Below are 284,886 nucleotides of genomic sequence, written 5' to 3' on the forward strand. Positions count from 1 at the left end.
CTTTGGCCGAGATCCTAGCCATTGCCGAGATAAGTGGCCAAGAGTATTGGCCATGGCTCAAAGAGTGGGTGAGTGTCTCGGCCATGGCAGAGTCAGGGCTATGAGATTACCAACTATACCGAAAGTTTAGTCTGCTACATGAGTACAAAACGGAAAAACACGTGCGGCCGAGAATATGTAATGGCATCACAAACCTGTTGTTGCCTCGGACTTCCTTGGCTTAAGAGACCATAGACCCTCTCGGAAGCTGGCCGTGAAGATGAAAATCAGTTAACAAGATGAGATCTATCGAAATTTACCAGACAAATCACTCCAATAGTCTTAGGCCCCTCTCGCTCCAAAAGTTAGCTCTATTGGCGAGATTTTCCTTCACGCTTATAAACCGAACACTAGCCCCAACCGATATGGAACAACCTCAATCCATTGCATGTTTGTAAGATCGTTATATCTGAATAATAGATTTCCCATTTGAGAATAGTTTGGGAAACTTGTGCGGGTCATGCTTCGTCTTAATAAGTCAGCACGATTATACTAGTTTTGCATTGAGAACAACTTAGAAACATAGTAGAATTTTACATTGAGACGCAACATTTATGTTCAAAGATTTTTTTTCGGTCGTGTACTTTCTTTTGTTATATGAGTAAGTTAGACATGGAGTACGATTGCCATCGAATTGACAACCGTGCTTCTCCATTTCTACCTTGTGTATCCAGAGAAACTTATGCAAAATGCCGGATATAAAAAGAGCATACAAATTCGGTAAGAAAATGATATGTGATACTTTAACAATGTCTCATGCGTGCAATAGAAACCATTCCTCGGGATCCATAGGCAGGATAGATAAAGATTCTCATGAAATCCAATTTGGAATTGGCGAAATGATTGGACGTTGAGATCGGCTGAACATTGTTGAGGTATGGTTCACACTCCCTTGAGACAGGAAAACACGTGGGTCCCAGAGGACCTTTACGATTTAAGCCCGTAATTTTTCATTAGTAGTTTGAGCTTGGGTTCATGAATAGCTATTACTATATATACTCTTTTTTGCTTGTAATTGAGTGATGTAACAAGAAGTGCGATGTGCTAATTATAGTGGAATCCTCTACTGGACGTAGCCCTAGTTTAAGGGTGAACTAAGATAAAATCTCGTGTCTTGATTTCTCTTTCTTGCTACATTTTATTTCGTTGTGCTTGTGCGCTGATCCTAACAAACATCAATTCGATGACTTTGATTTTTTTCGTCAAAACTAGGTGTCATTTAACTTTTCTTGTAGGTTTGCAAATTCGACTATTTATTGTAGTTCCTCAAAGCCTCTCAAGACATATTTATACAAATGAGATCATCCTTAATGGTGATTACATAAATTGCGTATTTGAATGATCCGGCATGTTGCATTTTTTTTTGTACTAGGTCACCATCTCAATTTGGTCAAATTGCATGCAAACACACATGTGAGTGTGAATTTGGCAAGTGTAATGCCTTATTTGGGATAAGAATAGTAAGAGTGCCATAACAATCGTACGAAACTCACTTGAGTACCATAACTTTTTTTTTGGCTTTCTTAAGTGCTACATCAAAGTAATTAGATAATTTGATTGCCATTTCTAGCAAATAATCCTATGTGGATATATATATTTTTAGTTTTCCATTCCAACGTTGAATTTTTATGATTCTATTTTATTTTTTTGCTCTGTTTTTTTTTTTTGTGTGTTCTGCCAATGGTTATCGGTGACGCTCGTCGATTGTGAAGGAGTGGAGAGAGGCCATCACCGGTCATGGGCCACTAGCGAAGGCCTTTGCAGCCACGCCGACGGAGGAAAAGGCCGCGAAGGCCCTCACTCACGACAGGTGGTACTGGGAAGGCCTTACTTAGAGCCATGCGAGTGAGGGCACGAAGGCCCTCATCAGATTTGGGTGAAGCAACCTTGCATGCTGTCACGATGGCGTTGACCAAGCCTTGGCAGCCCTTTCGGCTACGAGCGAAGCGACCCTCGCCCAGGTTGCGTGAGGCCTTTCCAATTGGTGAAGTGTCGCTGGTGACCCTCGCCACCACATGAAAAAAAGGAAAAGAAAAATAATAACAACAAACAAACAAAAGTTGTCCATGTTAGATTTTCCAGCATCCTTATCGGTTTTTTAGGTGAGGCAAATCATCTGTGACACTTAAGTAATCGATTTTTCCAATTTGTGGCACTTAAGTGAGCAAAAAAAAAAGTTATGGCACTTAAATGAGCATCTCACAAAAGTTATGGCACTCTTGCTGTTCTTATCCCACCTTAGTTGATGTTTTTTCTTGGGTTGAATTCAACATATTGAGTTAGAGACCAAAAAAACATAGCATGAAATTTACAACCTAAGTACAAGAATGTTATCCTAAAGAGACCCATCATCCTTATCTTGCAACTTATCGCTCACGAAGGAACGTGCATGTCCGGATTTGTAGCTTGGATTGACTTCATTTTGCTGTCCTACATATTTCCAGTAGCACTAACTCGAAGTCACTAATGTCATCCTAGATTCTGTTTGTCTTGCAAAAAAATAAAATTTTAAAATATTTTTCAAAAAATAATCACCTTTATCGATTAAAATAATTAATTAATAAAAAATATTTTTGTTATCACCAACAATTTATGTCCCTTTTTTTTTTGTAAATGATAAAAATAATTTTTGTTAATTCACTTTGTAAAAGATATAACCGATTATGCTTAAAAAATATTATTTAAATTATTTTTTTTTCGTGAAATAAATATAGGCCTAGAATCAAGTTGTATTCCCATGTCATGATATGTGGTGTGAAAAAATAGTCTTCGCATTTACTGAAAATTATTTTGAGTACGAACGCCACCAATATATATATTATATATCGCGCTTCATAAATTACTTCAATTATATTTTTTATAGCGCTTCATAAATTACTTCAATTATATTTTTTATAGCCACGTGGGACGTCAGGAAATGGAGGAAGTCCAATTTCTCGCGTGGCAAAGATTGGCGAGCACCATATCAAATGACTCTAATATAGAAGAAATCCTCATTAACACATGCCTTAAATGATGTTAATAACTGGTACTTGAAAGTAATTATACAGATATAGCCAAAAAAAATTACCCAAAAAGTCTTAAATCTATCGCAATTATGCCAATTTAGTTATAAATTCTTTTCGGTCAATTAAGTCATAAACATTTTTGCATTCGATCCGTCTGGTGATTTGGGTAAGAAATAATCGATGTGGACGTCGCTCATCCTACGTGATGTGGCTGGCGTTGGCGTGAATAAATTTTTATAATATTACAATATTTTATTTTTTTATTTTATTTTATTTTTCTTTCTCTTTTTTCTTCCCTTCTTCCTCTAGCCAATCATCGGACCTTGACGACCGGCTAGAGGTAAGGGCTAACAAGGTTGACCTCAACCCGATGACGGTGAGGCTTGCCTTGGCCGGCGGCCGACGACGCCCACCTTGTTGGCCCTTATCTCTAGCCAACATCGGCGATTGGCTAGAGGAAGAAGGGTGAAGGGAAGGGGAGAAAAAGAAAAAGAAAAGGGAAGGGAAAAAAAGAAAAAAGAAAAAGAAAAAGAGTTGGCAGCATCGCTTCGGACAATTAGCATTTTTGAGCCAAAATTGAATGGATAGACTGAACCGACACAAAAGCAAACTATTTACAACTCAATGGTAAAAAGAAAAATATTTAGGACCGAATTAACATAATTGCCATATGTTTTTTAATTTTTCGGACATAGCTATGTGCACCTTGTGAGTGCTTATAGTAAATACACATTGCATGTCCTTTCTCATTTCTTCCGATACTTGTGAACATATATAGTCAACTACTATGACCAACATAATTGTGGAAATATTTCAAATCACTTGACAATGGGAAATATAATTTCTCTACATATATGCAGTTTCCTTCCATCTATTGGATTTAAGTTGGACTTTCTAATAATAGTGCCAAACTAAAGTATCTGACGTCGCTTGTCTACGGGTGGTGATACGCTCTTATATACATGTGATCACCCTCTACCGATTAGCTTAAGTTTGTCATTATAACAAGGTATTAGAATCTATCCCAATTTTTTTTTTGTGTGTCTGGTTATAGGGGTGTTAAAGTATCTCCCGTCGTTTGTCTACGGACTTTATACACTTAATTCATACATGCGATCTCCTTTCATCTATTAGTTCAAACTTTTGGGTCAGATATTCTGATAATTTTTTATAACGCCCCAAGATACCACAAAGTGATTTTTGATTGGTCATTTCCCATAAGTTCCTAGTTACGTAGCACATCTCCTTTGTCCTTATTACTTGCCACCGGAAAGTCCGGTAGAATATGACACGACACATAAAGTTGGGTAGGTGTATCTGATGATGTTTTGCCAATTTTGCGGTTTGCGATTTGGAATGTTTTTATCAATCACATTAAGCCACTAGATATGATTTGTTTGGCCCATGATTAGGATTTGGACATGAGATTTTCACGGATTTGATTGTTTTCTTTAAGATCTATTATGCGTTCTCTCTGGTATGATTACGACCCATCAAAATGAAATTTCCCCATTTTCACCCGATTCCCATTTTTTGTTATCTCACTCTAGGATAAAATGTATGGAATAACTACCAACAATAATTGGTATTAAAAGTTCATGTTGATTACAACTTTTAACCGAGCAAATTACACGTCAAGTCATGCACTAGTAACAAGCACTTGCTGTCGTGTCGCGCCCCCCTCGCCATCTTCATTGTCGATCAAGATCCAATGTCGAATCAGGGAAGAAGTACGACCGCCTGCCTATTTCATCGAAGGAGGTCAGAGCGCGCGAACATGGCATTTTATGGATTCCTCATTCGTTGAGAAATCGACAACGCCAGATACATTATCATCGACATCGTACCGTCATTGACATCGTACCGTCGGCATCGCGGCGGTATTCATTTTAACCTTGCAACATGAATTGCCGGGTTAATAATGTTCACATCCGAGTCTGAAATTCGCGACCGTATCGATGTCGCACCTCGAATACTGATGAAAGATCTTCATGTCTCAGATTCCTTATCGTGACACTATTCACACGAGGTTTTAACATGGGAAACGAAACTGCGATATATGTGGAGAGGTGGGGGCCCACGATCGGGGGGGGATGGGGCCCAGCCGCATTGAATGAGGCGGAGGCAAAGAACCGGGGCTTGCTGCTGCTGCTGCTTCTGATTGGGCGCGCATTGAAGTCCCGCGACAAACCCACACGGTTCTGTGCTTCCCACTTTCGTGGGACTCCCCGCACCCGATCCGCTCCCCCCCCACCCCGTCCTTCGCCGGAAAGGCCCGCCGACCCACGAACCGGGATGCGATCGCGATCGTCGGTGTCGTGGAATGGGACTCGCATGATTCGACGGCTGCGATCGATCGGGGGCTCGAGTCTCTCCCTTCACTCAGTTTTACTGCTTTCCCATGCGCTTTCTGCAGTTTTCACTTTTTAACTCTCTCTTTCCTTTCACTGAATTCCATTGGATGGAGCTGTTTCAGTGGCTGCCCACAAGCAAATACGTTGCTTTCGCGGGGGCATCCTCGTCATTCCACCCTCGCCTCCACAAACACTCTCTCTCTCTCCCCCCTCCCTACAGATTTCACACTCCACCTCGCGATGGAGAGAAGGAAAGCTGACCCCTCGCAGTTCCCTCTTCCTCTCTTTCCTCCCTCAGCTCAGGCTCGCACCCACTGAAACCGAGCTTAGAGAGAGAGAGAGAGAGACGTAAAGAACACGCCATTTGAGTGCGTAGAAGAGAGACGAAGAGAGCCAAGACTCTGCAAAATGGCAAGTTAGGGCTCCGAATCATCTTCTGCAACTCTCTGTCGCTCTCTTTCTCGTCCCACCAAAACCCTAGAAAAAGAAAATTCGCCTTTTTTTTTATTTGATAGCTTCTTCTCGAAAACCCCCGACATGTTCCCAAAAGCCACTCAATCCTCGCACCAACAAAACCAACCCAACAAAATTCTCAATTTTTGTAAACCTCCAATGATGATCTTGGCCTAAAAGCTGAGACACCCCCACCAAAAAAGTTTCCATTTTTTTTTTTGTCTCCTCTTTTGTCAGCTGAAGGAGCTTCCACCGCAGGGAGGGGGAGGAGCATCCGCGATAATGCTGGAGTACGAGTGGGGTCTAGGCGCGAACCCATCTCAGATTCTGATCTCCTCCGACGACCCGACACATGACCCGACCCAGACCCACCACCACCACCACCATCACCCCATCATGCTTGACCACTACCCGATCTCACCTCACCAGTCCTTCCCCAACACCAGCGCCGCCGCTCCTCACGTTCTCTCCAACCCCGCCGCCTTCTCATCCTTCGCTCCTCCCCATCCCCAGCAACCCCCCATCGCCACCACCCACAACCACAATGCCCACCCCCTCTTCGACCCCCGCGGATTTGGCGCGTCGTACCCGCCTCCCGCCAGCCCCTTCGCCGTCGACTGCTTTGGAGGCGGAGGAAACGGTGGAGGGTTCCTGATGGTGCCGAAGAGCGAGGACACCGCGGGGGCCCGGCCGTCGCCCGCGGCAGAGTTTGCGGCCGCGAGGATAGGGCTGAATTTGGGGGGGCGGACGTACTTCGCGTCCTCGGTGGCGGTGGAGGACGACTTCGTGAGCCGGCTCTACCGGCGCTCGTCGGCCGGGAGTGCGGCCGGGGAGGGAGGCGGGTCGGCGGGTAACGCGCCCCGCTGCCAGGCCGAGGGGTGTAACGCCGACCTGACCCACGCCAAGCACTACCACCGGAGGCACAAGGTGTGCGAGTTCCACTCCAAGGCCGCCGCCGTCATCGCCGGCGGCTTGACCCAGCGATTCTGCCAACAGTGCAGCAGGTAAACTCCCTCGCTTTCTTTCGATTTTCCTTTGCAAAGGATCGATCTTTATCAAAACGAAAGCCATCGCATTCTGTTCACGATGATCAAATCGCGAAACACTCTTCGACAAGAATTTAGTTCTCTCTCATTGCTCCTGGGCGAGTTGAGTTGACTTCGGGGGCGACCAACAATGGTCAAACGATCGAGAGGAATCATTATGAGCATATAATCACGTAATTTGTCTCCGGCAACGCGGAAAGACGGAAATGCCCCTGGGGGGAAAGCTTCCAGCGGCAAATGATTGGAGGGCTGGGCTCGTACAAAGGGGGGGGCGATCCCGAGGGGCATTTGCGTCCGGAAATGTCTCGTACTGGCTTTCTGGCCTTGCTTAATATAGAAGCCTTCCCCGACCGTCCATTTATTAATTACTTCTGTTTGTCTGTGTTTTTTTTTTTGTTCGAATTGCAGAATTAATTATTGGGAAATTTTGAAGTTACCGTTTGATTCGAGTTCGCTCTCTATGGAGTCTTAGTTTGTACCATGTACTGACGAGTACAGCAACGAGAATCTCTCTCTCGTGTTGCAGGTTTCATCTCCTCGGGGAGTTCGACAACGGGAAGCGCAGCTGCCGGAAACGGCTGGCCGACCATAACCGCCGCCGGCGGAAATCTCATCAGCAGCCGAACCGCGAGAACCCGACCAAGGCGCAGCAAGAGAGCGGCCGGAGCTCTCCCTACGATAACCCAGCAAGTGAGTTTTTTAAGCCCTCAGCATTGTCTTCCCCTTTAGCTTGGCCCTCGAACAAATTGAGACCGAGAGTTGGATCCTTTAAACCATACAATCGAAAGTCTCTATGCCTCAAATTTTAATACAGGTTCAGCGTAATGTGAAATGGAGAGTTTGGATGCTTGTTTGTACCACGTAGTTTGTAAATTTGCTGCATTCTCAGATAAGAGGACATTGTCAAATCCTTCTTTGGATGTATGGTTTTGCTCTTGTCGATATAGCAGGATCGCCGCCAGACTCGGGAACGCAGTCGGCTTCGTCGGTCACCGTGGCGATGTCCCCACCGAGGATGTCGCTGGACTGTTTCCGGCAGAACCATCGGGGGTACCAGCCTTCGTCGTCTTCGTCGGCGTCGTCGCCCTCGTGTTCTCTCTTCTTCTCCAGCGGATGACAGAAGTGATTTTAGGGCTCTCTCGGACCCTCTGATGACGGCTCCCTCTTTGTTGGCACTTATATGTTAGTACGCATATTCTTGAGGGATTGATCGTTAATGTTTAGGTTATCACAAGAATCTCAAGCTCTCTGTGTCTTCCACGTTCATGGTGGAAAGTTCATGTGCAGCCCAAGATGGGCATCGTTGTAGACTTCAAGTGAAGCATCTAAATTATTGTTTCTTATGTCTGTCTGTCTCTCCCTCTCTCTCTCTCTCTCTCTCTCTCTCTCTGCAATGAGCTCGAGCTCGAGCTCGCTTATGACTCGGACTGTACTCGAGTCGAGCTCGGACCGAGCTATGTCCGAGAATTACTCTTTTCTTGTAGGGTCGAGCTCGAGCTCGATGTTCGATCTGAGTCAGAGTCGAATTTCGTACACTGAGCTTGCGAATCTAATCAAGCTTGAGCTTGAGCATCATAGCGTAGTAACCAAATGTTCAGGAGATAGATTATTTGGAACATGTATTTCTAAATTGCTTTTTCAAAGGAGCCTAATTCCTTCAAAATCCTCGAGCTCTAGATCCAATTTCAATTCTTCTTCGAACTTTTTTTTTTTGTGTCTAAAAAATATTTACAAAATTTCAAGCCAATTCCAAATTTTCCCCATGATATCGGTTTTTTTCCTAATTATCAATATCGGGAGGCTATCGTTGTACTGTACCGAAGTGAAAATGCTGATGAAAATGCGAGTTCTCTGATACCGAATGTTCTTAATCAATGCCGGTATTGATGATTTCGAAGAAATCGATGGCGATTTTTGGATTCGAGGACAGAGTCGGTCCTACAGCGGAAGCTTTTGCTTTTTATAAGAGAAAAAATAATAATAATCAGGACAGTATTTGGATTGGAGGGCATTTTTTAGGAAATTAAGCCCGGTTCGAAGTGACGTGAGAGGATCGGTAGAAGACAAGGCATGTTGTTTTTTGTCTGTTTGTGGGATGTTTCCGGGCCACATGTTGCAAACGTTTGCTGAGGACATCGAGGAGGAGAGAGTTGGCTCGCGCTGTCTCCTCTCCGGATGTAAGGAAGCAACGTGATTGAGATATCACCGTCACTCTCTCTCTGTCTTTCTTCCTCAAGCTCTCAACATCGTTGATTCCATCCTCTTAACAATCCCAGACTTTCTCGGATTTGACCCTTCGGATGCATCTTCGCAACGGGGGAAGAATAGGTCACACCTATCTTCTTCTTTCCTTATCTGTCGAACATGGCGATTCCTCGTGCGCGGGTTCAGTTCCGTCGAGTCTGGCAGGAAGGATGCGGGGCGACCTGGCAACCAATATGAATCGGACGAACCGGCGGAGCCGGGCCGAGCTTAAGATAATTTGATGCACTCTAAAAACATTGGGGGCATGAAAGAATTTTTGTGATCCTAAAAAGCTACATGGGCCTTGTGACACTCGATTAATTTACCGACTCGGCCAAAGAAAATGGTAATTAATTTACCCGGAAGGGGAAAAACGAAGGCGCCATAGCATGTGTATGCCGTGACAACTCCGTCAAGGCTTCCTCGATTGCGCAAACGGAGACCAGGATCCCCCCCCTATGACATAGAAAAGATCGAGCCCTAGCTCTGTTGGAAACCCTACATAACACTTTCAAATCGCACTTTGAAGCGAAGCCAGGGGTCGCACTCGGATCACTCCGATATGATAAGAAGCTTCTCCACCACGGATCGGTCTTCGTGGGAGGTGCGCCTGCTTCTCGAAGAAGCCCAAGCCCAGTTAAGATTCTTTCCGGACCTTTAAGTGGCCCATTGCAACCAATAATCGAATAAGGTGGTAGATTGGGTTGCCAAAATCCATCGTAGGAAAAAGTCTCCCATCTAATTGGATTTTATAACTTTTTGGGCTCTTTGATGTTCCGAAGCCGAACCTATGCTTGCTCAAACTCGTTAACGAATGGAAGTTATTATTCCGACAAAAAAATAAAGGAAACCGCATAAAAAAATTATGTGGTTTGAATTTTGCTACAACATTGATGGCTACAAAAAATGTCAAAGGGTGTGGCGATTTAATAAGTAAATGATATGTTCTTTTTATCTTCTAATATAGTTGAACGAGTATGGCCCGAGTTAGATAGGCAAACTCCGAACTCATAAAGTACTCTGTTGATCTCACGGATTAGTGCCGGCGAATAATAATAATAATAATAATAATAATAATAATAATAATAAATTTACTATTATTATTATTATTGAAAGATGAACACATCCTCACCCCTTTTCGCCATGAATTTCAAATAAATTATTTTCCTTTTTCATGACTTGTAGCTCGTTTTACGAATTTAAAAACCCAAATTCATCCCCGACTCATACATCTTAAAACCTTTTTTTTTTTTTTGGTAAGGTAAGAAATTTATTAACCAATCAAAGTGTGAAAAACAAAATGAAACCCGACCACGCACCACAAAGTGTCACTACAAGTGCAAGGGTGGCCTGGATGAAAACACAAAGAAAAGGGGTATAGCCCTAATAGAGAAATACACAAGGAAATCAAAAGGCTAGAATAATCGGCCTATAAATAAAGACAAGCTAGGCCGAAAAATAGCGGCCGAAAATTAGTCAAAAACTGATGGAGTGATGCTTGAGCTGCCTTGCATCCACCGGTTTCTAGGGGAGTCGTTCACATATTTAAATGTCAAAGCCTTGTCCCTAGCAACCTTCTCGAGGTGCTTCCTAAGAGCTAGCAAGAAAAGCCTCTTATTGAGAAAGAGAATGTGATTTCTTTCGGTCCAAATCATATAATACAATGCACCAAAAGAAAACCGAGCAATAATCTGATAAAAATGTTGGCTACGGATATGCTGCATAGCCCACTGAAAATTGTCACGTCAAGGAAGATTTTGCCAAGCCATATTGCATTTGGTGGCCCCAAAAAGAGCAAGGGCACCAATGATGCAGCAGCCAAAGACAATGTGGTCGATAGAATCCGGAAGGCAACCACAGAAGGCACACACACTATCCGAAATTCTATGTTAGTTGAGCAGGATAGCCTGAGTTGGCAGTCTATGAAGAGTGATAAGCCAAAGATGAAAAGAGTGCCGATGAGCGATATAGTGATCCCAAATAAAAGAGTACCACGGCACAAGCTGCCCTTTGCAGCGAACTAAGGTCCCAAGCCACAACAATGGAAAAGACTTCTGAAGGATGACTAAGTCATAAAAAATCATCACTACTCTCGGGAACAAGAGATGGAAGAGGCTCTGACCAAGAGCCAACGGTGGCCGTTAGCTGAGAAGGGTTAGGAGTTGCGGAGAACAACTCAAATACGATAGCCTTCCAAGAAATACCAGAGCGATAAATATCCATATTAGAGAAAAGCTTGTAAAGAGACCATCTCTGGTGCTAGAAGTTGAACCAGAAAGAAATGGTTCAAGGATTTTCTTCTAAGCCTAAGAACAAAAAGGTCGGTTTAGTGGCGACCCAGAAATTCCTGTTTTTTAGGAAAGTTGTATGAATCCTTTTACACCATAAGGAATCCTTATTGGTAAAGAGGATCCAAATATGCTTAAGCATAGCCCCCGTTGCAATAAAAAAGCCTGCAAATCCCAAGACCACCTTCCTCCTTAGGGAGGCAATCATCGTCCCAAGAAACTTTAGCGCCACCAACACCCAAGCCTAAGCCTTTCTAAAGAAATTCCTGAGGATTTGCTTAATACGAGATAAAACTGAATTGTGAAGAATAAAGACACTTGCCCAAAAAACACGAAGAGCGTGAAGAACCGATTTGATAATATCTCTTTCTCTTGCAATTGAGGGATGAAATAAGAGGTGCGGGGTGCTAATCATAGTGGAATTATCTTCCGGACGTAGCTCTAATTTAAGGATGAACCGGAAAAAATCTTGTGTCTCGATTTTTTTCTCGCTTTTATGCTTTATTTTGTTGTGATTGTGCGTCGAATCCTAACAAAAGTTGCTTTAGTCATTTTCCTTTTCCTTAGGGCTCACATTATCTCTCTAGAGATCTAAGTGATCCCCTTCTTGTCAATGGACAGATTGCATTGCAAGCTTGTAGAAATAAAAATTTAAGGAAAGGTAACTATTTTGATTTCATAGAGAAATTGATATAGAATATTTGGAAAATTCTTTCCTTCTGTCTGTTAGTGTCCCAACAGAGTGCCTTTCCCGTCATGGGTAGAGCCAAAGAATGTAAACCGTACAAATTCCTTGATGGTGAAATGGTAGACACATGAGACCCATCGATTAGAAAAGTTTATAGAATAATTTATGGTGGGACCATAACTCCGAATTTGAATTGCGCTTCTACATATCCAGTTTATCCTTTAGAATCATATCATATATGCCGTGCTTTCTCTCATTACTTCCACTAAACCTTTGGGAATGTTTCTCCACCTATTGAAATTCAAAAGTTGATGAAATTAGATTGCCTATGTCAGGTCAAAAGAATATGATAATCACCGTAAAAATAAAATAGAGAGTAACATGTATGATTAATTTGCAAATAGCGTACATCTTCATGCTTCAAGATGATTAATTCACAACGAAAAATTGAGCTTCCGTTTGTGAGAAACTAAGACTGACTATGAATGAATGTTGCAAAAGCATGATCAGATCAATGAGATTAAGGTACCATTTCTTTTGAGAAAAATTTTCTTTTTCCTCATTTTTCGAACTTTGAATCGTTTAGGAAAATGAATCAAGGAGAATCTGTCATAGTCAAAGAAAACACTAGGCTTGAATTAAGGAAAAATGATTTTCTCTTTTAAAAATTAGAAATCCTTCTCTAAAATACCATTAGACATAGATCTCGGTGCTTGGGCACGGGAACCACGATACCAATGTTAGGATTCTTGATGGTCGGACTTGTGTCCTAGAGGCTGCGCCCAAGTCTCCGGAGGCCAAGCTTGAGACACCGATGCCTATGCCAAGATACCGGCACCCGTGTGCTCAAGACACCGATGCCTATGCTAGGATACTGGCAGCCGTACATAGGTGCCCGACTCTCCCGCTTAAGCCACCAGTGCCCAAGCCCGAGTCCATCGTGGTGGGGTTTCGTCCCACAAGGGTTTGGCCCCAAATCCTTCAAGGCCGGGACCAAGACGCTAGTGTTTGTGTGTGGGATCTCGGTGCTCATGCCTGGGAGCCCGAAAATCATGGTTGCGTTACCCAACTCTTGGCCCTAAGTAATTGGCTCTTGGGCACTAGTCCATCGACGTCGGACCTAATTTCTCAACGGTCGGGTTCGGGTACATGAAGGTTGAACCCAAGTCTCTTGAGGTCGGGCCTAAAACCTAAGTCCCCATTTTCGTGCTTGAGTCCTTGGCGGCCGTGCTTGGATCTCCAATTTATGTATCCAAGTCACCGACACTTGCGCTTGGGTCTATCGAGGTGTGCCCAAGGTCCATAGAGACCGTGCCCAAGTCCACAAAGGCAATGCTCGGGTATTCGGCTCTTAGGTCCAAATTACCGAAGCTCGTGCCGGGGTCCGTGCTCAAGTCGCAGTGGCTGGGCTCGAGAGGCCCCACAGCTGGGCTTGGGTAGCTCGACAGCTGGGCCCGGTCCCCCAAGGTTGTTGGCGCCCGAGTCCAATAAGCCCAAGTCCTTCAAAGCTGGGCTCATGGTTGGGTCTAGGAGCCCAGTGCTAGGGCCTAACTACTCCAAGAATAGTGCATGTCATTTTAGAAAATAAAAGCAACTTTTTCGTTCCAAGCGATAAAAATTAACTTTCATTTTATTTTCATATTTCAGTCAATCATTAAAAAAGTATCGTCATTTGTCTGGAAAATGACTTTTCGAAAACTATTTTTCAAAGAGTCAAGCTCCCCGCGAAATAAAACGGGTCTCTAAAAGACCAAAAAAACCTCGGGAGGTGCGATCATGCGGAGGATCAATTTTGATTTTTCAGTGGCAAAGTCAAAATTTTTTTTTTCTTTTCATTCAGGTTTCTTGTTTCCCCATCAAACAAAGGAGAAGCACATGGACTTGTGAGAAAAGGGCCAGAAAAAGACAGAGGAAGAGATGGGTCGTATCTCCAACGTACGACGGTATCAATTCGGTTCGTCCATCATCAGACGGCCCCGACGACCCGGACCCACCCTTTTCTGCGGCATCACAACGCGCTCGCTCCCACGCGCCGGCCTCGGCCCCGGCCCGATTTTTACGCACCTGCCCTTCCCCCCCAGCGCGCACGAACGAACTGCGAACTCGGGACCCGCTCCGACACGTGGCGGAAGCGATGAGCGAGTAGGGGACGGTCGGGGTACGCGCGGGCGAGTGCCGGCCCTGGGGGTGTGGCGTTGTGTGTGGTGAGTGGCAGGTTTCGTACACAACGGGGTTGGCACTTGGCATTTGTTGCGATGAAAGGCTGACACGGACGTTGACTCTATCGTACGGAATGTCTCCCCCTGGGGTCTGTTCGGGATTGAGGGGAGACAAAAAAAAAAAAAAAGATTTATATAAAGATTTATATACATATATAGTGCAGAAAAATGCTAGGTGTATTTACAAAATCACTCGCTGCCTTGCTGGTACGTACCACATTCACCATAGTAGATTATGTCTTAACCTAGATTTATTCGAGAATTTCTGTCGACGGACGGATGCTCCCGACGCTCGTTAAGCAATCGATGAAAAGGAATTTCAGATTTTTCACTACATCATTTTTACCGTTTTCACGGGTAATCTATAATTTGCAAACCGAGACATTTTTGTCGAGTATGCCTAATAAGTGCCGCGAAGGCACTCATTCACCTGGCCTTGTGTATGTTCATACCGGTGGTCATTGAACAAAACTCCTCCAAATCTAGCCAACCCAAACCCGCCTTTTGACCAATCGGTTTGAATTCGTATTGTCTAAAGTTCATTTTACTTCTTTTAGCACGTGCGTGCGTTGCAATTTTCCTCGACATCGTTACTAAGGGACCTTATGCATTTTACTACCATATTAAGCTATCCGATTAGGCAATTTGTCGGTTTTTTTTTTTTTGTGCGCTAAATAGGTAGAACATGTACGTTGAATCCCAGTCACACCCTCCCGACTAATTTTGTCTTAAGAGCCTGGACCAGCGTTCATCCATTTCGAGCCAAAAATCTTCTTTGAATTAATTAAAAATTGTATCTATAAAAAATGAAAAGAACGGAAAATTATTTTTTCTGTCCACGAAAATGTTTAGATACTTCAATTTTTATCAATAATGAAAAATCATTTATCGATTAATTATTTCAAGTGATACAAGATGATTATTTTTAGGAGAATGCTTTTTAATTAATTTATTTTTTGCAAAACAAACGGATCAAATCATGTGTCGGCCTTGTCCTAGTTAGCTGTACTAGTACTCAAGATCACCAAGCATACGCTGAAGACTGAGCCCAAGTGATAAAGGAGTCAATACATTCAATCGGGTCGGGCCCAAGACTTTCGGGCCTCGCTTGTATTCATTTTGCTACCCGGTGGACCCGATCTTTCTTGGGGTTTTCAAACCGGAATTTCCTAATTTCATTTTTTTTCAACTCCCATTTTTTCCTGTTTCGCCATGTCAATTCCATCCTCCCATATGTCATCTGTATACATTTTACCAAATGTTAAAATGGAGTATGAGAAAAATCCGAACAATAATACAACCTTATCTTAATGTATTATTATAAGATAAAAAAAGTAAATAAGTAAACGATTCAGAGTTGAAGCTATTATTGCCAACATGAAATGACCCATGTTTCATATACATTCTTTATCATGTTTCGATTTCATATAAAATGATTTCAACAGAATTTCAGTCTCTCGTCTATATCATGGTATTATGATAAAATAAAAAGCGATTTTTGTTAAGATATAAGGACGTACAATGGAATAATGGAATAATGAAGATCGAGGAAAATAAATTCCGCGCCAGCCTCTTTGTAAGAAGTGGCTTGGTGAGAGAGAACTCATGTAATGTGGCCAACTAAGCAAAATGGCGAAGAATTTCCGGCTAATAGGACTGAATTTGTAAAGGGTGAAAATGTTTATGATTGCATTGACAAACTTAAAATTTTTTGGACTACCATGAAAAAAAAGAAGAAGAAAAACAAAATGACTTTTTATAGTTTTGTTAAGAAATTATTAAAAATTATTCACGTCGGTGTCAATGTAAGACGGTTGTGCTACTGATGATTACAAAGGCTAGACCAAGGTATGCCCACGTCTGTTATTGATTCAAGACCAAGATGTGTGATTAGGGGATTACTAAATATTAATATTGACTATCTTTTGTGTCTGTTTTGATACTAATTAACCAACCAGGCTTGGGATGCTTTTTGGAGTTTTGCTCTATTTGTCTCTAATTTTAGAAACATCCATTTTAACTTAGTAGACTTCTACAACAACTAGTACTGATGTTTTCAAAGGCTAGATTCCAAGGCTATGAACTCCTACCTTTAAATAGACTTGAACACCAAGATGCTTTTTTGGGGGGGTTTAATTTTTTGTACAACTCATTTAGCGATTAACCGATGATCTAACATCTCTATCTTTTTTTTTTTGAAGAGAATGTATATGTTGAAATTTAATTACCTATCGTCGAAATTAGGACCAACCATACCATCCGACAATAATATCTTAGTATTCCAATTACTAGTCTTAATTTTCATTTTCATTTTGATAAACTCATGAATGGTACATTAATGGATTGGGTTGAAAGAAAAATTGAAACGACAAAAGGAAAATGAACAACTCTCAACCCTCTCCCGACTTTGGGGCCTGGAAGTTTGCACCACAGCTAGCGGGCTAGACAGCCAATCGGTGCTCTACGCGTGGCGTTTTGTGATGGACGCTTTGGGATTTCTCTCTTGGTACGCCACCACTCTAGTGTTGTTAAAGATTTTTCTCTTCTAGTCAAATTTGATGATTTTTTGTTGGGTGAAAGAGTTTTCGCACCTTGCTTACCACTAGATATTGTACCTTTATACATAGACCCAAGGGGTGGTCGCGTGATCAAATCTCATGAAATTTTGCATCTCACAAAGCTCGAAATGATTTCGGATTTTATTGTCAATGAGGATAAATATAGAGTCAATCCCATAATATCGGCATAGACAACTGTTTTTTGATAGGATTATGAAGGTCGAATTAGTTTGGTATGTGAAATCCGACCCATGATATCATTTGAACACTACAAAGAAAGAAAGAAAGAAAGATTCTCCCTCCAAAACAATAAGAATGCTTGCTTACATAAGCCGTTGTTGCATTATTCTACCGTATAATCATAATATGACTAGATCTATCAAACGGGTGATGAAATCATATGAAATTTTGCGTCTCAAAAAGCTCAAAATGATCTCAAGTTTCATTAAGACTAAGCATAACTACGGGCTCGAATCCCCTAGTTTCAACGTAGATGGCTACCTTTCGACAGGATGATGGAGGTCTAATTAGTTTGGCATGTGAAACTGACCCGAATATGACTTGATCACTACAAGTAAATAAATAAATACTTAAAAGATTCTACCTTTATAACAACAAGAATGCTTACATTAATCATTGTAGTATTGTATTCTCCAATCATATTGTGATCACAATCACAGTCACTAGTAAATGTGATTTGATATTGCATGTACCCGTTGTATGAAGCTTTTTATGAATCTAGGTCTTGCAGAATAATATCAAATATTTAATGATTCATTTTGTACTTTGCTTAAAAACCGATCTTGATTCACCAACCACACTTTATCTAACCAAATCAAATTTTCTCTCCATAGATCTTGGTGAAATGACCACATATGAAATTCAGCACAATTTTGCAAAGAAATAGCCCACTCATTTATTGAGAAGAGATGTGAAATATGCTCAATATCATTTGATTAGCAATTGGCCCAGCTCCTTGTTGTTTGTTGAAACCCTCCACTTCGATTGGTATTTTCTCACGAAAAGCAAACACGAGATAACAAATCCAGTCTTTAACTAAGATTTAGAATGGTTGTCCCAAATTCAAGTTAATTATCTTCTGCTGCATTGAATCCCTTACCAACTAATGATTGTGAACAACTAGTACGTCCTTCCACTAAAATGGGTTGAAATGCCTACATGCGTAATTTATGCAGAGTAGGCGCTTGTAAATGAATCGTTGTATAGCTGAGCAAGAGCTAAAACTACAGTCTTTTCCTCGCAATATGAGTGTAAGCAATCATAGTTAGCCTAACATTTGCGTTGTCTTCCGTTCTATCCTCGAAGGGACTCAACTTGAAGGAAGAATCCTAGACATGCATACAACATACTTATACATTTCTTAGACAATTTCCCGCACGTCTTTCCTCTTTTTTGCTGTTCGGGGGATCTGACGTCAGGTCTCATCCAAGCGCCCCCCGGCTCCTTCGTGCAACCGGACCGATAATTCTCGCGCAGGGCAACAATTCGAGTTGACGACCACAGGTCGCCGGACGTACTAGACTCCTTTTGTATTCAATTACTGTGTTTTATGCGTACTTTTATGATCTGCTGGGATTCCCGGCTTCACGTGGTAACATGGATGGTACAAGGATAAGGTTCCATTGGATATGGAGCAAAGCATGAAGACATAACTTCGAGAGAAAATTTTGATGCTCCCCTCGTTGTCCAAAGAGTCCACGATGATTTTACACGGCCAACACTCTCTCTCATTACATGCATCCCGAACACACTACGACCGTAGTAATAAAACGTTAATATCTAAGGCTGCATGTGGTAGAGTTAGGATAAAGTTCAGGGTAGGATACTTTGTTTGGTGACTGCCCCTAACAGGATAGAGTCGGATATAAGAGGGATATAGCTCGGACAAAAACTTATCCCATGAGGGAGGTAGATTAATTTAGATAGCATTTCTAATGTCTATAATATAAAAGTTTGTTTTCTCTAATAATAAATTTATTAAATCTATACAATTTAAATTAAAATGGAACATTAGTAATATTTGAATTCTAAAAAATTCCAAATAACAAAAAAAAAAAAACAATTTCATTTTTATTTATTCCTTTTTTTTTTATATATATTCGGGGTTCTTTCTATCTTATAGTATAAATATATTATATAAATAGACATATATTTAGCACTTATGTTTGTTACATATTTTAGGTATTTTAATATTTAATAAATTTTTGTTAGAGAATGATGGAAGGGGGAAAAAGAAACCCAAAAAAAAAAAAACAAATAAAAAAGAGAAGGAAAAAAAAAGCAAATAAAAATGAAGTAGACAAGAGTGTAGCGAGAGATTCTTTTCATTTGTGTTTGTGCAACTTTTAAGTTCTTTTGCATTTAGATGCCATTCATAAGAAATAATGGATATGACATGATGTGAAAATATCTAACTTTAATATTGTGATTCATCGAAAAATGATAGATTGTAGCAAAATCGATTAATTTAATATCATATCCCATCCTATCCAGTCCTTTACTAACTAAAAATTCAGATGACCAAATGTAACCTATATTGGGGTGGTGGTTCGGATTTTTAGACGATTTCTAGCTCATGAGTTGAAGGTCGCTCGTTTAGATCTCAAAAAAATGCATCGAAGAGATCCTGTGTAGTCCAAAGACATGGACATAAATGGTTCATAAAACTTATAGGAGGTTCCATGGATCTCTATGTAGTCAGATTTCTTGCACTCATACTACCGGATTATCGAAAAGATAAACCGATTTGTCAATTTCCGAGCACACTCGAGATTAAAAAATCACGAGAAGGTCGCCTATCTGCATTTCTACCTCGTTTGTACTTTGCCAGATGGATTAATCAATGTGCTCGGGCAGCCTAGCCTAGCCTGGCCTGCTCCTTGCTATTCCCGTGGAGGTCAAAGTTTTCCCTGGATGGAATCCGAGAGAGGCACTGACAAAGAAAACAGCAATTTTGCATTAATTGCGACTCCAGAGAGAGAGAGGTAGTATAGAAAACGCGGGATTGCGTAAATTTTGGTTAGGTCAGGCTCACATTAAATCCAAACACCTCAGCACATTGAAAAACCTCTGGCCACCACGTGGGGTGGCAGTTCGGGTCCATCGCCACCCACTGCGGCCGCCCAATCCGAAGTCGCCAGTACTGCTGAGGTGGTTGGCCAAACCGTAAAGGCGGCCGGGGTGTCGTGAGTACAATTCATATTCACTCGTGTTGAGAGAATTTCTGTCACCTCAAAACATAAGAGATAAAAATATCTAATTGGGAAAGTAAATATAGCCTAAAAAGATTTGAATTCAGAACCTCTCACTCTTTGATATCATGTGAGATTTTGTGGAATCATTGACAAATCTTCTAAAAGTTAAAGCTATTAGATGAAGGCATTGCGTGTACTATTTAAATATTTTACCACAATCAAATGGTTCATTAGCAAGTGATGTCACTATCAATTTGCATCATTTGTGATATTGAGCAATCGCTTGTGAGAAGAACAGAACTAAAATAATCTATGGAATAAGGTGCTGTAAAATCAAAGACTTCTAGATTTGCCCAAAATGAAAATTAAAGAGCCATGTTTTGGTTTGGGGCAAATGGGGATGATTTTTTTTGGGGGTCGCACTGCAGCTGGGATGAATTGAAAACATGAATACTGGTGGCGTTCATACTTTTAATCAACCAGTTAAAGCCTGATTAGAAGAAATTTCTCCGACCAAAGATGGCCAAATAATATAGCAAGATGGTTACATTTCACCGAAATTAACGTGTGCCAATAAACATGTAGCCTTGCTGATAAAGGGATTGGGAGGTGGGAGGTGCAAGTATCCTAGGTGCGGGAGTTAGTGATGCGATGCAAGAGAGTACCGAATTTCGCATTTGAAACAAAGGTCCCATCCAAGCACCTCGAGAAACCCCATCCCTCGATCCAATTTGTTACCGGGGAGCCAAATTCATCCGGGCCATTCAGTTTTCGACCATCATAAGGAGTTCTTCGATTTTGGTACAATCTTTTTTCTTGTTTAATGGACCACTTACACCTCGACGCGTCACTAATCAATCGATTTTTCAAATCGATCTCAGTATCGTCCCAGCCTTTTTTGGTCCTTATAAACCTCTTCTTTTGCCACTTTAGAGAAACCCAAGAACTCAGTAAAAAAGCAAAGAGTACTACTAAACCCTAAAGCCTTATCCTAAAACAAGGGGTAATTTGTGCATTTATTAGCCAAACAAGGCTGCTTAATGGCAATAAGCAAATGCAGCTTCTCATTGTTCCTTGAGATGTCAAAGGAAGTGATTTAACCAAGGCCTAAAACTTTTGTCCAGGTGTATGTATAAACCTCCCTGGGCCCACCTTGAAATATATAGTTGAGAGACGAAAGTTTTATTAATATTGGCACTAACCCTAGATGTCCAAATGAATGAAACATCGGTATTCTTAAAGAAGGACCACAACCATAGCAATTTTCAAGATACCATCTCTTACTTGAATTAGAATGCCAAGGTACTACCACTATATAAGCAAGGGCCATGTTAAGTCCTTTCTTCGGTAGCGAATTACTCACGTCTCACTCTCAAAACACACACTCACGAGGCCGCAAACCCTCGCTCATCAGTCTCAGAAACTGAAACATCAACGCTACTGTGGAGATGAAGAGATCGTCGTGGTCGTGGTCGTGGTCGTCGCTTGTTTGGTTAGTGTTGCTCTTGAGCCTCCTCTCTCTTGCATGCAACGTCAATGTTGAGGGAGCTCGGACGCTGAGGAGCAAGGACAAGGTCGTCCGCCCTCAGAACATCTATGGAGGTGTTGGTGGGTACTACTTCCCTGGACCTGGCACGAGCGGGGCCTTGCCGAGCCCTGGATTCGTCAGTGGGATCGGGTTCGGGCCGTCCGGGGTCTGCATACTCCCTGGCGGGTGCGTTCCGGCGAGTCCCACTGTCCCCGGTTCGTCCCTTGGCACCTCGCCATGAGCCTGGGAGGGAGGAATGTTGATGTTAGACAAAGTTGGGCGTGTGAGGTCTTTGCTTAAGAGATTTTAGGTGGATTCATGGATTTTCAGATGGTTTCTTGTGTTGTTTCTCTAGTTCTCTTTATGTGATTTGTATCTTTCTTAGTCCTCTCTTAGTCAGAAAGGGTGTTATTTGGGTAGTGTCCTAGCTTGTGTTTTTGAGCGTCTTAGACAGAGAACTGCGGATGGCAAAAGTAGTGTGTTTTGCAAGATCTGCATTTTTATGATCAATAGGGTGTTTGTGTGGCTTTCATTTGTGATCTTATGTAATAAGTTTAACTAAACATGTTCTCTCTCTCTCTCTCTCTCTCTCTCTCATTTGTGGTTCGCAGCTAGGTTTCGCCTTTTGCGATCTCGGAGGTCGCACTTGCAATTATTTTGTGCATGAATGACAGTCTTATTCTTCAGTTCGTTCGATCGATCTAACAATCGGTAGATGTAGAACGAGAAACAAAGATCAGTTGTTCATGTAACAAAGATCATAGAATAGCGGCAACTTTAATTAGAAAGTAATTAACGTGCTAATTTGAGTGAAGCCTGCAACGAAGGGGAGTTTGGCATGGCTAATCATGGTACAAAGCAGCTGAACCATAGAACATAAGATGGCCGCTCTACGTCGCGCTCTAGAAAGAAGGCGGAATCAGCCGAGACACGAGTAGGCCAGCGACTTCTCCTCTATAAGCTCATTTGCTGTGGAATCCATCTTTGCCCTCGAGAACTCATCAATCTGAAGCCCTGCTTAATATAAGTAACCGGTTTCTGTATTAGTACCAAACATATTCAGATTGCCAAAACAGTGCTGTACAATTGACAACTTATCACCATGACTTTGATATAAAGTACAAGATGCGGCTGGCTCAGATGAGGACGATGGAACTATACCTTGAACGATCGACCATTCGCCGTGCTGACATGTAACGGGGAAAGAGTAGATAAGGCCTGGTTGGATTCCATACGAACCATCCGAGCAGACTCCCATGGAGACCCATGTTCCCTGTTTCGTCCAATATCAAGTGATCGAGCGAACTCGTAAAAACGGCATGCAGAATAAAATTCAAGACATTGAATCGTGCCGACTGCTTGACAGTTTATGGATACCTTTGGTGTGCCGAGCACCCAATCACGTATATGGTCACACACGGCGCTCGCAGCAGATAGGGCGCTCGAAAGCTTCCGAGCCTTGATGATCGCAGCGCCGCGCTGTTGAATGGTAGTGATGAACTCCGTATTCAACCTAAGTAAAGAGACGACAGAAGATCGAAGAGTCACATGAAGAGATGTTCAACTTTGGTGAATGCTGTGCACTTAGAGTGCGATACAAATCTAACGGAGTGGAGCAAAAATTAGGTACTAGGAGAGCTCAGTCTCGCATATATTGCAGATAAATGTGACCCAATGACAGGCTAAAGGTCTATAGGATTGCAAATTGCGCTATCAATAGAGAGTTTGAGCTACCATTTATCGTCGGCAATAAGATCTCTGACAGATCTCTCGCCACTGCTGGTGGCGACGCTGGCGTGATCAGCGTCTGGATATTGAGTCGATGAGTGGTTTCCCCAGACGACGATGTTCTTCACATCGCTCACGTGCACCTTCAGCTTTTCGGCGATTTGGCCTAGCGCTCTGTTGTGGTCGAGTCTCGTGAGGCACGTGATATTCTTATCGGTGATCGAAGGAGCAAACTCTTTCAGGATCAGCGCGTTCGTGTTTGCAGGGTTGGCAACCACTAGAACCTGCCGGACACAAGTTAGAAAAGAAACATCTTACTAGGGAATAGCAAGAACTTTTCCGTGTTCCTGAGAAGGGAAATTTGTCCAATCTGTCTCACCTTGCAATCGGCAGCGGCATGCTGCTCCAAGGCCGCAGCCTGAGCCTTGTAAATCAAGACGTTCCTAGACATGACATCCTTCCTCTCCATGCCTTCTTTGCGCGGTATGCCGCCCAGCATAACAGCTATATTTACGTCTCTGCAAGCTTCGACGACATCTGTAGTGGCCACGACACCTGATGAGCCACACACACACGGTAAATCGACTATCTAGACACTGATCACAACAAAATTTCAGGTCCACATAAAGATGAGCAATCGGCTTCGAGAGGTATGCCTCTGAGCAGAGGAAAGGCGCCGTCAATCAGCTCCATCTTCACGCCATCCAAGGCCTCAGCACATTGTTCGATGTCGAGCATGTGAATAATCACAGGCTGATCGGGTCCTAACATGACTCCCCTAGCAATCATAGGCATGAGGGCATAGCCGATTTGTCCTGCGGAAGCAAAATGGCGAAACTCTTGGTTAAAAAATGATGGGCGACACCGGCATGAATTCAAAGGAGAACCCATGCCGTCACTGTTAGTCTCGACCTTGTAAATTGATGGAACAGTAACTTTGACTCTAATGACGAATCCGTGTAAATTGAACATCATGCGAGATTCGACATGGGCGAACCGTGCGAGCCCTAAATCCGATAGAGACTATCTGGTTAAGAGAAAATGGAGGTGATCAGTCGAAGTGACAACGTGCCTGCAGCGCCGGTGACCAGCACTTTCACTGGCTCCTTCTCCGCATCCATGGAACTCCACATATGTCTGATGATCTTCCAGAACAAAGAAACTGAGAACGAAACGACCACAGCTTTCTCGAAGAGCTCGGCGTAATCCATTTCTCATCAGGATAAAGAACACTTTCCTTGAAGGATCATGCTGTATATGTATGTATATATAACGGTCCTATCATCAAGTTGGTGCCTGTACAGAATCAACTCCTGGAAGCCCAAAACAAGAAACAAAGAACGTAGTCCCCAAGAAACCTAAACGAATACAATTGAATAGTGTCTCAACTGGGAAGCAAAGAACCCAAATGACCCTTTCTTGTAGTAAACCACAAACTTATTGAATTACTTTTTGTATAAAGTACAGTCTGAAAGAAAAAACAAATGAAAATAGAGGAGTATTACAGCAGCACCAGCGGCTAGAACTGAAATTGCTTGTTCAGCCATTGATGCAGAGCTCTAGATGACAGACAAAACAACTATTCTAGGAGTGCACGATCTATATAACATAACACTATGGACAATGATTATTCTGTTTTCCGTCAGTTCGCACCAACAATGATCAGGAACGGTGAAGAACGAGTATCGAGGGATTGCGATAACACATAAGCTCCTGGATGCTACATCAACTCACGATTATGAACATACGCTGTGTTTGGTTGGCCTTTTGGGAAAATGCAAAGAATTTCAAGGGTGTGATTGTTTCGCGGAAAAAATCAAATAAATGGAAATTTTCTTCATCATCTACAAAAATAGTTAGGCATAGATTATTATCGGCAATGAAAATATTTTCCGTTGACCAATTTTTCTAAACGATAAAATGAATCATTTTTCGGAAAAGGAAGAGTTTTCCGAAATGCAAATTGCGTATGATAAATAATTTTTCTAGGCACTATTTTACCCAAAATTGCTTTTCAATATACTTTGCAAAAACAATTTAAAAGTCCATGGTAGAACAACTTTAGGTAAAATAGTGTTTGGAAAAATTACTTTTACAAAGAACTTTTCTTATTTTTTATTTTAAAAAAAGAAAAAAACCTCAAACCTTGTGCCGTAGCCGGCGAAGGGCTCAGGCCGCTTGTGACACAAATCTGGCATCGACGAAGGGCTTAGGCCGCCTACAAATCTTGGCGAGAGTCGCCGGCTATTGTCCGAGGTTGTGCATGACCTCAAGCAGCCCTCGATGACTCTTGGCGGGAGTTGCCTATCGTCTAGTGACCTGGTGAGGCTTGCGCGACCCAAGCGATGGGCCGCCCGAGGTTGGTCTACCTCAAACGGCCTGTTGTTTGGGTCGCACGACCTCGCTGACTCGTCACCGTCCCTATAACGGCCTTGGGCCCCCCCGCTACTCGCAATATTGTTGTTTGGCGTCCTCACGTTTGTTCCTGCCTACGCGGAAGCGCGTCTTGCATGTCTAGGCACCAAGCCTTATAAAGGCTTCCAAGACCTCCCCTAGGCAAGTGGGACTGAGGAGTTGTGACAACTCCTCTCTCAAAGGCCTGCTCTCAGCGCCGTCTAGCCCCCCGCGGTCGTCGTACCAACGTAAGTCGCGCCACTGCAAGTATTGTCCGCTTTGGACACGTCCTTTTGTTCCTCGCGCGCCTCCCTTGCTGTCTAGGGCACCCACCTTAAAAGCTTCCAGCCTCCTTATGGGACTAGAGGGTTCCCCTTGTTGGCCGACCTCACACGGAGAAGATGAGCAATTATAATGAGAGCAAAACTGGAAAATCGAAAAGTTGGTGAGGGTAGTTTTGGAAGAAAGAAAAATTTACTAACCCTAGGGACAAGCATATCGAGAAAGCCAAGTTGTGCCTTGGGCTTTCAACCTTTCCTCACTTTTTCCTCAAGGCTATTTCAAAAAAATTTCTCATACACCCAAAATTTGGCGCGAGGCCCTTGGGATAGCCTTTGAGCGGAGGTAATGCTGCATCAATCAATTCCATCTTGACTACAGTTGGTTCGACACCGACTAGGTGGAGAGTTACGGCCTGGTCCGGACCGGCCTAGCATGATGCACCCCCGATCATAGGAACAAGCATGTGGCAACAATGGCAATGTCTTTATAAACATGAAATCGATAAGGTTACACACATGTATATGTATATGTTTGCTAAACTTCGCCCATTTTTTTTTAAAAGAATTATTATAAAGGTGAAAACATTTCATGACAACACTAGATAGCACGAACAAGGATGATCATTACTTCTTTAATTGATAGATTTCACCGTCGTACTTGTATTTTCATCTTAACAATCCAACGCGAAACAAAATTGTTATCTTACGGGCACATGATGTCTTCATCTAGTGTGGATGAGAGTTCTTGAAGCCGATTGACCTTTCAAAATCAAAGTTGTAAGTGTGGTAAGCATGCTGCCGTAAGAATATCGGAATCTACAATAAACAAACACAAGCTCTACTATAATTGTGAGGATAAAATGCGTGACTTCTTTTCTTGATATTTGCCTACAAGCAATGTGCCTTATTCTATCACAAAGGCTCTGCCTTCAAGCTTGGCAACTGTTGATGTACAAGAAAATGACATCAACCATAGATCATAAATTTCATCCTGAATTTTGGCGAATTACCCCTTGGAGGCAAAATTCTTATACTGGTTGCCAAATTGTTTAGTATGCTCTAAAAGCTAGCTTCATAACATAGATTGGGAGTTCATCTCTCTAGCGTTGGCCTTCCATCCATCCACATTATATCCATCAAGGTCTCAATCGTGCGAATTTGGTAAGTCGTACCATATCATAATGGATTCCAAAGGAGCTGTTCTACAAGTGAGCTTCTCAAGCTCAACTTTGATTAGGTTAAGCACGAGTTGAAGCTGCTTGAGTTCAAGTTCAAACACAATATGAATCCAAAGTATTATTGGCATTTCGGAAAAGTCTAAATTAAAGCGGATGCCACATAGAGATTGAAGTCCAGGTAAAGAAATATTGTGTGCTACAAGAAAGAAAATAGCGGCGATACCAAATGGTATCATCGAGCGCATAAATATGCAGATAATCTGATGTTTAGAATTGCAAGTTACCGAGCGATAGATATAGCCACGGGTCGTGAACCGCCAGTTCCGGTTCCGGTTCATGAACCGGCGATTCTGGTTCAAGGCCATGCTTGAACTAGACCCGGACCTTGAAGGGGCGGTCCTCGGTTTCGAGAGGGTTCAAGGGTCGATTCTAAGTTTTAAATTTAATTTTAAATAATATATTATGAAATAAAAAATAAAAAATAATAAAAATTATAATCAAATTGTACATTGTAATCAAATTTGGGGGAAAAAAGGGAGAGGGAATGAGTTTGAAAATAATGAATTATCATTAAGCGCCTACATATCTTCTTGGAGATAGAAGAATCAAAATCCATGTAATTCTTTTACCTTTGATAACCCCAACTTACTTCATCGTCAATCATTGCTACCCGTTGTAGTACTCGTGGCGGTGGTATCTCCATTATCATCATTGAAGAATTCATCGTCTCGATTCAGCTCTTGTTGTTGAAATTTAGCCTCTGTCCAATTATTGACACAAGCTTGAGCCTTCACATCATCCCGATTTAATCTTGAACAATGATCGTACAAAATTAATCCTCCAGCGCTAAATGCTTATCCAATTGCAACCGCTGAAAAAGTAGTTACTAACATCTGTCTTGCGATGAGAGCGAGGACCGTGAATTGGGTTGAATGAGTCTTTCACCACTCCAGAATTTTGAAATATGTGCTGTGTTCGGAATCACATAACTCAAAAGCAATGATTAAATAGTTTTCTAATTCGAAAATATTATATGTTGCTCCCTTTTATCTTTTTTGCCTACTAATGAGCAAATTGTACCATCTATTAAGTCTACCATTTTCCTCCCTTTGTGAGGCATTAGGTTGAGAAGATCCAAAATAACTTAAACCATATCTACTACAAAATTCATTATATAATGCTACTATAGCGTCTTTAACCTCTCATTGTATAGTTTTAATATTTACTGTTTCATTCAAATTTAAATAATCATACTAATAATTCTTTAGATAATCATACAAGCCATCTAATTTAGTACGTGGATCGAAAACAATAACAACCAAATAAACAAGAGGAATGCAGGCATAATAATGCAACCATTTTGCTTTCATTGTTATAATAGTTGGAGCTAATTGAACATCTTTTTCATATTCACAAAAAACACTAGCAATATTAACATACTCTATTAAAAATAAATGCGTAGTAGGATAATAAACACCAGATAAAGTATAAGTTGCATCATTAAAAACTTTCAAAAAATTTAAAATTTTTTTGCAAACAATCCAATCTTGCGGGAGTAAACTAATTTCGAAAACATTATTCGAAATAAACGCACATAATAAATCTTTATAAGTAAAAGATTGATGAAACAACTCCTAGGTAGAATTACAATGAGTCAGAACATCTTTTAAATTTTTTTTTTATTTTTGTGCATGTGCTTTACAAAATTTGCCCCATTCTTTCAAAATTTGGGGATGACTCCGTAAAAATTAAATTGCTCTCTTTATTGGGATGAGAAAAGCCTCAAGAGTTTGTAAACCATCTTGTACACGTAAATTTAAAATATGACAATCACATCTAATGTGAAAAAATTATCCGTCAAAAGAGGGTTTACAAATATTTTATAATTAGAGAATGGAAGCGGTATTTGACACAGCATTATCAAAACCAATTGAAAAAAAAATTAATTAAGAAAACTATATTTTTCTAAAACTTACATAATTATTCTATAAATATTATTGGTCATATGCCTTTCATTAAACACTCGAAATGCAAATACTCTTTTTTTAATGTTCCAATCGTTACCTGTCTAATGACATGTGATATCCATATAAAAATGAATTTGCCAAGGATTACTCCAAATGTCGCTACCTATATGCACATGTCCATTGAAATCCGCAAAAAAGTTTTGCAAAGCCATTTTTTATTTTTTATAAACCTTAAAAAGTTCACATTTAATAGTAGTTCTCGGAACATGTTTTGTTTGCGGAGTACATACAGTGTATATAAAAAAATTCAACCAAAATTTTCACCAGTAGTAAATGATAAACGTTCAATGGCAACATATTGAGCTAATGTTTCTTTATAAACTTCATCACTGTAACGAAATAAAATAGAAGTGTTAGGATTGGCGTACCAAAAAATTTGTTGTTGATTGGTGTCGATCATCGCTTGCATTGCATGTTTTTGCGTTAGATGTCGACGGTATGTTCCATAACAGTCTCTTTTATTAAAATTTTATGATTTCGTACAATATTTACATTTTATCTTACATTTGTCTTCGCTTACATGTACCTTGTCGAAGTGTTGCCATAAGTTGGATGTATTATCTTGGATCCGCCGTTCGGTTTCCTTTGTTGTTGACGTTTCTTCGACGCCTGTAGGAGGATGAAGACTTTTTTGCGTTGGGCCGTACTCGACGTTGGGAATATAATTGATATTATCATCGGTGTCTACCCAACATATAAAGTCACAAGGGTCATATTGATCATGAGGTTGAGGATAATCGGATTCTCCCATCCCCATCGGGCTCTTTCCCTTGTTACCGCCTCCGCTTCCACTTGCCTTTTTTTTTTTTTTTCCGGAGAATTGAGCGGAAATCTGATTTAGAAAATTGAGAGAATTGAGCGGATTGAGAGAAATTGTGAGAAAAAAATGAAAGGGGAGAATGGTATTTATAGAGAATTTAGGATAAATTGGTTAATAAAAAAAAAGGTGGGGGGGATTCGACCGTTGGGGGAAAGAGCCCCCCTTTTTTTTTTTGGCCTTATAGTCGTTGGGCTTATAATGCGGTTAGAAACCGGCCCGGAGTCGCCAGTTCCGGGTCGGTTCCGAATTCCTTTCTAACCGTAATCGGTCGGTGAGGGGCCGAGCAGGTTCCGAGTTAATGGGCCGGTTCCTGTTAGTCCATGGGCCAATTTCGGGCCCAAATCGGCATGTGGCCATGTCTACCGAGCGATAAGCTACTAGCCAACAAACACAGTAAAGCAACTCCCAAGCGAAGTAAGTCGCTACTTCCTACAAGCAATTAATCATGAGCAACCGACGATTCCGGACTAACATAGCACATTTTTCCACATCTCAGCAAGACTAAAGAGAAAACCCATAAATATTCATATGCACTGTCATCTAGTTTTTGCCTTCATGTGCGACCCATGCCCTCGCGAACAAGTGGCTTATCGAGGATTCGGCGAAAGCCAAAGGACGGTAGAACAGAAAACATAGGCAAAGGGAAAAAAGGAAAGACAACAAGTGACAGCGAATGACACGACCGCACTTTAAAGATCAGCATTTTAACAGACAAAGCTCGACAATGAAACAAAAAGCTCGATCAAACCGGGGATGAAAGTCAAGCAACGAATTACAACACTAATCACTCTTTCAAGGGCATTTACAAAAGCCGAGAAACTACAACACAAAGTCCTACTCGCTTTCTGTTTTTCCTAATCGAGAAGCAATTGATGAAGATTCCTCCCATCAAAGAATTATATATTACTTCGGCCAATTGGTATGTGTTCTTTCAAAATCGTTCAGTTCATTTATCCCAGGATGCTCAAAAGAGTTTGATGACCCCTGTACAAAGAAATAACCAATTTATTTACTCTTTACTAAACAACATGCCAAGATAAATGTCTCAAATAATCCCACATCAACAAAACCGGTCAATGTGCATCTTAGCCTTTGTTTTATAGAAAAATGTGACTCCTGCTGATACTTTAACCAAATACCGGAACAAATCCTGCGAAAACTTTAACCAAAAAACCAGTCCAAATTGAAAGATGAACCTCAACCATTGGCTGTGGACGCATAACAATTAAGCATATGCTGATCTTGCCAGTCATGTTATTTTTTTTTCATTATAATAGTAGAACCTAGTGATCCCATAACTTTACATGGATAGGCAGGATGTCTCTTTCCCATTTCACGATCAACTCGACCTTGTAGCTTCTTCCTCGACCACTACAACTACCCATTGCATATCCCAAAAGACATTACTACCACAATTCTGTGGAGATAAGATCATATGAGATGCAACATTAGTTGCAAATTTCTCAATTCTATAACTCTATACCATGCACCCACCGTCGTAAGTTATCAACGATTAAGAGTCACTCCCTAACAATCAAATAACTTCACGGAGAAACTAAAAGTGAGACATTACGACTAGTGCTGAATTATGGTTCCATGAGAGAAAACACAAGTTGTACCTTGTTGACACCTAAATTTTGATTTTTCTAAAATCATCCATTTTAAGCATAAAATGAAAACTAGTCATAGTTTTCATCAAAAATAAATTTCTCATGCATTGCATATTTACTTTTCGTCAGTCATGCGTATCATTGTATTCAAGCTAGAGAAAGTGATTGAGCTTAATTGACAAGCGGACGAACTAGGCATCACATCGAAAATTCGGCTAAGCATGAGGAGATTACTGAAAAATTCTAAGAGGCTTGAACTTATTTTTATATTTAATTCAGCCCATTTATGCTCATTTAAATATCAAAGGCTCTTAATTAATTATTCATTTAATTAATTAAAGCCTAATTTGAGCCCAAGAGTGTGCGATCAAGCCCGCAAGAGGATGAAATTCAGATAGCCCATGATAGTCCAATTTGTGAGGAATTTTAATGGGATCGGACTCTTGAAGATCATAAATTTAATCCTACGATCATTAACTAGTCATATTAGTTTATAAATACCTCGTTATGGCTTAGGGTTGAGGAGGCGATTCACACGATAAAAGACACAGCAGATTTTCGAGGGGCCATTCACGTTTTATACTCGGCCATTGGAAGGGCGGAGAGGATTCATATTCATGGGAGAGAGGGAGTGGTCTTCTATTTTATTGCAGGACCCAAGAACACGCCAAAAAGAAGAGAAGATGGCCGCGCACTAGGGGCTTGCATGGTTCAAAATTCATCAAGAAAATCCTTCGGGAGCTAATCACAAAGAAGAAAAAGACAAAAGGAGGGGAAGCAAATTTTTCATCAGTTTTTCAATATTTACACCTCTCGACTTTTAACTGTTTTTGATTCTCACTTGTCCTTTTCTTTCGTTTTCTTTACCAGGTTTTGCTTACGGACTTCACCTGTAGAAAAAGGCGGAAGGAGGATGTCTAGAGATAGTCTTCTCTGTCGTCCATGACTCCGATTTAATCCCAACATGCTCGGCCGTCCCGGAGCCTACACATTGGTCTAGATCGGTTGCATCCAACGCATTCAACGACTTGCTGTTCGGATAAGTTTTTCGCTGCTGTTTGATGTCCTTTTTGCCACGGTTTGGGGGAGTATTTTACTGCCGTTCAGTATTTGGGTTCATCACCGATTTGAGGACTCGTTAGCTGCTGTTCGGAAATGTTTTGCCACTGTTCACGGTTAAAAAACAGTAGTTATTTACCCATTTTCACTCTATAGTCGGTGCGGTTTTTTTTTAGCGGGCTGTTTAGAGGCAATTACACTACTGTTTTTGCGCAATATTCTCGTTGTTCGGTGCTGGTTTTTAGGTGGATTCACGCTTGAAATTGTTGCTGCGAAGCGAGCTTTGACGGGAGCACAAAATTGCTTTCACCGACCCCCTCGAACCCACGAGGACGCCACCAAGCCAGCCGTGAACGTGCACAAATCCTTTGCAAGCACGAGCTATGATCTACCAAGATTCCGATGAGTTCGAATTTTGGGAAAACTGCCTGCAAGATAAGGTCATCATGAACACCTCAAAGACGTCCCCTCCTCATTGTGGACATCGCCATTGCCTTGCTGAGCGCTTGTCCGTGATCCACAAGATGATTTAATCTTGATTCAAATTTGGAAAGTCGATCTTCGAATAAGGTAAAAATTCTGATTTTTAGAATCAGAATATTTACTTGCCTTATATCATATCTTGTCATATTTTGCATATCTTGCATATTTGCATTAAAGTGGATATGTTTTAAAATACAGGTCGATTATGAATTTTTTCCTAATCCGCAACTTGCCAAATGATCGAGAAAGTCCACCTTTAGGATTATTGAAGGAATACTCGATTAGACAAGGATTTGCGTTCAATCATTAATCGTAAAATTACGAATTAAAGGTTGGATTCAAATATTTGCAAAATCTTTTCAAAAATTGATTGATATATCTACTTTCTTGATTGAATTGATTGGCATATTCACTTTCCCAAATTGATTTGAATTGCTCGGTTGTCGTATCTTTTTTACAATATATCCGTTGCATGATGTAATCTCGAAAATTCTAAAAAAATTGCATTAATCTATTTTCCATATTTAAAAATTGCATATCTGAAAATTGCATCTTTTAAAAAATAAAATCATGTAGATATTACATATCTAAATTTTTATTTAGGCTAGATTGCATACTAGAATAGAAATTGCATGTTTAAATAGAATCTTATGTTTAAAATAATATATCTTCAATATATTAGGGTTTAGGTCAATGTAAACTCTAAAATATACAAGATAAAAATTGTTTTGACATAGTTCTATTTTAGGAAATTTATTCATCGGAAAATATAAAAAAAAATCATTCATCCTTGCCATTCATCCTTGCCACGTCATACATGCCATGTCATCCTTGCCATGTCATTATTTCTTGACATGTCATATTAGGTTGCATTTTAGCTTATATTGCGTATTAGAATTGCATGTCTAGGTTTTAATTAATTTACATGTCACGTAGTTAATTTAATTAAACCATGGTCTCACTTGTATATTAATTTAATTTGCATGTCATCTTGTTTAGTCTTGCATTTAATTCATAACATTGCATTGCATATAGTATAGTTCTTCATGCATTCATAAAAAAATCAAAAAATAAAAGAACTATCTTGTGTGGCTCATGCTCCCTTGATTATATTGACTTTCGGATGTTCATTAATTGATTGTGCACCAGCATAATGACCTTTGTTAGTGACTTAATAACCTTTGTTAGTGACTTAGGTTAAAATCAATTAATATTGCCTTCTCAAATGATTTTTCATGAAATAAAATGGTACCGAAAGGGCGTTAGAGTAATATGGCGTAATCAAGTCCCCGAACTCTTAATCTACGGTTCGTAGGAATAAAATAGTTTTCCCGCTATTTTATTTAGGTCTCTAATCGACCTACCATAAATGATTAGTGGCGGCTCCAAAATTAAAATACATTACATGTTAATCAATTGAACCTTAAGTTGCGATTTGGTATGGACTTGGGAGAGTCCGAGTTAGGTTAGTTAAATAATTAACCCGATAATCCATTAGCCTGAAAATTTCCTGAATTTTTAGGTCGCGACATACCCGATCCATATCGATCCCATGAGATTTATTATGGTACTCCAATATCTATCCATAAGAAACCATTAACAATAAATATTGCAAAAGTAACAATAAGAAAAAATAACATTGGGATCTAAAGTCATTTCATAATAAGCATCCGACTAGTGAATGGGGAAAATCCATTCATAATCCCCGATGGCATGACGTATGGTGATTGCATCTAAATGACCCCATTAGTATAATGTAACTAAGTTGTCCTAATGATTGCAACCTTTGAGAAGGATGTGTTTTCTGTAGTTGTAGAGAGGCACCGTCCATTATAACTTAATTAATACACCAAACCATTAAATACCCAATAGGGAATGAGCAGAATCCATTCATAATCCCTAGCGGCATGATGTATGATGGCTGCTGCATATATATAAAAAATGACCAAATAAGTAAAATGTAGATACAAATGGAGGACTAAGAGCGACACACTTGATTATGAAGATTTAGATTTACTGTAGGACCACCAATGTTGATAGGATAAAAGGCACTTCAAAAGTGATTGGAATTTCCTCAAATAATATAGGAAAGGAGTTTTATCATGTGTTGCTTGGACAATCGACTCTATATTGCAAAGTAATAAATATGTTAATTGGCATCATGTAATATAAGTGAAAAAATTTAACTAAATCATATTAACTAGAATAATATGTCACTCACCTCGACTTTCTATTCGAGTTGGGTGTGTTCATTTCTTTGATTTTTTTTTCTTTTCTCACTTGAGCTTTTAAGCCTTCCATAACTTGCTCCATCTCCTTTCCTTCGAAAGGGGTCCAATACCGAAATCTTGCACAAAGAAGTCTCATTATCATTATCATCATCACTAGCATCATCAGTCAGAACCACACTTGATTTGTATGATGAAATTTCAACCTTTGCTTTTTCCATGTTCTTCTTCACTATTCTCATACTATTTACATCTTCGACTCCCAAACCTCATCAGCCCAAAAGATTGTTGCATTAACGTGGAAAATCGATTAAACTTAGATGGATCCGGTGAAATTTGATGAGATTCATCATTCACAGTCCCTTGTTTGGCACCCTTAGTCCATTGTTTCAAAATATACGAAGGAATGCCCATAAATGATATCTTCCAAATTAGCACGTGCAAGGCATGGCAACACAACGACCCTTTTGATTCAAATAATTTCCATTCGCAAGAAATTGATAAGTTTGTAAGATCAAATCTGACAACATATTCACGTTGAATCCCCCTACACTTGAGAGTATAAAAATAAATGAATCCATCAAATGTAATACTTGAAGTATGTTCGGAGAGAGTTTGCAAAAATTCTTCATTGAACCTTTTAAAAATGGTACGGGTATACACTGCAGCAGTATGCGTTAAGATCCCATTATTCGAAACCTGCAATTTGGGCTTCCCACGAGAACAGTAATCATCTTTATTTTCAATTTCTCTCACGTGCTGCAGTTGTTCTTCATAGTGGTGGACAAATTCTACAAGAGTCAATATCTTGGCCCACAAATGTTGGAAGACATTATTGGTGCTCTCACTTCTATGACTTGATCTTATATCACATGTAAAAGTATCACGACCAAAAGCTAAACTCAATTTATGTCTAAGGTCATATAATCTCCAAAGCCAATTGTTATTCTGAGGACTCCACTTCTCTTCCATTTCCTTCCAAGTAGTTTCAAATTCATACTCCGATCTGCATCTATATATAAGTGCTAAGAAATATTTATCTTTAAAACCCGGCTTGTGGAAAAGATGTGAAATGTTTTGATTGACATTTTTCCCGATGTGCCAAGTGCGTAGCGGTGTTGTGTATTTGGAAACACCATTATAATGGCTTTTGCCATGGCTTGGTTTTGATCGGTGAACATGATTTTCGGAGCCTTATCTCCCATATACTTCGAAAACACCTCAAATAACCAAACAAATGATTTTGTAGTATCATCCAACAAAAATGCACAGCCGAACAGAATATTCTTTTGATGGTGATTAACCCCAACAAAAGATGCACATATCATGTTATATCTATTGATACGATACGTGGTATTAAACACTAGCACATCACCGAAACAGTCGTAATCAAATTTGGACAAGCAAAAAATTTGTCAATTTACCATCTTGATTTACTTGTGCATCGTAGAAAAACATTGGGTCTTGCATTTGCATGCAATGAAAATGATTTAGAAGACTAACAATCTCCTCTACTTACACCATCGGATCTCTTTGTCTGAAAAACTTTTTGAGAATCACGCAAGTTGAAACCCAAGTTTTTGCTTCCTCCTGCTTCATTTGTTGAACACTCATATGTCATAGTCCCCCTGATGCTAGTTTTAATCATGTCAACTGAAACACCCTTGCAAGTATCGGATGTCATTCTTCCACATCTAATCAAATCCTTTGCCAATTGGACAGGGCTACATACTTATGATATGCTTCAAGTTCATTTGAAAAAACCATTCGTATCGCAAACTCACAATCTTTTTCCATATCACGCATTACATGTGCAAGATAGCAACTTTCATGTTGAAACTAAAAGAACAAAAAGTAATTAATGTAGTGGCTTTTACAAGCAAAATAACATCTCATCCTTTACTTAAGAAAGGAAAATAAGTTTCACGTATTATAAGTGAATAATTACCTATGATTCAACCATCCAATAAATTTACACGAGCAAATTTGCACCCAAATTTGCCATGTTACTGCATGGAATTGGAAATAGAAGCCTCACATCTGCATAAGAGTAGAAATACAATGACGTTACTATGGCAAATAAGAAGGCCTAGAGACCTAAAGATGCTGACAGCACAGCTAAAACTAAAAGCTCAAATTCATTTTACCTGTACATAAGACTTCTCTTCTAAGTTCCCCACTTTTGTGCTTTCTTTTGTCTCTTTTGCTTTCCTAAGGGCTCTTCTCAAGCCGAGAACTACAAATAAATTGGTCAAAGTGAGCAGTGATTCGGCACCTCCATGTAACTAATCTACAATAGAAAAAGAAGGACCATACTGCACTTTAGCTATCCCATTTTGCATGAAGATAAGGTAAACAGTTATCATTAGACATCAATATATCCTCAAGAGACTGATGCCAATTAACGGAAACCAAGGGAGAAACTACCATATATCCCAGCTGGGACTTGCATGGTTGAGGTGAAGCCACGAAAGATGAGATGATGAAATCGGTACAGTGGAAAAAAAGCCAACTAAAGCACGGCTAAATTAAACTTCATCAACTGAACAATGTATCATGCTGAACTCAACCAATTGGTGGAAGAATCCTACGGAAGTTCATAAGCATTAAACATGCAGTAGTCCAGATACTAATGGTGTAGCAGATCAGAGCAGTTACCTAGAGTCGTCATACTCTCTGGAATGGATATCATCAGTGCTAAAGTCACCGACTAGGTTGTCTCCCACTAAAAAGGATTCAAAGCTAACTATTGGTCGACTACAAAATACTAACAGAAGTAAGACACAAAGGCTCATTAAAAATATAAGATAAAAATTGTCCCAAAGACAAGTAAATCTGCGTGAGAAAAGATGGAAAAAAACTGAACTTCTTTGGTTAACAACAGGGATTGGGGAGAACACTTAAGTACTGAATACATGTATTAGACGGTGAAGCAGGCTAGAAGCTCAACCTTAGGAAAGTAATCTCATGTTAGCTCAAAAAACAAAATGCAAAGCACATGGCCGAATATAGATTACTGTACACCATCACTTCATCAGAGTTGATGCTCAAGTTTACTAATGCATACGCGTACATACGTGTAACACACACAATGTGCGTCCATGTAGATAGGTACACACATAGACAAAAACGAACGGACAAGGGAGATTTCACATGAACTGATCATTTGGCAGACGCTACGCCGCTAGTTGCACAAACTAAGCATTTCTAATTCGGCCAAAATCAGATTTCTAATGGGTGCTAATGAACACCAAGCCCTTATAATTTATGCTTATCATTATCAATCATCACCATCACCTTCTTTGACCACTTCCCTCCCGGATGCCAAAAAGGCTTCTCTTTTCTCAAGTAAACGGAAAATCTAAACGCCAAAATCATCAAGGAAACTTCAATCATAGCCGCGAAAACACAAAGGCCCTCACATCAGCCTAATTGAAAGCCTCCATTTACTCTATTGCAAGCTCTGCACTCCTTGTACAGCAGAAATAAAAGAAAGGTCTTCCATCTACGTTGAACAACAGCTAAAACCCAAATAAATGCACCAAAAACAAAGGGAAATTTCCCATATAACCATAATGAAGACACCACACCCAGAGCAATCATTCAGACATGTACTGGTTGCTCCGACGAAAGCAACCAGGAAGTGCGAACAGGTCAGGCTCGGAGCGGACTGATCTTGCCGGCCCGGATGCCGGTCTGGGCGGCGACGAGCTTCTTGAGATCGCCGATGGTGCCGTCCTCCGTTGCACTTCACCCTCACCTTCTTCCCCAGCCGGTCGTTCAGCGTTCGTCGGACGAGAGCTCTCTCTGCTACGTCGTGAGTCGATTTGGGAGGAAGGGAGAGACAGAGAGAGCAGGGCGTCGCTGGGCGTGAGACAGGGGAAGGAGAGCAGAGAGCTAGACCTTCTCGGTGGCGAGTCGGGAGGGGGCAGGGAGAGAGAGGTGGGCCCGCGAGCGAGAGTTTCAAATTGGGTCTGACGGGTGGGCCCCCGCGCGACACGTGTCGCGCGCTGAGTGAATTGTGACGTGCTGACGTGGCATAACTTGGGTATGCAATGTTTTCTCCACGAATTTGTAGTTCAGTGACCGAGCAGAGAAAGGAGGAAGCTCTCAGCGAGGCAAAAAGCCAAGATGCGTCGCTTTAGAGAAGCCGCGTCGCTAGCTCGCAATCTTCGCGGCTCTCGCTTCCTCGGCCATTGCAGGAGCTTCTGTTGTTCTCTGCCAGACGCTGCGTCGGTCGATGATCTCGAAAACCAAGTCGGTATCGATTTTTGGGGGGTTTTTAAACTTCATCGCTTCCTTTTCCGATGTCTCGATGACGATTCTGTGCCGTTGAGGTATGGCTCTGGGTAAAACGAGTTCCTCTCCTTGGGACAGGTACTGGTCGAGGGAAGAGGCTGTTCGAGGACGGCGATTCTCAACCGGCCTTCGGTTCTCAATGCTCTCAGTACGGCAATGGTGTGTTTTGTTGTTCAAAGACTCCTTTTGCTATATACTCAGTTGCTGGATCGATGCACCAATAAACAGTTGCCGCCATTACCTTGCTCAGCCGCCGTGGTTTCCGTAGTTCTTTGATTGATCGCCATTTGCCTCGAAATTTGTGTTGCCTTTCCCGATTCCTTGCATTCTGAGGAGAGGTGTTTGATAATGATGTATGTAGCAACGTGTGCTTTTTGGTTTTCAGGGTGCTAAATTGCAGAAACTGTATAAAAACTGGGAAGATGATCCGGACATAGGTTTCGTGATGATGAAGGTAGTGGTCACATTCTATGCCCACAGATAACGAATTCTCATTGATGCTATGGTGTTCATCAAAAGAAATAATGTTGTTTGGATGTCGAACTTATGAAGGGCAGTGGCAGCAGGGCGTTCTGTGCCGGGGGCGATATTGTTGGCCTCTACCAATTGATAAATAGAGGTAATACCAGTTTCGCTTTTATTGCTACTATGCGCGCTTTATGTCACATCTGCTTCAAAGTTCTTTTGGTTTGATTATTTCTTCCCTAAATAAAACATCTTTCTGTTGTTGATCAAAGGACAAGACGAAATATGCTTACATTTGCCTAAAATAAAGCTGAGGGGAAGGTTTATATCAAAATGAGTATTTGAGGGACTCTTGAGCAAAAAGGGAATGCTTTACGAGCTAAAATGTTGAATCTCAAACTTTCTCAAGAGCTGCAGTGCAAAACTATCTAAACAACAAAAGACTATGTAGGGTTTTCCCAAGACAAAGCTGAACATTTTATTTAGGTACACTATTCCATACATGAGAAAGTGAAAGTGTTGGACGTCATCTGGATCTGGTAATGTATTCGACAAAGTTAAACATGGTGCCACCCTATTGCTTGCTTCTTAGGACAAGAACATGTGTGCTTGAATGAAATTGTCTTGCTTGAAATTTGATGAAGAGTAGGTAGGTAAGGCACTGATTAGCTCAAGCATCAGGTGCTCCTGGCAATTTCCTTTGACAATATTGGCTGCAAGTTTTAGCGAATCACCCTGAGGCATATTTTAGAATATCACTCCAGGGAAACGGGATATGTACAATGGGAAGCTTTTCTGATGTGTACATTATGTGGTTTATTCTCTTGTTATCACTATATTTAAGGTACCTTGAAGAGATCTTTAATCTACTTTCCTATGATATATGGGTTGTTCGCTTGTTATATCTTCTATGACTATGCTACCTATAAAGAAGAAGTCTTTTACAATGATGCTACTTTCTGGTAATTTCTTCGACTACTTTTAACTTGATGCAGGAAAGATGGAGGACTGCAAGGACTTCTTTGGGACGTTATATAGATTTATATACTTTTTAGGTACATATTTGAAACCACATGTAAGTATCAAACGTCTCAAAGCAGTCTCATGATTATCATCTTAATTTTTGGTTGTGTCTTGATCGACTAATCCTCTGGTTGGTTAGATAGATTTTTCCTTTGAGATGCTTGAACACTTTTCTTTCTTGGTTAGAAGATAATTGAGGGTAAAAATATGCTCATTGTTGGAAGCCTGGAACATGGATATGTCATTTTTACAAATGACTATTTATTCTTTTGATATGGCTTTTAGGAGATTTGATCCTTGGGCTTGGACACATATCATGAAATATAACCAAGTTGCCGCCGTTACATGGTTAAGAGGATCAACTTAATTTAGTCATCCTTTGTCAGCTAATTTCTATGGCGCTTGTACATGAATTACTGTGTGTGTAATTTTAAAATTTCCAAAAATTACTGCCTGCGTAAGGGGTGTATCATCTAGTTGAACAATGAAAAGAATTACAGAGCATAATGTGTGAGATAAAAATTTAGCAGAAGAAGCCATGCAAAATGAAGCGAGAATAGGAAATAAAAAAACTAAAAAGTTAGATACCTATGAAAAAGGAACTAGAGAGTTGGATGATTTTCACAATTGTGGTTCTATTTGACCAAAAATGACGGAAGGGATGAAGAGGTCTCTCACGGGATATTGGTTGGATTTATGTTATGGAGAATTTTGCTTGAAGTTTTGTGAGATTGCAAGATAGTACTGAAGTTTAAAGGAAAACTCTGTTGAGCTGAGGACAAGCCTGCCCATGTCTTACAGGACAAAGCATCAGTCCGTAAGATGCCAAGATATATCTAATATGACTGGACCCGAGATGAGGATGCTTTGTGAGAGCATTTAAGGGAAGATAACCTTAGTAGAATGCTTGTGGAGACATTAAGGATGAGATAATTTGGATGCTAAAAAATTGGTGGGCTTGTGTGCAGAAGGGGAGGGAAAGGTTTCAGATAAGATGGTTGTGAGTACGTGTTAAACTTTAAGTATACAATAGCGGAGGTTGTGCAGTGGTATCAATGCAAGGGAAAAGCCGCAGTACTTTTGTTATACTAACATATTATTAGGTATTATTTATTAAGAGAAGAAAGGTTTTCAGCAATGCGATATGCCAAGTTACCAATCATGTGATGTGGCTATGCAGTGTTTGGGTTCAATTGCTTGCTCTTCTGTTTATCCTCCAGTTCATGTTCCCCCTTGTACAAGTGTTTCAAGTCTACCACTTGACTAGTATCTATCACAGAAACTTCTGAGAGAATGCTTTCTCTATTAGGATTATTGATTAAGCTTCTCCTGGGAGCAGCACCAAGAGGATTGCCCACCCGTTTGATATGATCATTGAAGTTGAGAATATTATGTACTTCCAAATGCCATGGGACAGCATTCCAGTGGATGTTCCTTGCGGTCATAGCTTATGAATTATACACAGGAAGAATTATGTAATCCTCCAAACCATATTGGTGCTTCACTAATCTAAGATATGATGGGCAAGATATTATATTAGACAGATCATATTGAGGGGTGTGCCTAGGGCTAACCGGACTGTATAGTGTATGGTGAAGTACAGGTCATCATTATGCCAACTACACTGTTAATTCTAGTTGATATATTTTTCATTTTGTTTTCCCTCATTAAAAATGTGCTCAAGTACTGGATTAGATTATCCAAAGCATGCCTGTCTGGAAGGAATATTATGTTACAGTCTTCTAGGGAGTTTTGTGATCTGGATCAGTTCTGCTGGATAAATAGTTGAGGAACTTGAGACGTATGTCATTGGTTCATGCATAGTTTCTTATCCTATCTGACTCGTGCTATGCCCATGGTTTTGGTAATTGTTTTTGCACAACCAAACTGAGGCGGATTAATACATCAACTCTTATTGAAGTTGGAGCTACTTCTGTTGAAATTGTGTGAAACATAGCAGTTGGATTGTGTGCCTAATTTTTGCCCATGCAGATGACCTTGTTATATCCTATACATAAGTTTGATGATCTATTCAGTAGTTGTTATTATCGCGCCATTGGCTAACTGCTCAATGAGTTCTTGGGTTTTCGCACCATTGCTATTATTGATTTGCCTTTGGTGCTCCAAAAGTAGGATGGATATGCTAGATCCAGAATTTGCTTGCATAGTTTAGCTTTAGTTTCAGTTCAACTATGAGAAGTTTTTGTGCTCAAACAAATGCCCTAATCTCCATTTAGGTGGCTCTGTTAAATGGCATCACAATGGGAGGTGGTGCTGGAGTTTCAATTCCGGGGACCTTTCGAGTTGCGACTGATAAAACCGTATGCCTTTTGGGAGCTCTGAGCTGTTTATTTCCACTTCATATCATGTAGACTTATGCTTTTTTCCATCCTTTGGATATCATTGTCATGTTCATAATTTATGCTTGCCTTCTCTCTTGAATGCCCATGTCCTCGGAATTTCTTTTTTGAACTTCTTATTAAGTAACTGATGTTCCAAATGCTATCATGATGAGTTTTATGGATGATGTACCTATTAAAAGGATTAATTGCAGTTTTTAGGTCATAATAATTTAATGAACTAGCTATCTTGATGCTTTGTGTCTGAATGACCTGGAATACGTACATGAGCATGACCGTCTTAGGAAATCTTGATGCTTTGGTCACTTTATCTAAAATTTCTTACTTCACCAGTAGAGGAAGCTTGCTTAGCGGTAATGTTGGCAGGCCTTTTTGTGTTGCTGACATTAGATTTTTTATTATTAAATACACTTCATTACACTTTCCAAAGCTGGCTGATGCACATGGCTTCTGATTTTGCAAGGATCACAAGGTTTACATGGCCTCTGTTACATTTATTTGAAAAAAGTTGTTTGTGGTTTGTAGGTGTACCATGTATCAGAGTGTTAGTGGAAGTTTGAGGCTCAACACATGCCTAAAGCTTTGAGTTACATTTTTGGAAATTCAGAGGCAGTTTTTGCTGGTTTTATGGATTAGTTGGTAGTCAATGCCAGTATCTTACAGCTTTTAACCACTTTTACTGAAGGGATCGAGTTGAATTGTACAGGATCAAGTTCCCAGTCCAAATGGTTGAACCAGCTTGCATGGTTTGGTTTATAGAACACTGTCTGGGAGAAACTACTTGTAACTGCTTCTTTAGGATGAAGCCTTGCGCAACGAAAACAAAAATGGTCAATTTTGCATTGAAGTAGTATTCAGAATGTATGGTCTTTTGGATCTTTTGCACATTTGTGACTTTTGGGGATCCATTAGATCTATTTATATTCCCTCCAAAACTTAGTGACCCAATTTTTTAGTAACTGCCTTCATTGAGCTACCAAAAGCATCATGCCATAGGAATGCCAACACTGTTTTTCACACGGTATTTGACTAAAATGTAGTCGACGATGTATGAGGAACCTTTCTAAAGAGTTAGGTGGCAACGAGCAAAGATCCACTGCAGCTCTCCATTGTCAATGCAGTCCAAAAAAAAGTTGATTAGTTGCTCTTCTTCGGGATTGACATTTTTCTCATCCATATTTAATGGCTAAGGAAGATGATGTGCCATAATTCTTACAAGCGTTGGTCTGAACTGAAACACATGCACTGTTGACTAAAATCTATTTTTTTTGCTCTCAATTCCTCTAAATATTGCTGAGTTCAACGGACATTCTGTATTTATCATACAAAACTGTCATGAGTGCTTTATCTACTTACGTGGTTTATTTGAGGTGCACAAGTTCGTGGATGTTGAATTAGCTTATTTTGCAGGTCTTTGCCACACCGGAGACTCTTATTGGGTTCCACCCTGATGCTGGAGCCTCCTTTTACCTCTCACATTTACCCGGTCATTTAGGTATGTGGCTGTAGCTTCCATTCTTCTTGCAATTTCAACCCTTACATGCAGACAATTCTCGACATTGTGTAGCATTATATATATGTGTGTCCTTCAAGAAAAGCCGGTGTTTCTATTTACTGAGTGTTCTGTGGAAGCATCTTTCCTTTGGTCAGTTAATAATTTGGTACGTGGCTACCGTTGTTTACCTACTATCCTCAAATGAAATGCACTTGTTTTCTGTAGGAGAGTATTTGGCTCTAACAGGAGAGAAACTCACTGGTGTTGAAATGATTGCTTGCGGCCTTGCTACGCACTATACCCTTGATGCAGTTATTCACCTTTACTCTTTATTACTCATTGGTGGTTTCTCACTTTAGCACCTGTTGCAGTATTGAGTTCTGTTCTCCATGTCATGCTGCAGAGACTTCCCTTAATAGAAGAACAACTAGGGAAATTGGTTACAGATGATCCATCAGTGATTGAGAGTATGCTGGAAAAATATGGAGACCTTGTCTGTCCAGATAAGATGAGTGTAATCCACAAGTTGGTGCTCTTTCCTGCACGGATAATATGATGTCTACTTAAATACACTTGGAACACGTGCTATACTTTTGTTTTCTCATTCATTTTTTCCAAATCTGTTGATAAAGTTATACTTAACTGTCTCTTGTTTAATGTTGAAGGACAGAGTTGGTGGATAAATGTTTTGGTCACGACACAGTTGAAGAGATTATTGATGCCTTGGTTAGATACTATGCCTGATGGATGATTGATGATTATGAGCTTATTCCAGAAAAGTTATCTGCATGCTGCATTAGTATAATCCATATGCTGTTAACTTTGCATTCCACATGCATAGGCAGCCCTGGGATTTGGGATTTTCTATGCATACTCTACTGAATGAGTGTTCTAATACGTTGGTTTAGTCTTTTTTGCTGGCTAAATGGGTTCTGACACAAAACTATTTACATTACGCTTTAAGCCAGCTTCAATCTTTCTTTCTTTTGTTTACTCTGTTGGCAAAGTAAATTGTATGATTACTTTGCTCTTCTTGGCGGGCTTAATTTAAGACACTCTAAATTGCTTTGGTGCCATATTGTCATTCAGGAAAGCAAAACAGCTGGACTGAAGGATTCATGGTGCACTTCCGCCCTTAGGAGACTTAAAGAAGCTTCTCCATTGAGCTTGAAGGTTTCTTTGAGATCTGTGAGTCCTCATAAGCATCTTGTTGTCTTTTTCCTGTTTGCAAGCATTCCTTCATTTGAATTCTGAATCAGGCTAGTGCTTTAGATACGAGAAGGGAGGTTCCAAACACTTGACCAATGCTTGGCTCGTGAGTATCGCATGTCCCTACAAGGAATTTCTGAGCAGATTTCTTGCGACTTTTGTGAGGTGAGGTGAAGATTGTCTTTCTCTATGTTGGAATACATGATCTTTTAGTAGTTATATTTGTGACCGTTTACTTGCAGGGAGTTCGAGCGCGAATGGTGGACAAGGACTTAGCACCGAAGGTAATTCTTTTCCATCCTTCATTTCTAGATATTTTACTTGTGGGGCTAAGTTGGTTGATTAGATTCAATTTAATCCCCAATCGAACAATTTGATGGGGGAACATGAATGCAGTTTTAATACTCTCTGGATTGTGAAATTGTAGTGGGATCCTCCGAGCTTGGATAAAGTTTCGGAAGACATGGTGGATCAATATTTTTCACCTCTCAGTGAACTTGAACCTGAACTCGACCTCCCAACGAAAGTGCGAGAAGCCTTCACCTAAATTTGGTTACTTCCATCTATTTCATCTCCGATAAGTTACATTTGTGAAATAGCGATGACTGGTACCTAAACAAGATTGCCTACAGTGGCAGCTACAATTAGTTAGAAACCGCCATTCTCAACTGGAGTATGGAGGCTTCCCCAAATTGTCAAGATCAATTCTTTGACTTTAGATTAGACATGAATCACCTTGAGTTGCGTGCTAGTTGAGGTTTTATCTTGTTTTTGGCTAGTGTGATGGAAATTGTTGTGTTTCTACTGATGGTCAAATCACATTTGAATCATCTTAAGGTCCATTGACGTGCGCTTGCTTACTGGTGTCTGGTGGTAGTGGCCGGCATTGTTGTAATATAACTGTGGCATGATCTGGTTTGGACCATCGATCAGTGTTTCCATAGCTAGTGATTTCAGTAGTGTGTACAGTGGATTCAGTATGGCAACATCCACCTGGAAGTCTAGAGCAGAAAGGCAAGCAAATGCATTCCCAAAGCCAAGAATACGTTCACACCCAGTTGATCATATGGATTACAGTGTTGTGTACAGGTCAACTGTCGATGTCCCAGAAACCATGAAATCCCAGGGGGAAGTTCAATTCTTTAGGCACTTCGAGTCGCGCCACGAGAGTGTCGGCTTCTCCGATCCTCTTCGGATTCAGAATGGCTAGATAACATCTCTGAATTGAGACTGCATACTGCAAGACAGAAGGGGGACAGGTTACCTGAATGTCGCTAGCAATAGCAATAATCTGTCAACTGTTAAATATGCCGTAGTTGTGTCAGTTATATATACCTCAACCACAAGAATATATCCGTCGTCTTCTCCGGTTCCTTTGGGGACAAAAATCGGCTCGCCGATGAATCTTCGGTCACCAGTGGACCATGTGCTGCCAGACTTATCGGACAAATTGAGCTTTATGACAGAGTCGAATGGGAAATGGGGCAGTGCCGGACGGGAGCCGGAAGTTGTTCCGCCATATATGTACTTGTTTTTCCTCCCCGAAAAGTCCGGATTTATCACGGGGAAATCCGTAGGCCGCGTCCAGTTGTTGAGAGACTCCACGGAACACTTCTGGCAATCCCCTTCAGCGTCGATGTCAATGGACACCTGCATTACACAAGCCCTAAAGTAGTGAGTATGAACAGAGTCCCAAATTGTATATTTTTCCCTTTATAGGAAGACTAGTACTACAACATAGAAGCAACAGCAAGTACATGCAAGTGAATCTTTTCTTTAGCGTGCGCAATTGCATTGAATCCACCTATGTATGCGGGGGTAGTAAAATATCCACCTGAACCAGATGAGGCAACAAGGCTTTCCCTTCTTGTTGGACGTTCATGATGGAAGGATCCAATTTAGCACTCTGCCATTTGTATCCTGTTATTGCCAGAAAGACAAGTTAAATATTGCCCAAATATACTTAGGCGAAATTGTAACGTGGATCCAGAACAAAATTCATGCTCAAGTCGAGCAAAAGATCTATTATCAACCAAGAGTAATCTTCCAGGGTGGATCAGTTCCCTGGCTTAAAACGGGAATTGATCCTGCGGTCCCTAATTCCAAAAGATTAGAACCGGGAACCGAACCGACTAGTTTTGGAACCTCCGCTCCTTGAATTGGCCGGTTCCGTTGGTTCAGTTGTTGACGAGAGCAAAATTCATTTGCCACTACCACATGATTATGCAAGAACTAAAATCAATAGGAAAAATTGCTCAAAAAATCCTAAATCAATTATATGGCTACCAATTCAGTCCTAAACCTTTTTATTTGTGGAGTTGAGTCCTAAACTTTTCTAATATTTTTCAATTCAATTCTAAACCTTTCAATCTGCCAATTTAGCTCTAAACCTTTGACGATTAGTCAATTTAGTTTTCAATCTATTGATGATTTGTCAATTTAGTTCTTTTGGCCAATTATCCAAAAAAAAAAAAAAGGTTTAGGACTTACTTGGCAAATTTTCAAAAGGTTTAGGGCTGAATTAGTACAATTGAAATTATTATGACTAAATTGAAATTCATAAAAAATTTTAGGACTAAATTGACATATCGAAAGGCTTAGAATTGAATTGGCTGTCGTATAATAGGTTTATGACTTCTTTTTTTTTACAATTATCCCAAAATAAACATACTGACTAGGGTTCAGCTAGCTTAGTCAAGCAATTGCAGCAACACATATCGTGACTACTCGATTAGTTTGAATCTGTACCCACCAAAGAGCTTGTGGAAGTTGAACCATTCATAGGAACAGACGCAGGCTTGTAAGCGTATCTCCCTCGTCCCTTCCTCGTCGTCCACGTTCTCATAGGCGTTGCCGAAGTGCAGAAGCCAAAGCTGTGCAGGCACTTCAATGGCGGCTCTCCAATCTCTTCCCTTCCGGCTCTCATCCTGTGATCTTGGAAGAAGATAGATCGGGGACGTCGATCTGCTGGGGTCCACTGATAATGCCGATATCATCGGCGATATTCCACATACTGCACTTATTGACCCTGCACGAAGCTCCAATAACAAATGTCAAGGGTTGCAATATATGATGATGGAGGCAAATAAGGAGTTAGAAAAGATTTAAACTCAGGACTCTATGCAAAATTTTGTGACTTCACTGTCAATAATTCTAAAAGTTTAAACCGTTAGACGAATGCGTGGTTCGAATTCAAAATGCTATAAAATTACCTGGAATGTCAACCTTGATGCGATTCCCAAATAATATGTAGTGAGTATCCGTGAAAGCCCAATCGTGAATCATTAGATGGTCAGGAATGTTGAATTCCTTCTTCTGTAACAGCTCGAAATTCGAGTTAAATTCTGCAGTTGCAAGCGGAATACACGTTAATCACGCTAAAAAGAATAGACTGTTGTTCGGTCCTTCATATCAAGACCCTGTTACTATTTTCGACTAATACTCACACGCAAAAGAACAATGAATAATTATCATAAAAGTGAAGTTCCTTCACGTATCACTAAAGAATACTTCTCCTCAGACCCTGTTACTAAAATTTTTATTCGACTAATACTCACGAACGCAAAAAGAACGAAATGAGAATTAATTACCATAAAAAGTGAAGTTACTCCGGGGCAACAGCATGTCCTCTGCATTGCACGACAAAGTGAGAAGCCTGTCTTTCTTTGCGTCTACTTTATAATGTGATAGCATTCTCTTCGCTGGCATTTTGAATACTCCTGCATTTTTTAAGACTTTATGTTCAGAAGTGAACACGAAAGGCAACTCACCTAGACAGAGATTATTAGATTTTACGTACCATACAAGATGGGCTTCAAAATGCTAGCGGCAACATCCCATACATCACCGACACCGCCGCCCTCGCCATGCTGCGGCTCGCCATAGCCGTCCATCATCTCGAGCTTCCCTACCGTGCTCAACGACCCGGGCTCGATCTCGTACGGGTCGCCGCCTTCCCAAAGGCACAGCAACTTCCCTCCCCACTTCACCACGCTGGTGTTGGCGACGTTCTTCATCACTTTGGTGTTGCCAACCTTCCGCCCTCCCTTGAGCACCGAGAAAGGGCCCCGGTGCGTGAACCGCCACGTGTCGCTCGCCGGGTCGTGCTCCTCGACTTGGGCCTCGGTTTTCACGTATCGGGCCATGAACTTGACCTCCTTGTTTTCGGAGGCCCCGCCGAAGATGAAGCTCCTCAGGTAGCCATGCCCGTCTAGAGGGTGCACCGTCGACCCATGGTCGTCGGCGAAGAGCCCCGGGCCAATCAGGTAATATGTCCCCGAGGGGAAATCTGGCGGCACCGCCCCGACCACCACCGGGAGCACGACAGGCTCAGCAGCCTCCGACCGCTGCGACACGAAGAGGAACTGATAGTCCCAGAATGCGGCCACCCGATCTTCTTCCACCTTCACCGTGGAGATGCCCGAAGAGCAACCCTCTGAGGTCGAGATCGAGATCGCTTTTGGGACCTGGCCGGCTGCGACCAGAGCTCGGCCCGCCGAGACTCGATCATGCCTTGGGGATATCGGGATCAATTTGGTTGGACTTAGGTGGCATATTGTATTGGCTTGCATACTGCTTGCAAGTAACAAGCTTTCAAACCATGGAAGCTAGGGGGATATAAACAATGTGAGGAAGCCAATGCAACATATTATATATATATTGCATGTTCTTCTCTTGTTTCTCTTTGAAATTTTTTAGGTGAATGGTGGGGTCACTACATGCCGGAAATGTATGGCACATGAGGTAGGCACTTTCACAAATTGCTGCGCCCCCATTTAGTTAATTCGGTAATGGAGAAAATTGGGGAAACTGGGCAGGCTCAGTGGCAGACATATTTGCTTCACTTTCTCAAGATTAACTTAATAATTCACCATTTGAAAATTCATTAGTGGCTAGGGATATTTCTTGCCCATCTTGCGGATATCCTTCTTAAAATTGGGAAGCTGTAAAAAAAAAAAAATTTAAAACCTATTGAACTTTTGCCAATTCAGCCATAAATCTTTCAATTTTGCTGATTGAATCCTAGACCATTTCACACTTTCTTAATTGAGCCCATTCGATCAATTTTGATCGGAAATTGCCGATGAGAACATTGGCCATCTTATGGAGGGATGGGCGGTTCCTCGTCAAGTGCGGTACCCCTCAAGGATTGAGAACCGGACAGGTGATATCAGTTCCCAATTTTTGGAACCGAAGACCGGACTGGACCAGTTTGATCCGATTCCCGAGCAGCCCAATGTAATCAGTAACGTGCCAAAAAAAGGAATTTACGCACAAAATGTAGAGAATGGCATTAAAGATTTTTTGCGTCTGCTGAGGATGGGGATGACGCTTAAGCAAAGTCAGATTACTTCCTTCACCAAACGAAATTCGATTTTGCCAATATTTCTACAGTTTAATTGGCTTAATCATGCATGTTTCCTCCCACGTTAGGCTCTTGGACAGGGAGTACAAAAGTATGTTAGAAAAACATCGAGGCGTATGCATTCAATTATGAGCAACAGAATTACTTCTGCACGCCCTATCAACGGTGAAATGAGCTGCTGCTAATTCGAGCCACCAAGCTGTGAATCGCAAATGAAGGCGATAAGTGAGAGAGGGAAAGAGGGGAAGAGGGCGAGGCGTGACTGCATGAGAGGGACGTCAGAGAGGCCAGGAAAAAAAAAGGGTGCGAAAGAAAGAAGCAACCCTAAACATTAGATTTAGGGTTACTTTTAAAAGATTTAAAAAGTTAAAATCTACTAGTCCGGTCCTATACCCTTGGAATAGGAAATCGGACCACCTGGCCACCAGTTCTAATTTTAAGAATCGGGATCCGGACCTCGCCCTCTAGAGCAGGGAACCGGACCACCGGTCTAATGGGTCCGATTTGCTCCACCCTATTCTTATGTGGCACAACCAGCGCCGACCTGGATAACTTTTAGTAATGTGTTAATATTTTATCGATTTTTTATTTTATTTTTTATGATTTTTTTCTTTCCATTTTTTCCCTTTTTCCTTCCTTTTTCGTGTGGCCAGCCACCAGTCACAAGTGATGGAAGACCATCAGCCATGGCTAGCATGCGATAGCTTCACCTAGGCAAGGGTCACCCTCGCCCGCCACAACAAGGGTGAGGTTAGCCTCACCAAGGCCAGATTGAGCGAGAGAAGCCCTTATCGGGGCTCGCCCGACCAAGCCTTGCCTATGACGGGCAAGGTAACCCACTCAGCCATGGCCAATGGCCAACCACCAGCAAAAGGAAGAAGAAAGGAAAAAAAAAATAGAAAAAAGGAAGAAAATCAGAAAATATTAAAATAGTATTATAAATTGTCCATGTTTGTGCCTATTGTGCCACGTAAGATAATTGACATCCATGTTAATGAATTCCAACTAAAATTGACCGGATGGACTCAACCGACAAAATGTGAAAATATTTAGTACTCAATTGGCAAAATTGAAATGTTTAGGACTGTATTGGTAAAAGTGCAATAGGTCTAGGACTTCCTGGACAATTCTCCTTACTAGTAATAAAAGATATTTGAGTGGAAGTTGATCGACTGAATAAATGACATTCGTCCACAAGTATATAAGTGTGGATTTCTAGCTCAATCACTGGAGCATTAGATTAACTTCATATCATTGTGTTACGTTATGATAGGAAGAATTACCAAACAAATTTAAAACATATTGTAATTGTACCAATTCAAGTCAAAACTTTATTTATTTATTTATTTTGCCAATTGAATCCTAAATATTTTGCATTTGTACTAATTCAGTTCCCCCAGACAATTTTGGCCAGAAATCGTTGAAGTGGTGCTACTCGCGCTGATGTGGATAATTTTTAACTTTATTTTAATATTTTTTTTCAGATTTTTTCTTATTTTGTATTTTGATTTTTGTTTTTCTTTTCTTTTCTCCCTTCTTTCTTCCTCTAGTAGGCAAGGTTGACCTCGGCCTCTGGTAAAGCTCGCACCCAATCGATCACTATCAAGGGCGAGGCTTGATGAGGTTGACCTCGTCAGCCTTCACCTCTAATTGGCCACCGAGGTTCGTCGACCGGCAAGAGGAAGAAGGAAGGGAACAAAAAAAAAAAAAAGGAAAGAGAAAATAAAAATAAAAATAAAAATAAAAAGTAAATAAATAATTCGATAAAATATTAAAGTTCTATTAAAAATTATTCGTGTTAGTGATTTTCGGCTAAAATTGGTCGGATGGATTGAATTGACACAAATGCAATGATTAATACTCAATTAGCCAAAAAAAAATTTATGACTGAATTGGTAGAATAGATTTAGGACTTTTTTAGTAATTTTCTCAAGCATGTACAAATGACGCTGGCTCACCCAACCAAATTCATGCTTGAAGTTCTTAACTTAATTTGGAGCATCATATGCAATCGGTCAGGAGCGTTGCTCAAGCGGGACTTGGGTACTGGATTTGCTTGAACGGAGGCAAGTTCACTTCTACTATCGGAGAATCTTAAATTAGCCCGCCACATGAATAGTTCCGGTCACGGCAGGTGAACTATATAAATAAATAATTGGGGAAACACCACCAAAAACCCTAAACTATCTATACTCACTGTGATGCATTTATCTTAAATTTTTTTCTTGTGACACGAAAAACTCCAAACTTGTATATATGTAACACATTTACTCCAAACATTTTTTTATGACACAAAAAATCCCAAACTTATATAAATGTGACACATTTATCATAAATTATTTTTTCATGGCACAAAAAATCCCAAACTTATAAGCATGTGACACATTTATCCTAAATATTGAGGTAAATGTATCACACGAATACAAATTTAGGATTTTTAGTGTCAAAAAAAAGTTTAGGTAAATATGTCACACTAGTATAAGTTTGGGGTAAATATATTACACGGATAAAAGTTGGTGGGTTTTAGTGTCACAAAAAAAAAGTTTAAGATAAATGTGTCATAGTGATAATTTTGGTTTTGGTGACTTTTTTCCTAAATAATTTCATGTGGAGCTATATACGGGGAAAAATGTATTGAACCATGGTGTTAGGAAAATGGGTTGAAATCGAAGAGGAGCACAAAATAGGACAATGATGATGACGAGTTTGATGCCAAGGAGGGGTTGTTGGGATGATGCTGCCGGAGTAATGACAAACGATTTTGGGGGGCCAAAGTTTTTATTCCTCGGCCGTCCAATGCGGGAATCTCTTGACTCCATTCTCCAACGCACTTCTCTAATGATGCTCTAATTGGCCACTTGTGTGTGTATGTCTTAATATAAATATGGGGCTTTTGTCTCATCTTTGTCCAACCAAATGTCCCCAACCAGGACTTCATGATTAGATGGCTTGGCAATAGATGCTCTCTTTTTCCCCCTTCCTTTTGTAAAGTCATACTAATAAATGCTTCGGAGTATTTGTTACGCATGCTAAATGTATAAGAAATTACGTTTTTAACGTATCGAGTTTATCTACCAGAAGAACTGTCGATATATTTAAAGGTTTCTAATTTCATTCGTCGTTGGCAAGATGACTAGGAAGGGGGTAACTTAGTTGGGCGTCCTTGTCGGTTCCGAGTATATTCTTCTCATATCTCTTCCCTTCTTCCAAAACAACATGTTGTTTTGAGCTTGAGGGAGCTCAAGTGCATGTGTGGCGTGGAGACGTGGGCGGGCACCATGTAGACGGCCAATGACACCTGCTTGAACGGGCTTGGGGTCGGGTTATGGACAAGAAACACCAAAATTTCATATATGTAAGGTGCATTTATTTCTCAAAACATGAATTATTTTGAAAATACTATTCTAAAATGATCGCTTGTATCGCATCAAATAACTAGTTTATTAAAATTTTTTTCATTATCCACAACAATTTACGTCTAAATATTTTTATGGACAATAAGAATTTTTTTAGTTCATTCATTTTGGTAAGCGATACAAGCAATCATTTTTAAGAAAATATTTTTCAAAATCATTCATTTTCCTTGAAACAAACAAAGCCTTATACTAGAAATTTTCCTCAATAGTCAATTTTGAAAACATTATCCTAAGTCAGCCTAATTTAAATTCTTTCCCCATAGAAGGCTTATGTTCTTTTGCTAGCACTATATTGGAGCAAAAGCTTTTTTTCTAAATGTTTTCTAGCATAAAAAGAAATTCACACCTCCTATCCACAACCACAGTCTCCCCAAATTTCCAATGGGCCAAAATCAAGCCCTAAAGCCCAGTAATCATTTTCTCGTCAGGCCCAACTGGCCCAACCATCTCCTCCTTCTTCCCTCCCCTGCCTTTCGCTCACCGCGCCAAAACAGAAATCAGACATGCAAACACTGTAGCTTCGACTTCGAGGTGAACGTCGTCGACAGTGTCTGCGATTTTTCTTATCAAACTCGATCGTATTTCTCAACCCCAAGTTCGCAAATCGCGTCAACATTTGAGCTCGCGAACTTGCGAGGAATCGGGAGAAATGATCTCTGACTCTTCCTCTGCTTCAATGGCCAACACGAGTCACCTCTGTTCTTAGCTTCCGCAGAACTATAGCTCCAACCTTCCGGAGTACATGGCACAATAAATGTCGAGTCCCTAAAATGGATTTCACATAGTTCATCTTGGGCTAGAGCTAATGATCTAAAATGGATTGAATATGATCTTTGCACAGGTCCACAAAGACCATTTATAGTTGGGCTTTGATGTTTTATACCCATCTTGATCTGTTTTTAAAATTGTAAGTGATCCATATACAAATCGAGTTGAAAAATGGGCCCATGTTGACAAATTTAAACAAGACATACAAATTGCTGCACCTTTCGACTTGCCATGGCCATCATTAGGAACATCCTTAGCTTCCGACCAATTTATGCACGGAAAGCCAACCCTATTTTTGGAGATCTTCTAAAATGATATCCATCTCCCATCCCTAGATTCCTAGCAAAACCTCATATCATTCACACGATCCAGTTGTACCGACCATTCTCCATCTCACACCTTTCAACTTGGTACACAAGTCCCACTTTTTAGCCCATATGAATGTGCAAGAAACCGAACCATGACATGACTCTCTAGGATTGCGGGTAAGGGTGATACCCACCATGTAACCTGGAATTGGACTAGGCGGGGTCAGTTTCTAGTTTATGAAACAAAGAATTAGCCCCTCGATCCTAGAATTGGATCGACCGGTTCGGGTCGGTTCCAAAGTCAGTCCCAAAACTAGTGATTTACTCTTTGTTTTTTTATTTTATTTCCTACAAGGGGGAGTTTCCCAAAATTAAAACAAAAAAAGCATTATTTTTTATTTATTGTTTATGATCAAGGGTGCATCGCTAATTGATGATCGACTAGTTTTCCACTGGATTTTGTAATCGTTACTCTATTACATGGCATCATATCTAACATCTACAAACAATAAAAGGATTTAAACATATGGACAAACGGAATTACCAAGGAATTCTTAGGGTTAGCTTCTATATAAGGAAGTCAATCCTCTATTTCATTGAAGATTGAAACGTAATATACTAATCTAGGGTTTATGTCAAAAGATATATATTTTTTTAATTCTTAGGGTTGGCTTCTATATAGGGAAGTCAAAACTCTATTTCATTGAATATTGAAACGTAATGTACTAATCTAGGCTTTATGTCAAAATATAATTTAAAAAAAAAAAAGTAATATGGGCTAGTCCTCTTGTCCGGTTCGGTCGGTTCGGTTCCTTATATGGAACCGGGAATTAGACCGATTATTCTTAATTTCAAATTTTTGGAATGAAAATCACCCATAGCAGGAGTCGATTCGGTCCGATCCTAGTCAATTTCTCAGGTTGGACCAAACCGATCCATGCCTCTAACTGTGGGTGAATGGTCGTTTTCCGCTGCTTCTCCTCTTTTTGTTTTCCCCTTCTTTTTTCAGGGCTTACTTTTGTTTTTAATTTGATTGGTTAGGTTTGATGTGGATATCACATGACCTTCGTACGCAACAAGAGTTATTTTATGTGGCGAATGTTTCCCATTGACATAATTATAGGTGAATTGAAGAGAGATGAGGATTTTAAAAGTGAAGGTCAAATATTAGTTGAGATCCATAAGCATATTAAAGTATGATCGAGTCGTTCCACCACATCAATCACGCCGTCGATACATAGAATTCTTTCTTGTCCGCATCAATTTTCGGACAAATAACCATAGTCTTATATTGACTTTTCAAATGCAACATTTTCTTTTATTAAATAAAACGCATAATATTTTTTTTTTTCTTCTCCCACCTCCTTCTGTGAACAATAGTTGACCTTACACAGGCTTAAAAAAAATCAGCACGAGTTAATCATACCAAAAAAAAAAAAAAAAGAGAATTGACCAGACAAGCTTCCGCTTTACGCGCCTTGAGCTCTGCGGGTCCTCTGCTAATTAGATGCTCGTACATTTGCATTAATTACGTGTACGCACCCAATTCAGTTCCGTTCACCTATGAATTTTCTTCTGAGATATGCGAAAGCCTTTTTTTTTTAATCAAAATAACATTTCATTTCATCCACTCTTTCAAAATACAAAAGAATCATTACAATATAAATTGTAAACCAAAACAAATCCCAAAAAAACAAGCTCCAAATATCAAGAGAAATCATTAGAACAAAATAATGCGCAAACTCTTTTAATAAACACGATTTTATATAACGCTTAAACACGCGGGGCATCAAAATTAAAAATTACTTCCAGATTTTGTTTTCTATGGTTTGTAAATTAAGTAATTAGTTGCATATGTCAGACTTTTCACATCATTCACACCGAAAAATAACCCATTGTAGTCGATGTGCAATTGAAGCTAGTTGATATGAGCAAGACTGATTGATAGAAGTTGTCCAAAACATTGGATAATCGGCTACTATGTATCATGGATGGAGATCGAGCAATGTAGCCATCCGCAACGAGACAATATTGGCAATGGCGGGTAGTCAAAAGGCGATCGGCAAGACATGTCGATGAAGAGTGCGATGAGATGGCCATCTCAAATTGGCAAAATGTTGGATAGAGAGGAGAACACGAGAACTATGATGCCGCTTATTGAAGACAAAGATTCGGAGGAATGGTTAAGTAACACAGTGGCCTTGCGATTTGTAACCGCTCGTACATAAGATCGGCTTGGGAATGGGGGCCTATAATCTCGAGGGTTCATGTGAATTTGTACATAGAGTAGTAATGAACGGTTCCGATTAATGCCATGCATACATTGCAACCCCTCAATCACTATGCACGTACGTTCCAGTATTTCCTAATCAGTTTATTAATGCAATGTCTTTTATCTTTAACTCTTGTTCTTTATATCCAGTAATTTATTCTAGAATGGATATCCATTTTTTCCTATAAAGTCAAGCGAATCCCCGTTCAAAATTACCATAACCTATGATTTAGTAAAAATGAAAGACAAACTCTTGGTGAAAGATATTTTGCTTTCCGAGTGAATCAATACATACCCTAAACATTAGATGGTAGAACAGTCGTGTTTTTTTTTTTTCCTTCAATAAATTGTAAGATGTGATAAATTGCACATAATTACTAAGAATTTATGCGTATACAACTAACGCATATATAAACTAAATTTATATGAGATTTCGTGGGATCACTGCCAACTCTTCTAAAAGCATAAATCACTCTTTAGTTTGGTTTTTTTGTCTAATACTATGCATGAAAATATTTAATTGAGGAAACAAATGAAGCTTGAAAAGGTTTGAACTCATGGCTTCTTACTATGATACCGTGCTAGATCTTGTTAGACATTGCTAACTGTTATAAAAACTTAAAATTTTTAAATATGAAAAAAATTGTTTAAAATTTAATTAATTGTAGCTAAATCTCTTGATGCTTAGTCTTGTCAAAAAAACCAGCCTTTGAGTATTGCTTTATAAATTAGTAGTGAACATTGCAAAATTGCATCTCCAATGAACCAACGATGGAGATGCACCGGATGGCTAATTAACTATTGCTTGGGGATAGTGTGCTTTTCCATTTCAAATACTCCACTTCATTTAAAAGTTTAGATCAATATCCAAAGAGTTGGTCGAGTTGGTGATGACTTAACAAAAATCCTGGTAAAGTAATATGCTCGATCTCTCGGTTAGATTCCACTTTGGCATGATCTCTGTGGGTAGAATCAAAATTAAAAAGTAATTCCCTACGAACCTCCGTTATTGATTGAAGAAAACATGGCAAACCTTTTATACTTTTGTCAATTTAGTTATAAGCCTTTTTAATTTGTCATTTCAAACATAAACCTTTGCATTTTTACCAATTTATTCTATTTGGCCAAAATTGATTGGGCATCGGCAAAGTGCGGTCGGAGTTGACGTGGCATGGCGGGCAATAATTATAATATTTTGATATACTACGCTTTTTGTTTTGTTTTCCAGTCTTCTCTTTTTCAATGGCCAATGAGGATCGCGAATCACCAAATTAAAAAGTTAATTCCTTCCCGAACCTCACCGATGATCTAGGCAAGGCCAAAATGTCAAAAGTCTAAATTTTTTGTAGGCTAGTTCGCCCAAGGTAGGGCTATATAAGACCTTTAAATTTGAACAATTCAATACAAACTAATAAGACAAAAAATTTGCCAATATTATTATATTTGGCCAAAATTGGCCTGGGCATTGTCGATGATTTCGGAGCAATTTTGATCAAAAAGACGGAATTGACACAAATGTAAAAAGGTTTAAGATATAATTTTTAAACTTAAAATGTTTAGAACTAAATTGGCAAAAATGCAAAAAGGTTTATGACTTTTTTAACAATTTTTCCTATTGATGGGAATGACCAGTTTCGATCCAAAGAGGTGATATACTCCGTTTGGTGCGAATCTCAAACAAAAAATATCATTAAACACATGTTACAATACACCCTAAAAAAGAGGAAAGAAACAAAATTCTACAACTCTCATATACTACGTAAATTTGACTAAGAACAGAAAGTTAAAGGCGATATTTATCTTAATTGTGATGCCCCGTGTGTTTTAGCGCATATAATTCGTTTTAATTTAATAATTTTTTGCATAACTCTGAAGCAATTAGTGTAAAAATCTCTTGCAGAATGCAAAATTTTAGTAACCGTACATTTTAATTGACAGAGGACTGAAGGTCTCAAGGCGCGTGAATTAGATAAACTCGAAATGTTTAGAACCTTCGATTAGTTTTTTTTTTTAATAAAAGGTTTTCTGACTTTTATGAATGAAAGGTTACAACCTTTTCCGACCCTTCGATTAGTTTACGGCGTGCTTATCGAGAGCCGATTTTTTAACTTTTCAAATCGGGCCGAAGAGCCCGTGTAAAGTCAACTATTTGTTCACAGATCCGAAGGGAATGGGAGAGGGGGGAAAAATAATGCCACGGTGATGGCGGGGCGGGGCGGGGCTCGAAATGTTTGATAGAAGAAAATTGTTGGGTCTGAAAAGTCAACAAACAAAAACGATTACTTGTCCAAAAATCGACGAAGACGAGAAATAATTGCCCGTATAGATGGTGTCGCCGATGTGGTGCAACGACTCGGACCTCTTTTTTAGTATTGTTTCGCCCAAAAATGGTCCGCGACGGAGTACCTTTCGCCGAACGTCGTTTATTCGATTTTTATTAAAAAGAAATGGGATCCCGTGGTTATTCTAGACATGAGTATTAATGGATCATAAGGAACAAATATGCTTCGTCGGAAATTTAATCGACGACGAATCATAGAACACTTTATTGAAATTTAATCGACAGCAAAGTGTAATGAAAGAGAGATACAATATTGGAATTTAATCGGCAATGAAGTATCCAAAACTACAACTAAAGTAAGGGAATTGATACATATAGGAGTATAATGATGTGAAAAAAGATAACTTGTGAAAAGTAAAGATAAAAGTAAAGAATGTTGAGTTCTGTCATTGATTGAATGAAGTTTACAAAAAGTATGCTTGTGATATTTATAACCCTTACAAACGACGGTTGCACATAATGGTTACTGAATTTTAACAAATAACTTCCTTTCGGTGGTTAGTGGAAGTTATTGGATGAATGGATAAGACATAATCAACCAATCTTTCAGTGGTTCTTGGAAGTTACTTCACGAACAGATAAGACATAACAGATCAATGGTTATTTTAGTGTCGATAGCTCATCGTCGATATTGATGACTTTATGAGAAATTTCAAGATTCTCATTGGTAACTTTGCGTTATGTTACCATTAACTTCATCGGCGAGAGTTGTTGATTCTCTTCAAGTTGTCAGTAACTTTGTTCGTTATTGACGAAACTCCGCTCTTATCAGCTAAATCTAATACTTGCCGACAACAATCAAAAGTTGGTCATTTTTGGGTGTTAACAAATATGCTATGCATCTTATGGTGTTGATGGGAGATCCACATTAGATCTAGCCAACCAAAATTAAAATTAAGGGTGTGTTTGTTTGGGACGTGAATTAATTTTATGGATTTTTATGCATTTGATTTGCTGAAAATGATCAAGTAATGGAAAACTATTTACGATCAAAGAAAACATGCACACTTAAAATTAAAAAATGAATTTCTTAATTTGAAAAAAAAGGAATAACATTTTTTTGTTATTATAAAGTTTCTCCGAAACAATCACAACCTAATGTAAATTTTAATGAAGAAAAGAAAAAGGAAAATCACATCAAAATTGGCCAAAAAAAAACAACTATTTTCCCAATTTGGTCAAGTGAGGTTCACTTAAATCATTAATTATTTGTGTCGAGATACACGTGTGAATTGTGTTAGAGAAATCTCAAATTGAAGAATTGATATGGTGTTGAGCAGTTAATATATACTAGTTGGTCCATAACTCATAGCCTTAAGCTTTTGAGTGAATGTCGCTTAACCGGGTATATTAATGAGCTTGGACTTGGGTTGTAACTCCGATTATAATGGATTATTCTCCGATTGTACTGGAGAATACCGATATTCGGACCGAATCATGTAATTTTTGGTATCCTTTATCGTTCCTCGTTTATTTCTCCGGGCTTTTCGCATTGGCTTAACTAGCAAGATCTTAATTAGTTTCCGCGTTAATTTTACAACAATTTGAATGCCCAAGTTTTCTTTCCTAACAATTTCTCAAGTCCACAACAAAATGACATGAGAATAATTCACTTGAAATCAACTGGAAACTCCAAGTAACTTACCCCCGACTTGAAGGGATCTCGTCAACGACTAAAGAGATTATAAACTTTCAATATGTGAAGTAGCCGCCCAAGTCCAACATAAGCCATTTTCCGCAACTACTTAGAATTGACACGCTAGATCTAGTTAACTATTTTTGCTAGCTGAACAGGTTAATGAACTTTTGAAGAGGTTACTTAGCATGAATTCGATAGGGTACGCTCGCGTCATGAGTAGAGGCCAATTATAAGTCGATAACTGAGTTACGATTCCATACTCTATTTAATTTTATTTTAAGATAGATAGGTACCGGATGGAATAGAAATGTGACTAACCATTAGATGTTCATTCTTATGAACTTTTAAATATTTAATTGGCCAATTAAAGAAAGGGGAAGCAAATATGCTCCGCCGCTCATGAAAGGAACATATGCAGTGGCGAATCCGTAATTTCCATGATATTGTTTTCTACATAAGCCCAATCGACTCCGAAGTTTCTTCCTCGTATTGTTTGTATATCCCAGAAGCACCATTATTTTCCAAGGCTGGTTCTTGCAACCAATATGCAAGCCAATACAATATGCCGCATAAATCCACCCAAATTACTTCCGATATCCCCGAGACATGATCGAATTCCGGCGGGCCGGGTCCGAGGCCTTCCCAGCGATGGCCAGGTTCCTCCAGCGATCTCGATCTCGACCTCAAAGAATTGTTCCTCGGGCATCTCCACAGCAGAGGTGGAAGATGATCCGGAGGCCGTGTTCAGGGACTACCAATCCCTCTTCATGTCACAACGATCCGAGACCGCTGAGCCCGTCGTGCTTCGGGTGGTGGATGGAGCAGTTCCGCTGGATTTCCCCTCGGGGGGAACGTACTACCTGGTCGGCCCAGGGCTCTTCACCGACGACCACGGGTCCATGGTGCACCCTTTCGACGGGCATGGCTATCTGAGGTGCTTCAGCTTCGGCGGGGCGGCTGATAATAAGGAGGTCAAGTTCATGGCCAGGTACGTGAAAACCGAGGCCCAGATCGAGGAGCACGACCCGGCGAGCAACACGTGGCGGTTCACGTACCGGGGCCCTTTCTCGGTGCTCAGGGGAGGGAGGGAGGAAGGTTGGCAATATGAAAGTGACGAAGAACGTCGCGAACACCAGCGTGGTGAAGTGGGGAGGGAAGTTGTTATGCCTTTGGGAAGGTGGCTGCCCGTATGAGATCGAACCCGGGTCGCTGAACACGGTAGGGGAGCTCGAGGTGATCGATGGCGGTGGTGGGCCACGGCGCGGCGAGGGCCGTGGCGTTGGTGATGTATGGGATGTTGCTGCTTGCATTTTGAAGCCCATCTTGTATGGTACGTAAAAGTATGCTCGTGGATAATTATTTAACCCTAGGCGAGTCGACTTTCCTGCTCTGGTTTGGATTCTAGTTTCGAAATTTTTATGAGCTGAAGGGTAAAATTCACGTGAATATGAGATGCAGGAGTGTTCAAAATGACGGCGAAGAGAATGTTAGCTCATTGCAAGGTAGACGCAAGGAAAGACAGGCTTCTCACTTTGTCGTGCAATGCGGAGGACATGTTCTTGCCCCGTAGTCACTTCACCTTTTATGGTAATTAATCTTTCACTTCAACTATCTTTAAATATATAGTTGTCCCACATGGCGTGATCAGCACTAACGTGGATAAAAATAATTCAATATTTTTTTCGAGTTTTTTATTTTATTTTATTTTCTATCTCTTTTTTTTTTTTTTCCTTTCCTTCCTTCTCTCTCAAGGTCGCCAGATTTTAGTGACCGGACAAAGGGGGCCGGTGAGGTCAACCTCATTGGGCGCTGGCGAATGCGAGCCTCAACATCGTAGGGCAAGGTCGGCCTCGCCTAGCCATGGCGAGGTCGAAGGGTAGGCGAGGGCAAGCCTTCACCGGCCCTCGACTTTGGCCTCGGCGACAAGCTAGAGGAAGAAGGGAGGGAAGAAAAAACATAAAGAGAAAAAATGAAAAAAATGAAAAAAATGAAAAAAAAAAATGAAAAATTCAAAAAAGTATTAAAATATTAAAAATTATCCATACCGGTGCTAGTCGTAACATGTAAGACATCAATATCCATGCCAGCGATTTCAAACTAAAATTGGCCAAATGGAATGAATTGTAGAAACACAAAAAGTTTAGGAACTCAATGGGCAAATATATATATATATATATATATATATATATATATATAACTGAATTGACACAATTGTAATAGGTTTATGACTTTTTTTTTATAAATCTCCCGAAAATAATGCATACTTTGTTTGTAACTGCAGAATTTGACTCGAACTTCGAGTTGTTACAAAAGAAGGAATTTGACGTTCCCGATCATCTAATCATTCATGATTGGGCTTTCACGGATACTCACTATATATTATTCGGGAACCGCATCAAGGTTGATATTGCAGGTAATACTAACCTAAATTTGGAGACAATAAGTCCTCACATCTTCCACCAAAAACCAAAAGTTGGGTTGATGGTTCATGAGCGAGCAATAGTCATTTTTTCTGTTTCGTTAGGGGCCACCATAAATTGATGATTAGCTTCGCTTTACTGGGTCACCAAAATGATAATGTGTGGGAATTTGAACGTCATGCAATTGCAGGGTCAATAGGTGCAGTGTGTGGAGCATCGCCGATGATATCGGCGTTCACATTGGACCCTAGCAAATCGACGTCCCCGGTTTATCTCCTTCCAAGATCACAGAACGAGAGCCAAGAGGACAGAGATTGGAGATCTGCCATTGAAGTGCCTGCACAGCTTTGGCTTTCGCACTTCGGCAACGCCTTCGAGACGGTGGACGATGAGGACGGGACGAGGGAGATACGGTTCCAAGCCACTGCTTGTTCCTATGAATGGTTCGACGTCCACAAGTTCTTTGGTGGGTGTGAGTATGATCACACATATTGGTGATCATGAGTTCACTTAGATCTTTTCTTAGACATGAATATGAAAATTTTGTGAGTTTGGTCAGGATTTAACTTTTATGTTTGGCCATAACAGGATATGATTGGCGAGGTGGTAGATTGGATCCTTCACTCATGAATGTCAAACAAGAAGAGAAGGCCTTGTTGCCTCATCTGGTTCAGGTGTACTTGCTGTTGCATTTATCTTGTAGTATTAATCTTCCCCTAAAGGAAACTGATAAGCTCACTATTTTAGGGCTCGTATGATGCAGGTGTCAATTGAAATAAACGCCCAAGAGGATTGCCAGAAGTGTTCTGTGGAGTCTCTCAACGACTGGACAGAGCCTACCGATTTTCCCGTGATAAATCCGAGATTTGCCGGGAGGAAAAATGAGTACTTATACGCCGGAGCGACTTCCGGTTCCCATCGAGCTCTGTCGCATTTCCCGTTGGACTCGGTCGTGAAGCTCAACATGTCTGATAAGTCTAGCAGCACTTGGTCGCCTGGCGACCGCAGGTTCGTCGGTGAGCCGATCTTCGTCCCCAAAGGAGCCGAAGAAGATGATGGGTACATTCTTGTGGTTGAGGTATGTAGCTAACAAAGCCATGGCCCGTTCGGTGAAATTCCAAACTGCTGCTCTCGCGGGCGACAGCCCTGTAACTCATCCCACTCGTGTCTTTGCAGTACGCAGTCTCGGTTCAGAGATGTTACCTGGTCATCTTGAATCCGAAAAGGATTGGAGAAGCCGACGCTCTCGTAGCACGACTCGAAGTGCCTGAAGAACTGAGCTTCCCTTTCGGATTTCATGGCTTCTGGGATGTCGGCAGTTGAGCTGTACATACAGACCATCGCTATCGATTGGCTAGCAAAGTTCGATATATATTAAGATGCGTGAATATATGAGTTTTTTTAGCTTCACTATTATTAAGCAGAATTCCATTCCTAGACAATCGAGATGATTAAATGGACCTAAATAATCTTCACGGGCCCTTCATGGTGGGCAAATAAATTAGTGGCTTGTTGTTTGACACGGTCTTGGTCTTGTTGTACATATTGTGATGGGCCTTTCGAGGCCCAAGTGACATGACGCCTCTTAATTTGTGAAGGGATGAGCATACCCTTCGGATGATGTACTCAACATCTACCAATCGTGAATGTTGAACACCTTGTACGAGAAGGAAGTCCTACATTTACTGTGTGGAGTTAATAAGAAACAACGGCTAATAAGGGTCTAAAGTGGATTGTTTCAAAAAAAGATATGACCAGGGATGTTTTCGTCTTTCTACGTTTTTCGATTTTTTTCCTTTTTTTTCTCTTCCTCCTCGCTGGTTGCCATCATCGTCATCTTCTTCTTTTCTTGAACCTTCAGATTTCCCTGAACTCTGTCACTCCATGCCACCCCTTGCTCCTATTTACAAACACAACCATCGCTGGCCCATCGCCAGAAGCCGTCAAATTACGGACGTGCCCTGACTGAGTGGCCGCCGATGAGCACCCTCTTTGCAGTGGCTCTGAACGGGCAGTTCAAACTCACACGAAGTTGTCCACCAAATGCAAGTAGGTCTTGACGTCGTCTAGCTAGTTTCCCGCCTCGCTTCAACGGCACATAGCGCAAAAGCTTTCGTGGGTTCAGTACCACGAGCTACCCGGTGTCGGGCATTTGTTCCCATATGCTAATGGAATGAGTGAAGCTATTGTAAAGGTACTTATAGTAGGTCAGAAGCAGAGTTGATTTCCTAGTTAAGCTCTTTTTTCCCCTGTTCATACGTGTATCCCACTAAGGTACAGCGAGTCCCTACTGCTGAGCCTCAGCTTGCTCCCCACCTCAGTATACTCGTACTATGTGTCCGCCACGTGCCTCCGAATCTAGCTCGGTAAGCCCAGCACTGGGATGTCTCGGTCGCTCAGGACGCGGTTGCCGCCGTTGGCCCGATCAATGATGAACTCGGGCACTTTGGTTATTAGGTTGTCCGAGTTGACGATGCACAGGACTTTGATCCTTGCTCCTCGAGGCAGTAACTGAAGCTCTGGTTGCCCACCGGTGGGCCGCTGAAGGAGATGACAGTGACGAGTGGGGCCATGCTCTCGAATGCCGTCTTCACGTCGTACACGATGAGCGTCGCCAAGGCCGCGCTCAGGCTGTGGCCGATGATGGTCTGGCTTATCGGCTCGTCGCCCTAGGACTGCAGAAGCCGCAAGATCTCCTCGCACGCCATCTCCTGCAAGCTCGGGCAATTCGGGGCACGCAACATGCATAGGCTTTGGAACCCCCCCCCACAATGGGTGCATCTGGGAGGGCGGTAATGTGTGAGAGCCGCCGCATCGGCATGCCCGCTGTATTTTGACGAATTCCGGTGAAGGGGTGGGCCTACGGTGGTCGTTTTTGTAAAGAGGAGTGAGGGGTGATGGGGAAAAATTCGGGTATGGGTTTAAGAGGGGACGACGATGATGGCAACCAAAGGGGAGGAAGAGGGAAAAAAAGGAAAAGAAAGGAAAAAAATCAGAAAATATAAAAAGACGAAAACCCTCCTTCAGCCCTTTGAAACAAAATGCACTTTCTCTTATTTAAAATAAGATCTACTTCATGCTCTTATTTGAGAAAATCAATGTACTTTGGACCCTTTTTTGAAATTTTCTCCGGAATCTATATTGTTAACTTAGATTTACTTTAAACACCTGATGTTTTGCCATCATTAGCTCTCAGTATGAGAAAATCAAATCATGTCAATATTTAAATCTATTTAAGGGAAGGGGTACTTCTCCCTTTCCTCAGGCTTCGATGAAGAATCATGTGCATCCTTTAACACCAATAATGCAAAAAAAATGGTGAGTCTCGTGTTTGCACCTGCAAGTTCTTAATGACGAGTGTTGGTTATTGCTCCTGTGTTATAAACAGCATCACCCACCTAATACACTCATGCGATTTCTGGGCCCTAATGTACAAATACAACAATAACCAACCGTCAGTCGCCACGTCATCCTATTAATTTTTAATGTCCTGAGATATCTCGTCACTTCTCTAGGCAACATGGTACAGAAAGACCAGTTTCATGACATTGGATTCCCCCATTGTCAGACCTCTCCTCCTGTCCTTTCTGAATTTTTTTCCATGTAATTTCGTGAACGGTTTCTTTTTGAATAAGCAATTTGTGATGTCGTCATCTTTTGTCCTTTTTTTTTCTTATGTCTACATTTTTTTTTTTTTTTTGTTGAAGTAACATTTCATTCATATCCGCAAAAAAATAAAGTGAAATATCGCAGTCCGGATTGCTACAACTTCAAAACAAGACAAGTTCCAAATAACAAGATAAATCATTAGAACAAAGATAAGGGTCACACACTCAAAAAATAAATCTATGCATTCTTCCAACCAAAGTGGGTGATCGATCTCTGAATCCGTCTTCACTAATGAGCATATATCGAGATCTTTGTCTGTTGTTATGACTTTGCCTTTCCCTTTCGGCGGCGCGTACCTAAGTTCGGCGTCCCCAACACCATCGCCATGCATAATAAAAAGGTTGAACGAGCATAGATTCGATAGTGAGAGTGAAATTTTCACAAAACTCCTTCGATCTCCTTTGAAACTAGACTTGTATGCTAACGAAATCCAAGAGAAATGAAATCCTAAAAACGTAGCTAAAAAACTTCTTAAAACGGGAGAGAAAAGCTTCCGGATCAAGACTAGATCGGATTAAAAAGGTGCGTATTTACAAAACTAGTGACCCTTGCTTTCTTCTAATTATAAAAATAGAGAATGAGAAAGATTATGAATTTTTGGGCCATTAAAATATTAAGGAAAAATACCACCAAAAACCCTAAACTATGATTATTGTGGCACATTTATCCCAAAACTTTTTTTGTAATACAAAAAACTTCAAACTTGTACCGATATGACACATTACCCCAAACTTGCACCATTGTGACATATTTATCTCAATTTTTTTTTTTGACACCAAAAACCCCAAATTTGTATATGCATGGCATATTTACCCCAAAAAAATTGAGATAAATGTGTCACATCCCGCAAGTTTGGGGTTTCACAAAAAAAATTACTTGAGGCAAATGTGTCACATGGGTATAAATATGAGGTTTTTGGTGTTGTAAGAAAAATTTTGGGATAAATGTGTTATATGAGTATAAGTTTAGGATTTTTGATGTTACAAAAAGAAATTTAGGATGAATGCGTCACAGTAGACATATTTTAGGGCTTTTTCCCTAATACTAATGAGGGAAACTATATTCCACTTTTGCCCAACACCCGCTCTTGGGTATTTCATTCTTCATCGGTGCAATTGACCCCATTCTTTTCTCTCCACTTTCTCTTTCTTGGTTAATTTTTCAATTAATTCCCAAAAAAACATAATTGATTACATGCAGAAAGAAGATCCAAAGACAGGCATTCTGTCCCTTAATGACGATAAAAACATCTTTAAGCTCAAACTTTAGCTTCATAAGATGCTACTTTCCACCCATTTCGACCTGCTGGTGAGAGATTCCATAAGAAATTCCTCTGGGTCCAGCTTATACTTCCTTTAGGTCGAGCTTATATTTACTTTCAATTTTTAGTTGCACAAGCGTTGGGATATAAAAAAAAAAAAATAAAGTCGAAGAGGCAAAGGTGGATATTATAATAGACTTAGGTACTTGATTTTTTTTTCCTTTTTTTTTTTCCCTATTTATAATATCTAGGTGTTCTAAAATTTTCTCAACACACGTGTTGTGTATGATTCGCTAAGAACAATTGTCTTTTAACGTTTTGAATTATACAATTGGGAAGAGGGGGATTATTTACTCAAGCATCCTATTAAAGATCTCCTCATATACACTGCTTGTTGTATGAGGAAAATTATCCAAAAAGTCATAAACCTATTGCACTTTTACCAATTTAATCCTAAACTTTTTAATTTTGCCAATTGAATCTTTAATCTTTTCACCTTTTGCTAATTGAGTTTATCCAGTCAATTTTGATCGGAAATCGTTGACGTGGATGCAGGCTGTCTTACGTGGTACGACCGGTGATCGACGTGCATAATTTTTAATAATATCTTAATATTTTTAAATCTTTTGATTGTATTTGTTTTTTTTTCATTTTCTTTTCTTTATGTTTTTTTTTCTCATTTTTCGTTCAAAGGGCCTGTGGGGCCGGTGACCTCCATCGACCACTGACAGAGGGCCAGGGACGACGTCGGCTTTCTGAAAAAAAAAACAGAAAGAAAAAGAAATGAAAAGAATATCACTGACTTGTTCAAATTGATGGGATAGTTAAGGAATGCCGACACTTAGCAGCCATCCTGAACCAATATTGCTTTGCGACGGGCCAGGCGATTAATTTCAACGAGTCAGTGATGTCGAAAGCTGGAAAGGAAATCTTGATTAAAACGTCGTGCAAACACTTCCCCAATATGCTATGTGAATAATTAAGATCCCCCATCTCAATGTGCAAAGCTATGGAGCAGAAAATTGACTCTTTCTGGCGGAGACAAAAGGAGTCAAAATCAGGAGATTGTTTGTATGGGATGAGAAACTCTGAAAATAAGGAAAGACTGCACAGGTCTTGGGTTAAGGGGATCTTTATCCCTTTCAACAAAGCCAGGTTGGACAAACAGGCACGAATTCTTACAATCGCCTCCAGTTTTATGGTGCCAAATCGTAGAAGGACTCTATTTTCCTAGGGTAGACTTTTGGAATACAAAGAGGGGTTCCCGTCTTTCGTGGGGACGGGCAAAGTTTGATAATGGGCGGAGTAACGATTTTCCCATGAGTAGTCGGTCGGTGATTGGAAAACTATCATTATTCGTGAAGATTAAGTGGATGTTATCTGGAGTGATTTGGGGGGGACAGCAGATAGAGGACATCCTCAAATATTGGTAGAACTTACATAACCGGGATAAAACAAGATGGGATACACCGAAATTGTGGGACCTAATCTGGGAGCAAACAGTAAAAGAAATCCTTTCAATCCCGATTAGTCCTAACCCAAAAGCTGACATGTTTGTTTGAACTAGAAACAAATCAGGCTCATAAACTGTGAAGAGTGGGTATAACAGACTGCGCATCACAGAACACCAAAGCAGCCCAAGCCAACCATCATCACCATTCCAGCCACCCAAAATGTAGGATTACTACCGCGGATAACTCCAAACTGATATAACTATAGTAAATTTATTTCAAATTATTATTTTGATCACAAAAAATCATAAATTGATACACTTATGATAAATTTATCATAAACTGGTATATCCGTGATAAATTTATCGTCCATTAGTTTTCATTAAATCTAACCATCAAATTACTAAGTAGGATGACACATAGCGGTTAACGGGTCACCGGTTTGGGATTTTTAACTTACGTTTGTCACAAGTGTATCAATTTGATATTTTTCGTGGTATTAACCCAATTCAACGAAGGGTAAATTTATCACAGTTGTACCAGTTTGAGATTTTTTCATGGTCAAAATAATTAACTTAGTGTAAATTTATCACGGATGTACTAATTTAGGATTTTTGATGATCAAAAAAATAATTCGAGGGTAAATTTGTCACATGTGTATCGGTTTGAGATTTTTCGTGGTTAAAAAAATTGTTTGGATAAATTTACCACATATATAACAGTTTGGAGTTTTTGTGATATCAACCCCAAATAATATTAGGGGTGCCGTCGGCACAAATTGAGTTGGTGTGAATTTCGATCTATTCACCAATGACAGCAACTGCGCAATCAAACCAATTTGAGACAAAATCTAAGTATCGACCCGTGTACGTAGTCGGGTCTTGGCCATAAGTGAACCCGCCGAGGCTTCCCCGGCACCCATATGCAAGTCCAATATCGAGCTCTCCGCAGTCCGCACCGCGCTTTTTGGTTGAAATGTGGTACATGCCGAGGCTACTGATTTTTCTTCTTGTTCGTTCACATTTGATAATTTGGCTCGCTCTTATATCAGTCATGAGGCTTCCTTGATTAGGTGTGAACTCTAGCGTCAGACCAGTCATTATCACCACAATCATCCTCATCATCACGATGGATAATCATGCTTTCATTCTTTGCTAGATTGTCTCTCCAGCTAACCAGGCCTCAAGCCCATTTTTCAATAATAGAACCCACTTTCCTCATCGATCAAGGAGGATGACGTCATCCGTTTCCGCATTAGTAGGTATCATTTTCATTTTGTCCTATTAATGCTCTTCTTCAATTTCGGCTAAACTTTTTTATTACATGATTCTCTAACATTTTGCCAATGAAGTGTTCGACATTTTGTTACGTAATTGCTGCCACGATTGGTGGTACTCTTATAAATTTAGAGCATCAGACTTAGAGGTGTCAATATGGGTCTTTGACCCATTTTTTAATTCACTTTTATTCACTTGGGTCATATATTGGTTCAACAAATTTAAAAAATGGGTTAAATATGAGTTTAAGCTTATAAAACATATTCAAATATGGGTTTTAACCCGATCCATTTTTTACGCATTTTTGACCCATCACCTGCAGGTTCCCAACCACCCACTTGTAAATAGGCCTCAACTCAAGTAATTATTTTATATTTTATATTTTCATTTTTTTATAAGTAAGACGAAGAAAGAAAAAGAAAAATAAATAAAATAAAAGTTGTTCTAGAATGTTGCCGGCCGAAGCGCCACCGTCCGCCGCCAACGTCGGTCGCCGGTCACCGCGCATCTCCTCCTGATAAAATAGGAAATAAAATTAAAATTAAAAAAATTATTTAAAAAAAAAATAAAGAATGATTTTTTAATAATAAAAAAATTAATTTTTAAAAAAATTAAAAAAAATCAATTGTATGAAAGTATTTTAGCAATATCATTTTTTTTGAAAAATTATAAGAAATAAATATTCCATAATTTAGCTAAATAGAGAATGATTTAAGTAATATTGGTTAGGTAAGGGTTGAGTATGGGTCTAGTTGGGAATTGATCGTTAGATTTGTACTGTATGAAAATGGATTAAAACACATTAAACATGTAGGACCATATTTGACCCGACCCACCCGTTTGACACATCTTCGGACTAAGTTAAACATTGTCACTAGTCAATGTGAAGTTGTTGCCCCATCCGAGTAAATCTACCCCCCAAGTCCAGATTTAATTAAAACTTTTTGCGATTTGAACGGGTTAACGAACCTTTGAAGAGGTTACTTCTTCAAGCATGAATTCAGTAGGGTTAGCCCACACCATGAGTATAGGCTTATCATCCATCCGTGATCGTATTAAGAATGCCATAAAAAATCCAAAACCGGTATATTTGTGACAAATTTACTTCAAACTACTTTTTTTACCACAAAATCCAAAATTGATACTTTTGTAACAAATTTACTCCAAACTATTTGTATGACCACAATAAACCTCAAACTGGTACACTTGTGATAAATTTACCTCAAACTATTTTTTAATCACCAAAAATCGCAAACTAGTAAATTTGTGACAAATTTATTCCAAACTGATTTTTTGACTATCAAAAACCTCAAACCGATACACTTGTGATAAATTTACCATCTATTAATTTTCTTTAAATTGGGTTAATACCACAAATAACTCCATACTAATACATATATGACAAACAAAGGGTAAAAATTTCAAACTAGTACATCCATCAATGGCCACGTGTCATTCAACTGAGTAGATAAATTTGCCCTCTATTATTTTCCGTTTAATTGGGTTAATATTACAAAAAATCCTAAATTGATACATATATGACAAACAGAGGGTAATATCCTCAAACCGGTATATCCGTCAATGGTCACGTGTTAACCAACTTACCAATTTGACGGTAAAATTTGACGAAAACTAACAAATGATAAATTTATCGCAGATACAGCAGTTTGGAATTTTTTGGGGATAAAAAATCAGTTTGTGATATATTTGTCGCAAATGTATAAACCGATACATATATGACAAATAGAGGGTAATATCCCCAAACCGGTACATCCGTCAACGGCCACATGTTAACCAACTTACCAATTTGACGGTAAAATTTGATGAAAACTAACAAATGATAAATTTATTTGAAATTTTTTGGGGTTAAAAAATCAGTTTGTGGTATATTTGTCTCAGATGTATAAACCGATACATATATGATAAACAGAGGGTAATATCCCCAAATCGGTACATCCGTCAATGGCTGCATGTTAACCAACTTATCAATTTGACGGTAAAATTTGACGAAAACTAACAAATGATAAATTTATCGCAGATACACCAGTTTGAAATTTTTTGGGGTTAAAAAATCGGTTTGTGGTATTATTGTCGTAGATGTATAGTTTGTGGTTTTTCGTGAAATTAACTATTAACCCATATATATTGCACGTATGTGTAATCGACTTCTACTCTATTTTATTTTATTTAGGAAAAATATTCACAGGATGCAAAAGAAATGTCCCTAACCCTAGATCTTCATTTTTATGTAGTTTTAAATAGTTAATCAATCAATTGTAGAAAGGTGAAGCAAATATGTCTGCCACTTATGAAAGAAACAATGCAGTGGCAAATCCCTAATTTCAAGAAAGGTTAGGCAAATATGTCTGCCAGAAACATATGCAGGGGCAAATCCATAATTTCAAGAATATTGTTTCCTAGATAGGGATTCCCCCACTTTCTTCCTCGTACTGTTTGAATCCCCGGAGCTTTGTTACTTGCAACCTATATGCAAGCCAATGCAATATGCCACATAATTCCACCCAAATTACTTCCGATATCCCCAACACATGATCGAATTCCGACACGCCGGGGCCAAGGCCTTCCCGCCACTGGCCGGGTCCCCCCAGCAATCTCAATCTCGACCTCAAACAATCGCTCCTTGGGCGTCTCCGCAGCAGAGTTGGAAGATGATCCGGAGGCCGCGTTCTGGGACTACCAGTTTCTCTTTGTGTCGTAGCGGTCCGAGACAGCTAAACCAGTCGTGCTCTGAGCTGTGGACGGGACAATTCCGTCGGATTTCCCCTTGGGAGGGACGTACTATCTGATTGGGTCGGGGCTCTTCACCAACGATCACGGATCCACAGTGCACCCTTTTGAAGGGCATGGCTACCTAAGGTGCTTCATCTTCGGCGGGACGGCAGATAGTAAGGGGGGAGAATTCACGGCCGGGTACGTAAAAAAAGGCCCAAAAAAAAAAGAACCAAACAACAAAAAACAACACCTTGTGGATTAACAGTAGGGAAGCCACTGCGCGGCAAGGGCCGAGGTGGATTGTTATTTACCCCTAGGCGGGTTGACTTTCGTGTTGTATTTCGAACACAAGTTTCGAAATTTTATGAACTGAAGAGGAAAGTTCACGAAAAAGTGAAATGCAGGAGTGTTCAAAATGACGGCGAAGAGAATGTTAGCACATTCATTGCAAGGTGGACGCAAGGAAAGACAGGCTTCTCACTTTGTCGTGCAATGCGGAGGACATGTTCTTGCCCCGTGGTCATTTCACCTTTTATGGTAATTAATCTTTCACTTCAACTATCTTTTAATATAAAGTTGTCCCATGTGGCACAATTGGCATTAATGTAGATAAAAATAATTCAATATTTTTTTCGAGTTTTTTTAATTTCTTTTTGTTTTGTTTCTTTTTTTTTTTCTTTCCTTTCTTCTCTCTTCAGGTCATTAGATCTTAGCGACCGGCCAAAAGCGACGGCTAGTGAGGTCCACCTCGTCGATCACTGGCGAGTGCGAGCCTCACCATCCCAAGGGGAGGTCGGCCTCGCCCAATCATAGCGAGGTTGAAGGGTGGGCGAGGCCAACCTCACCGGCCCTCCTCTTCCGGCCTCAACAACGGGCTAGAGGAAGAAGGAAGGGAAGAAATAAATGAAACAAATGAAAAATTCGAAAAAATATTAAAAAAATTTCACACGTAACACGTAAGACATCGATGTCCATGGTAGCGATTTTCGGCCAAAATTGGCGGGATGAAATGAATTGTACAAACACAAAAGATTTAGAAACTTGATTGACAAAAAAAAATATAGAATTGAATTGATATAATTATAATAGGTTTAGGACTTTTTTGATAAATCTCTCGAAAATAATGCATACTCTGTTTGCAACTGCAAAATTCAACTCGAATTTCAAAATGTTACAAAGGAAGGAATTTGACGTCCCGAATCATCCAATCATTCATGATTGGGCTTTCCCGGATACTCACTATATATTATTCGGGAACCGCATCAAGGTTGACATTGCAGGTAATACTAACAAATTTTGGAGACAAAAAGTCTTACATTTACAAACTAAAGGGTGACGCTTGAGAATAGTGTTTTCTGCTTGGAAAGATCATTTGTGTCCCTTTTGGATCATCTAAATGATAATTTTATGGATAATAGGGCTTATCCGATGATATGGTTTCATTTACTAACAAGGAACCAAAGGACGATTATTTTCAATCAAATTCATACCGTATGAATTCATTAAGTAGTGATCACACATGTTGGTGCAGTTGCAATACTGTTCATCTTGATTCTAACTTAATCATATGGTGATCATATGATCACGACTTAGCTTATATATTTGGCCATAACAGGATATGATTGGCGAAGTGGGAGATTGGACCCTTCGCTCATGAATGTCAAACAAGAAGAGAAGGGCTTGTTGCCTCATGTGGTTCAGGTATACTTGCTGTTGCATTTATCCTGTAGTATTAATCTTCCCCTAAAGGAAACTGATAAGCTCACTATTGTAGGGCTTACATGATGCAGGTGTCCATTGAAATAAACGCCCAAGGGGATTGCCAGAAGTGTTCTGTGGAGTCTCTCAACGACTGGACGCAGCCTACAGATTTTCCCGTGATAAATAGGAGGTTTTCCAGGAGGAAAAACGAGTAAGCATATGCCGGAACAACTTCCGGTTCCCGTCGAGCTCTGTCGCACTTCCCGTTGGACTCGGTCATGAAGCTTGACATGTCTGATAAGTCTAGCGGCACTTGGTCGCCTGGCGACCGTAGGTTTGTCGGTGAGCCGATCTTTGTCCCCAAAGGAGCCGAAGAAGATGATGGGTACATTCTTGTGGTTGAGGTTTGTAGCTAAAAAAGCCATGGCACGTTCGGTGAAATTCCAAACTGCTGCTCTCGCGGGCGAAAGTCATGTAACTCGTCCCACTCGAGTCATCTTGAATCCAAGGAGGATCGGAGAAGCCGATGCTCTCGTAGCACGACTCAAAGTGCCTGAAGAACTGACCTTCCCTTTCGGATTCCATGGTTTCTGGGACGTCAGCAGTTGACCTGTACGTACAGATCATCCATAGAGAGATGGTTCAAATATGACTTGACCATCTGTGGAAGAATAAGAATTTCAGCACATTTGCGGACACTACGTGGGTGGGAAATGGCCCAACGAAGTTCAATGTGGATCAAGATGCATCAAGTTTTGGCGTCGATGTTTTTTTTTACCATTACTTGGAATATCAGTGAATAGCACGTAGTTCTTGTTGGAAAGAATTTGGAGAAAATCAAAATAAGATTAGATGTCTGAGTCGTGTGGTCTTGTTGGACATGTCGTGATGGGCCTTTGGAAGCCCAAGAAACATCCACCGATCGAGAATGTTGGTCACACCTTGTACAAGAAAGAAGCCCTACGTTAAGTGTGTAGAGAGTTAATAGAAACAACCGCTAATGCCTAGTTGACTGCCACCTCGATAACTTAAAGTTTTTAAGTGAACGTGGATTCACCGGAATTTGTCGACGAACTCAAGTTGCGAGTTCCCCCACTGATCTTCCTGAGATGGTATTGGAGCTCTATCATGGGTTACTCAATATAAATAGATGACCCCGTATTCGTATTTCACGTTCTAGCCCAAATATGTGAAGCAGACCATATAAATGGTCACCATGAATTGCCCCGAAGCGATTATCACAATATATGCGTGTGTGTGTCTAAATCTATAATGCTAACTTATATTTACTTCAAACACCTCACGTTTTGCCATCATAAGTCTTTGATATGAGAAAAATCAAATCGTGTCAATATACAATCGCGTCAATTTATGTACCTCCATGTACAACTTGTGTGCAAACGAAAAGGAAACGACGTTTTGCATCTTAATGGCATCATTACTTGTATAGTATAATCACTTAATCACATTATCTCGCATGATATGAACTCTAATAAATTCCTACCTTATGAATTTCGAAAATCCTAAGTTTAAACATACACAATTGATTGAAAGAAATGAAAAAAAAAAAAAAATGCTCGCATGAAAAGGCATCAATTGCTCTACTTAAGGGAAGAGATTCTTCTCCCTTTTCCTCATGTCCATCTTTTATCACCAATAATGCAAAAAATGGTGAATCACGTGTATGCACCTTTAAATTCTTTATATGAGCAGCATCACCCACCTAATACACTCGTGGAATTTCTGGGCCCTAATGTCCAAACACAGCTATAACCAACGGGCGATCGCCACGTCATCCTATTTGATTTTTTATGTCCCCGAGATATCTTGTCACTTCTCTAGGCAACATGGCACAAAAGACCAATTTCATGACATTGGATTCCCCACGTTTTCTGACCTCTCTTCCTGTCCTCTCTGAATTTTCCCATGTAATGCAATTTGAGATGTCCGCATCTTTTAAGTGCAACAAAGTTGCATACTTTACAAAACTAGCGGCATTGGCTTTATTTTAATTATTGAGAGTGAGAGAGAGATTATGAGTATTAATATTGATTATGGAAAGCTTATTCCACTCTTTTCCCGCACACGCTCTTGGAGATTTGTCCCCTATTTTTGGTTCTTTATTGGTACAATTGACCCCATTCTTTTCTCTCCACTTTCTCTTTCTTTATTAGTTTTTCAATTAATCCCAAAAAAATTGATGGATTACATGCAGAAAGAAGATCCGAAGACAGGTATTCTGTCTCTTAATGACGATAAAAACATCTTTAAGCTCAAACTTTAGCTTCATAAGATGCTACTTTCCACCCATTTCGACCTACTGGTCGAGCTTATATTTCCTTATTAAGTGTGGATAACTGTCAAGTTGGTCAGGTCATTCTTAGGCTCGTTTATTTCGCAAGAAGCAACTTTCAAGAAAATATTTTTCAGATTTTTTGGTACTTGGTTCTCGAAAAATAAATTAGTCAAGGAAAATATTTTCCACTCATAAGCAAAGAACAAATTCAAAACTGGGGAAAATGTTTTCGTGTTTTTTAGAAGAGAAAAACATTTTCCTCACATTTTCTTCCTCCTCTCTTTTTCACATTTCCTTTCTTTTGAATTATTTTTACTTTTTTCTCACTTATTTATTTATTTTTTAAATGAAATTTTTTAAAATTTTTTAATTTTCTCTTTTTTAATATTTTTCTTTTCCCTTCTTCTTTGGCAGGTTGCCGGCTACGGCCATGGCCGATGACAGGCAATAGGTGAGGCCAAGCCTCATCGGCTTGTGGTGAGGCTTGAGCTCACCTGCGGCCGATTGCCGGTCGTAATCGTGGCGGGTGACCGGTAGAAGAGGGGGAAAAACATAAAAGAATAATTAAAATTTTGATTTTTAAAAATAGAAAAGATAAAATAAAAATAAAAAAATTATTAAAATGAGTGCACGGAGGAAAATCAAATCGGATTTCCCATACCAAACGGCGAAAAATATTTTCTAGCTCATTTTTAGATTCTAAGCAAACAACGGAAAATATAGTGGAAAATGACTTGCTGGAAAATATTTTTCAGAAATGTTACATTTTTTCGCGAAACAAACGGAGTCAGATTGGGTGGTTACAAAGATACATGGCTGTTTGTTGTTTTGTAATCTAGCCCTCGGTTTCGAATTCTAATTTGGATGCTATTGTGGGAGAGTTGCACAAGTGTTGGGATATAAAAAAAATAAAGTCGCACAGTCTAAGTTCGATTGCATAAAACACAAGGCACTTGATTTTATTTTATTTTTTTCCTTCCTTTCTTTACCTATTCTTAATCTCTAGTTGTTTGAAAATTCTATCAACAAACATGTCGTGAAATGACTCGCTAGCCATTGCCAAGAGATCATCAATCAGCAATATAGAAGTACCAATAATCAGCTTGATTGCTTCATATCCAATCCAATCAAATTTCAATTAGCTGAAAATACTAGCTGTTGGTCACCAGTTAAGTTTCCTGAGTTGAAAACTCTTCCAATTAACTTAATAAAGTTCAAACTAAACAAGCAGCTCACTGAGTTTTCATTTGTAGAAGAATCAACCTTCAACCAACGTTCAACACCATCATTTCCATTATTAAAAGATATCTAGCCCTTGATTGGACTATGATATCTCTGATTTAGTGTATAATTATCAATCGAGTGTCGGGTCTTCGGATTTGATCATACATGTGATTTTGAAAAAACCTAGCTCTTTACAGCACATCCTCCTCCTAATTACAATACTCGTGCTTTCGTCAATAGACTCATTACCTGTGACCAAACTAGGGGTATCATCGACACACGCTGAGTCGACACGGCTTAACACACAGGCCTCACTCGAAATTATGTTCCAAAGAAAGCCCAAACAATTTATCAATAAGAGAAATCACATAGTGAAACTAGTTTAATACGAAATCTAGGTATCAATTCAATCCCATGTACAGAGTCGGGTGTTGGCCATCGAGTCAACACGCCGAGGCTTCCCCGGCACCGGCATGCAAGTTCAGTCTCGAGCCCTCCGCACCATGGATTTTGCCGAAGTGTAGTAAGCTACCTACTTATCTTTCTCTTTGTTCATTCACATTGGATAATTTGGCTCTCAATCTAATATCAGGCCCGAAGCTCCCTTAATTAGGTCCGGACTCTGCATCAAACCTGTCATTATCACCACAGTCATTCTCATCATCATTGTCGATAATCATGCTTTTGATGATTTGCTAGATTGTCCCTGCAGCTAATCAGGCCTCCAGCTAATTTTTTTTTTTTAAAAGAACCCATTCTTTCCCATTGATCAAGGTTCGGTCCACGGTGATGTCAACATTTTTTTGTGTGATTAGTAGTTTACAAATCATATCTCACCATAATCATATTTATTACTTAATTGGTGATGGGATCTTATTATGGGGTAATCATTAGATCTGCCACTCTACTTGGAGGCAAGTGGCGCCGCGCAATATTTTGTACTTTTGGTTTATTATTAGTTTAAATTAAATCTGATTTCTCCATTGAATGCATTTGTTAATCGCGTCTTCTTATATTTTGGAACTTTTCTCACAGCATTTTGTGTGCTTTCTTCCTTTTCTTTTGCATTTCTCTTCTTCTTTTTCCCTTTTTATATAATTTGGAATGGAATTTTAGGCACCCCAAGAGCGACCATGACCTACTAAAAGAATCTACGGAATGCTAATAATTCAAAATCCATGAGTGCTCCGCGCGTCGAGCAATTTGTAGAATCAATTCCGAGTAATTTTGAAGGTTTAGTAAGCCGGTAACTCTACATTGAATCCGAAAAAGTATTGAACTATTTTCCATTCTCGATGGTGTCGCGATTTTTAGCCCTTGAAAGAAATTGAAAAAGGATATCAAAGGTTTAATGCATGATCAAATGGGGAGCATAAGAAGGAGATCTCCTTTACAAGATATTACAGCCTTGGAAGAGCACTGAATTGCACTCAAAAGTACAGTTGCTACGTACGCAAAACAACAATGTTGGAGGAACCATCATGGCTTTGTCCTAATGATCACCACTTTAATTAAAGAAGATGCTAAACCCCTGCTTTGCTTATAGGTTGTGGCTGGTTAACTTGGTCTTGTTCAAGCTTTTAACTCTTATTTTACTTGCCAAGGCATGTCTCCTTTAGCCTAGGTACGCTTAACATCTCTGACCTACTGAATCTAATCCAAAAATCTTGAAGCACAAAGCTTCCAGTTCAGGCTATCATCTTAGATCCTACATCCCCCGTAGAGATGAAGCCTAGATAGAGATATCCCACAAAAATGTAAGAACCAAGTTTAATTCACTGCCATGCATGCACCTTCCTAGATATGGAATCTAACTTTGCCAATGTCCAAATCAAATGGGCTAACACTACTACTTTTGGGAGGTCCCTATCAAGGAAGAGGAAAAGCACTCTATGTACCATCCTATCAAAGCTTTCAATGCCATTATATAGCTGTAAAGATAACCCTAAATTCACATCTAATACACCCTCGTCTTTTCTTTTGTCACATTCTTCACAGCTTCCTTCCATGAACTTCTTGGATTATCCCTGTCCCTCCTTCTAGTGCTTTCAATTTCTTTCTTTTTTTCCTTTTTTTTTCCAAAAAAGGGGTGTCCAAAAATCAATTGGGTGCCTTGTGGGACCCAACCAACATAATTGCATTTTGTATAGGGGGGTAGATTGAAGATCTGTTTGTATTGGGGTAGCTCCAAAATGATGGCTGGTATTGAATAGAGGAAAGGATCATGATAGTGAGGTCACTTGCTACAAATGAGCTAAAGTGGGTTTGAACAGGTCTCATCACTTTTGGGTGCATGCATGAAGGGGCGCCTTCTTTTTTGGGCTTTGCTAAATCGCATGTGTTTGGAACGTTGATATTAAAGAAGGAATGTATTAAAATGGAGTATGTTTCTTCACAAATGCGTCGGATGCGATTACTTTCCATTAGGAAATTACAAGTTCAATACCAAGTACAAGTTAAACGGACCCTACTTATCCTCTTTGCTTGCTCTGATTCTATGGTTACATAACAGGTCAAGTCAATTTCTAGTGCATCGGGTTAAACTCATCGACGCGTATGCGATTAAGAACGCGTTAGGGATTACTTCCTTCTGGGCACATAGGCTTCACCAAGCGGGTTAGATTTAAGATCTCATCTTTTATGAAACCAAAAGTTTCAATCACTGGCCAGCTTGGGCATAATCTCTTGGGGATTAAAGCAGTAATTAATTCGTTATCTTTAGATTAGTGGTGAAGTCCACATGATTCAAAATTCTACAGTCTCACATACCTAACTTGTCTTTTTTACTTTAGATAACTTTCATTTCACGGATCTGTCTTATCCCTATGTATTAGCCCTCTGCCGTTTTAATGACACGTAAGCAAGATGTCCTAGTCGCAAATTCTTCTGTCCGATTTCCCTCCTTGGTCAAAAAATTGGAAAACCGTACTAGCCGTTGATGAACCAGTAGATAGACAAAATGATTAACATTTTCTCGCACGTAACAGTACACCTAATCTCCGTTCACATTTCCTACATGTGATGTCATTATTTACGTAATATCACCTTAAGACTATATGTTAGGGTTGAGTGATGGGCAGGTTTCCTGGTCAATATACTACGGATTACATCTTCATTATTATTATTATTATTATTATTATTTTTTTGGTGTATCTTGAAGAGCAAGATTGATACAAAGGCAATTGAAATAATTGCTAATCAGCTGCACGAAATCCCTTTGTCGCTAGATCAAAGTGAAACCTCGTCTTGCAAGAAACTCAACCATATACTCTTTCTCTCTCTCGATCACGATCTCGATCTCGATCGAAATTCTATGTTGAAACCTAACTCGGAAGTAACCACACACTTTCTCGAGCGGCTGAAACTTGACCATTCTCCAAGTGGGTGTTCTTGGATTTGAAAATCGGGAAGGACGGGAGTGTTCATTGAACAAAGAGGGTCGGAATATTGCCTGAATTTTTTTTTTTTTTTTGGGTCCAATCTCGCCTGAACTTAGTTCGGGACGAATTCAGCGGCCGGAGCAGTCGTATTTATGCTTGTAGAGGCAAAGTAAATTTACAGATTTTGCCTTGATAAGGACTTGGCGAAGCATGTGTAAGAGCAAGCGGATCAATCTTGAGCACAAAAACGAATTGGTAATTAAATGGTCTAGAAGTAATCCCATGACAAGTAGGGCTCCTCAAGCCGGGACCCCGAATCCGCTGCACAAACCTGCCACGAGAATGAAGGACAGAACCTGAAGCCATTGGGTTGGTCCACGCACAGATCGGGTAGGTCAAACAGGGCATCTTCATAGTCGTTCGAGCTGCCATTTGTCGATTCTTGTGAAGAATTCGTGTCGGACAAGGAGCTCTCGGAGGCGTCCCGGCTCGGACCGGCTCCACGCTCCGGCGGGAGGGGCGTGAAAGCCGCGGCAGCCTTCGCGGCCGCCGCTTGGACGTCCTTCGGGGAGGTTGAGGCCGGGCGTGGAAGCTCTGGCGCCAGCTCGGGAAAGTTGAGGTAGGCCGACCTGCCCTTTATGGCCAATGCTGCCACGTCGTGGGCACGGGCGGCCATCTCGGCGGTTGGGTACGTCCCGAGCCAGATTCTCGACTTCTTCCTCGGCTCGCGGATCTCAGACACCCACTTGCCCCAGTTCCGCATTCGGACCCCCCGGTACGTCGGGTGCTCGCCAGACCCCCCGGCCTTGCGCCTCTTGCTGGTCGGCTCCTCCGAGTGGGCGCTCGAGTTCGGAGATTTCCCGGGCCCCTTTCGAGCAGCGTGGTCCTCATTTGTTTCGCTCTGTTCTAGTGCCGGAGAGGTGGAGGAGGAGGAGGAGGTTGTCACGGTGGCTGTCACAGCGGAGGAACAGGAGGAGCATGAGTTGGTGGACGTGGTTGCGGCGGCGGTGGCGGCAGCGGCGGCCGCGAATGAAGACGAGCTAGGAGAGTTTTCCTGGGCACTACTCTCAATGTTGATATGTTGTTGTGCCATTTGGAGAGAGTGGTTTTCATCTGATTCACAAACACAAAAATGGGAGCTGTTGGGCTTTTTATGATGCCTCCACGAATTGGAAACAAATGTCATAAATAAAAGAAAAAGCAAAAAGATAAAGGAAATTAAATAAAGGAAAGCAAGAAATAAAAATAAAAAGAAGAGAAAAAACAAAGAAAGAAAAAGGACATAAAAGAGGAGTGGGGCCCATGGCACTGGACCGGAATGGGAAGGAGAGATCTCGTGGTACAGTTGGTCCATCAGCAATTTTGTTTCCCATGTGGCAATGAATAGGGCGCATTGCCCCTTGGCCTTGGCGTGATCACGTCATGTCTTTCCTTACATGAATTATTTACCTTGGCTTTGGCCTTTTCTTGCGTCAATACATGGTCCCAATGTTGTATCCTCAGACACTTTGCTATTTCAATGTGTACTTGCACTTCCACGAAAAACCTCCTCATACTCGGGCTGCAATCGAAATCCCGAGTGCCGATCTTCTCATCTCTTGGCGATAACCCGTCTTTGATCGGATTTGAGAGATGGCCCTTTTTAGGACCACATACCGAATCGACATTTTTAAGGCTATTTGTAAATTGTATATGTATATATATATTTTTTTTGGAGAATTACCCGATTAAGTCAAGAAAATATATTATAGAGAGGCCAATTCAATCATAAGCTTTTTAATTTTTCCATACTAGTCCTAAACCTTTGCACAATGCGATCGTTCCTTCTGGTTCCGGCCAATTTTCGCTGAAGATCGCTCACGTGACAATACGGTCATCGATGGTCGTTCCACGTGGCATACAATCACTCAGCGATTTCCAACGAAAATTGGCCAGAAGGAATACATTGAAATTTCACTCAGAAGTTTAAGACTAAATTAACAAAATTAAAAAGTTTACAATTGAATTGACATTCGATTTTAGAATTGATTAGACAACTTTTCCCAATTATACTTTCGAAAAATTCAAATCCGCTTCGACAAGACATCAACTAGTACTTATTGGATGCCAACGCCGAACCGTTTCACGCGTGAACACATAGGACACATTCGATTGGAAAAAGGGTGCATATACCCACATTGAGATTAAGGTTAATTGAACCGAGTGGATCCACTAGATGCATATATAGCAAATTGTCCTTCGAATTGATAGATCATGTTTGATTAAGTTCCTCTAGAACGGTCTTAATTAACCACAAGTTGATTAGTCGAGAAGAAATTGTCAGAAGAAAATGGTAGGCCAAACGGGGTCGTGCTCCCATTCCAACCATGAATTTCATGTGATATCAATCTTTTTCAACCCTAACTGGCCCGCCTGTTGTCGGTTCCTTGATACGCAGCATCTAATTAAATCGATTATTTATCTTTTTTTGAAATTTCCAAATCAATAAAACACAAAAAAGAAGAAACCCTTTTTTTTCCTTAGTTTCATTTTCATATCCCCCGTTTAAAGGATGCAAGCACATGCCAATCCGGACACACCACACCAAAATCAGGTATCCCACGTTTTGACCCCATAAATCTCTCAACATGTTTACATATGAAATCACCTTCTCAAGAAGGGGAGAAAAAAGAGATGAAATTTATGGTTGTTGCTCTATCAATCAAATTCGTCAAACGCTACCTTTCGATTGCATCTAAAAGATTTAAAACGAAATTCTCAACTCATGTAAGGACTTCAATCGGGTGGTTCACGATACCGAAACCGCACGAGGAGATGAATTTGACGGGCAAATTAAACTTAGGCGACCGATAAACCTTGAGAAAGTAACGGCATTTGATCAGAATCTAACCTTACTTTCGCAACCGCCCGGCATTTGACATCTAGCCAGCGCAATATCCCCAAAAAAAGGGCAGAGCCAAAGACAAGAACAAAAGTTAAAAGAAGTGAAATCAACAACCTAGAACGCAAAAAAAAAACATGCTACAAATGAAGAAAAACCAGTGAGAAAGTTCTCTCATGTGGAGGGGCTGTGGCCGTTAGGGAAGAAGACAAGTGACTCGACGAAAAGACACAGGAATGACCAAACCAGTCCCAAACCATCTGCCTCTGTCCAACAATCTTATTAACGAGAATGCCTACTGGCCATCGATTCAAGCTATTAATTAATTTGATCAGATCTCGAATTTCGTTATCATTATTACTATTTTCTCCTTATTGTCGAAATTTTCATTTTGGGTACACTATTCTAACCGCATGTTAATCCATGATTTGCGACAATCTTACCGGCCAAACGGCGGATCTAGAACCGCCCTAATAGGTGGGGGAGACCTTCGCGGAATGCTAACACATGGCCACATGAGTGGGGGCCCAGTCCAATTCACCAAACATCGAAAAGTGGGGCCCAATCACGTTGCTGGCCAACGGGTCAAACTCAACCTCATGATAAATTGATAATCAACACCCGTTTTTTCTATAAAAAAAAAAAAGAATCCCTCTTTTTTATTTTTTATTTTTATTTTCTTTTCTGCCCTTTTGCACATTTATTCTCGGGGTGTCTTTCTCAAAGTACAGGCTTTGCTGAGAATTTATTGGATGGCTGTGGGAAATTCCATCAATGCGAGGAGGGAGGGTGGGGAGGAATCAAATCACACGGAGGCATGTGTACAAGTTGTTCTCCATTGGCTTTTTCTATGGGGAAGGTGCTTGCTTTGCTTTCTTTTCGTTTTTGGGTCCTTTTTCTTTGTCCCCGAGCTCATTACCAAAACCCTAATTCTAAAGATGGGTTTGGGGGAAAATTGGAGTTGCTTTTCTTTTATTACCTTCCCAGATCTTTGGGCGATCGACGGGTGTCAACGTGGTGTGCTGCATCGGAAGCCTCTTTGGGAAGAAAAGGCGAGGAGGAGGAGGAGGAGGAGGAGGAGGAGCGGAAGAAGAAGCAAAGGAAAGGAAAGGAAAGGAAAGGAAAAGAAAAGAAAAGGGTCGTATGTCTAAAGCTTGCATGCATTTTATGCTTAATCCTTCGTAATAGATTGGATGATTACAGAAAAAGATGGCAATGATGAAAAAGTGAAGATGCTACTAGAAAAGTAATGAAAATTGTCATGTTTGCCATATCAAGATATATGGATCCACAATAAATAAGCTAGGAACTTTTTCTTTTTCACTTTTCCTAGAGGATAGTTCGTATTTGCAACGGTTAAAGCTAAGTAAAATCTCAAAATGTTCCGTGAGATTTTGTAGGACTATTATTAACTATTCTAAAAGATTAAGCAAATAAGTAAAGAGAGATCACATGAATATAAATAACATATGAGCCTTATTGTCAAACGACATAAGATGCTTTAACGCTTTTTCTCATGTGCAATCAACAAACACTTGCATATTGTACGTGAATGGATTATTTTTTTTTCATGAATAAAAAATAGTGATTCTAGTCCCCGTCCGTTGGACTGGATGGGATTAATACATACCGCGTTCGCAAAAGAATCCACAAAATTCCTTGATCCGTGCCTCCAACCCTGATTACCTTCTAGTTTGAATATCACTAAAATTTATAGAGTGACTATTCGATTATACCCGACTAGATTATGAATTTCATTGTGTTAATTTCATAGGAGACACTAAACTTTCGTGAGCTTCTAATATTTGAGAATCAACTCTTTTTGTACAAAAAAAGAATAGTTCTAATGTTTGAGTTGTTGCCACTCTTTTTGTATACCCAACACCTTTTTGTGGGGGGTCCGAGGGGCGATTATCAAAAAAACAATAGTTCAAGTTTAGAAATATTTGTTCTTTTCATCTTTGAAAGTTGAATTTTATTTGATAGGAAACGTCTCGAATCTTTAGAAATTCATAAATCTCTATAAATAAGGTCTTTTCGACATTTTTTTATGTGTTCATTATTTCAAAGAAGTGAAAATAGATAGATCACCGTCATCACAAGATGGCATTATAAACTCCAAGGAGCATAGCACCTGCATTCTCAACAGCCCGGCGAATATCTTGTGCTAGGTGGCATAGTTCGCACGTGAACTCAACCTAATCAACCAGTTGAAATTAATCGGTCCGAAAGTATCCTAACTATACTTAACAATAAAGTACTAGAAAAAGTCTACATACGGCGAAGAATTTTTGTTGCCTGGACAAACCTCAACCGATGATAACTATGTGCAAGAGGGACAAGATGTTTGCGACCGAACTCATAGTAAATGGAGTTAGCTATGGAACGCAACCTCTCAAGAAATCGAATCCCGATACCACCGGAACAAGGAGCCCTAAAGATCAATGCCGATGGTTCCTTCGAAGAAAGATCGGTCGGCGGAGCCATCACGTGCATCTGTCGAGACCACTTTGGAAGTCTCATCGTTGGCCTCGCTAATTCGGGGAAAGTCTCCTCTGCGAGGCAAGCGGAAGCCCTTCCTGGATTCGAAGCCTCCACCTCATCTCCAAAAGCTTTTTCTTAGTTCAGTTCTATCTAGAGAAAATTACCAAAAATCCTAAATCTATTGCAATTGTACCAATTTAGTTTTAATTTTTTTTTTGTCGATTCAGTCCTAAACCTTTTGCAATTGTACCAATTCAGTCCATCCCGAGAATTTTGGCAAGCCGCCGCCGACGTGGACGCCGGCCGACAACCATATATTATAATAATTTTTGAAAAAAATTTTTTTGAACTTTTTTATTTTTTATTTTATTTTTTAAAAATTTTCCTTCCACTTTCCCCTTCCTCTACCCCTATTCTCCCATGGCCACAAGAGTTTCTAATACCGTGGACGACCGGCGAGGCTCTCGCAGGTCTGCATGGCCAGGTGAGGTTGAGCCCCACCAAATCCGGGTTGGGAAAAGTACAGATCGAAGGATTTGAAATCCTTCAACAGGGGTTAGTTTCATGGAGGAATGGGACCATCGCAGCAAAAGACGAGGAAACAAACCTAAGTGTTACAACGATGGTACAGATTGACAGAAACGAAATTAAATTTTCTAATCCAATCTGTAATTTTCCAAGGTTGGGCAAGGCTCGACCTCGCTAGATCTAGCTTGGCGAGGTGAGCCTTGCTCGACCATGGCGAGGCCGAGGAGAGCCTCGCTTGTGGTCTTCGGGTCGGTAGCGGAGGTCCAGCGACTTGTGGAGAAGAAGTAGAACAACAATGGGAATGGGGAAGAGGAAGATCTGGGCACGGGAAAACAGGGAAAGAGAAGGGGAAGGGAAAGGGAAAAGTGAAGGAAAAAATTTTTTTAAAAAAATAAAATTAGAAAATAAAAATATAAAAAAAAACTTAAAAAATTATTATAGTATTAGGTCGCCGGCCGGCCAGCTAAAATTCACCAGATGGATTGAATTGACACAATTGCAAAAGGTTTAAGACCGAATCGGCAAAAGAAAAATATTTAAGGACTGAATTGGCTAAATTACAATACATTTAGGACTTTTTTGATAATTTTCCAGTTCTATCTACGTCGAGTCGGATCGGTCGGACTTAGTTAATGCTCCCATAAGCCAAAATCCATATCGCTTTAACCGGGAAGAGAGACTTCTTATCGCGGACTGCCTGAAGCAAATATTAGCACATCCGCAGGCTCTCTCAGCCTGTTGCCTCCCCACGACCTCTAAGGCGGCTGCCGGCTAGGCCACGGGGTCTTGGCTATATCATCATCCACAAAATTGGCTTTCGATCCATCCTCGAGCCCCTTTGGGCTCTGTTATGTATTGACGCTCCTCTTTCGGGGTCTTTTAATCGCGGCTAGTAATGAAGTAATTTCGTTCTCGACCCCCCAAAAAAACCAAAAATTCCAACTCGAGGGAAGATACCCACCTGTCTAATCCAATGCCCAGAGAGCGGGAAGCTCTCGGGGTCATGGTCACCACCAAAGATCCTTCTTGGAAACTACCCATTACGAAAGTCGGGAAAAGGGAGAAGGTAAAAAGAAACTAAAGTGCCCACAATTATTGCAATTTCAATCGCAATCGAAATCCAAAACGTAACCCTTAGGAACATCCAATGTCCAAGCACACACGCAACAATGAATGAAAATGTTCGACATCGCAAGCACGAGTCGCTTTTGGTGCTACGTACTTTGCCTTTTCCATCCCGACATCTTTGCTTTACATTGCAATGCTTGTACTACTCTCCGGTTGTCCGGGAAAACAAGAAAATCGGGGCCGACGTGACCGGGGTGGCTCGGATTCAACCCAGTCGACGCAATTGGCAAATTCCAATTCAATGTTTCTCATCCAACCATACTTCCGAGGCAATGTGTGGGACCATGAAATGCGACGTATGATCGTTTTAAGTTCGCCCACCGACTTTCTAGGGTTGGTAATTCATGCTATAGTATCGTAATCATGTTGATGATTCGCGCCGCGTCGTGTTAGCATCAAGACATGAGAAACATCCTTCATCCCGAAAACGTACATTATTGATAAAAAAAAAAAAACTAAAATGTCCTATAATCACGCGTGATTGTCTAGATTTTCTTTTTTCTCCTCTGTGTCATACCTTGTGAACAAATGATGTTGAGGGTTATTCCGGGCCTTGCGAAGACTAAACTTTTTTTTTTGTTGGTAATAAAAGATCCTCCGTTAACGTACTTGTCTAAAGAGGGAAGAACGGTTGAAGTTAATAAAATATTTTTCGCATTTCTTTTGTTTCGCGAAAAATTAATAATTTTGAAGACATTACGATTCTTTGTTTCGCTTGAAATAGTTATTCAATCAAAAATATTTTTCGTTATCGACAACAATCAATATCTAAATATTTTCGCATGGACGGCGAAAATATTTTCCTTTTGTTCATTTGTGTAAGCGATACAAAAGCACCCTAAATTTTCAACCTTTTACCGGTACTTATCTAGGATTAGTGCATTTGTTTATTTTCAAGTGGAAACATTTACGGGAATAAGTCACATTCTCTATAGTTAAACAATTAAACGTATGGTTTGTGCATATCACGAGTGTATGTATAGATGGAAAGCAATACAGCCAATCCGAGGTACTTGTCTGAAAAGTATGAGTTCTACACGACATTGTCACTGTAATCACTAAACATCCTAAACTGCGCCATGTTACTTCTTGAGAATGGTTTGCAACATAAAGCAAGACTACTTTACGAAGTTAATCAAATCAAATGACGACTTTTAAAACAAGTAGCCTCAAAACGATGATATCCGATAAAAGTCGACCACGACACTTGGTATATCAATTTTTGTAGATTTGTCTTAACTCGAATGTTGTCGTTTTAACATGTGTTTCCGCGCTAGAAATGGCGCTTATTATGTTCTTTCTCGTGAGTTATCGCTATCAACAAGAGTAGTGCCAAATGTTTAGGTCAAATGTTAATGTCCCCAAGCAACCGCGTGATGCACAAAAGGAACTAAAGTCAGTTAGGACAGTGACATCTTCTCTCCGTAACAGCATGGTCGATCAAGTAGTGACGCTCTCGATGTCTTATTACCATCCGAGGGAATTTAGAGGATTCCCGTGAAAGAAAAACTTGATTGTTTTTTTGATCGAAAAAGATACTTCATTCTTTAAGTGCCGTAGTTACAGCATAGATGTTTGATATCACAACATAAAACATCCCAAAGGAGTTGGGGGGTTGGAAAACCCAATTAGAGGGTAGGATATTCCTATGAGTAGCTTTGGCGATCCAGTCGGCCACTTGATTTGCTTCTCTCGGACAGTGGGCCGGCGAAACACTTTTAAATTGGACCAGATTAAAGAAAAAATTATTAAAATATTCATTTCTTCACATTCTGGAGTGCTTAATTTTTTTCTCCTTGGGTGTTTGTTTCTAGGAAAGATAAATAAAAAAATTTCTAAATCTTTCAATTTGATCAATTTAGTCTTAAATATTTTTAACAATTTGTAAATTTAGTCATAAACCTTTCAATTGTGCCAGTTTAGTCCTAAACATTTTAACAATTTTCTAATTCAATCCTAAATCCTTTGATAATTTGCCAATTTTGGGAAGAAAGCGTTGACGCGTTTGGTCTCGTCGGCTCTCACCATTGTTTGTGGCACAATCGGTGATGATCTAGATAATTTTTTACAAATTTTCTTTTAAATTTTTTGGATTATTTATTATTTATTTATTTTTTCCCTTCTATTCTTCTTTTCTTTTCCTTTTGTTTTGCAACTCATGGCCAGTGATGGCCACTCTAGGTGAGGGTAGCTACTCCGGCACCTATGGCTCTCGAGGGTGTGGAGGCCCTCACCCTCACCGGCCAAGAGTTGGAAAAAAATGAAAAGAAAAAAGTAAAAATATTAACAAAATTTAAAAAATTGCAAAAATTGCGCGCGTTAGCGCTAGTCTTGTCATGTAAAACAATCGGCGCTTTCTTGCCAAATTGACAAATCGTCAAAAGATTTAGGATTAAATTGGCAAATAGCCAAAATATTTAAGATTGACTTGGCGCAATTGAAAAATTTCGGACTAAATTGGAAAATCTTTAAAAGATTTAGACCTAAATTGGCCAAATTAAAAGGTTTATGGCTGAATTGGCACAAATGCAAGAGGTTTAGAGTTTCATTTTATCACTCGCATTGCAATCTTTCATTGCATTGCTTCTTTCCCTAGTTAAAGGCTTTCAGTTTTTATAATGGTAGTCTTTAGTAATAGAACTTGGTCGACATCTACGAGAAATTGATCGATATGATACGTTGTCCACAAACGACTCTCTCTCTCTCTCTCTCTCTACCCATGTAAATTGATATGTTAGAAAGTATACTAATTTTGTTCACCAAGAGATCCTACTAATTTCAATAACTGCTTATGAAATGGGACATCGCTAGAATCCTTCTGGTACTCAATTAGTCATCCTTGTTGTACACATTTTCAATGGGAACATCCAATAATAGTTATGAAGGTGTTCTTAAAGGCCAGGCAAGTCGGGAATTATGTCAAAAGATAAGCCCGGCCCGACCGTAGTTGGCCCGGAGTTTCCAAGAAAATGAGGAGTCCCTATCAAAAAGAAGAAGAGAGAGAGAGAATTGGCCCGAACTGAATACATCCCGGTTCGTGCAGAGGCCCAAATCCAAAAGAAAAAAAAAATTGACCTCAATTCTAACCCTTTAGTTTGATTTATCAAATACTCAAAGATCTAAATATGCAAATCCTCTTTCAAATAACTCTAAATTTTTCACTTTCTAAAAAAGAAAAAAAAGTGGAATTCATTCTGACATCGTCTCTTAAACTTTGCATAGAGTAGGAGGTCAAAAGTCTACGCTTGTGAAAATGTGATTTCCACGAATGAGTGAAGAAGCAAAAATGGCAATGAAATCCAGGCGAGCGCTGCGACGCGGTCACCCAGACCAAGTGAGGGCCATTATTTTGAACAAAAAAAAGAACAAAGAATGCGAAACATGCTATTAAAAATTATTCACATTAGCGTTGGTCATATCACGTAAGATAAGACGACTTTCACATCAGCAATTTTCAATCAAAATTGTCCGAATGAACTCAACTAGCAAAACATGATCGATAATCGATCGTAATATGGAGAAAATTATCCAAAAAGTCCTAAATCTATTGCACTTTCGCTAATTCATTCATAAATATTTTAATTTTACCACTTAAGTCTTAAACATTTTCACATTTTGTCAATTTTGGTTGAAAATTATTAACATGGACGCCGGCCATCTTACGTGGCACGGCCAATATTGACGTGGTCAATTTTTATAATACATTGTTTTTCAAATTTTTATTAATTTTTATGTTCTATTTATTTTTTTATCTTTTCTTCAAATGTGTCATGCCATTTAAACAAATGGTGTCGAGGGTATTGCAATTCCTACGAAGCCTAAACATTTTTGTCGATAACGGTAATATTTTTGGTAGAATATTTGTTTCAAGTGATAAGAACGATTAGAGTTAAAAAAAATATATATATATATATTTTAAAATGCACCCTCAATTTTCAACCTTACCGGTATGTACCTACATATATGAGGGAAAGTCACAGCCATTGTAGTTAACAAATTTCGCATATTGGTTTGTCTTGTGATGAATTATGCTAGAATAATAGTCTTTAGGTGACTATGAGAGTGACAACATATTGTAGGGCATAAATTCTTGAAGAAGTAGATCTCATCATAATTTCTAATTAGGGATATGTTCATTGGAAGTCCTAAAACTTTTCACAAAAGTGCAATTGAGTCCTAAAATTTTCAAAAAGTGCAATTAATTTCCAAAACTTGTCAAAATTGGCGCAATCAAATCCATCTATTTACTTCATCCATCTTAGCTAATGGAAAATGCTGATGTGATATATTTTTATTACTTTCTCTCTCTTACATGGCGCCGGCGTGCCTAATATGATATATATTAATTAAATTAAATAAACATCTACTAAACTAAACAAAAATCAGTGAGGGTGCGAAGTCGGGCCCTTGCCATCGCCCCATTCCCCCAACCTTTATCGGAAGGGTCGGAGATGGTTGGGCGAGGGTCGGCAGGGGTCGCTAGGCCCCGACGAGTGGCCGGCAACCTTAGACAACCGCAGGTGAGCGTCACCGTTAGCTGGGGGGCTGGGTGACAACTCTACCGGGCGGCCCGGCCCGGCGCGGCTCTCGACCAGATCTAGGTGAGGGCCAACGACCCTCGGTGCGATTTGGGATAGGGCTGCAACCCACACCTACGGTAGGCTAGGGTTCTTGGCGAGGGCCCGCCTTCAAGCCCTTGCAAATTTTTTTTAATTCATTTTATATTTTAATTTAATTTGATTCATATATATTTAAAAACAAATTTGGACAAAAACAACGTCTTTTGGACAAAAATTATTCACATTAGCGTTGGCCATATCACGTAAGATAAGATGACCTTCACGTCAGTAATTTTCACTCAAAATTATCCGGATGAACTCAATCGGCAAAACATGATCAATAATCGATCACAACATGGAGAAAATTATCCAAAAAGTCCTAAATCTATTTCACTTTCGCTAATTCATTCATAAATATTTTAATTTTGCCACTTAAGTCCTAAACATTTTCACATTTTGTCAATTTTGGTCGAAAATTACTGACATGGATGCCGGCCATCTTATGTGGCATGGCCGGTGTTGACGCGGTCAATTTTCATAATATATTGTTTTCGAATTTTGATTAATTTTTATGTTCTATTTATTTTTTTTTATCTTTTCTTCAAATGTGTCATGCCATTTAGACAAATGGTGTTGAGGGTATTGCAATTCCTAAGAAGCCTAAACATTTTTGTCGATAATGATAATATTTTTGGTAGAATATTTATTTAAAGTGATAAGAACGATTAGAGTTAAAAATATATATATTTTTTAAAATGCACCCTTAATTTTCAACCTTACCGGTTTGTACCTACATATATGAGGGAAAGTCACAATCATTGTAGTTAACAAATTTCGCATATTGGTTTGTCTTGTCATGAGTTTTGTTAGAATAATGGTCTTTAGGTGACTGTAAGAGTGACAACATATTATAGGTCATAAATTCTTGAAGGCGTAGATCTCATCATAATTTCTAATTAGGAATATATTCATTGGAAGTCCCAAAATTTTTCACAAAAGTGCAATTGAGTCCTAAAATTTTTTAAAAAGTACAATTAATTTCTAAAACTTGTCAAATTGATGCAATCAAATCCATCTATTTACTTTGTCTAGCTTAGCTAATGGAAAATACTGACGTACATTTTTTTATTACTTTCTCTCTCATACGTGGCATTGGGGTGGCTAAAATAAGAATGGTGAGTCTACAACGACGTCGTTTTAATCCTAATATGATATATATTAATTAAGTTAAATAAATATATACTAAATTAAACAAAAATCAGCGAGGGCACGAAGTCGGGCCCTTGCCACAGCCCCATTCCCCCAACCTTTGTTGGAAGGGCCGACGATGGTTGGGCGAGGGTCGGTAGGGATCGCTAGGCACCGACGAGTGGCCGACAACCCCTGACAATTGCAAGTGAGGGCCACCATTGGCTGGGGGACCGGGTGACAACTCTATCGGGCAACCCAGTGAGCAACGACTCTTGACCGGATCTAGGTGAGGGCCAATGACCCTCAGCGCGATTTGGGGAAGGGCTACAACCCACACTTACGGTAGGCTAGGGTTGCTAGCGAGGGCCTGCCTTTAGGCCCTTGCAAATTTTTTTAATTTATTTTGATTTATATATATTAAAAAGAAAATTTGGACAAAAACAACGTCTTTTGAACTTATCTTTCTTGTTTTAGTCATGTCTGCACCATGTAAGAGAGAGAAAGTAATAAAAAATGTCACGTCAATATTTTCCATTAGCAGAATTACAAGAAGTTAAAGGAATGACTCGATTGCACCAATTTGTCATGTTTTAAGACTTTCTAGTGCACATATCCCTTCTAATTATCTGCTATTTATTTTTTCTAGCCTAGAATAAACTGTTAATCTCACAGTAAATAAAAGACAGTCTCATAATCATTTTCCTTTGCAAAATTATTTTCTAGATTATAGTAATTCGATCGATGTTCCAATATACACACTAATCAACCGTAAAACTGCAGGTGAAATTATTTTCAATTGACGTTGCATAAATAAATAAAAACGTGCGATTTTTTTACACAAAAACACTCCTATAGTCAGAAAAACTTCTAGATAGCTGAACTTTGGAAACAAGTTTTGATTTTGATAATGGTTTTTTAATGACGCAAGATTAGTTTTCAAAATCAAGAAATTATTGATGTGAGGTTAGTGCAAGTACACTTCTTAAACAGGTGCCCCATAACTATAGATATTCAATAAAAGTCTATCGCGGTTTAGGCTCCGTTTGTTTCACGAAAAATGAAATATTTCTAAAAAACATTTTCCAAAAAGTCAAAATAACAATATTTTTTGGTGTTCAGCTAAAACCCGAAAATGAATAGGAATATATTTACCACCATTTTGTATGAAAATATGATTTGATTTTCTTGGGAAAAATTACCAAAAAATTAGAATTTTTATTTATTTTTATTTTCTTTTTTCTTTTTTCTTCCCCGGGCGCCAGCCACGGGCAAGGGACAAGCTCGTCCCTCTCCTATTCAACTTGATAGCAATTGTCGCTCTTCATGTTCGATCATACTATGCTTGCCGTTGCTCTCCCTTGTGGCTCTTCATCTTCGATCATACCGTGCTTAGTGTCGCTCTTAGAGAATGCCATTTGGGCCCGTGAGCCCGGAACCGGCCCGTTGACCAGGCCCACGGTTCCATAACCGTGAGAACCGGCTTAGAACCGCCGGTTCCGAGCCAGTTCCGAACCGTAAAAAAAAAATAAAGGCCCGTGGGGCAGAGAGCCCAACGGCTCTCTACCCCGGGCCCCGCCCCTCTTGTGGCTCTTCATCTTCGATCATACTGTGTTTGGTGTCACTCTTAGAGAATGCCATTTGGGCCTGTGGGCCCGGAACGGCCGGTTCCGAACCGTAAAAAGAAAAATAAAGGCCTGTGGGGTAGAGAGCCCCACGGCTCTCTACCCCGGGCCGGTTCCGAACAGTAAAAAAATAATAAAAAAAATAAAGGCCCGTGGGGTAGAGAGCCCAACGGTTGTCTACCCCGAGCCCCGCCCCCTTCCCCCACCCCCTACCCCTACAACGGCTCTTTGGCCGTTGGAAATATAAAAAAAAAAGAATTAATTTTAATTATTGTTTATAAATATATATGCTCCCCCTTTCATTTTTCTCACAAATTCTCTGAACAATTCTCTCAAATTCTCTCAAATCCTCTCAATTCGCTCAAATTCTCTCAATTCCGACTCAATTCTCTCAATCGGATTTCCAATCAACTCTCTCAAAAATGGCAAGTGGAAGCGGAAATGCTGACAAGAGCAAGATGACTATGGGAGATTCCGAGCATCCCATTCCTGAATATGATCCTCGTGAATATGCATGTTGGGAAGACGACGACGATAATATCAACTATATTCCGATTCCAAACGTCGAGCACATCCCAACACAAGAAAGTCTTCATCCTCCCACCGGTGTCGAAGAAACGTCAACGGCAAATGAGCCGGAACGGAAGGGCCGAGATAATACGTCCGACTTGTGGCTACACTTTGACAAGGTACGTGATGAAGGCGAAAGTAAGTATAATATAAAATATAAATATTGTTTGCAAACATATAAATTTACGAAAGAAGATGGATACGGAATATTCCGTCGGCATTTGACAAAAAAACATCCAACGCAAGCGGGGATCGACAATATGCAATAACAAATTTTCGGGTACGCCACTTCTAATCCTCATCCTATATTCCGTTACACCGATACACTTTATAAACAAATATTAGGTGAATATGTTGCCCTTGATCATGCTCCGTTTAATACTGGTGAAAATTTTAATATGAAATATTTGATAAATACTGTGTTGGTTCCGCAAGTGCCAACTATTCCAAAAAATACTCTTAAACGGGAAGTTTTTCATCTTTATAAAAAAGGAAAAAAAATTTTTAAAAAAATTTTTTGCGGAATTCAATGGATGTGTGCAAATAGGTAGCGATATTTGGAGTGATCCTTGGCAAATTCATTCTTATATGGGTGTCACGTGTCATTAGATAGGTGACGATTGGACTATTTAAAAAAGACTTATTGCATTCCGAGTTTTTTATGAAAGACATTCGGCTCATAATATTTATAGAATAATTAGGCAAGTTTTAGAAGAATATAATTTGATAAATAAAGTATTTTCAATTGGTTTTAATAATGCCGCCGCAAATACCGTTTCTATTCCCGAATTAGAAAATATTTGCAAACCCACTTTTGGCGGACAATTTTTTCACATTAGATGTGCTTGTCATGTTTTAAATTTATGTGTACAAGATGGTTTACGAACTCTTGACACTTCTCTTGCCCCAATAAAAAGTGTAATTAAATTTTTATGGAGTCGTCCCCATTTTATGAAATTATGGGGAAAATTTTGTAAACAAAATGGGAGAAGGGCAAGAAGATTTCCAAAAGTTATTCCGACTCGTTGGAATTCTACGTACGAGTTGCTTCGACAAACTTTTGATTATAAAGATTTATTATGTATGTTTATTTTACAAAATATTCCCGAAATTACTTTACTTCCTCAACATTGGGATGTTGGCAAAAAAATTTTAGATTTTTTGAAAATTTTTAATGATGCTACTAAGACTTTATCTGGTATTTATTATCCTACTATGCATTTATTTTTAATAGATTGTGTTAATATTGATAGTGTTTTTAGTGAATATGAAAATGACACCAAATTAGCTCGAACTATTTTAGTAATGCAAGAAAAATGGTTGCATTATTATTTGCAAATTCCTCTTGTCTATTTAGTTGGTATTATTTTTTATCTACGTATTAAATTAGACGGTTTACTAGATTATTCGAATGTGTATTATCATGATTGTTTACATTTGGAAGATTTGATAGATACTTCAAATATACTAGGAGATGTTAAAGAATCTATAGTAGTATTATATAGAGAATTTTGTAGTAGATATGGTTTAAGTAATTCTGGATCTTTACAATCTACTGCCTCACGTAGCGAAGGTGGTAGTTCACTTAGTAGAGGGTATAATATGCTCAAGAGTAGGCAAAAAAAATAAAAAGGGGCAACAGGTAATATTTTTGAATTAGAAAAATATTTAACCACTCAATTTGAGTTTTGTGATGCGTAACATAGTACAAATTTCGAAATCCTGAAGTGGTGGAAGAGTCACCAAATCGATTATCCAGTTCTCGCCCTCATTGCTCGTCGGATATTAGCAACCCCTTCTTCAACGGTTGCAGTTGAACAAGCATTTAGTGCTGGATGATTAATTTTAGACCTCGTCGTTCAAGATTAAGCCCGGAGTCTGTGGAAGCTCAAGCTTGTGTCGACGATTGGACGAGGGCGAAATATCGACACCAAGAGCTGGATCGTGAACACGAATTTTTTAGCGATGATATTGGAGATACCACCGCCACGGGTGCCACAACGGGTAGCGACGATTGACGATGAGGTAAGTTGGGGTTATCAAAGGCAAAAGAACTACATGGGCTTTGATTCTTCTATCCCCAAGAAGATATGTAGGCGTTTAATGATAATTCATTAAATTCAAGCTCATTCCTCCTCTCTATTTTTTTCCCCATATTTTATTACAATGTATAATTTGATTATATTTTATAATTTATTATGTTTATTTTATTATTTATTATTTTAAAAATTAAAATTAAAAAAGGAACCGGAACGAAGAGCTGGTTTCAAACCGGAACTGTAATCGGCTCCGAACCGGCCACCCCTAGTCGCTCTCTCTAATGACTGCTCCGGTGTGAGTCTAAAGCTTTGTGACAAGCTTAGAGCTAAAAGCTTCTGAATTCTAGCAATGAGCATGGTTTCAAGGTATGCGGGGTAGGTTTCAAGTTTCAAAAATTGAGGAACCTGTTTCGATTGATAGATGGAACCTGAAATCTGTAATAAGTTTTTATGGTTTTTTTTTCGTATATTTCTTTGCGCGATCCTACAATATTTCATGACATCTTATAATGAGTGTGTAATTTGGAACCGCTAATTTTAAACTTTCATTTCCAGCCAAATTTATGACTGAGACTTTTACTTTATTATTGTGTATTGTTTCGTATTTATTCGTATCTCCGAATACGAGTTATGGTTCATGGATTATAGCAGTAAATTTTTATCATTAAATGTGATAATTTACTACAATCGTTTAATTAAGAATACAAGTAGAATATCTTTAGACCTTGTAGCCGACTCCGGAATCTGTGACAAGGTAGATTACAGTTTACGGGGTAGGTTTCAAGTTTTAAAAACTGAGTGATTTGTTTCGATGGGTAAGTTTCGGGTTTCATGGGAACCTTTACGGAACCTGGAGCTACTCACACCTACTGAATTCATCCTAATTCCAGCGAATTCGACGGGTCATCAAGGTAGTCTTGGGACATGGTTTTGGAGTGTGCAATCGAATTATTACATTTGAGCTGGGGATTGATGGGAGAAGGCGAGGCACGCGAGTTGTCTCCGAAGAGAACTACCAATTGACCATTAGCATCCCCATCGCCACCTCACATTTCGTAAAAATACAGCTTCAAGTGCTCGCTGGAGAGGACGGATCGAACATGATGCGAACTGAAACTGGGATGACTGACTTGAACATAGAATTGTTTGTATTTTGTGGTTTTTAACAATGGTTTTTTTCGTGGCTTTCGGCTTTTGTCTGACCACTCTCCCTCTAGTCTTATATTTCATTAGAATATGCTTAAGTGACAATTTTTTTTATCTACTGTGATATTGACAACATATTACAAGTAAAAAAAAACTAAACAACAACTAATTATAAATTGCTGTGGGGTCCATTCCTTTAATAATTTATGACCCACAACTTGCTGTTATTCTCACGATCACCCAAAGACTGTTGTGCTAGTAAAGTCCTATTTCATTATTTCTATCCCTAGTTAAAGGTTTCAAGACTTCTTATACGGTCCACCTAGTTCCACATTCTCAATGTAAGTTTTTCGTGTTAGAACTTGGCGATATTATGGCGGAAATTCACCGAAGAATGATACGTTGCCTATTGACGATTCTCTCCCTCTCTCCATGCAGATTGTAATGCCAGAATAACGCTGGACATGGTAAAACTTATCTACCTCATTTGTTTACCGAGAGACACGACAGATCTCATCTCTTTCGATCGTGTAGATGGGCCAACTGACTCATGAAATGACAGTGAATAGGTCTCTCGGTCATCTTCTTAACGCATTTTGTAGTCCGGACAAGTGGACTGGCCCGAACTGAATGCATTCCGGCTCGGTCCAACATTTGCAGAGGCCAGAAATTTTAAAATTTGCTCTCCACCGACACTTGCTAGTCGTTTACTTTAATTTATCGAACTTCAAAGGTCTAAACATGCAAAAATCATCCTTTAAGATAACCCTAAATATTTACTTTATAACCAGTCTAATCTTGGATTATCACATTCCAGAGGATCAAAGATGCAAATCCATTTCAACTACGAAGCGTATGCATGTGTTAACCAAGAAAAGCTTATGAGGACGAGCAACTCGACAACGTCGAGTGACTCCTTCCGCCGGAAAGAGTATTGAATCTATGCAGAAAAAAAATGATTTGAAAATGAGCACACAAGGCAACCAAAATTCTTCTTTGCAAATAAAATTCATTTTCTATAAATAAGAAACAACAATAAAAATAAAAAAATTCACTCTAAGCATCTTCTCTTAGACTTGGCATAGCGCAGGAGGCCAAAAGTCTACGCGAGGTCAATTAACAGTGTAGATGAAAACTCGAGGAAGCTTTTCATGTCTTTCCGAGAGAGAGAGAGAGAGAGAGAGAGAGAGAGAGATTTGGTCAAACACGTATGGGAGAAATTAACCCTGTTTCGGTCAAGTTGTTTTTGAAATAGAAAGGATTCAAGTTTTAAGATTGAATTATGTAAGGACAACAGCGGTAGAAGTCTAAAAACTTGTGCCAATCGGTCAATTTAGTTCCGAAACTTCTTCTTTGTTATTGGAATTGTAGAACTCGTCGCCCTTCTTTATATAGTCCTTTTATTTACTCCTAGGAAGCACCGACACTCTTTGGGGGCCTTCGTGTCGTGTCGGACACTCTCATATATGCGATCGACGTGTGATTAGTGCTCCAAACACGCTAGCGACCCGCAAGTCTAGCATTCCGACATGTCATTTTGACATGCACGAGATCAATTTTAAGCGTTTTCAATCAATTAGAGGTCAAAAAATAAATTTATTAAAAATATATATACTTGAGTAATATATGCAATCATCCCAAAATCAATATACCCAGCCCACCCACAAAAATCATAATCGTGAATCCCTAATAAAAGAAAGAGAAAAAATTTATCGCTGATATTTTTATATATGCATGATCAATTTATCATGCATACATAAAAATATACATTTAATACACAAAGTGTCGAAATTTTTTTTTTTTGATAAATAAAGCGTCTACGTATCGTGTCATGTCGCAACGTGTCATTATTTTCTACTTTTTTAGATGGACCCCTCAGTAGGGTGGCAGCGAAGGCACCGACCCTTTTCTGGCGGCCTATTATGGAGGGCCGCCGCCCTCCCATGAGCGACCGAGGGCCCTTGCCCTCGACTGGCAGTCGTGGTGACCGAGGCCACATCAGGTGAGGACTGGCCCCCCCTCCCCAGGCCACCGGCAACGGCGGCAGGGGTCTCCTACCCTCGCTAGCAACGAAGGAAGGGCAACATGCTAGATTAGCTTCAGCGTTTAAGTTCACCATGTTTTATGACCCGAAAAAAGGACCCCAAAAAAAAAAAATCAACCTTTATTTTTGCTTTACGTTATTAAAAAATATCGTACAGCCCCGCAAAAACCGACACTGATTTGCCAACCCAGAAATTGCTTCATTTATCAAATATATTATAATCGACGATGAATCTTCCCCCACAATTTCTTCCACCGAGCCACACGCTGAAGAAATTTCAATGTCCGCGTGAATTCTGAGGGGGGGATTGGACAAGAAATTGTTCAGAAGTTCTTCGTCAATTATCTTAAAAATATGAACGGGAAAAAGTAAAAATCAGAGACCTCTTTATAAATGTTTTCTGATTTGTGCATCTCGTAGCATTAAGAGACGCAACATTCATGCTGAGAGCTCCTAATCTTTCTCTAACGAAGTTCCGCTCCCGTTCCCTCGCCGTTCTTTCTGCTGTTGACATGGCCGCCGCTGCGAGACTCGAGCGACCTCACCACCACCACCAGCACGTCGTCGTCATGCGCCACGGCGACCGCCTCGACAACATCGACCGGTTGTGGCCGTCCACGACCCCCAGGCCATGGGACCCTCCATTGGCCGAGGTCGGCCAGGCCAGGGCGTTCGAGACGGCCAAGGGCCTCCCTGCCCAGCTCGGCTTCCCGATCCACCGGGTCGTCGTGTCCCCGTTCCGGAGGTGCGTCGACACCGCTCTCGGGCTGATTGCCGGTCTCTCGGCCCCGGACGAGGACCCCGATGCAGTGACCGGCGACGGCGGCATCGACCCATCAAAAGTCAAGGTCCGTTGGTCCCTCTCTCTCTCTCTCTCTCTCCTGTTCAACTTAACTCGTTTGGTCATATATCCATATATCAAATGATGCCTAGCTTGTGGTCCTTAGGACATGTTAACCTGTGTTACGACACGTTTTCTGTTTTTGCAGGTATCTATAGAGTACGGATTGGGGGAGTTGTTCAACAACATAGCCATCAGACATCCTCCTCCTTGTCCTGAAGATCATGCGGATTGGGGATTCAACATTCCTGAAATCGAAGCCTTGATTCCACTAGACGCTTTGGACAATACAGTAAAGCCAGTGTTCAGTAAGGTACAAAATATATATATTTTTAAAAATGTTTAACAAAAATATAATTTAAAAAAAAGAAATTGTCAATAATGGGATTTGTTTTTTCCTTGATTGTATATGATTAAAGTTTGATTTTTGTAGCTGCCGCAATGGGGAGAGACAGAGCCAAAGGCAAAGGAGAGATATCTCCACACCATTCATTCTCTTGCCGATAGATACCCTTCAGAAAATTTGCTGCTCATCGGTCATGGTATGCTTCTAACTTTATCTTTCAATTTTTCCGAAAATTTCTCATCCATATTGTTACATGCAATTAGATTGAAAGCTATAAAGCTTAGGTATATCACACCAAGAACTTATCCATTGATGATATATTGCCCGAATAACTTCGCACCGGAAGATCTTAGTGAAGCAAACATACTCAAACGGTCATCAGGCTTCATGTACCGGAATCTTCCCTTCACTTTTATGCAGGGGAAGCCGTGAAGGTCGCGGTCTCGACACATCTAGAGGACGGAGCGAGATTCAATATCAGGATGGATTATCGTGGGTACGCACGGTTAAGAAGGCAAGTTGTCCGAAACGGCGATATGTTCGAGGTCGGGGAGTTCAAGCTTCTCGGGAACCATGGCCAGACCGGCATCAAGTGCTTGCCGAGGTTGCCGATGTGATCAGTACACTTCACGTTCGACGTTGCACGAGTTGTCGTATTACATAAGATAGAGGGCAAAAAGATCTTCGGTCTCATGATTCGGTTTCGTTGTTAATTCTTTCATATGTTAGGGGGGGATTCTTTTGCCAATTGGGCGGGACTATTTGTTACTGCGTTATCTTCTTTTTTTTCGACATTGAATGTGATATGTTCTTTAATCTAATTTGCTTCTTCAGTCGGTCCATGTTAGTCTCGGGTCATCATAGAGTCAAATTAAAAAATCAGTTAATAAATTAGACCACCAATCAAAAAATTGTTCCAACGATAAGCCCGGCCCGAAAGTTGTTGGGCCGGAGTTTCCAAGAGAGATAAGGATGACAAGGGAGTTGGCCCAAACCGAATACATTCCGGGTCGGTCTAGCCAAACTTTTTAAAATTTGCTCTCATTTTTCGGTTTTCTAACCATCTACTTTTTGATTTATCAAATTTAGGAGATCTAAAGCATGCAAAATCCTCTTGTTAATAACTCCAATTTTTTTTTAACTTTTCCAACTGTCAAATTTTGATCTATCCCCTTTCGAAGATCTAAGCATGGCATCAAAATTAGGTAATTAACGAGCTTTTAAAGATGAGCAACTAAAAAGCGACGAGCAATTCTATACAATTTGTTGATTTTGCAGAAAATGCATAGAGTTATAGATGCACATAAGTCTGGGGAAATTTTTCTTGCCAATAAAAAGAGAAATTCTGTGTCCTCTAACGATAAAATTCATTTCACTACTAAAAAATGAAAATAATCATTCAAACGTCGTCGCTTGGACTTTGGATGGAGTAGGCGGTCAAAGGGTCAACGCGACGGGTCATTGCTTACAATTGTCAAGCAAAGCTTGTTTTTGTGCCTTTCCGCGAAGGAGAGTTCGGGTAAAGGGAGTTAAAAATAATAATAAATAAATAAATAAATTGCATAGAAATATTTGGGAAGAGTAAAAAAAAAGTCATGATTCTAAATTCTTTTAAGCAAACTGCAGGAGGATACAATATACCAAAAATTTAATATTGATGTAACGGCCGATCCGATAAGGGCGGAAAGCGGTCGTCGGAGTTGGAGAGCCCGAATAAGAAGGCGCTTCTGGCGGGCTTCTAAGATGGTGAAAAGGTCGGGAATAAATCGAATTGTGTATCAAATAGGGAGAGAGAGCAATTCTAAAATATATATTTGAAAATTGAAATTAACTTACGGATGCGTCTTTTCACGTAACAGCAATGCTTGGCTTTAGCACATGAGCAAAAGCTAACAAAATTTCAGTGAGTTAAATTCAAGGCGTCTTAATCGAGATATGTGAGGGATGAATGTCGGGGATGGAGAAACGTGTAGAATCCGTCGCACGTGGAAGAATATGCTTAGGTAGCTTCTTCGGGAAGTTCACCTCGTTTTATAATGTCATCCGAAACTGCATAGAGTCTAAGATCTTGTCGGGAAACATCACGTGACCACGATGAAACATCCACCACAATTTCTTAGGTCATTGTTCATTCTACTAAGGTTTGAAAACTTTTTTGGTTCTTTTTCCAAAGCCAAAGCGCGTCTCCTAATCAACCCGTCTCCACCAAGTGATGCTCTAAAGAGATTTCCCATCTTTTAGCCACATTTTTACAATTTTTTTTAAATCATTCCGGAATCAATACGCCGCGTGTATTTTTTTGATTAAGGTTATTATCACGGAAAGTCCCGAATTAATACAGATGTGACAAATTTACTTTAAATTAATTTTTTGACTTCGAAAAACTCTAAGCTGTGATAAATTTATCTCAAACTAATTTTTGACCACCAAAAAAATCTCAAGCTAGTGCAATTGTGACAAAATTACCTTATGTTATTAGATTATTATCATGAAAAACTCCAAACCGATACACTTATATTAAACGAAGAGTAAAAATTTCAAATTAATGCACCCGTCAACTGTCATGTGTCATCCGATTCAGTAATTTGATGGAAAGTTTAACGGAAACTAGCGGAAAGTAAATTTATCATAAGTGTACCACTTTTGGGGAGTTTTTAGTTGTTAAAAAATTAGCTTGGGATAAATTATGATAGATATATTAATTTGAGATTTTTTTTTTGGTATTATAACCATTTAATTGATTGCAGCAGAAATTGTTCGGAAGGCACCTGCAGATAGTAAAGAACCTTATAAAATGTAATATGGAAATCAAAACACAATGCCTCCCCACTTACATGTACGAACATCTGTGCCTCTCCTAAGGCTAAGAGAGAGAATTTATGGAGCGAACTCCCAAATTCTCTCTATCGAAGTTCCTCTCCCACTGCCTCGCCATTTTCACTCCTGCGAATATGGCCACCGTCAGACCCGAGCAACCTCGCCGCGACCAACACGTCATCGTCATACGCCACGGCGACCGCCTCGACAACATCGACCCATCGTGGCCGTCCACGGCCCTCAGGCCATGGGACCCTCCGTTGGCAGAGATCGGCAGGGCCAGGGCGGTCTAGACGGCCGAGCGACTCCCCGACCAGCTTGGCTTCCCGATCCACCGGGTTGTCGTGTCTCCGTTCCGAAGATGCGTCGACACTGCTCTCGGACTGATTGACGTTCGCTCGGCTGCGGACAAGAGCCCCCCCGATGTCACGATAAGCGACAGTGGCATTGACCCGTCAAAGTTCAAGGTCCAGGAGTCCGTCTTTCACATTCATCTGAAATTGTTTAGTCATATGTGATTTAATTAATGATGCCTAGGTTTTCGCTACTCACTATTCGTATAAAATAGTGGTTAACGAAGTTACTTTTGGCAGGTATCTATAGAGTTTGGATTGGGTGAGTTGTTCAACGACATAGCGATCAGACATCATCCTCCTAATCCTGCAGATCATGGGGCTTGGGGATTCAACATTCCTAAGATTGAAGCCTTGATTCCGGCAGAAACGTTGGATCATACAGTGTCATTATCCCATGTTTTATCCCATGATAGTGATCACACTGAACAACTTAAACGTTTGGAAATCACATTACACATTTAGTCAAAATTCAGGACCACCCGTGTCATTATCCCACGTTTTATCTCAATTGAGAGGATTCCCGACCTCGTCTAGTGTGTAATGGACTATCAAAGTTTCATTTTTTTGTAGCTGCCACAATGGGGAGAGACCGAGCCAATGGCAAGAGATAGATATCTCCACACTATTCGTTCTCTTGCCGATAGATACCCTTCAGAAAATTTGCCACTCATCACTCATGGTAAGCTCCACCATGCAATTAGATTGAAAGCTGTAATGATTAGGTTTATTACAACAAGAACATTCGACAAAAGATTATAAGTATTTTGCCCGCTTACACAATCCATATGATTACTGTTTGGTGAAATTCTTTTTCCGGAAGAAGATCTTTTCCGACAATCGCATATCACGCCAATAATTCCATGCTATAAGTTCTAAGTAAAGCTAACGTAATCAAACAATCATGGGGCTTCACGTATCGGAATGGTCCCTTCACGTTTATGCAGGGGAGGCAGTGAAGTTCGCGGTCTTGACACATTTGGGGAACGCCGGCAAATTCAAGATTAAGATGGATTACTGCGGATATACATAGCTTAAAAGATAGATCTTTCAAAATGGCGAATCATCCGCAGCCGGCGGGTTCGAGCTTGTCGGGGAATTATGGCGAAACCGGCATCCAGTGCTTGCCGAGGACGCCGACGTGAACGATACCTCACGTGGAACGTCGCTCAAGTTTTCCTAAATACAATTGATGGGCGGCAAAAGAGCTTGGTTTTTATGAGTTTCGTATCTTTGTTGACTCTTTCATTATATAATGTTAAGACTCGTAGTGGAAATATTACGAGACGACGAATCTTCCACCACAATTTCTTGGAGACCCGTGTCGAGCGGAGTTGCAATTGACAGTAGACGAAATTGCTGGGAAGGCACGAACAGATTGGACAGAACCTTCCTGCGAAACTGTTATTTTTTTTCATGTCTCGAGTTTGAATTTCTACAGAGATAAATATGCAAGATTTGAAAGAAGACAAAAGTTAAGGTTGCTTTTTACCTCCTCCTTGTAGAAGCGGCACAAGCAGTCAAAGCTATCATCTAAAACCCACGTAGAATATTTTGTGAGCCCCGTCAAAGAAAATTTGTTGACTTCTTCAGTAGGGCACACAAAATAAAGTTGTGGAGTTCTGCTTTTTTGCTTCAGACGACGGATTAAAGCCGCCGTACGAGAACCTGCAGAGAAGTCCTCTTTCAGCGTGACCCTTCGAACATCAGACGCTTTCTTCGTGAGTTTATTATATCCGCTTGGGAGTTATTTTATTTATAAACACTTATGCTACGTTAGGTCGTTGGAATTTCTGATCAGAATAGGATTAGATAGGATAGGATAAAAAATCTAAGGATTTGGTCATATCCTATCCATCATTTGATGAACTACGAATTTAAAGTCGGATATTCTCATATCCTATCCTATCCCGCATTTGGTAGAAACTCTATATCAATATAAATGACATATATGCCCTATGTGATGCTATGAAATATTCCGATCTTATTACTATAAAAATAATGTTCTCATACACACAAAAAAAACTTGAAAATGTACACATTTTATTAAATTTTCAAACCTCTTTGCAAAAAAAATAAATAAAATGAAAATATAAACAAATAAGACAAGAAAGTTAGCTCTTATATGACGGATAAGAGAAATCCTATTCGACCTTATCCTACCCCCTCCCCTAAGATTTTTTCATTCGGGTTATATCCCTTTATATCCGACATTATATTATCCGGAACACCTACCAAACACGGGATATGATAAAACATATCATATCCCGAGTTTTATACGGACGACCAAGCGCAGTCTTAGAATTTGGGTATAATTTAGATACGGAAAACACAAGCGTATTGAGCGATTGTAATTCCAATTCTTCAATTATAATGTATTATTCGTATTGGCACTCTCGTAAATGTAGGTACCGATATTCGGACCGAATTACGTCATCTCCGGTATCCTTTATCATTTCTCGTTATTGTTCTGTGCTTTTACATTGACTTATTTGCAAGATCCTGGTTAGTTTCCGCGCGTTAGTATTACAATAGAAACTTTGCTGAAAGATAGTAAAAGAAACTTCAAATTTTTTTCATTTTCCTTGCCATTCTCTTGACGTACGTAACGAGTTTAAGTTGATACACGGTCACATGACGAGGACAAAATTGATTCCTTAAATTGAGGAAAAACATTATCAAGTTGGGGAAAGAATTTTAGTTCCGAAATTCGAATTTAAATTTAAATTTGGAGAATGGCGGAAGAGATCAAGTTTTGGATGGATAAACCTTATCTTTAGCAAAGGCTCTCCTCCTCAGTCCACATTGCTTGGAAACCGCCGGTTCTCTTTTGCTTTTTCTTCTTATATTTGCACAAGACAGAGACAGACGAAACGGGGTCGATGATGCTTCGACGGACTCCCGACTTTTGCCCAACCGAGGAACTCGACAACTCCGTGTTGATGTCATCCGTTCTAGTTTTGTTGTTCCGACGAAGTATTGAGGATTTGGGTGTAACCCTTCATAAGATATCTCTGGCAAATTTTACTTTTGTCGTGATTGAACTCTTCGTTTACGTCGTGACGTATCATGTCGTGTCATTGTATTTGCGAAATCCGAGTCGCATGACAGCGATTTTTGAAAAAATGGTATTTTGCGCACCCCCTCTTTCGATTCAACCCGGACCGATAATGGATGTTTCAGGATAAAATTAGTGAGGTGGCTGGTGGCGGCTCTAGCCTTTCATCGACTTTCAATCTTCATGAATCTTTTAGGCTCAAAGAGCCTCTCCTCGTCTCATGCGTGGAGGGCCGACATCAAGTTAATTGTTTGGCAAGAAAATATTAGACTCCGTTTGTTTTATTAAAAACAAATTCTACAAAAAAGTTCTTCGAATTTTCGGGCGTTTGGTTCACACGAAATAAACCATTGAAGAAAAAATATATATTTTTCATCGTTGGAAACAAAAATATCCAAAAGTGGAAAAATAATTTCCTCTAAAAAAAGGAATCATTTTCCATCTCTTTCCTCCTCCACGTACCTTTTTTTTTCCTTCTTCCTCTGCCGGTCGACGGCCAATCTAAATAGCACCGATATCGATACGGGACACGCGACACGACACGACACAAAAATAAATAAACAATAAAAATAACTCTCTCCCTCTGCCCTCCGGCTCGTTCGCTCTCTCTGCTCCGCCGCACACGAAGGCCGTTCCTCGCTCAGGCGCTGGCCGCCCACTACCGCTCTCATGGCCCGAGACGCTCTTCCTCCCCCCTTCCCCTGCCGTTCTCTGCCCTTTGGATCTGCTTTTCCCCGCCCCCCTCTCCTCATCGACTCGCGTGTCGCTGGCGTTGACCACGTGTCGGATCTTCGACTCGCGTGTCCCTGGCGTGCTCGCGAAATATCGGAGTTCGTGTTGAACCCCGTCAAATTTCGAGTACAGCCATAAGAGCATCGTCAAGAATTGAGTATAATTCAAGAAGTTTCCCCAGAGCGATCGAAACAATTTGCGCCGCCGTGCCGACATTATACGGCGGGTTAGATAATGTCCGGACCGGCTTTCGCGCATCATCTCAATCGGCCCATTTCTTCGGGCGATCTTAAGAGCACGCATTCTCTCACGCGGGCTCAGCACGTTCGGAATTTTTTCTTCCTTTTTTTTTTTTTTAATAAATGCTCCCGATAAGGCAGGAAGATGACAGGAAGATTAACATGCTCGTCTGTCACCAACATCTGATTAAAATTTGATCAAGAAAACGTGTGATGAGTAATTGGTCAAGACCTCGGTTCTTCGTGAGACAAAAGTCTCGCTAAAAGGAGTCAGTTGCTTCGAGAGGCTCGAGCTGTGTCTAAACCGTGTTGCTGCTGATGTCAATTGTCGTAAATGTCCTCAAGATTTCTCCATAAACTCACTTTCTCGTCGTCAAACCCTTGATTAATTTACTAAATTCGAACACTTTACGAGGCTTCAGATCGGTCCTTTTCGTGAAAAAAAAGAGAGGATATTATTTGGAAAATATTATCTTAATAATTATTTATAGCACTTAAAATAATTAGTCGATGGGAAATATTTTCATTATCGATAATAATCTATAACCAAATAATTTCGTAGACGACAAATATTTTGTATTCATTCGTTGAAACTTGTAAGTGCAGCAAACGATTCTTCACAAGGGCGCGTAAAAGAAACTTCGCATTTGCTTAGGCCACGTTGCCACAAATGCCTAATGGGAAAATGGGAAATTTCGTTTTTTTTTTATTAATCAAGACTCGATATTTATCTGAGGAAGGACAAATTTTCGCTTAGCTCCTATAAATATTGCCCCCTTGGCTGAATCTGGACTCACGCTTTAACTTCGCCTGATCTCGCTCTGCTTTCACGAAATCGCCCTTCTCTTCGCTTTCTCTCCTCATCCTCCCTCTCGCTCCCTAAGCGCACAGCCCTCACCGCCCTTAACTCGCCGGTTGCAATGTCGCAGCTGATCGTCAGACCCGAGCAATGCCAACACGTCCTCGTCATGCGCCACGGCGAGCGCGCCGACGACGGCGCCGACAAGTCATGGTGGACCATGGTCCCCAACCCTTGGGACGCTCCGTTGACCGATGCTGGCCGGGCCAGGGCGCTCGAAACTGGCAGGAAACTCCGGGACCAGCTGGGGTTCCCGATCCACCGGGTCGTCGTGTCACCTTTCCGACGGTGCGTCGAGACCGCGCAGCAGCTGATCAGCGGTCTCTCTGCAGTGGACGCCGGAAACCTGGACAATGGGAATTCCGCCGACTCATCGGCATCGCGAATCAAGGTCTAGTACTCTCTCCTCATCCCCATCCGTTCCGATAACGGAAATAAAGCTATTGCTCAAAAGTAAAACTAGGCTGACACATGTTGATCACGTCGAACCGCTTTGCTTTCGATTTTTCCTTTTTTTTCGGACGCAGTATGTTCTTTCCGTTTTGACTTTCAGCCCATATTTCGAAGAGCTTTTTTCACATGAAGAACAACAAATTCGAGTTGCTGATCTATCAAATGGCCAGTCCGATAGCCTTTTCTTTTATAGCTTTTTTCAGGTATCCATAGAGTATGGAATGTGTGAGATGATGAACGACGTCGCATTATGGTACCATCCCACGGATCGCGGTTCATGGGGATTCGACATGAAAGAGCTCGAGGCTTCCTTTCCGACGGGCGTCGTAGACTCCAAACCGCACCGGGTGTTCAAGGAGGTACGAGGTTTTCTTCTTCTTCTTCTTCTTCTTGTTCCTTTTTTTTTTTACGTGGAACACGGCCTGTGTGTATAATTGAAGCTTCGATGATGTCTTCCATAACTGCAATTTGCATCAAATAGTCATAACTAAAGCTAATCGCGCATGGCTGGAGTTTTTGTTTCTTTTAAAGTGGGATTAGAATGTGGAAGCGACATTGTTTTACTATGCGAATTATCAGGTTTCCCTAAAATCACTACCCTTTGCGACGTTTTCACAAGTTAAGTGCTTTGTTTTGTTTTTTTGTTTTTTGTTTTTTTTTTTTTTGCTATACAACTTAGGTTTACGTCCATCATAAACGAGACTGAAAAGAATTTACCCTTGAAGGTTGTAAGTTTTAAGCATGTGTAATTGCATGGTCTAATTTGGAGTATATCTAAATTGGTGTAGCTGCCACAATGGGGAGAGAGCGAATCCGGGGCAAAAGATCGATACCTGCTCACTATTCACTCCCTCGTTGACAAATACCCTGAAGAGAATCTGCTGTTCGTCACTCATGGTAAAGCTTCAATTTTGGCACTTCACTTCTCTCTTTGTAATCAATTTAATCAAAATTCAAACCCATATGACGTAGAATACACACATGACTGGTCCTGTCAAACGGGTGGGTCGAGTCGGATTGAGTCGGGTTTGTGTCGGATCATAAATAATCCAACACAAATTAACTCATATAACCCACTTATGATAAATTTATTGTAATGCAAGTTTCATGACCTATACGATGTAGGGTATACACATGGCTAACTTTAAAAGATGACATGGTATTGGCTAAATTAAGTGTTTTTACGATACATAAAAGCTGTAGACATGTGGTGATTGCACCCTTCCCCCGTGATAATGGCACGGAAAGTGAAGGGGCGTCCTTATGTCTCGGCATGTTCCTAAACCAGCTTCAACTGCAGGGGAAGGGGTGAAGGTCCCGGCCTCGACATATTGGAGGGAGGCAAGAGGACACAAAATAAGACCGGACTATTTCGGATACGCGCATCTCAAAAGGCAAATCGTTCGAAATGGCAATTTGTTCACCGCTTATAAATTCAAGATAGCCACAAACCCTGATGAAACCGGCATCAACCGCGAGCCGCTGCGACACGCATGAACTAGTGTTTGATCTTTCAGTACGTGACGGAGCATTGGGAGGGTTTATGTTGCTTTCTATGTTGGTTTTGTCATGTCTCGACCGCCATCAAAATTATTCTCAGCCATCTCTTCCTCCCCACGTGCATGATCATCGTCTCTCTATGTCCTGTAATCGATTACTCGAGTGCCGGAGCTGCGCCATCGCTTGAGCTCCCAAGACTGCATGCGAAGTCAGACAAAGGCTTCAAGAAAGTGCTGTAGTTTAGATCTGCTCTTCTTGTTAATCCATTTCTGATTATTCCATTGGAGCTAGTATTTCATCATGGGATGAGCTATGTCCACCACAAATTTGACATGTTTAATCGCGGCAAGCATTCGTGGAATGTAATGTGGTTCTCCTTAGATTCCTGCTATGATGCGCTTCATAGCTCATCGAGACGGCATTATCCATGGATCGGTGGGACCGATTCCATGGATCCACCCAGGAACCCGATCGGATCGGTAGTTCGGTTTTCGGATGGATACATGGAACGAGCGAGTGGTTCACGATTTGCATTTTATAGAACCGGTCTCTAGCAGGCGGTTTTCAATTCTAGGGTGGGAACCACCCATTCTGAAACCGATCACCTCTAGTTCATGATTAAGATAGCATCCTCAAACATTACGGTTTTGTACAAGGCTTTTGTTTATTGTGGCAAACATATGATAAAAATCCTAGTTTATAGAAATCATTTGAGTGACGCGTGAATAAATTGCAACCTATATAGGATCAAATAGCTTCTTTTTTTTTTTTTTTAAAGAAAAATCTTCATTTCATATCAAAGAGACATACATCACTTAAAATAAAAATGAAAATCCCACAAAACAGGTAAATCTGAAAAGTATATAAACTTGGTACGGACTATAGAAACTTGCTTATTCCTCAAGGACAGATCTATCATAATATCTAAGCGGAACCGGCGGCCGATCACTCGAATCTCGCATCATCACTTCACACACCGAAAAATCCCTTTCCAATAGCTACAAATTTGCCAAAAGGCGGTGCGTGCCTGGGTTCGACATCCCCAGCTCCATCACTATACAGAAATAAGAACAATACAAATAAGTTGAGAAAGTACAAAAAACGTATTGTAAATCCCAGACCTATATCTAGATTGGGATAAAATGGCACTCAAATCTAGTTCTAACTATAGATTAAGAGAAAATAGCTATAAAAAAAAATACCCGTTGATCACAAAATTACTTTCAGATAATCCAATTGACAGGGAAAAAAAGCTTCGAAAACTTGCGGAGTGCTCGACAATCTACAAAATGCATCTGAAGCCGAAGCGAGCGAGCAGATACGAAGAGAGCGGATCCTTTCGAAACACTCATACTTCGATCGTCAGAGCTCACTTTTGTAGAAGATGTCGATCGCTCGTCCCCAAAATTGACGAATAGAGGGATGGGAAGATCAAAAAAATATGGACTAGAGGGAGAGGGGAAGGGAGGGAGAGAGAGGGTCGGCGACAAAGCTGCAGGAGAAAAAAAAAAAACTTCAGAGAGGAGGTGGCGGCTGGGGGGAAACTCCAGAGGAAGAAAAGTTTCGGCTGCTAGATGACAAAATAGCCAGTGTTGAATGGTCTACATTTGGCAACACTTCGAGTACTTTTTTTTTTTGGTCAGATTACATGCAGTACTTTGGCTGCATGGGAACAACCGAACAAGAAACAAGGCCCGTTCACTTTTTTTTTTTTTGGGTCAGAAGACTCGTTCACTTTGGTTTTAGGATTTAATTATGCTTTCGTGACGGGTTTTAGAACTTCTAATGCACATATCCCTTCTAATTATTTGCTATTTATTTTTTGTAGCTCAGAATAAACGGTTTTTTTTTGGTAAATAAATTATTATGCATATGGGATAGTAAATAAAGGATAGTCACATAATTATTTTCCTTTACGAAATCATTTTCTAGATTATAGTAATTTGATCGATGTTCTAATATACATGCTAGTCAACCCTAAATTTGTAGGTGAAATTATTTTAGGCTGACGCCTCGTAAATTAATAAAAACGTGCGATTGTTTTACTGGTAAATACTCCTATAGTCGGAAAAACTTCTAGCTAGCTGAACATTGGAAAGAAGTTTTGATTTTGATAATGATTATTTAATGAGGCAAGATTAGTTTTCGAAATCAAAAAATTATTGATGTGAGGTTAGTGCAAGTACACTTCTTAAACAAGTGCCCCATATCTATAGATATTCAATAAAAGTCTACCACGATTTAGGCTCCGTTTGTTTCATAGAAAATGAAAGATTTCTATAAAACATTTTCCAAAAAGGCAAAATAACAATATTTTTTTATGTTCGGCTAAAACCTGAAAATGAATAGGAATATATTTACCGCTATTTTGTATGAAAATCTGATTTGATTTTCCTAGGAAAAATTACCAAAAAATAGAATTTTGATTTAATTTAATTTTCTTTTTTTCTTCTTCCTCTATCGGTGGCGGCCACAGGCAAGGGACAAGCTCGCCCCTCTCCTATCCGAGTCGTAAGCAACTGTAACTCTTTGTGTTTGATCATACTGTGCTTGCTATCGCTCTCTCCTGTGGCTCTTCGTCTTCAATCATACTGTACTTGGTGTCGCTCTCCCTCATAATTGCTCAGGTGTGAGTCTAGAGCTTTGCGACGTGCTAAGAGCTGAAAGCTTCTGAATTCTAGCGGTGAGCATAGTTTCAAGGTATGCAGGGTAGGTTTCAAGTTTCAAAAATTAGGGAACCTGTTTCGACATGTAGATGGAACCTGGAACCTGTAATAAGTTTTTGTGATTTTTTTTCTTATATCTCTTTGCACAATCCTACAGTATTCCATGACATCCTATGATGAGTGTGTAATTAGAAACCACTAATTTGAGCTTCCATTTTCAGCCATATTTATGACTGATTACTTTATTATTGTTTATTGTTTCACATTTATTTGTAAGTCTCAATACGAGTTGTAGTCAGTGGATTATAGCAGCAAATTTTAATCATTAAATATAATAATTTACTACAATCATTTAATTAAGAATACAGATGAAATCTCTCTAAACCTTGTAACCAACTCTGAAACATGTGATAAGGTAGATTCCAGTTTACAGGGTAAGTTTCAAGTTTCAAAAACTGAGTAATTTATTTCAATGGGTAAGTTTGGGTTTCAAGGGAACCTATACAGAACCTAGAGCCTCTCACACTTACTGAATTCATCCTAATTCGAGCGAATTTGACGGGTCATCAAGGCAGTCTTGGGACATGATTTTGGTGTTTGCAATCGAATTATTACACTTTGAGCTGGGGATTGATGGGAGAAGGCGAGGCGAGCGAGTTGTCTCCGAGGAACTACCAATCGACCATTAGCATCCCCATCACCACCTCACATTTCGTAAAAATAAAGCTTCAAGTGCTCGCTGGAGAGGACGGATCGAACATGATGCGAACTGAAACTGGGATGACCAACTGGAACATAGAATTGTTTGTATTTTGTGGTTTTTAATAATGGTTTTTTCGTGGCTTTCGGCTTTTGTCTGACCACTCTCCCTCTAGTCTTATATTTCATTGGAATATGCTTAAGTGACAATTTTTTTTATCTACTATAAGATTGACAACATATTACAAGTTGTTTGTGAAATAGAAAGGATTCAAGTTTTAAGATTGAATTATGGAGGGATAACAACGGTAGAAGTCCTAAAACCTTTGTCAATCGGTCAATTTAGTTCCGAAACTTCTTCTTTGCTATTTGAATTGTAGAACTTGTCGCCCTTCTTTACATAATCCTTCTATTTACTCTTAAGAAGCACCAACACTCTTCGGAAGCCTCCGCGTCGTGTCGGACACTCTTCTATATGCGATCGACGTGTGATCGGTGCTTCGGACATGCTAGCGACCCGCAAGTCCAGCATCCCGACATGCCGTTTCGACATACACGGGATCAATATTAAGCATTTTTAATAAATTAGAAGTCAAAAATAAATTTATTAAAAATATATATACTTAAGTAATATATGCAACCACCCCAACATCAATATACCCAGCCAGTCCCAAAAAATCTTAATCGTGAATTTCTAATAGAAGAAGAAAAAAAAAAAACACTCACATCAGATGTTTTTATATATGCATGATAATGCATACATAAAAATATACATTTAATACACAAAGTGTCGGAATTTTCTATTTTTTTTATAAATGAAATGCCTGCATATCGTGTCGTGTCCCAACGTGTCATAATTTTCTATTTTTTTTAGATGAACCCCTCAGTAGGGTGACAGCGAAGGCAATGAGCCCTTTTTGGAAGCCTATTATGGGGGGCTGCCACCCTCGCATGAGCGACCGAGGGCCCTTGCCCTCGACTGGCAGTCATGGTGACCGCCGCCGCATCAAGTGAGGACTGACCCCCTCGCGAGGCCACCAGCAACGGCGGAAGGGGTCTCCTAACCCCGCTAGCAACGAAGGAAGGACAACATGCTAGATTAGCTTCAGCGTTTAAGTTCAACTTGTTTTATGACCCCAAAAAAGGACCCCCAAAAAAAAAAAAAACAGAAGAAGTCAACCTTTGTTTTTTCTTTACAGCCCCGCAAAAACCGACACTGATTTGCCAACCCAAAAGTTGGTTCATTTATCAAAGATATTATAATCGACGATGAATCTTCCCCCACAATTTCTTCCACCGAGCTACACGCCGAAGAAATTTCAATGTCCGCGTGATTTCTGGGGGGGCTTGGACAAGAAATTGTTCGGAAGTTCTTCGTCAATTATCTTAAAAATATGAACAGGAAAAAGTAAAAATCAGAGACCTCTTTATAAATGTATTCTGATTTGTGCCTCTCGTGGCATTAAGAGACGCGACATTTATGCTGAGAGCTCCTAATCTTTCTCTAACGAAGTTCCACTCTCGTTCCCTCGCCCTTCTTTCTGCTGTTGACATGGCCGCCGCGAGACTCGAGCGACCTCACCACCACCAGCACGTTGTCGTCATGCGCCACGGCGACCGCCTCGACAGCGTCGACCGGTTGTGGCCGTCCACAGCCCCCAGGCCATGGGACCCTCCGTTGGCCGAGGTCGGCCGGGCCAGGGCACTCGAGACGGCCAAGGGCCTCCCCGCCCACCTCGGCTTCCCGATCCACCGGGTCGTCGTGTCCCCGTTCCGGAGGTGCGTCGACACCGCTCTCGGGTTGATCGCCGGTCTCTCGGCTGCAGACGAGGCCCCCGATGCGGTGACAGGCGACAACGGCATCGGCACATCAAAAGTCAAGGTCCGTTGGTCTCTCCCTCTCTCTTTCTCTCCCGTTCATCTTAACTCGTTTAGTCATATATTCATATATCAAATGATGCCTAGCTTGTGGTCCTTAGGACATGTTAAACATGTTACGACGCATTTTCTGTTTTTGCAGGTATCTATAGAGTACGGATTGGGGGAGTTGTTCAACAACATAGCAATCAGACATCCTCCTCCTTGTCCTGAAGATCATGCGGATTGGGGATTCAACATTCCTGAAATCGAAGCCTTGATTCCACTAGACGCTTTGGACAATACAGTAAAGTCAGTGTCCAGTAAGGTACAAAAAAAATATTTTTTTAAATGTTTAACAAAAATATAATTAAAAAAAGAAATTTTCAATAATGTGATTTCTTTTTTCCTTGATTGTATATGATTAAAGTTTGATTTTTGTAGCTGCCCCAATGGGGAGAGACTGAGCCGAAGGCAAAGGAGAGATATCTCCACACCATTCATTCTCTTGCCGATAGATACCCTTCAGAAAATTTGCTGCTCATCAGTCATGGTATGCTTCTAACTTTATATTTCAATTTTTCCGAAAATTTCTCATCCATATTGTTACATGCAATTAGATTGAAAGCTATAAAGCTTAGGTATATCACACCAACAACTTCATGCGATAAAAACTTTAAGTGCATGGCCTACTTATCCATTGACGTAATATTGCGCGAATAACTTCGTACCAGAAGATCTTAGTGAAGCAAACATACTCAAACGGTCATCAAGCTTCATGTACTGGAATCTTCCCTTCACTTTATGTAGGGGAAGCTGTGAAGGTCACGGTCTCGACACATCTGGAGGACACCGCGAGATTCAATATCATGATAGATTACTGCGGGTATGCACAGCTAAGAAGGCAAGTTGTCCGAAATGGCGATCTGCTCGAGGCGGGGGAGTTCGAGCTTCTTGGGAACCATGGCCAAACCGGCATCAAGTGCTTGCCGAGGTTGCCGATGTGATCGACACACTTCACGTCCGATGCTGCACTATCTGTCGTATTACATAAGATGGACAGCAAAAAGAGCTTTGGTCTCATGATTCCGTTTCACTGTTAATTCTTTCATATATTAGGGGAATTCTTTTGCCAATTAGGCGGGACTATTTGTGACTGTGTTATCTTCTTTTGTTCCGACATTGAATGTGATATGTTCGTTTCTCTAATTTGCTTCTTCAGTCGGTCCATGTTAGTCTCGGGTCCTCATAGAGTCAAACTAAAAAATCAGCTAATAAATTAGACCACCAATAAAAAAATTTGTTCCAATTATAAGTTCGACCCGAAAGTTGTTGGGCCGGAGTTTCCAAGAGAGATAAGGATGACAAGAGAGTTGGACCAAACCGAACACATTCCGGGTCGGTCTAGCCAAACTTTTTAAAATTTGCTCTCATTTTTCGGTTTTCTAACCATCTACTTTTTGATTTATCAAATTTAGGAGATCTAAAGCATGCAAAATCCTCTTGTTAATAACTCTAATCTGTTTTTTTTTTTTAAAACTTTTCCGACCGTCAAATTTTGATCTATCCGGTTTCGAAGATCTAAGCATGGCATCAAACTTAGGTAATTAACAAGCTTTTAAAGATGAGCAACTAAAAAGCGACGAGCAATTCTGTACAGTTCGTCGATTTTGCGGAAAATGCGTAGAGTATAGATGCCCATGAGTCGACGAAATTTTTCTTGCCAATAAAAAGAGAAATTATGTGTCCTCTGACGATAAAAGTCATTTCACTACTAAAAATTGAAAATAATCATTCAAACGTCGTCGCTTGGACTTTGGATAGACTAGGAGGTCAAAAACTCAACGCGACGGGGTCATTGCTTACAATTGTGAAGCAATGCTTTTTTTTGTCGTGCCTTTCCGCGAAGGAGAGTTCGGTAAAGGGAGTTTAAAAATAATAATAAATAAATAAATTGCATAGAAATATTTGGGAAGAGGAAAAAAATTCATGATTCTAAATTCTTTTAAGCAAACTGCAGTAGGATACAGCATACCAAAAATTCAATATTGATGTAACGGCCCAATCCGATAAGGACGGGGAGCGGTCGTCGGAGTTAAAGGGACTGAATAATGAGTGGTTTCTGACAGGCTTTTAAGATAATGAAGAGGTGAGGAATGAATCGAATTGTGCACTGAACAAGGGAAGAGAGTGCTTCTGAAATATATATATTGGAATTAACTCAAGAATACGTCTTTTCACATAACGACAATGCTTAAAAGTGAATAAAATCTCAATGAGTTAAATTCAAGACGTTACCATTGAGGTATGCGAGGGATAAATGAAATTATTATTGGGTTGTCCATAAAATAAGATGTCGGGAATGGAGAAACGTGTAGAATCCGTCGCACGTGGAAGAATATGCCTAGATAGCTTCTTCGGGAAGTTCACCTCGTTTTATAATGTCATCCGAAACTGCATAGAGTCTAAGATCTTGTCGGGAAACATCACGTGACCACGATGAAACATCCACCACAATTTCTTAGGTCATTGTTCATTCTACTAAGGTTTGAAAACTTTTTTGGTTCTTTTTCCAAAGCCAAAGCGCGTCTCCTCATCAACCCTTCTCCACCAAGTCATGCTCTAAAGAGATTTGCCATCTTTTAGCCACATTTTACAAATTTTTTTTTTAAATCATTTAGGAATCAATACGCCGCATGTATTTTTTGATTAAGGTTATTATCACGGAAAGTCTCGAATTAATACAGGTGTGACAAATTTACTTTAAATTAATTTTTTGACTTCGAAAAACCCTAAAGCGCCATAAATTTATCTTAAACTAATTTTTGACCGCCAAAAAAATCTCAAGCTAGTGCAATTATGACAAAATTACCTTATGTTATTGGATTATTATCATGAAAAACTCCAAACCGATACAATTATATTAAACGGAGAGTAAAAATTTCAAATTGATACACCCGTCAACTGTCATGTGTCATCCGATTCGGTAATATGATGGAAAGTTTAACGGAAACTAATGGAGAGTAAATTTATCATAAGTGTACCACTTTTGGGGAGTTTTTAGTTGTTAAAAAATTAACTTGGGATAAATTATGATAGATATATTAATTTGACATTTTTTTTTGGTATTATAACCATTTAATTGATTGCAGCAGAAATTGTTCGGAAGGCACCTGCAGATAGTAAAAAACCTTATAAAATGTAATAAGGAAATCAAAACACAATGTCTCCCACTTACATGTACGAACATCTGTGCCTCTCCTAAGGCTAAGAGAGAGAATTTATGGAGCGAACTCCCAAATTCTCTCTATCGAAGTTCCTCTCCCACTGCCTCGCCATTTTTACTCCTGCGAATATGGCCACCGTCAGACCCGAACAACCTCGCCGCGACCAACACGTCATCGTCATACGCCACGGCGACCGCCTCGACAACATCGACCCATCGTGGCCGTCCACGGCCCTCAGGCCATGGGACCCTTCGTTGGTAGAGATCGGCCAGGCCAAGGCGGTCTAGACGGCCAAGCGACTCCCCGACCAGCTTGGCTTCCCGATCCACTGGGTTGTCGTGTCTCCGTTCCGAAGATGCGTCGACACCGCTCTCGGACTGATTGACGTTCGCTCGGCTGCTTACAAGAGCCCCGATGTCACGATAAGCGACAGTGGCATTGACCCGTCAAAGTTCAAGGTCCAGGAGTCCGCCTTTCACATTCATCTCAAATTGTTTAGTCATATGTGATTTAATTAATGATGCCTAGGTTTTCGCTACTTACTATTTGTTTAAAATAATGGTCAACACGGTTTCTTTTGGCAGGTATCTATAGAGTTTGGATTGGGTGAGTTGTTCAACAACATAGCAATCAGACATCCTCCTCCTAATCCTGCAGATCATGGGGCTTGGGGATTCAACATTCCCAAGATTGAAGCCTTGATTCCAGCAGATACATTGGATCATACAGTGAAGCCAGTGTTCAACGAGGTACAAAATATTTGCAAAAGTTTGAAGCCCCAGAAAAATTGTTTTTTTTTTTTTTTGTGAATTTCGTTTAACGAGACTAGATTTGGTTAATAGACACGTGTGCCGTGCGGCATGCGGCTCCATGGCAGTGATCACACTGAACAACTTAAACGTTTAGAAATCACATTGTACATTTAGTCAAAATTCGGGACCACTCGTGTCATTATCCCAAGTTTTACCCGAATTGAGATGATTCCCGATCTCGTCTAGTGTGTGATGGACTATCAAAGTTTCATTTTTTTTTGTAGCTGCCAAAATGGGGAGAGGCTGAGCCAAAGGCAAGAGATAGATATCGCCACACTATTCGTTCTCTTGCCGATAGATACCCTTCAGAAAATTTGCCACTCATCACTCATGGTAAGCTCCACCATGCAATTAGATTGAAAGCTGTAATGATTAGGTTTATTACAACAAGAACATTCGACAAAAGATTATAAGTATTTTGCACGCTTACGCAATCCATATGATTCTTGTTTGGTGAAATTCTTTTTCCGGAAGAAGATCTTTTCCGACTATCGCATATCACGCCAATAATTCCATGCTATAAGTTCTAAGTAAAGCTAACGTAATCAAACAATCATGGGGCTTCACGTATCGGAATGGTCCCTTCACGTTTATGCGGGGGAGACAGTGAAATTCGCGGTCTTGACACATTTGGGGAACGCCGGGAGATTCAAGATTAAGATGGATTACTGCGGATACGCACAGCTTAGAAGACAGATCTTTCAAAATGGCGAATCGTCGGTAGCCGGCGGGTTCGAGCTTGTCGGGGAATTATGGCGAAACCGGCATCCAGTGCTTGCCGAGGACGCCGACGTGAACGATACCTCACGTGGAACGTCGCTCAAGTTTTTCTAAATACAAATGATGGGCGGCAAAAGAGCTTGGTTCTTATGAGTTTCGTATCTTTGTTGACTCTTTCATTATATAATATTAAGACTCGTAGTGGAAATGTTACGAGACGACGAATCTTCCACCACAATTTCTTGGAGACCCGTGTCGAGCGGAGTTGCAATTGACAGTAGACGAAATTGCTGGGAAGGCACGAACAGATTGGAAAGAACCTTCCTGCGAAACTGTTACTTTTTTTTTTTTTTTATGTCTCGAGTTTGAATTTTTACGGAGATAAATATGCAAGATTTGACGAGATTTGGCTTCGTGGACTTCTCTTCCGCGTTCTTTTTTTTGGGCGAATAAAAGGAAGGGCATATAAGCTTATGGGGCCCACGGAGTAATAAATGAAAGAAGACAAAAGTTAAGGTTGCTTTTTACCTCCACCTCGTAGAAGCGGCACAAGCAGTCAAGATATCGTCTAAAACCCACGTAGAATATTTTGTGGGCCCCGTCAAAGATAATTTGTTGACTTCTTCAGTAGGGCACACAAAATAATGTTGTGGAGTTCTGCTTTTTTGCTTCGGACGACGCATCAGAGTGATTATTTGTACGGGCTCTTTCGTGGATATATGTATCAATATTCAGATCAAATCACATAATATTTGGTGTCCTTTATCGTTTCTCACTATTTTTCTGTGCTTTTACATTAACTTATTTGCAAGATTCTGATTAGTTTGCGCGCGTTAATATTACAACAGAAACTTTATTGAAAGATAGTAAAAGAAACTTCGAATTTTTTTTTTTCCTTGCCATTCTACTACTGACGTACAGAATGAGTTTAAATAGATACCCGGTCACATGATGAGGACAAAATTGATTCCTTAAATTGAGAAAAACATCATTAAGTTGTGGAAAGACTTTTAGTTCCGAAATTCGAATTTAAATTTAAATTTTGAGAACGGCGGAAGAGATCAAGTTTTGATGGATAAACCTTATCTTTAGCAAAGACTCTCCTCAGTCCTCATTGCTTGGAAACCGCCGGTTCTCTTTTGCTTTTTCTTCTTATATTTGCACAAGACAGAGACAGACGAAACGGGGTCGATGCTTCGACAGACTCCCGACTTTTGCCCAATCCGTTCTATTTTTGTTGTTCCGACGAAGTATTGAGGATTTGGGTGTAACCCTTCATAAGATATCTCTGGCAAATTTTACTCGTCTTGTGATTGAACTCTTCATTTACGTCGTGACGTATCATGTCGTGTCGTGTCGTTGTATTTGCGAAATTCGAGCCGTACGACGACGGTCTTTGAAAAAATGGCATTTTGCACACCCCCTCTTTCGATTCAACCCGAGCCGATAATGGATGTTTCAGGATAAAATTAGTGAGGCGGCTGGTGGCGGCTCTGGCCTTTCATCGACTTTCAATCTTCATGGATCTTTTAGGCTCAAAGAGCATCTCCTCGTCTCTTGCGTGGAGGGCCGACATCAAGTTAATCGTCTGGCAACAAAATATTAGGCTTCGTTTATTTTACGAAAAATAAATTTTAAGAAAAAGTTCTTTGAATTTTCGGACGTTTGGTTCACATGAAATAAACTATTGAAGAAAGAAAAAACATTTTTCATCGTTGGAAACAAAAAATATTCAAAAGTGGAAAAATAGTTTCGTCTAAAAAAGAGGAATCATTTTTCATCCTTTTTCCTCCTCCACCTACCTTTTTCTCATTTTTCATTTTTTTTTTCTTCTTTTTCTGCCGGTTGACGGCCAATCTAAATAACATTGATATCGATACGGGACAGCGACACGACACGAAATTAAATAAACAATAAAAAGAAATTCCTGTAATCTGCGGTCTGCACCGCTTTCCCTCCTCTCTCACGTCTCCTCCCCTCCTCTCTTTACCTTTTAAAAAATCTCTGACACGCGCCTCACCTGTCTCTCTCTCTTCTCTCTCTCTCTTTACTTTTTGAAAACATCGCCGAAAACATATCACACTTTTCATCTTTCTCTCTCCTCTCTGTCCCGCTAAACCAACCACGACGTCGACCGCTGTGATTTTTGCTGCTCGTCTCTCCTCCGGCGCTCTCTCCCTCTGTCTGCCCTCCGGCCTCGTTCGCTCTCTCTGCTCCGCCGCACACGAGGGCCGTTCCCTGCTCAGGCACTGGCCGCGCGTTGCCGCTCTCATGGCCCGAGACGCTCTTCCTCCCCCTTCCCCTGCCGTTCTCTGCCCTTCGGATCTGCTTTTCCCCGGCCCCTCTCTCCTCACCGACTCGCGTGTCGCTGGCGTTGACCACGTGTCGGATCTTCGACTCGCGTGTCCCTGGCGTGCTCGCGAAATATCAGAGTTCGTGTTGAACCCCGTCAAATTTCGAGTACAGCCATATAAGAGCATCGTCGAGAATCGAGTATAATTCAAGAAGTTCCCCCAGAGCGATCGAAACAATTTGCGCCGCCGTGCCGACATTATACGGCGGGTTAGATAATGTTCGGATAAGGCTTGACTATAAAGATGACAGGAAGATTAACATGCTCGTCTGTCACCAACATCTGATTAAAATTTGATCAAGAAAACGTGTGATCAGTAATTGGTCAAGGAGTCGGTTCTTCGTGAGACAAAAGTCTCGTGACAAGGAGTCAGTTGCCTCGAGAGGCTCGAGCTGTGTCTAAACCGTGTTGCTGCTGATGTCAATTGTCGTAAATGTCCTCAAGATTTCTCCATAAACTCACTTTCTCGTCGTCAAACCCTTGATTAATTTACTAAATTCGAACACTTTACGAGACTTCAGATCGGTCCTTTTCGTGAAAAAAAAGGAGAGGATATTATTTGGAAAATATTATCTTAATAATTATTTATAGCACTTGAAATAATTAGTCAATGAGAAATATTTTTATTATCAATAACAATCTATAACCAAATAATTTCGTAGACGACAAATATTTTGTATTCATTCGTTGAAACTTGTAAACGCAGCAAACGATTCTTCACAAGGGCGCGTAAAAGAAACTTCGCATTTGATTAGGCCACGTTGCCACAAATGCCTAATGGGAAAATGGGAAATTTCGTTTTTCTTTTTTTTTTATTAATCAAGACTCGATATTTATCTGAGGAAGGACAAATTTTCACTTAGCTCCCTATATATATTGATTGCCCCCTTGGCTGAATCTGGACTCACCCTTTAACTTTGCCTGATCTCGCTCTGCTTTCACGAAATCGCCCTTCTCTTCGCCTTCTCTCCTCATCTTCCCTCTCGCTCCCTAAGCGCACAGCCCTCACCGCCCTTAACTCGCCGGTTGCAATGTCGCCGCTGACCGTCAGACCCGAGCAATGCCAACACGTCCTCGTCATGCGCCACGGCGAGCGCGCCGACGACGGCGCCGACAAGTCTTGGTGGACCACGGTCCCCAACCCTTGGGACGCTCCGTTGACCGATGCTGGCCGGGCCAGGGCGCTCGAAACTGGCAGGAAACTCCGGGACCAGCTGGGGTTCCCGATCCACCGGGTCGTCGTGTCACCTTTCCGACGGTGCGTCGAGACCGCGCAGGGGCTGATCAGCGGTCTCTTCCCGGTGGACGCCGGAAACCTGGACAATGGGAATTCCGCCGACTCATCGGCATCCCGAATCAAGGTCTAGTACTCTCTCCTCATCCCCATCCGTTCCGATAACGGAAATAAAGCTATTGCTCAAAAGTCAAACTAGGCTGACACATGTTGATCACGTCGAACCGCTTTGCTTTCGATTTTTCCTTTTTTTTTCGGACGCAGTATGTTCTTTCCGTTTTGACTTTCAGCCCAAATTTCAAAGAGCTTTTTTCACATGAAGAACAACAAATTCAAGTTGCTAATCTATCAAATGGCCAGTCCGATAGCCTTTACTTTTATTGCTTTTTTCAGGTATCCATAGAGTATGGAATGTGTGAGATGATGAACGACGTCGCATTATGGTACCATCCCACGGATCGCGGTTCATGGGGATTCGACATGAAAGAGCTCGAGGCTTCCTTTCCGACGGGCGTCGTAGACTCCAAACCGCACCGGGTGTTCAAGGAGGTACGAGGTTTTCTTCTTCTTCTTCTTCTTCTTGTTCCTTTTTTTTTTTACGTGGAACACGGCCTGTGTGTATAATTGAAGCTTCGATGATGTCTTCCATAACTGCAATTTGCATCAAATAGTCATAACTAAAGCTAATCGCGCATGGCTGGAGTTTTTGTTTCTTTTAAAGTGGGATTAGAATGTGGAAGCGACATTGTTTTACTATGCGAATTATCGGGTTTCCCTAAAATCACTACCCTTTGCGACGTTTTCACAAGTTAAGTGCTTTGTTTTGTTTTTTTTTTTTTTTTTTTTTTTTTTTTGCTATACAACTTAGGTTTACGTCCATCATAAACGAGACTGAAAAGAATTTACCCTTGAAGGTTGTAAGTTTTAAGCATGTGTAATTGCATGGTCTAATTTGGAGTATATCTAAATTGGTGTAGCTGCCACAATGGGGAGAGAGCGAATCCGGGGCAAAAGATCGATACCTGCTCACTATTCACTCCCTCGTTGACAAATACCCTGAAGAGAATCTGCTGTTCGTCACTCATGGTAAAGCTTCAATTTTGGCACTTCACTTCTCTCTTTGTAATCAATTTAATCAAAATTCAAACCCATACGACGTAGAGTACACACATGACTGGTCCTGTCAAACGGGTCGGCGGTCGGATCGGGTTTGTGTCGGATCGGAAATAATCCAACACAAATTAACTCATATAACCCACTTATGATAAATTTATTGTAATGCAAGTTTCATGACCTATACGATGTAGGGTATACACATGGCTAACTTTAAAAGATGACATGGTATTGGCTAAATTAAGTGTTTTTACAATACATAAAAGCTGTAGACATGTGGTGATTGCACCCTTCCCCCGTGATAATGGCACGGAAAGTGAAGGGGCGTCCTTATGTCTCGGCATGTTCCTAAACCAGCTTCAACTGCAGGGGAAGGGGTGAAGGTCCCGGCCTCGACATATTGGAGGGAGGCAAGAGGACACAAAATAAGACCGGACTATTTCGGATACGCGCATCTCAAAAGGCAAATCGTTCGAAATGGCAATTTGTTCACCGCTTATAAATTCAAGATAGCCACAAACCCTGATGAAACCGGCATCAACCGCGAGCCGCTGCGACACGCATGAACTAGTGTTTGATCTTTCAGTACGTGACGGAGCATTGGGAGGGTTTATGTTGCTTTCTATGTTGGTTTTGTCATGTCTCGACCGCCATCAAAATTATTCTCAGCCATCTCTTCCTCCCCACGTGCATGATCATCGTCTCTCTATGTCCTGTAATCGATTACTCGAGTGCCGGAGCTGCGCCATCGCTTGAGCTCCCAAGACTGCATGCGAAGTCAGACAAAGGCTTCAAGAAAGTGCTGTAGTTTAGATCTGCTCTTCTTGTTAATCCATTTCTGATTATTCCATTGGAGCTAGTATTTCATCATGGGATGAGCTATGTCCACCACAAATTTGACATGTTTAATCGCGGCAAGCATTCGTGGAATGTAATGTGGTTCTCCTTAGATTCCTGCTATGATGCGCTTCATAGCTCATCGAGATGGCATTATCCATGGATCGGTGGGACCGATTTCATGGATCCACCCAGGAACCCGATCGGATCGGTAGTTCGGTTTTCGGATGGATACATGGAATGAGCGGGTGGTTCACGATTTGCATTTTATAGAACCGGTCTCTAGCAGGCGGTTTTCAATTCTAGGGTGGGAACCACCCATTCTGAAACCGATCACCTCTAGTTCATGATTAAGATAGCATCCTCAAACATTACGGTTTTGTACAAGGCTTTTGTTTATTGTGGCAAACATATGATAAAAATCCTAGTTTATAGAAATCATTTGAGTGACGCGTGAATAAATTGCAACCTATATAGGATCAAATAGCTTCTTTTTTTTTTTTTTTAAAGAAAAATCTTCATTTCATATCAAAGAGACATACATCACTTAAAATAAAAATGAAAATCCCACAAAACAGGTAAATCTGAAAAGTATATAAACTTGGTACGGACTATAGAAACTTGCTTATTCCTCAAGGACAGATCTATCATAATATCTAAGCAGAACCGGCGGCCGATCACTCGAATCTCGCATCATCACTTCACACACCGAAAAATCCCTTTCCAATAGCTACAAATTTGCCAAAAGGCGGTGCGTGCCTGGGTTCGACATCCCCAGCTCCATCACTATACAGAAATAAGAACAATACAAATAGGTTGAGAAAGTACAAAAAACGTATTGTAAATCCCGGACCTATATCTAGATTGGGATAAAATGGCACTCAAATCTAGTTCTAACTATAGATTAAGAGAAAATAGCTATAAAAAAAAATACCCGTTGATCACAAAATTACTTTCAAATAATCCAATTGACAGGAAAAAAAAGCTTCGAAAACTTGCGGAGTGCTCGACAATCTACAAAATGCATCCGAAGCCGAAGCGAGCGAGCAGATACGAAGAGAGCAGATCCTTTTGAAACACTCATACTTCGATCTTCAGAGCTCACTTTTGTAGAAGATGTCGATCGCTCGTCCCCAAAATTGACGAATAGAGGGATGGGAAGATCAAAAAAATATGGACTAGAGGGAGAGGGGAAGGGAGGGAGAGAGAGGGTCGGCGACAAAGCTGCAGGAGAAAAAAAAAAAACTTCAGAGAGGAGGTGGCGGCTGGGGGGAAACTCCAGAGGAAGAAAAGTTTCGGCTGCTAGATGACAAAATAGCCAGTGTTGAATGGTCTACATTTGGCAACACTTCGAGTACTTTTTTTTTTTTGGTCAGATTACATGCAGTACTTTGGCTGCATGGGAACAACCGAACAAGAAACAAGGCCCGTTCACTTTTTTTTTTTTGGGTCAGAAGACTCGTTCACTTTGGTTTTAGGATTTAATTATGCTTTCGTGACGAGTTTTAGAACTTCTAATACACATATCCCTTCTAATTATTTGCTATTTATTTTTTGTAGCTCAGAATAAACGGTTTTTTTTTGGTAAATAAATTATTATGCATATGGGATAGTAAATAAAGGATAGTCACATAATTATTTTCCTTTACGAAATCATTTTCTAGATTATAGTAATTTGATTGATGTTCCAATATACATGCTAGTCAACCCTAAATTTGTAGGTGAAATTATTTTCGATCGACGCCGCGTAAATTAATAAAAACGTGCGATTGTTTTCTTGGTAAATACTCCTATAGTCGGAAAAACTTCTAGCTAGCTGAACATTGGAAAGAAGTTTTGATTTTGATAATGATTATTTAATGAGGCAAGATTAGTTTTCGAAATCAAGAAATTATTGATGTGAGGTTAGTGCAAGTACACTTCTTAAACAAGTGCCCCATATCTATAGATATTCAATAAAAGTCTACCACAATTTAGGCTCCGTTTGTTTCATAGAAAATGAAAGATTTCTATAAAACATTTTCCAAAAAGGCAAAATAACAATATTTTTTTATGTTCGGCTAAAACCTGAAAATGAATAGGAATATATTTACCGCTATTTTGTATGAAAATCTGATTTGATTTTCCTAGGAAAAATTACCAAAAAATAGAATTTTGATTTAATTTAATTTTCTTTTTTTCTTCTTCCTCTACCGGTGCCGGCCACGGGCAAGGGACAAGCTCGCCCCTCTCCTATCCGAGTCGTAAGCAACTGTCACTCTTTGTGTTTGATCATACTGTGCTTGCTATCGCTCTCTCCTGTGGCTCTTCGTCTTCAATCATACTGTACTTGGTGTCGCTCTCCCTCATAATTGCTCGGGTGTGAGTCTAGAGCTTTGCGACGAGCTAAGAGCTGAAAGCTTCTGAATTCTAGCGGTGAGCATAGTTTCAAGGTATGCGGGGTAGGTTTCAAGTTTCAAAAATTAGAGAACTTGTTTCGACATGTAGATGGAACCTGGAACCTATAATAAGTTTTTGTGATTTTTTTTCTTATATTTCTTTGCACAATCCTATAGTATTCCATGACAACTTATGATGAGTGTGTAATTAGAAACCACTAATTTGAGCTTCCATTTCAGCCATATTTATGACTGATTACTTTATTATTGTTTATTGTTTCATATTTATTCGTAAGTCTAAATACGAGTTGTAGTTAGTAGATTATAGCAGCAAATTTTAATCATTAAATATAATAATTTACTACAATCATTTAATTAAGAATACGGATGAAATCTCTCTAAACCTTGTAACCAACTCTGAAACCCGTGTTGGACCCAAAAAAAAAAAAAACTCTGAAACTTGTGATAAGGTAGATTCCAGTTTACGGGGTAAGTTTCAAGTTTCAAAAACTGAGTAATTTATTTCAATGGGTAAGTTCGGGTTTCAAGGGAACCTATACGGAACCTAGAGCCTCTCACACTTACTGAATTCATCCTAATTCGAGCGAATTTGACGGGTCATCAAGGCAGTCTTGGGACATGGTTTTGGTGTTTGCAATCGAATTATTACACTTTGAGCTGGGGATTGATGGGAGAAGGCGAGGCGAGCGAGTTGTCTCCGAGGAACTACCAATCGACCATTAGCATCCCCATCACCACCTCACCTTTCGTAAAAATAAAGCTTCAAGTGCTCGCTGGAGAGGACGAATCGAACATGATGCGAACTGAAACTGGGATGACCGACTGGAACATAGAATTGTTTGTATTTTGTGGTTTTTAATAATGGTTTTTTCGTGGCTTTCGGCTTTTGTCTGACCACTCTCCCTCTAGTCTTATATTTCATTGGAATATGCTTAAGTGACAATTTTTTTTATCTACTATAAGATTGACAACATATTACAAGTTGTTTGTGAAATAGAAAGGATTCAAGTTTTAAGATTGAATTATGGAGGGATAACAACGGTAGAAGTCCTAAAACCTTTGTCAATCGGTCAATTTAGTTCCGAAACTTCTTCTTTGCTATTTGAATTGTAGAACTTGTCGCCCTTCTTTACATAATCCTTCTATTTACTCTTAAGAAGCACCAACACTCTTCGGAAGCCTCCGCGTCGTGTCGGACACTCTTCTATATGCGATCGACGTGTGATCGGTGCTTCGGACATGCTAGCGACCCGCAAGTCCAGCATCCCGACATGCCGTTTCGACATACACGGGATCAATATTAAGCATTTTTAATAAATTAGAAGTCAAAAATAAATTTATTAAAAATATATATACTTAAGTAATATATGCAACCACCCCAACATCAATATACCCAGCCGGTCCCAAAAAATCTTAATCGTGAATTTCTAATAGAAGAGAAAAAAAAAAAACACTCACCGAGATGTTTTTATATATGCATGATAATGCATACATAAAAATATACATTTAATACACAAAGTGTCGGAATTTTCTTTTTTTTTTATAAATGAAATGCCCGCATATCGTGTCGTATCGTGTCGTGTCCCAACGTGTCATAATTTTCTATTTTTTTTAGATGAACCCCTCAGTAGGGTGACAGCGAAGGCAATGAGCCTTTTTTGGAAGCCTATTATGGGGGGCTGCCACCCTCGCATGAGCGACCGAGGGCCCTTGCCCTCGACTGGCGGTCATGGTGACCGCCGCCGCATCAAGTGAGGACTGACCCCCTCGCGAGGCCACCAGCAACGGCGGAAGGGGTCTCCTAACCCCGCTAGCAACGAAGGAAGGACAACATGCTAGATTAGCTTCAGCGTTTAAGTTCAACTTGTTTTATGACCCCAAAAAAGGACCCCCAAAAAAAAAAATAAAACAGAAGAAGTCAACCTTTGTTTTTTCTTTACAGCCCCGCAAAAACCGACACTGATTTGCCAACCCAAAAGTTGGTTCATTTATCAAAGATATTATAATCGACGATGAATCTTCCCCCACAATTTCTTCCACCGAGCTACACGCCGAAGAAATTTCAATGTCCGCGTGAATTCTGAGGGGGGGATTGGACAAGAAATTGTTCAGAAGTTCTTCGTCAATTATCTTAAAAATATGAACAGGAAAAAGTAAAAATCAGAGACCTCTTTATAAATGTATTCTGATTTGTGCATCTCGTGGCATTAAGAGACGCGACATTTATGCTGAGAGCTCCTAATCTTTCTCTAACGAAGTTCCGCTCTCGTTCCCTCGCCCTTCTTTCTGCTGTTGACATGGCCGCCGCGAGACTCGAGCGACCTCACCACCACCAGCACGTTGTCGTCATGCGCCACGGCGACCGCCTCGACAGCGTCGACCGGTTGTGGCCGTCCACAGCCCCCAGGCCATGGGACCCTCCGTTGGCCGAGGTCGGCCGGGCCAGGGCACTCGAGACAGCCAAGGGCCTCCCCGCCCAGCTCGGCTTCCCGATCCACCGGGTCGTCGTGTCCCCCTTCCGGAGGTGCGTCGACACCGCTCTCGGGCTGATCGCCGGTCTCTCGGCTGCAGACGAGGCCCCCGATGCGGCGACAGGCGATGGCGGCATCGACACATCAAAAGTCAAGGTCCGTTGGTCTCTCCCTCTCTCTTTCTCTCCCGTTCATCTTAACTCGTTTAGTCATATATCCATATATCAAATGATGCCTAGCTTGTGGTCCTTAGGACACGTTAACATGTTACGACACGTTTTCTGTTTTTGCAGGTATCTATAGAGTACGGATTGGGGGAGTTGTTCAACAACATAGCAATCAGACATCCTCCTCCTAGTCCTGAAGATCATGCGGATTGGGGATTCAACATTCCTGAAATCGAAGCCTTGATTCCCCTAGACGCTTTGGACACTACAGTAAAGCCAGTGTTCAGTAAGGTACAAAAAAAAAATATATTTTTAAAATGTTTAACAAAAATATAATTTAAAAAAAAACGAAATTGCCAACAAATGGGATTTTTTTTTTCCTTGATTGTATATGATCAAAGTTTGATTTTTGTAGCTGCCGCAATGGGGAGAGACAGAGCCAAAGGCAAAGGAGAGATATCTCCACACCATTCATTCTCTTGCCGATAGATACCCTTCAGAAAATTTGCTGCTCATCAGTCATGGTATGCTTCTTACTTTATATTTCAATTTTTCCGAAAATTTATCATCCATATTGTTACATGCAATTAGATTGAAAGCTATAAAGCTTAGGTATATCACACCAACAACTTCATGCGATAAAAACTTTAAGTGCATGGCCTACTTATCCATTGACGTAATATTGCGCGAATAACTTCGTACCGGAAGATCTTAGTGAAGCAAACATACTCAAACGATCATCAAGCTTCATGTACTGGAATCTTCCCTTCACTTTATGTAGGGGAAGCTGTGAAGGTCACGGTCTCGACACATCTGGAGGACGCCGCGAGATTCAATATCATGATAGATTACTGTGGGTATGCACAGCTAAGAAGGCAAGTTGTCCGAAATGGCGATCTGCTCGAGGCGGGGGAGTTCGAGCTTCTTGGGAACCATGGCCAGACCGGCATCAAGTGCTTGCCGAGGTTGCCGATGTGATCGACACACTTCACGTCCGATGCTGCACTATCTGTCGTATTACATAAGATGGACGGCAAAAAGAGCATTGGTCTCATGATTCCGTTTCGCTGTTAATTCTTTCATATATTAGGGGAATTCTTTTGCCAATTAGGCGGGACTATTTGTGACTGTGTTATCTTCTTTTGTTCCGACATTGAATGTGATATGTTCGTTTCTCTAATTTGCTTCTTCAGTCGGTCCATGTTAGTCTCGGGTCCTCATAGAGTCAAACTAAAAAATCAGCTAATAAATTAGACCACCAATAAAAAAATTTGTTCCAATTTAAGTTCGGCCCGAAAGTTGTTGGGCCGGAGTTTCCAAGAGAGATAAGGTTGACAAGAGAGTTGGACCAAACGGAATACATTCCGGGTCGGTCTAGCCAAACTTTTTAAAATTTGCTCTCATTTTTCGGTTTTCTAACCATCTACTTTTTGATTTATCAAATTTAGGAGATCTAAAGCATGCAAAATCCTCTTGTTAATAACTCTAATTTTTTTTTTAACTTTTCCGACTGTCAAATTTTGATCTATCCCGTTTCGAAGATCTAAGCATGGCATCAAACTTAGGTAATTAACAAGCTTTTAAAGATGAGCAAGTAAAAAGCGACAAGCAATTCTATACAGTTTGTCGATTTTGAGGAAAATGCGTAGAGTATAGATACACATGAGTCCACGAAATTTTTCTTGCCAATAAAAAGAGAAATTATGTGTCCTCTGACAATAAAAGTCATTTCACTGCTAAAACTTGAAAATAATCATTCAAACGTCGTCGCTTGGACTTTGGATAGACTAGGAGGTCAAAAAGTCAACACGACGGGGTCATTGCTTACAATTGTCAAGCAATGCCTTTTTTTTCGTGCCTTTCCGGGGAGGAGAGTTCGGTAAAGGGAGTTTAAAAAAAATAATAAATAAATAAATTGCATAGAAATATTTGGGAAGAGGAAAAAAATTCATGATTCTAAATTCTTTTAAGCAACCTGCAGTAGGATACAGCATACCAAAAATTCAATATTGATGTAACGGCCCAATTCGATAAGGGCGGGGAGCGGTCGTCGGAGCTAAAGGGCCTGAATAATAAGCGGTTCATGACAGGCTTTTAAGATAGTAAAGAGGTCGGGAATGAATCGAATTGTTCACCGAACAAGGGAAGAGGGTGCTTCTGAAATATATATATATATATAATATATATATATATATATATATATATATATATATATATATATATTGGAATTAACTATATATATATATATTGGAATTAACTCAATACATATATATATATTGGAATTAACTATATATATATATATTGGAATTAACTCAAGAATGCGTCTTTTCATATAACCGACAATGCTTAAAAGTGAATAAAATCTCAATGAGTTAAATTCAAGACGTTACAATTGAGGTATGCGAGGGATAAATGAAATTATGTATTTATTGGGTTGTCCATAAAATAAAATGTCGGGAATGGAGAAACGTGTAGAATCCGTCGCACGTGGAAGAATATGCTTAGATAGCTTCTTCGGGAAGTTCACCTCGTTTTATAATGTCATCCGAAACTGCATAGAGTCTAAGATCTTGTCGGGAAACATCACGTGACCACGATGAAACCTCCACCACAATTTCTTAGGTCATTGTTCATTCTATTAAGGTTTGAAAACTTTTTTGGTTCTTTTTCCAAAGCCAAAGCGCGTCTCCTGATCAACCCTTCTCCACCAAGTCATGCTCTAAAGAGATTTCCCATCTTTCAGCCACATTTTACATTTTTTTTTATTCAGGAATCAATATGCCGCGTGTATTTTTTTTTATCAAGGTTGCCATCACGGAAAGTCCCGAATTAATACAGATGTGAAAAATTAATCATAAATTAATTTTTTGATCTCGAAAAACTTCAAGCTGCGACAAATTTACCTTAAACTAATTTTTTACCACTAAAAAACTTCAAGTCAATGCAATCGTAACAAAATTATCCTCTTTTAATTTCCGTTGAATTTGGTTATTATCATGAAAAATTTTAAATCGATACGGAGAGTAAAAACTCCAAATTGATATACTCATCAACTGTTATGTGTTATCCAACTCAGTAATTTGATGAAAAGTTTAATGGAAACTAACGGAGGATAAATTCGGTATAGGTGTACCACTATGGGGAGTTTTCGGTGGTCAAAAAATTAGCTTGAGATAAATTATGATAGATATATCAGTTTTGGATTTTTTTTATATATATTATAACCATTTAATTGATTGTAGCAGAAATTGTTCGGAAGGCACCTGCAGATAGTAAAGAACCCTATAAAATGTAATAAGGAAATCAAAACACAATGTCTCCCACTTACATGTACGAACATCTGTGCCTCTCCTAAGACTCAGAGAGAATTTATGTGGCGAACTCCCAAATTCTCTCCATCGAAGTTCCTCTCCCACTCCCTCGCCATTTTCACTCCTGCGAGTATGGCCACCGTCAGACCCGAGCAACCTCGCCGCGACCAACACGTCATCATCATGCGCCACGGCGACCGCCTTGACGACACCGACCCATCATGGCCGTCCACGGCCCTCAGGCTGTGGGAGAGATAGGCCGGGCCAGGGCGGTCTAGACGGCCCAGTGACTCCCCGCCAGCTTGGCTTCCCGATCCACCGGGTTGTCGTGTCTCCGTTCCGAAGATGCAAAAACACTGCTCTCGGACTGATTGACGTTCGCGCGGCCGCGGACAAGGGCCCTGACGTCACGATAAGCGACAGTGGCATTGACCCTTCAAAGTTCAAGGTCCAGGAGTCCCTCTCTCACATTCATCTGAAATTGTTTAGTCATATGTGATTTAATTAATGATGCTTAGGTTTTCGCTACTTACTATTTGTATAAAATAATGGTTAACACGCAGTTTCTGTTGGCAGGTATCTATAGAGTTTGGATTGGGTGAGTTGTTCAACAACATAGCAATCAGACATCCTCCTCCTAATCCTGCAGATCATGGGGCTTGGGGATTCAACATTCCTACGATTGAAGCCTTGATTCCAGCAGAAACGTTGGATCATACAGTGAAGCCAGTGTTCAACGAGGTACAAAATATTTTCAATAGTTTGAAGCCCCAGAAAAATAGATTTTTTGTTTTTTTGTAAATTTCGTTTAACGAGACTAGATTTGGTTAATACACACGTGTGCCGTGCGGCTCCATGATAGTGATCACACTGAACAACTTAAACGTTTGGAAATCACATTGCATATTTAGCCCAAATTCGGGACCACCCGTGTCATTATCCCATGTTTTATCTCAATTGAGAGGATTCCCGACCTCGTCTAGTGTATAATGGACTATCAAAGTTTCATTTTTTTTTGTAGCTGCCACAATGGGGAGAGACTGAGCCAAAGGCAAGAGATAGATATCGCCACACTATTCGTTCTCTTGCCGATAGATACCCTTCAGAAAATTTGCCACTCATCACTCATGGTAAGCTCCACCATGCAATTAGATTGAAAGCTGTAATGATTAGGTTTATTACAACAAGAACATTCGACAAAAGATTATAAGTATTTTGCCCGCTTACACAATCCATATGATTACTGTTTGGTGAAATTCTTTTTCCGGAAGAAGATCTTTTCCGACCATCGCATATCACGCCAATAATTCCATGCTATAAGTTCTAAGTAAAGCTAACGTAATCAAACAATCATGGGGCTTCACGTATCGGAATGGTCCCTTCACGTTTATGCGGGGAGGCAGGTGAAATTCGAGGTCTTGACACATTTGGGGAACGCGGGGAGATTCAAGATTAAGACGGATTATTATGGATACGCACAGCTTAGAAGGCAGATCTTTCAAAATGGCGAATCGTCCGCAGCCGGTGGGTTCGAGCTTGTTGGGGAATTATGGCGAAACCGGCATCCGGTGCTTGCCGAGGACACCGACGTGAACGATACCTCACGTGGAACGTCGCTCAAGTTTTCCTAAATACAAATGATGGGCGGCAAAACAGCTTGGTTTTTGTGAGTTTCGTATCTTTGCTGACTCTTTCATTATATAATATTAAGACTCGTAGTGGAAATGTTACGAGACGACGAATCTTCCACCACAATTTCTTGGAGACCCGTGTCGAGCGGAGTTGCAATTGACAGTAGACGAAATTGCTGGGAAGGGCACGAACAGATTGGAAAGAACCTTCCTGCGAAACTGTAACTTTTTTTTTTTTTTACGTCTCGAGTTTGAATTTCTACGGAGATAAATATGCAAGATTTGACGAGATTTGGCTTCGTGGACTTCTCTTCCGCGTTCTTTTTTTTGGGCGAATAAAAGGAAGGGCATATAAGCTTATGGGGCCCACGGAGTAATAAATGAAAGAAGACAAAAGTTAAGGTTGCTTTTTACCTCCTCCTCGTAGAAGCGGCACAAGCAGTCAAGATATCGTCTAAAACCCACGTAGAATATTTTGTGGGCCCCGTCAAAGATAATTTGTTGACTTCTTCAGTAGGGCACACAAAATAATGTTGTGGAGTTCTGCTTTTTTGCTTCGGACGACGCATCAGAGTGATTATTTGTACGGACTCTTTCGTGGATATATGTATCAATATTCAGATCAAATCACATAATATTTGGTGTCCTTTATCGTTTCTCACTATTTTTCTGTGCTTTTACATTAACTTATTTGTAAGATTCTGATTAGTTTGCGCGCGTTAATATTACAACAGAAACTTTATTGAAAGATAGTAAAAGAAACTTCGAATTTTTTTTTTTCCTTGCCATTCTACTACTGACGTACAGAATGAGTTTAAATAGATACACGGTCACATGATGAGGACAAAATTGATTCCTTAAATTGAGAAAAACATCATTAAGTTGTGGAAAGACTTTTAGTTCCGAAATTCGAATTTAAATTTAAATTTTGAGAACGGCGGAAGAGATCAAGTTTTGATGGATAAACCTTATCTTTAGCAAAGACTCTCCTCAGTCCTCATTGCTTGGAAACCGCCGGTTCTCTTTTGCTTTTTCTTCTTATATTTTGCACACAAGACAGAGACAGACGAAACGGGGTCGATGATGCTTCGACGTACTCCCGACTTTTGCCCAACCGAGGAGCTCGACAACTCCGTGTTGATGTCATCCGTTCTAGTTTTGTTGTTCCGACGAAGTATTGAGGATTTGGGTGTAACCCTTCATAAGATATCTCTGGCAAATTTTACTCGTCTTGTGATTGAACTCTTCATTTACGTCGTGACGTATCATATCGTGTCGTGTCGTTGTATTTGCGAAATTCGAGCCGTACGACGAAGGTCTTTGAAAAAATGGCATTTTGCACACCCCCTCTTTCGATTCAACCCGAGCCGATAATGGATGTTTCAGGATAAAATTAGTGAGGCGGCTGGTGGCGGCTCCGGCCTTTCATCGACTTTCAATCTTCATGGATCTTTTAGGCTCAAAGAGCATCTCCTCGTCTCTTGCGTGGAGGGCCGACATCAAGTTAATCGTCCGGCAACAAAATATTAGGCTTCGTTTATTTTACGAAAAATAAATTTTAAGAAAAAGTTCTTTGAATTTTCGGACGTTTGGTTCACATGAAATAAACTATTGAAGAAAGAAAAAACATTTTTCATCGTTGGAAACAAAAAATATTCAAAAGTGGAAAAATAGTTTCGTCTAAAAAAGAGGAATCATTTTTCATCCTTTTTCCTCCTCCACCTACCTTTTTCTCATTTTTCATTTTTTTTCTTCTTTTTTCTGCCGGTTGACGGCCAATCTAAATAACATTGATATCGATACGGGACAGCGACACGACACGAAATTAAATAAACAATAAAAAGAAATTCCTGTAATCTGCGGTCTGCACCGCTTTCCCTCCTCTCTCACGTCTCCTCCCCTCCTCTCTTTACCTTTTAAAAAATCTCTGACACGCGCCTCACCTGTCTCTCTCTCTTCTCTCTCTCTCTTTACTTTTTGAAAACATCGCCGAAAACATATCACACTTTTCATCTTTCTCTCTCCTCTCTGTCCCGCTAAACCAACCACGACGTCGACCGCTGTGATTTTTGCTGCTCGTCTCTCCTCCGGCGCTCTCTCCCTCTGTCTGCCCTCCGGCCTCGTTCGCTCTCTCTGCTCCGCCGCACACGAGGGCCGTTCCCTGCTCAGGCACTGGCCGCGCGTTGCCGCTCTCCATGGCCCGAGACGCTCTTCCTCCCCCCTTCCCCTGCCGTTCTCTGCCCTTCGGATCTGCTTTTCCCCGGCCCCTCTCTCCTCACCGACTCGCGTGTCGCTGGCGTTGACCGCGTGTCGGATCTTCGACTCGCGTGTCCCTGGCGTGCTCGCGAAATATCAGAGTTCGTGTTGAACCCCGTCAAATTTCGAGTACAGCCATATAAGAGCATCGTCAAGAATCGAGTATAATTCAAGAAGTTCCCCCGGAGCGATCGAAACAATTTGCGCCGCCGTGCCGACATTATACGGCGGGTTAGATAATGTTCGGATAAGGCTTGACTATAAAGATGACAGGAAGATTAACATGCTCGTCTGTCACCAACATCTGATTAAAATTTGATCAAGAAAACGTGTGATCAGTAATTGGTCAAGACGTCGGTTCTTCGTGAGACAAAAGTCTCGTGAAAAGGAGTCAGCTGTGTCTAAACCGTGTTGCTGCTGATGTCAATTGTCGTAAATGTCCTCAAGATTTCTCCATAAACTCACTTTCTCGTAGTCAAACCCTTGATTAATTTACTAAATTCGAACACTTTATGAGGCTTCAGATCGGTCCTTTTCGTGAAAAAAAAAGAGAGGATATTATTTGGAAAATATTATCTTAATAATTATTTATAGCACTTAAAATAATTAGTTGATGGGAAATATTTTTATTATCGATAATAATCTATAACCAAATAATTTCGTAGACCACAAATATTTTGTATTCATTCGTTGCAACTTGTAAGCGCAGCAAACGATTCTTCACGAGGGCGCGTAAAAGAAACTTCGCATTTGCTTAGGCCACGTTGCCACAAATGCCTAATGGGAAAATGGGAAATTTCGTTTTTTTTTTTTTAATCAAGACTCGATATTTATCTCCCTATAAATATTGCCCCCTTGGCCGAATCCGGACTCACGCTTTAACTTCGCCTGATCTCGCTCTGCTTTCACGAAATCGCCCTTCTCTTCGCTTTCTCTCCTCATCTTCCCTCTCGCTCCCTAAGCGCACAGCCCTCACCGCCCTTAACTCGCCGGTTGCAATGTCGCCGCTGATCGTCAGACCCGAGCAATGCCAACACGTCCTCGTCATGCGCCACGGCGAGCGCGCCGACGACGGCGCCGACAAGTCATGGTGGACCATGGTCCCCAACCCTTGGGACGCTCCGTTGACCGATGCTGGCCGGGCCAGGGCGCTCGAAACTGGCAGGAAACTCCGGGACCAGCTGGGGTTCCCGATCCACCGGGTCGTCGTGTCACCTTTCCGACGGTGCGTCGAGACCGCGCAGCAGCTGATCAGCGGTCTCTTCCCGGTGGACGCCGGAAACCTGGACAATGGGAATTCCGCCAACTCATCGGCATCGAGAATCAAGGTCTAGTACTCTCTCCTCATCCCCATCCGTTCCGATAATGGAAATAAAGCTATTGCTCAAAAGTAAAACTAGGCTGACACATGTTGATCACGTCGAACCGCTTTGCTTTCGATTTTTCCTTTTTTTTTCGGACGCAGTATGTTCTTTCCGTTTTGACTTTCAGCCCAAATTTCAAAGAGCTTTTTTCACATGAAGAACAACAAATTCGAGTTGCTAATCTATCAAATGGCCAGTCCGATAGCCTTTACTTTTATTGCTTTTTTCAGGTATCCATAGAGTATGGAATGTGTGAGATGATGAACGACGTCGCATTGTGGTACCATCCCACGGATCGCGATTCATGGGGATTCGACATGAAAAAGCTCGAGGCTTCCTTTCCGACAGGCGTCGTCGACTTCAAACCGCACCGGGTGTTCAAGGAGGTACGAGGTTTTTTTCTTCTTCCTTTTTCCTTTTTTTACGTGGAACTCGGCCTGTGTGTATAATTGGAGCTTCGATGATGTCTTCCATGGCAGCAATTTACATCAAATAGTCATAACTAAAGCTAATCGCGCATGGTGGGAGTTTTTGTTTCTTTTAAAGTGGGATTAGAATGTGGAAGCGACATTGTTTTACTATGCGAATTATCGGTTTTCCCTAAAATCACTACCCTTTGCGATTTTTTCACAAGTTAAGTGTTTTGTTTTGTTTTTTTGTTTTTTGTTTTTTTTTTTTTTTGCTATACAACTTAGGTTTACGTCCATCATAAACGAGACTGAAAAGAATTTACCCTTGAAGGTTGTAAGTTTTAAGCATGTGTAATCGCATGGTCTCATTTGGAGTTCATCTAAATTGCTGCAGCTGCCACGGTGGGGAGAGAGCGAATCCGGGGCGAAAGATCGATACCTGCTCACTATTCACTCCCTCGTTGACAAATACCCTGAAGAGAATCTGCTGTTCGTCACTCATGGTAAAGCTTCAATTTTGGCATTTCACTTCTCTCTTTGTAATCAATTTAATCAAAATTCAAACCCATACGACGTAGGGTACACACATGACTGGTCCTGTCAAACGGGGTCGGTCGGATTGGGTTTGTGTCGGATCAAAAATAATCCAACACAAATTAACTCATATAACCCGCTTATGATAAATTTATTGTAATGCAAGTTTCACGACCTATACGATACGATGTAGGGTATACACACGGCTAATTTTAAAAGATGACGTGGTATTGCCTCCGCCAAGTGTTTTTATGATACATAAAAGCTGTAGACATGTGGTTTTTGCACCCTTCCCCCGTGATAATGGCACGGAAAGTGAAGGGGCGTTCTTGTGTCTTGGCATGTTCCTAAACCAGCTTCAACTGCAGGGGAAGGGGTGAAGGTCACGGCCTCGACATATTGGAAGGAGGCAAGAGGACACAAAATACGACCGGACTATTTCGGATACGCGCATCTCGAAAGGGATATTGTTCGAAATGGCGATTCGTTCACTGCTAATAGATTCAAGATAGCCACGAACCCCGATGAAACCGGCATCAACCGCGAGCCGCTGCGACACGCATGAGCTGGTGTTTGATCTTTCAGTACGTGACGGAGCATTGGGAAGGTTTATGTTGCTTTCTATGTTGGTTTTGTCATGTGTAGGCTTTGTTGGATCATTTTGATGTTAGGACAGTTTATGTTACGGCTTTATTTCATGGTCGAACATTGGATTTGATGAAGTTCGCTAACTAAATTCCCATGTGTTGTCAGATTTTCAATACAGGATTCCATTAACTCCTTTCATTTTTGCTCCGTCTTTATCACGAAAAAGAAATGATTTAAAAAATATTTAAAATGATAATTTGTATCACTTAAAACAAACAGTTACTGAAAAATAAGGAAAATATTGTCAATAATCTATGTCCACATATTTTCGTGGATGATGAAATGTTTCTTATTTATTTATTTTAACAATTGGTTAGTGAAAATTAATGAAAATATTGATAAGAATTTATGTCAAAATAATTTCGTGGACCAAAAAAAAATTCATTTCTTCATTTTTGTAAAAGATACAAGCGATCATTTTTAGAAAAATATTTTTAAAAAATTATTCATTCTTCGCGAAACAAATGATGATAATCTTGGTACTTGTATGTTCGGACACATAGAAAAAAAAGAGAGAGAGACTTTTTTGGACTTTTTCTCCAAAATCGAAAGTATCATTCAACATTCTAAGAAATATGTAAACAAACATCTACAAATTTACAATCAACATTTCAATATGGCGAATTCTTAAAGTTCCTAAATTGAATAAAAAGAAGAAGAAGAAGAAGAGAGGTCAAGATGCGTATATGGCAAGATTTGAAAAAGAGCAAAAGCAATAAAAGAGTAAAAAATTTACCCAACACACACCCTTAGATTGAATGTGGTACTCCCATTTGAGAGACCATTCAAATCTTTAATCAACAAGCACAATCATAGTAAAAAGAGCTCTCAATTACCACAAATTGAGCTAGCAAAGATAAATTAATAATTAATGAAAATGTGGTGTGATTCATCATTCTTAATCTGAATATGAAGGATTTTGAACATCTCAATTCCTCAACGAACACAGATCCATAGCAATGCTGATTAGATTAGAGTAGTTGAAATTTGGAGGTTTCGGATTAGCCACCGTTTAGCGAATGTGTTACATTTCTGTGTCGACATATTAAACTCAAGTCGCGGATCCATGCCCGTGCGAAATATGATAGTCTTAGTTGAACAAGTCGAGAACCGAGTGTAATCACAAGAGCATCGTTACTGCAATGTTACTTAAAAAAAACCTCCCCCCCTTTCTTTTTCCCCCCATTTTAAATTTTTTTTTTTCCCTCTTAAGTTATAAAGACATCTAATGCAAAAATTCCAATTCTCCCCATTCAGAAAAATCATGGTTCAGGGTCTAAATCTTCTAATAAAAGGGGACATACATTTCAATTTTGACCTGGTAAGATTTTCATCAAGCCTTGCCAAAACAACTTTCAAGATGCAAAGGTTTGACGCCGTATGAATCATCTTCCATTGGGATATAATTTCGCAATAGTCATAGGATATGTTAGCTCTTCTGAACCAAAATAACTTCCCAGAAAAAAAATAGTTCATACCAATCGACAATATGAGACTTACGATGAAATTCGGACAATTAAATCATTGGAGCTTAGGAGTGGACGTATCGAGAGATGTTGTAATTCAAAGGAGAGGGAAATATTCTTATAAATCACTGTGATGGACATTGAGGCTTGTTTTCAACAAAGTATCAATAATGAAATTATATGATAACAAGAAGTTATCGCATTTATGTGAGGAAAAGTATCACAAAAGTCTTAAACCTAGTGCATTGATACCAATTTAGCCCTAAACCTTTCAATTAAATCAATTTACTTCTAAATCTTTTTGTATTGGGAAAAACTACCAAAAATGTCCTAAATCTTTTTGTCAGCGGGGGTTGCCAGCCACTAGTTGGGGCCCGGCAAAACCGACGCCCATCCCACACCCTGGTTGGCGATGGTGGGGCGACCGCGACGAGGGTTGTGCAAGTCCGTGTAATTCTCCACACTTTTTTTGAGCCATTTTATAAACTTTAAATTGCATAAATTTTGTATTAAGTTTGCATTTTTAAAATTTTAATTTTTAGCTTATTATTAAATTAAATTAGGTTTATTTAAATTTTTTAGCTCATTTTTAAGCCTAGAAGTCCTTGTGGACTCACATTTTTTGAAAAATATGCCCCATCGTATTAAAAAATTAATTATAAATGCCCGTAATATTTGCCAAAATTTATATAATCTAAGTTCTTGACTAAATGAGCTGAACTATTATTACATTTAATAATCAAATATATGCACAAATATAATCTGAGTTCTTGAAGTAGCTGAACTAGTATCCGAGTTCAAAGGTTTGGACCCACGGCGACTATAGCAACGAAGGTGTCGACGGGTAATGGTGGACTAGGGTGCCCAAGCCATGGGACGCCCCATTGGCCGAAGCAACCCGGATGAAGGAGCTCGATACAGGCAAGAAACTCCAGGCCGTACTCAGGGTCCCGATCCACCGGGTTGTCTCGTTGCCATTCCAACGGTGCGTCGAGACGGCACGGGGAATGGATCTCCAGTCTCTCCACGGCGGAAGACGACGCGGTTAACGTTGTGCTAGGTGATGATGGCCATTCCGCTGACTCGTCAACATCAAGAATCAAGTTCGAGTAATTCTCTCCTTATCCACATGGGCTTCGCTGAAAGTTCTTGATGTATTGCGACACAGTCTTTGCGTGTAAGACTTCTACCTCCAACTCCGAAGGCCTTTTTTCACGCAAAACAACAATATGATGAGATAAGAAGGAAGGAATAGTAGTAGGTGCTTCTTACCAAATGCCCGGTCCCATTCGCTTTGAACTTTTCGCAGGTAACCACAGAGTATGTATGGAATGTGCGAGATCCAAACGACGTCGCGTTGTCGCATCATCCCAACGGGGTCGCGAATCGTGGCGATTCGTCAAAAAAGAGCTCGAGACTTCATTTACCAATTACGGACCCGCACCGCACCGGGTGTACGAGGAGGTATGAGGTTTTTAAGAAAATTTTTAAAAAGAAGAAAAAATAATAGCGCCAATTCAATCTTAAACTTTTTTGTCAATTTAATCCTTCGGCCAATATTGACCGGAAATCATAGACATGACAATTTTTAATAATATTCTAATATTTTTTTATTTTTATATTTTTTTTTTTCCCTATCTTCTTTTTCCTCCATCTAGTCGTTGAGGTCCGGCAATCGGTTCGAGGCAAAGGCTAGCGAGGGCAAGCTTTGCCTAAGGCCAGAAGGCCCCAACCCTTGCCTTTGTTGGTCGCCGGTGACCTAGCTGGAGGAAGAAGAAGATAGGAAAGGAAAAAAAAAAAGCAAAAAAGAGAAGAAAAAAATTGAAAAAAAAATAATAAAATGCCATTAAAAAAATTGTCACGTCAGCACTGGTAGCGCCATGTCAGCAATTTCCCGACCAACTTAACCGAATGGGCACAAATACACAAAGTTTAAGACTAAATTGACACAACTATAATAGGTCATATTTTTATGTAGCAACGCAATTACAATAGGTTGGGTTCTTTTGTGGCTTGGGGTTAGCAAGACTAAAATAGTTGGGGTCATCGAGCCTCGCCTTGTGCTCTTGGCTCTCGGGTGAGAACAAGATTTGGAGTTGCGGCAGCGATACGTGAGGGGACAAGACTTGCATATGGGGATCGGAGTAGGGGTTCTTCGTTGGAATTGAACTCGTGCGGAACCAAATGGCTACTGGTATTAGGCGATCCGGGGTCCGGCAAGTTGGCCGGCAGCAGGAGCCATCTCAGCAACAAAGGCTCGGCGATGTGCGGCGTTGCGCACGAGCAAGCCCTCGCGGTCCACCCTTCCTCCATCGAAGAGCTCGATCTAGGAACCCGGGAAAGGACGAGGACAACATCATAAGCCCATGAACTTTTTTTTTTTCAATTTTAGGGACTTCGAATTGAACCTTCAATTATCTTGAAACATTCCCATCCACCGCAGAATAACCAATCATTTCTTGCTCGAGCTATGAGGACATATTCAACTTGTCAGAGATATTTTGTATTTCCTTTATAAAAATTTTTTAATAAAGGAAAATTTTTTTTTTTTTTAAAATCATTTCCTTTTGCATAGAGCTTTTTGATATTTAGATATCATTTAATGATTTTTAAATAAATGACGTATTCTTCTTCATTAATCGAAGGTATAAACAATGTTAGAGTGGGGCCTTTTTTTATATTTTGTATCTTGTCTCGTTTTGTTTTGAATAACTGTCGATCCTATAGACTTATTGTTGTGCAAGAAAGCGTATGGGTTATTACGACATATTCGCAACAACGTGCCACATGCGGCCCTTTCCACGATGGTAGTCACCGACCAATGTGCCTAAGAGTGTATTCAAGACTAGATCAAGAGTGGAAAATTTTCAAAAGTTGTTGCTCCCTTATAAATCTAATGGCAACATTCGAACGCCATCGGGGGGTTATACTTCTCCATAAAGGAGTTGATTTTCCTTTATAAAATTATAAAAAGTTTGATAAATTCAGATCTCAACACTTACGAAGTAGAAATTCTATCATAAGTCAATATCTTTAAATGGATTTTAGCACTTTTGAAGTGTCTTTACCAAACGAATTTCAGCTTCAAAAACACTTTTGAAGCAGAAATTGTGCTTCTAAAGTGTTATCATGTGGAGATGGCATGCAGCCTATAAGAATTGCAAAAGTTAGTGATCGACATGCGTGTTTTCATTTTGTTTTTAAATGATGTTGACTACCTTAATTCGCCTTGACTTTAAGGAGCATGATATTTAGGATTGTCTCTACAATAACTTTTTATGTGAGAGATAACCATGATATTTTTATTGATTCACCGTATTATCTCTCGAGATTGCATATATATAATCACTTGATATAATATATATGCACGCACGTAAATATGTATATCACTTCACAATTCTCTCTTCCGCGTTGTTATTTCACGATTCCAATCAATCAAAGGACCGGTTTTCGACGTGGTCACACCATATCGAGGCTTATGACTTAATCCCCTTCAATAAAGTACCGAGTAATCCGCAAAGTTCCTTCGACCAAAAAAAAAAATGAAATATTTTCTGATAGCTTGCATGTATACAAATGCCAAACCCCTATAACATCTGTCGCCAGCAATCTAAACAAAAAACAAAAATACGCAAGTTCCAGAAAAGAGAAGGAAGAAGGTTAACCACTATACTAGTCCATTAACTCCTTGTTATTATCTTTGTAGAAATTGCATATGCTTATTACGGGTATTTTTATTTACTAAAGCGCAAGTGAAAAAAATTTTAACGACTAATTATATGGCGTTGTTTTGCTTCGGACTCCGAGTTCACGTGATATCAATCTTGACTGTTTTAGTTCCGCGTTATTTTGTTAACGTCCCTCAAAAATCACCTATTCACCTGCTCTTCCTCAAATTATTGTGCTAGCCACCTAATTTTTCAACTACCAAGGATAAAAGTAGAAAAGCTAGGGCGTCCCCACCGGCTATAAACTTTATCTCTATATTTTAACCGTGGACTGACGAAAACATCTTTATGCTGAAATTATACTCTAATCACCTCTATTGTTTTCACTGATCTGGCCACCACTATAACTCATTAGCTATTCATTAACTATTGTTTATTTTGTTGGTTTTAAAGGAATTTAATTGTAGTTCTTTTGCTTCATCTTCCCTCTGCTCTGCAAAAATCGCGTACTCACCTGCTCTTCGCGACCAATTTTTCAAGCCCCCGCTCGCAATGGCGTCGACCGTCGAGCCTGAGCGATTTACCGGCCATTACCAGCACGTCCTCGTCATGCGCCACGGCGAACGAGCTGACGAAGACGCCGACGAGTCGTGGTGGGCCAGGGTCCCCAAGCCGTGGGACGCGCCGTTGACCGACGAGGGCCGGATCAGGGCGCTCGAAACCGGCGAGAAACTCCGGGCCGAGCTCGGGTTCCCGATCCACCGGGTCGTCTCGTCGCCGTTCCGGCGGTGCGCCGAGACTGCGCGGGAGCTGATCGCCGGTCTCTCCACGGAGGGCGATGGGCCCACGAACGTTGCGCTGGATGATGGCAACTCCGCCGACTCATCAACATCAGGAATCAAGGTCCAGTAATCTCTCCTAACCCTAATGGGTCTGGCCGGAAGTTCTAGATCTAAGTTCAGCTTTGATCTGCTGCAATATATTCTTTCCCTGTTAAGGCATTTAGGCCAAACTCAAAAGACCCTTTTTTCCGTACACCAAAGAACAATGTACTGAGATAACAAGGAATCAATGTATAAGTGCCGAGCCAAATCCAATAAATTCTTTTTGCAGGCATCCATAGAATATGGAATGAGCGAGGTGTTAAACGACGTCGCGTTGTGGTATCATCCCACGGATCGCGATTCGTGGGGATTCGACATGAAAAAGCTCGAGGCTTCGTTTCCGCCCGGCGTCGCGGACCTCGCGCCGCACCGGGTGTTCGAGGAGGTAACGAGGTTTTTATACGGCAAAACCAGCCTTAGAATGTAGATGGTGTTAAGATGTAAGTTTGAATATGTGTAATCGCATGGTCTAATTTGGAGTTCATCTAAATTGCTGCAGCTGCCACAGTGGGGGAGAGAGCGAATCTGGGGCGAAAGATCGATACCTGCTCACTATTCACTCCCTCGTTGACAAATACCCTGAAGAGAATCTGCTGTTCGTCACTCATGGTAAGCTTCAATTTTGGCATTTTATTACACATTGGCGATCTCGACATGTTCCTAAACGAGCTTCAATTGCAGGGGAAGCAGTGAAGGTCGCGGCCTCAACGTATTGGAAGGAGGCGAGAGGGCAGAAGATAAGACCGGGCTATTGTGGGTGCGTGCATCTCAAAAGGCAAGTTGTTCGGAACGGCGATTCGTTCACCGCTAAAAGATTCGAGATCGCCACGAACCCCAAGGAAACCGGCATCAAGCGCAAGCTGCCACAACAGGCGTGAACCGATGTTAGGACCTGCAGCACGTGGTGGCGCATCGGGAGGGTTTGAGTTTGCTTTCTTTCTATTCTCTGCCGGTTTTGTCATACGTAGGTTGTGTTGGATCATTTTGATGTTAGGACAGTTTATGTTGTTCATCCTCTCCGAATCATGCTCATGTAGAGACCGCTAAATCTGGAGATTATATCGGAAGCCAATTGGTTCATACTGCTGCAACACATGAACTAGAGGTGTCTCATACATAAACATTCGTGAATCTGATCTGAATACAAAGTATAAACAGCGACAAGAATTGCTTTGTCGCTGAATCTTGTCGAATAGCGGAAGCTTAGACAATTGAAAAAACTCTTGTCTCCGTGGCGGATCCTTCTTAGCTCAGTATAACTTGTATGATCACCACTTCGATGGGCTCGGGAGTGGCTCGAAATGGTCAGGTACATCCAATGGCAAGTCATCGTAGAAAACATCCGGCTTCTCCTCGCACATATTCCCATCTATCACGCCGTCGTGGCCTTTATAACACAAGGAAGGACCAAGAAGGGGCATGTCGGGAGGAAATCCCTCTCCGACCACAAGCTCGGAAGCGTCGTCCCCAGGGCCCAGCAAACTGAAATAGTTGGGGTCATCGAGCCTCGCCATGAGCTCTTGGCTCTCGGGCCAGAACGAAATGCCTAATTGCGGCAGCGGTATGTGAGGGAACGAGATTTGCATGTGGGGATCAGAGTAGAGGCTTTCCTTGGAGTCGAACTCGTGTGGAGCCAAATGGCCGCTAGCATTGGGAGTACCAGGGTTCGGCAGGTCGGGCGGTGGCGGAATCAGTCTCAGCGGCAGTGGAGGATCAGTGACATGCGGCGTCACGCACAAGCGAGCCCTCGAGGTCGACTCTTCCTCCGCTGAAAAGCTCAATTTCGGAACCTAGAAAAGAATGGGGACAAGAGCATAAATCCATCCATCTTTCTTCAATTCACGGACTTCGAGTTGAAACTTCCAAGAGTTCTCTTGAAACATGCGCATCAACAACAGTATAAACGATCATTTCGAACTAGATTAACAACAGCAGACTATACTCAACTTAAGGACCAGTTTCCGACCCACTTGAACTATATTGAGACTTACGACATTATCCCACCAGTACAACGCCGAGTAACCGGCAAAATTTGGAAGAAACAAAGCCGAGAAAGGAAAGAAAACAGAGTTTCAAAGACTACTGGTGAGTGTTTTCGAATTTTCTGTACCTCCATGGTAGGGACATTGTGATGGGGAACGACCAGGACTTCCCTTTTGTGCTTGTGCTGCTTGGAAGATGAGGCTTGTAGGATCCTGGCCAGTCTCTTTTGCCTGCTGCTCCAGAAGTTCTTGACGTCGTTGTCGGTCCGTCCAGGCAAGTGCGTCGCGATCCTCGCCCATTTGTTCCCGAATTGCACCTGCAACTCTATCACCACCCTCTCTTCCTCTGCTGAGAATTTGCAGCCACTGGGACACAAAAGCACAACCCAGAAAGAGAGAGAAATGAATGGAAACAATCACAAGCCATCAATCAATTAAGTACTCTGAAATAACTTCGTCCCGACCCGACTCGGACAATGAATGCAGAAAGCGATGGAAGGGTCAATGAAATGGCGCGGACACCAGCCGTGATCATAAAATTCCATGTCGGGGGAAGAAAAAAAGGAGGATACTTTTTGAGATTAGGCCGGAGCTTGTTGACCCAGCGGAGGCGGCACGACTTGCCGGTGCGCTGCAGGAGGCCTTTGGATCGAATGGAGCTCCAGTCGCGCGGGCCGTACTTCTTGACGTGGTTGATCAGGACCTCATCCTCCTCGGCCTTCCATGGCCCTTTCCTCAGCACTTGCTGCTGCTCTTCCCTCTTCCCTTCCATTAACACACACAACTTCTTCTCGTCGACTCTTCCGCCGCTGTGTCTTCTTTCTAATGATGAAGCAGAAGCTTCTTCTTCTTCTTCTTCTTCATGTACAAACGCATTCGGGTGTCCGTGACTCGTCCATCGTTTCGTGTCGGTCCCATGTTGTAAGATTTTTTTGAAAAGAGGCGGTTGGAGGGGAGACAGTTACCTCCCCCACTTCACCCACATTCCCCTATTTTCTCTCGCTTTACCAATTTCTTTTATCTCTCTCTTTTTCTTTCTTTTTCTTTTTCTTTTTTTTACCTCTTTCATTTCAACACCTTTCTTTTTTTAACCATTTAAAGTAACAATAGTTTTTTGTATTCATTTATCCCCTATATTGATAGGTTACAAATTTTAATGGGAAATAAAGAAACAAAAAAGAGAAAGAGACGGGAAAATTTTAAAAAATTAACTTATTAAAAATAACGAAACATATCGATGAATATCCATAGAAAGATATTTATTTTACGGAAATAATTTGATATATGAATGAGCGCTAACATTTCAAAACGTGAAAAGGTCTCGAACTTACAAAGGAGCGTAAAATGGTTTAAGACAGTGTAGTTCCTCGACTCGATGGAGCTAGGGTGATCCTCGACATACTATTGCACGATAAGAGGACAACGAAAGGGTAAACCATAATTAAGTGACGATCCTACGATTTTCTTTGATAACCGGCAAAAAGGGTTTGATAAGGACTTAATAAAAGGAAGAACGCGTTAATTAGGGATACTTTTCAAGAAGAAAAAGGAAGAATTACTCTACCGATTTCTTTGCCTAGAGTTCTGCGATCTGAAAATTGCTGGAGAGAAGTTAGGGAGTGGGAGAGGACAATCATTTGAGAATCTAGTTGACAGCTGCCAAAGGGCAAAACTTGTGGCATTTCTGTGTCCAATTTAAGGAATAGAAACCTCAGATTCCTCTTGATAATCTTAATTTGTTCTGTCTTGAAGGATCGACAGCAATAAGAGTGAGCTCTTGGCTGAATCACAAACATGTGAACAATGCCAAAGCATGTGCATACATCAAGAGCCCTCTTGACAATTTATCTGAGTTGAGAAATAACATTTGAGTTAAGATGTCCCAAACCCCACCAAACGAGTTGCTCCCTGCAGAGAACCTCAAACCTGAAGTTTTGCTTCATCACTTGAGAAACCGAACAATCACGATTCATGCAAGTATTTGCCTGTCCCGTGATTGTCCCTTGATTGTACTCGGCATTTCTAGCAGCAAGCGAAAAAGGAAATCCTATTCATCTTGTGCTTGCCCACTACCGAAAGATGAGTTCAAGATATAAATGAAATCACTAGTGTTATGTGCAGTGGGCAGCAGAAAGGCAATTAGATCAGATGAAGTGGGATCACACCAAATTCCATCGTCGCCAACATTACGTAACTGGAGTTTCCCACACATCCTCTTGTCATGTGCCATCGAGATTCTTGTCATCGATCATCGGATTTCCTCCTGGAAAAACCATTAGTTAGAACTAGAAGGCTTAGTCAGTGAGCACCATACAAGATTAACTCAACTTCACAAAGGTGTCAAGTATGGTATAGCCATAAAAGAGGTCAATATAAAACTAGTGCAGGGCAACCAAACAATAGAATCAGGCTAGAAGTTGAAAATGCACAAAGAAGGAAAACCATGCGCAACTAAATAAACTCTTCGTTATCTCATTTCCTGTTTCCAAGGAAGCATTACACATTATGGAAAATTAGAGCATACACCGCCAGTGGAAAAAACTTTACACGTGCAGTCTTATCCACCCTTGATATAAGGGTTAGTGAGAGAGTGGATTATTAAAATCCTCAAATCAAGAGTGAACAACCCCGCCTGTGTAAAATTCTTTCTGCACCTCTGGTGTATTCTATAATACTCGTTATACATCATAAGTTTCAAGAAGTAACCAATTCATCTGGTTGGGAGAAAAAAGAGATCGCAGGAGATTCATTCTTTGATAGGATATGGATGAAAGAACATACTCATTCACCTGTGCATCTGCAGGATTCCCGAGGTTAGTCCTTATATTAGCACCTAACTCAATGAGATCTTCAACCTACAGAAGTCACGCAACCATTAGTAAATATCCAAAAACATAGACCACACACGATGGCAAGGCCAATATGTGAAAGTAGAACCACCACATATCTTCTTTACTTGGTAGCAAAACAACATGGAAAGGGGCAGAAAATTCTCGTTCTGCCATTGTATGTGACAGTCATAGTACAAGCCAGAAAGCAAATTTTTACTGTTCAGATGGAGACTTTTCATGTAATAGTTGGATACAATTATCAAACCATGAAGGCACACACATGCATACCCCCACCAATGCCGATCGATAAGGCGCATGGAGCGGATAATGAGAAATCTCCACTCCACTGTGTCAAAAGATTTCTTCACAAGAGGAGAGGACTGTTAATTGTGTATTTATCTCATCTATATTCCATATCACAGTACAATGTGAAAACTAAAAAGGCCTTCCAACCAAATGAGCCAACCCCAGAGAGCATCTTGCTTCATGGTGGTCCTCAAACTCGGACGAAGACATCCACCCCCACTCGGGGATCTCCACTGACCTACCCATGAATGGCAATTTTTTCCCACAGAAATACTAGGGCTGAAGAAATGGAAAAGAGTCATAATGCAGATTCTGAACATCAACAAGGTAACCCCACAAGGCGCAGCAACCAGAGACAAATCCTCCCTTATTTCATCTCTTCTACAATTGATCTTGCAACTGTGACGACCGACTTTCTACTGCAGAGCAAGACAAAGTCCCCCATATTTCTCAGAGAAAAGACTAAACAACACTCATATGATATCAAATTGCTGAAATTATCTGAAACTCTCCTTCCTTTGCCCCGGCAAAATCATATTCGAAAACAAACGCAGGACTCTTAAACAGAAGAAACATGTCACACAATAGCTGAAACACTCTTTTGCTACATTCTTTTACGGTATGTAACGTTGCAATGAAGATGAAGGACTACACTTTACATGTTGGTACTCTTCTCAAAGCTGAGCTCTACACATGGTACGAACAAATAGGTGGCAAATTAAGCAAAACTAGGATGTACAGCCTCACAAACAGACGGAGCATACCGAAAAGTAGCTCACTTGCTAATTATCAGCATCGTCAGCATCGCGACCCCAAATCAATCTGTACTCGCTAATTATCAAGCAAAACTCAATTGGAAAAAAAAGAGCAAGAAGAAGACGTTCTGGAGTCGAACAAAGGAAGGACCTTGCGGATTCCGGAAGCATGGAGGGCGGCGACGGAGGCGCAGGCGGTGGCGCCGACGAAGAGGGAGGCGACGGCGGCGGCCTTCAAAGGCATGAGGCCCGGGCCGCCGGCGTAACCCCTCAGGCACGACGATATCCCCAAACCGAGCTGGGCGGCGCCGCCCATCGCCCACCACCAGTGGCTCTCGATTCCGATTCCAATCCCGAAGGGTCCTGCTCGTCCCCCGTCTCCTTCCTCCTCCGTCGCCATTTCTCCCGGATCGACGATCCCCCCCCTCAGCCGTCTCAGCTCTCGAGCTCGAACGATCGGCAAAATTCTCTGGGCGCGGTGGCAATTGGGCTTTGTTGGGCTCGTTTTGCTTGATGGGCTTATTGGGACTATTTAATTTTTATTTATCTATAACAAAATAAATGAACATTTCAACACGTGCAATTTCTTTTCGATCGATTTCATCGATAATATTAGCCGATGGAGGTCTCGAGGTAATTGTCATCGAAAACCTAGTATGCCCTCTAAGGTTTTATATACGATACCCGATTACAATCCGACGGGTGAGGATTCATATTTAACTCGACCCGCTATCATATGAATGTATCATAAAATATCGTACTATTTAATCTATTGAAAAGGTATTTGAAGAATGAAAATAATAATATGAAAATACATCATCAAAATATTTACAAAAAAAATAAAATCAAGTAGGAGTGAGTAATCGGGCCGGTTCTACTAGGGAACCAAATTGAACCAAGCTTTCTTGGTGGGTTCGCATGAAAATCGATTCGATTTATGATTCTCAACTTTGAACCAATTTTGAATCGATTCAAATAAAATAAGTCATAATGGAATCTCAATTGAGAACTTGCTGAAAAATACGGATATTACATATCAATTAAATTAAAAAAAATTTTTTGAAAAAAGTAAGCCGGTTCCGGCCGACCTTGGAACAAAGTTGAATTCGGTCGAAATCAGCTTCAAAGTCATTTTATTCTTTCATGAGATTGAAAAAGGTAAATCGGTTTGGGTATGATTTTTGCGTTCACAAAGTAAAAGTCGGAGAGACGAGATTCCAATATATTGATGAAAAACCAAAAAGGGCCCGATGAAATCATGAAGGGCAGAGTTGGAAATTTCTCAAGTAATTTCAGCGCAGATGAAGAATATACGCATCTTGGAAACGAAACGAAAGGAAGAAGAAAGGAGGAGGAGGAGGAGGGAAACGATCACAGACCATAGCTCGACTTGTAGATTCCAAAACCCTTAAACCCTCTGATCGTTAACGAAGTCGGCGAGAGCTCCCCATCCCACACCGCAATGGCTCAACCGCCGCCTGGCCATTACCCGATCTACCCTCCGATCCCACCCCTGAACCCCGTCCCCGTGCCCGTGTACAGCCATCCCATGCCCTGGCCCGTGCCCGCGCCGATGCCGCCGAACGCCGCTCCCCCGCCCATGTACGTCGGGGCGCCGGCTAATCCGGCCGGCCCGAAGCGCCGCCGCGACGAGGGAGGGGCTGCGGCCGCGGCGGAGGACGAGTCGTCGGCGGCGAAGCGCCGGGCCGTGGCGCAGGACGTCGTATTCAGGATCGTGGTCCCGTCCAGGCAGATCGGGAAGGTGATCGGCAAGGAAGGTTGCCGTATCCAGAAGATCCGGGAAGAGACCAAGGCCACGGTCAAGATCGCTGACGCCATCGTTGTGAGTGCTGTGCGGTTTGATGAGGGAGTGGTTCCGATTTTTCCACCTTCTTAGGTTTTTGTTCCGTTAATTTGAAGTGGGGATTGCTTAGAATGGTTGCCGTGCTGATTTCGTGTGTCCTGAATGGTATAGCTGGTGTTTTGGAACTGAGTTCGTGATTGAGAATGGATTGCATGAAAGTGCAGTTTCATGAGTTCATGCAGGATGGGAAGGCCTGATTACGTGACTTGCAGAATCTCTGTGCATTTGTTTCGATGATATATTCCATCTTACTGAGGAATGTGCACGTGCTGGCTGAGGTTTTCCTTATGTCTTTTGGTCCTTTGTTTTAAGAAGAGGGAACAGAGAGTTTTAGTCCTCCTGTATAGGGAGCCTAGTGATCGAAATTCAAATAGTAGGTGGAGAGTAGAAGTTCTCACCTTTAGCTCATGAATTTCTTGCTTTGACAGCCAAGAAGGATGATATGATAGATGTCTATTTGTGATGCAAGATTCCCGGGTCCCCGTTCTTTAGACACTGCATGGTCTAGCATAGTGGCCTATGGAATGCCAAGATTGCATGCATGTTTTCAAGCTTAAGGCCATCCGTCATCTTGTCTTGGGGCAATATCCTGGATTTATAAATTAAACCTAATACAAGGTTTGATAAAGCTGTGTCCTTTCTGTGAATCATGCTTATGTTGAACCTCATACACATCATGAGTATGATCCATCTTTTCAGGCAATGCTTCAAATGATTCACAAATTTACTGTATACAATGTTTACTGAAGAAATGGGTGCTTATTTTGACGAAGTGTCTCCTAATATATACTGATGGACATGTATACCTCTTAGTTCAAGTATGGAAGATGCCAAGAAATTAACCATCTGTTAAGGGCTAAAATGTTATCTTTTTTTGAACAAGAAGCTTATTCAGAAACATCATTTCATAATGCCGTGAGGTGCAGTTAATCTGTTTTTGGAACTTGATATATATACTGACAGTAACGATCTTTCGCAGAGACATGAAGAGCGTGTAATTATTATAAGTTCTAAGGACAATGACAACAATGTTACTGATGCAGAAAATGCCCTACAGGAAATAGCCACCTTGATCCTTAAGGTGATCTTTCCATTGTGGCTCATCTAGACGATCTTTGCCACCAAGCATGTGGATGTGCATGTTCTTTGTTTGAGCTCCTTGAGTAAATGATGTTAAGAAACTAATGCAATCAGATGAACGATCTACCCAAACTCTTTTAGTGTTGTGGAGGAAAGATCAATGCATTGAGTCAAATATCAACCTAATCTCCCTGCCTATACAGATAGAAGTTGTGAATTGAGTAGTAAGTTATGAAGGAATGTTGCATGTACAGGTATCACTTGCCAAAAGGCAATGTCAGTATTAAATGGGTAATTGTCACGATCTTCATCAAGATTTTTCACTATTTTGCCCTTATTCAGGACTGTAGCAAGTATGCACACCAACTAATTTTGAGGGACCTTGGGCAGTGTACATACTGTTTTAGAACCTGTTCTTTTGTTTTTAAAAGGTAGAAAACAATGTTAACCTGATTGATGCATTTTTCTAGTTAATGTTTTTTATAACTGTTCTTGACAACAGCTAATACTGCCTATGAATTTACCATTGATGAATCTATGAATTTCTATCTGCGGTCATGTCTTGGATTTCAACAGCTAATACTGTCTATTGGGCTTAACTTGAGAGCGATATCTGAGCCTCGAAGTAATAACAATATATCTGTTACTTTTGGTAGAATCATGTATAGATATCTTTTTAATTGCAATTGCTCCTTACATGTACAGACTCTGAGGTGCATACTTAGGTGCATATTGGACCCTTTTTCCTCTTTGTGAGTTTCATCCTTGGTACTGAATGGTTACTTCTATGTAGCAGAAAGGAAAAATGGATTCGTAGCATCATTGAAAGTAATTGCTAATTGACTATTTGAGCACGTTGAATTGATGAATTGGTATCAGTAGCTGAGGGTTTTAGCAAGTTAGGCTGTAACTGAGAACTGCCCTGAACAGACCTGAACCTGGACTAATTGCATAATGTTGAGCTGAGGCAATGAATGAGACAGCAAATGGATGGAAATTATCCACTTAATGGCTACCGTTTTGTGCCTTTTGACCTTTGGAAATGACATGGAGCCCTTGGTAGACATTTACCTTTAAAGAATAAGTTGTCATTGAGATCTAATAGTGGCGTCTATTTGTGTTTTAATTCCTTTATGAGTAATTTGATTGAATGGCAGCTTTTGTAAGAATAGCTGGGAAGCATAAATGAGCATGACCTTGTCCTCGAAATTAACAAAGGGTGACCAGGAAAGAAAGAATGAAAAATCAAGAATGTATCCAAGAATATAAGTAGGTGGTGGAAGTGGAACCTGCCTGAGTTGATATGTGCTCAATGTGCAAACCATTCAACTTATTCTTTTGGGTATTCGATGGTAATGATGGAGGAAAATTCTAAGTTTGCATCCTTTAACAGCATCTGAAGGACGAAGCACTTGCAAAATGAGTATGGATTGAAGTGTTTTTTCGGCTCTGTTAATGGATTTATTCTTAGGCCAATTCCCTTATATTTGTCTTCCAAGTTGGGTTTTTGATTCATATTGGTATTTTGAAAAGGTAAAAAGTTGGAAACTAATGGCTAAGCTGACTGTTCACCCCTCCCTACATTTCTTATACTATCACGCCTTGATCCTATTTATGGTAATCTCGGTGCACTAGGATAAGTACTGTCCCGTCCCCTTTATTTATATGCTTTAAAGTCATCTCCTCCCACTCCCTCAATCTTGGCACCCTGCCCCTGTCCCCACCCCTATTTCTCAATTGCCTACTCCCGATCCCCATTTCTCTTACTTACTTTCCATTGAATACTCAGGGTGTCGAGGGACTCATTGGAGGTGGCCCTCCATTCAGGTAGAGACTGTAGTACCCGAGCTGGGCTTGTCACCTCTCGGTAATCTCTCTCTCTCTTCCCCCGCCCCACCCTCCCCCCAGCCCCCCCTTTCTCCCTCTTGTGGTCTTCCAGTTTTTAGCTGGATTCGTTGAATCAGTAGTATTTCTTTTGAATACCTGAACCCCTAATACATTCGTTATTGACAGCTGATAATACATGGGGTATATTAGAAAATGACCTGTAAACAATCGAAAATTTCAAATCACATTGGGAGCTGTCATTGCACCATGTGATGATGTATACTGAAATGGATAGTGAATATTTGGCCTTTGTGTTAGTTCTAGTTTATGTTTGAATGATTTTCCTTTTCAAAGTTAATTACTGGAGGAGTATTGTCATGCTAATGAACAGGCAGAAAAGGTGACTTTTGGTGTCTTGTGTGTAATTCCAAGAGGCCAAATGTCAACTAATGTCAGTTCATGATGCTGAATCATTTCTGATGAGAACTTCACATTGCAATAGTGAAATGGCTTTGACTCCCTCTTGAACAGGAAGATGATGGTAATGCTGAGGCATCAAAAGTTGGTGCAGTGCATGTGGCTGCCAATACAATAAGGCTTTTGATTGCTGGAACTCAAGCAGGAAGTCTGATTGGGATGTCTGGACAGAATATTGAGAAACTAAGGAGTTCTTCTGGTGCTACAATAACAATTTTAGCTCCAAATCAGTTACCGTTATGTGCATCTGCTCTTGAATCTGATAGAGTAGTACAGGTGAGCCTTAAGGAACTGGTATTTATGGACAAGTATATTATGAAAAGTTTAATTTCAAATCTGTGCTGCATCTCATTATGTAGTTTGTACTTTGTTATCGTATTTAGAGTGCCTTTTCAGTAAATTGCATTTTGAGCTTTCATTTGGTTGAAGCAAGTGGACTTGGAAATACTTATCAATATATCTTTATGTTCCTCGGCCTCGGGCTGATACAAACATAATCAACGTCTGGTGTAAATTTTGTTCATGCGTTGTATTCAATGACTCTTCTCATCTGCTTTTGATGAGTTTAATATTTCTTTGTTTTATCCTTTGTATCTTTCTTTGTCGCTTTGCACAGGTTTATGCATCTAGATTGGAATTTAAGCTAGCCTCAGAGTGCTACTTGCCTTTGAGACTCTTCATTTGGTTCTGACCACTGACTGAGCTCTTGTTTACATGCAGATCTCAGGTGACATCCCTGCAGTGCTTAAGGCTCTGGAAGAGATTGGTCATCAGCTGAGGTCTTGATAGTTAGATTGACAATATTAGATTCTAAACATGTCTCTTAGCATTTGGAATACTGACATGGATCTTTTCAAATGGATATTTTCCAGGGAGAATCCCCCTCGACAAGTGATCTCCATCAGCCCAACATACAATTATAATTTGATTCGTCCAGCTCAACCATATGTTGATCCCAATTCAGGTTATCTGACTAATTTATGTCAAAACTGCACACATTATTTGTTAACAAGTTGAATCATTGTTACAATTGTCTTACCATTAGATTACAATGTTTCAGCTGATTACGTGACGTTCGAGATGCTGATATCGGAAACATTGGTCGGAGGTTTGATAGGCAGGGCTGGCTCCAACATATCGAGGATCAGAAATGAGTCTGGAGCAACAATCAAGGTAAGCAGAGCTCTTACATTGTCTCATTTTGGAGCGATGAATACATTGTTGCTTGCTTTTTTTGTTTGTATGGATTTGGCACCCATTATCGAATCTGAATAATGTGGCTGGACTATTTATTTTTAATATAGTTTATGAAGACTTTCTTGATTTTATTCTGTGCAAGTTTCCTTCATCAAGAACTCTTTATCATTTCCCTAATGTGATACTTGACAAATTGGAATATGTTTTTCATGACTAGGGGCTTCTCTTTCTTTACAAGGCAAAAGTTTTTTTTACATTTTATCTTTCAGCTTCATTATTCTTTACTTGCATAGGTTTATGGTGGAAAAGGCGAACAGAAGCATAGGCAGATCCAGTTTGGTGGTACTGCTCAACAGGTATCATTTCTTTCATCGAGTTGTGTTATTTGTCATGCTACCGGTTATTACTTGTCATAGCATCGGTAAACTTGAAAGCAATCAATGGAGTAGAATTGAGATTTGTCTATGGTATCCTGGAAATTGTGGATGGAGCTACATGTTGCCAAAACATGAATGCATCACTAGAGATGCCATCGTGGGATAGGCATTTTAGAAATCATTTCGACTGAGTCTATAAACGTCTTGCTGGGGCTCCGTGCATTGTTTGGACCCTCTGAAGCAATATTGTTTGCCAAGTTCGTAGCAGTCAATATCATTATCTATGTTCTCTTTGACCGTATCCTGGCGTGGGTCCTCCTAACCTGCTTTGTCGGTTGCAAAAATCTCTGTAACTTTTGGTTTTTGTGTTTCCAGTTTTCCGTTAACGTGCACCATGTTTTTAGTTGGTTATGGTATTAACCGCTTAAGGAATCAAGGATCATGTAGTGGATGCAACAGATTGGCTGACTAACCCTGAGAATGAATTTTAAAAGAAGCATTTTGCAAGTTCTGCTGTCTAAGCAAGCTCCCGATTTTGCATTTGCTAAGTCTTTTTTAATTCCCTATTTTTGTGAAATAACAGGTAGCACTGGCCAAACAGAAAGTAGACGAGTACATCTACTCTCAGCTAACGCAAGTGGATGCTCAACAGCTTACTTAGAATATCCCCTTTCGATAGGACCTTTGTTTCACCTGTAGATTGTAGCGATTGGTAATGGGATGGGATTGCCTTATATCCATTAGCTTATTCCTTTTTCGTGGGGTCACATAGTTTTGGCATGCAGGGCTTGATGGTTTGGTTGTATTTTGCTTGTTTGTTTATGACCAGAAGTTAGAGGTTTTCTGTAAGATGTCAGGAGCTTTTCCTTGTTCTTTTGTAACAAGATGTCGGAGCATGACTCTGCATCTCTTTGGAAACAAGTTTTTTGTATCATGCTCCTTTATTGTACAGATCTTTGATCTCCATGAGGTTCTTTGGTCTCTCTCTCTCTCTCTCTCCTCTCTGCAGGTGTGTGTGTTTCAGTTACATGGTATGCCAGAAGTCATGCGTGCTTATTATGTGTTTGAGAGAGTGAGGTATGCTGAAATTAATGGGGTTTCCTCCTGTAGCTACTGAATGTTTCTGCAGTTCCATATGGTCAGGAAAGGAAGCAACTATTCATTTATGTTTAAAGCTTCTGTACGAATCGCTCTTATTGATTATCTGCAAGAGACAACGATGCGCCCGATGTGTTCATATATTTCAGATGACGGCTGGTGTTGTCGTTGCTGATCCAATTGCCAATTCACCCATGCTAAGTCATGGAACATGAGGTAAATTAAGTCTCTGAAAAACCATTGAATCAAGGCACGATGTTTCTCAAGTTGTGAGCGTTGGCCTCGTCCGTAAACGTCGCTAATGTTGAAATGTTAAGGGTGTGTTTGTCTCAAATAAAGCCAGTCTCTAGAAAAATGCTTTCAGACTTTTCTTGTGTTTAGACACATGACAATGAATCGGTCATTAGAAAATGAATTTCGGCCCATAATCCAGAAAAGTGAATTTCTCCTGTGAAAAGGAAAAGCATTTTTCTTGAGGCTAGTGCAACACGAGGAGACCCTTCTCTCTCTCTCTCTCTCTCTCTCTCTCTCTCTCTCTCTCTACAATGGGATCATAATTTGTATCTTTTCTTTTGCTTTTCTATTTTTGACCTTCACAATTGAAACTAATTCATGTTTGAGATAATTTTTTCAAGGGTACATTTGTTTCACGAAAAAATGAAATATTTGATGAACATTTTCTTAAAAATAGCCGACTTATATAGCTTAAAAAAATGAACAAATAAAAAATACATTCATCGTCCACGAAAAGGGAAAATTGTCAAAAAAAGTCTTAAAGCTTTTGTTCTTTTTCCTATTTAGTCTAGACTTTTTAAGTTTATCGATTCAATCCTAACTTTTTTCACATTTTTCCACTTCGGTCCTATTGGCCGAAAATTACCGATGTGGACATTGGTTGTCCTATGTGGCGCCGCCATTGTCCTACGTTGGTACTGTCGGAGCTGAAATGGATAAATTTTAATAATATTTTAATATTTTTTTAAAAATTTTGTTTTGCCTTTTTTCCTTGCCGAGGAAAAAGAAAAGGAAAAGGAAAAAGAAAAACAAAAAGAAAAATAAATAAATAAATATGTTAAAATATGTTCACGTCAACATTGGCAGAGCCACATAGGACCATTAGCATCCATATCGGTGATTTGCACCAATAGGACTGAATCGACAAAAGGAGAAAAGGTTTAGGATTGAATTAGCAAACTTAAAAGGTTTAAGATTGAATTGCAAAAAGTACAAAAGGTCTAATACTTTTTTGACAATTTTCCCTTCACGAAAATATTTAAACAGCAGTAGTTATCGATAATGAAGCTCTTTCCATTGACTAATTATTTTAAGCGATTTAAGCTATCATTTCTAAGAAGATGGTTTCCTCATTCATTTTTCGCGAAATAAACGGAACTTAAGTTTGTCGTTAGTATATTGATTTTCAAGATGAACTTGTACATATGACTGATTTGGGCTTATGGTATCCATGAAAGCGTCTGTTTAATTTTTAAGGTTCTTGGCTAGCTATTTTCATATGATTGAACGCGAAAAAACTTTTCCTCAAACTACATTTTCAGCAGAACCAAACCAAAAAAAAAAAACAAAAAACTCATCTTTTAGGAAGACACTTTTCTCAACTATGTGCTTTCAGGACCCTAAGTTTGAGAGTGTCGCCGTGCTTGTGCATAAGCGGTCGATCAATCAAAGCCCTTAGTTGCCCAGAATTTCACGGTTAAGGTTCCGTTAAAATGAATGATTTGAAAAAAAAAATATTTCTAAAATTGATTACTTATATCGCTTAAAATAATTAATCAATGATAAATATTTTCATTATCGATTTTTTATTGTGTCTAAATATTTTCGTAGATGATGAAGATACTTTTCGTCCATTCATATTTGTAAACGATGCGAGACGATCATTCTTAAAAATATATTTTTCAAATCATTTATTTTTGTGAAACAAACGAGGTGTAAATTTTTTGATCCGCCTCGTCAAATAGACTTGATGGAATGATTCTCATCGATAAGTGTATAGAGGGGGAGGGGGGGGGGTTGGTTTCAAAAGTTCTTGTTGATAAGCATGTTATTCGCTAGCTGCTTATACGGTGCGTCAGGATAGTCTTTGTCAATCAATCATCTTTAAGATGATCAAAAGCAAGTCATCGATAATGAGAACATGTGATTTATAAGGAAACAACTTCTCGTGACCTCATTGTAAAAGTGCCGTCGAGCGATTCACATCTCTCGACATCCAATAACGATCTTCTTGACGTCCCCACGGCATTTGGATTTCTACCCTCTCTCCGTCGGAACTCGGGTCACCCTTTTTGGGCTTTTTCATTTGACCATCTCGTCTACTTTCCGCCGTGGATGTTCAAACACATACAGAAGATCCAGACAGAGAGAAGAAGCCAATGACTCAAATCATGCTTTGTAGTGTGTTTAAGCTATCACGAGGAAGAGACGATTGGAAATGGAAATGGTCGGCAAATCATGTCGCACGTGCAATCGCGTCCGCGCGCACGTGGATCCCGCGCCCGACCATCTGAATTAAAACAACGTTGATGTCGGAGATTATCGCCAAAATCAATCTAAAGGGCAAATCTAAATCCAGATCCGCTTTTATGACCACCCCCGCACGTGCAATCGTCCCTTCGATGGTGCTTCGATCACGTGCGCGCGCGCCCGCCCCGGGGGAACGGTCCCCACCATCCACGGCTGGGATTGCGCGAATTCCTCGGACACCGATGAGTATGCACCGTACGATGAAGACTTAGCTTTTTGCTCTGGTCTCACGTGGGCTCCGGTTGCCTTAATACATGGGAACACCAAAGTTGTGTGATCATGCTTGATGTATCCTATTGATTTTGAACACCTTTGCTTCCTTTTTTTTTTCTTTTTCAATTTTATGGAAGCAAAAGACCCGTTTAGAAATTAATTTTCAATTCGAGTTTTAACTGTTATTCAGAAAAAGACCAGTTGTATGTTGTACCCTTCAAAAAAAGTAAAGATGAGATCGAGTATTTAGACTTTAAAATGTTAAAGGCAAGGCGTAATTGACAAGATGAACATTTCACGGTGGCGATTAATTCGTTGGCATATGTGTGTGTGTGTGTATATATATTGATTAACAAAATATATAACCGAGACCCTAATCATATACATGACCACATATGTACTTTGCCACATTATTTGTGTTTATGGTCCGACATGCTTCTTTCCTAACTATGGAAAGATTGGATTTGAAAAGGAACTTTACTAACAAGATACTAATCCAGTAACCAATTAACAAGAAACATGTTGGACCATATACAAGATTTTTAAGGGCTGACTTCAGATATAATCGAATGGTCAATAATCAAGATTGATTAATAAGATAAATGTCTAAAATTATCTTTTGGAGTGGACCCGACAAAGTTAAAGCATGTCCTTCTCGAGGGTTAATATCGCAAAAAAAACCTAAATTTGTACAATTGTAACAAATTTATTCCAAAAAAATTATTTATAACCAAAAACTCCAAACCGACATATCAATGATAAATTTACCATACGTTAGTTTTCATTAAATTTTACCATCAAATTCTCGAGTTGGATTACATGCGGCATTCGACGGCGTGCCAATTCGAGATTTTTACCATCAATTTGTCATACTTGTACAAATTTAAAATTTTTCCCATGGTATTAACACAATTTAACGAAAACTAACAGGAGATGAATTTATCACATGTGTACACAATCTGAGATTTTTTATGGTAAAAAAATTAATTTGGAATAAATTTATTATACGTGCACCAATTTGAGATTTTTAGGGGTCGAAAAATTAATTTTGGATGAATTTATCACATGTATATTAATTTGAAAATTTTCATAATATTAATCATTTTTTAAACTAGGACTCCATAACTTTTCATTTTCCACCTAAATTAATTTTTTTAAAGAATTTTGGGGATTTTTTTAATGATCCCTCCAAGGGCTGATCCATTCACTAAAAGGTCTGAGGATTTTCTGTTGTACCAAAATGTCACGCGTCTCATAAATACTTCAAAAGATCTCCATCGGACCGTCATCAACTTCCGATGATCCGGTCCGGTTTATAGACGTCCCTCTCTTGGAAAAGCGTGAGGATTCGTGGGTTCCATCCATCCATGGTGTGAAGATTGTGTTCATCTGTGCTTCACACCATGTCCCCTGTTTCTCTCTCTATCTCTCCCTGTCTCTCTCTGATGATCACCTCATCATGAGTGGATCCGCAGCTTTATGTCCCGTCAACGGTCAGTAGGAAAGCAAAATCGCCTCCAGTTCCAATGCTCACCTCCCCAAGTTTTTTGTTTTTTATCGGATCTCAACCCCCAAAAAAGAGTTCCATCGCCACGCTTGGGAGGGCAGAGAGATGATGCCCCATCCCAAGAACGAACCGAACCGAATGCAACCACACGTTTTAACCACAGTAAAGGAGGAGGATGAGGAGGAGGAGGCACTGGTGCAATCAATAGGGTGAGGTGAATTCATGGTCTGCGAGGTGTGTGGGAACCATCAATCATCATCATTCATGCAATAGGCTGGACTGACACTGGTCATCATCACTCTCTCTCTCTCTCCATTTATCTTTTATATATTGTCCCATCCTTTCATTGTCCTGCAGAAAGGCAGTGACACCCACCAGACCAGTCCAGTCCTGCCCCAAAACCCAAAAGCAAAGCTTAGCCATTTTTGCAATCCTCTGTTTCTTGCCCCCTTCTTGTTCTTGTTTTCTCAGAACCCGAAACAGCCCCAAAATCAACGAACCCAGAAGCTGTTGCTGCAGGGAAAGGAAAATTAGCAATTTTTATTTCTTCCTTTAGAGGAAAGGAGGGGGACTTTTTGGTTTGAGTTTGAACCCCTCACCCCTCTTGGGGAAAGTGGAAATGGGTGAGCAAGATGATGGGCTGGGGTTGAGTCTGAGCCTGGGATGCGCGAAGAGTGCATTGTCTTTGAACCTCAATCTCGTGGAAGCTCCTCCGCAGTCCAGGCGGAGTCCTGGGCAAAAGAGTTCTTGGAACGAGGTTTTCCACTCTCCTGGTGAGAATAGGTTTTCTGGGTCTGGTGTTCTTGTTTGTTGCCTTCTCCAATGTCGCATTCTGTTTTCTTGTGTAATCTTTGAAAGCGTAATGAGTTTTTCCTTTCCAATCTGCTTATTCCTGATTAACATGCATCACTTTGCGAGGCATTTGTCTGAATGTGTACTCTGCATTTTGTATACTTTGGTTCATAGAAGCTGCAAAGCAGAACAGTTTCTGTGAAATTTGCTGTCGGTTTACTCTGTGTTTGACGTCATCTATTAGATTAGATGTAGAAGGCTAAGACACTAATCTTCATCAGCAATCGCCGGTATTTGTCATTTTCAAGGAGGTTGAGGTGTAGGATTTGCCTTAAAAACTCGATTAAGTTTTGGAGGAGTGTCACCCTCCTTGGCCTCGGATATCAAATCCTGATTTGTATTCATCAACTTTCAGAAACAAACTCCGAAACAAGGCCGTTCCTTGGAGGAGTCAGCATCAACAGAGACATAGTAGTGGTGGAATTAGATGATGATAATCGGGTCTCATCACCTAACAGCACCGTGTCGAGCATAAGTGGGAAGAGAAGTGAGAGAGACCCGCATGGAGACAACGAAGTTGAAGCTGAGAGAACTTCGTGCTCTTGTGAGAGCATCGAAGAAGATGGCAGCGGAGGAGATGCAGCGAGGAAGAAGCTCAGGCTGTCTAGAGAACAGTCGTTGCTGTTAGAGGAGACATTCAAAGAGCATAACACTCTTAACCCTGTGAGCGACAATTTCAGTCATTTCGTTACTAATTAAGCATATGCTTTCTTCAAACATGCACGAGCATTCAATCACTGCATATAAACCTGACATGGATGGTTGGTTGGAAAAATAGAGTTCAAAGTGCATTTCAGTCATGAGATTGATGTTTATCTGTAGTTATCATTTACCGGTAAAAGTCGAATTGGGGATTTGGGACCTTTTTCTTGGTTTCTATTTTGCAATCATTGAATCCATGTGAATCTCAAAGTGATTTTCATTTTCATTTTCATTTATGAATAACGAGATAATCTTTAGGTTCCTCTTTGGATGTGATAAAGAGGTGGTTTCGATGAGTTTAACTGGACGTTGTTTTGAGTTTCAGAAGCAAAAGCTTGCCTTGGCCAAGCAGCTCAATCTTAGTCCCAGACAGGTGGAGGTCTGGTTTCAGAACAGGCGTGCCCGGTAAGGGCTTATAATTGATACTTTTGAGTTCTTTTTCCCCAATTACATGGCTTTACATCTGCATCATCTGAATCACTCTGATCATTGTGGCAAAAATGTGCGAAGACCCCATTTCTTGATTTGACCAATCATTTTTGACCCATTTTAATGTGGAAACCGCCATAATTATTCCATACGAATATTTGTGTGCGCTTGGGAGAGGGGGGTGGGTGGGGGTAGTTGGAATTCTATACATGTGATGAGGGGTCTCTCTTAATCATCTTAATCATTTGATAATGGTTCGACAGTTTGATGGCAAAGTTGTTGTTTTGAGTGCATTTACTCTTTGGGTCCACATGCTTGTCCAGCGAGGACTCAATACCCAAAACTTCATAATGCAATGGCCAATTTTAGATTCATGCATTCATATGATCTGCAATGCAGCTCTGGGAAGGCTCTGTTTATGGTCAGGTTAATGACGTTGGATCTTTTGCTTCGATGAAGAAGCTTCCCCTATGTTCGGTTTGACCAAATGTGCAATTCTTTTGGCTGACAACCACCATATGGATTTTCTCAAGCAAATGGAAATGGCTTTAAATTTTTTATCCATATTGACCCCGAGCATGAGGCTATCACAAACTACCTTACTAGATTGAGCCAATATTGTGTTATTATCCTTAGTGTAGTTTAGCATCAACAATCTGTATGGGGAGCTCTGTATTCGGATGTGCCATAACTTCTTTTTTCTCTTTACCAATTTTGTGTAGGACTAAGACGAAGCAAACCGAGGTCGACTGTGAGTACCTCAAAAGGTGCTGCGACAATCTTACGCAGGAGAACAAGAGGCTGCAGAAGGAAGTGCAGGAGCTCAGGGCACTGAAGCTGATCTCCCCACAGCTCTACATGCATATGAACCCCCCCACCACGCTCACCATGTGCCCTTCATGTCAGCGAGTGTCTGTTCCTTCCTCATCATCATCATCTCCATCTCCATCTTCAGTCGCTGCCTCAGCAGTTGGCCGCACTGGGCCTGCCCATAATCCATCTAGTCCGTCTGGAGCATCCATCAGCCCTTGGGCAAGGCTACAGATGCGACAAGGACTGAACAATTTGCACTCTTAATGGCTTCTCTGACATTTGCACGGCGTGTGCCCAAGGCGTAAAGCAAAGAGTATCAGCTCATCCACTGACGATACATTAGCAGATTATGACGTAGAAGGATCGAATGACTAGCAAAATAGACCGTCTACCGTGCTTTTTGCTGATAATAGGACATTGATTGCTGGGATAGAGAAATCTTCTCCCTGTATGTAGGGTCGAAAACGCAAAGGGAAAGGAAAAGGTGAGCGTTTAGTTGTTCATGGATCTTGTTCACTTTGGTAATTTGATGATCTATCATGATGCGGGTGATTGTGGAACCTATTCGAATGTTGAGTAATCATGGTCTCATCTACCATGTTGGGTCATAAGCAGTTTCAAGCAAATTCAATTAATGATATTTGTTGACAGGTAACACAGAATATGCCTTCTGAAGCTGCATTTAGGAGGAGATACTGAGAAACTGGCAAGAATATTTAGGAACACAAGTCAAGGAATAGTTATATGATCTCCCCTTAACCATAAATGTAAACATGACTGCCACATTCTATGATTAGGCAACGAGCACATCTTTCATTCTTGGTTTTGTTCTTTCAAGAATCAATCTCGATCGTGGACGACATTTCTGGCCGAGGAGCAAACTGGTTAGGTTCAAGAATACTGAAGCCAAATCACTGACTAGCCCATTGGGTGGAGCAAGTGGTTACAACACGGGACATTTGACGGTGACTCAAGGTGTAACAAGCTGATCAAAAGTGTGTTTTCAAGCATTGAGTCCGAACATGGGATGTGACCGATACATGAAATACTTCTCTTTAGGTGGTGATTTCAAGAAGCGGAAGAGACGGTTTGCCGTTTGAGAGCTCAAGCCCTCAAGCAGAAAAGGAGTCCGATGCCTACCCGCATCGACTCAAAACGAAAAACGACCGTGGATGCCAGCCAACAAAATGGGACGTCGGTTCAGAACATTTGCTTATGTTTTGGTCTACATTTGACCCAGTTTTTGACAACTTTGAAGATTCCGTACATTTAACTCTGTCGTGCAAAAATGGCCATTTCGTCGGCCTCTTACAATCAATACAGAGAAGTCAGCTGCCAGTCGTGCAAAAATGGCCATTTCGTCGGCCTCTTACAATCAATACAGAGAAGTCAGCTGCCAAGATGAGCTATGGAGATTTCATTCTATTTTCAGTTCTACGAAACTGGACACAACAAAAATGTTGCTTTCGACCATCTCAGTCCCCAAGTGACGATGCAGAATCGTCTACGTAAGATCTGCATGAAGACAGTCTAAACTGTGCTAATCATCGGTTAGCCATACTTACGTCAGGAATTAGACTAATCTGTTTTTATTTTATTTTATATATTTCCTTTTTATTGCGTCAGTGTCCATCGTTGCCACTAGCGCTCTTAAGGGAAGACAAACGCTCAACTCCACGAAATTAAAGAATGCAGTCTCCAGCAAATCCTAAGGAAGTTCAGTTTTGTAAGGACTCAGAGACGATGGTTCCTAATAAAGCGTAATACTGATCACATTCATGTTGATGGCAGATTCACCGCAGCCCAAATCTACAGGAAAGGGAGGCGAGGAATAATACAGAGGGAACTTTTCTTTCTTCGGATCAAGATAGCAATACTCATCACACTGTATTCGCGGTGTCTGCCAAGGAGCGGAGTATGCACCCCAAGCCTGCCCTCTCGGTGAGTCTTTCGTGAATCCGCAGGCACTGGTCACAGGTGGGTCGATCCCCTGTAGACAAGCCTCTGTACAAGTATCTGGCAAGCAACGGGAAGATCAAATTACTAGAGAAGGTTCTGGTTTCGCAGATATACTGGGAGTGGGAAAAGAAGAAGGTATTAACCAACGAAATGAAGTACACAAACGAACTACAGCAACAATAGCAATCACACACCGAATTCTCTTACTACTCACTAGAGAAGGAATGCATGTTTAGGTCCAACAAATGCCTTCACAAGAACGGTAATCCAAGCAAGATAGTAATGATCAGACAAGAGGAATAAAAAATACATTGGGAAACTCTGCTCTCTTCAAATCAGACCTATTGGCCAGCCAAACACCAAAACCAATTGGTCAATACATATATCTAACTTTAATCTTAGTTAACCATTGTAAAATTAGAAGACAAGAGATGCCATCAAATCCCTATCTACTTAATAACCGCTCCTAAATGAACATGTTCACAGCTGTAAGAACATTCCAGTACTACGATGAGGACCTCAGACAATTTCTGTTATACACCATCTAGTCAATTTTCATTAACTCAAGTACCAATAGCGATAAAGAAACATCCCACAGAGCATTTGCAGACAATTCCTCAAGGAGAGTTACATAATGCTCTGAGCCAGTCAAGCATTGATAGGCCAATAAGTCATCTTTGCAGTATCCAAAAGAATAAGATAGGTTTCAAGTGCTGATGAAGAAAAAGAACATGTTCTCTGAACAGAGAGAAGTATTGTGCCGCAAGATGCATCAAACCCAATTTATCTAGTCAAATGACACCATTATCGACATTAACAAATTCAAAACATATAACCACAGGACGACTAGGGAAAACAGTGTACAATTGTCTTGTATGATCATTATATGCCAAAATAGAGTGAGTGAGAAGAACGCAAAAGATGAATGAACATGGTACGCCTTTTCTCTGGTTGAGTTGAGAAGACTATGGCAAGCCGATAGAGTATGGCACCTCAGTGAAAATGTTATTTAAACCAGAATCCTGCAGAACCAAATTCATTCTACTAATGCTTGAAACCTGGCCTTGAGATTAAACTAAATCCGAAAGTTATCAATTTAATTTGTCTCTCCTTCCAATCACTCAGACCAGAAATACCATTAGATCAACCTACTCAGAAGTCTCAGGTATTTGATCTAGAAGTAGATCTTTTAGGACTAGATTGCAAGACTAGAATTCATCATAGTTTTGAGACAATCTATATCAGGAGTTGCTTCTGCTACCCTAAATCTACAACTACTCCAAGCATAAACACGTAAGACCCTGGACAGGAGCAAATATCATTGAGCATATGTTACCTTCCATTCCAAATTGACAACCTTAGCTGCCCTGCTTTATTCTTCCTGCCTAGTACTATTGTGCTTCATTTAGAAGGTGAAGAGGGGAAGAAAAATGGAAAGAAAATTTAAATTTCCATCCTCTTCTCACTAAAGTTTTAAACTTTACCCCATTTTCCACACCACCCCCAATTTTCCTTCTCTCCCCTCCTTCCCAAATAAAGCATTAGTACTGATCCTTAGGCAGAGACAACTTGAATGCCTAATAGAAATCACGTCGTAGCAATAAAGAAATTCAAATTTAGTCTAAGCATAACCTCTATAAGGGCTTTTCTTTGGGAATAGGAATCCCCCTAAATACACTCTAACTGACCAACTTGCATAGTTAACACATTTTGTTCCTTCAAAAAATGGTGTATCAACACAGAAATTAAACAGTCACAAGTAGCATATATGAGTGAATTCACATTACAACAACATAAACTATTTAACAAGGCCTTAAAGTATAGGCTATGATCAGCCAAAGCATACAATTAATAGTACATACTGGCGCAACCTATTCTTTATAAGCAAAAGTAATACACCGACTTCCTAAACCAGAGTCAATAAGTGGTTGGCTATTTCTTAGCAAAGTTATGGTCAAATTTCACAATGGGAATACTGCCAAGATCTTTGTTAAATGGAGTATTCTCAGCCAAATATTTGTAGGTTTGAAAATTACCAGAAGTAAAATGAAGAATATCAAACTAAATTGTTACAGAAATAAAGTAAGTCTTCACAAATCCTAGATGTGCCAACCCAGGTGACACAGGTAAACCCAGGAAACTGAAAAGACAGTTTGCTTTTTCTAGCCATGAAACTTGATCTTCATTAAACATCTCTACTCAAAGCTGCAGCCACAGCAAACTGCTTAATGGAAGAAAAAGGCATCTACCAGTGGCACTGCAACAACAGTTCAAAGTCCCAAGAATCATCATCAGGCAAAACATTGAGAAATTATTTTAGAGACGCCAAGTCCTCGTAACATGCATCACTCAATTACCAGAGAAGCCTCTTCATGATCCTTATGTTAATCTGTATCAAGGGACTATAGGAGTACTGAACCAGCCCAACAAAAGAAGACAATGGTTGGGTGAAAAGATAAAGGCCTCCGCAACCCCACAGACACGGCATTTTGGCATTGATATCGGCACGGAAGGCGAGTGAGATGAACAACAGCCCACAGTTGTGGCTTAAACAACTGTGCGGCTACAGATAGGTCGAGATATGCGCAGGTTAATAGCCATCAATCAGAAATGCTACCACTACTTGTGCCTTCAAGCCACTACAAACTCAATGGAAGCAAGATAACTATCCCTTGTGCATTCAAATGCTACTATCACTTCAAACGTTTCAAGTCCACGGCAAAGGTTACTAAGCAACATGAAGCAACAATCGGAACGAGCAATCACGAAATGACAGATATGAACAGCAGGGAAAGACGGCTCACTCACTTCATGAGGATGTCGTAGTACTCAGGATCCAAAGAAGAGAACAGAGCATCCAGATCCTTTATCGCCATTATCGCTCTGTGCACCACTATCCAGTTCGCCGACTGCAAAACCACGAACAAACGGCTTCACCACCCCGAATCCCTCTCTCTCTCGAAAAGATCTACGGATACATGTAGCAAACACCAAAGAGAAAAAGAGAACAAGAAAACGGCGAACCTTGCATCGCTCGTCCCGCGTGTTGGGAGGCGATCCTTCGAGAGCGGTCTTGAGAGCCTCCACCGGCTTCCACCTGCACCCGACGAACCGACACGAAGAAGGCGAGGGTAAGCTAACTAAAATCAAGCCGCGAATCGCCGGAAGAAAGCAGAGAGGGATCGAGCGTGGCGGAAGCTTACTGCTTGAGCAAGCTCTCGATCTTGCGAGACTTGTGCTCGATTCTGGTGATGATCGCCTCCGCGTTGTCCGCTTCCACGAACTCGTCCGTCGCCGACATTCCGGCGAAGCGGTCGCCGGAGGAATCAGAAGTGAAAATCCCTCTCTCTCGCTCTCTCTCTCTCCTTCCTTTTTCCTTCACAACATATACGACGAAATTGTTCTTAGGGGGACTGTATAATGGTTGGAATTTTATTAAAATAGCCACATAAAGATGTCCATACAAAATTTTGTCTAATTAAAACACGACATGACGACATACTTATTAATCATCCGTTTCTTTTGTAAAACAAATACTATCGCTTGTATCGTTTACAAAAATATATAAATAAAACAAAAATTTAGGCATAAATTATCGTTAATAATGGATTTCGTCGCCTAACTTTTCCTAGTTAACGAAATACTTCACTTTTATGTACTAAAGCCCATGCATTGGGTCCCTCTAACTGTTTTGAGTTAATGAAATACTTCACTTTTTTACAACAAAAAAAAATGAACAAAGGGTTTGTAACAAAGAGCTAAAAACATCATAATATTTGGAATTTTTAAATCACGACAATATACAATGATTTACAACAATATATGGTAATTAAGAACAAAAAAGGCTCCATTTATTTCGCGAAAAATGAGTCGTCTTTGAAAAATATTTTTCGGAAAGTCAATTTTCAAGAAAATGACTATATTTTTCTTTGTTTGGTTGAAATATGAAAAAGACTTTGAAAATATTTTATGTTATTTGATATGAAAAATTGGATTTAATTTTCCTCCATGCACATCATTTAATTTTTTTTTGTTTTTCTTTTCATGTTTTACTTTAAAAAAAATAAAAATTTTTAATGTTTTAATTATTTATCTTTTTTTTTTTTTTTTTATGTTTTTTTTTTTTTTTTTGCTATTACTGTTTTTTGCCTATCGCCGGCCATCATCATGGCCGACGAACAATCACGAGCGAGGTCAACAACGGCTCACTTGGCCTCGCATTGGAGGCCGACAACAATTTGCCTAGACTCGCTTGTGGCTAGGGCCAACGATTGGCTGAATGAGAAGAAGGGGTAAGAAAAAACATAAAAATAAAAAAATAAAAAATAAAGAAAAAGAGAAAATTTAGAAAAATAAATTTTTGAATTGTGAAAAATAAATTAAAACGAAAAGGAAAGTAAAAATAATAATTAAAAAGAAAGAAGATGCGAAGAGAGGAAGAAAGAAAGATGAAGAAAATATTTTCCTCTTCTCAAAAGAAAAAAAAAATCATTTTTGAAGGAGTTTTTTTTATTGGAGGAAAAAAAATTTCTGGATTGGCTAATGATTCGCAAAAAATTAGCCAGTCCAGAAATTTTTTTTCGAAAAGTTATTTTTCGCGAAACAAACGGAGGACGTCATAAATTTGAGTTTTGTTTGATTACAACAATAAGGAGTTACCACATTCTGTTACAACCAAAAGTAAACCATGGTCAATTTGGACTTTTTCTTTTTCAAAATTACGACGGCATAGTTGAAACTAAAATCACAATATCGCAAATTTTCGATTTACAGAGTGGTTCAATGATCTGCCGTAACAAGGAGCAAAGCATTGTATAACCAAATTTATCTTTTATCTTTTAAATTTCTATGGCTCACGAATGTTTATGATATTACATTGCAATCAAGTACAAAGCGGGGTTGGACCAAAAAAAAAAAAAAGTACAAAGCGTGGTAATTTTTGTTTTATCTAATCATGACAGTTACAAATGTTTAGGATGGTTTGTCATGACAAGAAGAATACTTTGTAAATTCGGACATATTATAATTACGATAGATTACAAAGAGTCACGACATTTCGTTATAGCCAAGAGCAAAGCATCATAAATTTTGGATTGTTATAAATTTGACAATTTACAAATTGATTTGCCCTGAAGGACAAGACCTCCTAATTTTGTATGTTTTTGTAACGACTCGATCCGATGAGTATAGGAAGTGATCGTCGAGGTTAGTGGGTATGGACAAGAAGCGGCTCCTAGCAAGCTTCTAAGATGACAAAGGGGGTAGGAATGAACCGAACTGTACACCGAATCGAACTGTGCATCAAATAGAAAGAGAACGATTTTGAATATATATATATATATATATATATATATATATAAATAATTTTTAAAACATCTTTAAATTTGACTTTTATTGTGTTAGACATCCATTTTCTAGTGGTCGGACTTGCATTTGCTAGTGCGTAAAACATTGTGAGTTTCACTTTGAATGTTTCGAATAAGGGTGAGCAAAAAAATCATGATCCACCTAAATCAGACTGTACCTAACCAGCTCATTTTGAATGCTAACGAGCGGGTACGGTCTTGTTCTCGATTTCAATTTTCTGAAACCTACGGGTACCAATTCAATTCTCAATTTTAGGTGAGAACCATCCAACCAACTCAATCGGACCGGTCCTTTTATAAAATACAAATGTATATTCTTTTAATTTGAGTGCATAACTTTGGATATGCCTTAATTCATGAAGTATTGAACATAGAAAAATTGCAGTTACACAACGAGAATGTGACATGTTGGTTTAGGCTTGGCTAGATAGCTGCACTAAAGTGGATTTGTGCCTTTTGAAATAACTTTTGCAAATATTGAAATGCTTCCTTGCATATTGAAATTTTTTTATTTGGCAATGGTACTAAGGGGGTGCATGACAACCACTCTACTTCTCTATTCTTATTCCAAACTTATTTCTAGAACAAGTTTGGAACAGAAACTCGTTTAGTAACGTAATTCTATTTTTCTATTTTTTAAACAAAAATTTGTTCCATAAATAGATTTGGAAGGGAAATTAGAAGCAAAAAATTTTAGCTTCTCGGAGAAATAGAAATCATAAATAATAACCCCTCACTTTTTCTCAGATACTTACCGTTGCCGAATGCCACCCGCCCTCGCCTCCCCACCGGTCGTTGCCACCCACCACCGGCCTCCGCCACCCATCGTTGGCCGCCGCCGACCACCGCCTACCGCAAACCACCGCCCACCGCCATCCTCCGCTGGATGCCTCAACCATCGCTAGTAGCTATCGACCTTTGCCGGCCACCGCTAACCACTGTCCTTGATCGCCAACCTCCGTTGGCAACCAATCATCCCCCCCCACCTCACTTGCCTTCGACCTCCGCCGACTACCTCCACTCTCGGACGTGACCATCCCCCCCCGCCGCCACCAACCACTACCCACCACCGACCTTCGTCGCCACAAACCACTGTCCTCGGTTGCCCACCGCAACTGCCGTTGACTACCACCTGCCTCGCCATTGCCCCCTACCTCATTGCCAACCCCGTCGACCATCGCTTGCCGCCAACCACCGCCCACCACCACCCTTTGTTGGTTACCGTAACCATCGCCGACCATCACCCCTTGAGACCTTCACCGTTTTGCCGCCCGCCACGCTTGCCACCGGAGTAAAAAATAAATAATAATTTTTTATTTTTGAATAGTAATTAATAATTTCTAGAAGTAGAAGTTTTCAACTGTTATCAAACGAATTTATATTTCAAGATTAGAAATTTTATGTCGTTATCAAACATAGTTTTTTGCTTAAAAACTCATCCAAAAACAGAAATAGAAAAATTCATTTCTAGCCAGAAATCTATTTTTGAAACATAATGGTTATCATACACCCCCTCAATCATTATCCCCATCGTTATCTTGCATATTGAAAATTTTCCTCCTTCAACCGCTAGGGACTCGTTCCCTTTTCTTTTTTAATTGCTATTAGTGCTCGATAGGACCGTGCACGGGATCTAACAAAAAATCGGATCGGACCGATGGTTCGATTCTCGGGTGAATCCATGGAACAAGCGGGAGGTTCGCAGTTTGCATTTTGCGAAACCGGTCCCTAGCGAGCGGTTTTTGGTTCTAAGGTGAGAACCAACCATCTTGGAACCGATCACCCCTAGTTTTGAACATCCAAGACTTGTGTGAAAATGCGCAACCGATTACAACTAGCTCAAAATTCAACGGTTAGGATTTTGTTATCTCAATCTAATGGCTAACATTTCTAGAATGCAATAAAATATTATACCCGAGATATTTCTAGCAGCAAGGCCTCAAAATTTTTTAGTCTCTTTGTAAATTGAGTAATTTAAAAAATATCTCATTCAAAATAATCATTTATATAACTTATGAATGCAAAACGATCGAAAATTTCATCATCTATGAAAATGATTAGACATAAATTATTGTGGATAATTAAGAGATTTTTATCGACTAATTATTTTAAGTAATATCGATAATTATTTTTAAGAAAATATATTTCAAATCATTTATTTTTTGAAAAACAAATGGAGAAACAGTTCCGTTTATTTTACCAAAAACATTTTTCTCATTTTTTGGTATTTGGATCGTTTAAGAAAGTAAGTCAACATAAAATCTATGCTTAAATTTAAGAAAATGAATATATCCTTGAAAATAAAAAAATATTTTCCAAAATATGGCTAGATTATGAAGTTTGGACCAAGAACTATGAACTTGAGCATAGAAAGCCCAACACTAGTTCTCGAGTCCCCGATGCTAGCGCCCGGATCCATCGAGGCTTAGCTTGAGGTCGGTGTTGGTGATCAATAAACCGGCACTCGGGCCCGGGTCCACAAAGTTGAGGTGGGAACTCGGCACCCATGCCTATCTCCTTGGCACTCGTAAGCAAGTCAAGAAAGGCCAGGCTGGGGCCTCGAGTGCTTAGTCTTGGGTCCTCGATGTTCGAGCTCGAGCCCAATTCCATCATGGCTAAGGAGCAGGACCCCAGCCCCTATGTCAAGCCCATCGAGGTTGTGCTCAAGTCCCTAGCGTCCCAGTTTGTGTCCATCGGAGCCAAGCTTGGGACGCGGTGCTCATGCAAGGGTTGCCGACGCCTAAGCCCGGATCCACCAAGGCCGGGCTCGGTACCCAAGTCCCCGTGCCTGGATGCCTTGAGCTCAAGCCTAGATCCATTGAGGCTACGGTTCAGAACCCCGTTGCTAAGGCTAGGGCACAGGCAATGGGGTATCAAGCTCAAGTCGAGATACTAGGGTCCAAGGCCTGGTCGTCGAGAACCCGAGCATGAGTGCTAGCATCCTTGCCCCAACATTGATGGACTAGGGCTTGATTGTCGAGGACTCAAGCTTGAGCACTAAGTCCCAAGCTAGTCTTTGTGGCCCTAGGTACTGAGGTCACGTAATTAGCTTTTGTGGACTAGGTCCCAAGTGCCAAGAATCAACGCACGAGCGCTGGAGACATGGCCATAAGCACCAAGGCCTCGGGCCTACCTCTATGGACTTGGTATCAGAGCTTGTGCTCTTGCTCGGGACCTAAGTGCCCATGCCTAAGTCCACGACGCCCAGGTCGAGGTTCATAGAGGTTGGATCTCATATCTTGGTGCCTGTGTTTGGATCCTCAACTGTCCATGCACAAGTTATTAATGCCCAATAGTTTAATGTATTTAGGATAATCAAATCAAATTTGTATTTCCGAATGAAGATAAATATTTTTAGTTTTTTTTTCATGTTTTAGGCAAAATATAAAAAATTATTGTCATTTTTCTGGAAATTTTATTTTTCAATAATTTAATATTTTTATGAAATAAACGGAATCTTAATTTTTTTTTCTCATAGTATGAGAATAGTTTTTCTCTTTTCCCTCTTGGCCTTTTTTCCTTTATTTTTTTGGTTCAATATAAAATATACAAAAAAAACCCTCCAACTTTTACTTTTGTCTCAAGTCTATCCAAAATTTTTACTTATGTTCAAATTCTACCGGGCTAGTATAAAATTTTTTTACAATTTTAGCATATGTCCCAATTATATCCATTTTTTTTTGTTCGATAAAAAACCTTCAATTTTTACTTTTATTTCAATTCTACCACCATTAGCCCTCTATCAATAATTACCATTAATTAATCATACATGGCATTTTCACATCGTTAATGAATTATACCTTAGCAAAGTTGACATAAAAAAATACTCAAATTTCTCTTTTGTTGTTTGCTTCCCTATATGTTGTCGAGAGATACAAAGTCACTCAAGACGGTGCTATTCGTATTCTTTTCGTTACTTAACAGCCCAAAGAATGGCAAGACATAGAGATATTTGGACTAAGGATCTAAAATTTAGCATATGTCCCAATTATATCCAAAACTTTTTTTATCTCATAAAAAAACTGTAATTTTTACTTTCATCCAAATTCTACCACTGTTAGCCTCCATCCATAATCACCATTAGTTAATCTTACGTTGTATTTCCATGTCGTTAATGAATTACACCTTAGTAGAGTTGATATGAAAAAACCCTCGAACTTTTCTTCTGTTGTTTGCTTCCCTACATATTGCTGGGAAATACAGAGTTACTATGACAACGGTTTTCGTACTCTTTTCGGCACTCAACAGCCTAAAAAATTGCTAAATATGGAGATCTTTGGACGAATAATCTAAAATCTTGTCATTCTTAAAACCTAGTATTTATAAATTTTGAAGATTAGTTAGTAAGTTCGAAGAGAAAATTCGAGCTAATTAGCTAACAATGATTTTGGATGGAAGGTTGACGGTGGTAGAATTGTGATAAAAGTAAGGATTTTTCTTGAGACAACAAAAGTTTCGGATATAATTGGGATAGATGCTAAAGAAGTTAAGGATTTTTCTTGGTATTAGATCGGCATAATTGATACAAAAGTAAAAGTTGAGGGATTTTTTATAGAATAAAATTTTAAATATAATTTTCATAAATATTAAAATTAGAGTTTTTTTTTTTTTGGTATTAGGCCCTTGTTTCTCTCAATTCTTAAATCGTACGACTCAATTGGACCCTACTATAGTTCTTTGTAGAATGATGCAAACCAAAGTACGAATTGGATAAAGAATCCGGTCAACAGTGACTGAGCATGTTTGATTCAGGCTAGTTTGGTCCTTTTGGACCGAACGGCCACGCTCGTGGCCACTTTTGAAGATCTGGCCCCTACCCTTGTCTTTACTTTACCTTGGCTTCAAAGTCTTCCTTCCTTCACCATCTCCACTTCTTCTGCTGCTGCTTCTTCTTCTTCTTCTTCTTCATCACCTACTTCAGCATCACACCCTCCCAACACCCACTTGCGCACAGCTCAAGCTCAAAGCTTTTTCACTCGCTCGACAATGGCGGCTCACACGTCACACCCCAACCCACGACTCCCACTCCGGAGCCTCAACCCGCCGAGCAAGCACAAGCCCACCAATTCCTCCCCATTCTCGCTCTCCCGCTTCCTCTTCAAGGCTCTCTTCCTCGTCTTCCTCCTCCTCGCCGTCCCTCTCTTCCCTTCTCAAGCTCCCGCCTTTCTCGACCACCGGGTCTTCACCGAGTTCTGGGAGCTCCTCCACCTCCTCTTCATCGGCGTCGCCGTGTCGTACGGCCTGTTCAGCCGCAGGAACCTGGACGGCGACGACGAGCCCGAGAATGCCGAGAGGCACGCATCGTGGAGCGCGTCGCGCGTGCGCGATTTCTTGCCCATTTTCGAAGACGGGTATGAGTTCTCCTGCGGGTCCGACGGGAAGATTCAGAGACCGGTGCAGGATGCGTGGAAATGCGACTCTGCGCACTACTCTCAAGGTGAGTCCGAGATTGCTTTCAGTGACGAATGTGATTTTGCTAATGAGAAACAGATAAACGTTAGATCTTTGAGCTCTGAGAATGGTGGTAATGTGGTTAGTAGCTGGAGTTCTCAGTGTTTTCAGTGTGAGCCCATGGTTGTGGTGGCTCAGCCAAACTTTAATCTTGGTGATGAATATTGCAAGCCCTTGGGATTGCCTGTTAGGAGTCTGAGATCACGAACTGGGGAGGGTAGTAGGCGAAAATCGAGAAATGGAGGTGGATCTGGTCCTGTTTCTGGTTCAGGGCACTCTTCAATTAGCTTCGATAGCCGTATCAATGGGGATTTTGGTGAAGTGGGTCCGGTTAATTTGGAGAAGAAGTTTGAGGGAACTGTGCCTGTCCCTTCGGATTCGTCAATACCGTGGCGGTCGAGGTCCGGGAGGACGGAGGTCAGAGATAGTTTTGGTAATGTTGGGAAGAACCTACATGCGAGGCATATCTCAGTTGAGGAGTCTCAGTCTAGGCATCACAGATCAAGGTCTTTAAGATCCAACGGGTCTTTAACTTCGCATACAGGTTCAGTGTCATCTTCCCCTTCACCTGACAAGCTCTCCTCACATTCCGCTTCTTTGGACTTGCCAAAAATGGAGGACCCTTGGAACAAGGAGGACCGATTCTGTTCTTCACTTGCCGCTGCGCCACTTGATGCTTACGGTTCACTGGATGTGTCTGGCCATGAGAAGGGCATGGGGAGAAACTTGACAGATAAAGATGGTTATGGTGAAGATGTAATACGTGGTTCGCCTGACATCAAAAGCACATTCTATTCATCTTCGATGAACAGGAAAGCTTCACCAGACATGTCGCATTCTCAGAAATACGAGAAGATTCTGCCCGAAAACTTAAATGATGAGCGGATGGATTTAAGCGAGAAGAGAAGTCAGAAATGTTCGAGTGATAAACTTCCAGCTCGTGGATCTCATTCCCGTAGCTATACTAGTATTGAAAAGTTAAATGATGAGCGGATGGATTTGAGCGAGAAGAAAATCGGGAATTCTCGGGTGATAAACTTCCGCCACGTGGATCTCATTCCCGTAGCTATACTAGTATTGAAAAATTCAATGATGAGCAGATGGATTTCAGTAAGAAGAGATATGAGGAATTCTTGGGTGGTAACCTTCCACCACTCGGATCTCATTCTCGTAGCTATACTGCTATCAAAAAGTTAAACGGCGAGCAGATGGATTTGGGCGAGAAGAGTAGTCAGGAATTCTCGGGTGGTAAACTTCCGCCGCGTGGATCTCATTCTCGTAGCTATACCACTATAGATCCTTTTCTTGATGGGGATGGCCAGAGAAAACTGATGGGTGATTATGAGGACCTGGGGCAGATCAGCAGAGAGAATTTATCACATAGAAGAGGGTTGCCTCAGGGTTCTTTGAAGTTAGATGTCAAACCGCGTGACAAGAACATCAAAGGTATGCTGAGAGGAAAATCAGTCAGAACATTCAGAGCGAGCAGACGCACAGAAACAGTTGATAAATTTGAAGAGAACTGTCGAAATTTCATAGACGACAAGGTGGGAATGATGCATGAAAAGTCAGACCAGTTTCATCTGACAAAGGAAGGAAACAAAACTGAAGGTTCTCATAGCTGCTTCGGTAGCGCAGGGGAACCAAGTCTGGGAAATTCCAGTCCTGTCCTGCAGCAAGGGTTTGCTGATTGTGCAAATGGCGAAAACAATCATTGTGAGAACAAACGGGCGAACTCTGGAGAGGAGTGGATGGCTGAGGCTGAAAATCCCCGAAGGACCTCGGATGAAGAAGCCGTGTCTGGTTCTTTCAGTGACATGGGAACTGAAGCTAATGAGGTCGATAAGAAGGCCGGGGAATTCATTGCCAAGTTCAGGGAACAGATTAGGCTTCAAAAGATGGCATCCATCGATGGATCGGTCAGCATAGACATCAGCGAAGACGATTATAGGTAAAGATTAAAAATTTGTACTGCTACGGAAGTTAATCTAACCAGGTGCATATGCATTTCATAGCGATCTCCCCAACATTTTTTTTGCCTTGTTTCACATGCTTCATTGCCATTTCTTTTGCCGACCGGGTGTAGTGCCTGTGATTTGAACCATATTGGTCCGTCTATATAGAAGTAGATACGTTCCTATTCTTAGGTATGCTTCTTGCAATCGTCTCCGTTCTGAATCAGCTGTATTAAGCGCGGAACTGGCCAGAGTTCTTTAGTTAACTTGCAAGTCTGAGAGCCGGAATCCTTCCGGTCCACAACCACGGTCCTCAGCTCATCTACTACAATTTACGTTCGACGCCTTGTGAAAGATCCGTCGGCACAAGAACTTCGCCAAAACCTGCAGAATGTTTCCTCCCCCTCTCATTTGATGGTCTACCTAGATCTTACTTGCGAATGATCTCCTCACCCATGTTCTTGTCTGTCTCTTTTCGCTAATCAGCATTTCTTCGGTAAAGCTCAGGTCAAGTGATTAGCCGAGCTGTAAGGTGAACGGGTCATTGCGCTTGCGCCTCAAGAATGTAAGAAAAAATCCCCACAAAAGACAGGTTCGAAAGAGTATCATCGTGACCGAGGATCAGTTATTTCCGAGGACTCCATTAATGGTAAATTCAAGTTCTGGACGGACTTCTGGTATGACGAGTATGAACATGGCCTCGACAAGTTGGAAGACAACTCTCGATCCATCGTTCTTGCCATGAAACAAGCAAAAGCTTCAAACGCTGTACTCGATCCCCGGTGATTCCACCGACGTGTAGGAATTGAAAGGGACATGTTGGGGACAAGTTTCTCATGAAGTTGGACTTTTGTGAATTAAAAATCATCTCTTTTCTAGCTTGACATTTGACTAAATCCATCCATCCACACGAATTTTTCAGTAACTAATGCCATGGATTGGATATCCAACCACCCGCCCGTATTGTTGGCCTCCTGTTGATCTCTGCTTCTTGTCCTCACAATCTCCTCGAATCAACAATTTATCCGATCAATTTATTCGTGCGAATTCAATTTATCCGATCAATTTTAGTCGGAAATCGCCGACATGGACGTCAGTCGTTCCACGTGGCATAGTCGGTATTGATGTGGTTAAATTTTAACTGTATGTTACTATATTGTGTGATTATTTATTTATTTTTCTTTTTGTTTTTTTTTTTTTTCCACTCCCTTCTTCTTCCTCTAGCTAGTTGCTATGCCTTGGCGACCAGCCAAAGGTGAGGGTAATTAAAAGAGCGAGGCTTGACCTTGCCCTCTCCACTAGCCGGCGAGGACGACCTCATCAGCCCTTGCCTCCGGTTGTCTGCCGCGGTCCCCCTACTGGCTGGACAAAGAAGGAAGAGAATTAAAAAAACAAGGGAAAGGGAAAGGGAAAGGGAAAGAGAATTAGAGGAATAAAAAATAATTTCAAAAAATGTTGAAGTATTATTAAAATTGTCCACGGCAACATGGGTCGAGTCACATAAGACGTTCAACGTCCATGTCCGTGATTTTTTAATTGGTTTGACACCAATGCAAAAAGTTTATGACTTAATTGACACAAAAAAAGATTTATGACTGAATTGCCACAATCGCAATACATTTATTACTTTTTTCTTTATCATTTTCCCCTTCATTTAGTTTCAAATACTACTAACTCTAGTTTATCTTTAGAAGATTTTGTTTGAGTTATCTCATTAACCCATCACCATCATGCAACGTAAGATCTTGCATCTTCAAAACTGAACATTTTCATGAAAATAAAAACATACCCGAATGCGTAGATTACTTCTAAATCATTAATCTATTCCTAGATTCTCGGGCTTGTTTCGGTTCGGTGAATGCTCTCTTTATCCAATGAGCGGTTGAACCTTCGACGTCGCTTCCCCTTTCTCTTGTATCGATGCTGTGTGCCGATTACTTAGTGTCGCCGATTCTATCATTTATTCAATCATCGGCCACAATCTACACTCCTATGCCAACGTGTGTTTTAGGCGTATTGGACTCTCGTGTCGATGACGCTCCAGGGGCCTTCCTGCCTGCTTAGGCCCAGACCGATTTTGCCCTAATAAGCGGGCCAATTTGATGATATAATCTTGTGATTTGGCTAGATCTTTCAACGGACTTTCCCAATGATTTTTGGTATTTTTTCCCACAAAGCACAATGCCTGTCATTTTCGTAAATCAAAATGTCCCGACCATATTAGCGGACTGGACAGCTAGATTTTGGCAAAAAAAGACAAGAAAAAAAAAAAATTGGACAGCCGGATTATAAGGTAGGTAAAAACTAAAAACCTTGAAAAATATCAAAAAGAGAGATGAATTAATTTCACAACACTACCTACCGCCATTGCCTTCATTGTGGAGGATTTTATTTTCCCCCAAAATACATTCTATTTTTTTTTAATTAACTAAATTACACCTAACATATAAGTATTTTCCGAATTAAGCTCGCCCTTATTAAGCAAACCCGTCCCAATATAGTAGTACTAATACGGGTTTCTTGTTTTTTTTTTTCCGGAAATGAATATGATTAATTTAAAAGAAGAAAAAAGGAAAATTAATTGGTGCCAGCTTTCATTAGGCTCAAATCACCTACCAACTCCCCAGTAGTCTTCTCAAATCTCCATCCTAGAAAATTTGTTCGGTACGAGGGCCTTGTCCATTGCTCTTCCTCGCTCTTCACTCCTTTCTCATCGCACTGTCGGCATCAAAGGTTTGTCAATGGACCCTCTCTCTAATCCTGTGAATTTTGTGTTTAAATCTCCAAGTGTGTGGCGATGAGGTTGCGTCGACTCACGCCGTGCGTGCTAAAAATTTGATGTTTTTTCCTGTGTTTGAAACAAAGAGAGTGGTAAAGAAATGGAACCCAGATCGACGCGTCGGTGCCCCCAAAACTTTTTGAAAGAATTACCATCTTTTTAAATACTTATGATGACCTGAAGTTATTCGTCCGTTCTTTTCTTAATTTTCAAAGTGATTAGGGCTTAATTCGAGGCTGGCGAGGTGAGCTTTTCGGTTAAAAAAAAGGGTTGCTCACACCAATTGTAATTTCTGACTTTATGTTGAATATTTTTACAGGACGATTTGTAATTTGCCAATGCTTGCAATACCTTCTTTTGTTTAAGGTTAAAAAAAAGGGAAAACTTTTGCTTCATCCATATTAGCACCCTTTGATGAAATTAAGCATAGTTTTCTTTTGGCGTATCCTCTTTCATACTATATAAACGGAATTTAGAGGGAGATAAGATATTCAATTATATAGAGGATGGAGAATTTCTTGTTCGAGAGCGACTATGAGATTTATAGTTATACTCGGTCATTTGGTAATCGAAGCATGTGCACGGAAAAAATGATAGTAATTAGTCGAGTCGAAAGAATCGGAGCCTCGAGAAAAAAATATCATAAGAAATTAGCAAATAGAAGGAGGGGCCCACAACAATTAATTTTCCAATGCTTGCGCAGCAAGTCAATAAATAAAACGTTTTGAAAAAATTAACAAAAAATTGTGGGGAATGAGAAACTTAAAATTAAAACCCCCAAAAATCCTCTCCAAAATCTTGGTCGTCCGTACCGCGATTGATGATGCCTCCTCACTCTCGTGCGCTCCATACGACAACAGCAGCTCGACCAATCAGATTCGGCCACGTAGAGCCAGTTTTGATGGCATATTATAAAATTCCTGCACCGCCAACTCAGAGCGCGACGCTATTTGACTCTCTCTCTCTCTCTCTCCTCTCTGTCGCTCTCTGCTTTCGCTCGTTGAATGCTGACGAATTGTGTGATACGCCGAGCTCATCTAGCGCAGAGATTCGAAGGAGACGACCATGGCTTGCCTGAGTACTCCCTCTTCCTCCCCTTTTCACTCCGTTCTAGGGTTTCGGTGTTTTGGTTGCTTCCGTTTTGGTTTTTTTTTTTTTGGGGGGGTTTCTTCGGATTGGGTGGTGCCCTGCTGTTCTGTTCCCGTTGATGCTTTACGCTTTGCTTGTTTTGGGTTTTTTTCCCTGCGATTTTTTTGAATGTGGGCGATATCTGTTTGCAGGAATGATGGGTTTTTATTTTTTATTTTTTTTTCGGGGAAGGGCAAGAAATTGCTTGCGCAAGAAACATCCCCGTAGGGATGATGCTGTGAATGAGCGTCGCGGTTCTTTATCAATCCAGCTTCATGGGGTTTCTTTGTTGTAGAGGAGGTAGAATAGGGGTTTAGACTTAGCAGAGCAGTTGCCGCGTGTCTGGTTCTTCAGAGACTCCTCGATCGTGGGGTAATTCGTAAATAGCTGCTGAATTGTGCAGGAACAAGTGAGGGCTTGCTGGAGCAGTTGACTTGACTATGGGCGATATGGGTCCTGACCTAGAAGCTAGGGTCAAATCGGAGACTCCGATGGGCGGACCAGAGGCTGCACTGAATGTACCAGTCGACAAGGAGAATGGAACCATTCCCCAAGATCCTGAAGCTAAGACAATGCGCTGTTTGAGTAACCGCGAGGACAAGGGCTTTGACATGGAGAGTTTGCACGGTGCACAAATGCTTGATGGGGACAGGAATTCCGATGTTGACATAATTGATCGCAAAAATCTGGCTAAAGAAGGCCCATGTGAAGGTGGCCAAGGGGATACGACCGAAAATTCCAGTTCATTTGGTGATTCATCATCTGGCTTTGAGAATAATTTAGCTATGAGTGATGGTGAAGTTGAGTCACAGTATCTTGGTGGCAATATGCCAGGATTACTTTATCCTGAACAGAGTGAACCCTATCCAACAAGGTACTGCGTACCTAATTTTTGAAGGGTCTTGGATACTTCTTGTGATTAGATTCCCTTGTTATATTTGCCCTGATCCTTCACCATTTTCATTAAAATGCAAAAAGTTGACTTTACTTTTCACAGCCCTTCTGGATTTATCATTCGTGCTAGACGAAGATGCTTTATTACCTTTTCCCCTGTACTTGGTTTTACGATAATCGCACCTCAGTCCCAACACCCCTGAAACCCCAGTAGATGCCCTGCACCAAGCTGGTTGTTTGCTTGATGTAACTACTTTCACTGTTTCAAGCTGTTGCTGATATCTGTTTTGTGAATCTGCTACTATTGGGCTTCGGTTGGTTGACATTATAATCTTTATGCAGCAATGTTAGTCTAAATTAGCCGCTCATAGGGTGGATGATCTCCAAGCAAGTTGGCAACATAAACTTGCTCTTGACTTGTTTTACTTGGCTTGGATTTAAGTTCATTTGATGATAAAGGAAACTGATATTATCTGATTGCAGTAATGGAATGGAATATATTGTTGTAGTATTTAATTGAACTTCATATTCATCTTTATTTCCGAGAAGTTAAGATGCCACAAAGGTCTTGCTACCTGAGAATGATGGCTTTGAAACTTTTCGATTCCTTATATCTTGAATAATCTCTCTGGGAAGTAAATTTTCTTGTTAGTGAAGATGGATAGCTCTTTAACTTTTATCTTGATTGATAGACTTTAAACCGAAAGTATAGTAACGATGGAAGGCACGTTGGTGTCTTGTTGTCGATAATCTTTGCCCTCTTACCTAGATCTAGAGGAAGTCTCCCTATCGCGCATCCTGTAGCTGTTGAACAAATTGGTTTCAGGTAGTAGAGCCTGTGGTCCTGTCATTTGAATTGAAGAGGACTAGTTTTTGACAGGAAAAGAATTGCTTGTAAAACTAGGATAAGCTGCCTTAGTGCCACTCCGAGGAAAAGGAGCTCATGTGAATGATCCTTCAAGATAATTATGCTTCTTAAAGTTCATTAATTGTACGTACGTGGCCTACAGAAGATAATTTTTCTCAACCATTCCCATACTGGTAGATTGTTGAATAACAGACAACGATGTGATAATTTGCATGGGGGTTCTGACTGCATCCTGGGTTGTAGATGAATATCTGGAGAATGCTTCTTAGGATAAGGCCTTTGTGCATTTTTTGGTTCTGTGGCTAAACTACAAGTGGCGAGGCAGTTCGTCATATCGTTTATGCTATGTTTGGGAGGAGAGGGAGAGAGAGAGGAAAAGGAGGGGAGAAAATGCACAAAATTTTGAATTTGTCCTCAGCTCCTCATCACAATTCCCATTCTCCACCCAAACTTTCATCCCCAACCCCCGCCGAGTCTCTTTTTATCTTCTCCTTCCCTCCCTTGTCCGTACATAGTATTAGTGTACACCATGTGCTGATTACTTGAATGCATGGTGAGGGATTTTTAACATTCAGGCTGTTGGTAATTCCCTTAATCTATATGAAATAAAAGGTTAGAAAGTAATCGATAGTGACATCTTACATTATTAATTCATAGAAGGAACATAGCGTACGGCTTAGGGTCCAGTTGTTTTCAATTTCAGTGTCTTACTAGTGCATTCGTCTTTATTCTTGTTCCTCTTTCCAGGAAGAAGCTGACGGATCACTGGAGAAGGTTTATACACCCTCTTAAGTGGCGATGTAAATGGGTAGAACTGCGGATTAATGAGTTGAACTCCCAAGCACGAAAGTATGATAGACAACTGGCAGAGTACAACCAAAAGAAGGAATTTAATTTTGAAAGACCAGAATCGCAAGATTTTAATGCAAAGTTCCTTGCATTTTCTGGTCAACTCTCAAGAGAGAAAGTCATGATGAGGAGAAAAAGAAAAAGAGTTGAAGAGACACAGGATATGGCATCATATATGTCACAGCATAACTTGTTCTCCTATTATGGTACTACATTTAAAGCCATTGCCTCATTTGTTTTAATCAAATGACATAAGCTCTGATCTTTCCTTTTGATTGCGCAGATAGAAAGTCGCGTGCTGATCATATTCCTATGGAAATTCGTCGTGGCAATCACGGTGAGGTGTTAAAGCACTTTCTTTTTTATGTCGGTTGAGTCCCAAAGCAATTAATTGCAAGATATCTGGGCACTTTGTCCTTACTTTTTTTTTTTTGGGGGTGGGGTGCTTCATTCTTTAGAATATGAGTGATAGGTTTGTGATCATGTTCTGACTTGGTAGCTGTAAAGCTCTGCTGATAAGGGGGGGAAGGATATGGAAAGGGGTATATATACTTCTGCCCTTTGTAGCACATAATTGTTATTTTGGGATGATTGGGATCTAAGTGATTTTAATTTTTGACTTTTTACTTGTTATAGATTTTGCAACACTTGCATTTTGACTTTTATTTAACACGAAAACTAACCTTTTGAAACATTAAAATGTTGAAAAGTAGAATCATATATATATCTTTTATATTCATACACGGGGAAAGTTGTTCGCAATGAAAAACTCAAGCATGGTTTGCTGAGGGAAAGTCATATGTAGAAGAATAAGTAGCTGATAAGTTGTACCAAAAGAGGCCAAATTTGAGGCTGGATAACCCTTATACAGTTGATGAACTCATCTTTTCCATCTATGGAGATATTCAGAGCTGGTATTTTTCTTCTGTCTTGCCTCCTCACTTGCTCTTCGTCATATAAGATGGAAATTAGGTGGTTGAGGCATGTGCTTGGATCCTTGCCTTTCAAGTTCATCCATTCCCTTTTGGTGGATAGTGAATCTGTGTTATCACTCAATTAATATCCTGTTTCCCTTATTTTAGACTGAACTTTGACTTAGCAGTTCATTTTGATTCCTTACATCAGAACTATTGGTCTAACATGCTAGTAAATCGTATTACGTGAAACCACTACTTTTCTCAAATAATTTCTGTAATTTCGATGACGAATGAATGCTTGGATCTCTCTTGCTTCCAACTTTTTTTTTCTCTTTTGGTTCAGTTACTTTGTCTCACCTTCTAGTAAATGGTCTAGTTTTTTGAGTCTTGTAAATGTGCTTTTATCTTCTACCAGAATATAATCTGCAGTAAATGAGGCATGTCCAAATGTGCACATTTAGTAGGGAGAGAGAAGGTTATAGCTTTCATGTCATCTCACAATGGAAAAACATAAGATAAAGAATGATCTCATTTTCTACAAAAGCAATATCAGCGAACTAGCACGTATAGACAGACTCTAGGTGGTGATATGCACCAGGAGAGGATCTCAATGAAAGTGACCTTAGGAGTTAGGAGAGCCGTGAATTTTTCCATTAAAGAAATTGGGGGCCACAAATATTATACAAGATACCATTGCCTTGTACAAGAATGTATAGGGAAAACCATATATAAGCATGGCCATTTAGTGTTGCTTACCCTATAGGACTTATTCCCTAGGAGCTTTACTAACTATTCTTATTTCTGGAATTTGGTCCTTCGTCTTCAATGGGGAGCAACCTCAATGTCAGTTCTGGAAGTGAAGCTTTTGTTGAAATATGTTACCAGTGACTGTATTCTTATGCACTAATCATTTATCTTCATATATCATACTTAATATCCCAAAAGGAAAAAGAGGACTCTTTTTAGAAAGGCACCAGAGATCACCTCATAGAATGCATAATTTGGCATGAGCTTTCCAATTTGTGGCATTCTAGGTGGCATTCTAGAGATCCAAAGCACTCAATCAACACTTCCAATTATCCTATACGAAATTGTCCTCGTAGATTCATGTGATCACTTTCAATGAGATTCATGTCTAATAAATAAATTTACTCAAAAAGTTCCTGATGAATTAGAAGAGGCATATTCTGACTATAACACATTTCGAACAAGAGATGTTCTGCATTCCGTTTCATCTTGCGTGGCGCATGATCCATACTGCAAATAATGGTTTGTTATCTTGGTGGAAGATTTAAGTGTTTAATTTTTGCTGCATTCAATGAATTATAGCAATGAAATTATGGTTCTAATTTGATGTTATGCTACCTATATTATGGTCTTTAATGGAGTTGCTGCACTGTAATGCCAAATTGACTTGAGGAGTTGGTGTTTGAGATAATTTGCATGGGCTTTTAATATTTCTGTCCTCCAAAAGCTTTCTTATTTGAGTTCTATTTTTTCTGATGAATGTTTCCCTAATGTCTTTTGGGTAGTAGGTGATGGTATTGGTGATTCACTTGATTTTGGAGATGGGGCAAATTCCCTGGAGCAAATACTTGCTAAGATTGAGACAGCAAAGTCTCACATATGCAAGTTGAAAGCCCGAATGGATAAGGTGTTAAACGAAAATCCTGGAAAGTTCTCTTCAGTTAATAGGTTGAGCATGCTACCACCTAAAGATGAGTTCACCAGCTCTGGTAAAAAACAGGCATCTCATCGTGGGAATGGACTTGTTTCTTCTTGTAAATCTGTCTATACCGGCGTCTCTGCAAGTATCTAACGGCAATGTAGACGATATACTTCTGCCTGAAACTGCAAATTCAATACTCGGTGAGGCGATTCCTTTGCCCGATATCATTGAGAGCACAAATCAGACATCTAGAGGGGTTTCTTGTGATAATGTAAGTAACTATAGCTTGTGTTTGCATTAACCTGTGCATTTGTTTCTTATTTCAAAACTCCAAATGAAAAGCCATAACTTTAGTCCTTTCTGATGCAGTTCTTGGATGTTCTTAATTCTCTCAAATTCTGTGGTTGATATGGGTCTGTATTTACTGCATGCTTAATTAGGAGAACTAGTAATGGCAAATAGGAGGAATAATCCTTGTCAAAAGGAATTTAATCATTCTTGTATCTTCTCTCTCTGTCTCTGTTTCTCTCAAATCTATCCACCTCTTCAGTTTGCTTTTTTATTTAACTTTTAAGTCGATTAGCAGAGTACAATTCGTATGTTCTGTTTGGCATCAGTGTTTCTGGTGAAGTGAAATGACTTTCTCTCTGCACTTTCAGACTAAGGAAGAAATTCTGATGAATGAGCAGGCAGTGGAGGAAGAAACATTTGATGTAGAAGAGTTCAGAAATCAGCTCATCATGGAGGAAAAGCCTGAGGAACCATTGGGACTGCATGAAACTGAAACCGACTCTCTGTTTTCGTCTTTGAAATCTGAAACCGACTCTCTTGAAAAAGGATCTAGTTTGAAATCTCCTCCAATTTGCAAGACCTATGTACGTAGCAAACGGAAGAGGCGAAGTCGGCGAGCAGCTATGCAACGATGGAGCCGGAAATCCTCGGGTTAGGTGAGGCTGCAGATAGTTGTAACAGTTGGAGGAGTGTTTGTGAGAGAGAGGAAAGATTATATAGTTTCTGCTTTTGGAAAGGTGAGCTGTATAGATTTGCGTATTCTAATTGTATATTCTCTGTTCATCCTCTCCCTCTTCCCCTATGGATTTTATAGTCTCTGGTGGAACTGGAAACACTTAACTGTTCATTTGGAAGATGGACATGAATCAAATAGGCCTTGTTTTTCTTTACCTGGAGTATCATGTCCTTTCTTTACATTTTCGGGGTTCAAATGGTTGATTGATGCTACGTCTTATAATTTTTGCCATCATTGATGATTTTTTGATGATTCTATGATATGTCTACTTAGTCAAGCTAGCGGTATGTAATCTTCGGACTATCTAAACCTGTTGGAGTCGGTGCATTAATTGCTTTTACGCCACATTGGGGAGAGTGAGTATAAACAAATTTGATTTCACCTGGGTTTCTCTCGATTACACTCTTTTAAGTTGATCAGCACTTTTGTGCATTCAAATCTGATGCTTGTGCTATTAATATCGTATACTGTCCGTTTGAGTATTCCCTGGATATATATCGGCAGGAAATGTTTTGTAAAAGCAACAGTGCTTGCAGATTATGATAACATCATCAATGATTTATTATCGGAACATTTGAAACCAATCAAGAGCTTCTCTTGTTTATTTACAGTCGCCACATGCATTCGAATTCCTTTAAGTATGCTACTCTTGGGAGGCTATATTCTTCAGGAAAATTCTTCGAGACAGCTTAACGGAGATGAGGGCTAAAACAGTGGCTGATGGCACAAACACAACATCGGGGATGGCCTTTATAAAGGTCAGCTGCGGCACATTCTCTCCGGCCCTTTTGGCTGCCATAGCCACTGGTGGCGTTACTACTCCGGTGACGACTGTGTAGTCATCGAGCTTACTGAGATTGACGTTCTTTGTCATGAAATTTACGAAGATCTTCTTTTTCTTTGTCTCCTTGGCTTCTTTCCACTGTTTATAGCAATCCTGCACGATGTTACGCATACATCAGAAGCTTAAATCAGCAACCTGTTACCTGTCTGATGTACAGTTTGGAAGGCTAAAAGGATGAACAGAAATCTAGTGAACATTTGAATGAAAATTGATGCATGTCATGCACACGAAACTCTCTCCGGACAATTCCATACCTCTATTTTGTTTCGTGGCGGAACGTCCAAATGTTTGCCGGGCAATGCCGAGTTGAAATTGCTGCAAAGGTTCGATAATTTGAGCTTCCGTATGACTTGATTACTTTTAACTGGTTCTACATGGGGAAGATGACCTTACTTAAAAATGTCTAGAACAGCAATGTGGAATTCCTCAAAGTTTGTGATATCCTTCTCTACGAACTGCTTGTAAAGCGTCCCCATAAAAAATCCAACCATCTGTGACGACGGCGACGGCCCTCCTACACAGAAATATAGGAAAGGGGAAAGCTCAATGGTAAACTCGAATTGTACCTTCTTAATCAATGAAGATCTGTTCATGAATGGAACAGGAGCACTTACCTTTCCCCAAGAAGCTCATGAACATCCCCATTATTGCAGAATGCCTTGGACATGGAAAGGATTTGTGGACATTTGTATATATTAGAGAAGAACAATGGAATGGCTTGTTGTTATCCTCGAAGACTTTAAGCAAAGTATCCTTTTGTGTGAGTCCCAATCTTCAAGTTTGCTCTGAGAGAGAGAGAGAGAGAGGCTTCTCATAGGTCAATATTCTGATTCTTGACTTGAAACTTCCTTTTCATTGCGTAGAGAGAGAGAGAGAGGATTGTGTCATGCCCCAACAAAATTCTCGTGCAAGGATGGACCGTGATCTGTGCCACAGACCAGACACAGTGGCCCACTAGTGGACCCGACATAGCCGAGCATGATCCAAGGCTGCTAGGCACGATCCCTAGTGTCATGGAGCGCTCCAAGATCATCCTAGGGGCGAGCCAACCAATAATCACTCCCTACCTAGAGAATCTTGTAAAACAAGAAAGGTGAAGAATCTCACAAGGGGCAACTCATGTAAGATAAAACATAGGATCCAAACGTAAAGGACACGTCCTATAGGACAAGAGGAAAAGGACGGGGGCTAGGGAGGCTAGGGCTCACCCATTCCGTCCTCATTCTTGTATAAATAGGTGTGTTCTCCTCACTTGTAATCAGCCAACATCTGAACAATATAGTCCAATTCTTTCCCACGAAATTCCATCTTTACTCTCTCTCTACGATCCAAGTGGGCTAGTGAGGTTGAGTGATCGATCCTTAGGCAAGGCTTGGCTTCAGCGATCCATCTATGCCAAAGAGCCTAAGTTGCTGCACGGTCTCGGTCCCAAGCACCGGCCCGTGACGATTGCATGTAACTGCTGAAATACAGTCAAGACATTATTCCCAGTGTAAAGATGTCCTGTTTCTCGCTCGATAACATCTCCTCGAACTACAAAGTTGTAGCACTCGGATGGGACTGCAGCGACCGCTAATGATTCAAGCAACTCTAGAGTTCGACTGAGCAACTCAAATCACATGATGCATACTCGCCAAAATGTCCTCCGAGCATGTATTATTTTGTTCATTCCAGTTGCAGTTGCGGCAGTAAGTTTCGCCATGCCTTTTAAACTATAGTTCTTGTCTCCTAGCTGCATCCAGTTTCGTCGGGGCTTTCGCTGCAAGAACGATTCTTCACATTCCTGCAGATTCTATGGTATACTTCTGAGCCATAGACTCAGATTGCATATCATAGGATTTTGCAGAAAGGATCTCCTGTTAAAACTTGCAAGGTAGACTTTGCACTGCCGGGACCTGCTAAGCAAGCCGATTAACAGTGCACCTCGAATTTCTTGAGAGCAACTTTAAACATTTGCCTGTGTTGAGCAAATACACAGGCGAAGATCAAATTTATCAAGATACTAATCTCCTGACGACTCACTTGACCAATGTTGCCGGTTGAATCGGGAGCGAATCTGAACTCGAAATCCCCTACGTTGCCTGTTGCGCGAGGAGTCATGGATGTTCTCACTTTCATCTCCAACCCATGTAAGTTTCAGTTCTCGCTCGCATAAATATACCTCAATGCCTTGATATGCGAAAAGCTAGGAATAGCATATTTCACGCTCGGCGACATGCGCAAAATGAGAAAGTTATACTTCATTAAAATGACGCATCGTACGTTCATTCCGTGCCGAGCTTACACATATCTGCGCATCTGTCCCTTCCTTGTTCTTGCTCTTGTTCTAGCTCTCTGCTGTGTTCTTGGATGGAGGCTCTTGAAAAGAGGGCAAGTATCGAAAGTAATTTTGATGCTTAGACGGCATGACGATGGTTCATTTCATTGATGTCGACACCCCTCGGCTTTGCGAATGACTCAACCTTCCCTTTCAGGGCGTGGAGTTCCCTCAACCTGCATCATAATGTATTGAAAGTTATTCAGAATAGAGAACCTAGTGCATAAACCAGCTATGAAGCCGAGTTTATGCTGCATAAATAGGCGACTTCCCAAAACATGCGAGATTGTTTCTTTTTTCACCGCTGAAGCAATATTTCCTGGCGATGATTTGGCACCAACGACGAGCCATTTCTTCTTTGAGTGGAAAGTTTTCATTAGCACAACCTTGTTCCCGAGCTTAATGTGCTTGGTTTTTAGGCGCTTCATCGTATTAACTTTTGCTGCATGATAGTTGAACATCATTCCTAAGTAGAGACATTTAACCTTGCAATCTCCGCAGCTTCTTCAGCTAAAACCCTTGTCGGATACCATCATTGATGTCTCAACCGTCTGGAGGCCGTGGGATGTCTGCTGCTCAGCAGCCCGCGCTGCCTCACATTCTCCCGTGCAAAGCCGGTCTTGTTTGTGAATGCGGTCTGCAAAAAGTCTGTCCAATCATGCTTTAATATATCATTGCACATGAAAGTTTAAAATCACGACTAGATTACTGACCAACATTGGGAGCATTAGTTGTTCGGGAGACAATGGAGGTTCAATTTCTCAACACAAGTTTCATGAAATTGGGGATGAGGTTCCCTCACTCTCTGGTTGACCACGAGAGCCACCCATGGCTCTCCTCTGATTTCATGTCTTACGGATATTTGATAGGATCAACTAGAGTGTATGTCAAGATCTTGTACAGCCTAATGTCCCCGGTCCATCCCCAACCTATGCTTCTGATCCCTGTGAAGTTCCAGGTAGCCGTGGCAGATGTCACCGTGGCTATCTGCACAAAAACATAAAAGAACTCCAAGCCTTCCTTAGAAATTGGTGAGTTCGTGAAATCTGGAGAGAATAAGACTGACTTGCCCCTGCAAACTCAGAACTCACCAATTGGGCTATGACCGAAGACAATCACCAGCAGGAGGCCAGGTCGTGCATTGGAATGACCAACCCCGGGAGTGAGCCAAGAATATCAAGGCTTGGCTGATTGTGCTGACTTGAAGATAAACAGCAGATGCCATCACGCCCTTAAGCCGATTGGAAGCATCTTGGTCCGACATATTGTTAGTGATGCTGGTTAAGGTCCTCTTTCTTGTTCTCTCGGTGCGTCGTATTCCTGCAGAGAAGTTTCAATGTCCAAGATACTAGGCAAAGTATCCACATGTTAGAGGGAGTGTTGTGTTCCTAGTTGCATCACCTCTTCAGTTCTTGCAGATTTTCTCAATAGTACACTGGCTTATTGAAACGGGTCTATGAGCTTCTGTAATTGTTAAGAAGAGGTCACTTGTCTGTCATTAATTAGTAACAATATTTAGCAGGCAAGGGCCGCGAAGAAATTAGTTTCATAAGCTGCTCAGAAGAAAATGGCTGTGGTCAGACCCAAGTATCCACCAAGGATGATCCCGATTGCAAAAATTTCATTGAGTTTCCGGCTGTCGGGACTTGGAGAACGCTTGACTGTGTCTTTCGATATCGTTGTGACGGTACCTGTAGGCCATCGACACAAGCCATCTCACCCACAAACCTGAGCGAAAAAAGACAGGAACAAGAATACCAAAACTCACCACCATCAATAATAGCAAATCACAAGATCCATGAAAGGTGGGAAGTCGAATTTCCAGAAAACCGTAAGCAACATGATCCCGAGCTGTGACGTAACTGTCTTGTTAGTAGAAGGTTGACCCACAAAAATGTGTAATGAACTTCCAAGAACATCAATGGTAAGTCAATGAATCTTACCACCATATGGATGGTGATTGATGCAGCATATATGTGGAACAAAATCTAAGATATGAACGTCAATTCTTCTGAACCTCGAGTCCCCCCAAATGTGGTGTACTTAATTCTTGAGCAAGTTCTAATTTGCAACAATAAAATGAACCGTACATGTTGGAAAATAGCACGACCTGTCAAGACGGCGCTGATGATCACGTTCAAGCCAGGCTCCGGGAGCACTAGATCAGAAGCACTTCAGGCAGCATCCGTGAAGTCGGCCATGCCAATCCCAATGTCGGCTTTCTTTAAGGCAGGCGCGTCATTCACACCATCGCCAGTAAACCCGCAAATGTGCTTTCGCGCCCGCAGTCTCTTTTCACTATCTCATACTCGTGTTCTGATGGTAGGATCGAGTAAAGAAAATACGAACGAGAGGGGGTCCGATCAAGATCTGATAGGATAATCAGCAGGGGCATGCCGGGGAGCACGCCAACGAAACCATCGGCATTCTCGATGAGTTTGACTATTGAGAGTGCTGCAACTGCGTCATCCTTACTACCAACAAAATTCAGCTCATTAATTTTCGTGACCTCTGACTGAATATCCACCAATACATTAGAATCTCATAAGCTTATGGCATGTACCTTCTTCTCGATTTCCAGTTTGTTGTAGACACGAATTGCAAGTTTTTCTCATCTCATTGTTGGCTCTGAGGTATCGACTTCATTAATCTCTTACTTGTTCCGGTGTTGCCTTTGCTCACCCGATGCATCTTCGCAGCACTATCAACGTATGTGAGCGCGGTCCGTTTTGTCAGTAGGGTTAAACGGAAGAAAGTGAACTTCTCCTGATCGTCCCTAACATCAGGAAGCCACGCGAAACATACAAAGAACTTCAGGCGATTCGCAGTAATAAGATACAATGAGCAGCGTTTTTCAGCTGTAAATAAATTCTATGCAGAGATTCAACGGTACCTCCTTTGGATTTGCCAACATGTTAACCATTGCTGAATCGATGGCGTCTTGGTTCTCCAATCGAGAAGCCCTCGCTGCCAGGAGGACAACCATATCCTTGTCGACGTCCTTAACGACAATCTGCGGTACTTGTGACTTGTTCAAGGAATCCCCTTTTGCAATGTAAGAACAACCTTGAGGTGCATCATCTGCTAGTTGCTTAGAATTCTTTCTTTTTTCTTATCTTGACCTGTAATCGGCCATCAGGCGCGGTTGCATTGAATCTTTCATAAACTGGGTATATCTATATATTGGATGGGCTGATGGCCTAGACCTGTTGTGATAGCCAGTGCGAGACAATAGCCATCGTAACCAAAAGAATAGTCAGTGTGGCGATCGGGATTCCGCCGATGAGTAGGACAAGTAACTACCGATGCCGATACGGTAACTCCTTTTCTGAATGCCATATACCATAACTATCTCGATAAACATCCCGATAGCGATGCCGTCCATACCTGAAATCGGAAACAGAGAAATGGGCATTCCCATGAACATTCTAATGGCTCATAGTGCCGAGTACATGCCATCGACCAGATTTTTCGTCACTGGAAGTGATTCTCCAGTAACTGCAGATGCAAAAACCGTTAATGAAGCTGAAAGTTTTTATAAGAATCAACTTACACATTAGCAGGATTGGCGAAAGCTTCAGCGTAAAGCTCGCTGGTTTACAATTTACTAAGACAATTTTCTATTGCGCTTGATCTAGGATTTAAGAGTCAAGTGATCATCTATGGATATGCATATCACAGCGTCTCTTCAAAGATCGAATCACAATGGCAACATAGTAAAATCTCTTTTATAAAATCAACCAAGAGATAAAATTGTGCTATCGGTCATGTAACAACCCGGTATGACGAGGGCGAAGAGTGGTCGCCGTGGCCAGAGAGGGCTTGGATAAGGAGCAGCTCCTAACATGCTTCTAGGATGATGACGGGGGTAGGAATGAACGAACTATGCACCGGACCGGATAGGGAGAAAGTGATATATATTAACTAAGGGAGGCTTCCTTGGACGTAAGGTTAATGCTTACTCTTGGAACTCTAAAGTTAAGCATGTTCATGTGAGAGTATCCCATGATAAATGACCTCTTAGGAAGGTGATCACCTCTACGCTAAAGGACAAAACCTTGAGGTTCGGTATGAGACGAGCAAAGCGGATAATATCTCGAGTGAGTTATATCCAGGGCATCACAGGTTATATAGTTGGAGATGGTATATAAACTTAGGAGCATATAAACTTAGGAGCTTCGATCCAGGTAACACGTGATTATATATTTCGTATTTGAAGATATATTCCAACCATACATTGACCAACGTCCCTCGAGTGCTTGTTAAGTGTGTTTTTTTTTTTTTTTTTTTGGGTTTGTTCTATCTCTAACTCTCATCACTCAAGTATGACTTTTTTTGTCTGTCCTATCTTTAACTCTTATCATTCGGACTTTTGCTCTTCTTCTTTGCGGAGCGAGGAAGAGTCGAACCCTGCACTTATGATACCAGCGTCACCACCCTCCAATCCCTTTACTAGCGGAATTGGGGCATCATGCACTGATGTTTAAACCTTCGATCTGCCAAGATCTGAGATAGAAAATATCTATAAAAGTAAAAATGCGACCGTCATGACTTGATTCAAGGCCTTGAGCGAGAAAACGAAAGGGAAGAAATCATTACAATTCCGTTTCCAAATCTCCAGATATAGAAAGTATAATTTATACAATGCACGCATGTTCACAAACAATGACTGAAAATCATCGCACAAAACCTCTCAGTTTCGTCCATTTCAAGTCCCACTCAAGTGTTGGACCAAACAAAAAAAAAAAAAAGTCCCACTCAAGTGGAACGACAGGACGTGACCATGCTCGCCGGGATCGGGGTCGCCGGCCGAGCTAGTCAAGTCCTCCTCCCCTCTTTGGATCCGGCGAGCCGTTCTCAGACTCAGGCGAGCAGTGCCGCTTCCGAGTGACCCTCACCGGCTCCACCTCGTCGCAACCGACCAAGTGAGGGAAATTCAGCCTGGCCTTGGCCCCGCGCATCGCGAATGCGGCCCGGTCATAAGCCAACGCGGCGTCCTGCGGCGTCTCGTAGGTCCCGAGCCACCTCCTTGCGCCCTTCTTCTTCAGGTCCCGAATCTCCGCTGCGTACTTCCCCCACGGCCGTCTCCGCACTCCCCGAAAGTGACACCCTCCGGGCAGTGCCTCATTCTCATTGACATCATCGCAGTCAACGAGCGACTGCTCGTTCGACGAGCCGGGCGATTCCAAACCCACGCCGTCGAAATCACCCGCTTCGAACGACGTTGTTGTATCCGGCGATGACGACGATGCGTCAAAGCTTGGATCTGGGCAATGGAACCCGACACTCTCGGCGATTTTCGCCAGGGTTTCAAAGTCGTCGTGGTCGTCGTCGTCGTCGCTGAGAAGATGGTGGCGAATGCACTCTAAAAGAGCAGCATCCGAGCCTGATATCGTTGAACTTGGTGGGAACATGTCGAGCCAGAATAGCAGAGAATAATGCGAGGATAGGAACTGATTAGGCTTTTGGGTGGCGAGAGTCGACGCTTGACGGGTATATACATATAATCGCATTTATTACATCATCTTATTTTATAAGGATTATTATATACGTCATATGGTTGCTCTTTCTAATCATGCAGCGTGGAGTACGTACAGGTTCACTTTTTTATTTTTATTTTTTTTAAATATATGATATGATGGCCACGACGACGACGTATTCACCATTAATTGATCGAGGAAAACCCCCCAAAAAAAGTGTGAAATATGTATATTGCACACACCATAATGTGATTGGTTTACAAAAGTTTACTTTACGAAATCGATTTATTTTCGAATATAACTCACTCATTCAAAAGCCTGCACGTATTAAATCCTTTCTATCAATCAATCTTAATAAATCTATTATAATGGAAATCTATCGAGTAAACCATAATGATTAACTTCTTTTATTTTCCTCTTAAATAGTTATCTCATAAAGCCTACAAATATTCTGACGTAGATATGTTAAAATATATTAGAATTTTTAGTTCTTATCATCTGCATTATTATAAAATTATTGTAAAATTACCGATTGTACACTTCTCGGCACATATAATCTTACCATGCTATATAATCGGTTTTAGCCTTGTGGAACATCACGCGCATATAACCATATCGATCACTATGTCCAGATGAAAACTACACAGTGTCGGATGGAATATCCTTCTCCCAAGAATCTTATTAAGGAGAAGCATCCAAGAAGTGAAAACGAGACAGTCATGACTCGATTCAAGATCTTCATCGGGGACTGTTGTGAAATATCGCTGAAGCTAATAGGTTGTAATTAAAGTTATGAAGCGAAAAGGAGAAACTACCGGAGAATTCAATGAGGAGCAATAAGGACATCGAGGATTAACGTGATTTGGCCGAGTGCCGACATATGCTCCGCCGGAAGAACCATCCACCAATGAATCCACTATGATTCTTGAGAAATATAGATTTTATAATTACACAATTAGTCAAGTTGTCATCTTAGTTCTAGATTACACTCAAAGAAAAATACACAAATGTTATCTTATGATTTCTCGCAAAGAACTCACTCAGAAAATCCATGGGAAAAAAACCTTCATACTCTTATTATTTGTTTTAGTGGGTCAAAACCATATATATATATATATATATAATATGAGATCCCTTGAAGCCGACTTAAACTAAGAATCCAACTCTAGCAAAGAGTTTTTGTTGCTTCATTATATTTATTCGGCAAACCAAAAGTCGGATCAACACTTTTTTTATATTGATGGGGTTTCGTCCATGGATTCAAACTCGAGACGTGATTTGACAGGTGCAATTTGACAGGTGCAATGCGTCATCTTTAACTCCAAAGAATTTTCCTGGGCTCAACACGCAACGACTTGTCCTTTCGGTTTTTGGGAGAATGGTCTAGCGAAAAGGACTTTGAATGAATGTATCGCACGTTCCCCATACACATGTTGTCAATGTGCTGGAGTATAAAATTCTTCTTTACTTTTCTGGGGAAGGGAGTGTAAAATTGTCCAAAATCACCATTTTGCCAAAAAATTTTGCCTCCAAGTTGGACTAAACTCCCATGGACATTTCTGCCAACTTTTTTGTCACCTAGAAAACGTGAAATGACTGAAAACAGTAGGTCAGACTGTATTTCTTTCTCTCTCTCTCTCTCTCTTTTTTCTGTTCTCGTTGAAGAAATCATTAGCGCTCTGTTTTTCAAACCTCCCAGGAAGTACTACATCCACAGTCTACGTGAAATTACGTATTCAATTATCAAAAGTTGTTTTAACTTTAGGTTTCCATACCTAATCGAGTTTCCTCTCCTTTCCCTCATCTGATAAAGATTGTGTAGTATGTTCGTCGTCCTAAAGCAGAAATAATGCACCTCGTTAGTTTTTTTTTTTAATCTTTATCAGTCAAACGAAAAGGAAAAATCTTATCCTAATATTCATAGTTTGAGGCTTCATCTCGCAACCTAGCTCGAAATTCCAACACGACACGGTATGTGAAAGCTGGCTCTTGACTTGAGATGGCGCACCGTGCGGGAGCAATTTTTTTACTATTCTCCGACACTTGCGTAAAAACGTTTTATTCCCTCCATTTTTTGAATCGAATTTCGTCCCACATGAAAGACTTTTCATCAATTATAACCTGTTTATCATGTGATAGTCCTGCTTTTTGTCCGTTTGTGACGATGACGACAAGAGAAGCTGTAATTACTGGATTAACACCTCTAATTAATGTAGTAATTTGTAATTAGCAGTGATATGGTTGCAATTTATAAATGAAGGATTAGGCATGATTATCAGAGCAAACAACGGCGCTTAAGTGCATTGATTTATGCTCTCGAACAAGTCAAGTAACTGCCAATTCGAAAATGTTATCGGTCGGTTTGGATTTACTTTCCATCGGGTTGTCTTGGTTATAGGGAAAATTTGAAGAGGGTGCTGAAAGTTTATTTTAATCTCATTTAAGCACAAAAAATGTTATATTAATGGACATGTCTCATTAAAGACTTTGTCTGTTCTATACTTTATTGTCATCTAGAACTTAGGAAAAGGGAAAAAAAAAAAAAATAGGTTCCTTCTAAAATTTCGTGTAACGTGGTCAAATATGTGGATTGTAATATAAGGATCTATCAATGAGGGAATGGATATTTTCTAGAAAAACATAAAAAAAGCTTTCACGCTTTAACTCTTAGGAATATCAAGTTAACTTTTTTTTTCAACTCTCTTCAATGAACTGCATCAATTTAAACGGCCAATTAGTAAAAAGATACAAATTGAATGCTGCAAGAACAATTAAGAAATACATAAGTTGCTAGAAAATACAGCAAGTTAAATACAATACCAAGTCAACTGATTTCGAAAAAAGAATGAAGAAAATCGAAAATTCAAATAGAAGCATATGATATAGTACACTATGCTACTAAGAGATTTAAATGGAATATTTAAAGGCCCCTATGATCCTGTCACTTGTATATAAAGAACCTATAAATCCTGTGATGTGATACTCTATAAAAAAAAACATTCAACCTCAAACCTTAAACTTGTGGTCCATAGGAGACTACATCAATGTAAAGAGTATATAAACTCCATAAATAAGCGATTTGGTATACTTTAACAAAGTTCATGCACGGCATTGGTTCTCCAGTTTGCTACTAGTATGTGTGTCCGTATGTACGTACATATCTTAAAGAATTTCCCGTTTTTTTAATTTCCAACTCTTTCTACGAATGCTTCTACTCTATTTAATTGTCTTGAGGTAAAGCATATTCATTCACGTTATCTTGGGAAATATTATTCAGTGTTCTTGGAATTCACTGTGGCCATTCTCATGAATAATCGTGAACCATCGAGTACGATATCACCAATTCATCCATCTTCTTACAATGAAAAATCTTACGGTGCCTTCGAATGATTGGAAGGAACCTTCAGCCGGTATAATAAAATCGATTTTTTTTTCTGATTATTTCGAGATGCAGAATCCAAATAAAAAAGAAATATCTTTTTTTATAAGAAGAACAGAGAATGATACGCATGCGTGTCACGTAGAAAGGACGTCGTTTCTTGTGCGGGATAACCTAAGGCATAAGTAGCACATGTGACTTCAGTTTGCTTGATTTAATATACAAGTTTTTTGTTGCTTTGCAATCAAAAGGAGAATAAAATAACGTGTTCATCAAACATTGCAGATGAGATAGGGTTCCAAACCCTAGAAATTCACAGGATCGACAGTCTGAAAGATACAAAAAATTGTTTGGAGACCGCATTCGCAGAACGTGAACAATATCTTCGAAGAGATCTCCAAGAACACCTGGTCAGTACGTTGAAATGGTGTCTTTTGCCCTTAAAAAAAGCTATATAAGTAACTTGAAAGATAATTAAATTTATCTGCATGCAGCGTGGGGAGTTCTTTATGAATTAATCTTTCTGCATGTCGTTGTGGGTGATTCCTGGTTTTCTTCTCTTTCAGTTGCAGATGAAGATCACAAGGGGCTTACACATGCAGGGCGCTTAGGTTATGTTGTTGACTTGTAGATGCTCTTGAGTTGAATCTAAAGATTTGAGCAGCCTAAATCATTATTATTGCCTCTTTTAGAAAGATTAAATAATCACGAATATTCAACATACATAGCAGAAAGAGCTTTGAAGGGATGCGAAGTATAAATTTTAGAACTGAAGACACATTGTAACTAAGGCTCTATTTGTTCTATGGAAAATAACTTTCGGAAAAATCTTTTTAGCATTTTCTGGCGTTTGTTTTACGAAAAATAAACGAGTCAAGAAAATATTTTTCTCACATGAAAAAAAAAATTTCAAAAGTAAGGAAAATGTTTTCCTCTCCTTGAGAAGAGGAAAACATTTTCCCTTATCTTTTCTTCCTTCTCTTTTCCACATTTTATTTCTTTTTAATTATTCTTTAATTTTTTAATCATTTTTTTTTTTTTTTAAATATTCTAACTATTTATTTGTTATTTGTTATTTTTTCTCTTTTGTTATTCTTTTTTTTTCTTTACTGTTATTTTTCTTTTTCTTTCTTCTTCATCCGGTTGGCGGCAATGGCCATAGTCGGTGAGCTCGACCTCCCCGGCCTTGCTGGGCATCGCCGTGAGCGGTGATCAACGGAAGAGGGGAAAATAAAAAAAGAAATAGAAAAAATATAAAATCTAGAATTTTAAAAAATAAAACGAAAAATAACATAAAAATAAAAAACTAAAAAAAATTGTTAAAAGGAGTATATGAAGGAAAATCAAATTCGATTTTTCATACCGAACAACTAAAAATGTTTTCCAGATCATTTTCAAGTTTCAATTGAACAACGAAAAATAGTCATTTTCCTGAAAAATGACTTTTTGAAAGACATTTTTCAAAAACACCTTATTTTTCACAAAACAAACGAAATCTAACAAAAAAAAAAATTGAGGGATGGAAAAAGTTAATGGAGTAACTTGGCCACGCGTCGAAGTAAAGAGGATTCTACACCTATAAGTAGATCGTTATCTTGCTAATTAAGCAGACTGCATTAATTAGAGCATCCGTTCATTAATTTACTAAGCCAAGGAAAAAAATGGCAGAAGACGAGACAGCTAGCAATTACCGGAGCAAGGTCTTCGAGCATTCTTATAAGGGAGTGGCGGGGCTGCAGTAACGAGGATCAGAGGTGATAAGAATTGATACATTATTAAGCACATGCCACATATGTCAGTCTAAAATATAACTCTACTACGCTCCTATATAAAATTCCACAAAAAGGGAGCTCATATATTTCGTGTGCCGTGATACCGATACGTCCTATTCATTTTAGAATTCATTTGTTAATTGTTAGCATACAGTAAATTTGAAATGTCGTGGAATCCGAGGTCAAATCTCATTCGTACATATTTCATGTGATGTGATATGACGTGTTATTTTTGTCTTTATTATAAGGACAATCGGCCCAATACATTTCGAAAAGAAAAGTATTCTTTATTCGTAATTGAGTTAACATTGTATAATCATGTGATCCCCATTTGCTAATTGCTATAACCGAAAAACCCTGCCTCTATTCTCAATTCAATTCTCTTCTTCCTCCCCGCCCCTTGAAAGCAAAGACCCTTTTGTCTCTAATGATGGGCAGGTATGCGCAATTTAGAATGTGTTTGTTTCGCCGGAAAGAATTTTCGCGGAAATAATTTCTCGAACTGTGGATTTAGATCGTTATAAAATGGATAATCAATGGAAAATAATTTACTTTCAATAAAGATAGTTGTTAATTATGAAGAAAACATGTTTGCTCCAAAACAAAGGATAATTTTCAGCTGACGCAAAATTTTGAAGAAATCAACCGCTTATACTGTTGTGAGAAAAGGAAAATCAACTTGGTACTTGGACATTTACCACTTGTGTCTACGATCATGATGATTCTTTTCCACAATCAGATTCCCAACATACTATAGTAGAATGCTCCTATAACGTGAAGCTCTTAAATCATGAACGACAAGGATATGTTATCTAGCTCCACAACCAGTAACGTAAAGTTGTTATATATATAGAAACCCTACATGATACGTACTATAACACCAATTTCCTAAATTTTTCTAGTGTCTTCAAAATCCTGAAACTTATATCAGTGTGATAAATTGCTCTATGTCTATTACAAACAATCCTAAACTTTGTCCATTGGGACTCCAATATCCAAAACCTACTTTTTGTGTCACCAATACCCCAAATGTGTAATAGTGTCGCAATTGGCATCGGGGGCTTTGGGGACATGACCCAATCGATCATGTACTTATTATACGAATGCTAATTCAGTCCTAAACTTTTCAATTTTACCAATTTAGTTTCTAAACATTTAGGCAAATTTTTTTAATATTGTCCTTCCATTCAATATTGGCCGGGAATCGCTGACGTAACGATCCAATTATCTCCCGCCATCCTAAGTGGCACACCACTACATCAGTGATTTTAGATGAAAATTGGCCAAAAGGACTATATTGGAATCTCATGCAAAGTTTTAGGACTCAATTGGAAAAAATTTAAGATTGAATTGACATCCGTAGAATAGGTTTAAGACTAATTGGATAAGTAATTTCCCCCACCACAGAAAGTACATTGGTGTCATAGTGAATATAGTTTAAGATTTTTGGTGGCTTTAATTCTATTTATTTGTCATAAATGAACTGGATATATACCTTTACTCGATGTGTGGGTCATTGCGCTAGAAGGTCATGGTCGATGAAGACAAAATGTGGCTCAATTTTTCTTGTTCAAGATAATGGTCCTTGCTGCTTATGATAGTTTCAAGAGGTACTCTTGTTGATCTCTTACAATTTCCAAGTATAAATACTTCTATTATAAAATACAAGGGGAAACCTACATCTCAGGTGCCGACCATCATCATAATTTTATTTCATTTACCATTTAGTATTGCCCAAATATTCACCAATAACTGGCCGTCGCATTTCAAAGTTTTCAGGCTTGAAATCTCGGCATGCCTGCTGGTGTTTTTTGAACTTGAATTGGAGCACGAAGATCATGACATTGTAAATACACATGCAGACATTTCATGCCGCAAAAGGTTAACAACGTCGTTGAATTTTGCAGGAGCTGCTTTAAGTAAGTGATAAAAAGTGGAGATTAATTAAATTAGCATCTGTTGACCAAAAAAAAAAAAAATTAGATTAGCATCTCTAATTATGTCACAGATACAGCCAAAGAAACTCATGAACCATGTGTTAGATTTTCGACGTTGATAAAATAGAAGGGGCAAGTCAAGAAAATGATTTTTGGTGGGTGCATGATTAATTGTCGTTGAATTATTATCCTTCTCATTTGAGCAATATTTCAGTAGTTTGACCTTCCATTCTCCTTCGATGTCATTGGTCTTTCGGTCATCCCATCTTTGCTTCCTATTCCATATCTAGATGCAAGGTGCAAACGTTTCAGTGGCTTCATTTTATAATCCGGGTGCATGGACACAAAGACCGTCTACTTGAAGGCTCGTGGAACATCCTGCATGTTTCATAAATTGATTGACTCCAGACCTTTGGCTTGTATAGGTAACTCTGACTCGCAATTTGCACACGGTTTGAAGTCTCACAGAAGACCCTGCAAACTTCATGAATTGGTTCAATCCAGGCCTTTAACATGTCCATGTGACCTTGATCTAGAGCAATTTGCGTGCAATTTGTGAGATTCCAACGAATTGCCTCTAGTTTTTCAACCGAAAATCACCTGACGCCCACAATCATCCCTGCCAACTCTAGGTTTGAGGCTCTAACTTAGAGAAAAGGATCTTGAGTAACGTTAGGAGAGTTATAATCTACTATTAACATTTCTTGGATAAGAACATTGGGAATATCCAACATTCACCAATTTGCACGCTAACTTCAATTTTTTGGCGTCCATCTATTTCTAGTTTGGATCCTTGGTTGCATCCTATAACCAACATATTAAAATGGTAGCATAATAACCCTTGAAGAATCAAAATTATTAGACGGCACACAATAATGTACCCACATTTGGCGCCTAAACTTTTAAAACTCGATCAATTTTGGTTATTCAGTGACTTATGTTTTGGTTGATTATTCGGTGACTCGACTCATTGGTAAATCCTATGTGGAATTATTTCAAGGATAATGATTCCATATGGCCCAACGGAGTCATCAATCCTTGATAGACAAATAAACGGCGTCTTGATAGCGTAATCGAGCCCCCAATTAAATTGAGAAATTTGGTAAAAATTACTTCTCAAACCAAACCCTAGCCCCAAATTTCAGTTTTAACCTTTGTGGATTGTTCGATGGTGGAGCAGCCTAAGTGTAGGAAGATCTCAGCCACGTACTATCCCTAGATTTGGCAAACATGTGGGGTTGGATTTAGATGGATACAAAATGGGTCCGACTTAAATCGACTCATTTAATTTATATTGACCTATTAATATGTAATCAAATTTCAGCGACCTAAACCGGATTCCGTACTCAAGCCATACCCAACATGACCCATGTTCTTCTTCTTGGTCTTCTTGAATTTTGTGACGGGGATTAGTGGAGTAGGAGAAGACTGTCAAACATTTGTGTTTTTGGGTGATGTCAAGCAATCGCAAAACTTCATTGGACTATATTAGATGGCAGAATGTTAGGTTGCGTGGGATGTTGCTCCTATATAGTCTGATGTTTTTATTGGAGGGAGTGTTAAGATATTTATATATTAAATCACGTATTCATCTTGTTAAATATGTCTTGAATTTTATGTACCCAATCCGGTTCATCACCCGACCCGATATATTTTTATGCGGCCCAAAAGTGGAGAAAAAAAATTGAGATTTAGTTCGTGATGCGGAGAGTTGGGCCTATTGGCCCAACTCGGAGCAAGTGAACAAATCTTTATTGCGGTGCGAACAGATCTGAATGAGGGTTCGGGGGCAACGCCCCCCAAAAAAAAATTTTGGGCTCTATTTTACTACGGCTAGGGTTTTCTTTTCAATAGGTATTGAGGATTTTCCTTATGTGAAAGACTAGTGAGTCATGTGCTTTTGTTTAGTCAAAAAGACCGATTTCTATAATCTGTACTCTTTTTATTATAGTGGAATATTGTTTTGCCTCGCCCGTGGACGTAGATCACTTTGATCGAACCACGTAAATCCTTGTGTTTTGTGTTCGCTTTCGCACTTGTTACTACATATTTTATAGTTTAAACTTTTAGAATAGTTGATAGTGGTCTCACGAAATCTCACGTGATAACAGAGTAGGAAGTCCCGAGTCCAAATCTTCTCAAAACATACTCCCAATCTTTAAACTTAGGCTAGAGTCAAATTTAAATGTGAACATCTTTATTTTGTGAAGTCTCAAGTGTTTTGCATTTAAAGAGAGCTGAAATACGCGAAGCGCTTCTTACCAAAAAAAAAAAAAAAAATACGCGAAGCGCAAGATCTCAATTAAATACAAAACAAAATGTAAAAGCAAATTTAGAGAAACCAAATTATTATATTAGATTGTACAACAGTTTTTCTTTAATTATAAATTAACACTAAGGTAGCACGCATTGCTGACTCAGAGCTCTTTGTTTTATTGGGCGGTCTGGATTCCCAATGAAGGAGATCTTAACCTATTCACCCACTTCAAGAACATCCGTAACTAATAATACTCCAGAATTAATACATTGAATTACGAAAAACATCGCATGCACAAAATAATTTAATTTCATATATAAGGAAGGCAAGAAGCACGAAGATAAATCTTCACTATTAAAACAATTAAATGTCCTTTTCTTTTTTAAGTAAATATTCGCTTTTTTTTCCTGTGAATTTTGATTACGACAATTTAAATTAATTATATGAATTAAAAGGAAAAGGAGAATAATCCCAAACACATTGAAAGAAGATCCTAAAGGATGTCATGTCGTTGGGTAAAGCCTTTTCAATCTTTAATGCATAGATAGTCAGATACATTCGCCGCAATCTATGTACGAAATAATTGACTCTTGCTCTACATGCAACAGATCACTTTTGCTTTGAAAAGATATGTGGTTTAACGCCAAAACGATTTTCGTGATATATGTTTTTGTAAATTTTACGACAATTATATGGTGGAAATAAATATTTTCAAATTATCTAAGTCAATTATGGTTCAAAATATCTATATATCTATCTATACGTGTCTTTAAATCTTAATATACGTATATGTTACTATAAAGGGAAAAGTTGGCTTCGTCCCTTGCGATACATTTGTTACTGTACAGTAAAAATGTATCTGTCATTCCATCTTGCACACTCGCAGCAAAACTCGAGATTTGAAAAGATGCTACTTAAAGATGATGATTGCATAAAAGAAAACGACCAATCATCCGTGTCAATTAAAAAAGAAAAGACAGTCCATGATCAAGTCAATTTTATTGGAATATGATATAATAGATCTTTAATGAGTGTTATTGGAATATGATATAATAGATCTTTAATAAGTGTGTAGTGAATTTAGTATAAGAGAAACAAACCCACAATAGTTAATCATATTAACATTATTTTGGTACAACATTTCCTTCTATTTAAAACACGGATGAATGTCAACGAAAATCACAAAATAATAAGATCTTCCCATAATAGAAGTTAGAGAAAGTCCCCATACATTGGAGCAAATTAGATTAAATGGAGCATAAGAGATAGATTCACTAAGATCGAGCGGTAAAGTAAGATGTTTTCCTCAATTACATGGCAAAGAATAAAAAAGTTTACTATCAACAAAACCTAAGTGATTGATAAGAGGGACATAATCTAGAGAAACAAGCACATCCAAATCGAAAATATCAAGCTTTAGGAAGCACAACCAGTGAGTGATTACAATTAATGAAAGTTTGGGAACTATAAAAGTGTTAGGTAAAAAGATAACGAAGATTTTGAAATATTTTATGTATAAATGACTACCATCTATGAATTAACGACTGTATGAAGATTAGGTGTTTGTGAAGTGAATGATTTTGACTCAAACAAGTTAGAGCTAGAAGGCACGTGATAGCAACCGTTAGAATTAACGAACCATGAATCCAAAGTATGGAATGACAGACAAAACATAAGTGTTGGGAAGAGAGGTGAAGGATCTCTATAGAGAAGTACACGAATCCAAGACAACTGCCTCGTGACTGGGTAAAGGATCTCTATAGAGAAGTGAAGCTCGCACGGATTCAAATTCGTCATTAAGTGTCATGCGTAACGTGCATACAATCACGAACAAACATCAGGGTACACATGTCATTGTGGCTTTGACGAGGCTAACTCATCCCAAATAGCATGCATGGAGGATAAAAGATCGTTAGTGAACCAACCTGTCTTCAAATGCAAACGATGTAAATCCCCTAACAGCTGATGCATACGGGCAATATCTAAAGTAGATTATCGGCTGGCAAAGTAAATCTTTGGGGCTTCTTTTGGTTGTGTCAATGAGACCAAATTAAACTTGAATAAATGGAATAGAGGTGTTTTGAAACCACGGTAGGGTCTAATATTTTTTGCTGTCCTACTTCTCCAAACATTTAGCAACTTTGTCGTCATTCTCACTAGTAGTATTTGTAGATTCGCGAATATTAGTAGCAACATCATGGCAAAACCTACGTCCACTAAAAACAACTTGACATTTCTTAAATCCATAAATTTTAATTTGATCAATATCTAAAAAACATAATTGAGGATATTTGTATTTTTCAAAAACCTTCGTCCATTCAATATTTCTTGGCCCATTATTGGCCAAATTGCCTGGGCACTAGGTCCGATGTGAGTAGGGTCACTTAATCATGCCTCATAATTGCAAAAAACCAGCACCATTGAAATACACGCCACAATGGCAGAGATAATTTTTTTTATTCTATATTATGCACTTTACTAGTGAAAAATAGTAGAACAGATAATAAAAAAAAGTGAATAAAACAACACCTTCAAGACATAGAATCGGTCCAAAATCTCCTAGAACCGGTCTGGAAATGATCGAATCGGACGGAAAACGTAAAGAACCGGTCCGACAGAATAGTGAACGTGTTCAGTCCGCTGAAGAGAGAATCGAATGACATGTATAGGTTATGTGACAACAGACTGACGTGACAGTTGACATGGTTGTGAATGTTAGGGGTGAGAAAAAAGACCACCCGGACCGGGAGCGATGGTCCAGTTCCCGATTTTAGAGGGTTCGGTCCGGTTCCCGGTTCCTAAAATTGGAACCGGTGACCGTGCGGTCCGGTTCCCGGTTCCAGGGCCTAGGACCGGACCGGACCGGTATTTTTTTTTATAATTTTTTTTAAAAACAAACCTAATATTTACTTGTTGTTTAGGTTTAGGTCATTTAGGTTTCTTTGTTTCACTTCAACGTAGTGCCATAGACATTTACGAGTTCGATCTAGAGCTGTCAATTAAAGAGGCCTTGACTCCGCCGAGCTCGTGGTACACCGACCCTTGTTTCCTTGACCTCGAGCTCGATCGTGTCTTCTATCAAAGTGTGCATCCATTTTTTGGGACCGCGGACCGGAAACCCTTGGAACCGCCCGGGAACCGGACCGGACCGACGGTCCGGTCCGGTTCCTAGTTCTAAGGGTGGCCGGTCCGGTCCGCGGTTCCGAAAAGTGGGAACCGGGACCACCGGTCCGGTTCCCGATTTTTTATGGGAACCGGACCTGACGGGAACTGCTCACCCCTAGTGAATGTGTATGCAAATGCGACAGATAGACATTTGAGTGTAACATGACTAATAACATGTGAGATGACGTGTCGGATGACCTGACTTCTCATGGCCAATGTTAATGTGTTAATGGCATCAGCGAATGCATTTACAGAAGACTTAATGATGGGTGCGTGGCGCATGAGAGCAACTTTATCCTTGATGCGGCGGAGCGTGGAAGATCGTGAGGGCGCGTGCAGCGGTGAAATGCGGCATAATTTAACGATTTGGCTCGTCGTGTGGGGTAGCAAGTTTGATGGTGGTGTTAGCGTTTCGAAAGAAGCAACAAAATGTACCGACTCAACGCTTATGAGCAATGACTAAAAATCATCACACAAAACCTGACATCTTTCTTTTTTAATTTCGAGTCCCACTCTATTGAAACGACAGCACATAGCCATTGAGCTCGTCGGGGTCGCTGGCCAACCCAGTCAAATCCTCCTTTCTCCACTTCGGATCCGGCGAGCCGCTCTCAGCGTCAGGCGAGCGGTGCTGCTTCCGAGTCACCCTCACTGGCTCTGCCTCGTCGCAGCTGATCAGGTGCGGGAAATTCAACCGGGCCTTGGCCCCGCGCATAGCGAAGGCAGCCCGGTCGTAAGCCAGCGCAGCCTCCCGCGGCGTCTCGTAGGTCCCAAGCCACCTCCTGGCACCATTCTTCTTCGGGTCCCGAATCTCTGCCGCATATGTCCCCCACGGCCGTCTCCTCACTCCCCGGTAGCGTGACCCTCCGTGCAGTGCCTCATTCACTTCAACGTCACCGTGATCCTCCATGACCGGCTGCTCATTCAACGAACTGGGTGATTTGGACCCGACGGCGTCTTTCATGGGGTCAGGATAGATGTCGACGTTGTCATCGTCTTCATTCGCTTCGAACGACAATGTCGTCTCCGGAGACGAGGACATGTGGAAACTTGAATCCGGGCAATCGAATGGAACATTTCGGGCGATTTTCGTCAGGGTTTCGAAGTCATCATCGTCATCGAGAAGATGCTGGCGGATACACTCTAAAAGAGCAGCATCTGTATCTGATATTGCTGAGCTTGCTGCGTACATTTTGATCCTGGATAGTGGAGAAATAATGCGAGGTTAGGGACTGAATACAGTGCTGGTGCGTACTATGCTGTGGCGAGACGGTGTGTGTGTATATATATATATATATAATCGAATTATATGGGGAGTTAATTAATTTGCATTTTTTTTTCTAAATTGGTACTTCATCTTTGTAATCAGTAGTATTATATTCGTCACATGGTAGCTTTTTCAAATCATTGGGGCGTGGAGTACGGACAGAAGAACTTCGAGTCTTTCACCAACAGCTTCACTTTTCTCAACGTATGATTGCGATGATGATGTAACTCATCATTAATTGACAAAAAAAGAAAAGAAAAAAAAAACAGTGAGTATGAAAGTATGTTAGGTTTCATGAAACTCTCACCATTGAACGACATACTTGATACCGTAAAATAAAATCCAGATAGATTTACTAAGTGTAGTTATAAAATTGACTTACCGAATGATGTGCCATAATGTAGTTGGTTCTCGAATATAACTCACTTATCTCGGAAGGCTTTGTCTTGTATAATTCTTATCATTTAAGTAAGCGATGTTGGTCAATCTTCAATGAAATGTCTAATATGACCCGTTAGAAAAAAAGTGATGGCCATCTTCCCTCAATTCGTTTTCATCTCGTGTCTTCACTTCATGAATGATCAGCTACGTGTTGTTTGTACACATCAATTGTTTATAAAATTACTTTAAAGTACAAATCTCTCTCGCTCTAAATAAGTGACAAACAATCACGGAGCATCAAGCATATCATGAATTCTTCATTTTCTTATAAAGAGAAGTACTTTAAGCAAAACCCTCTAACAAAAAATTATGCTCCTTACATGATTGGTCAGATTGTAGCGCCTTCAAATCATAGCAACAAAATCTTCATTTGTATACGAAAATCATTTTTTTTGTCTGGTTTTAGAAAGAAGAGAGAATATGCTTGCGTGTCCCTTGAAAAAGGACAACGTTTGCAGAACCTAAAACTGCAATTTCCCTTGAATGGAGAACGTGTTCATCAAGCAGTATTTAATGGCAAAACCCTAGAAATAGAAATACACATGACCGACACCGACAGTCTGGAGATACGAAAAATTGTCGGGATGCCCGTATTTGCAGAACGCCAACGTGTTGAGAAGAGCTGGTCCGTACATTAAAATGGTTATTTTTCCCCTGAAAAAAGAAAAAGGGCTGTAAATAACTTCCAAAACCCTTTTAATTTATATCTGCATGCACTGCGTTTGGAATTATTTACACATTTCTCTGAGACCCATGCTTAGAAACTGAACATGACAAATGAATTTTTTCCGTTTTCCTTCGTTGGACTTGGTTTTTGGGCCTAGCTAAAGGTTTTCGATTGCGTCAATGTAGTGATATAATCTTTCTATTAGATCGTTTATGCCCTTTCAATTGCAGATGAAGAGTATCTAGGGTTTTGGATGTGCAGGGGAGTCGTTCATCAATGTCGTCGAAATAGATACTCTTGCGTTGGATCTGAACTTTTGATTAAACAAATTTGCGATCTGATGTGTCATTTATTTTTGCATGTCGTTGTGACACTTAGTTAATTGGAGGAAATTTTAGATACTGTTCTCACCTATTGCGCCAAAATTTGCATCCCTATTTTTAAAAGCGCCGTTTTAATTTTTTCCTGAATTTTTTGAAAATTCACTTTGAATTACATTCGTTATCCTTTACTCTTGTTTACTTTATAAAATAATGCTATCGCAAGTCACCGAAACTTTTCAATATATGCAATTTCATTTTTTTACTCTCCTTTTCTCGTAAAATCGAGTCATTTAAAAGATATATATTTGTCTATTTACATTAGATATGCAGCTAAAAACCTTAATTGAAATGTTGAGGCGATCGTTAAATCTAAATAATCATGAATATTTAGCATATAACGGGGAAAGAATTTCGAAGATTGCGAAGTGTAGATTTCAAAACTAGGGATACACAGTGTAATCGAGCAAAAATTAAGGATGAATTTTGTAATTCTCCGAAAGTAATTTCCTTTTCTTGGTCCAAAAGTGAAAAATGATCAGTCTTTTTTTTTTGGTCAAAATGATCGATTCATGAGGTTAAATTGGTTCTCATCCCTTATAATGTGATTGATTAGTTCTTTGCTATATTGAGTTTATATAGCAGTTTGGCCCCACGTTGAAGTAAGACGATTCCACACCCATGAGTGTTTCATTATCTAGTCAATTAACTATACAATATTAATTAGAGTATCCATTTATAACTTTAATTTTCCAACGAATTGCCAGAATAAAAGACAGAAAGTGATTTACCGGAGTAGGGTCTACGAGCCTCCTTATAGGCGAGTAGTGGGGCAGCAATAATGAGGATCAAAGTTGATTAATCATAAGAATCTAGACATAATTAACCACATGCCGCATACATCTGTATATGATATCCTTTTATTGTAAATAATCTATAACAAAGTCCAAAGAAAGCATGTGCTCCTATAAATCATGTGGGGTGATCCCTATACACTCTATTCATATTGTAATCCATTTATTAGTTGTAAGTGTATAACAAATTTGAAATGTCACGGGTTTCAAAGATGAAATCACATGCTTATATATTTCGTGTGGCGTGATGTAATGTACATTTTGTCTTTATCGTAAAGGACGATGTATCGAGTTTATTCATAAAAAAAGTTCCTTTATTTCAAGTTGAGTTAGTATTCAATTATCATGTGATCCTCATTCTCCATAACTAAAGTCTATACATCAATCATTGATTCAACCTCACCTCTTCCCCATAGGAATAAAATATCCTCTCTAACAACGGCAAGTATGTGCAATTTAGAGTGTTTTTGTTTCGTCTATGAAAATTTTCATGAAAAGGTTTTTCGGACGTGCACGAGGGATTAACTTTCACTCACTCACTCTCAAAGTTTTAAAGAAATCAACCGGCTAGAGATTCAGATGAGGGAAATTTCCTTCAACTAAGGATGTTGTAGAATAGTCTTTTTGTAAGCATGTCGCGGAAAATACATCTGTGGTCTTGAAAAGGAAGATCAACGTAGGTACTTAAACCTTGTACGCATGTAATGGCAAATATTTCTAAGATCAGGTATGTCTATTTTCCTCTATCAGGTTCACAACTTGCTACAATAGAATGCTTTTACAATGTGTATTTACTAAAGGAAGCTATTAGTCTGACAGTATTGTCGGTTATTTTTTACCACACGATCTCTCAATTAATAAGTGTTTTATGCAAAACACGCGATGATGGTGTGTGGTTCTATGGTTGAGATTGTACTGTCTCTAATAGTACTGTCGGTGAAGCATTTCTCATTACTAAACTCAATTGTCATAAATGAAAAAAGGATTTTTCTATCCAGCTCCACAAGCTCTAATGTGAAGTTCAGAAATTTAATTTGTCATAAGTGAACTCGATATATACCATTGTGCCAAAAGTATTTTTTTTTGTATGTATTTGTCTGTCCTATCTCCAACACTCCTCTCTCTAATTTTGCTCTACCAAGGCCGAGTGCGAGAGTCGAAACCCGCACCTATGGCACTAGTGTCCCCACCTCCCAATCCATTTACCAGTAGGGCCGTATGCCAAATGGTCTTCTACAATGAGGACAAAATGTCGCTTATGTTCTCTTGTTATTTTCATGAGGTACTCTTGTTGACCTCGAAGAATCATATAGGATAAACGTTTTTATCATGAAAACCATTATCATAATCTAGAATTTTCGTTCTTTGGTCTTGCCAATTATTCTCAAATATTTGGCCCGTTTGTTTCAAACTTTTCAGGCTTGAATTTTTTGGCATGCATGCCGGTGTTGTTAAACTTGAATAGATTATGGACATATCTGTGGACATTTGATGCCGCAAAAGGTTAACCTTGTTGAATTTTGCATGGGCAACTTGAATACATTATAGATAAATTAATGAAAGAGGGTGGAAATTAACTAAAGTAGCATCTCCAATAATGTCACAGGTACAGCGAAAGCAAGTCATGAACCATGCGTTGGAATTTTGTGGAAGCAAGAATCTTCAACGAAGAAAAAGTGGAAGTGGCAAGTCAAGAAAATGATCTTTGGTGGGTATATGATTAATTCTTGCCGTTGACCTTCTCATATGAGCAATATTTCAGTAGATTGACTCTCTTTTTTTTTTTCTCCTTTAACGTTGTTGTTCTGGCGTCATCACGTTGCTAGATGAAAGATGCAAACATTTGAGGATTTTTTTTTCTTTTAATTCGGAGGCGCATAGGCATGAAGACTCGGCTACTTGAGCACTCGAAGAACACCCTGCAGGCTTCATGAATATGTTAAGTTTATTCCTTTGGCCTGTACCGATAGCATTGGCCCGGAACAACTTGCACGCAATTTGTGGGAATCGAAGAAAGTATATGAAACTTAGGAGAGCGATGTTATCGGATCATTGGGAATATTCTGTAACAAAATTCAATATGGCGATAATATAAATGTCGTGATCGGTATACAAATTGATAAATGTATTAAAATTGAAATTAGAATAGTACAATCACAGAAACGAACATAAATGGAATTGCAATAATAATATTGAAAAGAAACGGTGCCGATGCAAATAATACCGAGGCCTGTGTTTGACACAGTTTCCTTAAAACAGATTCGTCCCCTCTATTACGTGCTCGAGGTTTCGTGAACGTCTATCTCCCAGGATACAACGGTTGGCAGCGAAGAAGCAAGCACGCACCTCAAGGCTGTCGGCGAACTTGAACAAAGCGGAACCGAACACTATCGAAAACAATGCAAATGCTGAGAGCAAAAGAGAGAGGATTTTCGGACGAGCCAAAAAATTGTGGATGGGAAGCCACCTACTTCTAGGGTCGATGGGGGATGTTTCGGAAATTGAACTATAACGGCCAATTAAATTTGCCGTTATTATGTAACGACAGAATCAATTCAGCAGCCGTTGCCGTTTCAACATTAACCTGCTAATGAATTATAACGGCTGATTAAATCCGCCGTTATAATATCAATTTCGTAACGGCAATGCCATTAATCTGCCGTTATAATATCGATTTCAGCAACCGTTACAAAAAATTGTAACAATTTGAGTTGGAAAAATAAATCGGAAGGCAAAATTGGGCTTTTCGCGAGGCCCACCTCTCGGTCTTGCATTCGTGTACGCAGGTTGTGCGCTCGCGCCCAAGTTTCAGCTCGTTGGGTCTCCGTCGGGGCCTGGGATTTGCACCCCCCCTGCGCCTGTGTGCGAGGCATAGTACTTGTGTTGTGACAGTTACCACTCAAAAGGAGTGTAACTATCTATAAAGCACTCTAAAGCCTTCTTTCTTTTCAATGTGGGACTAGTGTTTTTCCACTTCCCACTTCCAACTCAAGGGTGTTCTTTGAGCATCAATTTCTCATTCATCCACCCTTCAATTTGTTCCATATTTCCAACAATCCCCCACATGAATGAAAATTGTTTTAGTTTTGACTCTGTGATAATGTTCAACAATTGAAACCTGCATAGGATAGGTAGGTGTTACTCTTTGAACCTTCCCTTATGAAAATGTATTTACTTTACTAGCTGTCCAGTAGACATGATATCCTTGAACTGTCCTGCTTTCTCATGTAAATGAACCATACACTTCACACGGGAATCATCTAAACGTTTGTTCAGTTCTCATGATTATGTTCGTTTTGGCCATGAACATCAACCTGGTTCTGCGAGAGTTTCTAAAAAATTTAGCCCTAAATAATTCTCCTTTGAAGCGGCCCTACTTCTCTCTCACATAGGTGATTACTTAATTTTGAGTAATTTGTTTACTCCACTTAAGAATCATTAAAGCAAAAATTGCTATCCTTTTCCTTACAATATCACTGGTATTTTATAGGAATGGTTTTAGGGATAAACCCCCACGGTGACATCACTAAGTTTATATAATTAGGTTGTCCCTTTGAACCTAGATCTTGGGATCTCCAGTCAACTAGGTTGGGTTTCCTTTATATCAACTTATTCTTTTATGGGCTTCGGTCCCATTCCTCTTGTCAATTTTTCAACTAACTCTCTATTTAACCCTTTGGTTAGCGGATCCGTAATATTATCCTTTGACTTTACGTAGTCAATAGAGATAATTCCAGTTGAGAGTAGTTGTCTAATGGTATTATGTCTACGACGTATATGTCTAGACTTACCATTATACATGTTACTCTGTGCCCTTCCAATCGCAGATTGATTGTCACAATGTATACAGATTGGTGGCACGGGTTTTTGCCATTTTGGAATATCCTCTAAGAAATGGTGTAGCCATTCAGCCTCTTCACCACATTTATCCAAAGCTATAAATTCAGATTCTATTGTGGATCCGGCTATAACAGTTTGTTTACGGGATTTCCAAGATACAGCAGAACCTGCTAATGTGAATACATATCCACTAGTAGATTTTGAGTCTTTTATATCGGATATCTAGTTCGCATCACTATATCCTTCTAAAACATTTGGGTATCCGGTATAGTGCAGGCCATGATTTCGAGTATACCGTAAGTACATAAGTACTCTCACTATTGCTTTCTAGTGATCAGCACTCGGATTGCTCGTATATCTACTCAATCTACTAACCGTATAGGCAATATCCGGTCTAGTACAATTCATTAAGTACATTAGACTTCCAATAACTCTAGAGTACTCTACTTGAGAAATACTCTCTCCTCTATTCGTGGATAGATGAAGACTATTGTCTAATGGTGTTCTAGCAATACTAGAATCATTCATGTTGAATTTTTCAAGAATCTTGTCCACATAGTGTGACCGGTTTAAAATAAGACCTTCTGACGTTCTTGTGATTTTAATTCCTAAAATCACATTAGCAAGTCCCATATCTTTCATGTCAAATCTTGAATTCAACATATTCTTGGTAGATTTCATCGTTTTGTCATCGCTTCCAACAATGAGTATGTCATCTACATAAAGACACAAAATGACATAACCATTTTCCGTCTCTTTAATGTAGACACATTTATCACATTCATTGATCTTAAATCCATTGGTAATCATTGCATAATCAAACTTTTCATGCCATTGCTTTAGCGCTTGTTTTAGGCCATACAATGATTTCACCAATTTACAGACTTTCCTTTCTTGCCCTGGAACCGTAAAACCCTCAGGTTGTTCCATGTAGATTTCTTCATCCAAATCACCATTTAGGAAAGCTGTTTTTACATCCATTTGATGTACTTCTAGATTTTGCAATGCTGCAATTGCAAGTATCATCCCGATGGAGTTTATTCTCGTCACTGGAGAATAAGTATCAAAGCAATCTAAGCCTTCTCGTTGTCCGTACCCTTTGATTACAAGTCTGGCTTTATACTTATCAATGGAGCCATCTGGTTTCATTTTCCTTTTAAAGATCCATTTAGACCCTAAAGGTTTACAACCAGGAGGAAGATCTACTAGCTCCCAAGTATGATTCCGCAAAATAGAATCAACTTCATTTTTTATTGCTTCTTTCCATAGAGGTCCTTCGGAAGAATTCACAGCTTCTGCATAGTTTAATGGTTCATTTTCTAACAAATAAGTTAGAAAATCATTTCCAAATGATTTTTCCACTCTTGCTCTTTTGCTACGTCTGGGTTCTAGTTCATGATCTGAATCATGACTTTTTCCATTCATAGTTTCATTTGTTCGTTTAGACGAACTTGATCCATCATTGGATTTGCAAGGAAATACATCTTCAAAGAATGATGCATTCCTAGATTCCATGATCGTATTCTTGTGTATATCTGGAATTTTCGATTCATGTACAAGAAATCGATATGCATTACTGTTATGTGCATAGCCTATAAAGATACGATCCACCGTTTTAGGACCTATCTTTATTTTCTTTGGTGTTGGAACAGCCACTTTTGCAAGACACCCCCACACTCGTAAGTATTTGTAGGATGGTCTCCTACCTTTCCATAGCTCATAAGGGGTTTTATCCTCTTTCTTTCGAGGTACCTTATTTAAAAGGCAATTGCTTGACAAAATAGCTTCACCCCACATATTTTAAGGTAAACCTGAACTCGGTAATAATGCATTCATCATTTCTTTCAATGTGCGATTTTTACGTTCAGCAACACCATTTGATTGAGGTGAGTAGGGTGCAGTTACTTCATGTATAATTCCGTGTTGTGTACATAATTCACCAATTGGTACTTCGTACTCACCACCTCTATCACTTCTCAATCTTTTAATTTTCTTGTTAAGTTGATTTTCAACTTCATTCTTATAGAGAACAAATTTCTCTAAGGCTTCATCTTTGCTTTTAAGCAAATACACATAGCAGTATTTCGTGCTATCATCGATAAAAGTAATAAAGTATTTATTACCACCTCTTGTTTGCATGAATTTCAAATCGCAAACATCACTATGAATTAATCCAAGGGGTTCGGTGTTTCTTTCAATTGTTTGAAACGATGATCTGGTTAATTTTGCCTCAACACAAATTTCACATTTATATTTTAAATCAATTTGGAATGAGGGTATATGTTCCAAGTTAATTAATCTACGCAATGTATCATAATTAACGTGTCCTAGTCTACCATGCCATAAATTGGAAGACTCAAGCAAATAAACGGAAGACTTATTATCTTTATTGATAATTGTCATTACATTGAGCTTAAACAGCCCATCGGTTACATATCCCTTCCCCACATACATTCTAGATTTAGACAAAATAACTTTGTCCGACTCGAACACCATACGAAATCCATGCTTGTTCAACAGCGACCCGGAGACCAGGATCTTTCGAATTTTCGGCACATATAGGACATTATTCAGAGTCGGCTCTTTTCCGGATGTCATCTTCAACAGTACCTTCCCTTGGCCTTCGACAGCAGAAGAGGCAGAGTTTCCCATGAAAACTTTCTCCCCAATAATTGGTTCGAAAGTTGTGAATAGGTCCTTATTGGAGCATACGTGCCTAGTGGCACCAGTGTCAATCCACCATTCCTTCGGATTGGACCCAACCAAGTTCACTTCAGAAACCATTGCAGAGAGGTTTATATCTGACACATCTTGAGCGATGTCATTCACCATATTTGTTTCATAACTCTTCTTCTTTGGAAATCTGCAATCCACAAATCTATGACCCATCTTGCCACGGTTGAAGCATTTTCCTTGAAACTTGTTCTTGGAAACTCCTCCTTTTGGTCCCAACTTTGGCTTGGCAATCTTCTTGTTCTTGGGGCCATGCCTATGCTCCACAACATTTGCTTTAGCCGTAGTAGGATTGAACCCTCTACGTTCGGAACCTCTGTTATCTTCTTCGATTCGAAGTCTAACAATCAGCTCCTCTAGGTTCATTTCCTTTCGCTTGTGCTTGAGGTAGTTCTTGAAATCCTTCCACCCGGGAGGTAGCTTCTCAATAATAGAAGCTACTTGGAAGGTTTCACTCAAGATCATGCCTTCAGCCTGAATCTCATGCAAGATCACTTGAATTTCTTGCACTTGATCGATCACGGTCTTAGAATCCACCATCTTATAATCAAGGAATCGACCGACAACAAATTTCTTTGCTCCGGCATCCTCTGTTTTATATTTCCGGTCCAAGGATTCCCATAACTCCTTTGCTGTTTTTATTGCACAATAGACATTGTACAACGAGTCATGTAAACCGTTCATGACATAGTTCCTACATAGGAAGTCAGAGTGCTTCCATGCCTCAACGGCGTTGAAGGCTTGCTTATCCGTTTGTCCCTCGGATAGCTTAGGAGCTTCCTCGGTCAAGAATCTCGCAAGATTCAAGGTTGTTAAGTAAAACAGCATCTTTTGCTGCCACCTTTTAAAGTTCGATCCGTTGAACTTTTCGGGTTTCTCACCATGGTGGACAGAAACCGCAGCAGGGCGAGAGGATGATCCAGGCAATTGGACACCTAAGGCAGAGACAGAGCTTTGGTTGATGTTGTCGGCGAGCACATCAACAACTTCGTTTCCAGTAGCCATTTGAATTTCAAGTACGAGTCGAGATCGGAATCTGTTTTAAGATTGTAACAAAATTCAATATGGCGATAATATAAATGTCGTGATCAGTATACAAATTGATAAATGTATTAAAATTGAAATTAGAATAGTACAATCACAGAAACGAACATAAATGGAATTGCAATAATAATATTGAAAAGAAACGGTGCCGATACAAATAATACCGAGGCCTGTGTTTGACACAGTTTCCTTAAAACAGATTCGTCCCCTCTATTACGTGCTCGAGGTTTCGTGAACGTCTGTCTCCCAGGATACAACGGTTGGCAGCGAAGAAGCAAGCACGCACCTCAAGGCTGTCGGTAAACCCGAACAAAGCGGAACCAAACACTATCGAAAACAATGCAAATGCTGAGAGCAGAAAGAGAGAGGATTTTCGGACGAGCCAAAAAATTGTGGATAGGAAGCCACCTACTTCTAGGGTCGGTGGGGGATGTTTCGGAAATTGAACTATAACGGCCAATTAAATTTGCCGTTATTATGTAACGACAGAATCAATTCAGCAGCCGTTGCCGTTTCAACATTAACCTGCTAATGAATTATAACGGCTGATTAAATCCGCCGTTATAATATCGATTTCATAACGGCAATGCCATTAATCTGCCGTTATAATATCGATTTCAGCAACCGTTACAAAAAATTGTAACAATTTGAGTTGGAAAAATAAATCGGAAGGCAAAATTGGGCTTTTCGCGAGGCCCACCTCTCGGTCTTGCATTCGTGTACGCGGGTTGTGCGCTCGCGCCCAAGTTTCAGCTCGTTGAGCCTCCGTCGGGGCCTGGGATTTGCACCCCTCCTGCGCCCGTGCGCGAGGCATAGTACTTGTGTTGTGACAGTTACCACTCAAAAGGAGCGTAACTATCTATAAAGCACTCTAAAGCCTTCTTTCTTTTCAATGTGGGACTAGTGTTTTTCCACTTCCCACTTCCAACTCAAGGGTGTTTTTTGAGCATCAATTTCTCATTCATCCACCCTTCAATTTGTTCCATATTTCCAACATATTCAACATCCGCCAATTTGCTTAGCAGACCAACTTCAAATTTTTGGCATCCATCTATTTCAGTTTTGAATAGATGATTGCATCCTATAACGGACATATTGAAATAATGGGATAACAATACTAGAAGGATCAAAACTATTGTGCCGAACACGGGATGTTTTACCCTAATAAGTTTTCGATTGCCGAAAAATAGTAGGTAGCATTATTTTTAAAGATAAATAATTCCATGTGGCCCGACGGAGATATCAATCCTTAATATACAAAGTAGAAAACAATGCCATTTGACAACACAAAAGAGCCCCAGTTAAATTAAGAAATTGTGTTTATTTTACTAGTCCAACCAAACCCTTGCCCCAAATTTCACTCTTAATCCGAATGGATCATTTGATAGCGGAGCGACCCGACCGTTAACCCGACATTTGGGAGGATAAAGATTCACGAAGAGGGAGAGAGTGAGATTAGGTTTGGCGAGCGATGTCGTTTTGGGCTGATTTTCTAGTCACGTCGGATATCGTATTCTTTGCCCCGTGAACGATGTCGTTTTGGGCTGATGTTCACATCATATTTGCCACGTTGGATCTTTTGTAACTTTTAAAAGCCACGGAGGGCATGTTAGTAATTATCATAAATCACATGTAGGATTTTACGGCAAACCAAATTACGAGGTATCTTAAATAATTAACTTTTAGAAGTGTTAGATTCAAAGTGATCATTTGCAAAGTTTCGACAAGAAGCCATGCATTGTACAATAATTTTGACCCTTTTAGTGTTCTTTTTCCTTCTTTCTAGATCAAACCCGCTCTTTCAATAAGAACCGATTTTTCAATTCGGTTCAATTTTCTTGAAAAATCGAACCGAACCGAATTGAACCATTAGCATGCAAGCTTGAACTAAACCAAATCTCGCCCTGAATTGAATATGAATTGAACCAAAATTTTAGTTCGGTTCGGTTTTTTATTTTTCTTTTTTTGATTTTGATTTTGACTTTTGTTTTTCCTTCTTCTTTTGTTTGTTTTCTTTTTAGGCCCTCAACATCAAAAAAAAAAAAAAAAAGGAAAAGGAAAAATATAAAAAGGTTATTATGGAGATTTTCAGTGCGATTTGGTTAACCGAATTGAATCGAAATAACTAAATTGGAAGGAATGAAGAGTCATTTTTCAATTATCTAAACTGAAAATCGAACCGAAATGCACGAAATTTTCAATTTAGTTCGGTTTTATTAGCAGTTTGGTTCAGTTTTCCAGTTTGATTTTGACACCCTTAATTATCCCTCATTTGTGGAAAAGAGAAATGGCTACAATAAGAGCTCGGTGTCATTGTGTTAACAAAAAGTGGCTTGGTATTATGTCCACTACAGAAACCAAACTTCATAAGTTCAGGAAATGATGTTCTCTTTTTTTCCCCCTTTCGTTAAAACATCCGATTCATGAAAAATAAATGATTTGAAAATAATTTTCTTGATAGTTTGTATTGTTTGAAATAATTAATCTATAAAAATATATTTTATCATCAACAACAAAACTTTTCATGGACGATTCGATCATACATTTTAATAACCATTATAAGTGATCATGTTTAAAGAAAATATTTTACAAATCATTTATTTTCTGTAAAAAATAAAACTCAGGTGTGCAATCATTACCTCTAAGAAGTTAGATTGTTAGACTACAACACATTACATATCATCGGCTTAACTTTTCCCTTGGGTGTGAAATTACGAGGAAAGACTAAATGTTGTGGATCCAATATGTGTGGATGAAAGAGTTTTGACAGTTAATACGCGTCAGAATTCAAGGGCTTGTTTTTTTTTAATATGACTCTAAGTGTGACGAATCATTTTCGAATGTGACTCTCCAAGTTGGTTCTTTTAAAACTTCAAATACTTGTTGTTTAGAATCAAATAAAAGCAAAAAATATAATTTTTTTTCACTTTCCTGTCAAAATGTAAAATACTATTCAAAACTTTAAAGGAGAAAATTGTATGAGAACCAAATCTTAACATTTATACTTTGCCAAATTCTAAGTGTTTTGCATTAAAAATAGTTAAACTTTGTGAATAGCAAGATCTAGGTTAAATGAAAAAAATTAAGTACTAAAGTAAATCCAGTCAAACTAGATTATTATAGTACCTTGTATAGCGGCTTCTTTTCTTTTTTATTTTTTATAGGTTAACAGTGCAGTAGCACGCATTGCTGACTCTGAGTGTTTTGTTTTATTAGACGGACTAGATTCCCAAATCCAGGAGATCTCAACTATGGGTGATCGGTTCCCGGTCCGGTTCGATTCCCCTCAAGAACCGAGAATCGGACTAGTGGTCTCTGTTCTCAATTTTTTGGAATCGGGAACCGGACCACCGGTCCAGTCAAGTTCTCGGGCGAATCCATTGGAGCGGACACATGCCAAAAAAAAAATGTGCACCATTCCTAACATAGAGCACATGAGCTTGGTTACTTTCAAAAAATAAAACAGAGTGTAACTAAAAAGACTTCCACATAGGAGAATAAAAAATAGAGAGTGCCAATAGCTTCTTACTTTTGGAAAAATTTCTTGGACACAGTTAACAAGTAAAGAGATGATAACATTTTTTTTATAAAAAAAAAATTAGATCGATCCGGTCCGAGCGATTCGATCATAGGTTCCTAGAATCGGGAACAGGACCGCTCCCTCTAGAACCGAGAACCGGACCACCGGTCCTGGTCCGGTCCGAGCGGTCCTTGTCCGAATGGTCCGATCTGCTCACCCCTAATCTCAACGCATTCACCTACTTCAAGGACAATCCTAAGTATAATAATCCAGAGTTAAACTCCTTTCATAATGAAAACAAAAAATCACATGCACAAATGATTTTAGTAATAAAAACAGCACGTGGAAAATGAATTTGAAGATTCTAGACTTCGTTTATAAAACGAATAAAAGGAGCACGTAGATACATGTTGACTTTGACTATACTCACTATTGAAACAAAAAAACAGATGCTTGCTTCACAAATAGTTGACAATCTAATAATCAAATATCTTATGATACGTTATGTAAATTTGACTTTTGAACATTTGATGCGATTCCATTAATGCAAGCAAACACCAACTCCCACAAGAAAGAAGAAGCGATGTCTCCTTTTCTTTTTATTAGTAAAGAAAAAGCACATTAATTGATAATTTACTTTGTGAATTTTGGTTACCGCTATCTAAACTAATTATATGACTAATCCATAAATTTATCTAAGCAAAGAAAGATTATTCCAAACCACAATGAAAGAGATTAATCCAAAACACCATGAAAGTCGATCCCGTAGTAAACCATGTTATAAGTAAAATCTTATCCACCTTTATCAAAATAAAAATATCCCATGGGGAGATGAAATAAAAATAGATAAGATTTTTTATATCCATGACATAAAATCTATTTTTATCGAATAACAAATAAAAAATTAAAATAATAATTAAAAATACAAAAAAAATAATGGACAATTTCGTTTTTGATTCATTCCTATTTTAACTTATATATTTGAATTTCTTTCTATTATGTGCTGTATATTTGCTGCATATATATTTATTTAGTACCTATTTTTATTACATATTTTAGGGATGCTAGTATAGTTTATTACTTAATAAAAATTTGGGAAAATTTCAAAAAAGGGCCTAGAGTAGCCTCGTTTTCTCAAAAAAGGGCCTAGAGTGAATATCGTTTCAAATAAGGGCCTGAAGTGCTCAAATCATTTCAAATAAGGGCCTAACTAAAGGATAATTTTGTCTTTTAAATTTCTAGCCTTTTCTTTTCTGTTTTTCTTTTTTTCTCCTCCCCTCCCCTCCCCTCCCGTTCATCATCTCTTCTGACTTGAATGCACGGTGGTCTTCGTCTTCCATCTGCCGACGCACTCAAGGAAAGAGAGAGAGAGAGACCAAGGGTTGGGTCATTCCTTCATTTCTTTCCCTCGCGACGAATGGATTGATCGGAAGTGAGGCTTTGAATCGGTCTTGCGGAGGGATTTCGTTGGGTGTTTCCGAATGGTGGAGAGATTTTGTGGACCAGCGATAAAGAAACCGTAAAAACTAAGCGTTCCGATGGTGACCAATAACAATAACTCATCGGAGATGCCGGAAGAGCCGAGCATCGACACCGACAAAGCTCAACTACGAGATCTTCTCAATCGTCGAGAGCAAGTTCCTCTTCGGCTACGACGACCCCAAGCTCCGGGTCCCCAAGCAAATGAACCCAAAAACCACCCGCCGACGCCGACGAGGACAATAACAACCCCTCCGCCATCAAGAACCAGCGAGGCAAAATCTGCATCCTTGCCGTTGATCGCAGCGACATGCGGGGCATGCCCCCCGGCAAAGCCCTCGCCTATCCGGAGCGTACCCTCAAGTCGAAGTCCAACAACCCGGACGCCAGCATCGTTGACTACTTCGACGTCGCCGCAAGCACCGGTGTAGGTGGCATCCTTACCACCACGCTCTTCGCCACAAAGGACCACACTTGCCCGATTTTGCGGGAAAACGACATGTGGAAGTTTCTCGCCGACCACGGCCGGAAGTTCTACCGCTCACGGCCCGTCTCCAGCTCGGGCGGATTCCTGCGAGGGGGGCTCCGCTCCACGTCGTCGGCGACGGCCGCACGGGAGAGGCTCGTGAGGGAGTCCTTCAGCGACGGGCGGGAAGGGAGCCGACGCCGAGGGACACGCTGAAGCTGGTTCCGGTGCCGTGCTACGACTTGACAAGCTCGGCACCACTCCTGTTCTCACGTGCGGACACGTTGGAAATGGACAAGTTCGACCGACTTCCGGCTCGGGGGGGTGTGCCGGGCCACGTCGGCGGAGCCTAGCGTCCGGGAGCCGGTGCAGATGCGCTCGGTGGATGGGCGGACGCGGTGCGTGGTGGTGGGAGGGACGTTGGCGATGAGCAACCTCGCGGCGGCGGCGATCACGCACGTGCTGCACAACAAGTGGGAGTTCCCATTGGTGTGAGGGATGGAGGACCTGTCGAAGAAGACGTGCTGGAGGAGACGATGAACAGGGGAGGGGAGGGGAGGAGAAAAAAAAAGAAAATAGAAAAGAAAAGGCTAAAAGATTAAAAGATAAAAATATCCTTCAATTAGGCCCCTATTTGAAACGATTAAAGCACTTCGGGCTCTTATTTGAAACGATGTTCACTCTAGGCCCTTATTTGAGAAAATGAGACCACTTCGGGCCCTTTTTTGAAATTTTCCCTAAAAATTTTATTGAGGGATGATGGAAGGAAATAAAAAACAAACGAAAAGGAGGGAAAAAAATAATTAAAAAAATAAGTAAATGAAAATTAAGTAGAATAACCCCGATTATAAGTCAATTAATTCAAACTTGAAATAGATCTTTCTAATTCACTCCATCTCTTCTTCTCCATATCTCTGATTCATGTTGACGCTTCATGACTCATTCGTAGCTCTTAGTTCACGTTAAAGCTCCACGAAAATGATGACAGAGCTGAAGTTTCTTCTGCTCTATAGCTCTCTAGTTTACGTCAAAAGTCCATAAAAGTAGCAAAAGAGTCGATGCTCCTAATTTCTATAGCTCTATGGTTCATGTTAAAGTTTCACAACAGTGACGAGAGAGTCAAAGCATTATATTGTTAGAAAGCACACAATAAAAGCCCGATACCTTCATCCGGGAAAATCACTAAGAGGGAGCCGAAGTCCAAGCTCTTGACCAACTAGGATATATTAACTGTTCAACACCACATCAATTTTTCTATTTGAGACTTCTCTAACACAACTCACATGGGTATCTTAACAATCTTCCCCTCACGAGCTCGGTGTTAGATTTGCTCCCCTTTAATTGAGGTTGGGTTGGTCACCAGATTCCTTCTTTGAGATATTCATCAAACACAAATAAATATTGAAAGTGGGCCACCAATCAACCATCGACTCTGATTCCATTTGTTAGGAAATGCGCAGTAGAAGCCCGATACATTCTTCCAGGGAGATCGCCAAGGGGGAACCTAAGTCCGAGCCCATCAACATATCCAATTGTATCAATCTTTACTCAAAAGCTTAAACCAATGAGTTATTGATCAACTAGGATATATTAACTCCTCAACATTACATCAATTCTCCGATGTGGGACTTCTCTTACATAACTCACACGTGCATTCTAACATATATTTATTGAATCGCGAAGATGAATAATCATGTTTTCCCTCTTGTACTAGATTTGGCGTTTGCTGATTGATCTACCTTGTCAATGTTGGTGTAGCTTGTTTACATTTCTTGTCATTGTCGAACCTATTTAACATGTAGATCATACAATAATTATGAACTGACTAATGAATGTCATGTCCATTTGTGCATTTGCGATTTCTTTAGCAGTGAATCATGAGAAATTCTTACCAGCTTCATTTTGCATTTTCGGATGCATTTACATCAAATGACGTTCATACCAAACAATAATATAATAGTATATGAAAATATTCGGCTTTATTCCCACAAATCATCAAACAATGGATAGGATATAACAAAATTTGTAGATTTAATATCTTATCATATCCATTCATATCATGGTTAAAAATCTAGATGACAAAAAGCAACCTTATAGTATGTGGATAATCCACTATTTATTGAACGCTATAATTTGTTATATCGGGCTCTACGAGTTAAAATAGTTGAACTTACCATTGATTGGAAAGACCTCTAACAACGGTTAAACTCATTCATCTAATATGCATATCATCCGATATGTCTTTATATGAGAGAATTAACATTATATAAGCAAGGAAAGGCACATATATAGAGAAAAAAATTTATCTGTATAACTAACTACTAGGTAAAATTATGCTTTCCATTTTTAACGATTTTTTATTCAATATAAATTAAAAACAATTAATTTAATTGAATACTAATATGAAAAGATGCAACTCTTATATGTATAGATATACTGTCCACTAATTACTATTACCCTTGACAAGAAGATATAGCTATATTAATTAACTAAACGCATTACTACATAATAACAATAGCACAATATATACACTAAAAAGTCATAAATTAATTTTGAAAATTGTATCTCGTGGTTATTGCATCTATATAAAATATGTAAATTTGAAAGAAGATTGGAAGCACCATAAGCGTTTTCAATTTCAATGTTTAAAAAAAATTAATATTGAGCTTGTACTGATATTTTTAATTTGAGCAAGGTCAGAATTTTATCTTAATACTTTTCCATATAAAATATGTATTCTTTTAACTTTTTCCTATTTTATGCACATGTTACTCTTCTTTAATGAAAAACAAAATCCTACAAAACAACTATGTTATACTTTAGAATGTAATACAAACAATGATACCAACTGTAACGATCCAATCCGATTAGGATGGAGAGTGGCTGGGTGGGCCAGAGGGTTCGGACAAGAAGCGGCTCTTAGCGTGCTTCTATAATGGCAAAAGAAGCAGGCTTTTAGATGGGAAGGATTCAACTCACGGATTCGCCTTTTGACGTAACACATCAAATACAAGAATATTATGCTTGGGCCATATATGTGAAAACTGTAATTATTTCATGCTAACTTTTTCGGAAGGTCACCCACCTAGTAATGCTCCAGCCCGAGCATACTTACTTTAGAGTTCTAGAGCAAAGCTTGACGTTACATCAAAAGATACCTCTATGGATTACTTTTATTTTTCTTATCAACATCCTAGGCACGCTCTCCCCATGTTAGATGTGCACTTCGGTCCATTCTTACCCATTTTCATCCTAGAAACCTAATAAGAGCCGCTTCTTATCCAAGCCCTATGGCCGGCAACCACTCGCGCCCTCATTGTACCATGTCGTTACACCAACGCCGTCTAGTTGAGCACCAAGACTCCTGTGCCATCTCGCACGAGCTACCTCCTTGCACCGTTATTCTTCGAGTCCCGAATCTCTACCACATACTTCCCCCATAGCCATTTCCTCACTCCTCGGTAGTTACACCCTCCGGGCACTGCCTCATTCGCTTCAATGTGTCCGTATTTCACGACAGATTGCTCCTTCAATGAGCTGGGCAATTCAAACCCTATACTTTTTGGCTAGGTTCACTCCCATGTGAAGGAAGCCCAATGAAGTGCAGGCCCAAAGACTTGAGCCCGTATGAAGATACATATGAAGAGATATGGTTTCTCGCTATCTTTTATATATCGTAGCCGCAAAATACATTCTTTTAGATGGAGTAGCAAGAGAGAAAGACAAAAGAAAATCTGGAAAGAGGATACCGTTTGATTTTGATCATGCTAACATCGGAGGTCCATTCGTGGTCCGATTGCTCTCGACGCATTATTCTCGAATCTAATCAATTTGATTTTCATCTAGATCTTCTTTCATCAAGTTTTTTGTGGGTAGAACTAAACTCGCGTTTTAGTAAGATTTATCCTTGATCTCTTGGATCTCTTGCGAATTTACATGTATTGCCAAGAATGGTATTCTTGATGTATTTGCTGCTATGTACCTCTAGTATTAACTAGAGAAGAAAATTGTCCACCCAATTCGTTGATAGTGAAGTTTTTGGGTGGACTCCGGTCCCAAGATTTTTATCTCCTCACATTGGGAAGATTTTCCACGTAAAAATTCTCTCGTGTTCATGGGTGCTTGGTGTTTATTTATTTTGCCGGATACATTGCTCCATTATATCGTTTCCTATTAGGTTTGCACAAGAGGGGAAATTTCTTTATCCCGCTACGCTAATTCGATATTGTTAAGATTGTCACCGATTTCCTAATAAAGTGATATCAGAGCTTTGGTTCTTGCTGAATTTTTGTGCCTTGTGGTAAAAGATGAAAATGAATACGAGTATAGTGGTTACACTGAATGGTTCAAATTATCATGTCGGGAAAAAAAATGGAAGACCTTTTTTATGTGAACGATTATTATTTGCCTGTGTTTGCCGATGAGAAACCAGAGAACAAATCTGATGCTGAATGGTCTATATGTCATCATCAAGTGTATAGTAATATTAGGCAGTGGGTAGACGATAATGTTTGAACCATATCATTGGAGAAACACATGCACGCAGTTTATGGAATAAGCTCGAACAACCGTATGCTCGAAAGACCGGGAATAATAAGTTATTTCTGACTAAACGGATGATGGCTTTGAGATGTCATGATGGTACTCCTTTGACTAACCATTTAAATTATTTTCAAAGAATTATAAATCAGTTGGCTATGATGGGAATCGCGTTTGATGATGAGATGTAAGCATTATAATTGCTTGGTACTTTGCCGGACTCGTGGGAAACATTTTGAACGTCTTTGTCTAATTCAGCCCCGGATGGTAAGATTACCATGGATTTGACCAAGAGTAGTGTTTTGAATGAATATATGCGAAGGAAGACATAGGAATCATCTTCATACTCTGATGCCTTAGTTGTGAAAAAAGGGGGAAGAAGTGAGACTCGAGATTATAAGTGTCGAGGTAAAAGCAGAGGCAAATCTAATAAATTTACAAATATGGAGTGTTATTATTGCCATCAGAAGGGACATATCCAGAGGTATTGCGATCTGTTAAAAAGAGAGAAACATAAAGAGAAATGTAAAGAGATGAAAAGTGATAATAACAGCGATAACAATCGTGTTGCTGCACTTTTCGAAGATTTTCTCACTGCTTTTTATGGTGATGCGGTGAATCTTATATGTCATGAGACCAGTTGGGTAATCGATAGTAGTGCGTATATTCATACTACATATCATAGGGATTTCTTTACATATTATAGGGTAGACGACTTTGGATCTATGAAGATGAGAAATAATAGATCGGCTAAAGTTGTAGACATTGGTCATGTGTGCTTAGAGACCAACGGTGACACGAGGTTAATATTGAATAATGTTAAGCATATGCCCGATATTCGATTGAATTTCACTTCCATAGGTAAGCTGGATGATGAAGGCTATTGCAACACCTTCGGTGATGGTCGATGGAAGCTTACTAAAGGTTCTATAGTTGTAGCTGGAGGCAAAAAATGTTCTTCATTGTATATTATGCAAGCAAAGTAATCCTGAGACAAAATTAATGCAGTAGACAATGAAGAGACAGTTGAGTTATGGCACAAGAGGCTTAGTCACATTAGTGAGAATGGTTTATCAATATTATCCAAGAAGAAGAACCTTTTAGGAATAAAAAATTCAGCGTTTAAGAAGTGTGATCACTGTTTAGTAGGCAAACAAAATAGAGTTGCATTCAAAAGCTTCCCTCCTTCGAGAAAGTCCGGTATACTTGATTTAGTGCATTCTGATGTTTGTGGTCCTATGAAGACAAAATCGCTCGATGGCTCTCTTTATTTATTTATTTTTTTTTGGTAAGGTAAGTGTGTATTGAGCTTTTCAAAAGGCTAGGTACAAGTAGGAAAAACCGGACATAAAAAATCATGAACCATGGGTGGCACCATGAGTGCCGGAGATGGTTCAACGGTGAACCGGTTGCAAAATACATAGGAGCAACCAGGGCGCATCAGCCCATAGCAACAACAACCAAAAGAGTGAAAAGTGGCTAAACATGTAGCCCTACCAAAGGGAAGATAGTACAAAGCAATGAAAACTAGGAGCATAGAAATGCTGAAATACAATAGGAGTCCATGCACATAAGAACCCGAAACTACAGCACCGGTACTAGCAGCATCGAAGGAGGCCAGCATCAAGCGTCGGTGGAGGGTGAACCGTGGAACAACAAAAGAGAAGCCACCACAGAATTGGTGTAACAGCGGTCATGGTCAACAAGTAGAAGTGAGCTTCAATATTACTAGAAGGTGGAGGCGTCCAACGGGTAGATAGGAGGACAGTAGGGGAAGGAACCTCCGGAGTAGTTCCAAGAGAAAGCAGCAGCAACAACGGGAGACATCATCCGAGAAGGTTGGGGAGCAAGACAACAGCCGGAGGATCCAAATGAGACAGTATTAGGGGTAGAGGAGGGCAGCAGCGAAAGGGCCTCCCGGGCTCTCTTTATTTTAATACTTTCATAGATGATTATTCAAGAAAACTTTAGGTTTATACCTTGAAATCTAAAGATCAAGTATTAGTTGTTTTTAAGCAGTTTCGGGCTTCGGTTGAGAGACAAGCTAGAAAGAAGTTGAAATGCATCAGAACCGATAATAGGGGAGAGTATATTGGACCTTTTGATGAATATTGTAAACAACGGGGTATTCGACATCAAAAAACACCTCCCAAGATACCTCGGTTAAATGTCTTAGCTGAGAGAATGAATAGGAAACTAGTTGAACGGGTAAGATGTTTGCTTTCACAATTAAAGCTACCGATATATTTTTACGGTGAAGCTTTAAGTACAATTGCACATGTATTAAATCTTACTCCATATGCTCCTTTAGAGTTTGATGTTCTTGAAAGAGTTTGGACAAGAAAATATGTTTCTTATGATTATTTACGTGTCTTTGGGTGTAAGGCATTTGTGCATATTTCCAAAGACGGAAGATTTAAACTTGATGTGAAAACATGACAATGCATATTCATTGGCTATGGACAAGATATGTTTCGCTGCAAGTTCTATGATTCAGTTGAGAAGAAAGTTATAAGAAGCAGAGATGTTGTGTTCATGGAAGTTCGGACTATAGAGGATATTGAGAAATCGGAGATAATTTCAACGCCACAAGTTAGTGATGATTTGATTGACTTGGATCTAGTTCCTCACACACATGTTCATGCATAGGTTGATGAGGAGCAACCAGAAATGAATGTTCCAAATGCGCATGTCCCAGAACATGTTGAGATAAATGTTGTTGTTCCTGAACCGGAAGCTCCATTAAAAACTTCATTAGATGTTCCAATCCGCAGATCCGTTAGAGACAAACGACCTTCCACTAGATATTCTGCAGACGAGTATGTATTATTAATCGATGCGGATGAGTGCTATGTAGAAGCAATAGAAGATGAGTGCAAAAGCAAATGATTTGATGCAATGCATGATGAAATGCAGTTACTTTATGATAACCATACTTATGAGCTAGCGAAGTTGCCTAAAGGCAAAAGAGCTTCGAAGAACAAATGGGTATATAGGTTGAAGTAACATGAATATACTTTACAACCATGGTACAAAGCTAGATTGGTTGTTAAGGGATTCGGTCGAGGAAAGCGTATCGACTTTGATGATATATTTTCTCCGTGGTAAAAATGTCTTCTATTTGTGTGGTTTTAGGCTTGGCAGCTAGCTTGGACTTGGAAATTGAGCGGATGGATGTCAAAACGGCATTCCTTCATGGTAACTTGGAGGAAGAGATATACATGGAACAACTAGAAGGTTTCAAAGTGAAAAGAAAAGAGGACTATGTGTGCAAGCTAAAGAAGAGTCTCTACGGCCTTGAGCAAGCACTAAGACAGTGGTACAAAAAGTTTATGTCAATTTTGATTGAGCATGGTCATAAGAAGACTTCCTCGGATAACTGTGTATTTGTCCAAAAATTTTCTGATGATGACTTTATTATCCTCTTGCTTTATGTTGATGATATGTTAATTATTGGTAGGAATGCTTCACTAATTGAGTTGTTAAAGAAACACTTGAGCAAGTCTTTTCCATGAAAGACTTGGGCCCGGCAAAGCAGATTCTTGATATAAAAATTACTCAAGATAGAAATTCTAAAAAGTTATTCTTGTCGAAAGAGAAGAATATCAAGAAAGTTCTTTAAACATTTCAAATGGACAGGGCTAAAGTGGTTAGCGCTCCTCTTGCTGCCCACTTTAAGTTGAGTACAAAACAAAGTCCTACCTTTGATAAAAAGAAGAAAGACGTGGGACGTGTTCCATATGCCTCAACTGTGGAAAGCTTAATGTATGCGATGGAATGTACACAGCCGGGCTTGGCGCATGCAATTGGCGTTGTTAGTCGCTATTTGTCAAATCTATGAAGAGAGCATTGGAATGCGGTAAAGTGGATCATGAGGTATCTTCAAAGAACTTCAAATTTGAAACTCGGTTTCGGGATTGGGAAACTAGAGTTAGTTGGATACACAGATTCTGACTTGGCCGGAGATATTATTCATGTAAATCTACTTCTGGTTATTTGATTTCTTTTGTCGGTGGGGCTGTGTCATGGAAGTCAAGATTGCAAAAGTGTATTGTACTTTCTACAACCGAAGCGGAATTTATTGCAGCGACCAAAGCTAGTAAAATGTTGCTATGATCGAAGAAGTTCTTGGAAGAACTTGGGTTCAAGCAAAAAAAGTATGTATTATTTTGTGATAACCAAAGTGCGATTCATCTTGGCAAGAACTCAACTTTTCATTCCGGATCGAAACATATTGATGTTAGATATAATTGGGAAAAGTACACTAGAAGTGCCATAACTTTTGTACGGCGTTCACTTGAGTGCCATAACTTTCAAAACGTTAACTTAAGTGCCATAACTTTTAAAAATCGTTCACTTAAGTGACATGTTGACGTGGCAGCCGGAAAAGCTGATGTGGCAGCTGGGAAAGTTACTGTAGACACCGGAAAAGTTACTGTAGCACGACGGAAAAGTTACTGTAAATGCCGGAAAGCCGACGTGGCACGCCGAAAAAGTTACTGTAGCACTCAAGTGAACGATTTTGCTCCGACGTAGCACTCAAGTGAACGATTTTTAAAAGTTATGGCACTTAAGTGAACGTTTTGAAAGTTATGGCACTTAAGTGAACGCCGTACACAAGTTATGGCACTTCTAGTGTACTTTTCCCTATATAATTGGATAAGGGATGTTCTTGATGAGAAGTTGTTGGAACTTGAAAAAATCCATATGGACTGTGACATCCCTTATCCCATATCGCTTAGGAGGGGAGTCATGGGTTAGTTTATATGGCAATGGGTCCCTATTGACTTGTAAGACGCGTTTTTCGAGGGCTGTATGGGCAGCTCTCGGAGGAACAAAATCGTAAGGTGTGTGTGTCCAAAGCGGACAATATCTTACACGTGGTGGGCCCGGGCCGTTACATGGACCATAATAGTTCCGATATAATGACAAAGACTCTACCATGGGAGAAGCTTGAATATTGCCAATTGATAGTGGGGATGGTGAATCCCTCCGCATCGTCGTGAGGGGGAGATTTATTGGCTGGGTTCACTCTCATGTGGAGGAAGCCCAATGAAGTGCAAGCTCATAGGTTTGAGCACGTATAATGATAAATATGGAGAGACAGGGTTTCTCACTATCTTTTATATATTGTAACCGCAAAAGACGTTCTTTTGAGACGGAGTAGCAAGAGAGAAAGAGAGAAGAAAATTTGGAAAGATGATACATTTGGTTTTCATCAAGCTAACAGTAGAGAGGTCGATTCGTGGTCCGATTGCTCACAACACATCACTCAAATCTGATTGATTTGATTTTCATTTGGATCTTCTTTCATCAGGTTTTTCGCGGGTAGAACTAAACTTGAGTTTTGGTGAGATTTATCTTTGATCTCTTGCGAATTCACGTGTATTGCCAAGAATGATATTCCTAATGTATTTGCTACTATGTACCTCTAGTATTAACTAGAGAAGAAAATTGTCTACACAATTTGTTAATAGTGAAGTTTTTGGGTGGACTTCGGTCTCGTAGTTTTATATCTCCTCACATCGAGGAGATTTTCCACGTAAAAAATCCTCTCGTGTTCATGGGTGCTTGGTGTTTGTTTATTTTTCCAGATATATTACTCCATTATATTGTTTCCTATTAGATTTGCATAAGATGGGAGATTGCTTTATTCCGCTATGCTAATTTGATATTGTTAAGATTGTCGCCAATTTTCTAATTACACTATCCTTCAGTAGTTCTGATGGACGTCTACATCGTCGTAATCATTCTTTTCCAACAAAATTGTTGTCTCCATACACAAAACTATGTCCAAACTTGAATCTGGGAAATGGAGTTGAACATCTAGGGATTCCAAGTCGTCATCATTCAGAAGATGCTGGCGAATGCACTCTAAAGAGCAGTATTTGAGTTTGATATTGTTAAACTACTTGTGGTTGTGGACATGCTGATCTTGAACGGTGGAAAATAATGTGAGGTTAGAGATTAATTAGTGTCTAGTGCGTACTAAGCTATTTTTCTGGGTGGCGAGAGTTGACTCTTGACAGTATACATAAACGAGTTAATCACAAAAAATCTCAAACGAGTACATATAGGGTAAATTTATCTCAAATTAATTTTTCGGATCACCAAAAATTCTAAATTGATACACCTATGAGAAATATATCCAAACTAATTTTTTGATCATAAAAAATCCAAACTGGTACATGCGTGACACTTTCACCCTCTATTTTTTGGTCGAAACAAGCTGATTTTCATTTAATTAGTAGCAAAATGAGAACAAAGCCGATGAATATCTGAACAAAGTAAATCCCAAAGAGCTAGGGGAGGCTTAGTAAGCTGATTAGGAGAAAGGGATCCTTTTCTATGGGCCTTTGCGATCCAATCCGCCGCTTGATTAGCTTCGCGAGGGTAATAAACTACCGAAATACCTTTAAACCGGGCCAACAATTCCTTGCACTCTTCAACCATATTTCAGATGGCCCATGGGCTTTTTGATATGCCATTTAATGTATCAACCACAAATAGACTATCCGAGTTTATCTCCACGTTCAGATCAATTGAAGCCTCCTGTTTGTGCATCTTGATCAACAAAGAGATAGCTTCCTTGACTACTCGGGTTTCAGCTGCAAAAACAAATGGGGTTTGCTCTTCCTTAGCGAATCCAGCAACCAGCAAACCAGAGTCATCGCGGCATAATCCGGCAACGGAACACGCCTCTGATGTATCCACCTAGGAACAGTTGACATTGAACCGCAGATCACGCTTCTTTGGTGGGGTCCATCGCCCAGGTACCAAGCTTCTTCCTTTGCTCGAGTTCGACGAGGATGGGTGCCATCTTGCAAAGGACTAGTTCAGGATGACTGCATCATCAACGGTTGTACTCGGGTTGAGTCTTCGTGCTTGAAACACGAAGCAATTACGTGCTTTCCACATCAGCCAAAGTACACGGTCGACTAGCTCACGTATGGGTAAGTTTGTGCATTCTTCCAGTGTCTCGAAGACCTAATTTTCCATTTTGGTGATGCTTGTCGGAGATACCCTGATGTTGAGTCTTGGATCTGACCAAACTTTCTTTGTCTAGTCGCATAAAGTAAACATATGCTCTATGGTTTTCGGAGCTTGGCGACAAAAGGGGTAAAGCAGGTCTAGTAAGAGTTTTCTTTTGTATAGATTTTCTTTACTTGGTAATGCATTTTGGCACAAGCTCCACATGAAGAATCTGATTTTGGGGTAGGATGATAGCTTTTAAATCATAGTCCAAAGGGCTTGGGATAGCTGGTAAGAAGAGGACGCTCTGTTTAATGTATGAAATGTTTGAGATGCTCGTAGTTGCTTATAGCAGCCTTTAACCAAATAAATCCCTAAGCTATTTCCAGTCCATACTAACTTGTCTGGCCTAGAGTTCGGGCTGAGTAGAATCGTTAGGGTTTCTTACACCATCTCCTCTTCAAACGTATCAACCAGTTTCTGTATATTCCAAGTTCTTTCTTCTTGGTTAACCAAATCCGCAACCACTAGAGGATCATCCTGGTTTGCTGGTCCTCCTAGCACTTCCATCCTCAGCCATTTATCTTTTGTAATGTTAATATCTTTGCCGTCTCCCACCGACCATCTAGTATCGGGACTAATCACTTCTCTTCCTATTAATAAACTCTACCATCCCCAGGAGGGCTGAGAACCTTTCTTCGCATTCCAGAAATCCCCATTTGAAAAATAGATACCTTTAAGTATTTTATTCCATAAAGTTGTTGGGGATTGTGCGAGTCTCCACGCTTATTTCCCCAACATGGCGTTGTTAAACGTGACTAGGTTTTTAAATCCAAGACCTTCGAGGTCTTGATGTGTCTTCAATATCTCCCATCTTTTTCAATAGATGCCTGACTTGGAAGCATTTTGGTTCTATCAAAAGGAGGCAACTCTCCGTTCTATAGCCTTGCAAACAGAAATAGGAATCTTGAAAATGGACATCAAATATTGAGGCAATGCTTATACAGCAGTTTTAATCAGGATTTCCTTTCCTACCTTTAATATGAGTTTCTCCTTCCAGCCCTCCAATTTCATATTCACCTTGCCAGGACTCATGCAAACATCTGTTTCTTTAACTGGCCCCAATCAGAAGGCATTCACAAGTATTTTCCTGTCTTTTCAATGATTGGGACACGTAGTTCATGTGCCCAGATGCAAACATCTGTTTCAATGTAGGCAATCCTTATAGAAATAGATGTCTGATTTATTTAGGTTGATAGCTTGCCCAGATGCAAAGCAATATTGGTTCAAAAAATTACCTAGATTTTGACACTCCAACACTAGTCCATCTAAGAAGAAGATTGCATCATCCGCAAATAAAAGGTCTGACAAGGTAGGGCAAAATTTGTTCAATTTGATGCCTTTAATACTCCTCATGGCTATTGCATTGTTCAGCAAAAAGGATAGTACTTTTGCCATGATAATAAATAGGTAAGAAGATAGTGGGTCACCCTGCCTAATACCTCAAGACAGTTGAAAACATGGCATAGGCTCCCCATTTACTTTCACACTAAAGGTGACGGATGAAATGCATCTGAAACACGTCATGTTGGATCTCCTTCCAGTAGTGGTGGTAGAATTGCCCATTTAACCTATCAGAACCTAGAGCCTTTCCAGTTCCTAGTTGAAAAACAACAGCTTCCATGTCCTCTTTGTTAACCGGGGATACTAAGGCCTCATATCACCACAAACAAAACATTGGCACTCTTCAAGAATAGGCTGAAAGTTTCTCGATCATTCTGAGGCATAGAGCATCCTATAAAAGTCAATAATATGATCATTCAGCCTGGCAGGGTCTCGGCACCAATTTTGGCCATCCATTCTCAACATCAAGATCTTATTTCGCTTCTTCATTGTATAGTGGTTGCATGGAAGTACTTTGTATTGCGATCCTCCCAATTTAGCCAGCTAATTCGTGATCTCATAGCCTAATACATCTCTTCCTGCCTCCACAATTTCTCTATTTGTCCAACAATTCTCTGTGAAGCCTTCTTGCTCGAATTCCTCCCAATTCTATTTGTGAGCTCAATGAGTTACTTTTTGAGTGACTCTATTTAGCGAAAGCCATTAGAGAACTTTTTGTTGCTCCATTTGGCTAATGCGATAACCATTTTACCAGATTTCCTAGCAAAGTCAGAACATATATCCTGCTAGTCGTTCCACACTTTTCGGACTATCTCCTTACATTCATCATCTTCTAGCCAAAATACTTCAAACTTGAACTCTTTTTTCCTTTTAGCTAAAGGCAGGGACAACGAGAGTATTAAAGGCCTGTGGTCGCACCTGATAGTAGGTAACGCATACACCTGTGCATTAGGGAATTTCACTCTCCAATCAAAGTAACAAAGGATTCCATCCAACCTCTTCTTCACCAAGGCTTCCCCATCTCTATTATTGGCCCGTGTAAATGTACAACCTTTACTTTCCACATCCATGAGAGAACATTCATCCAAAAGCTCCTGAAAGGTAGCTGTTCTATAGCGATCAACTTCTCTACTCCCAACCTTTTCTCAATAGTACAAAATTTCATTGAAGTCCCCTACACAAATCCACGGTAGAGTGTTGGTGGAATGGATAATTCTCAACCGTTGCCACACCGGTAGTCTTTCCTGAAAGTTTATAGGAGCGTGATTTGATATGGAAGCCGTCTCTTTATCCCGTCCACCACAGGTTCTTTATTTTTAGTCTCCATTAAGAACACAAGATCGGACATATCTTGAGTCACTAAGGACTTCATACGCTAGAATGTCAGGGAGAGCCCAGCCCCTGGCAATTCCAACTCAAAAGCTTCATTTACTACTATCTGTTTGCCGTGTGTCACTTACATCACTTCGATGTAGGAGTATTTAGGCCTACCTTATCCTACTCTAAGGCCCCCATATGCACTACTTAGCTTGTCATCTATCCATGATTCATTCTTTTTCTCATCTTCACTAAAGTGCAACTTGGTGCATGTTCAAAGATGACTTACAACGGGGTGAGTAATCAAAGTACAATGGCTCGGTACATAGTGATATTTCAACAAACAGGTGATGGGTGACACAAATATCGACTAAGGCACAAATGGTTTCGTACATGAAGTTGCTCGGTCCACAAAGACAGTACTACAAACATGTGGCAGGTGACATAGGGCACAGCCAAAGGTGGGATTTGAAGGGGGGCAGGGTGGGGAGTTGTGGTGTGACGAAACTTGGAGGAAAGATGGAATGAAGGGAGCTCTAGATCTGCTGGCAAGGCATCACAGTATTTAGGAGCTTGGAACCTACAAGAGCAGAAGTGCGTCCAGCCAAAAAAAGATAACGTTGAGTGGATGTGGGTGAATATATTTTCTATGGAGAGTCTATAACGTGGGAAAGGTGTATAATGAGAATCGTTGTAGTCATGGCTAAATAGGAGGGGAAATTGGGAATTAGGGTTTGAAAAAAGAGACTATCTCGAGGATAGAAAGAGCTCTCACTTGGAGTGGAAGAGTAGGATTAGGGTTTTGAAAGAGGGAACTATCACCACGGATAGAAAGAGCTCTCACTAGGAGAGAGAGAGAGAGAGAGAGAGAGAGGATCCACAACGTGGAGGATTGGCTCCATTCACCCTCTATTAGCTTCTGCCAATTTTAATGTAAAATTGCTCAGTTGGATGGAAAATGGATAGTAATTGAGTTGACTTGTTCGGCAGATGAACATATAGATTTCTGGGATTATCTTAGTAGACTTTTTTTTGGTGGTGGAACTAAGTTCATAGAGCCTAATAATCAGATGAGTGAGTGTTACCTTTCTTCTTCAAAAGCACAAGTGAACAGATAAATTTACCCTTTTACTTGCTAGGTCAATTGAGTTATTGTCATATAAAATTATTAGCATGTGAAATAATTTCGAGTTGCCTTAGCTTAAGATTTCCATTTATCGTGGAGATAGAGTAAAATTCACTTAGTAAAGAGCTATAATGAACTTCAAATGAGTGTCCTAGGGTTTTATTGATCGAACTTGACCCGGCTGGAGAAATAAAAATTCGTTTGGAGGACTTTAAATCTTACCAACAGCTACATATGTTCATTAGATTGGAACATCATGATACATAGATTGAATGAATTCATTCTTCTTCCTTTTTTGATAGTTTAATGCAATCGATCTGTTTTGTTGAAATTATTGATGATTCGCACATTAAGTCGTGTCAACAAACCAGTTCAGAAGAACCCCTTTAGGCAACTTAACATGAGCAGACGCTCCGGCAAGGACTTGATACTGAGTCGGGGATACATTCGGGATTCAGAGCACCAGCATCAAAATTCTAAGCCATTATTTATTGAATTTTTCATGTCCAAGAGGTGTCAATACATTGCTTAGTCGTTTTATTGTTCTAAAAGGGAAGGGCAGCTGACACTTTCTGACTATTTCTTACTTGACTTGAGCTTACCGAGCTTGAATTTTAATGCGCGGTTGAGTGGGAGCACTTGATATGCTTACCCTAAGCTTTTCTATGTCCCTACATATATGAGTACGTTCAATTGGCCAATTGAGTTTTAATTCCCCTATTCTTGATTTATAAGCTATTTGAACATAAAGGGAATCAACTCCCTGTCGAGTAGTCAACGATTCAATCTTGATGGATTTACACGGTCAAAATCAACTCTACTCTTTACGTTCCCGACAGAAGCAGTAATTTAGTAATAAACCCATGATTCTAGGATGCGTTTGTTTCACAAAAAATAAATGATTTGAAAATTATTTTTCTAAAATAGTCGCTTGTATCACTTGAATTAAGTTGTTATTGAAAAATATTTTCATTATCAACAACTCAATTTGTTTAAATAATTTTGTGAACGATGAAGATATCTTTCATTCATTCATTTGTGTAAGCAATATAAATGACTATTTTTTTTTTTTGTAAAATGTCTTTCAAATCAGTTATTTTTTACGAAATAAATGGAACCTTAAAGTTGGTTAATTTCTCTATATGTCCCCACCTCTCAATGTTCATTTTCCAATTCTCTTCTGCATAAATGAACACGTAAATTCACATATGTGTGATTATCTTTGGTGGCGACTCAAAGCAGTGTAAGTGCAAATTCTTTGGTGTGATAGCATGGAAAATTACTGAGAAGAAGCAACGCTTTGCAATTTTCTCCCAATAAAGTTTGACTGAGCCGCCGTCGGAATTTCCTCTAATTAGAACCCAAAAAAAAGTAAAATTACTATAAACACTAGGGTCAGACACTTTTTCCCCACACAATGGCTAAAAATCATTAGAACCGCACAATGACTTGAAAATAACTAAACCTCTCAATTTTCTCAGTTTCAAGCTCCACTCCGTTAAAACCGCAGGACATAGCAATTAAGCTCGTCGGGGTCGCCGGCGGGGCCAGTCAAATCCTCCATTCTCCACTTCGAATCCAGCGAGCTGCTCTCAGCCTCAGCCGAGCGGAGCCGTTTCCGAGTCACCCTCACCGGCTCCGCCTCATCGCAACCGATCAAGTGAGGGAAATTCAGCCGGGCCTTGGCCCCGCGCATCGCGAACGCTGCACGGTCGTAAGCCAACGCAGCCTCCCGCGGGGTCTCGTAGGTCCCGAGCCACCTCCTCGCACCGTTCCTCTTCGGGTCCCGAATCTCTGCTGCATACGTCCCCCACGGCCGCCTCCTCACTCCCCGGTAGAGACACCCTCCGGGCCGGGTGTCACATTCACGCGTCACTGCGGGTGTGGCCTCATTCGCTTCGACGTGTCCATAATCCACGACAGATTGCTCATTCAATGAGCTGGGCGACTCGAACCCGACAGCATCTTTCGGGGGATCGTGATAGGCGTTCACGTCCTTGTAATCATTTGCGTCCAGCGACGGAAATGTGCCGCAGCTTGAATCTGGGAAATGGAATTGAACATTTTGGGCGATTTTCGCTAGGGTTTCGAAGTAGTCGCCGTCGTCGTCGTCGAGAAGATGCTGGCGAATGCACTCTAAAAGAGCAACTTCTGATTCTGACATTGTGGAACTTGTTGCGTGCATGTTGACCCTGAACAGTGGACAGTAATGCGAGGTTGGAGGCTGATTAGGGTTTCGTATGTAGACGCATTCGGGGAGCTAATTAAAGGCCCTTCTTGAAATCCGTACTTCATATTTTTTATTAGCGCCATATGTGCAACTTGGTTGCTTTTCCTAATCATTGTGGCGTGAAGTACGTAGAGGTAGGCTTTCGAGATATTATTGAAAGCATCACTTCTTTTAACATATGATGGCGATGCCGACGACGATATATTGTGGTTAGTAATGTCTCGGGTTGAATCGGTGAATGAAACCCGATCAAAATCCGATCATGTTATTTGAATTAGGAAAGTCTGGATCGTGCTTTTCATTGACTGAACGAACATATGGAGCTTACAATCTTTATTGGAGTTGAAATCCTAATTTGAGTCTATAAGAGGCAGATTTGGTTTTAGCATATTAGAGCGAACAAGAGAAGTTTAGGGTTCTTAATTTGTGAGTTCTCTGCAAGAGATTGTGATATAACATTTATAATGAGTTTATTTTGGATATTATCAAGGTTGAGAAACACTTGAGCGACTGAGTGAGTATAAACTATGTATTATCTAAATTCATGGTGCATTTGTTGACAACTAGTTCACCTCGTGGGATATATGCCGAAACTCACATGCAAGAACATAAATTTCTAGTGCTCTTTATCATTCCACGTGATTTCTTTGGTAATTTTTTTTTCTCATTTTAGACTTGAATTACAAGATCCGTCGGTTTCTTTGTTGCTTAACAATATATTCATCATTATTTGATGAATAAAAACTAGCGAGTGTGCAACTATTTTTTATCCCTTAAATCGTTAAAGTGGAAAGATCATTCAAATCAAGACTTGCTGGGAATTGTAAAAAAAAAATAATAATCTAGAGACATGCTAGACTTACTAAGTCTAGATTACAAAATCAATTTGCTTAGTGATATGTCATATTCTGATTGATTCTCGAAGGAATATGCCTATATGATAGTTTTTTTATCTACTGCGAAATTGATAGCATATTGTAATTCATAAAAATAAAAAATAAAAGATAATAAATAATTAAAAATTGTTTGCTTATGTCTTCCTCTCTTGGACCGACTTCACACAATATTTATAGTTAGAGGTTCCATATTTTCGAAGCCTAGCTCGAAATATTCTTTTAATACCCTCCAACACTTGCTATGAAAAAGTTATATCCCTTCGCTTTTTTAATCAAAATTATCCCGCACGAGGACCATTTTCAAATCATATCTTATTCATCATGTGATGATTATGCTCTCCCTCCATTTGTATAGTGGGGTTCCTCCATCCTTCTCGGCTGTAGATGTCGATAAATTAAAACATCTAAATCCGTGGCGTTGACGACAAGAGCAGCTGTAATTAATGGATCAACACCTTCAATTAAAGGAGTAATTTTGTAATTAATGGATTAACACCTTTAATTGTCAGTGGCTCAGTTTTTTATTATTATTATTATTCTCACGTGTGCGTAACTTATGCTTTCCCACGAGCCGGTTAACCTTCATTTCAAAATTTTATTGGTCGGTTTTGACGTGAATAGTTTATTTTAATCTCAAACTCCGTGTCGGGAAATCCAAAAAAAAAATTGCCTGAGAGAGAGAGGCGATGCAAAAATTTAATTTTCAAAATATTCCATGCAAGCCTTGTTGCCAATACACTCTATATATAGTCATAATGACGTATCCTTTCACTAACATACTTCAACTACGATAACTCCGCTTCCAAGGACGATATAGATTCGAAACCAAAAAATTCGTCCCTAGATCTTCTAGGGACAAAAAGATTTTTTGCTTCATTCATCGTTATATTCCCCGTCACTGGAGTTCTACCGAAAAATCTTTTGTGTTTGGTGCAAGGAAAAAACACACTATTGAATTTGGTTCACCGCTAGAAATTGGCAGAAGTACGATACAGTAGCAAAGAGATAACTAGGTCACTACACCATTTAATATTATCTGCAGAAGGTCCGATGCATTCCAGAAATGAGCAACGAAATGCACGGATTTACTCGGTAAATTTTCCCGGAAAACTCAAACTATTAACGGGCGGTTATCTCATATGAAATAATATTGGACATTATAATTAATTCCGCCAATAGCATAGATACTGATTCGCAAAAATATTCGCTTAAAATGATCGGTTGTATAGCTTAAAAAAATAAATGAACGAAAAAAAAATCATATTGATCTGCGAAAATATTTATATATAAATTGTTGTGGAAATTAATTTTTTTTTTCATAGACTGATTGTCTGGAACGATACAAGCTAAATCATTTTTAGAAAAAAATTTCCATGAAACAAACAAACTCTAAATCCTTACAAAATTCCGTGCTCCTAACATGATTAGTTGGATGGACAGTCAAAAAACTTCTCCTCCTGTTTTACCAACTAATCAAACTAACTACTCACTAGTGATTGAGTGATTGGAAGCAAACTTTAGTTGGTGTGCTAAAAATTATTTTTTTTGTCTATTTTCCGAGACGCGGAATCTTAAAGAAAAAAAGAGGAACAATTTCTTGAATGGAAGAAAAGGACAACGTTCTTGGCGTAGGATAAACCAGTGTACAAGTAGCGCATGTGACTGCAATTTCCTCGATTTAACCATTTTTTTCTTGTTGCACATTGATCAACATTAGTTATAGCATAAAGGAAAATTAATTAATGTTGCATGTAAGGTATCGGCCGAAACCCTAGAGATACAGACTGGATCACTGTGCTTTTGAGATCGTGAATGCCATCTTCAAGATCATTTTATCTGCATGTGCACGGCGTGGGCGAGTTATTTACGCATTAGAACTCCTCGACCCATCCTTGAAACTGAACATCAAAATGGATTCTTTTTCCCTTCATTGAACTTGGCTTTTGGATCTAGCTGAGGGATTTTAGATACTTGCTAACGGGAACACAGTAGACGAAGGGCCTAATAACTTAAAAGATTCCATACTTTAGGTTGATTCTCAATTCTACTCTAAACCTTTTTTGTCCGAATAAAATAATCATTATCTTTAGGGTCAATTTCAATTCTACTCTAAACATATTTTTCCTCGTAGAAAACCACCAACTTTCATTTGAGTCCCAAATCTTCCCTCATTAACCCACCATCGAAAATTTATCGTCGGCAACCTAGAGATGGTAAAATGACATCTCTCATGAATTCAACGCCACCTTTAATGTTGTTTCCTATGGTGAGCTTTGATTCATCGTGATTTTAACTTCCTTTGGTTTATGAATCCATGTATGGTAAACGCAACATGATTAGTTGCACCGTTATCTAGCCACCATGAACATGATGGGGGCTTTTGATAGGTTGAATTTACAAAGCAATGCCAAAGAATCATTACTTGCACGCTCACGCTTAAATAACCAAGTTTTGTATTTGTCGTAGTCTTCCTTTATGTGGCCTTTCTTCTTACAAAAGAAATGGCGGTTACCATCCTTCTTGAAAGATCCTTTCTTAGAACCTAAATTATCATAAAGATCGGTGGTTTCATAAGTTCCCTTATGAGTATGATTTTTTTACCTTTTACCCCTTTTATTACCAAAACTAGAGACATATAGGGCAAGGTGTCCTCTTTCTTTCTTTAGTTTCTCTTCCTTTGCCATTACCCTAGCAATGATTAAATGACCAGGTCTCATCTTGGAAATTGTAGTTAGTCTTAATAATCCAAAATCAAGTGGAAGGGTGTTTAGGGCTTGATGCACAATGCAATAGTAACATTAATAGCCCTTAGTTTTATCTGCAGGTCTACCATTCTTAAGACGTAATCTCTAACCCCACCAGAACCATCATACCTCATATTGAATAGTACTTGCAGATGTGTCACAATCTCAACATTAGACGAGACACCGTTCCTAACCACCAAGGCTGTCATCATCTATCTAACAATGCAGTTAGTTGGCAACTCACTCTTCAAGTGTTCCCGAATGGATAGCTTTGTAGTTAACAAGCAAATCCGCCTTCTCTTTTCCCAAGCAGCAAAGTGCACTTTAGCAAGTTACGTACTAGTGGCAATGGGATTTGTTGGCTTATCCTCATTAAGAGCAATATGAACATCTATCAGCTCCATCCCAAACAGAAAATTCGCTCTCCAATTCTTAAAGTTTGAACCAGTAAGAACTTCTACCGTAATGGAATTGTCGTTTACAGATACTATGACTTAAAAAAATAATGTATACAATTAGGACCATGTGCATATTTTGTAATTTGAAACCGCATAAGTATAAATCCTAAAAGTTACTTGCATCAGCATATAATCACCTTGGGGCAGAATACATGACATGCAGCTCTATACTCTCCACGGGGCAGCGGCCATGAGAATATATTCTAACCTTTGTGAATTCACCGCTATTGGGTGTATGAACCCCTAGGATTAATCACTGCACAACCATATGTTGTATATGAGTCCCGTCATGAATGAATACACAGTCACCTCCTTTCAAAGGAGGATCACGCGTTAGAATAGGAGATATCCTACCGCAATATGAGATCAATATTTCTCAAATCTATTCAAGTGTGCCCACTCTGGCAGTCACAACCTAATTGACTCTTTGAAAGTCTCTCATACCAGGGATATATATATTATGCCTCACATTTATCATATATATAAAATTTAAACTTGAAGATAGGGGCAATTAATCATTAAAATCACATGCGACGCCAATTACATTGTTCCATTCATCTATACATGTTAAATCTTGTGCATGCCATCAATGAATCACTCTCTACACATTCTGTATGTGATCATTTACATGTAAGCTCGCATCTATAACTTCGAAAACATAGAGAAATACAGAAAAAAAAAATGCAAAGATACCCTAAAAATACACGTATATAGGGCTTTGTATGCATACATCCTCAGAAGCATCAAACATGTAAAATAAATATGTCACATTGTGGAGCATGAAGATACTAGCACGCCGGAGCTGAAAACGCGCCAAACAAACCATCCAGCATCCTCACACACCTACTAAGAGCGAAGCGCACGTATCATGCATTTTCCAGCTAAATCGTTGTTCGGACGGTAGACTGGTCCAACCTGTTTGATCGGACCAATCAACTGGTCGAGATAATGACCAATGAGGTTGGTAAGTCGAGTCCCGAGTTAGCAACCGCTTACATCATCGATTTTGTCTATGCAATCAAAATTAAATTTCATCGAACAAAAAATTCTGAAAACAAGCCAATTTTGTAAGTTCTCGTTCTAGACTATGGCGGCTCTGATACCATACGTAAGCCGCAAAAATAACAACCCAAGATCAATATAGCCAAATCTAGAAAAAAAAAAGTGGTAAAAAAAAACGATTTGCTGACCTGATTTGGAATTTATCATTCTTGATGCAGAATAGCAAATACAAAACTCAAGTGCTTTTCCTCTATTGCCCTCTATCTCATTAGCTCAATAAGACTATCTTATTTGTGTATTAGGATTAGATGAGAGATTTCAGCCAGACACTTTCATCACAACCCGGACTCTACTCAGCCACACTAGCCAACCCTATACTAGACTAATTAAGAATTTTTATGTCTTACCTTATTAGACTAACCCCTAAAATGGTAAATTATAATCTCAATTAATGTATCCCACATCAAAAAAAAAAAAATTCTTACAATTAATTCATGAGATTTGGTCTCATGAGAGGAGACTCATAATGTTGCGTCCGACAATTGTCTCTTCTTTCCAACTTTTGTTTCTTCATTGTCTCGTACTTGCATGGGATTGACATGCTCTTTGCTGTATTAAGTTTATGGAGCAGTTTGGCTATACGTTGAGTATCTCATTATCTAGCTAATCAAGCATACGATATTCATTACAGAATTCATTCATTAATTTAATGAGCCAAGAAAAATGCCAGAAGAAGAGACAGAGAGTAATTACCGGAGTAGGGTCTACGAGCATCCTTATAGGAGATTAGCGGGGCAGCAATAACAAGGATTAAAGTTGATTAATCGTAAGAACTGATACATTATTAACCACATGCCACATATGTCTATATAAAGTATACTTCTGTTATAATTTTGTAACAAGGTCCAAAAAAAGCATGTGCTCGTACAATCCGTGTGGCGCGATATACTCTATTCAAATTAGATTGCATCAAATTGCTTTTAGTACTGGAATCCAAAGATAGAATTACATGATTGTACATATCGTGTGACGTGATATGACGTAACATTTTGTCTTTATTGTAAAGAGCGGTCTATCTGATTTATAATTTAAAAAAGAGAATTCTTTATTTCAAGTTGAGTTTGTAATTAATTACCATGTGATCCTCATTGCCCTTAACCAATTCCTACAGGTATGCTCGGGATGCATTGAATCCTCTCTCTCTCTCTCTCTCTCTCTCTCTCTCTCTCTCTCTCTCTCTCTCCCTGGGATTTCCCTCAATCAAGCATGTAACAGTGATAAAGACTTCTACGATCAGGTTCACAACTTGCTATAGTAGAATGCTTTTACAATGTAAAGCTCTTGAACTCTGTTTTTCATAAATGACATAGATATCATGTCCAGCTCCAACACCATTAACGTAAACTTCTTAAATATAATTTGTCATAAATGAACTGTAAATATAATTTGTCATAAATTTTTCCAGACCCTTGCTTCCTTTTATTATTATACATTTTCGCGCTTAGCCTTAGACTAAAAGTCCAACCTACGTGTGAGACAAAGCGTTAGAAAACTTGAATATTAAACCATGTTTTCGGTTACTTTAAGAACATTTAGTGACATTGCGCTAAAAGGTCTAAGACAAAATGTCGCTTACTCTTGTTCCAGATAATGCATTTGCTTGTTTATGACATTTTCATTAGGTACTCTTGTTGACCTCTAAGAATTTTCTAGGGCAAATCTTTAAATTATTGAAACCCTGGCAAATTTCAACCTAAAAAAAAAAACCTGGCCAATCTACGTGGAAACTCGACTTCTCGGGGCCGATTTGTACTAGGCTCCGTAGTTTCCCAGAAAACGTTTTCCGGCCGCCCCTTCCTAAACTAGCATATCTTCAAACTAGCCTATTAACATTTTTGGAAAATATTTTTCTAAACTAGCTTATCTTCCTTCGGCTGCCACTCCTTCCTCCGGCCGCTCTACAATTGGCCATGACTCTGCCCGGCGAGCTTGAGGCGGCCGGTTGCAGCAATCTCGGACTCACTTGAGCCCGACGAGCTTGAGCTCGGTGATGGATGACAAGCTCAAGCTTGCCCGCGGCCAGTCAATGGCCATCGCCGTGGACGGTGACTTGGAAAATAACTTTTTGGAAAATATTTTTCGAAAGCGTCGCATTTTCCGATTAGTCTCGCAATATTTGGCCCCTTGTATTTCAAAGTTTTCAGGCTTGAACTTTCTGGCATGCATGCTGGTGTTTTTCATCTTGCATTGGAGCACGAAGATCATGACATTGTAGATACAAATGTAGACATTTCATGCCGTAAAATTTTGCATGGGCAACTTTAAATTAATGATAAAGACTATTAGAATAGGATAGGATGCAAGCCTAGGTGAACCATCTTCGACTAGCTCAGATCGGAGAAAAAGTTATAACACCGGGTATTCCGTATTCTTTGGCAATGGTTAATAAGATCCAAAAGGTTTATCAATCCCAAGGGGTGCAAATCCACAATAGGTAGAAGGTGAAGAAGATAAGCTAGCTTTATACTACTATAAGTACTCATGCTTCTCAAATTCATGGGAATTCATGTAGGGGCTGCAGAGATCTTTCCTTATATATAGACTTGGCATAATCTTAGTACCGGTTACCTGGAACCCATGGAGCTTACCCGCCTTTGACTCCGCTTCCTTCTAACTCCCTATGAGCCGTTTTACGACCTGACTTTTTCAAACAGTCGACGAAGGAGCTTTACAAGTGGTATTGTCCTTCTTCATTCATGCGATATTGCTGGATCGATTGGAAAGAACTATCCCAGGTCTGCAAAGATGAAATTCCTGAGCACTGGCCATGTCAACATATTGTGGGATCAAGTCCAAGCAAGGCATGAGCGGAAAGGCAAAGGGAAGTACATGGGACAAGATGCGACGAGGAAATTAACTAAATGTGCATCTCAAGTAATGTCAAAGACACAGTGAAAGAAACTCATGAACCATGTGATAGATTTTGTTGAAGCGAGAATCTTCAACGCCAAAAAAATGGAAGTGGCAAGTCAAGAAAATAATTTTTGGTGGCTATATGATTAATTTTTGTCGTCGAGTTATTAACCTTCTCATTTGAGCAATATTTCAGTAGATTGATTTTTTTTTCCTTTACTTTAGTTGAAATATGGTCCAACATGGCTCAACAACGGTCTTATATATTATTTATATACATGTGGTTTTCCTCCCTATAATATTTTAGATTTTTTTATTGGATTTTCTAACATGATATCGGAGTTTGTGCTATTTCTTGATCGTACATACGTCCACCCCTAGTAAATCAAATTTCATTTGCCACTTCTAATCCGTCTTATATGCACTTTATATATGGTGATTGTCCTAGACAAGAGATGCAAATATTCAAGGGTTTTCTTTTTTTTTATTCTGTACAATTAAGAGGCATGGCTATGGAGACTTGGCTACTTTCACAGAACACCCTACAGGTTTCATGAATGAGTTAGAGTGTATACCTTTGGAACGTACAAGTGACCTTGATCCAGAGCATCTTGCACATAGTTTGTCGGATTCAAACAGATGACCTCCGGTGTTTGAGCGACTATGGCGAAACGTGGCGATGCTGGGGCCTGTGGCTACTAGGGAGAGAGAAACGGAGGGAAAGAGAGACTAGAATCTTCTTTGATACTTAACATTCCCCTTCACACCTAAGGTGAAATGACGAGGGATGTCTAAAATTTGTGGATCTAATATGTGTGGGTAAAGGATTTTGACAGTTAATGCGAGTTAGAACAATAGGCAAATTCACTTTGAGGAATCAAATTTGAACTCTCCCAATCGTTTATTTTGAAGATTCAAAGGGCTTGTTATTTCCACTACTGTCAAAATGTAAAATGCTATTCGAACTATAGAAAACGAACAAAAGATTACATGCAAAGTTTCGAGTACCTTGCATCGAATTAAAGTGAAAATGCGTGAGTCAGGAAGATTTCGATTAAATGTTGCATGTGAGGTATCGGCCAAACCCTAGGAATACCCATGACCGACAGTCTGCAGACACAGAGATACAGACTAGATCAATGTGCTTTTGAGAACGTGAACACCATCCTCAAGAAGATCTTCGAGGACAGCAAGACTGTTTCCTTTCCTAAAAAAAGGCTACGAAAATAACTTCAGTTATCTGTGCATGTGCACTGCGTGGGGGAGTTCTCTCACGTGTCAAAACTCTTCGACCCATCCTTGAAACTGAACCTCAAAATGGGCTCTTCTTTCCTTCATTGAACTTGGCTTTTGGGTCTGGCTGTGCGTTTTTCAGATACTTGCTAATGGGAAAACCATTAAATGAAGGTTTAAAGAATCTGTCTGTAATATGGGGGATCCCTTTGTTTCTTCTCCCTCAGTTGCAGATGGAGAGTATCTAGGGCTATGGATATACAGCTCACCTACCCGGTTATGTTGTTGACTTGGGTACTCTTGTTTGAATGAGAGCTATTTCCGAAAAATTATGTTCCAAATTTCTGGTGCTTTTTTTTTTTTTTTGGTTGAAACTAACGGCTACATCTCATATGAAAGAGAGGTACATAACTCGGATAAAGATATGCCAATCCCACAAAGCAACTGAAACAAGTAAATCTGAAAAGTGAACTAACTTGGTATACCCTGCAGAGACCCGTCCATTCCACAAAGACGAATCTGTTGTAGCGTTGAAGTACAAATGGCGGCCAATCACGGAATCTCGAATCAGCATTAGTGACAAGTACATGCCGAGAAATCTCTCTCCAATATCTATGGTTTTGCCAAAAGGCGGTACGCGCATAAGTTCAGCGTCCTCAGCATCATCACCGTATAGAGAACACATCAACACCAAAAGGTTGAAAGAACTCATAACACACCTTGTAGATCCCAAATCTATATCTAGACCGGAATAGATCTCAAATCTACATCTAATTCTAGATTGGGAGAGAAAAACTACAAAGATATACCAGTTGAACACAAAATCATTTTCAAAAAAGCCAAATGTTGAAAACAGCAACAAAGGAGTCTCGGAGACTTGTGAAGCGCTCGACAATCTGAGTAAACACCCAAAGCCGAAATGAACGAGCATATCTGAATAGAGTAGATTCTTCTAAAGCACTCGCGCTTCGATCTTTAGAGCTCAAGGATGTCGATTGCGTCGTCTACGAAAATAAGAAAAAAAGACTAAAAGATAAAGGAATGGAGAAAGAACCAAAAACGAAAAGGGAACAGGAGATGAGAAGGGAGAAGGGAGGCTCTCCCACGGGAAATCTGCTCTTGGGCGGCGCTGGCTTAGAAAAACCCTAAGGGAGAGAGAAAGGGGAAAAAGTTCACTTTTTTTATGACTAATCAAACTACAGAAAATGTTCTTCGTAAACTGAAAACAACATACTTAGATTAGAGAAAACAACTTCTCCTTCTTGCGAAAAGTAAATCGCTTTCCTTAAATTACCAAATAAATAAAAACTAATTCTCAAGGAAAATATTTTCTGCTACTATGAAATTTTTAGTGAAACGAAAGCATCCTAAAGTTTTGAGTAGATAAATTCCTGGTCCAATGTTTGCTGGTCGTTATGAAAATTAATCAGATAAAATTTCAGATGTCATCCTCACTTTTCGTACTTTTTGCATTTTCGATTTTTAGGAGCCCCAATTTGTTTGTTCACAAACTGTAATAATACACTTCTAATTAAGTATGTTGTCCCTTGGACCCTTACTTTTTGTCTACCTTACAGGATATGCGTATATCGTAGAAAAACGTTTCAAGGGATGCACAGAGTAATAAATAAACAATTAAGGATGAATTTGGTAATTCTTCTGAAATCAAATTCCTTTTCTTGGCCCAAAAATGAAAAATAAATCAGTTCACGAGGTTAAATTGGTCCTCATCATTAGAGGAGACTAATAATGTCTTGTCCGACAATTGTGACTCTTTTTTCAAACTTTTGTTTCTTCGTTGTCTCGTACTTGCATGTGATTGATATGCCCTTTGCTGTATTAAGTTTATGGAGCAGTTCGGCCATACGTTGAGCATCTCATTATCTAGTTCACCAAGCATACGGAATTCATTAAATAAATCATTCATTAATTTAATTGGCCAAGAAAAATGTTAGAAGAAGGGGCAGAGCAATTACCGGAGTAGGGTCTACGAGCATACCTATAGGTGATTAGTGGGTAGCAAAAAAAAAGGATGAAAGTTGATTAGTCATAAGAAATGATACCTTATTAATCACATGCCACATATGTCTATATAAAGTATACTTCTACTATAAGTTTTCAACAAAGTCTGAAGAAAGCATGTGCTCATATAATATGTGTAGCGTGCACCGATATACTCTATTCGGTTTCCATTAATTGCTTGTTAGTACCGGAATCCAAAGATGAAATCACATAATTGTATATATTGTGTGATATGATATGACCTGACATTTTGTCTTTATTGTAAAGAACGATCTACCTAATTTATTTTAAAAAATAAGAATTCTGTATTTTAAGTTGAGTTAGTATTTAATTACCATGTGATCCTCATTGTCCATAACCAATTTTCTATAGGTATGCTCGAGATGCATTGAATCCTCTCTCTCTCTCTCTCTCTCTCTCTCTCTCTCTCTCTCTCTCTCTCTCTCTCTAAAGTAAAAGTGATGAATACTTCGGCAATCAGGTTCTCAACTTGCTACAGTAGAATGTTTTTACAATGTAAAGTTCTTAAAACTCTATTTGTCATAAATGACAAAGATATTCTATGCAGCTCCAACAACCATTAATGTAAACTTTTTAAATATAATTTGTCAGAATGTTCTGCATACGTACCTTGCATGTACTCTCTTAGTATACTCAAATACTAACTACAATCGAACAGTTGATAGTAGTCCTATGAAATATTTCACGATATCGGAATAGAAGATCCTGAATTCAAATCTTTCCAACCAATTACTTGCCTCCCTTATTAGGTGTTGCCAAGCTTAGTTTCAGGCTAAAGTCCAACCTATGTGTGAGGGGAAATATCAGGATACTTAAATAGTAAATCAAGTTTTCATTTACTTTTAGAAAAGTTGGTAACGATTCCGCAAAATCTTCCCTAATCAAAATATGAGTCACCAGGTCGAAAGGTCTCGTTCAATAAAGACAAGATGTCGCTTACTTTTTCTTGTTCCAGATAGTGGCCCTTGCTGATTTATGTTATTTTCATGAGGTACTCTTGTTGACCTCTAAGAATTTTCACGTATAAATGTTTATATTCTCGAAACCCTGGCCAATCTACGTGGAAACTCGACTTCTCACGTGCCGACAATTATCATAACTTTGATTTTTTGTTTATCAGTCTTGCAACATTTTGACCTGTTATATTTCAAATTTTTGGGGCTTGAATTCTCTGGCATGCATGCTGATGTTTTTCAACTTGAATCGGAGCACGAAGATGATGACATTGTAGATACGAATGTAGACATTTCATGCCGCAAAAGGTTAACAACGTTGTTGAATTTTGCATGGGCAGCTTTAAACTAATGATAAAGAGTGGAAATTAAATAAATTAGCATCTTTAATAATGTCAAAGATGCAGTGGAAAGAAACTCATGAACCATGTGTTAGACTTTGTGGAAGCGAGAATCTTCAACGCGGATAAAAATGGAAGTGGCAAGTCAAGAAAATAATTTTTCGTGGGTATATGATGAATTCTCGTCGTTGAGTTATTAACCCTATAATTTGAGCAATATTTCACTAGATTGAATTTTTCACATTTGAGCAATATGGTTAATTCTTGTAGCCAGTGGCTGGAGGGGGCAAACTTCACCGGAGGCCGGCGAGGTCCAAAAGAAAATTAAAAAAAAATTAAAAACTATCCACGTCGGTACCAGCTGCGCTGCGTCGGTGGTTTTCTGCCAAAATTAATCGGATAGACTGAATTAGCACAAATGTAAAAATTTTAGGATTCACAATTGACGAAGAAAAAAATATTTATGACTAAATTGACACAATTGCAATAGCTTTAGGACTTTTTTGGTAGTTTGTTCATCCATGGCCACATTGGTAATGCCCCATCACAATTTGAAGTGTCAATAATAATAATAATAATTGACGGAAGGACTCGATTACATAAATTATAATATAAAATCTGGTCAAATAAACATAAATTTGACTCATTGAACCAGTTTTTGGTCCATCTTCATGCAAATACAAATCTAACAACTCATACCCGACTCAATTTATATTTGACACAATCCATATTACTAAAATATTTCCATATTTAACTCAATCTGGGAAACCTATTTCTTATATATATATATATATATATATATATATATATATATATATATATATATATATATATAAGATACTTTATGCAACAAAAATCTAGTGGACAATTTTTACAATTTTTTTTAAAAATTTTTCTAATTTTCTTTTTATTTTATATTTTCTTTTTCTTTTTTCCCTACCAAATTCGGCAAGGATCGTTGGCTGTGAACTTACCTAGATCTAGCGAGGGCCTCGAAGCCCTCAGCCGACTTCGAAGGGAAAAAAGAAGTTAAAAGAAAGAAAGAAAAAGGAAAAAAGAAAATTGAGATTTAAAAAAAAAATCAGAAATCATATATATAAACTGTTCAAGAGGATGACATCTCATGAATGGTTAACCCAACTAATAACCTTTATAAGCTAAATTGTAATTAGGCTTTCAACTTCAATCCATTAACAACCTATTTATTAAAACTTGACTAATTCATATTTGACTCATCTCATTAAACGTGGAAAAATTTCCAAATAAAAATATAAAGTACTATCATTTTGTCAAATAAGAGCATGAAGTGAAACTTGTTTCGATTAAGGGCCTGAAATGACCATATCGGTCTCAAATAAAGGCCCGAAGTGGCCAAATTATCTCAAATAAGGACTTTTGGCCGACCTGTGAGCATGTAACTATTCCAACTGTCAAATAAGGGGTATTTTAGTCAATTAAATCCTAAGTATTTTTTTCCTTTTTTTTCTTATAATTTTATTTTCCTTTTCCTTTTCCTTTTCTTTTTGCTTTTTCCCCCTTCCCTCAACCAGCCACCGCCGGACCTCATCAAAGGTCAACGGAGGTCGTCGGCCTCAGGTGAAGGTCGCCCTCACTGGCATCTTGCGAGGGTTTCCCTCACCTAAGTGGCCGAGAGCCACCCTCACCGGTGTCGGGAGAGGGTCGACCTCGCAAGCCCGGGCAAGGGCAGCCCTTACTTGATTCCGGCGATCTTCGATGGCCATCACCGAGCCTTGTTCGCTGGCTATCATACAAGGTCCGGCGATGGTTGGCAAAGAGAAGGGGAGAAAAGAAAAGAAAAAGGAAAAACCAAAGAAAAAAAAAAAAAAATTAAATGACAAAAATGTCTTTCGGCCAATTAGGTCATGCCCTTCTTTGAGATTGATATGACCATTTCAAACCCTTATTTGAAACAAAATTCACTTCAGAACCTTATTTGAAACAAGATTCATTTTAAACACTTATTTGAGAAAAAGACGACACTTCAAGTTTTTGTTTGAAATTTTCCCTTGAATATGGATTTTCAACCTATTTTGACACCTCTAATGGAAATAGCCACACAAACTGTTAAGGTTATGTCTTGAACATCGTGCTCGAGTCAAGCCGAGTTCAAGCTTTGGCATTATACCACCTCGATGATACATTTAAAAGAGACGAGAACTGGAGACAGATAAACATTTTAAGGGCCGTAAATCATTTTTTTTAATTGTACAAGAGTGATATTTAAGATGAAAATTTTGCCTCAGTTTGCCCGACTCCAGTAGTTAAATATAACGAGGCATTCCCCAGACCCAGTAAAACCGAGAGGCCAATGACGGGAGTAAGCCTCCGCCAAAAGCAAAAGTCTTTTGCTCTTGCTATTGCAACTTTCGCAGTACTCATGCATTTCAAGCTAGAGTCCAAGAAACTGAACGCTATAAGATAGGCCGCTTACCAGACAATAAGCATGGATGGAGCTAAATCCATACGACCAATGTGGCCAAACAATAATAATTTCTAGTAGTCTATACACCCAAGTATTTGATTTTGATTTTCGTAATTCGTGGCTATCCCAACATGAATTTCAGAAGAACAATCTTGACCAATCATATTCTTTTCTTCTTCTTAGCTTTCTTTTTTTGTTTATTTGGGCCATATGACCCGTTGCAAGTTGAAGCAGCATTCCAACTGTCTGCACCACTTACTGGAGATACATCATCGATTATCAGCTAGTGAACAATACAGTAAGAAAGGTGAACTTGGTTATTTCAACTTCTTGGTGAAGTCAGGGAGCTGAAGAATCTCGATCCTGGAAATGCTAGCTGCTTCCTCCCTCTCCTTCTTTGTGTTATAACCCCAATCCCCTGCTTAAACTATTCAAGCTCAGTGTGCAGATAAATGGGCTAATAGGCTAGAGGAAGCATATGCTAACAATAATGCAGAGAGGCAAAATGAGGAATGGAGAAGAAAATATGAGCAAAGATTGAGAGGCAAAACCAAGAATGGGAACATGGGGACAGTAGATAGTACCGAGATATAGATTCCATCCATCTAGCTCGGGATCTTTAATGACATTCTTCAGGGTTGCAAGTCGATCTTCCACAAAGCTGGTAAACAAGACAAGGACCTTCTCAACAATTTTCCGCTTCTTGAAAGATGAAGGATATGAATGATCGTTTACAGGATGGCGAAGTGATTGAGATTAGCATGTAATGTATTCGCACTCTTTGTTAACCCGAAGCAGGACAAAATCTTACTGTAATTTTAACCCCTGGTGTTCTGGTCTCTTCTGAAGCAGCTTCAGCACTTCCACCTTGGGTCTGTATACAATTCACAGAGTGAAGAAAAGAGAGAAAATGGAGATCTCAAGAGTACATGCACTAATTTATTGCTTCTTTCTACACTTATCGGAGATTCACTTACCCAGTCCCCAAACCATATATTTTTCCGGGGGGTATACTTACCCCCGCAAGTTTCTGCAGCAAAGCATCTGCAAATCGACTCTGGAATGGGCATAACAGAAGCGAATTTAGTAAAGTATAAGACAGGGAAAGGGAAAACAGAATAATCAATTGGATGTCAGCAACAATAACAACTCAAAGTGCTGATTAGAAACATTTTGCACTTCAAAAATTCATAGTCCTACTAAACTAGAATAAATATGACTCTAAGAGCCAACCTGTTTCGTTGTAACAATAAAAATACTTGAGCTCGCTAATTGGAGAGCATCAGGAACTCCTGGATAAAATCTGCAGGAAGAATGATTGGTTACGAGAAAATACAATGAAATAGCATAATCAAGTGTCCAACACTGATAATGCTAAGTCAACATATCAGACGGAGCACAGAGCCAGCAGGAAGGTTAGTCCTAGACACCCGTACATTAAGATTCTAATCATTAGGCCAACATATTTCACATCTAAACTGGACAAACATGGTATTTTGTCCTTCAATTGTTCAGGAACTCAACCAATAGATAATCTAACAGATGTGTCACAAACTCAACTAAGGGGAATTCGATGCTACCAGGTTCCCAATTTAAGACAAAACTGATGGGTCCTTGAACAATTTGAGAGGATAAGCACAATGAGCATGGCCAGAAGAACTACAAAATTATTCTGATCGTGAGCACACACATCAGAACATGTGAAGTAAGATGGAACAGTGAGTCAGGAAAACAACCCACACGAAATGATGATATTGGTCTTAAATAAGCATGCTCGGTAAATGATCGATAATCTAATGTGTCACAAACTCAACTAAAAGGAATTTGATGGTACCAGAATCCCAATTTAAGACAAAACCAATGGGTCATTGTACAATTTAAGGGGAGAAGCACAATGAGTATGGCCAGAAGACTAGGAAGTTATTCTGCTGTGAGCACACACATCAGTACACGCGAAGTAAAACGAAACAGCGAGTCTGGATAACAACACACGAACTGATAATATTGGTCTTAAATGAGCACGCTTGTTGAATTATCACAATGGCCAAAAAAATTACATCAACATTAATGAAAATTCACAAAGAAGAAAGATTTTCTAATGGCTTTGTTAGGGAACTTAAGACCTGCAAACTCTCATCAACGCATTCCCTTGAGTAACTACCATCCACAGGTAGAGCTATATATCAGTCAGAAGCCTTTTTGTGCTATTAACAACTCACATAGAAAGATGAAATGGGATTCTGATTTTTTCTGTGAAAATGAAAATCTAGAGAACCTGTTTGCAGCAATCCAAGTTTCCAAGTCCTTATCCATCCATTCATCTCTGACCTTTCCGAAAAGATCTACTAGCGTTTCCCTGTTCTCACCCCACTCTTGCATAATGACAGGTTTGATCTTTGACCAGTTCTCCAGAATCCCATCTATGGTGAGTCCCTCTGCAACCTTGCACACCAAACCCCATGTCATCAGGTACACCCACTTTCATATTACATTTTAAAAGTCTTTTACCCTAAATAGAGACGTAGAATAAAGAGGAAAGATTCATCCATGTACCCACCGAGGACTTGCGAATAGAGCTCATTCTCATCTCCAACAGCAATCTCACGAGCAGGACATTCTCATATCCAGTCTCCACCACAGGCCTCACCTACAACAGACCATCACCATGAGGACACCGGTTCGACCTATTTAATTGTCATACGTCTCCAACATTTTGCAGCAATTTCCAGCTATATGCTAATGATAACCTAACTCAATCTAAGTTTGTCAAAACTCTCGCCTGATAGAATTGGGTAAGATAAGATGTCCACACACTTGACATTGCGTCACATAAAGATAATTGACAAAGAACCCACTATTTTCATACAAAGAGAGACAAGGTACTTCAAGAAAGAACAAGCATAACAGGTGCACAATATCACATTACAACAGAGAAGCCAAGCCAATCCACAACTGCCCTGCCCCAAAGTGACAAATGGCTAATCTTTTCAGGTAAAAATGAACTTCGAGCTAAGGATGAAGCAACTATTATTTGTGATCCGAGGTCCGACAATGCAGCGGCCAATTTCCATCAATATTCGTGCCAATAACTCCAATCGAACTCCCCATGACATGCGCAGTAGCATTTTGCAACTGAAGAACACAAAACCAATCCGAAATTCCATAGCTAGAGTGGAAGGAACCGATTAACCACTTTAGTTCCACCAAAGCGAGATCAAAGAGATAAGCTCGGAATCGAACTAATTGGAAAGTTGATTTACAATGTACATCTGGTCCACAATCCAGTCCTCGGTGGCGGAACCGACGCCGTCGAAGAGCCCAGGCCATCTCACCTTCGCGGCCTAAAAGGCGAAACCGGAAGCGGAGGAAAGTCAACCAGCGGCGAGAGGTCAAAAGACTCGGAAGCGGTCTCTCCGGAGAGCCGCGTCGAGTCAACCACAGGAAAGAGAGAAGTGAATTTAAGAGAGAGAGAGAGGGGGGGGACCTTGACGGCGGAGAGGGAGCTCTCACCGCAGCTGTCGCACAGAACGCCGTCGAAGTCCAAGGCGTAGAGATCCCCCATTTCCGGCGGCGAACTTTGCTCTCTTCCCGACGGGATGTCGTCTGCTTCTATCATCTCCTCGATTGCACTACCCGCCACAAGAACTTGACGAAGAGGGCATGCTCGTTTCCTAATTGGTCCACGTGTCGCGACACTTTGCAGCTTGTCCTCCCAATATTCGCCCTAGTATTTGGATTTTGGCAGGTGTACACGGTTCCAACAAAATCACTTGGCAGCCAATGGTAACCATTCTATCCTCAAATAAATTTCTCAATAGAAAAATGTATTTTAATAACCACACAAAAATTGTATTTCGAAATATAAGTTCGTTTGATTACAGTACACATTTTTACGATTGTAATAGAGGTTGGGATTGCGATCGGAAGCACAACTACCAGTTGACGACGATTCACGAATGGCGGCCGACGGAAGGCAACCAACCGACGGTGATCGGTGGACAGAGGCTAAGGATCGATAACGAGAAGAATAAAAAGTAAAAAGATTCATACTTCTCATTTATGTTTCAATCTTATTTTTAAAGTAAAAATTTATCTCGTAAATAGAAAAATGAAACTGAGTTGTGAAACAAATTTTTATTCTAGACCTACACTAAGGAATAGAAAAATCAAAAAATAAAAAAAAAATTGATATTATTATCATGGGCACCCTAAGACTCTTCGTTTCTCAAAACCTTAGTATTGTTTCTTGAACTTGCCCATGTTGAATTTTACAATCGTGTTTTCAAAATGGTAATGAGAGTCGGGTCGAGTTTGCATTGATTGAAATATTGGTTTGATGCATCAACGCCTACAAACAAGGGCATAATACCTCAAAAGACTCCTAATTTTAGCTTCAATCTCAATCCAATCCTAATTTTTTTTTTTTTTGGGTCTCATGAAAATTCCCTAGCTTTAAGTCAAGTTCCAATTCTATCGTAATTTTTTTTTGTCTCATATAGATCACCAACTTTTACTTAAATCTCAATTTGTCCCCATTCACTCTCCATCGAAAATCATCCTTAGTGATCCTATGTGATATTTTCACGTCATTACTCTAATTTTTCCACAAATTCCGGATCCAATAAGACGTCTTTTGGAGATGAGTTTCCACATCGGCCCAAACAACGTCTTCATGGATTTGAAATTTGGGTGAAAACTAGAATAATTAGAGTTGGCTTTCTTCAATTGTTCTTACTCTTACGAAAGTCTTCCTTCCATCTCGCTCGTTGAATCTTCGATTTTGCGCTCGGTCAATCTCGCGTGTGTTCAGAAGCATTCCATCTCTCACGAATGGAGAGCTTGCACTTGAATACCTAGCTCAAGACGCTTGAATAGCTCGTGCTTCGGAGTTTTTCGTCTATCGGTTGTCAACAAGAAATAGGGTTCTTGGGGACAAATTTATGACTTAAGTAAAAGTTGGTATGAGACTAAAACAATTAGGGTAAAATGGGATCAAATGGCAGAATTTGAGCCAAACCTAAAGTTCGAGATTTTCATGGGGCAAAAAAAAAAAAAGTTTTAGAGTCGAATTGGAATTAAACCTAAAGTTTGATGTGTTTTTATGGGACAAAAAAAATTAAGAAAGAATTGAAATTGGACTTAAAGCAAGGGAATTTTTTAGGGTATTAGGCCCACAAACATTGGAAAACCAGTAGGTTTAGGGCCCGCATGAAAACACTTCGGAAATTGCATTTCTCTACTAGAAGCTCATCTGGTAGAGAAATACGTTTGATAAAAACCTGATCAAAGTAGAAATCCGTTTGGTAAAAAAGTGACTTATGGTATGATTTTTCACTTTCGGTATGATTTTTCACTTCTAATAGGATTTTTGGCCAATTTTGAGAAATAAAAAATTTTAATTTCTTGGCTCCCGAATCACTTCTTGGACCACACCCGCCTCCGCCGACCACCGTTGCTCCGACCGCCGCCCACCCATCACCATCGGCCGCCGACCCCCGCCCACCCACCGCCGCCGACCACCTCCTCCGCCTACCGCAGACGTCGACCACCGTCGCCACGCACCGCAGCGCCCGGCCACGGCCCGTGCCGGCCACCCCCTCGCCGCCGCCATCGCCGACCACCGCCACCACCGCCACCGCCGCTCGACCACCCTCACCGCCACCGTCGCCGCCGACCGCCACCACCAACCATCGCCGCCACTCACGCTAGCCGTTGACCATCGCCGTCGAAGATTTTGTTAATAATGTTTCAAAAGTAGAAATTTTCAACTGTTACCAAACGAATTTTTCCGATCAGAAGTCAATGCGGAGTAGAAGTAGAAAAATCAACTTCTATTTTTAAGGAAAAGTAGAGAAACCAACTGGCGATCGGAAGTTGATTTCTCTACGAGAAGTGTTACCATGCGCGCCCTTAATATTCAGTTCTTTCAATCGATCTCTATATTGATCTCACTTTATAATTTCTCTTCTTTGGCTTCTTTTCGGTTGTAACTAAAACGACCCGGTAAATCGCCGAAAAGGATCACAACTAAGCAGTTAGGCCAACTCGAGGAACTCACCATGTCTGAAAATTTAGCCGTCTTTTCTCGCTCATTCGACAAATTTTAAGCCTCAGGCCAATTCCTCTGGTAAAGAAATGCGTCACTTCTGTCACTTCTTGAGTAGAACTGCCGAAACCTGTCTGTACATGGAAGTTTTCCTGCTCTTGTCCATGAGAGCAATCTTAGCGCTCTTTCCTGTTTGTTTGATCGGCCGTCCGTGCTCGTCTGAGCTTTTGCGACTTGATGCCTGCGACGTGGTATCACTCCCCGAGACGGTACAAAATCCAAACTGCCCCCACCAACATCGACAAGGACTCGAGGCTGCAGAGGCGCCGCGAGCAAACTGGGACTGGGGTGTCAACTTATTAACACGAATCGACGTGATTCATCGCATATGATGAGTACAGGTATCGATCATGCGCAAACGACGTGAAATCAATCACTATTTAAGGACAGTTAGGTAAAGCACTTGGGACTACGCTAATGGATCCGTCCTTCCGTGGACGGTTTGGTTCCAACATCAAGCAACAACTTTGGCAGAGCATCACAACGCGGATCGGACGTTCATTGAAAAATTTCAATTAATAATCTCGGCATTAGTAAAGATCAATGAGTTTCCTACTTAAATAGCTAAATCTCAGTATAGATTGTCGAGTTTCGGGTCAAGATCACAGAAGTTTTGTGGAAATTTTTCCCATTTGGAAGTGCAGTAACAGGGAGAGACAGAGCAGAGAAGCTCCAGCGGGATTATCAGAAATGCTAGAACAAACACAGCACAGAAACTCCACCAGTCCAAAACACTAGAAGAACTCGAAGTCCAGATATTTACCGCCAGACTTCACGTCTGTCCCCGGCCCAGCCATCCTTTTGCTAGCACTGCCAACACCAACCGGGTCGACTACCCCGTGCATCCCTGGCAGCTCGAATTCCACTGGCCTCGGCACCTCCGGAGGCGTGCTGCACCGGATCAGGGCCCAATTCACGCCCTCGAAGAATGGGTGCTGCTTGATCTCGGTTGCACCCCTCTTCACCCCGAGCCTGTTCTGTGGCTCTTTTACCAACAAACCACGTATCAAGTCCCGGCTGGCATAACTTGTGGCTGGTGATTCCGGGAACTTGAGTTGCTGCCCAACCACGTTGAATAACGTGGCACGGTTCCCAGAGCCTTTAAATGGGGTTTTACCATAAAGCAATTCATGCAAGAAAATGCCAAAAGTCCACCAATCAACCGCACTCCCATGCCCTTCTCCTTTGATAATTTCGGGGGCAAGGTACTCATGGGTCCCGACGAAGGACATTGACCGAGCTGAAGTGGGCTCAGCTACAAGCTCTGGAAGGGTGCTAGAGGGGAATCCTGGTTCTGCACGGGGTTTCTGAGACTTTTTCTTATTCTTCTGGGGGAAAATTCGGGGAATGAAGCAAGCGGGCTGGATGCACACAGAGGAAGGCTCAATACAGGCAGGCTGGACACAAAAAGCGCCAGCCCTTCTTGGGTCAGAGTCATATGAGGTTCTTATGAGGGTTGGTGATACAGCACACCTTAATGAAAGATCGAAGTCTGAGAGCATGATGTGGCCATCATCACGAACCAGAACATTTTCAGGTTTCAAGTCCCTGTACACAACTCCAAGCATATGCAGATACTCAAGAGCTAGCAAGACCTCTGCAGCATAAAACCTGCAAATATAAGACACGGTAATGATTATTTAACTTCATGACATGTTCAACAAAGTTCAGGAAATGCTTAAAGAAACCAGACCACAAGACAATTGAACATCCTTGCTGAGCCTAGAAAATTAGTCCTCCAAATCATGCCTAGAATGCCTATAGATGTATTTACAAATAATTAAATTTATCCAGGTCCTAACAAAACCGTATTCACACTACAAGATTAAACAGGAAAGGTTGCAAGACTTATAAACGCAGCCATTAATTAAAGCAGTTTAAAGAAATTTGAAGCTTTCACAGAACACGAGACTATAGCCTTCATTAGGGATGTAAAATAGTCAACTCTTGAGAATAAAGTCCAGTCATGTAATGATATTCAAGAGATCATACTGAAGGAAATGTGCTACTTCTCACTGCTGCTTTGAGCGATGAGAGAAAAATTTTGTAAAGGATTCTCCATTTCTCAGCAATTTATAGTTCATTCCAATGAACTAGAAAATCCCATGACAATTACTAAATCCAAGAAAAACTGGCGGACATCTGAATAAAATTGCAAGGAGGAAATTGTTTCAGATTATAATCCAATTTTCTCCAGCACGTCTTTCTGTATGTCCTTCAAGAGGTCAGGCACCTCGTCTTATTTAAGTATGGGAACAAAAAGGAGGGGTCTCACAAGAATGAACTCAACGTATGAGCAACTTTAGGTCACTTATTCCCCTACCCTAAAAAAATGGGATAACAACAATTCTCACTTTCAAGAGGATAAGCTAAGCAAAATGGATTTCCTTTGCTAAACTGCTGGAGGTAATTCATTATCAGAAATAACATATTGAAAGATCTAAATAAGGCATATTTGCCCATCTGAATTATTTGCGGTGTCCCGGCCAAAATAAATTATTACGGACGAAGTCATCACGCTATCATCTCTTTCTCATGCTTAGCTGCACCACCTTTTTTTGCATGCTTAACATTCTATGAACACAAGTGACTTAAGCAATTCACTTTCAGTCAAAAGCAAACATAAATGGTACTGAACAAAAAGCACTAGGAAGGAAAAGTGCCTCATTAAAAGAGTTCCATGGACTTCGCATTGGAAAATTGTTTCTGGTCACAAGCCCTAGTATATTATTTTGAAGCAAGCACTTGAAGATAAATGCGGCCAATGAAATTTATACTAACACGGTAAATATAAGATCATAATTGTCCCTGATAGAATACTCTACATTTCTTCCTTTTCATCTCTGCCAAATGTTATTTACTGATGCTAATGGTTTAGCTAGAGGATATGTTCTGCAAATCAAAAGATGAACTTGTTAAAATGCTGATGAGATTACACATGAAGAACAGCACCAAGATAGAGCAAAGCCAGCAACTGATGCAAGTTTCACACAGTTAAAGAAAGGAGCAATTCATTAATTTTGCCAAGCAACACTAGTAAGCAAAATTAACTCCCCACTATGCAGTAGGTAAATATGATTAAGCATGTTTACTTCGTGGATTTCTGTATGTCATGCTTGCTTACAGTCCAAAAAGGTTTTGAGCAAGGATTATGTTCAATAGTTTCAGAAGATAAGCTGCATGCACACATTTGGTGAAGGGCAGATAGAGGATAATCTAGAAGCACTCCTAAAATACCGTATCTACTTTCTCCCATATGGCAGAACTCAAGAATCCATTCTCAGATGGAAAAGAAAGATCTCTGACAGAATCTCAGGTCCCATATCTCAATTCATATCAAAGCAAGTAATATGTTCTGTTGGGAAAAAGAAAGAACGCATTTTTTTAGCAAGTGAGATTACCACAGTCAAACCATGCACAAGATCGTGCAATGAACCATAAAGGTGTTGCTCAATTGACCCTAGATGAAGTGGCAGTTTGTTCTAAATGGAATCGAGCAAACTCTTTTACATGCAAAAGACATATTTTGATACACTCCTGCCATATGCATACTTATATTCTCTCACTGAATAAAGGATCCGCAGGGAATGGGCCAGAAAAATTTTAAACCATGTGTACTTGTCTTAAAGTGAAGGAAGGAAACACCATAAACAGCTGATGAGGTGTAGATATCCATCTTACCGAGCAGCATACTCAGAAAAATGCTTCCCAGGCTGTCGTTGCCTTAGAGTATGCAGATCCCCTCCAGGACAAAACTCCATGACCAAACATGAAAATCTGTCTGTCTCGAAATGCGTATACAAAGTTGGCAAAAATGGATGGTCTAGCAGCTGCAGAATCTCTCTTTCCGTTTGAGCCCTGTTGAGCTTCTTTCTGCTAGCAAGCGATGCCTTGTCCATAACTTTCATGGCAAAATAGCAATGAGTACCACTTAACTCAGAAAGATAGACACTGCCAATATCACCACATCCTAGCCTTTTGAGCAACCTAAAGTGACTCATCCCAAGAATTCCATCTCGCACTCGAATGGCGAGGATAGCCTTCCACCTAGGATCATTCCCTTTATGAGGCTTATTGGCACTTCCTGTGGTGTTGCTCCAATTACTGTCGTCACTAAGGCCACTGCTATCGCTAGCTCGACTAATGCTTGTTTTCGCACTCTCAAGTGAATCACCCCGTACACTCCCTTTTGTACTCTCAAAGTTCCTGTCGACGCTAAGCATGCCGTCACTTGTGAACATATCACTGCGGTATGTGCTGGCACGACTGTTGACAATGCTCATGGCTGTAACAACTCCCGTACTATCAATGCTACTGTGAGGACTTACATTGCCACTTGGAGGCAAAGAAGCATCCCAAACACATTCCTTCTCCTCTGTGTCATTTGGAAGGAGAGAACTATCTGTATTTTGCGATGAGCGAGGAACTGAAAATGGGCAAACATCATTAGGCTCTTCAACCAAACTCTCTGCTGGTGAAAGAACAACTGGGCTAGGTTTCTTAGCTGGAGGCTTGATCGAAAGATCTTCCAGAAAGGGCCCTTTTGCAGACAAAGTTTTAACCAAGCATGCGCTCTCGGGTTTATCTTGACCAAGCGGTACATAAACCGCTTTCATTAAATCTGTGTCAATCGGCTCAGGAGGATGACTAGCTCCTGAAAAATAACTTGGGCCACTTTCCTCAAATGCATCATTACCGCCCTTAAATGAGGCAGCATCGGGCACTGATTGTTCTTGTCCAGGAATAGATTCTTTGCCTTTCCATCTTCTTACAGATGCGTATGAGCGCGACTCTTGTGAGTCCCGTAAAACAGATCGGCCAATTTCTCCTCTTACCGACATCGGATGCCCACTAGACACTTGATGTGCTTCTCTCAACAAATGCATGTGTGAATCTATTTCTTCTGCGACCTCTCTCACCGTGGGCATACGAATACTGGATACCTGGTCCTTACTGGGCAATTTTGCAGGAAGTACCTTGAATTCTGCAAACCTTTCCATTTCCAGTGGTAGGAAAAAATCACATAAATGCTCTCGACAAAGCAACCAAGCAACTCTGCAATGGACCAATCAACTGCGTTATCATTGAATGCAGTAATTTCAAAAGCTTTCGATTGCATAGTTCCTACTAAAGGCCTCACAATGTACACACACAGGTTTCAATAGAGGTAATAAGCTTAAAGATCGGTCAGCGCAGTCTTAGCCCACTTGAATTTTATTCTAGCCCAGAGTAGATTTATAAACTCTTACTTATTTTGCACGCATGATTTCTAGAAAACAAAAGCAGTACAAATCAAGAAGATGGAAAGGTTAAAACAACTTAAAAGGACAATACCAAGAGCAGCAAAACGCGGCGTCACATTGCTTCCATATAGATGACAAACTACCACTCAAGAAATACAGAGCATGATGACCCAAAACCAAAATGCTATTGAAACAGCAGCCCCGACCACGCATCATAAGAGCTTTCGAGCAGCGAGTCCAGTTCGAGGAGCCAAATCAGCAAACTCAGCTCATCCTCACAGGATCAAGCAATGAATCAAAGGACAGAAACAAATTCCTATGACGCCGAACGTAAGCGCTCAACTTCGCTCAGGAGCCAGGAACAAAAGTGCGGAACTCTCTAGAAGCACCCACAATTCAAAATCCGAAAAACCGCAAAGAAAGGCATTAACTTTGCGGAACTCGGTGGCATTGCCCTCTACCCCACAACCAAATCACGTCACGAACCCTTGCTGTCCAAAGCGATAACGGAGCAGAAAACGCAGAACCCAGAAGCAGAGAGAGAGAGAGAGAGAGGAGAAGAGAAACGACGCACCAGTCAAAACGAAGAATGTGTGTACTCGTCCGACGCGACGCGATGCGGTAATAATCCGAATTAGGCCTCGCCAGAGAGCTCGAACAACGGCTACGACAAGGTTCCCTCAAGACCAGTACGCGACCGGTCGTCGACCTCGTCTCTCTCTCTCTCTGTCCAGAAGCAGCGAAAGCGAACGCTCGCCTGCAAAATCGTGCTGGTTTTCACTTGGGGTTAATTCATCTTTTTCCCCGAGCAAAAATGCGAGCGAGCTCGAGCTCGAGCTCTGCTTTTTCTCTCTCTAGACGACTCTCTCCCTCTCCTCCCCCTCTGCGACTGAAAGCTCTTTGAAACAGATGGCTCATCGTGTTTAGCTTTTTCGCTTTAATTCTTTGCTTTTACAGTGGTGTCTTGCGTCCAGTCTAGTCTGTTACCTTTTACACAAAAAAATAAAAATAAAAAACATTAATAACGAGTGCCCGACCAAAATCCTCGGAAAAAAAAAAAAAACATTGCAATCATAGTAACGACTAACGAGTGACTTGAGCACTTATTCAATATACTTAATTATGATAACTTTTGAATTTTAACGATAAAAGGATTATGTTTAAAATTGTAAAATTCTTTTTATTAGATTGTTTACCAAGTTCTCCGGCGATTTCCTTTAATGAGATAACATAAATATTAAGACAAGATCCTTTTGAGATTGTATCGGTACGCAATGATAAGACAAGGTCAATTTACCGATTCCGACGCTTCTCGTTGCTCTCTGTCTAGCTTGCAATGACCAAATATTCATTTTTATGACAAACTGTCTAATGTCCATACACACGCATCAAGTGATAAGCCGAGACCGAGCATGACCTCTGGCACGACTGGAGAAGATGCACGGACGCGAAGATCCGAATCGACCCTCCGCATGAGAAACGTAAGAGAGTTATCGTCAGCTTTTAACTTGTGTCTGCGTGGAACCACGCATTTCACCGCGCCGGCAAAAGCTGGGAAAAAAAAAGAACATAACGAGTTATTTTTCGACACGCGAATTAGCGCATAATTTTTTTCTCAGCGGCTCTCGAAATGCGAATACATTTTTCTAAGAATTTTTTTTTTACGTAAATTAAATTCGATTATACTAATTGATTTTTGCGGGATAATCCCCTTCGTATCGTGCACCCGAGTCCCCCCCCTACCAATTTCTCGTCCGGGTGTGAATCAATGAAGGGCGGAAAAGTTAAAATTTGAGAGAGCGAGCGGTGGGGCCCGGAGTGGGCCACGATCTGTTCCTTCTTTAAACGACATGGCTTTTCAATGGCCGGGGCGGAGGGAGGGGAGTGTGGGGCCCGGCGATGGTGTGCGCCTTTGCGTTTTTGTGGGGGCGACTTTGGGTCATCATCGCTTGACCCGGGTTACAGTCTCGGGTTCCCCGTTTTCTCAGCGGCGGCGCGTGTTCCTCACGGCTCCGATGCGAGATTTCTAACGTTCCAAAAAAATACTCGTATGCATCAAAGACCCCAAGTTCCGGAGGGGTCGGACCTCCGGTGTGAGTTCGAATGGGACTCCTCATCGACTTCTCCTTCCTCTAAAAAAAAAAAGAGTTTGAAGAAGGAGCGATTAGAATAGCCATCTCTTTGAAGAAATTGTGGTGCAGATATTCCAGACACTTGCCATAGGATGTCCGGCTCATGAATATATAAGATGAGGACAATTTACTGAGTCGGCGTTATTGTCTTCTGTATTGGACCGCTCGCAAATCAGCCTCTAAAGAGGTCTCTGTGTAATGAGCGAGCGTGCCAATAAGACTATTTATTTTTCACCCAAATTGTAAATAAAAGAAGCGAACAAAAATTAACTTGTGATACGTAGCATCGTTCGAAGGATAAAGTTTTTTTTGTAACTCGGACGTTTAATATAAGGACCGTAGGTTTTTTAGGTTGATTTTTATATTCGATTTTAGCCCTTTTTACATATGAAAATTAAGTAAAAATCCTCACATTGATATGACTGTTTCTTTTGGCTAATAATCCTCATGGGATTCTATCTTTTTGCTGCTTTGGTTAAGATTCAGTATCGCAAAATAAAATGAATATGCTCCCATCAATTTTCCCATTAACCATTTAAAAAGTATTTTCTTACCCCCCACCAAAAAAAAAAAAAATGGGTCCCATCAAATAATTGCAAATCAGCACATTCCATATAATAATGCACATTCCAAAGAGGCCTGAAGACATCCCTTGGACGCAAGAAGAAAATTTGTCTAAAATCTAATATTGTGATCATATCTCGAAAAATGTTACTAAATTATTTGAAACATATAAAAAAGAAAAAAAAAACCATTCTTTCATAGTCGAGGTATTATATAGTATTATGATTAGGGGTGAGTACCGGCTCCAGCCGAACTCCACGACCGCATTGAGTATATAGCATGGACTGGCGGGTTCGAGACCGGCTCTAGAGAGAACTACACTTAGCGTACAATCAATTAAGTTCCCCGTTCCAAAGCCGAAACTGCTGGTTTTACTCGAAAACCCTTCGCCGGGCTGAACGGGTTCCAAACCAGTTTTGAATCCTCTTTTTTGGATAGAAAGTACCGTCAAAGGCCGAATAATGATTTTCAATATGAACAAACAAAAACACAATACGAAACCAACGTATGTCTTGCGACGTAATAGTGCAACTTCTATATTTTATCATAAGATTTCAATCTCTTGAAACCGTTGGGAACCGATCATTTTTAATTGTTACTCCGAAAGCATTTCCAACAAGCAATTTGGCTAGGGTAGGGACTTCTTCATTCACGCGCTTCGTGGGAGCGCGTGAGTTAAGTTCTTTTTTAAGTAATTTTCTGTTTTCCTTTGGTTATTAGTGTTAGTGGACTCAGTGTGAATATGGAAAAACGTGATCGTTAGGGGGATTTTTTCTTTTTTGGCACAATTCGGTTGGGCCGACATGGGCCCCACGTTTGTTGATCTTTTTTTTTTTTAATAATACGATCTCGTTTGTTTGTTTTTTTTTTTTTTGTGGCGCGCGCTCCTCGTTTGACCACCGTAGGTCTTATGTAGCATTGGGGAAAGCAAAGCAGGCGAGGCATAGGAATCGACGACCCCCTCCTTTGGAAAAGGCTATACGTACAAAAGTGAAGAATTTGGCCTATGTACATCATATAAGGGGAGAAATAAATTGCTTTTAACCTCAAAATAGGAAAAAAAATGTTTATTATAATTATAAGAAATAGAATCGTTCGTGTCGATGAGAATTGGACCCTCGGGAGAGTTTTTCGGATGCTCTCGTGCCATCAAATGAATACAATTACAATGTTAAGAGTGGACGCACCGGACGGATGCCCTCTACAAAACGTGAATACCCGTTTAGCTCGATGATATTGAATTTTTTTTTTCTTTTGTATAGTTCCATGATGTCGCGGTATTGCATTTATAATACATGGATCTATTGTACAAGGCCCACCATTTTTTCGATGCTTAATAGGAAAAGCTTACTATGTTTTGCATTTAAGAAATAAGATTAATACCACAAAATATCTCGTGCCGGTCTACTTGTGTCACATTTACCATAAGCTAACTTTTATGCCTCAAAAACTTCTGAACATGTACGCTCGCACCACATTTACATCAAATTGGTGCACTCATGGCACATTTACTTCGTTAATTTTTATGCCGTAAAAAATTTTCAAGCCAGTGCATCATGCCACATCTACCCCCACACTACCCCCCAAGAAAATCTCATATTTACTACCATTTAGGGTAAACGTAAAATAAACATATCAGTTTGGGATAAATATGATACGTATGTACTAATTTGGAACTTTTTCGTGATATAAATATGACACGGGGCGTACTAATTTCAAATTTTTCGTGATATGAAAATTAATTTGGAGTAAGTGTGGCGCTTATGAACCAATTTATGAGTTTTTATTACACAAAATCTAGTTTAGGACCAATTATGGTTTTTGACAGTATTAGATCTAAAAAAGTTAAATGCTTGGTTTCGTATTTGACCGAGGACTACACCGTTTCATGTGTAAATAACCATTTTTGGAATTTTTGCAAGACGCCAAGTTATCATCGTTTTTTTTTTTTTTTTTTTGTGGCGGATGAATATTGAAGTTTTTTCAAGTAGACACGAATGCCCAATTCCCAGCCGACAAAATTCACGTTTCATTTTAGACCGTTCACGTTCGTCCACGCAGACGGAACATCTCCTCTCTGACCGACGGGCGAAAAGTCCAAAGTGCCCTTGCAGCAGAGGGGAGCTTTGACGGAGAAGGCCCGTAAAGTGGAGGGGCAGTAAAGACTTTTCGAAATCGCAGGTCGACACGCGTGCCTCGTAAAAAGTAACGAGGCCTGGGCACTGGGCAGCTCTGCAAGAATAATGACTGACAAAAGGCCAATTGCTCGGCAGAAACACGAGAATAGAAAAAGAGAAATATAATAAATTTATAAAATGCATACCTATTATAGTTAGTTTTTCTTTTTGTCAAAACTATTATAACTAAGTTAATATCACGAAAAATCTCAGATTTATACACTTATAATATTTTTTTTTAAATTATTTTTTGACCCAAAAAAAATCACAATCTAGTAAACATGTGACAAATTTACCTTTTTTTAGTTTTCATCAAATTGGATTAATAACACAAAAAAATCGAAATCGATACAAATGTGACGAACAAAGAGTAAAATCCTAAATTAGTACACCCATTAACTGTCACGTGTCACCAACTCAATATTTTGAAGGTAAAATTTAACGAAAACTAGTTAATATTAAATTTGTCACAGGTGTAACGGTTTGTGATTTTTTATGGTAAAAAAATAGTTTTGGATATATTTATCACAAAAATGTACTAGTTTAAGGTTTTGGTGATTTCGACAAAAAAAAAGGTTTTTGGTGATAAAAAAACAGCTTCAGTAAAGTTATCAC

General features: G+C 40.0%; 22 protein-coding genes, 1 long non-coding RNA gene and 4 pseudogenes across 41 annotated transcripts; 12 read left to right on the plus strand and 15 right to left on the minus strand.

Moving 5' to 3' along the window:
* Positions 1-5,735: 5,735 nt before the first annotated feature.
* Positions 5,736-8,241, plus strand: LOC115727415 (squamosa promoter-binding-like protein 8). The gene is made up of 4 exons (XM_030657633.2): positions 5,736-6,858; positions 7,427-7,590; positions 7,851-8,100; positions 8,141-8,241. The coding sequence occupies exons 1-3, from the start codon at positions 6,137-6,139 to the stop codon at positions 8,015-8,017; spliced, it is 1,053 nt and encodes a 350-aa protein (XP_030513493.1). The 5' UTR covers positions 5,736-6,136; the 3' UTR covers positions 8,018-8,100; positions 8,141-8,241.
* A 13,759-nt stretch (positions 8,242-22,000) lies between these two features.
* LOC115727414 (malate dehydrogenase, cytoplasmic-like) lies at positions 22,001-25,095 on the minus strand. Its single transcript, XM_030657632.2, has 7 exons — positions 24,441-25,095; positions 24,025-24,183; positions 23,748-23,923; positions 23,375-23,652; positions 23,018-23,153; positions 22,802-22,913; positions 22,001-22,654 (listed from the first exon to the last, which is right to left on the minus strand). The coding sequence occupies exons 1-7, from the start codon at positions 24,577-24,579 to the stop codon at positions 22,560-22,562; spliced, it is 1,095 nt and encodes a 364-aa protein (XP_030513492.2). The 5' UTR covers positions 24,580-25,095; the 3' UTR covers positions 22,001-22,559.
* Positions 25,096-25,201: 106 nt separating this feature from the next.
* On the minus strand, positions 25,202-43,462 carry LOC125314216. The gene is made up of 3 exons (XR_007197787.1): positions 43,329-43,462; positions 26,295-26,299; positions 25,202-25,212 (listed from the first exon to the last, which is right to left on the minus strand). It is a non-coding gene; the product is annotated as an uncharacterized LOC125314216 (long non-coding RNA).
* LOC115727417 (3-hydroxyisobutyryl-CoA hydrolase-like protein 1, mitochondrial) lies at positions 39,441-47,141 on the plus strand. Its single transcript, XM_030657635.2, has 14 exons — positions 39,441-39,705; positions 39,826-39,906; positions 40,133-40,201; positions 40,300-40,366; positions 41,208-41,287; positions 43,473-43,556; positions 45,006-45,090; positions 45,316-45,401; positions 45,494-45,615; positions 45,756-45,816; positions 46,180-46,278; positions 46,363-46,464; positions 46,542-46,583; positions 46,727-47,141. The coding sequence occupies exons 1-14, from the start codon at positions 39,580-39,582 to the stop codon at positions 46,844-46,846; spliced, it is 1,224 nt and encodes a 407-aa protein (XP_030513495.2). The 5' UTR covers positions 39,441-39,579; the 3' UTR covers positions 46,847-47,141.
* A 70-nt stretch (positions 47,142-47,211) lies between these two features.
* Positions 47,212-50,928, minus strand: LOC115729437 (carotenoid cleavage dioxygenase 7, chloroplastic-like). The gene is made up of 7 exons (XM_030660019.2): positions 50,099-50,928; positions 49,890-50,018; positions 49,512-49,643; positions 49,052-49,327; positions 48,134-48,219; positions 47,635-47,949; positions 47,212-47,536 (listed from the first exon to the last, which is right to left on the minus strand). Exons 1-7 carry the CDS (start codon positions 50,868-50,870, stop codon positions 47,390-47,392), a joined length of 1,857 nt encoding a protein of 618 aa, XP_030515879.2. The 5' UTR covers positions 50,871-50,928; the 3' UTR covers positions 47,212-47,389.
* A 12,025-nt stretch (positions 50,929-62,953) lies between these two features.
* LOC115729436 lies at positions 62,954-66,151 on the plus strand (annotated as a pseudogene).
* A 10,236-nt stretch (positions 66,152-76,387) lies between these two features.
* Positions 76,388-77,529, plus strand: LOC115729435 (annotated as a pseudogene).
* Positions 77,530-84,055: 6,526 nt separating this feature from the next.
* LOC115731226 (ethylene-responsive transcription factor ERF039) lies at positions 84,056-84,965 on the minus strand. The gene has a single exon (XM_030661867.2). It carries the CDS (start codon positions 84,911-84,913, stop codon positions 84,089-84,091), a length of 825 nt encoding a protein of 274 aa, XP_030517727.2. The 5' UTR covers positions 84,914-84,965; the 3' UTR covers positions 84,056-84,088.
* A 19,453-nt stretch (positions 84,966-104,418) lies between these two features.
* LOC115731514 lies at positions 104,419-125,337 on the plus strand. Of its 7 annotated transcripts, none has more exons than XM_048275867.1 (5): positions 104,419-104,860; positions 120,596-120,760; positions 120,877-120,985; positions 121,243-121,291; positions 125,119-125,337. In XM_048275867.1, exons 1-5 carry the CDS (start codon positions 104,453-104,455, stop codon positions 125,303-125,305), a joined length of 918 nt encoding a protein of 305 aa, XP_048131824.1. In that variant the 5' UTR covers positions 104,419-104,452; the 3' UTR covers positions 125,306-125,337. The 7 variants fall into 7 exon arrangements, with proteins under 7 accessions (XP_048131824.1, XP_048131825.1, XP_048131828.1 ...); XM_048275868.1 differs by lacking the exon at positions 125,119-125,337 and adding an exon at positions 108,457-108,483 and having other exon boundaries at positions 104,419-104,839; positions 121,243-121,641; XM_048275872.1 differs by lacking the exon at positions 104,419-104,860 and adding an exon at positions 120,090-120,457.
* Positions 125,338-128,441: 3,104 nt separating this feature from the next.
* Positions 128,442-153,017, plus strand: LOC115731515. Of its 5 annotated transcripts, XM_048275879.1 has the most exons (5): positions 128,442-128,905; positions 129,172-129,327; positions 129,756-129,864; positions 130,261-130,499; positions 145,879-145,953. In XM_048275879.1, exons 1-4 carry the CDS (start codon positions 128,576-128,578, stop codon positions 130,455-130,457), a joined length of 792 nt encoding a protein of 263 aa, XP_048131836.1. In that variant the 5' UTR covers positions 128,442-128,575; the 3' UTR covers positions 130,458-130,499; positions 145,879-145,953. The 5 variants fall into 5 exon arrangements, with proteins under 5 accessions (XP_048131836.1, XP_048131833.1, XP_048131837.1 ...); XM_048275876.1 differs by lacking the exons at positions 129,172-129,327; positions 129,756-129,864; positions 130,261-130,499; positions 145,879-145,953 and adding exons at positions 139,653-139,817; positions 140,098-140,206; positions 152,619-153,017; XM_048275880.1 differs by lacking the exon at positions 130,261-130,499 and having other exon boundaries at positions 145,640-145,957.
* LOC125314213 lies at positions 135,323-136,945 on the plus strand. The gene is made up of 4 exons (XM_048275875.1): positions 135,323-135,754; positions 135,892-136,056; positions 136,181-136,289; positions 136,547-136,945. Exons 1-4 carry the CDS (start codon positions 135,353-135,355, stop codon positions 136,741-136,743), a joined length of 873 nt encoding a protein of 290 aa, XP_048131832.1. The 5' UTR covers positions 135,323-135,352; the 3' UTR covers positions 136,744-136,945.
* Positions 153,018-153,025: 8 nt separating the features above from the next.
* Positions 153,026-154,764, minus strand: LOC115729929 (transcription factor DUO1). Its single transcript, XM_030660566.2, has 3 exons — positions 154,492-154,764; positions 154,048-154,285; positions 153,026-153,727 (listed from the first exon to the last, which is right to left on the minus strand). Exons 1-3 carry the CDS (start codon positions 154,689-154,691, stop codon positions 153,206-153,208), a joined length of 960 nt encoding a protein of 319 aa, XP_030516426.2. The 5' UTR covers positions 154,692-154,764; the 3' UTR covers positions 153,026-153,205.
* Positions 154,765-155,737: 973 nt separating this feature from the next.
* LOC115729931 lies at positions 155,738-158,283 on the minus strand. Of its 2 annotated transcripts, none has more exons than XM_030660569.2 (3): positions 157,963-158,283; positions 156,709-156,774; positions 155,738-156,182 (listed from the first exon to the last, which is right to left on the minus strand). In XM_030660569.2, exons 1-3 carry the CDS (start codon positions 158,209-158,211, stop codon positions 156,168-156,170), a joined length of 330 nt encoding a protein of 109 aa, XP_030516429.2. In that variant the 5' UTR covers positions 158,212-158,283; the 3' UTR covers positions 155,738-156,167. The 2 variants fall into 2 exon arrangements, with proteins under 2 accessions (XP_030516429.2, XP_030516428.2); XM_030660568.2 differs by having other exon boundaries at positions 156,701-156,774; positions 157,963-158,280.
* An 861-nt stretch (positions 158,284-159,144) lies between these two features.
* Positions 159,145-165,614, plus strand: LOC115733415 (RNA-binding KH domain-containing protein PEPPER-like). The gene is made up of 8 exons (XM_048276197.1): positions 159,145-159,654; positions 160,655-160,756; positions 163,114-163,335; positions 163,780-163,838; positions 163,932-164,023; positions 164,120-164,232; positions 164,550-164,612; positions 165,217-165,614. The coding sequence occupies exons 1-8, from the start codon at positions 159,274-159,276 to the stop codon at positions 165,292-165,294; spliced, it is 1,110 nt and encodes a 369-aa protein (XP_048132154.1). The 5' UTR covers positions 159,145-159,273; the 3' UTR covers positions 165,295-165,614.
* Positions 165,615-169,919: 4,305 nt separating this feature from the next.
* Positions 169,920-173,402, plus strand: LOC115726309 (homeobox-leucine zipper protein HAT3). Of its 2 annotated transcripts, XM_030656124.2 has the most exons (6): positions 169,920-170,030; positions 170,069-170,768; positions 171,203-171,510; positions 171,875-171,954; positions 172,701-173,044; positions 173,116-173,402. In XM_030656124.2, exons 2-6 carry the CDS (start codon positions 170,615-170,617, stop codon positions 173,121-173,123), a joined length of 894 nt encoding a protein of 297 aa, XP_030511984.1. In that variant the 5' UTR covers positions 169,920-170,030; positions 170,069-170,614; the 3' UTR covers positions 173,124-173,402. The 2 variants fall into 2 exon arrangements, with proteins under 2 accessions (XP_030511984.1, XP_030511983.1); XM_030656123.2 differs by having other exon boundaries at positions 172,701-173,402.
* A 1,136-nt stretch (positions 173,403-174,538) lies between these two features.
* On the minus strand, positions 174,539-178,149 carry LOC115726312 (actin-related protein 2/3 complex subunit 5A). 2 transcript variants are annotated; one of them, XM_048275791.1, is made up of 4 exons: positions 177,954-178,149; positions 177,775-177,847; positions 177,559-177,659; positions 174,539-174,807 (listed from the first exon to the last, which is right to left on the minus strand). In XM_048275791.1, exons 1-4 carry the CDS (start codon positions 178,049-178,051, stop codon positions 174,672-174,674), a joined length of 408 nt encoding a protein of 135 aa, XP_048131748.1. In that variant the 5' UTR covers positions 178,052-178,149; the 3' UTR covers positions 174,539-174,671. The 2 variants fall into 2 exon arrangements, with proteins under 2 accessions (XP_048131748.1, XP_048131749.1); XM_048275792.1 differs by lacking the exon at positions 174,539-174,807 and adding an exon at positions 175,969-176,955.
* Positions 178,150-184,982: 6,833 nt separating this feature from the next.
* LOC115726307 lies at positions 184,983-188,089 on the plus strand. Of its 4 annotated transcripts, none has more exons than XM_048275789.1 (2): positions 184,983-186,566; positions 186,782-188,089. In XM_048275789.1, the coding sequence occupies exons 1-2, from the start codon at positions 185,103-185,105 to the stop codon at positions 187,520-187,522; spliced, it is 2,205 nt and encodes a 734-aa protein (XP_048131746.1). In that variant the 5' UTR covers positions 184,983-185,102; the 3' UTR covers positions 187,523-188,089. The 4 variants fall into 4 exon arrangements, with proteins under 4 accessions (XP_048131746.1, XP_048131745.1, XP_030511978.2 ...); XM_048275788.1 differs by having other exon boundaries at positions 184,983-186,560; positions 186,776-188,089; XM_030656118.2 differs by having other exon boundaries at positions 184,983-186,436; positions 186,760-188,089.
* Positions 188,090-191,222: 3,133 nt separating this feature from the next.
* LOC115726308 lies at positions 191,223-197,807 on the plus strand. 3 transcript variants are annotated; one of them, XM_030656120.2, is made up of 6 exons: positions 191,223-191,379; positions 191,833-192,303; positions 193,939-194,246; positions 194,324-194,377; positions 196,490-196,897; positions 197,286-197,807. In XM_030656120.2, exons 2-5 carry the CDS (start codon positions 191,870-191,872, stop codon positions 196,774-196,776), a joined length of 1,083 nt encoding a protein of 360 aa, XP_030511980.2. In that variant the 5' UTR covers positions 191,223-191,379; positions 191,833-191,869; the 3' UTR covers positions 196,777-196,897; positions 197,286-197,807. The 3 variants fall into 3 exon arrangements, with proteins under 3 accessions (XP_030511980.2, XP_048131747.1, XP_030511981.2); XM_048275790.1 differs by having other exon boundaries at positions 191,254-191,379; positions 191,840-192,303; XM_030656121.2 differs by lacking the exon at positions 191,223-191,379 and adding an exon at positions 191,616-191,729 and having other exon boundaries at positions 196,493-196,897.
* Positions 197,808-198,165: 358 nt separating this feature from the next.
* On the minus strand, positions 198,166-199,248 carry LOC115726311. The gene is made up of 4 exons (XM_030656126.2): positions 199,112-199,248; positions 198,891-199,011; positions 198,752-198,812; positions 198,166-198,590 (listed from the first exon to the last, which is right to left on the minus strand). Exons 1-4 carry the CDS (start codon positions 199,140-199,142, stop codon positions 198,297-198,299), a joined length of 507 nt encoding a protein of 168 aa, XP_030511986.1. The 5' UTR covers positions 199,143-199,248; the 3' UTR covers positions 198,166-198,296.
* A 1,645-nt stretch (positions 199,249-200,893) lies between these two features.
* Positions 200,894-204,661, minus strand: LOC115726299 (annotated as a pseudogene).
* Positions 204,662-205,588: 927 nt separating this feature from the next.
* Positions 205,589-206,276, minus strand: LOC125312488 (ethylene-responsive transcription factor 1A-like). Its single transcript, XM_048276244.1, has one exon. It carries the CDS (start codon positions 206,226-206,228, stop codon positions 205,629-205,631), a length of 600 nt encoding a protein of 199 aa, XP_048132201.1. The 5' UTR covers positions 206,229-206,276; the 3' UTR covers positions 205,589-205,628.
* Positions 206,277-219,263: 12,987 nt separating this feature from the next.
* LOC115726306 (ethylene-responsive transcription factor 13-like) lies at positions 219,264-220,031 on the minus strand. The gene has a single exon (XM_030656113.2). The coding sequence runs from the start codon at positions 219,994-219,996 to the stop codon at positions 219,319-219,321; it is 678 nt and encodes a 225-aa protein (XP_030511973.2). The 5' UTR covers positions 219,997-220,031; the 3' UTR covers positions 219,264-219,318.
* Positions 220,032-228,483: 8,452 nt separating this feature from the next.
* On the minus strand, positions 228,484-229,931 carry LOC125314156. The gene is made up of 2 exons (XM_048275644.1): positions 228,600-229,931; positions 228,484-228,492 (listed from the first exon to the last, which is right to left on the minus strand). Exons 1-2 carry the CDS (start codon positions 229,929-229,931, stop codon positions 228,484-228,486), a joined length of 1,341 nt encoding a protein of 446 aa, XP_048131601.1.
* A 1,570-nt stretch (positions 229,932-231,501) lies between these two features.
* LOC115726313 lies at positions 231,502-239,784 on the plus strand (annotated as a pseudogene).
* Positions 239,785-252,291: 12,507 nt separating this feature from the next.
* On the minus strand, positions 252,292-252,978 carry LOC125314157 (ethylene-responsive transcription factor 1-like). The gene has a single exon (XM_048275645.1). It carries the CDS (start codon positions 252,976-252,978, stop codon positions 252,292-252,294), a length of 687 nt encoding a protein of 228 aa, XP_048131602.1.
* A 15,103-nt stretch (positions 252,979-268,081) lies between these two features.
* Positions 268,082-271,688, minus strand: LOC115726297. Its single transcript, XM_030656105.2, has 9 exons — positions 271,534-271,688; positions 271,310-271,390; positions 270,607-270,696; positions 270,325-270,491; positions 269,283-269,352; positions 269,027-269,106; positions 268,861-268,923; positions 268,634-268,710; positions 268,082-268,467 (listed from the first exon to the last, which is right to left on the minus strand). Exons 1-9 carry the CDS (start codon positions 271,663-271,665, stop codon positions 268,367-268,369), a joined length of 861 nt encoding a protein of 286 aa, XP_030511965.1. The 5' UTR covers positions 271,666-271,688; the 3' UTR covers positions 268,082-268,366.
* A 2,964-nt stretch (positions 271,689-274,652) lies between these two features.
* Positions 274,653-279,714, minus strand: LOC115726295 (serine/threonine-protein kinase D6PKL1). Its single transcript, XM_048275440.1, has 3 exons — positions 279,490-279,714; positions 277,837-279,210; positions 274,653-275,766 (listed from the first exon to the last, which is right to left on the minus strand). Exons 2-3 carry the CDS (start codon positions 279,153-279,155, stop codon positions 274,890-274,892), a joined length of 2,196 nt encoding a protein of 731 aa, XP_048131397.1. The 5' UTR covers positions 279,156-279,210; positions 279,490-279,714; the 3' UTR covers positions 274,653-274,889.
* Between the last annotated feature and the right edge of the window lie 5,172 nt (positions 279,715-284,886).

The sequence above is a fragment of the Rhodamnia argentea genome, chromosome 3, assembly GCF_020921035.1.
Source record: "Rhodamnia argentea isolate NSW1041297 chromosome 3, ASM2092103v1, whole genome shotgun sequence".
Taxonomy (NCBI): domain Eukaryota; kingdom Viridiplantae; phylum Streptophyta; class Magnoliopsida; order Myrtales; family Myrtaceae; genus Rhodamnia; species Rhodamnia argentea.

What these genes read in the sequence shown, in the direction of transcription:
- LOC115727415 (XM_030657633.2), top strand. Translation starts at nt 6,137, where the DNA reads ATGCTGGAGTACGAGTGGGGTCTAGGCGCGAACCCATCTCAGATTCTG. An exon ending in TTCTGCCAACAGTGCAGCAG is followed by an intron (nt 6,859 to 7,426) that starts GTAAACTCCCTC and finishes CTCGTGTTGCAG; the next exon opens with GTTTCATCTCCTCGGGGAGT. An exon ending in TCCCTACGATAACCCAGCAA is followed by an intron (nt 7,591 to 7,850) that starts GTGAGTTTTTTA and finishes TCGATATAGCAG; the next exon opens with GATCGCCGCCAGACTCGGGA.
- LOC115727414 (XM_030657632.2), bottom strand. Translation starts at nt 24,579, where the DNA reads ATGGATTACGCCGAGCTCTTCGAGAAAGCTGTGGTCGTTTCGTTCTCA. An exon ending in GCTGGTCACCGGCGCTGCAG is followed by an intron (nt 24,184 to 24,440) that starts GCACGTTGTCAC and finishes TTGCTTCCGCAG; the next exon opens with GACAAATCGGCTATGCCCTC. An exon ending in GGGTGCTCGGCACACCAAAG is followed by an intron (nt 22,914 to 23,017) that starts GTATCCATAAAC and finishes TGGACGAAACAG; the next exon opens with GGAACATGGGTCTCCATGGG.
- LOC115727417 (XM_030657635.2), top strand. Translation starts at nt 39,580, where the DNA reads ATGCGTCGCTTTAGAGAAGCCGCGTCGCTAGCTCGCAATCTTCGCGGC. An exon ending in AAGATGAGTGTAATCCACAA is followed by an intron (nt 45,616 to 45,755) that starts GTTGGTGCTCTT and finishes TTAATGTTGAAG; the next exon opens with GACAGAGTTGGTGGATAAAT. An exon ending in TGAAGGTTTCTTTGAGATCT is followed by an intron (nt 46,279 to 46,362) that starts GTGAGTCCTCAT and finishes CTAGTGCTTTAG; the next exon opens with ATACGAGAAGGGAGGTTCCA.
- LOC115729437 (XM_030660019.2), bottom strand. Translation starts at nt 50,870, where the DNA reads ATGCAAGCCAATACAATATGCCACCTAAGTCCAACCAAATTGATCCCG. An exon ending in TTTGAAGCCCATCTTGTATG is followed by an intron (nt 50,019 to 50,098) that starts GTACGTAAAATC and finishes TAAAAAATGCAG; the next exon opens with GAGTATTCAAAATGCCAGCG. An exon ending in GATATATTCTTGTGGTTGAG is followed by an intron (nt 47,537 to 47,634) that starts GTATATATAACT and finishes TCTGTCTTGCAG; the next exon opens with TATGCAGTCTCAATTCAGAG.
- LOC115731226 (XM_030661867.2), bottom strand. Translation starts at nt 84,913, where the DNA reads ATGGCACAACAACATATCAACATTGAGAGTAGTGCCCAGGAAAACTCT.
- LOC115731514 (XM_048275867.1), top strand. Translation starts at nt 104,453, where the DNA reads ATGCTGAGAGCTCCTAATCTTTCTCTAACGAAGTTCCGCTCCCGTTCC. An exon ending in TCGACCCATCAAAAGTCAAG is followed by an intron (nt 104,861 to 120,595) that starts GTCCGTTGGTCC and finishes CTGTTTTTGCAG; the next exon opens with GTATCTATAGAGTACGGATT. An exon ending in TTTGCTGCTCATCAGTCATG is followed by an intron (nt 120,986 to 121,242) that starts GTATGCTTCTAA and finishes CACTTTATGTAG; the next exon opens with GGGAAGCTGTGAAGGTCACG.
- LOC115731515 (XM_048275876.1), top strand. Translation starts at nt 128,576, where the DNA reads ATGTCGCCGCTGACCGTCAGACCCGAGCAATGCCAACACGTCCTCGTC. An exon ending in TGAAGCCAGTGTTCAACGAG is followed by an intron (nt 139,818 to 140,097) that starts GTACAAAATATT and finishes TTTTTTTTGTAG; the next exon opens with CTGCCACAATGGGGAGAGAC. An exon ending in TTTGCCACTCATCACTCATG is followed by an intron (nt 140,207 to 152,618) that starts GTAAGCTCCACC and finishes CTTCAATTGCAG; the next exon opens with GGGAAGCAGTGAAGGTCGCG.
- LOC125314213 (XM_048275875.1), top strand. Translation starts at nt 135,353, where the DNA reads ATGCTGAGAGCTCCTAATCTTTCTCTAACGAAGTTCCGCTCTCGTTCC. An exon ending in TAAAGCCAGTGTTCAGTAAG is followed by an intron (nt 136,057 to 136,180) that starts GTACAAAAAAAA and finishes TGATTTTTGTAG; the next exon opens with CTGCCGCAATGGGGAGAGAC. An exon ending in TTTGCTGCTCATCAGTCATG is followed by an intron (nt 136,290 to 136,546) that starts GTATGCTTCTTA and finishes CACTTTATGTAG; the next exon opens with GGGAAGCTGTGAAGGTCACG.
- LOC115729929 (XM_030660566.2), bottom strand. Translation starts at nt 154,691, where the DNA reads ATGGAAGGGAAGAGGGAAGAGCAGCAGCAAGTGCTGAGGAAAGGGCCA. An exon ending in CTCCGGCCTAATCTCAAAAA is followed by an intron (nt 154,286 to 154,491) that starts GTATCCTCCTTT and finishes TTTGTGTCCCAG; the next exon opens with TGGCTGCAAATTCTCAGCAG. An exon ending in ACAATGTCCCTACCATGGAG is followed by an intron (nt 153,728 to 154,047) that starts GTACAGAAAATT and finishes ATTCTTTTCTAG; the next exon opens with GTTCCGAAATTGAGCTTTTC.
- LOC115729931 (XM_030660568.2), bottom strand. Translation starts at nt 158,211, where the DNA reads ATGGCGACGGAGGAGGAAGGAGACGGGGGACGAGCAGGACCCTTCGGG. An exon ending in ATGCTTCCGGAATCCGCAAG is followed by an intron (nt 156,775 to 157,962) that starts GTCCTTCCTTTG and finishes TGACTTCTGTAG; the next exon opens with GTTGAAGATCTCATTGAGTT. An exon ending in GCAGATGCACAGGTGAATGA is followed by an intron (nt 156,183 to 156,700) that starts GTATGTTCTTTC and finishes TGGTTTTTCCAG; the next exon opens with GAGGAAATCCGATGATCGAT.
- LOC115733415 (XM_048276197.1), top strand. Translation starts at nt 159,274, where the DNA reads ATGGCTCAACCGCCGCCTGGCCATTACCCGATCTACCCTCCGATCCCA. An exon ending in TAGCCACCTTGATCCTTAAG is followed by an intron (nt 160,757 to 163,113) that starts GTGATCTTTCCA and finishes CCTCTTGAACAG; the next exon opens with GAAGATGATGGTAATGCTGA. An exon ending in ATATGTTGATCCCAATTCAG is followed by an intron (nt 164,024 to 164,119) that starts GTTATCTGACTA and finishes ACAATGTTTCAG; the next exon opens with CTGATTACGTGACGTTCGAG.
- LOC115726309 (XM_030656123.2), top strand. Translation starts at nt 170,615, where the DNA reads ATGGGTGAGCAAGATGATGGGCTGGGGTTGAGTCTGAGCCTGGGATGC. An exon ending in CGAGGTTTTCCACTCTCCTG is followed by an intron (nt 170,769 to 171,202) that starts GTGAGAATAGGT and finishes ATCAACTTTCAG; the next exon opens with AAACAAACTCCGAAACAAGG. An exon ending in AGCATAACACTCTTAACCCT is followed by an intron (nt 171,511 to 171,874) that starts GTGAGCGACAAT and finishes TTTGAGTTTCAG; the next exon opens with AAGCAAAAGCTTGCCTTGGC.
- LOC115726312 (XM_048275791.1), bottom strand. Translation starts at nt 178,051, where the DNA reads ATGTCGGCGACGGACGAGTTCGTGGAAGCGGACAACGCGGAGGCGATC. An exon ending in ATCGAGAGCTTGCTCAAGCA is followed by an intron (nt 177,848 to 177,953) that starts GTAAGCTTCCGC and finishes CGTCGGGTGCAG; the next exon opens with GTGGAAGCCGGTGGAGGCTC. An exon ending in CGCGGGACGAGCGATGCAAG is followed by an intron (nt 177,660 to 177,774) that starts GTTCGCCGTTTT and finishes GTGGTTTTGCAG; the next exon opens with TCGGCGAACTGGATAGTGGT.
- LOC115726307 (XM_030656116.2), top strand. Translation starts at nt 185,103, where the DNA reads ATGGCGGCTCACACGTCACACCCCAACCCACGACTCCCACTCCGGAGC. An exon ending in TTAAGCGAGAAGAGAAGTCA is followed by an intron (nt 186,479 to 186,585) that starts GAAATGTTCGAG and finishes AGAAGAAAATCG; the next exon opens with GGAATTCTCGGGTGATAAAC.
- LOC115726308 (XM_030656120.2), top strand. Translation starts at nt 191,870, where the DNA reads ATGGGCGATATGGGTCCTGACCTAGAAGCTAGGGTCAAATCGGAGACT. An exon ending in AGTGAACCCTATCCAACAAG is followed by an intron (nt 192,304 to 193,938) that starts GTACTGCGTACC and finishes TCCTCTTTCCAG; the next exon opens with GAAGAAGCTGACGGATCACT. An exon ending in AATTCGTCGTGGCAATCACG is followed by an intron (nt 194,378 to 196,489) that starts GTGAGGTGTTAA and finishes TCTTTTGGGTAG; the next exon opens with TAGGTGATGGTATTGGTGAT.
- LOC115726311 (XM_030656126.2), bottom strand. Translation starts at nt 199,142, where the DNA reads ATGGGGATGTTCATGAGCTTCTTGGGGAAAG. An exon ending in CATGAGCTTCTTGGGGAAAG is followed by an intron (nt 199,012 to 199,111) that starts GTAAGTGCTCCT and finishes ATTTCTGTGTAG; the next exon opens with GAGGGCCGTCGCCGTCGTCA. An exon ending in CGCCACGAAACAAAATAGAG is followed by an intron (nt 198,591 to 198,751) that starts GTATGGAATTGT and finishes AACATCGTGCAG; the next exon opens with GATTGCTATAAACAGTGGAA.
- LOC125312488 (XM_048276244.1), bottom strand. Translation starts at nt 206,228, where the DNA reads ATGTTCCCACCAAGTTCAACGATATCAGGCTCGGATGCTGCTCTTTTA.
- LOC115726306 (XM_030656113.2), bottom strand. Translation starts at nt 219,996, where the DNA reads ATGTACGCAGCAAGCTCAGCAATATCAGATACAGATGCTGCTCTTTTA.
- LOC125314156 (XM_048275644.1), bottom strand. Translation starts at nt 229,931, where the DNA reads ATGGCTACTGGAAACGAAGTTGTTGATGTGCTCGCCGACAACATCAAC.
- LOC125314157 (XM_048275645.1), bottom strand. Translation starts at nt 252,978, where the DNA reads ATGCACGCAACAAGTTCCACAATGTCAGAATCAGAAGTTGCTCTTTTA.
- LOC115726297 (XM_030656105.2), bottom strand. Translation starts at nt 271,665, where the DNA reads ATGATAGAAGCAGACGACATCCCGTCGGGAAGAGAGCAAAGTTCGCCG. An exon ending in GCTCTATTCGCAAGTCCTCG is followed by an intron (nt 270,492 to 270,606) that starts GTGGGTACATGG and finishes TTGGTGTGCAAG; the next exon opens with GTTGCAGAGGGACTCACCAT. An exon ending in ACTTGGATTGCTGCAAACAG is followed by an intron (nt 269,353 to 270,324) that starts GTTCTCTAGATT and finishes TTCTTCCTGCAG; the next exon opens with ATTTTATCCAGGAGTTCCTG.
- LOC115726295 (XM_048275440.1), bottom strand. Translation starts at nt 279,155, where the DNA reads ATGGAAAGGTTTGCAGAATTCAAGGTACTTCCTGCAAAATTGCCCAGT. An exon ending in TTTTCTGAGTATGCTGCTCG is followed by an intron (nt 275,767 to 277,836) that starts GTAAGATGGATA and finishes TTATATTTGCAG; the next exon opens with GTTTTATGCTGCAGAGGTCT.